Consider the following 288,358-nt stretch of genomic DNA (forward strand, 5'->3'; position numbering starts at 1 on the left):
ATAATAATCACTATAAGATAAATGCATTGAACACTAAAAGCATCATAAATATTTTATTGGCCATGAAATCTTGTTAAATTAGCAACTACCTTCCCGTGTAAAATGAGGGCTGATGTGGAATGACACCACCGTTACCTGCGCCAGGATGATAAAGGGGTCCTCTGTGCTTTACCTCTTTAAGGAAAGTAACTCTGAAACAACCAATCACTTTTTGTTCTTTTTCTGTTTTCTTTAGCCCTTTTCTGCCAATAAAGCTAACCGCCCTCTGCTCAGCTTATTGAAGAGCACTCATTCTATTTCATAGAATGAGATGTCAACCAATTCTAGAATGGCCAATAACAGCCAATTAGATTTTAAATTGTTGTAATTTTGTCTTTTGACAGAGGAACGTTCTAGGAACTCCTGGCCTCAAGTGATCCTCCCACCTCGGTCTCCCAAAGAGCTAAAATCACAGGCCTGAGCCACTGTGCCTGGGCTCTGGGCACATTTATTAACTTAAACAACATCTGGAGACATTTTTTATTATCACTGAGGGAAGGGGTGCTATGATGATGAGGTGCTATTGGCCTCTAGTGGGCAGGATCTGGTAAGCATCCTACAATGTACAAGGGAACACCATACACAAAGAATCATCCCATCCAACATGTTGACAATGCTAAGATTGGAAAATCCTTCTCTAGAACCATCCTTAATGCCTCTATATCTTCCACTCATTTCTGAAAAGAGCCTGGTAAACAGATCTACCACAGGCACTAAAGCTAGCTCTTGGAAACAGAAAGAACCCCCTGGCTACTAGCCTGGCCGAAGTAGGAGAATTGCTTGAACATTGACAGTCTCATGCATAAACTATGAAAATGTCTAGTGTTTTTAAGAATTATAAGAGAATTAAAATGCAAAGAAATAGTTTGCTAAGGATAATGGCAGAGTGTACATGGAGTTAAAGTATTGAAAATTCTCTTTATTATCATCACATGAAAAGACAGATTAAAAAAGAGTCCTAAGCAGAATATCAACATACCAAAAGTAGCAATGAATAAAAACAAAGTATTATCACAATCAAGTTCAGTTTATCTGACAAATGCAAGGTTAGATTAACAAGAGTAAATATTGTAATGCAATTCAACACAAGTAACAAATGGTTTCTTAAATGATCGTCTCAATAGATGCAAAATAAGTAGTACTTTGTAAAATTGAACTTTGATTCACAATGAAACTTTGAGACCTAGTATTAGAAGAGAATTTTATTACTACAATTATAATGGTAGCTCCAGTGATTTTTGCACCTTGGTGTTCTCACTTTGTACACTTCTCTTTCCCTGAATATGACTTGCCTCTGGTGAACAGAATTTTGCAGATGTAGTTAAGCTCTAAAATCAGTTACCGTTTGGCTCATCAGTAGGGAAATTATCCTGAGTGAGCCTGATATACACTCTGATATGACAGGCTATTCTTGCTGACTTGATGAAGCAAGCAGCCATGTTGAGGAAATCCACATGGCTAAGAACTGTGACCAGCCTCTAGGAACTGTAGGCAACATTTAGGGCCTGAGATTACCCAGCTAAAAGTCAGGAGATAGCTTGGGATTTCAGTCATACTGTCATAAAAACATACATTTTGCCAGCAAACTTCATGACCTTGGAAGCAGACTCTTTCCCAGTCAAGATTCCAAATGAAAATTCAGCCCAGCTGACACCTTGATTGCAGCCAGATAAGACTGAGCAGAGGACCCAGCTAAGACATGAGCATACTTCTAACCCACAGAAGCCATGATCTCATAAATGTCTGTGGTCCTAAGATGTTATGATTGTGGTGATCTATTATGCAGTCCTGCAAAACTCATACAGTAAACTAAAAGATATATATTATGAAAACAAAAACCCACTATCTACATAGAGATTGAAATATATTGTTTTCCCATTACAATTTCAACAAGACATGGATACCAACTGTACCCACATTTATTCAACATTATTCTTGCAGTATAAAAAAAAAGAAATAAAGACTCTTGGACTACAAAGAAGACTGTTACTATTTACAAATGGTACGTGTATATAGAAAATCCTAAATATTGTACAGATCAAATATTCAGATAAGAAAATAACAAGGAGTTTAGCAAGACAGCTTAACTAATCAAGTTCAATACACAAAATATCAATTTTATTTCTATAAGCAAGTAACAAAAAGAAAAAATATATATATAAATAAAATTTGTGATAGGATCAACTATACCAAATAATTGAGTATAGATGTTAAACTAGGCAAGATCTCTATGTGAAATTTTTTTAAATTAATTAAGTTAATAAGACAATTGAAATATTAGTAGTGTGAGAATACAATATTATCTCTTTTCTGCCCAAATTATTAACTCAATGAAATTCCAATCAAAATCCTTGCTCTGCAGAGCTTTGTGTATTGATTATAAAATGTATATGGCATTTTCCCTCTCTTCTCTTTCTGAGCATTTTTATTCATGAGCATGGAGATAAAACAGAAAGCTGTGGTTGTCCAGAGTGAGGAGTTGGGGCCTGGAGACAATGAGAAAGACCTAAGTGTGGGAGCACCACCCTGCACAATGTTAACAATCAAGTGAGAGCACCCCTGAATGGTGGGTGAAATAGAATAAAATATCAAAAACTGAATAGAGTCAGGAGGCATCCATGCAGAGATGGAGAAGGACAGCCTAGCATGGGTTTTCAGCACCTGAGCAGGAAAAATATTCTGTGTAAAAGGGCAGCTTGGCACAAAATATCTGAGAAAAAATGGGGTGAAGACAGAGGGAAAGCAGCAGAGGTAACCTGATGAAGGATGCTGAAGTCCCAGAGGGAGTGAGTACTTGCCTAAGGGCAGGGACACAAGAGACTGGTCACACAGAATGGTATTGAACAAATAAGTGAGTATAGCAGGTCCTTGAATAATGCCATTTAATTATAACATGGATGAAAAACAAATCTCATCTGAGGTTTCTGTCTATGAGGAGTTTAAATGTTCTTGTTTTGTCTGTATGGGGTTTCTTCAGGGACTCTTCTTTTTGTCCTACATCCCAAAGTTCTGTACATGAGATTAACTGATGTGTCTATGTGGTGCCAGTCTGACTAACAGTGGATATGTGTGTGAGTGACCCTGCAATGTCATGATGTACATGACGTTGCTAACAAGTTTGATGTAGGACAATTAATCCTTTTCAAACACTTCTAATTTAGATTAAATCACTGACCAGCATTAACAAAGAAACTCTATAATAATAGGGTTCCCTCCTGGCACCCAAAACTGCCAGGAGAAGCTCCTGCCATCTGCAAACCTGAACTGCAATAAGCAGGTTGGAAAAGGATCAAGTGAACGAATGGAACGTACTGTAAAATAAAAATCTGTGAGAACTATGATAATCACACAAATGCTGTTGTTGACAATGATGCCATACAAAAGCACTCTGTGAGGCTGACATACTTGTGACTGTTTGTTTCTGAACTGCATAATGGTAAGTGGTGCTCCTTTCAATCTGCAATCTACTGACGTTGATTGCTTGATGGAACCCACCACCACTACAACTGCCATCACTCGGTGGTTCGCCAGAAATTGAGCAAAAAATATCTTACTTATTTTTATTAACCTTTAAAAAATATATATAAAGCACACATTGATTTCAATGTTTACTGTTTGTTAGAAGTGTTTTGGGTCCTTACTTAGTTCAGTGATGTTTCTGTGACCAGAAATACATCATAGGAATGTCACTCTTATTTATGTCAGTTAGCCTATGGTAAAAGTGGTTTTATTATACGTCTCTCACTTAAGCTCAGTTCCAAGACCTATTGACCACGTTAAGTAAGGACTTACTACATACTAAGCATGAAGGGAGACAGGTTACTGTCAGAGACAGGAGTTACAAATGCAACTGACCCTCGAATGACATGGTGTGAACTGCATGGGTGCTCTTGTTAGCAGATATTTTTCAAGAAATATAAAAAAATCTGGACGCCGGGCACGGTAGCTCACGCCTGTAATCCCAACACTTTGGGAGGCCGAGGCGGGCGGATCACGAGGTCAGGAGATCCAGACCATCCTGGCTAACACGGCGAAACCCCGTCTCTACTAAAAATACAAAAAAAAAAAAAAAAAAAAAAAATAGGTGGGCGTGGTGGCAGGCGCCTGTAGTCCCAGCTACTCGGGAGGCTGAGGCAGGAGAATGGCGTGAACCCGGGAGGCGGAGCTTGCAGTGAGCCGAGATCGCGCCACTGCACTCCAGCCTGGGCGACAGAGCGAGACTCCGTCTCAAAAAAAAAAAACAAACAAAAACAAAAACAAAAACAAAAAAATTTGGAAATTAATGGCAATTTGAAAAAAACTGTAGATGAACCAAATAACCTAGAAATAGCAAACAAAAATATTTATACAATTACTAGTCTATTTTATCATTGCTACCATGAACTATACAAAATCAATTATAAAAAGTGAAAATTTATCAAAATGTGTGCATACAAAGAACACGATGCCAGCTTCAGCTAAGAGAAGTGTAAACAAGCATAAAAATGCAGCATTAAATTGTAACTGCAAAAAGTTAACTTTAGTATGTATTGTACTGCTATAGTAAGTTTATGCCCACCTGGTACTATTGCAATGAGCTCAAGTGTTGGGCATATCAGCTCAAAACACCATGTGATGCCAATCATCTCCACAGGAGCAATTCGTTTACCTAGAAAAATGTGTCATACAGTAAAAGGTGATTTCTCATGGTTCTTGCCTGTTTTCCATCATTTTTTTGTAATACTATGAACCTCAAAACATGTGAAGTGCCACTATTGATGCCATAAGTGCTCCAGTGATGTAAAGTCATGACTTTTTTATATGAAAAAGCTGAACATTTCTCCAAAGAAAAAGCTTTGAAAAATAGTAACAAGTCATAACCTATTAAACAGAATGAACCATGAATCCATACTGATACAAGTAAATGAATAACTTGAAGGTTTGAAGAGAAAGAGATTTACATAGTCTCAAATGAACTCCCCACAAAATAGTAATTCATTTAAAAGTGAAAAAATAACATGACAGAGGAGATGTTCAGCAGATACCACCATTAGAAATAAAATCTAGCATCACCAGTAACAGACCAAATCAAAACTGTGGTCAAATGATAGGATGCAATAAGATCACAGGAGCATTTTGGTGATAGCCATGTTCAAAAAGTATGATATAAAACGAATTACAAGGAAACATTACAAAAACTCAATTGAAGAACATTCTGCATTACTAAACTTTATCTTCTAAAGATTCAACGTCATGAATACCAAGACTGAGAAACTGCTACAATTGAAAGTCTAAGAGATACAGAAGCTAAATATAACTGATGTCTCTGAATGGAATCTTTTACAACAAGGAATATTATAGACAAGTAATAAAACTTACCAAGAATCTAAGAATTAAATCTTAGAATGTATTAATGTTAAATTTCTGTGAGATTATATTGTAGTCACGTAGAATGTCCTGACTTGTAGGAATACCCACTAAGGAAATCAGAAATCACGGTAGAGTGTCAGCAATTTACTCTCAAATGGTTCAGAGAAAGAAAGTTCTTTGTAGTAAAGTTTGAAACTTTTCTTTAATTTTAAGACTGTTTCCAAAAGCTAACCAAAAAATAAATAAGTAACATAAAAGGTGAAAAGTCTTAGGAAAACCTTATTTTTTCATGAGGAAAGATCCATATAAATCAGTACTTAAAATTACATAAATTTGATGGTATGGTGTCAATTGCATTACATGCAACCACTGACAATGACCACAGTACTAATATACCAAAATGATGTCAGTTGAAATCTAAATCTATCACTGTAATTATAATAAAAATTACAGGATACAAAGCACTAATAACAACTTGGTAGTTTTGCTTGTTTAAACAGCTGCCTATTGAATCATTTGAGTATGTAAAACTCAATAATACAGGATTTTATTTGTAAGATCCACTAAAAAGTTTGTTAAAGAGGCTTAGAAACATGGTTTAAAATGCCATATAAATTTTCATCAGACGTATATGATATAAAAATATTATCCTTTTTAAGAAAAATTTTTATGTTTTATGTTAAATTAAAAAATCATTAAAAGCTCAAGTAAGCATTCCAGTAATAAAATATTACAATTTTTTATATTATATAATTTTAAAAATAAAAGTTAGTACCTTTTTTTTCTGATGCTTTACTAACTTCATCTTTTAGATTTAAATCATTAGTAGATCCTAGAGGAGCCAGTTTCAGAAAATATAGATTCTAGTTCAGCACCACCTGGAAAGAAAAATATTTATGTTCTTTACCTAAAAGATTTTATGTAAACTAAGTGGAAGTCAGGAAAAAAGAGTTGAGAACCTACTCTGTGTTAGTGAGAATAAAAAAATGTATATATAACTATGATACAAAATTGCTGTTAAATATAACTCACCCGTAGTTGTGCATTGAAATAATTATCATCATGATTATGTATCAGAGCTTTTGGCTTTCTCATTCTTTATTCATTTATTCAACAACCACGTGACAAACACTGGAATTACAGGATGAAGATGAGATAATCCACTCCTTGGCAGTGTTATACTATTATATAACCTGAAAAAACAAACAGGTAATTTTCACACAAAGTAATAGATATCATGACACATTTAAAATAGGGCATTACTGGAACACACAGATAGGACATCCAGGTTTTGGGTCAATATTGTAGACTTTTTGGTGGATAAGATATGCAGGTTGATACCAGAAGGACAACAAAAACATATGTCAGATAGAAGGGAGGAGCAAATGCCAAGAGCTGGAGCTGAGGAAGATCACTGTGAAATTCTATGTAGTCTAGTTGGCTGGATGCTAGAGCAAAGAGGTGGAGTACTAGTAAGTGGTAAGAAAAAGCTGAATAATTTGACAACAACCAAATTGACTTGGGCATTTTTATTGTATGCCAAGAAATGTAGAATATTTCCTGAAGACAAAAGTCAACCAATGACAAAGTCAAAGACTGGAGATTTAAAATGTCACCAGTCACGTGACTGCTTATGAACTATGACTGTTTGGCTATGCATTACAAGATGAGTCTTGGGTCTGTTGGCCTTAAATCACTACCATAACCTTGAGAAGAGAATGATGCCTTTGTTTTCTCAAAACAACTGCAGTGTGTAGGCTAAAAGTTCCACAGGGATGGCAGAGAGTTAGAGCCAAAAACAGATATGCCGACTACTTGAGATTTTTCTAAATATATGGAACATGACAAATTAATGAGGCATAAATATACTCTTAATTATGAGTATGTGTTTATATCTTTCATTAAATATGTGTACAAAAATAATTAGCATACTATCTATTAAACAAACAATAGCCAACTAATGTACTTATCAATCAAACTGTAAATAGCCATTTCCTATTTACCGTTTATTTTAGAAACCAATTAATAAATCTGAATTGAATTAATAAATTTTGCAATGTACCTTTCTCCTGCTCTAGTGGTATTTTCTGCCACTCCTGCTGCATTTTAAATAAGTCAAATATTATCTATAATGTTTAATTTTAAGAAGAGAAACTATCCTGAAAATGATGTCTCACTTACAGAATTGTGCCCTTTAGTACTTTCAGAGACTATACCTAACATAAGAATTGCTTAAATAGAAAAACACAATCACATAAATAACCTAAAATTCTTACTTATTTTAGATTTAGATAATAGAGACTATACATGTGTAGTGCTGTTAAACCTGAGAAAAAATTACAAATAATATTGGTCTATGAGTTTTTCTCTTACTACTACAAAGGTTAGAGAATTTAATTTGTATTTTGCAATGAATGCATTTCTTTCTAATTCTTAGCAAAACTCTGTCCTTTATTAAAGTTCAGTTTTTTCACTTCAATAGGTTTTTCCTTAAATTAACTTTCCATTCTCCCCCTTCAGAAAATTTACATTTCAATGTATGTTCTATGTTATCAACTTTTCAGCACAGAACCTTAAATACACACACGAAGAAAGTGGTACTCACATAATGTCATGAGAAAATTGGACTGGCAAGAGAATAAGTAAAAATATCATGTGATCTACATTATGATTGATATTTCTTTATATAAACACATAGATTTCAGAAAATTTGATTGAAAAAAGGATAAATATAGGTAGAACCAGTTTTCAATGTTAGCTTGATTCATAACTTTCTAGAATTAGAAAGGAGGAAAGTATCCCGTAGCTGCATAGTTGTAACTTTGATGTCTTTTCAGAAATTAGTATCAGTTTTAAGAATCATTTAATTATAGTTTTCTACTTAATTATGAAATGTGTGGGAGTATTTCAAGCTCCATTGCAAGTGTTTCCATCTGGAGTGTTCCTCTTTACATCTTTTGTATAAGAGGTATTCTCTCCCCGTATGCCAACAAGGTCTGAAATTGTGTACTGCACATACTGGACATTTTATTACCAATGATAATATGATACTTAAAGCCTTCACCATTTTTGGACAAACATGTTTTCCCATATTTTGAGAGACTGTACTTCATAACACATCTGTGACTATAATGTTACAGACATGCCTGGTAAATTTAATAACGTGACAATACACATTACTAGAGAGGTCTTGTAAAGGAAATAACTCAATATCAGATAAAGGAAGGAGGCTTTACTGGAAGAATATTATATTACCTTTAATAAACACTATGAAAATGTACATTTTCACGTGACTTCAACTAAAAAACTACTAAGGTAATGCTATTATCTTTTCCCCAAAAGCTCTTGTTCTAAATATTTAATTCCTACATGTAATAGATTACATTACTTCTTTACAGCCTGTTTATGAATATTTTTAGATAACACAAAAATTTGATTAGGTAAATATCAAACACGTTTCTCAACAGATTGTCTAATTTTGTACTGAAGAAATATGAACTCTGTAGAGAATACTTTCTTTTAACAAATTTAAGTGACGCCATTTTTTACCCTCCTAACTCTCAAAAAATAAATGGTAGGAGAGATATACCTAATGCTAAATGCCGAGTTAATGGGTGCAGCACACCAACATGGCACATGTATACATATGTAACAAACCTGCACATTGTGCACATGTACCCTAAAACTTATAATAATAACAAAATTTAAAAAAATAAATAAATGGTAGAAGGAGCTGCCTCTCTTGCAGTGCTGAAGTGGCCTCTCCCTGCATAAATTATCTTCCAGCCTTTGACTGACCTTTTAACACTTTACCCCACAAAGAACTGCTGAGGGTAACTTCCTTTGAGAAAGTGATACCAGGTCAGATGTGAATGCTCAGAGAGAAAAGGGACAAATCCAAAACATGGGGAAGAAGCTTCTGTATGAGGACATCCAGAAGCTTAGGGAAAGGGTCTTGGATATTGATGGCTCCACCTTTATTGTTATTATTATTATTGGCTGTGGAAAGAGTTGGGTAATTTTATGCATATTTTCAAGTATAAACTTTTCAATGTTACATGACTTTTTATAAGTCCCTTTCAATTTTGTTCTTTCTTTCCTATTAAATCCACACATTTTTCTCATATTTCTCTTAATCAAAATTCAGAATTATTATTTCCATTCAAGCGACCACATACAGTACCTGGTACAAATTATGGAAGGCAAAAGGAGATAAAATTGTCTTCATGACATCAATCACTGTTCTATTCAGCAAGAAAAGGTTGTCATTGATGGCTTCGAGGTGTGTATAGCTTATGAGATATTAAACATTGCCAGAGTAAATACAAAAGGTTAATAAACTGCTAACCTAATTTTATGAATAACACTAAATCAAAAGTTATGTTAGCTCCTTATAGGGTAAAATATGTAAATACTACACTGACTTTTTTTTTCTTTTTAAATAGAAGGTGAGAAAATTATACATGGGAGAAAAAATGTATCCACAATTTTTAGGAAATTAGCAAGGCTCTCACACAAACAATAGTTTTTAAACGATGTCCCATAGAAATCTAAGGTACTACAGAGGACATAGCAGTATTAAGGGATAATGAAGTCACAGCTTCAGAGCCTCCATCCTCTCTTTAGCAAGTTAGCTCTACTTGTATCTGTTCTGTTTTATATAATATGGTTGCATCTAACTGTTTTAAAAAAAGTTCTGTTCTTCAAAAAAATTTTAAGCTATGAAAATCACTGATTAAGTCAAACCCTCATTTTACAAAAGAGGCAACACAAACTCAGAGCACTTATGCCTCACCATAGGTCACAAAGCCAAGTAGCTCCAGGCCAGAAATGGGCTTTAGGTCTTCCGTCTGAGACTGGCATTTGATGCCAGTGATTTCCTCCATATTTAGGAGAAATGTATAGATTTTAAAATATAACTCAGAGAAAATGCATGCATATGGTAAAACTGTCTTGCAGCTCAATCATGTTTAGGTGCAACAGGTTAAAAAGTAGTTCTCCAGCTAAATTGTGAATCCTAAAATTATGAATACAAAGTAAGCAATAGAAATTAATATCATAACATCTGTGAGTGGTAGTCAATATAATCTATTTGTAAAGAACAAGTTTGTTAAACTCCAGAAAAAGGAACTCGAAGGAGAAAAATGTTATCAAGCCAGGTGATATTGAGAAAATTCTTTTTTAGAAAAACTATTAATTTTCTCCAGATAGGACTTGGCTTACCAAAATCAATTAATAAATGAATTATCCATGTTCTGGGTTATTTTTAGCAAAATTGAAGACACAAAACATATTTCTCTTTGCCATCTAGCATACTTCTATCTAACCTCTTGTCATTAATTGGTACACACAAAGACAAACCTGAACTTAATTTCAAGGAAAACTTAAACCCATGCACAAATAATTGGTGAGCCTTGATTTCCCTGACTTCAAGTTTCCATGTGAGGACTCATGCTCTCTCCACTTTCTTCTTGGGAGGAGGGAAGATTTACCTAATGGGTAAATTTGGGCAAAGCACATTGAGTGTGCTTGTTTGGCTCTGAGTCTCTTTGCAAACATGTGTCTGCCCACAGTGACATGAGTTTGCGTTGACTGTCATGTCTGCAGGAAGCTGCCTGCTCCTGTGGCCATGTCAAGCAATTCTTTCTTTCAATTGCAACTGTGTGTAAGAGCTTAGTCTGAGAAGAAATGTTCAGAAGCTCACTGTGGCTGCACATCTGAGCCATGTCTTCCCATTAGTTGTCATGAGTCAGCAATAAAGCGGGTATGTTGATGTCTATCAATCTAATTCCTATGTTCTGAACTCAGGGAAAGAAATAGGAGAATCATTTGCAGCCTACCTCACCACAGCCCCACAAAGATGGCTACATAATACTTGTAAAAATGTTTCCTACTTCCTTGACTTTGTAACTTTATATTCTTCAACACAACCCCCATGTTAACAATAGGAAGGGCTGGAAGAAACTGAAATCAGGCCCGGCGCGGTGGCTCACGCCTGTAATCCCGGCACTTTGGGAGGCCGAGGCAGGCAGATCACGAGGTCAGGAGATCGAGACCATCCTGGCTAACACAGTGAAACCCCGTCTCTACTATAAGTAAAAAAATTAGCTGTGCTTGGTGGTGGGCGCCTGTAGTCCCAGCTACTCGGGAGGCTGTGGCAGGAGAATGGCGTGAACCTGGGAGGCAGAGTTTGCAGTGAGCCGAGATTGCGCCACTGCATTCCAGCCTGAGTGACAGAGCGAGATTCTGCCTCAAAAAAAAAAAAAAAAGAGAATGAAATATAGTGAAATCAATCACAATAGTAAAGCCCAACAAATACAATATTCACTATTTCAACAATACAATAACTTAGTGACAGGCTACTGTTACATTATACTTGATATTATAAGTTTAAAAATATTGCTGTATTGTCTTTTTGAGACCAATTTGATAAATACATATACACCACACACATACTTTTCCATAATTAATACATTTTCAAGTAACCATGTTTTTAAAGTAAAATGTAATACCATTCTCTATTTTAAGGAGTACTCAAGTTTTATGACAGTAATTATGCACTCCCATGTAGCATAATCAAATAAGTTTGCACATTCAAACCACTGCAATTCAAGATCAAAATATCAATAGTTTAATGACTGAAGGCAATTATACTTGGTAGTTTGTGAGTATTAAATACGTGCACTGTGTCACAGAGAAAGAAACTGGGGAACACTTAATTGACCAAAGAGCTGATAGATTAAGCATAGATCCACACATATATTTAAAGACCTTGTGGGGGAAAAATGAATAAAAGAAGAATTAGAAGAATTTGAGAAACTATCTGAAACAATTCTTAGGATAAAATGAGGAATTTGCATTTGGCTAAGTAGATAAAAAAGTGGAGACAGGAGAAATTATATAGAGCCTAAAACTGTTGTAGTAAGTTTCTCAAACTCTGTATTTGCCTTATGAATGATTGCCATAACTATTATTATAGTTTGATTAGAGTTAAAATTCAGGGTAGACAGGCGCTTCCTTGGTGATGCAAACAGGACTATTTTGTTTGGGAAAAACTGCAACTCAACACTGTGGAAAAAGTGCAGTTCAACATTTTGATATGACACAATGTTCCACCATGTGACACAAAGTTCCACCATGTGGCACAACTTTCCACCATGTGACACAATGTTCCACCATGTAAAAAGTTACAGTCTTAGGAATACGGTTTTAGCTTGGACATATCTATATAACTACATTTAGAAAAGAAGTTGCTAAACTGAATGAACATTTGAGAAATAGAAAAGTTACTTAAATAAATTATTAGAAACTTTTTGAGTCAGTAATGCACCAGAAGTCCAAAACCAATCAATGTAGAAATGAGTCTTCCTATCTCAAACATCTAATAATACTATGAGAGGTGGCACAGATTATCTAAAATAATACAATTTTTGGAGGGAGCATTACAAACAAGAAGACATTTAGACATCCATCTCAAACATTTAAAAAACATGTACCAAGTGACTACTGGGTGCCATGAATTGTCTTAGACACACAGGTACTATATAACTTTCAAACCTAAAAAAAAGCTTTAAACCAGCTAAGTCTTATCTTTCCTTAATGTGGAATAAATCTTTATGATTTCATTTATTACAAAAACATTCTGTGTGCAAAAGGGTCCAATGACTGATGTATTTTTGAAGCTAATTTTAATTTTTGAATTTTATAATTTTTTAAAGAACCAATCAAATTATAAAATTCCTTCTCATATATAGAACAAAGCATCTCAGAACTCAAATAAAAAAACAAAGTAAAAGTTTGGAAAAAGTATACGTAGTTATCTATGATAGCTATAATAGTGTTAAGTGGTAAGGCTAAACTTCATGTGTTGGTGACAGGTGCAAGAACTGGCAAATGACATCAACATAGAGAACACTGGCTGTGACATCCAACACAACTTCAATCACATGCAACAAAAATGATGTATTATAATCAGTTTCTTTATAGTTAAAAAAGCTGTATAAGATAGACCTTCAAATTAACAATATTCCCAAATATTACAACCTTGCAAATAAAGAAGATAAATAAATCCAGTATCAATGCTATTTTAACATATTTTATGTTAGATTTAGATATTTTAACATTTTACTTTCTAGAATTATAGCCAAAAATGTCTAAATGTCTTCTTGTTTGTAATGCTCCCTCCAAAAACCCACCTTTTGTATTATTTTAGATAATCTGTGCCACCTCTCAAAGTAGTATTAGATGTTTTCCTAGTAGAAATAATTAAATTTTAGCAACTCTAGTAGGCACCTTCTTTCTGTATCTCTAAGAATTTTGTAAACAATTACATAAAGAAGGTATGAAAACATGTCACTGAATCTTCATAGAATTATTAAGTCAAACATGATTTGGCAAACCAATTGCGCACAAAGAAACCCTGCACTCCTTGGAAGTACTAATGAAGTTTAAAATGAACTGTCTTTCAACATATCCGGAAATACTAAAAATAAATAGCACTTTGCCCCCTAAAAACTAAGAGAAAATATTTTCTCAAAAATCTTTGCCTGCACTGCATTTGTATTTATACATGTTTTCATTATCTTGTAAAATAATACATGAGCTGATTATTCTGGAAAAAAACAGATAAGAAAATTCATATGTGCATCATGACTAACACTTCACAGTAGTATTTAACATTCTTCCTCTTTTTGTACACAGAAGTGCAGTTTTATGACCCTGAAGCACTTAGACCCTGACCATATCACTCTTTTTTCAGAAAAATAAAACTAAGCTATCAAAATAATTAAAAACTCAGCTAGCTGGGATCATCAAATTTATGTATTAAAACAATCATTTAATTGTTCCCATTTGGCAGCAATGCTGTCTGAGAAAGCTTAGATTTGCTCCTCTAGAATTTTTTAGAATATGAAGCCAGGTAAAGAAAAAACATTTCATTTAACATAAGCATACACTATTTTTCTCTGCATTAAAGAGATTATGAAATCACCATCAAAACTATAAGCCAATGTGCATTGATTGAAATGGGTATTTTAGTGACAGTGATACACAGTGAAAACTATTTGCTACCTATTTATTTTAGTTCAAAAAAATTCTGGGTTTTTTAATAATTTATTTATTTATTTATTTATTTTTAACAGGGGCTATGTTGCCCAGGCTGGAGGGCGTTGGCTATTCATAGCTATGATTATGATACACTACAGCCTTGAAATCTTGGGCTCAAGTGACTCTTTTGCCTACTCAGCCTCCTAAGTAGCTAGGATGACTGCATATAGTTTTAAAATTTTTACCCCAGACAAAAAATGGAATCTCTCTCTCTCTCTCTCCATTTATATATATATATATAACCAATGCCTCAATTTATACATCTTGTCATTGCTGGCATCATTTTGGGATCTCCAGAAATTGATTCTTACTATGAGTAAAATCACCTGGTTGGATTGAATGATGTCTGTTGCATCATCAGGGTAGATGGGAACCCTGTGCAGCTTTATGCAATTCTGGGTAGAAAGAAGATAATGGCTTATGTGTGGTTGTAGTTGCTATTAAAAGACTCAATATCATCGCCATATTTGTCATCGATAATTCAAGTCATAGACATACATAAGTGAACATCATTTTAAAAATTCAAAGAGTTGATTTAGCTATTTTCAAGCTATTGTAAAATTGCACAGCAATAATAGACACTTTACAAAAACTGAGGGAAAAAGTGATGTAGGTATAGTGGCAATTAAAGATCCAGTCTTGTGTTAAAAAAAAAACAAGACTTTTAGCTTTAAAACAAAACAAAAATGAATCATTTAAGTTTTCCATGTTTATTTACTTCATAAATGTATTTATTTTAGATTACTTTAAATAATGAACATCTACAAGTGATTAAGTGTTTGGATGTCAAACATTCACTTCTGATTAGGGGTGCAAAACTTGAGATGGTACAGGAAAACATTAGAAGTGTTATGAAGCACAGCCAAACTCAAACCAATCAGAAAATCAGCCAAAACATCTCAAAGTATATATTTAGTTACTAGGAAATAATATTCCCTTTCTAAAATGTAACTTAAATGCAGTTTTTAAAGCAATTCAAAATGTGTTATTTTAAGTTTATTGAATGAAGTTAACAAATGGGTATTTCATGAAAATGAGAGCTCCAGGGAATTTTAGAAAATTGTAAAATTTCTGTTTTCTTTCTTTGTTAACGCAGGTAATGTTGACCATTATTTAACACACGTGAGTCAATTAACTCAGTATTTCACCTACTTAAAAACAAGAATTGCATCAGAAATCTGAAAAACAAAGGAAGAAAGATAATATAACTAACCGTGAACAAGTAATTCTTCACACTGTTATTTTATGTCTGTAGGCTTCAGGAAGAAATAATGAATTTTTCTTCTAAAATAAGTATTCTGTTGACACAGACTATTGGTAAGATTTTCAACATAAGGTGATGCTAGGACTGGCCTCCTAGCATGAGTTGTGAGTAAAGATCTGGTCTGTTGTTTCTCCAAAAGAAGTTTCTTACTGGTCTCTGCTTGTCTCTCATGAGTTCTGTGAAGATTGCAAAAGGAAAATGCTTAGTATTTTATTTTTTCCTACATAATTAGAAAAGGACTTGTATTTAAAAAGAAAACCCTTCTATAAGAATAAATAACATTTCCCATTAAGCCGTGCTTTAACAATGAAGATGTGTGAGAGCATGCCTAGTGTATGCAATTATAGGTTTTAAATTGTTCTTAAAAAGTACAAATATTTTTAGGAGGATTTCTAACAAAAAGTTTTTTTTGCCGCCATGACTATTTCACTATGTAGAAATATATCAAAACATCATGTTGTATTTCTTAAATATGTGCAATTAAAAAACTAAAACTAAAAAAGCTATAAATATGTGTTTATTAAACCAGTTTAAAGATTTTTAAATATTATCCCTCAAAGATATTTTCAGGCATTTGATTTAACATTTCTTGTACATTTTCACTCATTATTTGGGATCAATTAAGCATTTGACACTGAGAAGTAATTCAGACAAACAACTCCTAGGGGAGACAAAGATAGCTGAGTGAGAGATCAAAAAGAACTAAAACAGCTTCAAAGACAATTAGCTACTAACATTGTGACCAAGGCATCGGAGGTGGGGCCTGTGCCTTCTGTCTTCCACACAAACCTTCAGGCTAACCAAGGTGTTATTTTTAACCGTTTTGTGAATTGTACATCCCTTAATCTCTGTATTATTAATTCCCCATTTCACAAGGATGCTTTTATAAAGAATGAAAAAAACTATACAGGGTGTTTTCTCAGGGTGCTGTCTAATGATAATACCCAAGACCACTATCAAAGAAAGTTAATTTACCAAGTGTCAGAAAGTGAAATGTAGTAGTAATTGTACATGACCATTTTGGTCTCAATTTTAATCCTCTAAACAATAGTTAAACTTATTAGTATTTCTATTTGGGGACATGCTGAAAAGCCATTTAATGACAATACTACTGTCAAATTAAATGCTTCAAAAATACTTAGCTGAAAGGCTAACAGATCAGGTTGACTAGTGTGAATCTGAAGGGGAAAAAAAGCCATATAAAACCAACAAATGGGGAAGAGACATAAACTCTCCTGGACAAACACTTTGAAGGTCAGTTCATTTACTAACATCATGTTTCCATAATTATATTATCTAGTTAACTTCCACTTCCCACTGATGTTGTGAACCTGTCTCACTAAAAATTAAACTTTTGAGGCAAATTAATGAGCTTAATTTACTTTCTATAATTATATTTTGACTGACTTGTTTAGTTCATTTGACAACAAATCCCTAAATTTTAATTCCTCTAAATAGAGGTGTTTATATTTTTCTAATTCTGTTTTATTAAAGTCTTCTACAGTTTTCATTTTGGAGAGTTCAGATTGCAGATCTTTAACTATCACCTCCATCTTATTTATTGAAACAATATCATGCTCTCTTAAGTGCTATAGGTTTTCTTGAGTTTCTGCTTGTGTCTAAACAAATTAAAAGTACAGTAACAAACAATTTAATTGTACATTTAAAAATAACTAAAAGAGTAAAATTAATTTGTTTGTAACACATTGGATAAAAGCTTGAGGTGATGAATACCCCATTTACCCTAATGTGATTATTATGCATCTGATGCCTGTATTAAAATATCTCATGTAACCCATACATACATATATGGATATATATATATATATATATACACACCCTACTGTGTACCCACAAAAATTAAAATTAAAAAGAAAACAAATCAAAAGGGTACATTTTAAGGTAATTATAAGCTGCATAATTATTGTATATTTGTTTCCTTATAAGTCAGTGATTCAGAAAGCAATTTTAAATACGTGAAAAAGAAGCTGAAGCTTGAAATACTTATCAGCAATGTTTACTAAATTGATAATAGCTAATAACTAGATAGGAGGATGAGTTCTGGTGTTCTGTGGCATTGTAGAGTGAATACAGTTAACTATAATTTATGATATGCTTCCAAAACCTAGAAGAGAGGATTGGAAATGTTCCCAACAGAAATAAATAATAAATGTTTGAGGTGTTGAATATATTAGTTATCTTGATTTGAGCATTACACATTGTATACATATATAGAGGAGATATCATTGTTACTCTATATCCCATAAACGTGTATGTACATGTCAACTAAAAATATAAAACAATTCATCTCATTAAAAAAATAATAACATGGGCCAAACTTAGTGACTTACTGCTAATGAATAGAATGTGGCCTGACCATCCTCACTCAAAACAGGAGAAGGGGGTACCAAGGGCAAGCAGTTTGAGATAGAGAGCCTTTTCTAAACTAATGTTGCAAATCTCACGGTATACTTCTTACCATATTCCATTTTTTCAAAGCAAGTTCCATTTATGTATGCCTAGAAGCTCCAATGTAGGTGATCTGGCTGCCTGCCACAGCCAACATTCTAGGCAATGGCCAGCATTAACAACAAGACATATAGCTGAGCAAACCTTCAGATTACTGTAGTTTCCCAGTCTTTGAGCTGTCCCCAGGCAAGTTAAGAGGAACAGTGACCAGCTGTCCTGGCCGAGCTTTTCCCAAATGGCAGATTTATTAGTAAAACAAATGTTGTTGTTTTAACCCACTAAATTGTGGGCAATTGTTAGGAAACAATAAAAAGAAAATTTGATTTAAAAAATGACAATAGAAAACTTACACAGTAGAAATTAGTCACCTTTAAAATACAATCTAATAGAGGTTGATATTAATTTATTCATGACAAACAATGCTAATGAGAAGCAGTAGAAAAGTAGCAGACAGACATAAGAGCTACTGAGGAGAAAGATTTCCTAAAATTCCTTTTAATTAAAAATTCTTGTTACTAGGCAAGTGTGCTTCTTTAGGATTTCCCCTCAAGTTAGGAAATCAGTAAGACAGGGAAGCAAAGAGGCAAGTTGTGAAGTGCAACAGCTGGAAAATTAAAAATATTTGGTTTAACAATCAAAATCAGATGTTATCTGATTTCATAGAAGTAAAATCTTCAGAAAGCTAAGCAGTATTGAGTATTTATTAATCAATCTGGCATTCACTATTCATTTTCCTTTCCTCAATGAGAAAATAAAGAGAACATTGTAGAATCATTTTTAATCATCTCAGAAGTAAAATAAATGTAGTGGGTTTTGAATGTTAATAAATTAAATACAATTTCTCCTTCACTGTACTTCAAGTTTGTCTATTTGAAGAAGTTAACCATTTAGTCTTTATGTTGTACCACAATGCTTCTTCATATCATACAACAAAATTAGCTTTGATATTTTGAAATTCAAACAACTAATTTCACTATTATTTGTCTCTTATAAATTGCCTAAACATAACCTGATTTTTTAGTGCTGCACTTCTGAAACTTTTTCTTTGAATAGCATAAAATATTTATTCCAAAAAATATGTATGAAGCTATAAAATATAGCTGTGCATCTTGACCTATTTAAGCAGAGGGAAGTAATTACAGAGAATGGTGATTTCTGGGAATGCAGGAACTGTACCAAGAAAAGATCATCCCAGGTGTTATACACAAGAATCAGGTATCAGGTCAAAAGAGGATCTACCTGTGAACTGCAAGATGATGAATTAGCTCCATTTCCAATAAGAAAAGCTTACGGTCTGGACTGACTCTTCTCCTCCCAAGATGGATAACATCTACAGATGATTGTACAAATTACAATGAGTTAATAGAACCTAATGCATGAAATAGTAGACTGTCAGATGATGTGACCAAGATTTGATAGAAATGGGACTCAAGAGAGAGGCAGTCAATGAGAGACTAAAGGTTTGTCTTTGTAAGCTTGACTTCCCATCAAGTCATGGAGTCAGCAGTGCATAAGCTGACCATGGGCTCTTTCAAGAAACAAAAAGTAAAGATGTTTCTCTATACTGAACTTTTATCATGTATGATAATATACAACTGGTAATATGCAACATGATTGAAAAAGAGTTCTCATATAAGTTGATTTGGTACTGGCATAAGAATAGAGAGATTGATGTTTTAGAATTTAGAATCCAAAAACAGACCTGCACATGTATGGTCAATTGATTTTCAGCAAGGATAACAAAATAACTACATGGGAAAAGAATAGTATTTTCAACCAATGGTTCTGGGACAAATGGATATCCATATGCAAAAGAAAAAAGTTGGAGTCCCACCAAATACTGTATTTAAAAATTATCTCAAAATAAAATAGCTAAATTTAAGAGCTAAAACGATAAGTTTCTTCAAAGAAAAGACAGGAATAAATCTTTGTGACTACATTTGGCAGTGGCTTCTTAGATATAACAACTCAAAATATGGATTACCATTAGAATTTAAAACTGCTATGCTTGAAAGTATACTAACAGTAAAGTAAAAAGGCAAGCACTGCGTAGGAGAAAATATTTGATAACTGTATTTCTGATAGAAAATTTATATTTGGGATATATAAAGAACACTTACCATTCAGAAAGAAAAATGATGGCCCAATTAGAAAATGGGCAAAGGATGGAAAGAGACATTTCTCCAAAGAAGATATACACATGGCTAAGATGCACATGTTTTAATTAAAACATCCTTAAAATTATTAGTCATTAGGGAATGCAAATAAAACCACAGAGGGGTGCCACTTCCCACCACTAGGATGGAATCTTTCCTGGTAAAAATGTGGAGAAATTAGAACCCTCATACTGCTAATGAAAAATGGTATAGCTGCTTTGGAAAATGTACTGGCATTTCCTCCAAAAGTTAAACATAGACTACCATATGACTCAGCAATTCCACTCATAAGTATACACCCAAGAGACATGAAAACATATGCAAACACAAAAACTTATACCTAAAAGTTCATAGCAGCATTATTAATATTAGCCCAAAATGGAAACAACCTAAAGATCTATCAACTGATGAGTGGGTAAATAAAATGTATGATGTATCTAGACAATGAAATATACTCAGCAGTAAGAAGAAATTAAGTGCTGATACTTGCTGCAACAGAGGACCTTGAAAATGTTATGCTATAGCATCTGCATGTGAGATGGGTTTCCTGAATACAGCACACTGATGGGTCTTGACTCTTTATCCAATTTGCCATGGATGAAGCTCGAAACCATCATTCTCAGCAAACTATTGCAAGGACAAAAAACCAAACACCGCATGTTCTCACTCATAGGTGGGAACTGAACAATGAGAACACTTGGATACACAGGAAGGGGAACATCACACACCGGGGCCTGTTGTGGGGTGGGGGGAGGGGGGAGGGATAGCATTAGGAGATATACCTAATGTAAATGACGAGTTAACGGGTGCAGCACACCAACATGGCACATGTATATATATGTAACAAACCTGCATGTTGTGCACATGTACCCTAGAACTTAAAGTAAAATTATATATATATATATATAAACAAAAAGAAAATGTTATGCTAAGTGAAAGAATCCAGTCACAAAAGGCCACGTACTGTGATTTGAACAAGATAAAGCTTCCAGAACAGACAAATATATACAAACACAGTAGATCGGTGGTTCCCTAGAACTGAGCAAGGAATGGGAAACTGGTAGGTGACAAAGAATGCAGAACTTTTTTTTAGACTGATAAAAATATTCTAGAATAGATTGTGGTGACGATTGTATAATTCTGTGAAAATACTAAAAGCTACTGCAAAGAGTGAATTGCATGGCATGTTAATTATATCTCACTAAAATTGTTACCGAGAAAATCAATTTGATACTAGTGACTTGAAGTCATCATAGGATGGCGTACTGCTTGCTTTTGTATCATTGGCCAGTGTTCAAGACATGGAATGAGCAGTATGCCCGCCTTATAGAAAAAGAACATATTAAAAATGTATTCTTTCCATTAGAATCAAGCTCAAAAAATTTTTTTTAAAAATCTCTTTCACTGCTCAAAGCACTGACAGATTTTTACTTCCCCAAAGTATGTGGGTAGTTCTTTTGGTCCTCAAACTAGTTAAAAAGTACTTCATGTGTTAGCTTATTCATCTAAATATCCATTTCAAGTAGACTGGTTTTAAAATCTCCATGGAAATTAAGCTTTCCATTTTAACATTCCTTTAACTTCTTTTCTGTAATTTCTAAAAGCTTCTTATATCTGCAGGAATGTACACAATGACTAAGTCAAAATGTTTCAGACTAATATTTAATAATTTCTTAAACAAACATGTTCTAACCTACAAAGAAACAAGTCAATAAATTATGACCCTCTCTCATTGGTTTCGACGTAACATAGTTTGAAAACATTCTAACAAAATTTAACTTTATGTAAGTAATATGAAGAAAAATGTACAGCATATATGACAGATAAAGGATTGATATTATAACCATATATATATAGTTTTTATAAATAAACTATTAATATTTATTTTAGTATTTCATTGGGGGAGAAGTAATCATGGTTTTTGAACCATGATTACTTTTGCATCAACCTAATATGTTAATATAAAACACTAGCCTATTATTAAATATGAATTTTCACTCAGAGATCAGCATCAAAGGGGAAAAGCATATTTATATATGAATGTTTGCAAAAGACACAATACATTTTTTATACCTTTTGACCACAGTCTGTAGAAGAAAAGAACACACACACATAAATTATCACAAAGATTATTCAAAGTAAAAAAATAGAAAGAAAACATTCTGAGTTGAGGAGGGAAAAGGAAACAGGCAGTTTTAGAAGAAAAGAAATGAAAAGAGAGATCATGTGAAGACTTAACGACTGTTGTAGGAAGAGATCTAAAGATCTTTGCTAGCACAGTGCTAACAAAGTGAAAGGCATCCAAAACCATGCAGAGAAAGATAATGAGAGAAAAATATTAATTGGAATCAGAGAACAAATTAAAGTTCTCAGCAAATAGAAAAGCAGCCGTCTTGGGGGCTTCAAAGGCACTGAGGAAAGTTCTATTTTTAATCTGAGTGGCAGAAACACAATTACTCATTTACTCTTTTTTAGGTCATACATATTTTTTATTATAACATATATATGTATATACATATAATATATGTGAATATATACACGTGTGTGTATGTATCAAAAACAACAGAAGTTTAGTGATATATATATATGTAGCTCACATATGCATGGGGGATACCAGTAGAAAATAAGTAAATATCCATAATATATTTTAAAACTAAAAAAAATCAAAGAGACTAAAAGAAATGTTAATCAAGATAATTTTTGATGATGTTTAAAAATAACAAAGACATATTTTTAGATATTAAAAAATAGCAGATATGCATACTACCAAGAAGAAGATTACCAAATACAAACAAAAATATCTTCAGAAATAAAAATTCAAAGTAGATAATGAAGAGAGCAGTTGACATTATATGCCAAAGGCATTGTCATTATTGTTTTCAAAATCATTAAAGAATAAGTGTGATATTTAGGTATTCAAAAAAAGTTTCAGTTTGTGCTGTGACTCTGAAAAAACATTAAAATAGACTAATTTGTTTATCAAAATGCAGATATAGGTCAAACTTGTATCTCAGTTTTAATAAATATATTGAAATTATAGTTAATAAATATTTTTAAAGTTCTAAAATATTGAAATATTACCCAGTTATTTCTTTTCCTAATTCATTTTTTTCTTTATTTCTTGATCCAAATTATCCTCCAGAGATTGCATTAAGTCAATACATATGTTTAATTTCTCTTTTCTATCTTCAGTCTTTTAAAGAAATTTAATTATTATTAAAAATCTAGAGATACTCTTCTTTCCTAAAAATATTATTTCTCTTGAGTTCATGAGTTATATATGCGTAAAGCCGTTTTATAACATGCAGTTTATACACTTTATTCCAATAATGACAGATTGAAACATAACTTTTTAAAAAACAACCCAAAATGATTTATACTTTCATTAGTATCATTTGTGGATTTAAACTTCCAAAATTTATTTGGTAAAAAAGTTTTTATGCATAAAATACTAAATGCTAACAATAAGTGAAAAAATAATTAGTTATATTTACATTTTGGTTTCCAAAGATGCCCTCAAAGCATTGTCATCAATAGTTCACAATATTCCAGGTTTGTTCATTCAGATCTAAGTAAGATAATTTTTTGAAAGCTCTCATTTGTTCCCCATAACATTTCTGATTCTCACCTAACTTCAGGATAAGGTAACTACGCTCATTCTCTGTAAGCATTCTTTTATAGTTTTTTTTTCTTTTTCTTTTTCTATTAACCATTTTTCTTTAGATAAAGTGTATGTGTTTCCTATGTTTCTCATTCTCAATAGTCTCAACTTATAATGGGTTTATCAAGATGTAATGCCACTGTAAACTGAGGAGACCCAGTACCGTGGGTTGAAAATCCCTATTCTAAAATCTGAAGCTTCAAAATTTGAAACTTCTAAAATGCAGACATAATTTTTCTCAATAGTCAGAACAAATATGAGTATTGACTAGAACAATTGTCCTCTATTAGAGTGGTTTCTGTTTTATATTTATTGATTAAGATATTTCAAATAAAACTTTATTATGTCAATGTCTGAAAAAATAAACTATCAGTATAATATATTTAATTGTAACAACTGGTAAGATAGAATATTTTCAATGTATACAATAACAGGTAGCATGTATGTCAGATATTATCCCCTGCTTAGGCAAATTTATAATAAGACATGATTATGTCTCATGAAAAAATAAAGCAATGTACAATTGAAAGTTAAATTGTTCTGCATCAACTAGAAAACACATCCTGAAGCATAAGGTCAATGAGAGTCAGAACAGTCAGAGAAAGCTTTATGAAAATGGAAAATGTGTCCACCAAGTCTGAATGAATGAGGATAGATGAACAAAAACTGAAAATGGAGGAACAGCATGAGGGAGGCAGAGAGATAAGGAAATCGGCCCAATTAACTAAATATAAAATCCAGTGGCAGAGAAATAAAAACATAGGCCCACACAATAACTTGTAAGTGAATGCTTACAGCAGCATTATTCATAATGGCCACAAGTAGAAGCAACCTAAACATGTATCAACTGATGAATGAATAGCTGCTGTAGCCATGCAATAGAATATTATTTGACAATAAATAGAAATGAAGTACTGATATGTACTACAAAATAGATGAAACTTAAAAACACTATGCTAAGTAAGAGAAGCCACTCATTAAACACCACAAATTTTATGACTCCATTTCTATGAAATGTTCAGAACAGGCAAATCTATAAAGACAAAAACTAGATGATGGTTGCCTAGGACTGGGGAAGGTGAAGAAACATGGAGGTGGGCGGTGGTGATGACTAAGAGATGTGAAGTTTCTCTTTAGGGTGATGAAAATGTTCTGAAAATGACTGTGGTGATGGTTATACAACTTTGTGAATATATTAAGAGACGCTGAGTTGTACAATTTAAATGTGTGAACTATATGATATGTGAATTTTATCCCATTAAAGTTCCTTTTTAAACATCCAATGGCAGTATCAAGATAATTTCCTTTATTTTCTATTTTGAATGTGCATACTATACATGATCTAAATGTTTATGTTTATACAATATAATTAAAAACAAAAAATAAAAGAATTGCCTAGCTATTCAAATACTGTGTATATTAACCTAAACATCTGCATTTTGGAGAACAGTATAACGTCCTTGGCATCCACTCACAAAAGTGGAGCTAAGAAATAAGATAATTTTCTGGAATATTCCATTATACATTCTTCTCTGATTAAATATGGCTTGCCTCGCCATGGTAACACAAATCACTGAAAAACACTTTATCTGAAGAATAGTCTCCCAACTTGTGGGCTAAACAATGTATAATGCTTAATCTTCTTAAGGGTAAATATTATGAGAAAAAATATGTAATTATAAGAAAAACATTACAGAATGACAGCCACAGTTTTAAAAATAAGCACATTTTAAAGATAATAAAATTGTAACAAAACTAATTATAATGACATATAAAAGAAGTCTTCCCATGGAAGTTAGTATCATAAAACAATTTATATTATTTAACCAGCTATAGATTCACTGTTGGCATGTTACATTTAATACATACTTGACTTTTGATTTGAAATCATTTCTTCACTAAATCCTGTATCTCATCTTTGAGATTAATGTGATAATGTGATGTAACCTCTAGTGAAGCCTCAGACACACACTGTTTATTGAGATCAGCCAAGTTTTTTTGAAGTTGTCTCACAATGACCTGACAAGACATGTTTGTTATTGATTTTGTAAATCATCTTATCAAATTAACAATATTTACTTTCAAAAATATCCCCAAATATATTGATTCAGCTTATTTTCTTCATTTGTACACATTGCTGCTTATTACTGAATCCACTTAAGGAGACAAGAAGATGTTGTCTTCCTGCCAAACTGGTACTCTCTTACTAGACACCAGATTCATCCCACTAGTCATTTGTCCCCTAATGAATCTGTAATGCTTCACAACCTACTGAAGTCTCAAAAAAAAAAAAAATGTGGGAAGGACTAGTGGTGGTAAATTCTACACAGTGGAATGCTTTCTCCTTCTTCTGTGTTAGAAGCACAAATCAACATCAAAGTTCCTCACATATTCAATCACATGCTGAAATTTTTCCAATAGATTTCTATCTCAGAATAAAAGTATTTTTATTTCAAAGGCTTTAGAGGCCTTAGGTAACCTGGTCTCTGCATCCCTCCTGACCTCAGCTGCTGTGTTTCTCTTCTCTACTCACTTCTTTTGAACTATACATGAACCCTGCCACCCCTCATGAATTGTAAAATGGGGACCCAAGGCAAAGCTAATAAATCACAGAGAGCTACAATGATCTTTCTCTGGGACATGATAATCTTTGAGCCTTCAAATAGAAATTATGAGCAAATTATTTGTAACAATATTCAAAATAAATTATAAATACCAGTGGGGTGATTAAATCAAATTTGATATTGCTAAAATTCACTACATTTGTCCTAAGGTATTATTTAATAAAACACAGATGCCTTTAAAAAATTGAGGTTATAACAATACATAATTTGAGATTCAAATATGTTCAGATTTAAGTCAAATTGACATAAATGAAAATAAAATTCTATCAACTAAAATACATAAAAAGCTACTGAAAAAAAGTATTATTACAAGACGCAGAAATGTATACTTCAAAATATACTTCAAATACACTTCAGTTCCTCTGGAAAATTTAGAATTAACTGTCAAAGTAAATTGCCAAATTGAATCTTAATTTCAAAATACTAATTGCTGATACAGGCATTCCCATTCATCTGCTTCATTGTGGTCATAAAATGTGGCCACAAAGAGACATTAAAACCTTTATTTCAACAGTAAAAGCCAATGTCATTAATGTTAATCTATTAAAAATCTTAAACTCTTAAAATTTCATCAGTGACACAATGTCTTTACTCAAAGTAAAACGTCTCTCAGCTTTAACTTTCATTTGGTGGAAATAAGGCATGTTTCTAAGCTGATACAGCAAGTGCATTTATCATCTATTTATACATACATATATTATATATATATATTCAACTAGATTCAGCATTTAGCCAAGGCCAAATATGACTTTAAACTTTCTTTCAGGAAGTTTGACAAGTATTTATATTTTTTGATACTTACTTCTGTTTCTGCTTTCTCTTTTTCATATTGATATATACGGTTTTTTAAATGGTTATTGTAATTAAATATCTCCTCATTTTTCTCTTTTAGGAGATGACGTTGCATTTTCCTCTCAAGAAAATGAATATCAATTGTTATCTTGCTTTTGTTGTCAGCTTTCTTATGTGCATGAACTAATTGCTGTCGAAGCCACATATTTTTGCTTTGTAGTTGAAATAATTTCTGATCTAGAGACTCCTGCTGTTCAGTGTGTTTGTTTACATTATCTTGTTCGTTTTGATACATGTGTTCAGCTTCCTTCATTTGACACTGTGTTTCACGTTGGTCTCTTTGTGCATGTTCTGAAACCAATGTATTTTCTCTTAGAGCATCTCCTGCATAATTGAGATTAATTTTTAGGCTTTTGGATTTCCTTTGAGCTTCAGAAAGTGGTTGATGGAGCACCTCATTGTTATATATCGTACTACTCACATCAACATTCATTTTTCTTTGCAAACAAGCATCTCCTGCAATGTGGAAAGCAAGTTCTTGACTTTTTCTTGATGTCACAATTTGATCATGGTCTTGTACAGCAGAAGCTAGTCTAGGATGGTGTGATTCAATTTCTGTCTCTAGTATTTCTTTGTCTTGTTTTTCCTTCAATTTAGAAGTGAGCATTGTGTTCTCAGCTATCAGAACTTTAAGCTGCCCACTATATTGAGATGCCCTTTTAGTTAATGATTCCTCTTTCAGTTTTAGGGTCATCCGAAGTTCAGCATTCTTTTCTTTTAAAATCTTAATGTCCTCCAAGTATTTATTTTCCTTTTCCTGGTATTGGTGTTTCAGTGTGGCTATTTCCAGTTTTAGCATGGCAATTTCCTTTTTCAACATGCAATTTTCATTTAAGAGATCATTTTCATTTTCATGAGTGTGAGAAACCTAAATAAAACAAAATAAACTTTTAGCTAGCACTCAATAAAATGGCATATCATGGTTCCTCTGAAACTAAAGAATAACTTGTACATTTATACAGTGAAAGGGTTTTTATAAGTAGGTATCAGTTGAAGAACCACTGAATCAAAACTTTAAACGCTATAGAGCATAAATTCCCCAAAGTTCAAACATTTATTTGAAGACAACGAATTCATGAAAGTACAAAAGAAATGACTACAGAGTTTTTAAGAACCTCGGAATTGAAAAAAAAAACTTTCCCTGAATTACAACAAGCTCAAAAGCATAAAATAAAAGATAAATCAACTTGACTACATACGAAAATTGGGTTTACACTCTGATGTCTAACATATACTAAGAATCTTAGTGCTGCATATATTTAGACAGATAAAATTTCCCAGAGCTCTTTCAGTTCCTTTTTCCTGATAATATTCTCTAGATATTCTATCTTTTTAAAAAATATAGTTAATTTTAAGAATTATATTTATGAATGTTTGATAAGTTGAGACATTGTAACAAGCACTTTTAGTTATCACAATTCTGAAAGGAAAAGATTAAAAATATAAACAAGTTGTAGGATTTTCTCCCAGTCTTCTGAGTCTACATCCAGGACTTCACCAAATCTCAGTTCATTCTACTGGGTAAATATGTAAATATAAAAGAAGTCTTCTATTTCAAAACAAAAGAAAGAAGATAAAATCTAGAGAGCCCTACATAGAAAACCATGAGCTTATTTACTATGGCAGTAACTTTTGCTTCCTCTTGATAATGTTTGAGTCAGTATTAAATGTTAACTAGGAAAAACACTAAACTACGTTGCTAGGAACAAACTACTTACCAATAAATTATCACTAACTATATGGTAGGGATTATCATTGTTTTCAAAAGCTCTTTGTACTGAAATAAAATACTACTTGGATGTCATAACTTATAATAAATAACTGTAGCTACAAATGTGATAGTTAATTTTAAGATAACATTTTTGTTTGATTTAGACCTGAATAATACATACTAAATCAAAGGGATATTAAAAGTAATATTGATGAAATAAAGTTATAAATATAAAATTTTTATCAGAGATTGATTTACCTGATTCAAATTACTTCCTACACTCTTCAATTCCATATCTTGTATTCTGAGAGCCTGTTCAAGTTGTTGTTTCACTTCTAACTCTTTCCTATGCTGCTCTTCGATTCTTCCTAATTCTTCCCTAATTTTTTCATTTAATATATCGGCATTTCTTCTCTTCTCTTCTTCTTGGTTTAAAGTCAATCTGCCATTAAACATACTTATCTTAAAATTCATTTTGTTAGACAATAGAATTCATTTTGAGATCTATTTCTTCCTATATTGGTTTATTAGTCCAATAAAATTCCTATATTCTTGAATTTTTTTCTTCCTAGTTCTCAGCTATTTATTACTCCAAACTCTTCCAAATGACATACATACTTGAAAAATAGTGAGAAAAGAACATCTTCCAGTTAGAAAGTTTCTGCTACTATTAACTGCAACGACTGTTATAGAAAAGAATATTGGAAGCTATCCAGTAAATTTATAAGTTGAAAATTATTTTTTAAAAATCTCACGCAGTCAAAATTACTCCTCAATGAGGACAGATTATTTAGAGTTAACTGATTAAAGTGACTGATTAAAGTTAACTGATTACTTTTTATGAACAAGTTTACAGATTTATTAGACATAAATATTCATACTTCTAAAATATGGCAAGTATCCCTAAAAATAATTTTAATATTAAAATCTCAGATTAGGTTAAAGAGTCTAATATCTGTTATCCCATATACCTTTTGTTTCTTTTTTGAGTAATACTTTAAACGTACCTTGTTGATTATTATATATTTTATCAACAAATTTTAAATCTCTTTTAGAACAAGACAGAATATAATATTTAATTAAAGAATAAAAATAGTATGCATTTTTAACATAGAACTCTGAATTCATTTTATGTAGGACAGCAAGAGATGTTGAATAAACTAATAAATTATTATACATTTTCTTTATATTCCATGCACATTAAGATTAAAAGTGTATAATTGAAAGAAATCGATTCCTGGGGAAAGAAGAATGGCCATTTCACACTCTCTTTGTTGAACTGTAATGAATATACATTTTCTTGAGAACAATTTAGAAGTAATGAACAAATAACTTCTTAAAAACTTCCTATAACTTAACCAAATATTTTTATATTGAATAATTTATTTCAAGTCAATAATTAGAAAAGTAGAAAAAGTTTTACAAGCAGTTATGCCTTGCAGCATTTATAATACAGAAAGTTAAAAATCAAAAAACTTAATTTGTTAAGTAAGTAATGGGATTTCCAAATAATGGCCTTCTATATAGCCATTAAAACTGTGATTTAAATAAATATGCATTTAATTATCAGCAGAAGTATTCACATTTAAGAACTTGTATTATTTAAAGAATTTGACACTCTACAAGACAGACATTTTTTTCTCCAGTAAAACCTCAGAAGGTAAGTCAGCTATTACAAAAAGTATCCTACGTAGTTTTAGTATAAATAGCTGAAATATTTATTTAAAACTAGGAAATCACACCTCACACTGCAGAGCTCTCGCTCCCATTTAACTTTTTGGTTCTCTAACTGTGATTTTATTTCTTTTGCTTCTGACAGTTTCTTTTTTAGTACACAAAACTTCTTTTTCATTTGTTCCATTTTTCCTGTAAGTTGTTCACAGTGATCTTTTTGAAGTTCCCTTGCTCTTTCACAAGAATGAACTGCATCCAAGATTTTTGATAGGCTAGTTGAATCTGTCTCAAGGAGGAGATACAAATAAAATATATTAGTACTTTTGGGATATAAACGGCTGCATATTTTAACAATCACTTATACACTGAACAAATATATATTGATTGCCTACCACGTGGAAGGCATTATACTAAGCTCTGCAGATTAAACAGAAAAAAAAAAACCTCTCCTCTTGTTTAGCTTAAAATATACTGAAAAGCAAAGCCCCAGAAAAGTGACAATTATAAATTCAGATAGATACTGTAAGAAAACAGATTGCTAAGAATAAGATATATACTAGGCCCACAGAAAATTCCCCTGAGGAATGTATGGCTACACTGTGGAATAAAGATTGAAAAGGAAGCAGTTGAGCAAAGGGGGAAGAAAAGCATTTTAGCCAGTGTGTGGCATGTGCTGAAGCTCTAGTGTAGTCTGACTCCAGCCAAAAGAGAACAATGGGTATTGATTTTTCTTCTTAGCTAAAATAACTAAAAAGAAAACACACAAAATACATTAAACAATTTTTTTAGACAGTGGACATTAGGCAAAGAAGATGATAATCCCTGAAAAACAGAAAAAAAATGGAAAGCAAACCTTATGAATGTTTCAGCTTCCTGCTTTGACAGAGATTCCAAGACGTGACACAGGAAGAAAAAACTGAGGTGGAACCTATCAGACTCTCTTGGTTACAGTGATGAAGCTTAGAGTCTGGTAAAACCAAAGCAGACAGACATTACAGAACAAAACACTGAGGAGGGGAGAGAGATACAGAAGCAACAGCAAGAAACCCCTGGAAACCCCTCCTACTATTTAGCAAAATAATAAAGATTGCATGTGAGTCAGAAAACTACCTAAGACCAAGCTGGGTCGGGGGGGTCTTACAAAATTAGAGAAAATCACACCTGGTTCTCACATAGTGGCAAGAAGAGTGTCTATTTTTATAGATTTACCTGGAAGACTCAGACTTCACAGGAAAATGAATAGTCAGAAAGGCCTTGCCCCTCAGGTGTGGGGAGTTAGCTCATACCATAAAAAAGAAAAATGAAAAAGAAAGATCAAGCTGTTTATAAGTAACTCAACTCTATTCTACAATAAAAATCAAGAAGATAAGTAGAGCAATAGAATATACTTTTAAAAACTAAATTGCACTTGTAGAGATACAAGTTACAATGCCGGAGATGAAAGCTACACTGAGTAGATATGAGCATAGATTGATTTGCCATCAGGAAAGAAAAGATTCACAAATTTGAGACACTAGAGAACTATGAGCAAACTCCCAGCAGGTAATATATAAGTCCCCAAACAGGTAGGAGGAGAGACAGAAAAAAAATGTGAGGAAAAATTGGCTAAATACATTATAAACTTAATGAAAGCTACAATCCCACAGATCCAGGCTGGGATCTGGCTGGAAGTGAAGAAATGAAAATACACAATTGTAATTTCTTATACCATCTATGATATGATATAATATTACTTGAAGATGGGTTGTGATGAGGTAAATCCATACACTATAAATCCTAAAAAAACCACTAAGACAGCAAAGCAAAGAGTTATACCTAATAACCAAATAAACTTATACCACAAAAAGATATGACTAAATCATAAAGAAATATAAAACTAGATCAATAACTAAAAAAGTTATACCTATATATATATATATATACATATAAAACTAAATCATAAAAATTACTAAACTAGTCTGAAGGAAGCAGAAAAAGAACAAAAGCAAAGCAAAGAAGATCTGGAACTAATAGAAATCAAACAGCATGATGACAGAAAACTTTCATTATATCAATAATTACATCATAAATTAAAATGGTCTAAAAACCTCTGCTCAAAGGCAGATTGTCAGAATGGATATAAAAGTAAGATCTACCTGTGTAATGCCTATAAGAAATAAACTTTAAATATAAAGACAAAAATTGATTAAAGATGAAACAACATATACCACACTAACACTTGACAAAAGAAGGCTGAGGAAGGGTGGTTGTATTAATACCAAAGTACATTTCATAGCAAAAATATTACCAGCAATAAACAAAGTCATTTTATAGTGACAAAGGGTTCACTTAATCAAGAAAACATAACAGTCCTAAATATTTATGTGCATAATAACATAAATCCTTCAAAATACATGATACAAAAATAGAACTGCAAAAGAAATGGACAAATGCCCAAGTGTGGTCTAAAATTTCTAAACCCCTTACTCAAGTGGTAAAATAAGAGGCAGAAAATCGGCAAGAATGTGATAGACTTAACACCATTCTTCAGAAGTACTCAAAGACTATATTCTAGATCATATCTTAATAAAAGGATTAAGAAGGATTTAAGTCATACAAAACATGTTACCTGACCCAAAAGCAATCAAATTAAAAATCAATAATAAAAAAGTACCTGAAACAACTCAACTATTGGAAATTAAGTAACATACATCCAAATAACCCTGGGTTGGTTCAAAAATAATAAAAAGGAAAATTAGAAAGTATTCTGAACTAATTTCAAATGAAAACACAACACATTAGATATTGTAAAATGCATCTACAACAGCACTTAAATTAAAATTTTCAGCACTGAATGTCTACATTAGAAGACTCTCAAATAAATAACTTTGACTTTTACCTTAAGAAACCAAAAAAAAAAAAAAAAAGAAGAAGAAAAAAGTAAACTCAGTGGAAGCAGAGGAAAGGAAATGATGAATATCTGTACTGGTTTGAATGTTTTTGTCCTTGCAATTTTCGTATGCTAAAATCAAATCATAGAGGTGATGTTATTAGGAGGTAGGAGTTTTGGGATGTAATTAGGTCATGAGGGCCAAACCTTCATAAATGGATTAATGCCCTGATAGAAAAAACCCCAGAGAGCCTCTTTACCCTTTCTGCCATGTGAGGACACAGAGAAAAACAGTGCATCGATGAATCATGAAGTGGTACCTATTCAGACATCAAATCTGATGATACCTTGATCTTGAACTGTGCAGCTTCCACAATGGTGAGAATTCAATTTATGTTGCCGATAAGCTCTCAACTACAGATTTTTTAAATAATAGGCAAAGAGAACTAAAACATCAGAGATGGAACGAATAAAACGCAAAAATGATAGAAAACTTGAACAACACCAAACACTTTGAGAGGATCAATAAAAGCAAAAGTCTATCTAGCCAAACTAGCTCTTGAAAAGAAAAACTACAAATTACCAAGTTTGAAAATGAGTTAATGTGACATTCTTTCAGATTCTACAGATACTTAAAAATACATGGTAATAATATAAAATTTATGTGAATAAACATGACAACTTAGACAAAATTGACAAATTCATTGAAATGAGAAAATTACCATCTGATCTTTGACAAAACTGAAAAAAAAGCAATGGGGAAATAATTCCCTATTTAATAAATGGTGTTGGGAAAGCTAGCTGGCCATATGCAGAAAACTGAAACTCGACCCCTTCCTTACACCTTACACAAAAATTAACATGGATTAAAGATGTTATTTCTGAGGGCTCTGATCTATTCCATTGGTCTATATCTCTGTTTTGGTACCAGTACCATGCTGTTTTGGTTACTGTAGCCTTGTGGTATAGTTTGAAGTCAGGTAGCGTGATGCCTGCAGCTTTGTTCTTTTGGCTTAGGATTGACTTGACAATGCGGGCTCTTTTTTGGTTCCATATGAACTTTAAAGTAGTTTTTCCAATTCTGTGAAGAAGGTCATTGGTAGCTTGATGGGGATGGCATTGAATCGATAAATTACCTTGGGCAGTATGGCCATTTTTACGACATTGATTCTTCCTACCCATAAGCGTGGAATGTTCTTCCATTTGTTTGTATCCTCTTTTATTTCATTGGGCAGTGGTTTGTAGTTCTCCTTGAAAAGGTCCTTCACATCCCTTGTAAGTTGGATTCCTAGGTATTTTATTCTCTTTGAAGCAATTGTGAATGGGAGTTCACTCATGATTTGGCTGTCTGTTTGTCTGTTATTGGTGTATAACAATGCTTGTGATTTTTGCATATTGATTTTGTATCCTGAGACTTTGCTGAAGTTGCCTATCAGCTTAAGAAGATTTTGGGCTGAGACAATGGGGTTTTCTAGATATACAATCATGTCGTCTGCAAAAAGGGACAACTCGACTTCCTCTTTTCCTAATTGAATACCCTTTATTTCCTTCTCCTGCATGATTGCCCTGGCCAGAACTTCCAACACTATGTTGAATAGGAGTGGTGAACCATCAAAAATTGGGCGAAGGATATGAACAGACACTTCTCAAAAGAAGATATTTATGCAGCCAAAAGACACATGAAAAAATGCTCATCATCACTGGCCATCAGAGAAATGCAAATCAAAACCACAATGAGATACCATCTCACACCAGTTAGAATGGCGATCATTAAAAAGTCAGGAAACAACAGGTGCTGGAGAGGATGTAGAGAAATAGGAATGCTTTTACACTGTTGGTGGGACTGTAAATTAGTTCAACCACTGTGGAAGTCAGTGTGGTGATTCCTCAGGGATCTAGAACTAGAAATACCATTTGACCCAGCCATCCCATTACTGGGTATATACCCAAAGGATTATAAAACATGCTGCTATAAAGACACATGCACACATATGTTTATTGCGGCACCATTCACAATAGCAAAGACTTGGAACCAACACAAATGTCCAACAATGATAGACTGGATTAAGAAAATGTGGCACATATACACCATGGAATACTATGCAGCCATAAAAAATGATGAGTTCACGTCCTTTGTAGGGACATGGATGAAGCTGGAAACCATCATTCTCAGCAAACTATCACAAGGACAAAAAACCAAACACCACATGTTCTCACTTATAGGTGGGAATTGAACAATGAGAACACATGGACACAGGAAGGGGAACATCACACACCAGGGCCTGTTGTGGGGTGGGGGAGGGATAGCATTAGGAGATATACCTAATGTTAAATGATGAGCCAATGGGTGCAGCACACCAATATGGCACATGTATACATATGTAACTAACCTGCATGTTGTGCACATGTACCCTAAAACTTAAAGTATAATAATAAAAAAAATTCTAGATAAAAAAAAAGATGGATTAAACACTTAAACATAAGACCTAAAACCATAAAAAGCCTAGAAGAAAACCTAGGCAATATCATTCAAGACATAGGCATGGGAAAGACTTCATGACTAAAACACTAAAAGCAATGGCAACAAAAGCCAAAATTGACAAATGGGACTTAATTCAACTAAAGAGCTTCGGCACAGCAAAAGCAACTAACATCAAAATGAACAGGCAACCTACAGAATGGGAGAAAATTTTTGCAATCTATCCATCTGACACAGGGCTAATATCCAGAATGTACAAGAACTTAAACAAATTTACAAGGAAAAAACAAACAACCCCATCAAAAAGTGAGCAAAGGATATGAACAGATACTTCTTCAAAGATCACATTTACGCAGCCAACAAACATATGAAAAAAAGCTCATCATCACTGATCATTAGAGAAATGCAAATCAAAACCACAATAAGATATCATCTCATGCCAGTTAGAATGGCAATCATTAAAAAGTCAGGAAACAGCAGATGCTGGAGAGGATGTGGAGAAATAGAATCGTTTTTACACTGTTGGTGGGAGTGAAAATTAGTTCAACCATTGTAGAAGAGAGTGTGGCGATTCCTCAAGGATCTAGAACCAGAAATACCATTTGACCCAGCGATCCCATTACTGGTTATATACCCAAAGGATTATAAATCATTCTATTATAAAGACACATGCACACATAGGTTTATTGGGGGACTATTCTCAATAGCAAAGACTTGGAACCAACCCAAATGTCCATCAATGATAGACTGGATAAAGAAAATGTGGCACATATACACCATAAAATACTACGCAGTGATAAAAAAGGATATGAATTCATGTCCTTTGCAGGGACATGGATGAAGCTGGAAACCATCATTCTCAGCAAACTAACACAAGAACAGAAAACCAAACACTGCATGTTCTCACTCATAAGTGGGAGTTGAACAATGAGAACATATGGACACAGGGAGGGGAACATCACACACCAGGGACTGTTGGGGATGAGGGGCTGGGGGAGGGGTAGCGTTAGGAGAAATACCTAATGCAGATGATGGGTTGATGGGTACAGCAAACCACCATGGAATGTGTATACCTATGTAACAAACCTGCATGTTCTGCACATGTAACCTAGAACTTAAATTATAATATAAGAAAATCTTTTTAACTAGGAATGACAGTATACTGATTCTGGCAAAGGTTCAAAGGAAATTTTTATGTAAAAGATCCAACTCTCTTTTGCCAAAATATAAATGATGTCAACAATAGGAAAATAAAATCTAGTCAGTGTCAAAAAAAATATAATATCTCAAGAAAAAATAGTTAACCTGCATTGCCCTAAATATATAAAAGAAGATTAAGTCATAGTTAAAAGTCTTCCTACAATGAAAAGTCCAGGAAAAGAATCCTACACTGGTGAGTTCTACCAAATATTTTAGAAAAAAAGAGATATAATTCTAAACAAACTCGACCCCTAAAATAAAAGAAAGTATGACATAGTTTGGATGTGTGTCCCCACCAAAATCTCCCATTGAAATGTCATCTCCAATGTTGGCAGTAAAGCTTGGTGAGAGGTGAATGCATCATGAGGGAAGATTTCTCACAAATAATTTAGCACCATGCCTTTGGTGCTGTACTCACAATAGTGATCCTCATGAAAATTGGTCCTTTAAACATGCATGGCACCTCCCACCTCTCTCTCTTGCTCCTGCTCTGGCCATGTGATGTGCAAGTTCTTCCTCACGTTCCACCATAATTGTAAGCTTCCACAGGCCTCCCCAGAAGCACAGCCCCATGTTATGCTTCCTGTACAACCTGTAGAACTGTGCGCCAATGAAATCTATTTCCTCATAAATTACCCAATCTCAGGTATTTCTCTATAGCAATGCACAAATAGCCTAATACACAGTACATTTCAACTCATTGTATAATGCTAGCATTACTCTAAATCAAAACCAGATGATATTATTACAAACAAGAGAACTGCCTTATGAACATGATTGCAAAAATTCAACCAATTTGTGAAGCAATAATGATAACCTTAGAAAGATGAGTGTATACACTGTGCTATAGTCATACAATGGAATATTACTAAGGACTCAAAAAAGATGAACTATCAAGCTATGAAAAGACATGAAAAGACTTAAATGCATATTTCTAAAAATGACATTATCCAGAAAACAAAATTATGTATAGATAGAGTAAAAAGATCAGTGGTTGCCAAAGGGTTGAGGAATAAAGTCATGTGCTGATATCCTGTGTTTTTTCAGCTTTCAGAACTTTTGGCTCATCTTTCTAATCTGAAAAGAGAGTCACTTCTTCTATTTAAGTTTACTTTCACTTGCTTGAGACATGTTATCACCTTGGAGGGTGTGGCTTTAACATATGATGAAGAATGCAATTTGTTTCTGAGTGCTGTCAGGGGAGTCAGCCTCTGTATGATTCTTTTGGTTATATGTAAACTTAGTATGGTGGTTTTCCCAAATGCTAGTTCTCATGGCAGCATACTGGGCAGGTGAGAAGGCCCTCAATTTGCTGCAGAAATGAGAAAGTGGAGGTCTCAAGAAGCCTACATCATTTTCCTATCCACACTTGAGTCAGCAAATTTTGTAATGGGGTGTGCAGTGCAACCTCCCAGCCAACAAATGGTGACCGCAGGTTAGAATGTACTGTGGCAGAAGCGGATAAGAATATGCTTTGTCTTTGTTTTACCGGTAGGAACTCTCTGTTGCCTCAAGTTATCGGCAAGTCTGTGTAATGCCCAGTGCCCTGAATTCTCTACTCAGCTCCAGAAAGAAGGACGAAGCTGAGCAAAACTACACTGACAAGCTGGACTGGACTGACAAAACTGGCTTGATGTTTGGATACCCTAATGAGGGGCACAGGCACCAGCCAAGACAAGGGTCTCAGGAAAAGCTCTTAGTGAATTGCAAAGAGGCTCCCAGAGGAAAGAGAAAATGCAGCATCAGTTCTATGTCCTGAGTGGTCATGAATGGCTCTGCTTCCTTATCAAAACCCTGACCTAAGACTCATAAAGAGCTCGTATGATTTTTTTTTTCTTCAAAAAAGCAGTCTCTTGTCTTCCTTTCCCCACAAAAAAACACACTATGTCTGATAGTCACCATTTACCCAGATACGTTTAATTAAATATCAACCCTCATTTTCTTTCAGGAATTAATATTTTACCATTACTTTCTTTAATTGACTCAGCAAACTTTATGACATAGTTTGTTTTCCAGGATAAATTATTCATCAATAAGATTCTTCAAAGATATATATACTTTTCTATCAATGAAATTTATGTCTAGTCATTTAAAGTTTAAAGAGGTATGAGACTATTCTGTCAATGAATTATACAGACATGGACTTTAAAACACTTTATTGAATATATTTTCAAAAAACTATTATAATGATAATGATATAGTCTCTTTCTAATGCACCAATATATTAAGAATGTACTTGTGATAAATGTACTTTGGATAAATATATTAGAAATTTATATAAAAATAATAGCCGTAAGTGACCTAATTTTTCACAAGTTAAAAAAAAAAGTCTAGGTTCAAACTATATCAAAAGTGTGCAGAGTCCCAGGTGACAAAAAGTAAGTATGTAACTATTTTCCTTCATAAACAAAAACATTGAGTTTAAAATTTTTAAGTGACAAAAGAAAAAAGCAAAGAACACACAAGGAAAATTTTACAAGCCATTTAATCATTTAGAGCCCATTTATCCTATGGCATCTATGAATCTCACGCATGGCTAACATATACTGGTTATAAATTGTGAGAGTTTCTGAAGTACAAGATACACTTCAGAATCACTTATATCATTAAATTACAAACATTCATCATATTCTTTAATTTATCTTATAATTGAGAAGGTACACAGTTACAATGAGAGTTTAGCTGAATGTAAAATTGATGTCTCATCAACGAAAGTATAATGAATTTATGAGTATGGATGTATATTAGAAAATAATGGTAAATAAAATATTCATTGTTTTTCGTACACGTGGTGTAATTTTATGCCTACATTTTTTTGCATCCTCTCACTTATCCATCTGAATGTTTTTTGATCCCCTCATGTAAGAGGGCATACAAAACTCATAAAGAAAATAATGTATAAAAAACTTTCAATATTGAAATATGTATTCAACAACTTAATTGTTAAATATTAAGTATAAATAACCATTTTTATTTTGAAATCAGTATAATATTTATGTAAAAATCAGTTTTAGTATTCAAGTAATAAATTTAGCATTTTGTTTGTTTCTAAAATCAGTCTGATTTGATTTATCATGTTAGTCTCTAAGAAATTTTTATTTTTTCATTTTTATTTTTTTTGAGATGGGAGTCTCACTCTGCCACCCAGGCTGGAGTGCAGTGGAGAAATCTCAGCTCACTGCAGTCTCTGCCCCCTGGGTTCAAGCAATTCTCCTGCCTCAGCCTCCTGAGTAGCTGGGTTTACAGGCATGTGCTACCAAGCCCAGCTAATTACTTTTTGTATTTTTAGTAGAGACTGGGTTTCACCATGTTGGCCAGGCTGGTCTCGAACTGCTGACCCCAAGTGATCTGCCCGCCTTGGCCTCCCAAAGTGCTGGGATTACAGGCATGAGCCACCGGGCCCAGCCTTCTTTTTTTTTTTTTTTTTTTTTTTTTTTTTTTTTTTTTTTTTTTTTTGAGACGGAGTCTTGCTTTGTCGCCCAGGCTGGAGTGCAGTGGCGCGATCTCGGCTCACTGCAAGCTCCGCCTCCCGGGTTCACGCCATTCTCCTGCCTCAGCCTCCCGCGTAGCTGGGACTACAGGCGCCCGCCACCACGCCCGGCTAATTTTTTGTATTTTTTAGTAGAGACAGGGTTTCACTGTGTTAGCCAGGATGGTCTCGATCTCCTGACCTCGTGATCCGCCCGCCTCGGCCCCCCAAAGTGCTGGGATTACAGGCGTGAGCCACCGCGCCCGGCCTACCAGCCTTCTAACAGATTTTATAAAGCAGCAATTTTACAAAAAAAAGCCCTATGGATTCATATTCAAATTTATCTCACTTAAATAAATAATATCAACAAAACATATCTCTATGAATCCTGAAAGTAACAGAGAAGAGTAATGAGTCACTGTGGGAGTCGCCAAATCTAGTAATACCTCCTTCTTCCAATACTCTCCAGAGCACACACAATCTCATCTTCTGGAGTGCAAACATTCCAAATGCATCTGAAGTGAATTCACTCAAGTTTCCTTCTCAGAAACCTCAAAATTAAGTTCTTAGCTTCTTCCCCCCTCCCACTTCATGCCTCACAATTGCTATTCTTTAGCAAAATAATCTCCGGATCTGTGGTCTTGATTCTTTCCCTTCAACACTTTTTAAAATAAATTTTCCTACCAGTTTCTTTCTCTTGTTCAGAAGTAATATCGTGCATCTATAAATTCTGTTTTTGCTTTTTAACCTCTTTCTTCTCCTCTTCTGGCTAAAAACATACTCAGATATAAAATCAAAATAATGCTTTCCCTTGACTCTGTTATGTCTTGACATTCTATCCAATTGCTCTTCTTCCAAATTATTTCAATGAAAACTCTATACCTTCGCTACTCAGTGTACAGTCCAAGAACCACCAGCATCAGCATCATCTGAGAATTTATTAAAATTGCATGACCTCAAGTCTGCTGAATCAGAATGTGCACTGTTAACAGGTTTTATAGCACATTTCTTAAAGTTTGAAAACTTCTAGACAATACTGAAAAAATATATACATGTGTGTCTGCTCATATATGCTTATATTCACCAATAATAGATAAAACACAGCTTCACATAGTCAGGTAATTCCATCTCCAATGTCTTCCACAAGCGTGTAAGTACCGGCGGAAATTTTTTTTGTTGTTATTATACATTAAGTTCTAGAGTACATCTGCACAACGTGCAGGTTTGTTACATATGTATACACGTACCATATTGGTGCACTGCACCAATTAACTCATCATTTACATTAGGTATTTCTCTTAATGCTATCCCTCCCACATGCCCCCACCCCATGACAGGCCCCCGTGTGTGATGTTGCACTTCCTGTGTCCAAGTGTTCTCATTGTTCAATTCCCACCTATGGGTGAGAACATGTGATGTTTGGTTTTCTGTCCTTGCGATAGTTTGCTCAGAATGATGGTTTCCAGCTTCATCCATGTCCCTACAAAGGACATGAACACATCCTTTTTTATGGCTGCAGAGAATTCCATGGTGTATATGTGCCACATTTTCTTAATCCAGTCTATCATTGATGTATATTTGGGTTAGTTCCAAGTCTTTGCTATTGTGAAGAGTGCTGCAATAAACATATGTGTGCATGTGTCTTTACAGTAGCATGATTTATAATCCTTTGGGTATATAACCAGTAATGGGATCCCTGGGTCAAATGGTATTTCTAGTTCTAGATCCTTCAGGAATCACCACACTGTCTTCCACAATGGTTGAACTAGTTTACACTCCCACCAACAGTGTAAAAGCGTTCCTATTTCTCCACATCCTCTCCAGCACCTGTTGTTTCCTGACTTTTTAATGATCACCATTCTAACCGGTGTGAGATGATATCTCATCGTGGTTTTGATTTGCATTTCTCTGATGACAGGTGATGATGAGGATTTTTTCATGTGTCTGTTGTCTGCATAAATATCTTCTTTTGAGAAGTGTCTGTTCATATCCTTTGCCCACTTTTTCATGGGGTGTTTGATTTTTTTCTTGTAAACTTGTTTAAGTTTTTGTAGATTCTGGATATTAGCCCTTTGTCAGATGGGTAGATTGCAAAAAGGTTTCCTGTTCACTCTCATGGTAGTTTCTTTTGCTGTGCAGAAGAAGCTCTTTAGTTTCATTAGATCCCATTTGTCAATTTTGGCTTTTGTTGCCATTGCTTTTGGTGTTTTAGTCATGAAGACTTTGCCCATGCCTTTGTCCTGAATGGTATTGCCTAGGTTTTCTTCTAGGGTTTTTATGGTTTTAGGTCTAACATTTAAGTCTTTAATCCATCTTGAATTAATTTTTGTATAAGTTGTAAGGAAGGGATCCAGTTTCAGCTTTCTACATATGGCTAGCCAGTTTTCCCAGCACCATTTATTAAATAGGGAATCCTTTCCCCATTTCTTGTTTTTGTCTGGTTTATCAAAGATCAGATGGTTGTAGATGTGTGGTTCTGTTCCATTCATCTATATCTCTGTTTTGGTATTAATACCATGCTGTTTTGGTTACTGTAGCCTTGTAGTATAGTTTGAAGTCAGGTAGTGTGATGCCTCCAGCTTTGTTCTTTTGGCTTAGGATCGTCTTGGCACTGCAGGCTCTTTTTTGGTTCCATATGAACTTTAAAGTAGTTTTTCCAATTCTGTGAAGAAAGTCATTGGTAGCTTAATGGGGATGGCATTGAATCCATAAATTACCTTGGGCAGTATGGCCATTTTCACGATATTGATTCTTCCTATCCATAAGCATGGAACGCTCTTCCATTTGTTTGTGTCCTCTTTTATTTCGTTAAGCAGTGGTGTATAGTTCTCCTTGAAGAGGTCCTTCACATCCCTTGTAAGTTGGATTCCTAGATATTTTATTCTCTTTGAAGCAATTGTGAATGGGAGTTCACTCATGATTTGGTTCTCTGTTTGTCTGTTATTGGTGTATAAGAATGCTTGTGATTTTTGCACATTTATTATGTATCCTGAGACTTTGCTGAAGCTGCTTAGATCAGCTTAAGAAGATTTCGGGCTGAGACAATGGGGTTTTCTAAATATACAATCATGTCATCTGCAAACAGGGACAATTTGTCTTCCTCTTTTCCTTATTGAATACCATTCATTTCTTTCTCCTGTGTGATTGCCCTGGCCAGAACTTCCAACACTATGTTGAATAGCAGTGGTGAGAGAGGGCATCCCTGTCTTGTGCCAGTTTCCAAGGGAATGCTTCCAGTTTTTGCCCATTCGGTATGATACTGGCTGTGGGTTTGTCATAAATAGATCTTATTATTTTGAGATACATCCCATCAACACCTAGTTTATTGAGAGTTTTTAGCATGAAGTGCTGTTGAATTTTGTCAAAGGCCTTTTCTGCATCTATTGAGATAATCATGTGGTTTTTGTTTTTGGTTCTGTTTATATGATGAATTATATTTATTGATTTGCATATCTTGAACCAGCCTTGCATCCCACGGATGAAGCCAACTTGATCATGGTGGATAAGCTTTCTGATGTGCTGCTGGATTCGGTTTGCCAGTATTTTATTGAGGATTTTTGCATTGATGTTCATTAGGGATACTGGTCTAAAATTCTGTTTTTTTGTTGTGTCTCTGCCAGGCTTTGGTATCAGGATGATGCTGGCCTCATAAAATGAGTTAGGGAGGATTCCCTCTTTTTCTATTGATTGGAATCATTTCAGAAGGAATGGTATCAGCTCCTCCTTGTACCTCTGGTAGAATTCGGCTGGGAATCTGTCCAGTCCTGGACTTTTCTTGGTTGGTAGGCTATTAATTATTGCCTCAATTTCAGAGCCTGTTATTGGTCTATTCGGGGATTCTCCTTCCTGGTTTAGTCTTGGGAGGGTGTAGCTGTCCAGGAATTTATCCATTTTTTCTAGATTCTCCAGTTTATTTGCATAGAGGTGTTTATAGTATTCTCTGATGGTAGTTTGTATTTCTGTGGGATCGGTGGTGATATCCCCTTTATCATTTTTTATTGTGTCTATTTGATTCTTCTCTCTTTTCTTCTTTATTAGTCTTGCTAGCAGTCTATCATATTAGTTAATCTTTTCAAAAAACCAGCTCCTGGATTCATTGATTTTTTGAAGGATTTTTTGTGTCTCTATCTCCTTCAGTTCTGCTCTGATTTTAGTTATTTCTTGCCTTCTGCTAGCTTTTGAATGTGTTTGCTCTTGCTTCTCTAGTTCTTTTAATTGTGATGTTAGTGTATCAATTTTAGATCTTTCCTGCTTTCTCTTGTGGGCATTTAGTGCTATAAATTTCCCTCTACACACTGCTTTAAATGTGTCCAACAGATTCTGGTATGTGGTGCCTTTGTTCTCATCGGTTTCAAAGAACATCTTTATTTCTGCCTTAATTTCGTTATGTACCCAGTAGCCATTCTGGAGGAAGTTGTTCAGTTTCCATGTAGTTAAGTGGTTTTGAGTGAGGTTCTTAATCCTGAGTTCCAGTTTTATTGCACTGTGGTCTGAGAGACAGTTTGTGATAATTTCTGTTCTTTTACATTTGCTGAGGACAGCTTTACTTCCATCTATAATTTCTATTGCGTTGCCCCTTTCTTCTTCTCCGCTGGCTAAAAACATACTCAAAAATAAAAGTAACACAATGCTTTCTTCTGACCCTTTTCTGTCCTGACCTTCTATTCAATTGCTATTCTTCCACATTTTTCCCACAAAAGGACTCTCCTCAGCTACACAGAGCAAGGTACAAGGACCACCAGCATCAGCATCACCTGAGAACTTATTAAAAATGCAGAATCCCAAGTCAGCTGAATCACAGTGTGAATTATTAACTAGGTTTTACGCTGATTTTCTATGAAAATTTCTGGTCTATACGGAGTGTATATGACAAATTATATACATGTGTGGCCGTGCAGATATGCTTATTCTCACCTATGGCAAATAGAACACAGCTCTCCATGGTCAGGTGCTTCCATCCCTAATGGCTTCCCACCAGTGAGAAAGACATTAAGAGTCAGAATATTTTAGCTGTAATTCTCTGGTAAATTTTGGTACTAGAAGGTCACTTTATATTCTTCCCAAATTTCTAACCATACCCGATCTTTTCCTAAACAATCATTTCATTTTATCATCCTCCATTACATAAACCTGCTTCTTGTTCCTTCATGTACTCTCTGTACGCTCTGTCTTTCTCAGTCCTCATTTGCTCTATTACTACTTTCTTCTTTCTTATTTTCTCATTTTCCTCAGGTCTTGCAATATCTTGAATTTAAACTAATAATTCAGCTCCTCTTCAGCACTCTCAATATAGTCTGTTGCCAACGCCTGATGAGACACATAGCTTATGACCATTGCACTTCTCTTTCTTTCCATGGTTTGCATTTAGGAGGTAATTTTCTTCAGCTACTAGAGGATATCCTTCCTCATCAGTTTAGAGAAATATTTGGTCAAATGATTTTTAAATATAAAACGGTTCTTACCTTCTAATTTTCCATTTATTTTATCTATTTCTTTTTGATGTGTAGCCTTGGGTAAACACAAAACCTTCTGTGAAACAGTCTCACGGAGACTCTGTTAAAAGTAATAGCAATAAATAATTTCAATGGATAAATCCTAGTAATGAAGAGTATCAAAATTTCCTAATTAAATTCTTTTCTAAAAACACAATTTCCTCCTTTGCAAACAATTCGACTTAAGAGCAGATACATGTAGAAAACCAACACATTTTGATAGAAAACCTCACATAACCCTCTCTACATCAAGCTCATCTTTACGTTCATGTGGCCATTAACTCGGTGACTGAGCAGGAAAAACAAATCACCTTCACAAAAAAATTCACTCGTGCATATTTCAAAAACTATCTCTCTTAAAAATATTCACTCGTGCATTTAACTCGGTGACTGAGCAGGAAAAACAAATCACCTTCACAAAAAAATTCACTCGTGCGTATTTCAAAAACTATCTCTCTTAAAAATATCTACCTTATGTTCTAGTCCTCATCAAAAATAAATAAGACATTTCAAACAAAATACAGCACATTTGCTACTTGCCAGGACACATACAGCATTAAACATTTAAAACATTCACGATCATAGAACTGTTTAGTGTTAAAAATCATGCATGTCACGAAGAGAACTTTTAGAGTCTGTCATAGAATGTATGTACAGAATTTGAAAAAGCTGCTTTCTTTCGGTAAACAGGGGCTTAAAATAAGCAGCATGTTTTTGACAAAAATTTTGGTGATAGAAAAAGTGTTTGAATAGAATGTAAATGCAGTAAGAAAAAAAGTTACGTCACATCTAAATGAAAGCAAACAAGTGTTAAAGTCTTTTTGTCTAATAAAATATCAGATAAAATCTACCTATTGACTTCCACCCTTTGCTGTTACCAACAGGCAGCAGCTGCTTGTTTCTAAGAGGTCAGATACCTTCTATGTCTTTCCGCCGTTGTGATCTTAAAATACATCACTATTATTTGACGCTCATGCTGCTGCAGCTTGACTGCCATAAGGGGACTCAAGGAGTTCTATTTGTGAAAATATAATTTACATTTTTCAAAAGACTACTCAACCAATACGCTTGTTATTATACTCCCACAAGGTTTCCTATTCCTCATGCTTTTCTTTCTGCTGAAATGTTCCTTCAGATCTATACTGAACAATAAACATATGTCAACACGTTCAAGTCCCAGGCATTAACTTTTCAGGTCCCAACTTTTACAATATTGCAGTTTAAAGTGTCTCTCTATGAATACAATTAGAACTTTTGTACCTCTAGATATAAGACAGAATCATATATTTGCCCATAGCTGGACTCAGTGTCATTCTTTTGCTTTTAGATAAACGTACTCCAGACCCCATGTGAATTTCTAGTGAATTCTAAGCCCTAGTTTTTACACTATACCACTTTGGCTTCTTAAATTAATCGTACAAATTCCCAGAATTTCACTGTGAAGCAGTAGTCTACTTAGCACATAGATACTCCATTAAGCATATACTGAAAAATATCAAAAATAATTTGGGGGTGACACATGCAGAGGTGAGAAAATAAAGTCTAAGCATCTGATTTTATGTTTTCATATCATGCAATACTAATATTTAAAAAAATCAACAACACATGGTACCTCAGTATCCCAAGAATTTTCTTCATAGTCCTTTTGTTTGGATTCTGATGGGAGTATCTCATCTATGAAAGGTTAATCACAGATACATTCATGAGCACATTTCTCTACTAAAAATTTTAAAAACATATACAAATCTACTTTCATTCACGAATCTGTGGTTTTTCCTCTGTGGCCCGTGTATTCTTTTTGTTGATTACAATGACTACTTCCACAGTCATTCCAATAGAATTGAAATCTAAAAAGTCTGACAATTAACGTTATTTCATTAGAATGCAGAAAAATAGAAATTTGACTAACTTGTATGAATTATCTCTTCACAAAGCAGTCACATCCTATTCTCCTGTGAAACACAGTATGCCCTAGGTTTCCTGTTCATTCAGAAAACTGTAATTACCTATCATCTCTCATTTCTTTGTTACTTTTCATTTGGTAGTATTACTTTCATTGATTGACTCAGCAATCTCTCTTACACAGGTCTTCAAAAAAGATGATTTATCAATGAATAAGATGTTTTAGAAATATTAACTTTTTGATGTCAGTCAACTGTATGTCCAACCCTTTTACATTTCAGTATGCTATGACAGTGTATTGGGTGTGTTTTGCGTGTGTATATGCTTTAGGAAGATAAGCTTAAAAAACTTTTATTGCATATAAATTAAGAACTGCTTCATTTACAATGACACACTTCTTCCCTAATGCAACAATATCTTCAGAGTGTTAATACCAATATGTATATGCTGACTGATAAGGAGAAAACTGATCTGGAATCACAGGAGCAAATCATGACACTGAGAAAATAAATGCAAAAGCTGAACGTAGGATGCTACACCATGTGTCTTTAATGCAACACATTATAATAATTTATATCATTGCATTAGAAACATTCACCATGTTCTTTAATATGTCCTGTCATTGAGAAGCCACACAGTTCGGATGAGAGTTCAGCTGAATGTAGAATTGACATCTCATCAGAAAAACTGTTATGAATTGATCAGCTTGGATATATACTTAGAGCATCATATTAAATATAAATATTCATTGATTTTCATACCCATATACTGGAATAGTATGCCAACATTTTTGTAATTTCTAGCTTAGTCATCTCAATATCTCTTAATCCACTCATGCAGGAAGACGTACAAATCTCATCAGGAATAGCAAATTTAATAAGCTTTCAATATTGATGTATTTCATTTAAATTTACTTACAACAGACTTTTAAATATTAATAACATTTTCTATGTAAAAATCAGTAAAATACCTATGAATAAAAACAATTTAGGTATTCAAGTCATAAATTCAGAGTTTTATGGTTTTCAAAATTAGTCTGGTTTCGTGTATCATGTTATTTACTACTGAGGTTTTATAAAATGGCAATTTTACCAACTCAATTTGCTTCCTTAAAAATAAAGCCAAGGTTCTTACATTCAACTATATCTTATTCAAATTGTGAACGTCAAAAACATACATACATACATACATACATACATACATACATCTATATATATCTATATACTCATGCCTCATAGTAATAAAGAATATTAATGAGTCACTGAGGTTTAGTCCAGTTCCAGTAATCCTCATGATTCCAGTAGTCTCCAGAGCACCCACACTCTAACATTCTGCAGTAAAACTTTTCTAAATGCTTCCGAAGTGAGCTGACTCCATTTTCCTTCATAGAAAATCCAAAATCATCTAGCTGGCTTCTCTCTGGTCCCCTGCTTCCTGCCTCACAATCTCTCTGTTTAGCAAAAATAATCACTAGACTTGTGCTCTTGATTCTTCCCATTCGACACCTGTTAAAATTATTTTTTCCCACTCTTTCCTTTTCCTTTGTTGAGTGGTAGTATCTTCCATCTATAATTGCTATTGCGTTGCCCCTTTCTTCTTCTCCCCTGACTAAAAACATCCTCAAAGTTAAGAGCACCATAATGCTTTCTCCTGACCTTTTCTGTCCTGACCTTCTATCCAATTGTTCTTCTTCCACATTTTTCCCACGAAAGGCCTCTCCTCTTGCTACCCAGAGCAAGGTCCAAGGACCACCAGCATCAGCATCGCCTGAGAACTTACTGAAAATGCAGAATCCCTAGTCGGCTGAATCTCACTGTGCATTGTTAACAAGGTTCTCAGCTGACTTTCTAAAGTTTGAAAACCTCTGGTCTATACGGAGTGTATATGACAAATTATATACATGTGTGGCCGTGCAGATATGCTTATTCTCACCTATGGCAAATAGAACACAGCTCTCCATGGTCAGGTGCTTCCATCCCTAATGGCTTCCCACCAGTGAGAAAGACATTAAGAGTCAGAATATTTTTGCTGTAATTCTCTGGTAAATTTTGGTACTAGAAGGTCACTTTATATTCTTCCCAAATTTCTAACCATACCCGATCTTTTCCTAAACAATCATTTCATTTTATCATCCTCCATTACATAAACCTGCTTCTTGTTCCTTCATGTACTCTCTGTACGCTCTGTCTTTCTCAGTCCTCATTTGCTCTATTACTACTTTCTTCTTTCTTATTTTCTCATTTTCCTCAGGTCTTGCAATATCTTGAATTTAAACTAATAATTCAGCTCCTCTTCAGCACTCTCAATATAGTCTGTTGCCAACGCCTGATGAGACACATAGCTTATGACCACTGCACTTCTCTTTCTTTCCATGGTTTGCATTTAGGAGGTAATTTTCTTCAGCTACTAGAGGATATCCTTCCTCATCAGTTTAGAGAAATATTTGGTCAAATGATTTTTAAATATAAAACGGTTCTTACCTTCTAATTTTCCATTTATTTTATCTATTTCTTTTTGATGTGTAGCCTTGGGTAAACACAAAACCTTCTGTGAAACAGTCTCACGGAGACTCTGTTAAAAGTAATAGCAATAAATAATTTCAATGGATAAATCCTAGTAATGAAGAGTATCAAAATTTCCTAATTAAATTCTTTTCTAAAAACACAATTTCCTCCTTTGCAAACAATTCGACTTAAGAGCAGATACATGTAGAAAACCAACACATTTTGATAGAAAACCTCACATAACCCTCTCTACATCAAGCTCATCTTTACGTTCATGTGGCCATTAACTCGGTGACTGAGCAGGAAAAACAAATCACCTTCACAAAAAAATTCACTCGTGCATATTTCAAAAACTATCTCTCTTAAAAATATTCACTCGTGCATTTAACTCGGTGACTGAGCAGGAAAAACAAATCACCTTCACAAAAAAATTCACTCGTGCGTATTTCAAAAACTATCTCTCTTAAAAATATCTACCTTATGTTCTAGTCCTCATCAAAAATAAATAAGACATTTCAAACAAAATACAGCACATTTGCTACTTGCCAGGACACATACAGCATTAAACATTTAAAACATTCACGATCATAGAACTGTTTAGTGTTAAAAATCATGCATGTCACGAAGAGAACTTTTAGAGTCTGTCATAGAATGTATGTACAGAATTTGAAAAAGCTGCTTTCTTTCGGTAAACAGGGGCTTAAAATAAGCAGCATGTTTTTGACAAAAATTTTGGTGATAGAAAAAGTGTTTGAATAGAATGTAAATGCAGTAAGAAAAAAAGTTACGTCACATCTAAATGAAAGCAAACAAGTGTTAAAGTCTTTTTGTCTAATAAAATATCAGATAAAATCTACCTATTGACTTCCACCCTTTGCTGTTACCACCAGGCAGCAGCTGCTTGTTTCTAAGAGGTCAGATACTTTCTATGTCTTTCCGCCGTTGTGACCTTAAAATACATCACTATTATTTGACGCTCATGCTGCTGCAGCTTGACTGCCATAAGGGGACTCAAGGAGTTCTATTTGTGAAAATATAATTTACATTTTTCAAAAGACTACTCAACCAATACGCTTGTTATTATACTCCCACAAGGTTTCCTATTCCTCATGCTTTTCTTTCTGCTGAAATGTTCCTTCAGATCTATACTGAACAATAAACATATGTCAACACGTTCAAGTCCCAGGCATTAACTTTTCAGGTCCCAACTTTTACAATATTGCAGTTTGAAGTGTCTCTCTATGAATACAATTAGAACTTTTGTACCTCTAGATATAAGACAGAATCATATATTTGCCCATAGCTGGACTCAGTGTCATTCTTTTGCTTTTAGACAAACGTACTCCAGACCCCATGTGAATTTCTAGTGAATTCTAAGCCCTAGTTTTTACACTATACCACTTTGGCTTCTTAAATTAATCGTACAAATTCCCAGAATTTCACTGTGAAGCGGTAATCTACTTAGCACATAGATTCTCCATTAAGCATATACTGAAAAATATCAAAAATAATTTGGGGGTGACACATGCAGAGGTGAGAAAATAAAGTCTAAGCATCTGATTTTATGTTTTCATATCATGCAATACTAATATTTAAAAAAATCAACAACACATGGTACCTCAGTATCCCAAGAATTTTCTTCATAGTCCTTTTGTTTGGATTCTGATGGGAGTATCTCATCTGTAAAAGGTTAATCACAGATACATTCATGAGCACATTTCTCTACTAAAAATTTTAAAAACATATACAAATCTACTTTCATTCACGAATCTGTGGTTTTTCCTCTGTGGCCCGTATATTCTTTTTGTTGATTACAATGACTACTTCCACAGTCATTCCAATAGAATTGAAATCTAAAAAGTCTGACAATTAACGTTATTTCATTAGAATGCAGAAAAATAGAAATTTGACTAACTTGTATGAATTATCTCTTCACAAAGCAGTCACATCCTATTCTCCTGTGAAACACAGTATGCCCTAGGTTTCCTGTTCATTCAGAAAACTGTAATTACCTATCATCTCTCATTTCTTTGTTACTTTTCATTTGGTAGTATTACTTTCATTGATTGACTCAGCAATCTCTCTTACACAGGTCTTCAAAAAAGATGATTTATCAATGAATAAGATGTTTTAGAAATATTAACTTTTTGATGTCAGTCAACTGTATGTCCAACCCTTTTACATTTCAGTATGCTATGACAGTGTATTGGGTGTGTTTTGCGTGTGTATATGCTTTAGGAAGATAAGCTTAAAAAACTTTTATTGCATATAAATTAAGAACTGCTTCATTTACAATGACACACTTCTTCCCTAATGCAACAATATCTTCAGAGTGTTAATACCAATATGTATATGCTGACTGATAAGGAGAAAACTGATCTGGAATCACAGGAGCAAATCATGACACTGAGAAAATAAATGCAAAAGCTGAACGTAGAATGCTACACCATGTGTCTTTAATGCAACACATTATAATAATTTATATCATTGCATTAGAAACATTCACCATGTTCTTTAATATGTCCTGTCATTGAGAAGCCACACAGTTCAGATGAGAGTTCAGCTGAATGTAGAATTGACATCTCATCAGAAAAACTGTTATGAATTGATCAGCTTGGATATATACTTAGAGCATCATATTAAATATAAATATTCATTGATTTTCATACCCATATACTGGAATAGCATGCCAACATTTTTGTAATTTCTAGCTTAGTCATCTCAATATCTCTTAATCCACTCATGCAGGAAGACGTACAAATCTCATCAGGAATAGCAAATTTAATAAGCTTTCAATATTGATGTATTTCATTTAAATTTACTTACAACAGACTTTTAAATATTAATAACATTTTCTATGTAAAAATCAGTAAAATACCTACGAATAAAAACAATTTAGGTATTCAAGTCATAAATTCAGAGTTTTATGGTTTTCAAAATTAGTCTGGTTTCGTGTATCATGTTATTTACTACTGAGGTTTTATAAAATGGCAATTTTACCAACTCAATTTGCTTCCTTAAAAATAAAGCCAAGGTTCTTACATTCAACTATATCTTATTCAAATTGTGAACGTCAAAACATACATACATACATACATACATACATACATACATCTATATATATCTATATACTCATGCCTCATAGTAATAAAGAATATTAATGAGTCACTGAGGTTTAGTCCAGTTCCAGTAATCCTCATGATTCCAGTAGTCTCCAGAGCACCCACACTCTAACATTCTGCAGTAAAACTTTTCTAAATGCTTCCGAAGTGAGCTCACTCCATTTTCCTTCATAGAAAATCCAAAATCATCTAGCCGGCTTCTCTCTGGTCCCCTGCTTCCTGCCTCACAATCTCTCTGTTTAGCAAAAATAATCACTAGACTTGTGCTCTTGATTCTTCCCATTCGACACCTGTTAAAATTATTTTTTCCCACTCTTTCCTTTTCCTTTGTTGAGTGGTAGTATCTTCCATCTATAATTGCTATTGCGTTGCCCCTTTCTTCTTCTCCCCTGACTAAAAACATCCTCAAAGTTAAGAGCACCATAATGCTTTCTCCTGACCTTTTCTGTCCTGACCTTCTATCCAATTGTTCTTCTTCCACATTTTTCCCACGAAAGGCCTCTCCTCTTGCTACCCAGAGCAAGGTCCAAGGACCACCAGCATCAGCATCGCCTGAGAACTTACTGAAAATGCAGAATCCCTAGTCGGCTGAATCTCACTGTGCATTGTTAACAAGGTTTTCAGCTGACTTTCTAAAGTTTGAAAACCTCTGGTCTATACGGAGTGTATATGACAAATTATATACATGTGTGGCCGTGCAGATATGCTTATTCTCACCTATGGCAAATAGAACACAGCTCTCCATGGTCAGGTGCTTCCATCCCTAATGGCTTCCCACCAGTGAGAAAGACATTAAGAGTCAGAATATTTTTGCTGTAATTCTCTGGTAAATTTTGGTACTAGAAGGTCACTTTATATTCTTCCCAAATTTCTAACCATACCCGATCTTTTCCTAAACAATCATTTCATTTTATCATCCTCCATTACATAAACCTGCCTCTTGTTCCTTCATGTACTCTCTGTACGCTCTGTCTTTCTCAGTCCTCATTTGCTCTATTACTACTTTCTTCTTTCTTATTTTCTCATTTTCCTCAGGTCTTGCAATATCTTGAATTTAAACTAATAATTCAGCTCCTCTTCAGCACTCTCAATATAGTCTGTTGCCAACGCCTGATGAGACACATAGCTTATGACCATTGCACTTCTCTTTCTTTCCATGGTTTGCATTTAGGAGGTAATTTTCTTCAGCTACTAGAGGATATCCTTCCTCATCAGTTTAGAGAAATATTTGGTCAAATGATTTTTAAATATAAAACGGTTCTTACCTTCTAATTTTCCATTTATTTTATCTATTTCTTTTTGATGTGTAGCCTTGGGTAAACACACAACCTTCTGTGAAACAGTCTCACGGAGACTCTGTTAAAAGTAATAGCAATAAATAATTTCAATGGATAAATCCTAGTAATGAAGAGTATCAAAATTTCCTAATTAAATTCTTTTTTAAAAACACAATTTCCTCCTTTGCAAACAATTCGACTTAAGAGCAGATACATGTAGAAAACCAACACATTTTGATAGAAAACCTCACATAACCCTCTCTACATCAAGCTCATCTTTACGTTCATGTGGCCATTAACTCGGTGACTGAGCAGGAAAAACAAATCACCTTCACAAAAAAATTCACTCGTGCATATTTCAAAAACTATCTCTCTTAAAAATATTCACTCGTGCATTTAACTCGGTGACTGAGCAGGAAAAACAAATCACCTTCACAAAAAAATTCACTCGTGCGTATTTCAAAAACTATCTCTCTTAAAAATATCTACCTTATGTTCTAGTCCTCATCAAAAATAAATAAGACATTTCAAACAAAATACAGCACATTTGCTACTTGCCAGGACACATACAGCATTAAACATTTAAAACATTCACGATCATAGAACTGTTTAGTGTTAAAAATCATGCATGTCACGAAGAGAACTTTTAGAGTCTGTCATAGAATGTATGTACAGAATTTGAAAAAGCTGCTTTCTTTCGGTAAACAGGGGCTTAAAATAAGCAGCATGTTTTTGACAAAAATTTTGGTGATAGAAAAAGTGTTTGAATAGAATGTAAATGCAGTAAGAAAAAAAGTTACGTCACATCTAAATGAAAGCAAACAAGTGTTAAAGTCTTTTTGTCTAATAAAATATCAGATAAAATCTACCTATTGACTTCCACCCTTTGCTGTTACCACCAGGCAGCAGCTGCTTGTTTCTAAGAGGTCAGATACTTTCTATGTCTTTCCGCCGTTGCGACCTTAAAATACATCACTATTATTTGACGCTCATGCTGCTGCAGCTTGACTGCCATAAGGGGACTCAAGGAGTTCTATTTGTGAAAATATAATTTACATTTTTCAAAAGACTACTCAACCAATACGCTTGTTATTATACTCCCACAAGGTTTCCTATTCCTCATGCTTTTCTTTCTGCTGAAATGTTCCTTCAGATCTATACTGAACAATAAACATATGTCAACACGTTCAAGTCCCAGGCATTAACTTTTCAGGTCCCAACTTTTACAATATTGCAGTTTAAAGTGTCTCTCTATGAATACAATTAGAACTTTTGTACCTCTAGATATAAGACAGAATCATATATTTGCCCATAGCTGGACTCAGTGTCATTCTTTTGCTTTTAGACAAACGTACTCCAGACCCCATGTGAATTTCTAGTGAATTCTAAGCCCTAGTTTTTACACTATACCACTTTGGCTTCTTAAATTAATCGTACAAATTCCCAGAATTTCACTGTGAAGCGGTAATCTACTTAGCACATAGATTCTCCATTAAGCATATACTGAAAAATATCAAAAATAATTTGGGGGTGACACATGCAGAGGTGAGAAAATAAAGTCTAAGCATCCGATTTTATGTTTTCATATCATGCAATACTAATATTTAAAAAAATCAACAACACATGGTACCTCAGTATCCCAAGAATTTTCTTCATAGTCCTTTTGTTTGGATTCTGATGGGAGTATCTCATCTGTAAAAGGTTAATCACAGATACATTCATGAGCACATTTCTCTACTAAAAATTTTAAAAACATATACAAATCTACTTTCATTCACGAATCTGTGGTTTTTCCTCTGTGGCCCGTATATTCTTTTTGTTGATTCCAATGACTACTTCTACAGTCATTCCAATAGAATTGAAATCTAAAAAGTCTGACAATTAACGTTATTTCATTAGAATGCAGAAAAATAGAAATTTGACTAACTTGTATGAATTATCTCTTCACAAAGCAGTCACATCCTATTCTCCTGTGAAACACAGTATGCCCTAGGTTTCCTGTTCATTCAGAAAACTGTAATTACCTATCATCTCTCATTTCTTTGTTACTTTTTATTTGGTAGTATTACTTTCATTGATTGACTCAGCAATCTCTCTTACACAGGTCTTCAAAAAAGATGATTTATCAATGAATAAGATGTTTTAGAAATATTAACTTTTTGATGTCAGTCAACTGTATGTCCAACCCTTTTACATTTCAGTATGCTATGACAGTGTATTGGGTGTGTTTTGCGTGTGTATATGCTTTAGGAAGATAAGCTTAAAAAACTTTTATTGCATATAAATTAAGAACTGCTTCATTTACAATGACACACTTCTTCCCTAATGCAACAATATCTTCAGAGTGTTAATACCAATATGTATATGCTGACTGATAAGGAGAAAACTGATCTGGAATCACAGGAGCAAATCATGACACTGAGAAAATAAATGCAAAAGCTGAACGTAGAATGCTACACCATGTGTCTTTAATGCAACACATTATAATAATTTATATCATTGCATTAGAAACATTCACCATGTTCTTTAATATGTCCTGTCATTGAGAAGCCACACAGTTCGGATGAGAGTTCAGCTGAATGTAGAATTGACATCTCATCAGAAAAACTGTTATGAATTGATCAGCTTGGATATATACTTAGAGCATCATATTAAATATAAATATTCATTGATTTTCATACCCATATACTGGAATAGTATGCCAACATTTTTGTAATTTCTAGCTTAGTCATCTCAATATCTCTTAATCCACTCATGCAGGAAGACGTACAAATCTCATCAGGAATAGCAAATTTAATAAGCTTTCAATATTGATGTATTTCATTTAAATTTACTTACAACAGACTTTTAAATATTAATAACATTTTCTATGTAAAAATCAGTAAAATACCTACGAATAAAAACAATTTAGGTATTCAAGTCATAAATTCAGAGTTTTATGGTTTTCAAAATTAGTCTGGTTTCGTGTATCATGTTATTTACTACTGAGGTTTTATAAAATGGCAATTTTACCAACTCAATTTGCTTCCTTAAAAATAAAGCCAAGGTTCTTACATTCAACTATATCTTATTCAAATTGTGAACATCAAAAACATACATACATACATACATACATACATACATACATACATCTATATATATCTATATACTCATGCCTCATAGTAATAAAGAATATTAATGAGTCACTGAGGTTTAGTCCAGTTCCAGTAATCCTCATGATTCCAGTAGTCTCCAGAGCACCCACACTCTAACATTCTGCAGTAAAACTTTTCTAAATGCTTCCGAAGTGAGCTCACTCCATTTTCCTTCATAGAAAATCCAAAATCATCTAGCCGGCTTCTCTCTGGTCCCCTGCTTCCTGCCTCACAATCTCTCTGTTTAGCAAAAATAATCACTAGACTTGTGCTCTTGATTCTTCCCATTCGACACCTGTTAAAATTATTTTTTCCCACTCTTTCCTTTTCCTTTGTTGAGTGGTAGTATCTTCCATCTATAATTGCTATTGCGTTGCCCCTTTCTTCTTCTCCCCTGACTAAAAACATCCTCAAAGTTAAGAGCACCATAATGCTTTCTCCTGACCTTTTCTGTCCTGACCTTCTATCCAATTGTTCTTCTTCCACATTTTTCCCACGAAAGGCCTCTCCTCTTGCTACCCAGAGCAAGGTCCAAGGACCACCAGCATCAGCATCGCCTGAGAACTTACTGAAAATGCAGAATCCCTAGTCGGCTGAATCTCACTGTGCATTGTTAACAAGGTTCTCAGCTGACTTTCTAAAGTTTGAAAACCTCTGGTCTATACGGAGTGTATATGACAAATTATATACATGTGTGGCCGTGCAGATATGCTTATTCTCACCTATGGCAAATAGAACACAGCTCTCCATGGTCAGGTGCTTCCATCCCTAATGGCTTCCCACCAGTGAGAAAGACATTAAGAGTCAGAATATTTTTGCTGTAATTCTCTGGTAAATTTTGGTACTAGAAGGTCACTTTATATTCTTCCCAAATTTCTAACCATACCCGATCTTTTCCTAAACAATCATTTCATTTTATCATCCTCCATTACATAAACCTGCCTCTTGTTCCTTCATGTACTCTCTGTACGCTCTGTCTTTCTCAGTCCTCATTTGCTCTATTACTACTTTCTTCTTTCTTATTTTCTCATTTTCCTCAGGTCTTGCAATATCTTGAATTTAAACTAATAATTCAGCTCCTCTTCAGCACTCTCAATATAGTCTGTTGCCAACGCCTGATGAGACACATAGCTTATGACCATTGCACTTCTCTTTCTTTCCATGGTTTGCATTTAGGAGGTAATTTTCTTCAGCTACTAGAGGATATCCTTCCTCATCAGTTTAGAGAAATATTTGGTCAAATGATTTTTAAATATAAAACGGTTCTTACCTTCTAATTTTCCATTTATTTTATCTATTTCTTTTTGATGTGTAGCCTTGGGTAAACACACAACCTTCTGTGAAACAGTCTCACGGAGACTCTGTTAAAAGTAATAGCAATAAATAATTTCAATGGATAAATCCTAGTAATGAAGAGTATCAAAATTTCCTAATTAAATTCTTTTTTAAAAACACAATTTCCTCCTTTGCAAACAATTCGACTTAAGAGCAGATACATGTAGAAAACCAACACATTTTGATAGAAAACCTCACATAACCCTCTCTACATCAAGCTCATCTTTACGTTCATGTGGCCATTAACTCGGTGACTGAGCAGGAAAAACAAATCACCTTCACAAAAAAATTCACTCGTGCATATTTCAAAAACTATCTCTCTTAAAAATATTCACTCGTGCATTTAACTCGGTGACTGAGCAGGAAAAACAAATCACCTTCACAAAAAAATTCACTCGTGCGTATTTCAAAAACTATCTCTCTTAAAAATATCTACCTTATGTTCTAGTCCTCATCAAAAATAAATAAGACATTTCAAACAAAATACAGCACATTTGCTACTTGCCAGGACACATACAGCATTAAACATTTAAAACATTCACGATCATAGAACTGTTTAGTGTTAAAAATCATGCATGTCACGAAGAGAACTTTTAGAGTCTGTCATAGAATGTATGTACAGAATTTGAAAAAGCTGCTTTCTTTCGGTAAACAGGGGCTTAAAATAAGCAGCATGCTTTTGACAAAAATTTTGGTGATAGAAAAAGTGTTTGAATAGAATGTAAATGCAGTAAGAAAAAAAGTTACGTCACATCTAAATGAAAGCAAACAAGTGTTAAAGTCTTTTTGTCTAATAAAATATCAGATAAAATCTACCTATTGACTTCCACCCTTTGCTGTTACCACCAGGCAGCAGCTGCTTGTTTCTAAGAGGTCAGATACTTTCTATGTCTTTCCGCCGTTGCGACCTTAAAATACATCACTATTATTTGACGCTCATGCTGCTGCAGCTTGACTGCCATAAGGGGACTCAAGGAGTTCTATTTGTGAAAATATAATTTACATTTTTCAAAAGACTACTCAACCAATACGCTTGTTATTATACTCCCACAAGGTTTCCTATTCCTCATGCTTTTCTTTCTGCTGAAATGTTCCTTCAGATCTATACTGAACAATAAACATATGTCAACACGTTCAAGTCCCAGGCATTAACTTTTCAGGTCCCAACTTTTACAATATTGCAGTTTAAAGTGTCTCTCTATGAATACAATTAGAACTTTTGTACCTCTAGATATAAGACAGAATCATATATTTGCCCATAGCTGGACTCAGTGTCATTCTTTTGCTTTTAGACAAACGTACTCCAGACCCCATGTGAATTTCTAGTGAATTCTAAGCCCTAGTTTTTACACTATACCACTTTGGCTTCTTAAATTAATCGTACAAATTCCCAGAATTTCACTGTGAAGCGGTAATCTACTTAGCACATAGATTCTCCATTAAGCATATACTGAAAAATATCAAAAATAATTTGGGGGTGACACATGCAGAGGTGAGAAAATAAAGTCTAAGCATCCGATTTTAAGTTTTCATATCATGCAATACTAATATTTAAAAAAATCAACAACACATGGTACCTCAGTATCCCAAGAATTTTCTTCATAGTCCTTTTGTTTGGATTCTGATGGGAGTATCTCATCTGTAAAAGGTTAATCACAGATACATTCATGAGCACATTTCTCTACTAAAAATTTTAAAAACATATACAAATCTACTTTCATTCATGAATCTGTGGTTTTTCCTCTGTGGCCCGTATATTCTTTTTGTTGATTCCAATGACTACTTCTACAGTCATTCCAATAGAATTGAAATCTAAAAAGTCTGACAATTAACGTTATTTCATTAGAATGCAGAAAAATAGAAATTTGACTAACTTGTATGAATTATCTCTTCACAAAGCAGTCACATCCTATTCTCCTGTGAAACACAGTATGCCCTAGGTTTCCTGTTCATTCAGAAAACTGTAATTACCTATCATCTCTCATTTCTTTGTTACTTTTTATTTGGTAGTATTACTTTCATTGATTGACTCAGCAATCTCTCTTACACAGGTCTTCAAAAAAGATGATTTATCAATGAATAAGATGTTTTAGAAATATTAACTTTTTGATGTCAGTCAACTGTATGTCCAACCCTTTTACATTTCAGTATGCTATGACAGTGTATTGGGTGTGTTTTGCGTGTGTATATGCTTTAGGAAGATAAGCTTAAAAAACTTTTATTGCATATAAATTAAGAACTGCTTCATTTACAATGACACACTTCTTCCCTAATGCAACAATATATTCAGAGTGTTAATACCAATATGTATATGCTGACTGATAAGGAGAAAACTGATCTGGAATCACAGGAGCAAATCATGACACTGAGAAAATAAATGCAAAAGCTGGACGTAGGATGCTACACCATGTGTCTTTAATGCAACACATTATAATAATTTATATCATTGCATTAGAAACATTCACCATGTTCTTTAATATGTCCTGTCATTGAGAAGCCACACAGTTCGGATGAGAGTTCAGCTGAATGTAGAATTGACATCTCATCAGAAAAACTGTTATGAATTGATCAGCTTGGATATATACTTAGAGCATCATATTAAATATAAATATTCATTGATTTTCATACCCATATACTGGAATAGTATGCCAACATTTTTGTAATTTCTAGCTTAGTCATCTCAATATCTCTTAATCCACTCATGCAGGAAGACGTACAAATCTCATCAGGAATAGCAAATTTAATAAGCTTTCAATATTGATGTATTTCATTTAAATTTACTTACAACAGACTTTTAAATATTAATAACATTTTCTATGTAAAAATCAGTAAAATACCTACGAATAAAAACAATTTAGGTATTCAAGTCATAAATTCAGAGTTTTATGGTTTTCAAAATTAGTCTGGTTTCGTGTATCATGTTATTTACTACTGAGGTTTTATAAAATGGCAATTTTACCAACTCAATTTGCTTCCTTAAAAATAAAGCCAAGGTTCTTACATTCAACTATATCTTATTCAAATTGTGAACGTCAAAAACATACATACATACATACATACATACATACATACATACATACATCTATATATATCTATATACTCATGCCTCATAGTAATAAAGAATATTAATGAGTCACTGAGGTTTAGTCCAGTTCCAGTAATCCTCATGATTCCAGTAGTCTCCAGAGCACCCACACTCTAACATTCTGCAGTAAAACTTTTCTAAATGCTTCCGAAGTGAGCTCACTCCATTTTCCTTCATAGAAAATCCAAAATCATCTAGCCGGCTTCTCTCTGGTCCCCTGCTTCCTGCCTCACAATCTCTCTGTTTAGCAAAAATAATCACTAGACTTGTGCTCTTGATTCTTCCCATTCGACACCTGTTAAAATTATTTTTTCCCACTCTTTCCTTTTCCTTTGTTGAGTGGTAGTATCTTCCATCTATAATTGCTATTGCGTTGCCCCTTTCTTCTTCTCCCCTGACTAAAAACATCCTCAAAGTTAAGAGCACCATAATGCTTTCTCCTGACCTTTTCTGTCCTGACCTTCTATCCAATTGTTCTTCTTCCACATTTTTCCCACGAAAGGCCACTCCTCTTGCTACCCAGAGCAAGGTCCAAGGACCACCAGCATCAGCATCGCCTGAGAACTTACTGAAAATGCAGAATCCCTAGTCGGCTGAATCTCACTGTGCATTGTTAACAAGGTTCTCAGCTGACTTTCTAAAGTTTGAAAACCTCTGGTCTATACGGAGTGTATATGACAAATTATATACATGTGTGGCCGTGCAGATATGCTTATTCTCACCTATGGCAAATAGAACACAGCTCTCCATGGTCAGGTGCTTCCATCCCTAATGGCTTCCCACCAGTGAGAAAGACATTAAGAGTCAGAATATTTTTGCTGTAATTCTCTGGTAAATTTTGGTACTAGAAGGTCACTTTATATTCTTCCCAAATTTCTAACCATACCCGATCTTTTCCTAAACAATCATTTCACTTTATCATCCTCCATTACATAAACCTGCTTCTTGTTCCTTCATGTACTCTCTGTACGCTCTGTCTTTCTCAGTCCTCATTTGCTCTATTACTACTTTCTTCTTTCTTATTTTCTCATTTTCCTCAGGTCTTGCAATATCTTGAATTTAAACTAATAATTCAGCTCCTCTTCAGCACTCTCAATATAGTCTGTTGCCAACGCCTGATGAGACACATAGCTTATGACCATTGCACTTCTCTTTCTTTCCATGGTTTGCATTTAGGAGGTAATTTTCTTCAGCTACTAGAGGATATCCTTCCTCATCAGTTTAGAGAAATATTTGGTCAAATGATTTTTAAATATAAAACGGTTCTTACCTTCTAATTTTCCATTTATTTTATCTATTTCTTTTTGATGTGTAGCCTTGGGTAAACACACAACCTTCTGTGAAACAGTCTCACGGAGACTCTGTTAAAAGTAATAGCAATAAATAATTTCAATGGATAAATCCTAGTAATGAAGAGTATCAAAATTTCCTAATTAAATTCTTTTTTAAAAACACAATTTCCTCCTTTGCAAACAATTCGACTTAAGAGCAGATACATGTAGAAAACCAACACATTTTGATAGAAAACCTCACATAACCCTCTCTACATCAAGCTCATCTTTACGTTCATGTGGCCATTAACTCGGTGACTGAGCAGGAAAAACAAATCACCTTCACAAAAAAATTCACTCGTGCATATTTCAAAAACTATCTCTCTTAAAAATATTCACTCGTGCATTTAACTCGGTGACTGAGCAGGAAAAACAAATCACCTTCACAAAAAAATTCACTCGTGCGTATTTCAAAAACTATCTCTCTTAAAAATATCTACCTTATGTTCTAGTCCTCATCAAAAATAAATAAGACATTTCAAACAAAATACAGCACATTTGCTACTTGCCAGGACACACACAGCATTAAACATTTAAAACATTCACGATCATAGAACTGTTTAGTGTTAAAAATCATGCATGTCACGAAGAGAACTTTTAGAGTCTGTCATAGAATGTATGTACAGAATTTGAAAAAGCTGCTTTCTTTCGGTAAACAGGGGCTTAAAATAAGCAGCATGTTTTTGACAAAAATTTTGGTGATAGAAAAAGTGTTTGAATAGAATGTAAATGCAGTAAGAAAAAAAGTTACGTCACATCTAAATGAAAGCAAACAAGTGTTAAAGTCTTTTTGTCTAATAAAATATCAGATAAAATCTACCTATTGACTTCCACCCTTTGCTGTTACCACCAGGCAGCAGCTGCTTGTTTCTAAGAGGTCAGATACTTTCTATGTCTTTCCGCCGTTGCGACCTTAAAATACATCACTATTATTTGACGCTCATGCTGCTGCAGCTTGACTGCCATAAGGGGACTCAAGGAGTTCTATTTGTGAAAATATAATTTACATTTTTCAAAAGACTACTCAACCAATACGCTTGTTATTATACTCCCACAAGGTTTCCTATTCCTCATGCTTTTCTTTCTGCTGAAATGTTCCTTCAGATCTATACTGAACAATAAACATATGTCAACACGTTCAAGTCCCAGGCATTAACTTTTCAGGTCCCAACTTTTACAATATTGCAGTTTAAAGTGTCTCTCTATGAATACAATTAGAACTTTTGTACCTCTAGATATAAGACAGAATCATATATTTGCCCATAGCTGGACTCAGTGTCATTCTTTTGCTTTTAGACAAACGTACTCCAGACCCCATGTGAATTTCTAGTGAATTCTAAGCCCTAGTTTTTACACTATACCACTTTGGCTTCTTAAATTAATCGTACAAATTCCCAGAATTTCACTGTGAAGCGGTAATCTACTTAGCACATAGATTCTCCATTAAGCATATACTGAAAAATATCAAAAATAATTTGGGGGTGACACATGCAGAGGTGAGAAAATAAAGTCTAAGCATCCGATTTTATGTTTTCATATCATGCAATACTAATATTTAAAAAAATCAACAACACATGGTACCTCAGTATCCCAAGAATTTTCTTCATAGTCCTTTTGTTTGGATTCTGATGGGAGTATCTCATCTGTAAAAGGTTAATCACAGATACATTCATGAGCACATTTCTCTACTAAAAATTTTAAAAACATATACAAATCTACTTTCATTCACGAATCTGTGGTTTTTCCTCTGTGGCCCGTATATTCTTTTTGTTGATTCCAATGACTACTTCTACAGTCATTCCAATAGAATTGAAATCTAAAAAGTCTGACAATTAACGTTATTTCATTAGAATGCAGAAAAATAGAAATTTGACTAACTTGTATGAATTATCTCTTCACAAAGCAGTCACATCCTATTCTCCTGTGAAACACAGTATGCCCTAGGTTTCCTGTTCATTCAGAAAACTGTAATTACCTATCATCTCTCATTTCTTTGTTACTTTTTATTTGGTAGTATTACTTTCATTGATTGACTCAGCAATCTCTCTTACACAGGTCTTCAAAAAAGATGATTTATCAATGAATAAGATGTTTTAGAAATATTAACTTTTTGATGTCAGTCAACTGTATGTCCAACCCTTTTACATTTCAGTATGCTATGACAGTGTATTGGGTGTGTTTTGCGTGTGTATATGCTTTAGGAAGACAAGCTTAAAAAACTTTTATTGCATATAAATTAAGAACTGCTTCATTTACAATGACACACTTCTTCCCTAATGCAACAATATCTTCAGAGTGTTAATACCAATATGTATATGCTGACTGATAAGGAGAAAACTGATCTGGAATCACAGGAGCAAATCATGACACTGAGAAAATAAATGCAAAAGCTGAACGTAGAATGCTACACCATGTGTCTTTAATGCAACACATTATAATAATTTATATCATTGCATTAGAAACATTCACCATGTTCTTTAATATGTCCTGTCATTGAGAAGCCACACAGTTCGGATGAGAGTTCAGCTGAATGTAGAATTGACATCTCATCAGAAAAACTGTTATGAATTGATCAGCTTGGATATATACTTAGAGCATCATATTAAATATAAATATTCATTGATTTTCATACCCATATACTGGAATAGTATGCCAACATTTTTGTAATTTCTAGCTTAGTCATCTCAATATCTCTTAATCCACTCATGCAGGAAGACGTACAAATCTCATCAGGAATAGCAAATTTAATAAGCTTTCAATATTGATGTATTTCATTTAAATTTACTTACAACAGACTTTTAAATATTAATAACATTTTCTATGTAAAAATCAGTAAAATACCTACGAATAAAAACAATTTAGGTATTCAAGTCATAAATTCAGAGTTTTATGGTTTTCAAAATTAGTCTGGTTTCGTGTATCATGTTATTTACTACTGAGGTTTTATAAAATGGCAATTTTACCAACTCAATTTGCTTCCTTAAAAATAAAGCCAAGGTTCTTACATTCAACTATATCTTATTCAAATTGTGAACGTCAAAAACATACATACATACATACATACATACATACATACATACATACATACATACATCTATATATATCTATATACTCATGCCTCATAGTAATAAAGAATATTAATGAGTCACTGAGGTTTAGTCCAGTTCCAGTAATCCTCATGATTCCAGTAGTCTCCAGAGCACCCACACTCTAACATTCTGCAGTAAAACTTTTCTAAATGCTTCCGAAGTGAGCTCACTCCATTTTCCTTCATAGAAAATCCAAAATCATCTAGCCGGCTTCTCTCTGGTCCCCTGCTTCCTGCCTCACAATCTCTCTGTTTAGCAAAAATAATCACTAGACTTGTGCTCTTGATTCTTCCCATTCGACACCTGTTAAAATTATTTTTTCCCACTCTTTCCTTTTCCTTTGTTGAGTGGTAGTATCTTCCATCTATAATTGCTATTGCGTTGCCCCTTTCTTCTTCTCCCCTGACTAAAAACATCCTCAAAGTTAAGAGCACCATAATGCTTTCTCCTGACCTTTTCTGTCCTGACCTTCTATCCAATTGTTCTTCTTCCACATTTTTCCCACGAAAGGCCTCTCCTCTTGCTACCCAGAGCAAGGTCCAAGGACCACCAGCATCAGCATCGCCTGAGAACTTACTGAAAATGCAGAATCCCTAGTCGGCTGAATCTCACTGTGCATTGTTAACAAGGTTCTCAGCTGACTTTCTAAAGTTTGAAAACCTCTGGTCTATACGGAGTGTATATGACAAATTATATACATGTGTGGCCGTGCAGATATGCTTCTTCTCACCTATTGCAAATAGAACACAGCTCTCCATGGTCAGGTGCTTCCATCCCTAATGGCTTCCCACCAGTGAGAAAGACATTAAGAGTCAGAATATTTTTGCTGTAATTCTCTGGTAAATTTTGGTAGTAGAAGGTCACTTTATATTCTTCCCAAATTTCTAACCATACCCGATCTTTTCCTAAACAATCATTTCACTTTATCATCCTCCATTACATAAACCTGCTTCTTGTTCCTTCATGTACTCTCTGTACGCTCTGTCTTTCTCAGTCCTCATTTGCTCTATTACTACTTTCTTCTTTCTTATTTTCTCATTTTCCTCAGGTCTTGCAATATCTTGAATTTAAACTAATAATTCAGCTCCTCTTCAGCACTCTCAATATAGTCTGTTGCCAACGCCTGATGAGACACATAGCTTATGACCATTGCACTTCTCTTTCTTTCCATGGTTTGCATTTAGGAGGTAATTTTCTTCAGCTACTAGAGGATATCCTTCCTCATCAGTTTAGAGAAATATTTGGTCAAATGATTTTTAAATATAAAACGGTTCTTACCTTCTAATTTTCCATTTATTTTATCTATTTCTTTTTGATGTGTAGCCTTGGGTAAACACACAACCTTCTGTGAAACAGTCTCACGGAGACTCTGTTAAAAGTAATAGCAATAAATAATTTCAATGGATAAATCCTAGTAATGAAGAGTATCAAAATTTCCTAATTAAATTCTTTTTTAAAAACACAATTTCCTCCTTTGCAAACAATTCGACTTAAGAGCAGATACATGTAGAAAACCAACACATTTTGATAGAAAACCTCACATAACCCTCTCTACATCAAGCTCATCTTTACGTTCATGTGGCCATTAACTCGGTGACTGAGCAGGAAAAACAAATCACCTTCACAAAAAAATTCACTCGTGCATATTTCAAAAACTATCTCTCTTAAAAATATTCACTCGTGCATTTAACTCGGTGACTGAGCAGGAAAAACAAATCACCTTCACAAAAAAATTCACTCGTGCGTATTTCAAAAACTATCTCTCTTAAAAATATCTACCTTATGTTCTAGTCCTCATCAAAAATAAATAAGACATTTCAAACAAAATACAGCACATTTGCTACTTGCCAGGACACACACAGCATTAAACATTTAAAACATTCACGATCATAGAACTGTTTAGTGTTAAAAATCATGCATGTCACGAAGAGAACTTTTAGAGTCTGTCATAGAATGTATGTACAGAATTTGAAAAAGCTGCTTTCTTTCGGTAAACAGGGGCTTAAAATAAGCAGCATGTTTTTGACAAAAATTTTGGTGATAGAAAAAGTGTTTGAATAGAATGTAAATGCAGTAAGAAAAAAAGTTACGTCACATCTAAATGAAAGCAAACAAGTGTTAAAGTCTTTTTGTCTAATAAAATATCAGATAAAATCTACCTATTGACTTCCACCCTTTGCTGTTACCACCAGGCAGCAGCTGCTTGTTTCTAAGAGGTCAGATACTTTCTATGTCTTTCCGCCGTTGCGACCTTAAAATACATCACTATTATTTGACGCTCATGCTGCTGCAGCTTGACTGCCATAAGGGGACTCAAGGAGTTCTATTTGTGAAAATATAATTTACATTTTTCAAAAGACTACTCAACCAATACGCTTGTTATTATACTCCCACAAGGTTTCCTATTCCTCATGCTTTTCTTTCTGCTGAAATGTTCCTTCAGATCTATACTGAACAATAAACATATGTCAACACGTTCAAGTCCCAGGCATTAACTTTTCAGGTCCCAACTTTTACAATATTGCAGTTTAAAGTGTCTCTCTATGAATACAATTAGAACTTTTGTACCTCTAGATATAAGACAGAATCATATATTTGCCCATAGCTGGACTCAGTGTCATTCTTTTGCTTTTAGACAAACGTACTCCAGACCCCATGTGAATTTCTAGTGAATTCTAAGCCCTAGTTTTTACACTATACCACTTTGGCTTCTTAAATTAATCGTACAAATTCCCAGAATTTCACTGTGAAGCGGTAATCTACTTAGCACATAGATTCTCCATTAAGCATATACTGAAAAATATCAAAAATAATTTGGGGGTGACACATGCAGAGGTGAGAAAATAAAGTCTAAGCATCCGATTTTATGTTTTCATATCATGCAATACTAATATTTAAAAAAATCAACAACACATGGTACCTCAGTATCCCAAGAATTTTCTTCATAGTCCTTTTGTTTGGATTCTGATGGGAGTATCTCATCTGTAAAAGGTTAATCACAGATACATTCATGAGCACATTTCTCTACTAAAAATTTTAAAAACATATACAAATCTACTTTCATTCACGAATCTGTGGTTTTTCCTCTGTGGCCCGTATATTCTTTTTGTTGATTCCAATGACTACTTCTACAGTCATTCCAATAGAATTGAAATCTAAAAAGTCTGACAATTAACGTTATTTCATTAGAATGCAGAAAAATAGAAATTTGACTAACTTGTATGAATTATCTCTTCACAAAGCAGTCACATCCTATTCTCCTGTGAAACACAGTATGCCCTAGGTTTCCTGTTCATTCAGAAAACTGTAATTACCTATCATCTCTCATTGCTTTGTTACTTTTTATTTGGTAGTATTACTTTCATTGATTGACTCAGCAATCTCTCTTACACAGGTCTTCAAAAAAGATGATTTATCAATGAATAAGATGTTTTAGAAATATTAACTTTTTGATGTCAGTCAACTGTATGTCCAACCCTTTTACATTTCAGTATGCTATGACAGTGTATTGGGTGTGTTTTGCGTGTGTATATGCTTTAGGAAGACAAGCTTAAAAAACTTTTATTGCATATAAATTAAGAACTGCTTCATTTACAATGACACACTTCTTCCCTAATGCAACAATATCTTCAGAGTGTTAATACCAATATGTATATGCTGACTGATAAGGAGAAAACTGATCTGGAATCACAGGAGCAAATCATGACACTGAGAAAATAAATGCAAAAGCTGAACGTAGAATGCTACACCATGTGTCTTTAATGCAACACATTATAATAATTTATATCATTGCATTAGAAACATTCACCATGTTCTTTAATATGTCCTGTCATTGAGAAGCCACACAGTTCGGATGAGAGTTCAGCTGAATGTAGAATTGACATCTCATCAGAAAAACTGTTATGAATTGATCAGCTTGGATATATACTTAGAGCATCATATTAAATATAAATATTCATTGATTTTCATACCCATATACTGGAATAGTATGCCAACATTTTTGTAATTTCTAGCTTAGTCATCTCAATATCTCTTAATCCACTCATGCAGGAAGACGTACAAATCTCATCAGGAATAGCAAATTTAATAAGCTTTCAATATTGATGTATTTCATTTAAATTTACTTACAACAGACTTTTAAATATTAATAACATTTTCTATGTAAAAATCAGTAAAATACCTACGAATAAAAACAATTTAGGTATTCAAGTCATAAATTCAGAGTTTTATGGTTTTCAAAATTAGTCTGGTTTCGTGTATCATGTTATTTACTACTGAGGTTTTATAAAATGGCAATTTTACCAACTCAATTTGCTTCCTTAAAAATAAAGCCAAGGTTCTTACATTCAACTATATCTTATTCAAATTGTGAACGTCAAAAACATACATACATACATACATACATACATACATACATACATACATACATACATCTATATATATCTATATACTCATGCCTCATAGTAATAAAGAATATTAATGAGTCACTGAGGTTTAGTCCAGTTCCAGTAATCCTCATGATTCCAGTAGTCTCCAGAGCACCCACACTCTAACATTCTGCAGTAAAACTTTTCTAAATGCTTCCGAAGTGAGCTCACTCCATTTTCCTTCATAGAAAATCCAAAATCATCTAGCCGGCTTCTCTCTGGTCCCCTGCTTCCTGCCTCACAATCTCTCTGTTTAGCAAAAATAATCACTAGACTTGTGCTCTTGATTCTTCCCATTCGACACCTGTTAAAATTATTTTTTCCCACTCTTTCCTTTTCCTTTGTTGAGTGGTAGTATCTTCCATCTATAATTGCTATTGCGTTGCCCCTTTCTTCTTCTCCCCTGACTAAAAACATCCTCAAAGTTAAGAGCACCATAATGCTTTCTCCTGACCTTTTCTGTCCTGACCTTCTATCCAATTGTTCTTCTTCCACATTTTTCCCACGAAAGGCCTCTCCTCTTGCTACCCAGAGCAAGGTCCAAGGACCACCAGCATCAGCATCGCCTGAGAACTTACTGAAAATGCAGAATCCCTAGTCGGCTGAATCTCACTGTGCATTGTTAACAAGGTTCTCAGCTGACTTTCTAAAGTTTGAAAACCTCTGGTCTATACGGAGTGTATATGACAAATTATATACATGTGTGGCCGTGCAGATATGCTTCTTCTCACCTATTGCAAATAGAACACAGCTCTCCATGGTCAGGTGCTTCCATCCCTAATGGCTTCCCACCAGTGAGAAAGACATTAAGAGTCAGAATATTTTTGCTGTAATTCTCTGGTAAATTTTGGTAGTAGAAGGTCACTTTATATTCTTCCCAAATTTCTAACCATACCCGATCTTTTCCTAAACAATCATTTCACTTTATCATCCTCCATTACATAAACCTGCCTCTTGTTCCTTCATGTACTCTCTGTACGCTCTGTCTTTCCCAGTCCTCATTTGCTCTATTACTACTTTCTTCTTTCTTATTTTCTCATTTTCCTCAGGTCTTGCAATATCTTGAATTTAAACTAATAATTCAGCTCCTCTTCAGCACTCTCAATATAGTCTGTTGCCAACGCCTGATGAGACACATAGCTTATGACCATTGCACTTCTCTTTCTTTCCATGGTTTGCATTTAGGAGGTAATTTTCTTCAGCTACTAGAGGATATCCTTCCTCATCAGTTTAGAGAAATATTTGGTCAAATGATTTTTAAATATAAAACGGTTCTTACCTTCTAATTTTCCATTTATTTTATCTATTTCTTTTTGATGTGTAGCCTTGGGTAAACACACAACCTTCTGTGAAACAGTCTCACGGAGACTCTGTTAAAAGTAATAGCAATAAATAATTTCAATGGATAAATCCTAGTAATGAAGAGTATCAAAATTTCCTAATTAAATTCTTTTTTAAAAACACAATTTCCTCCTTTGCAAACAATTCGACTTAAGAGCAGATACATGTAGAAAACCAACACATTTTGATAGAAAACCTCACATAACCCTCTCTACATCAAGCTCATCTTTACGTTCATGTGGCCATTAACTCGGTGACTGAGCAGGAAAAACAAATCACCTTCACAAAAAAATTCACTCGTGCATATTTCAAAAACTATCTCTCTTAAAAATATTCACTCGTGCATTTAACTCGGTGACTGAGCAGGAAAAACAAATCACCTTCACAAAAAAATTCACTCGTGCGTATTTCAAAAACTATCTCTCTTAAAAATATCTACCTTATGTTCTAGTCCTCATCAAAAATAAATAAGACATTTCAAACAAAATACAGCACATTTGCTACTTGCCAGGACACATACAGCATTAAACATTTAAAACATTCACGATCATAGAACTGTTTAGTGTTAAAAATCATGCATGTCACGAAGAGAACTTTTAGAGTCTGTCATAGAATGTATGTACAGAATTTGAAAAAGCTGCTTTCTTTCGGTAAACAGGGGCTTAAAATAAGCAGCATGTTTTTGACAAAAATTTTGGTGATAGAAAAAGTGTTTGAATAGAATGTAAATGCAGTAAGAAAAAAAGTTACGTCACATCTAAATGAAAGCAAACAAGTGTTAAAGTCTTTTTGTCTAATAAAATATCAGATAAAATCTACCTATTGACTTCCACCCTTTGCTGTTACCACCAGGCAGCAGCTGCTTGTTTCTAAGAGGTCAGATACTTTCTATGTCTTTCCGCCGTTGCGACCTTAAAATACATCACTATTATTTGACGCTCATGCTGCTGCAGCTTGACTGCCATAAGGGGACTCAAGGAGTTCTATTTGTGAAAATATAATTTACATTTTTCAAAAGACTACTCAACCAATACGCTTGTTATTATACTCCCACAAGGTTTCCTATTCCTCATGCTTTTCTTTCTGCTGAAATGTTCCTTCAGATCTATACTGAACAATAAACATATGTCAACACGTTCAAGTCCCAGGCATTAACTTTTCAGGTCCCAACTTTTACAATATTGCAGTTTAAAGTGTCTCTCTATGAATACAATTAGAACTTTTGTACCTCTAGATATAAGACAGAATCATATATTTGCCCATAGCTGGACTCAGTGTCATTCTTTTGCTTTTAGACAAACGTACTCCAGACCCCATGTGAATTTCTAGTGAATTCTAAGCCCTAGTTTTTACACTATACCACTTTGGCTTCTTAAATTAATCGTACAAATTCCCAGAATTTCACTGTGAAGCGGTAATCTACTTAGCACATAGATTCTCCATTAAGCATATACTGAAAAATATCAAAAATAATTTGGGGGTGACACATGCAGAGGTGAGAAAATAAAGTCTAAGCATCCGATTTTATGTTTTCATATCATGCAATACTAATATTTAAAAAAATCAACAACACATGGTACCTCAGTATCCCAAGAATTTTCTTCATAGTCCTTTTGTTTGGATTCTGATGGGAGTATCTCATCTGTAAAAGGTTAATCACAGATACATTCATGAGCACATTTCTCTACTAAAAATTTTAAAAACATATACAAATCTACTTTCATTCACGAATCTGTGGTTTTTCCTCTGTGGCCCGTGTATTCTTTTTGTTGATTCCAATGACTACTTCTACAGTCATTCCAATAGAATTGAAATCTAAAAAGTCTGACAATTAACGTTATTTCATTAGAATGCAGAAAAATAGAAATTTGACTAACTTGTATGAATTATCTCTTCACAAAGCAGTCACATCCTATTCTCCTGTGAAACACAGTATGCCCTAGGTTTCCTGTTCATTCAGAAAACTGTAATTACCTATCATCTCTCATTTCTTTGTTACTTTTTATTTGGTAGTATTACTTTCATTGATTGACTCAGCAATCTCTCTTACACAGGTCTTCAAAAAAGATGATTTATCAATGAAAAAGATGTTTTAGAAATATTAACTTTTTGATGTCAGTCAACTGTATGTCCAACCCTTTTACATTTCAGTATGCTATGACAGTGTATTGGGTGTGTTTTGCGTGTGTATATGCTTTAGGAAGATAAGCTTAAAAAACTTTTATTGCATATAAATTAAGAACTGCTTCATTTACAATGACACACTTCTTCCCTAATGCAACAATATCTTCAGAGTGTTAATACCAATATGTATATGCTGACTGATAAGGAGAAAACTGATCTGGAATCACAGGAGCAAATCATGACACTGAGAAAATAAATGCAAAAGCTGAACGTAGAATGCTACACCATGTGTCTTTAATGCAACACATTATAATAATTTATATCATTGCATTAGAAACATTCACCATGTTCTTTAATATGTCCTGTCATTGAGAAGCCACACAGTTCGGATGAGAGTTCAGCTGAATGTAGAATTGACATCTCATCAGAAAAACTGTTATGAATTGATCAGCTTGGATATATACTTAGAGCATCATATTAAATATAAATATTCATTGATTTTCATACCCATATACTGGAATAGTATGCCAACATTTTTGTAATTTCTAGCTTAGTCATCTCAATATCTCTTAATCCACTCATGCAGGAAGACGTACAAATCTCATCAGGAATAGCAAATTTAATAAGCTTTCAATATTGATGTATTTCATTTAAATTTACTTACAACAGACTTTTAAATATTAATAACATTTTCTATGTAAAAATCAGTAAAATACCTACGAATAAAAACAATTTAGGTATTCAAGTCATAAATTCAGAGTTTTATGGTTTTCAAAATTAGTCTGGTTTCGTGTATCATGTTATTTACTACTGAGGTTTTATAAAATGGCAATTTTACCAACTCAATTTGCTTCCTTAAAAATAAAGCCAAGGTTCTTACATTCAACTATATCTTATTCAAATTGTGAACGTCAAAAACATACATACATACATACATACATACATACATCTATATATATCTATATACTCATGCCTCATAGTAATAAAGAATATTAATGAGTCACTGAGGTTTAGTCCAGTTCCAGTAATCCTCATGATTCCAGTAGTCTCCAGAGCACCCACACTCTAACATTCTGCAGTAAAACTTTTCTAAATGCTTCCGAAGTGAGCTCACTCCATTTTCCTTCATAGAAAATCCAAAATCATCTAGCTGGCTTCTCTCTGGTCCCCTGCTTCCTGCCTCACAATCTCTCTGTTTAGCAAAAATAATCACTAGACTTGTGCTCTTGATTCTTCCCATTCGACACCTGTTAAAATTATTTTTTCCCACTCTTTCCTTTTCCTTTGTTGAGTGGTAGTATCTTCCATCTATAATTGCTATTGCGTTGCCCCTTTCTTCTTCTCCCCTGACTAAAAACATCCTCAAAGTTAAGAGCACCATAATGCTTTCTCCTGACCTTTTCTGTCCTGACCTTCTATCCAATTGTTCTTCTTCCACATTTTTCCCACGAAAGGCCTCTCCTCTTGCTACCCAGAGCAAGGTCCAAGGACCACCAGCATCAGCATCGCCTGAGAACTTACTGAAAATGCAGAATCCCTAGTCGGCTGAATCTCACTGTGCATTGTTAACAAGGTTCTCAGCTGACTTTCTAAAGTTTGAAAACCTCTGGTCTATACGGAGTGTATATGACAAATTATATACATGTGTGGCCGTGCAGATATGCTTCTTCTCACCTATTGCAAATAGAACACAGCTCTCCATGGTCAGGTGCTTCCATCCCTAATGGCTTCCCACCAGTGAGAAAGACATTAAGAGTCAGAATATTTTTGCTGTAATTCTCTGGTAAATTTTGGTAGTAGAAGGTCACTTTATATTCTTCCCAAATTTCTAACCATACCCGATCTTTTCCTAAACAATCATTTCACTTTATCATCCTCCATTACATAAACCTGCCTCTTGTTCCTTCATGTACTCTCTGTACGCTCTGTCTTTCCCAGTCCTCATTTGCTCTATTACTACTTTCTTCTTTCTTATTTTCTCATTTTCCTCAGGTCTTGCAATATCTTGAATTTAAACTAATAATTCAGCTCCTCTTCAGCACTCTCAATATAGTCTGTTGCCAACGCCTGATGAGACACATAGCTTATGACCATTGCACTTCTCTTTCTTTCCATGGTTTGCATTTAGGAGGTAATTTTCTTCAGCTACTAGAGGATATCCTTCCTCATCAGTTTAGAGAAATATTTGGTCAAATGATTTTTAAATATAAAACGGTTCTTACCTTCTAATTTTCCATTTATTTTATCTATTTCTTTTTGATGTGTAGCCTTGGGTAAACACACAACCTTCTGTGAAACAGTCTCACGGAGACTCTGTTAAAAGTAATAGCAATAAATAATTTCAATGGATAAATCCTAGTAATGAAGAGTATCAAAATTTCCTAATTAAATTCTTTTTTAAAAACACAATTTCCTCCTTTGCAAACAATTCGACTTAAGAGCAGATACATGTAGAAAACCAACACATTTTGATAGAAAACCTCACATAACCCTCTCTACATCAAGCTCATCTTTACGTTCATGTGGCCATTAACTCGGTGACTGAGCAGGAAAAACAAATCACCTTCACAAAAAAATTCACTCGTGCATATTTCAAAAACTATCTCTCTTAAAAATATTCACTCGTGCATTTAACTCGGTGACTGAGCAGGAAAAACAAATCACCTTCACAAAAAAATTCACTCGTGCGTATTTCAAAAACTATCTCTCTTAAAAATATCTACCTTATGTTCTAGTCCTCATCAAAAATAAATAAGACATTTCAAACAAAATACAGCACATTTGCTACTTGCCAGGACACATACAGCATTAAACATTTAAAACATTCACGATCATAGAACTGTTTAGTGTTAAAAATCATGCATGTCACGAAGAGAACTTTTAGAGTCTGTCATAGAATGTATGTACAGAATTTGAAAAAGCTGCTTTCTTTCGGTAAACAGGGGCTTAAAATAAGCAGCATGTTTTTGACAAAAATTTTGGTGATAGAAAAAGTGTTTGAATAGAATGTAAATGCAGTAAGAAAAAAAGTTACGTCACATCTAAATGAAAGCAAACAAGTGTTAAAGTCTTTTTGTCTAATAAAATATCAGATAAAATCTACCTATTGACTTCCACCCTTTGCTGTTACCACCAGGCAGCAGCTGCTTGTTTCTAAGAGGTCAGATACTTTCTATGTCTTTCCGCCGTTGCGACCTTAAAATACATCACTATTATTTGACGCTCATGCTGCTGCAGCTTGACTGCCATAAGGGGACTCAAGGAGTTCTATTTGTGAAAATATAATTTACATTTTTCAAAAGACTACTCAACCAATACGCTTGTTATTATACTCCCACAAGGTTTCCTATTCCTCATGCTTTTCTTTCTGCTGAAATGTTCCTTCAGATCTATACTGAACAATAAACATATGTCAACACGTTCAAGTCCCAGGCATTAACTTTTCAGGTCCCAACTTTTACAATATTGCAGTTTAAAGTGTCTCTCTATGAATACAATTAGAACTTTTGTACCTCTAGATATAAGACAGAATCATATATTTGCCCATAGCTGGACTCAGTGTCATTCTTTTGCTTTTAGACAAACGTACTCCAGACCCCATGTGAATTTCTAGTGAATTCTAAGCCCTAGTTTTTACACTATACCACTTTGGCTTCTTAAATTAATCGTACAAATTCCCAGAATTTCACTGTGAAGCGGTAATCTACTTAGCACATAGATTCTCCATTAAGCATATACTGAAAAATATCAAAAATAATTTGGGGGTGACACATGCAGAGGTGAGAAAATAAAGTCTAAGCATCCGATTTTATGTTTTCATATCATGCAATACTAATATTTAAAAAAATCAACAACACATGGTACCTCAGTATCCCAAGAATTTTCTTCATAGTCCTTTTGTTTGGATTCTGATGGGAGTATCTCATCTGTAAAAGGTTAATCACAGATACATTCATGAGCACATTTCTCTACTAAAAATTTTAAAAACATATACAAATCTACTTTCATTCACGAATCTGTGGTTTTTCCTCTGTGGCCCGTGTATTCTTTTTGTTGATTCCAATGACTACTTCTACAGTCATTCCAATAGAATTGAAATCTAAAAAGTCTGACAATTAACGTTATTTCATTAGAATGCAGAAAAATAGAAATTTGACTAACTTGTATGAATTATCTCTTCACAAAGCAGTCACATCCTATTCTCCTGTGAAACACAGTATGCCCTAGGTTTCCTGTTCATTCAGAAAACTGTAATTACCTATCATCTCTCATTTCTTTGTTACTTTTTATTTGGTAGTATTACTTTCATTGATTGACTCAGCAATCTCTCTTACACAGGTCTTCAAAAAAGATGATTTATCAATGAAAAAGATGTTTTAGAAATATTAACTTTTTGATGTCAGTCAACTGTATGTCCAACCCTTTTACATTTCAGTATGCTATGACAGTGTATTGGGTGTGTTTTGCGTGTGTATATGCTTTAGGAAGATAAGCTTAAAAAACTTTTATTGCATATAAATTAAGAACTGCTTCATTTACAATGACACACTTCTTCCCTAATGCAACAATATCTTCAGAGTGTTAATACCAATATGTATATGCTGACTGATAAGGAGAAAACTGATCTGGAATCACAGGAGCAAATCATGACACTGAGAAAATAAATGCAAAAGCTGAACGTAGAATGCTACACCATGTGTCTTTAATGCAACACATTATAATAATTTATATCATTGCATTAGAAACATTCACCATGTTCTTTAATATGTCCTGTCATTGAGAAGCCACACAGTTCGGATGAGAGTTCAGCTGAATGTAGAATTGACATCTCATCAGAAAAACTGTTATGAATTGATCAGCTTGGATATATACTTAGAGCATCATATTAAATATAAATATTCATTGATTTTCATACCCATATACTGGAATAGTATGCCAACATTTTTGTAATTTCTAGCTTAGTCATCTCAATATCTCTTAATCCACTCATGCAGGAAGACGTACAAATCTCATCAGGAATAGCAAATTTAATAAGCTTTCAATATTGATGTATTTCATTTAAATTTACTTACAACAGACTTTTAAATATTAATAACATTTTCTATGTAAAAATCAGTAAAATACCTACGAATAAAAACAATTTAGGTATTCAAGTCATAAATTCAGAGTTTTATGGTTTTCAAAATTAGTCTGGTTTCGTGTATCATGTTATTTACTACTGAGGTTTTATAAAATGGCAATTTTACCAACTCAATTTGCTTCCTTAAAAATAAAGCCAAGGTTCTTACATTCAACTATATCTTATTCAAATTGTGAACGTCAAAAACATACATACATACATACATACATACATACATCTATATATATCTATATACTCATGCCTCATAGTAATAAAGAATATTAATGAGTCACTGAGGTTTAGTCCAGTTCCAGTAATCCTCATGATTCCAGTAGTCTCCAGAGCACCCACACTCTAACATTCTGCAGTAAAACTTTTCTAAATGCTTCCGAAGTGAGCTGACTCCATTTTCCTTCATAGAAAATCCAAAATCATCTAGCTGGCTTCTCTCTGGTCCCCTGCTTCCTGCCTCACAATCTCTCTGTTTAGCAAAAATAATCACTAGACTTGTGCTCTTGATTCTTCCCATTCGACACCTGTTAAAATTATTTTTTCCCACTCTTTCCTTTTCCTTTGTTGAGTGGTAGTATCTTCCATCTATAATTGCTATTGCGTTGCCCCTTTCTTCTTCTCCCCTGACTAAAAACATCCTCAAAGTTAAGAGCACCATAATGCTTTCTCCTGACCTTTTCTGTCCTGACCTTCTATCCAATTGTTCTTCTTCCACATTTTTCCCACGAAAGGCCTCTCCTCTTGCTACCCAGAGCAAGGTCCAAGGACCACCAGCATCAGCATCGCCTGAGAACTTACTGAAAATGCAGAATCCCTAGTCGGCTGAATCTCACTGTGCATTGTTAACAAGGTTCTCAGCTGACTTTCTAAAGTTTGAAAACCTCTGGTCTATACGGAGTGTATATGACAAATTATATACATGTGTGGCCGTGCAGATATGCTTCTTCTCACCTATTGCAAATAGAACACAGCTCTCCATGGTCAGGTGCTTCCATCCCTAATGGCTTCCCACCAGTGAGAAAGACATTAAGAGTCAGAATATTTTTGCTGTAATTCTCTGGTAAATTTTGGTAGTAGAAGGTCACTTTATATTCTTCCCAAATTTCTAACCATACCCGATCTTTTCCTAAACAATCATTTCACTTTATCATCCTCCATTACATAAACCTGCCTCTTGTTCCTTCATGTACTCTCTGTACGCTCTGTCTTTCCCAGTCCTCATTTGCTCTATTACTACTTTCTTCTTTCTTATTTTCTCATTTTCCTCAGGTCTTGCAATATCTTGAATTTAAACTAATAATTCAGCTCCTCTTCAGCACTCTCAATATAGTCTGTTGCCAACGCCTGATGAGACACATAGCTTATGACCATTGCACTTCTCTTTCTTTCCATGGTTTGCATTTAGGAGGTAATTTTCTTCAGCTACTAGAGGATATCCTTCCTCATCAGTTTAGAGAAATATTTGGTCAAATGATTTTTAAATATAAAACGGTTCTTACCTTCTAATTTTCCATTTATTTTATCTATTTCTTTTTGATGTGTAGCCTTGGGTAAACACACAACCTTCTGTGAAACAGTCTCACGGAGACTCTGTTAAAAGTAATAGCAATAAATAATTTCAATGGATAAATCCTAGTAATGAAGAGTATCAAAATTTCCTAATTAAATTCTTTTTTAAAAACACAATTTCCTCCTTTGCAAACAATTCGACTTAAGAGCAGATACATGTAGAAAACCAACACATTTTGATAGAAAACCTCACATAACCCTCTCTACATCAAGCTCATCTTTACGTTCATGTGGCCATTAACTCGGTGACTGAGCAGGAAAAACAAATCACCTTCACAAAAAAATTCACTCGTGCATATTTCAAAAACTATCTCTCTTAAAAATATTCACTCGTGCATTTAACTCGGTGACTGAGCAGGAAAAACAAATCACCTTCACAAAAAAATTCACTCGTGCGTATTTCAAAAACTATCTCTCTTAAAAATATCTACCTTATGTTCTAGTCCTCATCAAAAATAAATAAGACATTTCAAACAAAATACAGCACATTTGCTACTTGCCAGGACACATACAGCATTAAACATTTAAAACATTCACGATCATAGAACTGTTTAGTGTTAAAAATCATGCATGTCACGAAGAGAACTTTTAGAGTCTGTCATAGAATGTATGTACAGAATTTGAAAAAGCTGCTTTCTTTCGGTAAACAGGGGCTTAAAATAAGCAGCATGTTTTTGACAAAAATTTTGGTGATAGAAAAAGTGTTTGAATAGAATGTAAATGCAGTAAGAAAAAAAGTTACGTCACATCTAAATGAAAGCAAACAAGTGTTAAAGTCTTTTTGTCTAATAAAATATCAGATAAAATCTACCTATTGACTTCCACCCTTTGCTGTTACCACCAGGCAGCAGCTGCTTGTTTCTAAGAGGTCAGATACTTTCTATGTCTTTCCGCCGTTGCGACCTTAAAATACATCACTATTATTTGACGCTCATGCTGCTGCAGCTTGACTGCCATAAGGGGACTCAAGGAGTTCTATTTGTGAAAATATAATTTACATTTTTCAAAAGACTACTCAACCAATACGCTTGTTATTATACTCCCACAAGGTTTCCTATTCCTCATGCTTTTCTTTCTGCTGAAATGTTCCTTCAGATCTATACTGAACAATAAACATATGTCAACACGTTCAAGTCCCAGGCATTAACTTTTCAGGTCCCAACTTTTACAATATTGCAGTTTAAAGTGTCTCTCTATGAATACAATTAGAACTTTTGTACCTCTAGATATAAGACAGAATCATATATTTGCCCATAGCTGGACTCAGTGTCATTCTTTTGCTTTTAGACAAACGTACTCCAGACCCCATGTGAATTTCTAGTGAATTCTAAGCCCTAGTTTTTACACTATACCACTTTGGCTTCTTAAATTAATCGTACAAATTCCCAGAATTTCACTGTGAAGCGGTAATCTACTTAGCACATAGATTCTCCATTAAGCATATACTGAAAAATATCAAAAATAATTTGGGGGTGACACATGCAGAGGTGAGAAAATAAAGTCTAAGCATCCGATTTTATGTTTTCATATCATGCAATACTAATATTTAAAAAAATCAACAACACATGGTACCTCAGTATCCCAAGAATTTTCTTCATAGTCCTTTTGTTTGGATTCTGATGGGAGTATCTCATCTGTAAAAGGTTAATCACAGATACATTCATGAGCACATTTCTCTACTAAAAATTTTAAAAACATATACAAATCTACTTTCATTCACGAATCTGTGGTTTTTCCTCTGTGGCCCGTGTATTCTTTTTGTTGATTCCAATGACTACTTCTACAGTCATTCCAATAGAATTGAAATCTAAAAAGTCTGACAATTAACGTTATTTCATTAGAATGCAGAAAAATAGAAATTTGACTAACTTGTATGAATTATCTCTTCACAAAGCAGTCACATCCTATTCTCCTGTGAAACACAGTATGCCCTAGGTTTCCTGTTAATTCAGAAAACTGTAATTACCTATCATCTCTCATTTCTTTGTTACTTTTTATTTGGTAGTATTACTTTCATTGATTGACTCAGCAATCTCTCTTACACAGGTCTTCAAAAAAGATGATTTATCAATGAAAAAGATGTTTTAGAAATATTAACTTTTTGATGTCAGTCAACTGTATGTCCAACCCTTTTACATTTCAGTATGCTATGACAGTGTATTGGGTGTGTTTTGCGTGTGTATATGCTTTAGGAAGATAAGCTTAAAAAACTTTTATTGCATATAAATTAAGAACTGCTTCATTTACAATGACACACTTCTTCCCTAATGCAACAATATCTTCAGAGTGTTAATACCAATATGTATATGCTGACTGATAAGGAGAAAACTGATCTGGAATCACAGGAGCAAATCATGACACTGAGAAAATAAATGCAAAAGCTGAACGTAGAATGCTACACCATGTGTCTTTAATGCAACACATTATAATAATTTATATCATTGCATTAGAAACATTCACCATGTTCTTTAATATGTCCTGTCATTGAGAAGCCACACAGTTCGGATGAGAGTTCAGCTGAATGTAGAATTGACATCTCATCAGAAAAACTGTTATGAATTGATCAGCTTGGATATATACTTAGAGCATCATATTAAATATAAATATTCATTGATTTTCATACCCATATACTGGAATAGTATGCCAACATTTTTGTAATTTCTAGCTTAGTCATCTCAATATCTCTTAATCCACTCATGCAGGAAGACGTACAAATCTCATCAGGAATAGCAAATTTAATAAGCTTTCAATATTGATGTATTTCATTTAAATTTACTTACAACAGACTTTTAAATATTAATAACATTTTCTATGTAAAAATCAGTAAAATACCTACGAATAAAAACAATTTAGGTATTCAAGTCATAAATTCAGAGTTTTATGGTTTTCAAAATTAGTCTGGTTTCGTGTATCATGTTATTTACTACTGAGGTTTTATAAAATGGCAATTTTACCAACTCAATTTGCTTCCTTAAAAATAAAGCCAAGGTTCTTACATTCAACTATATCTTATTCAAATTGTGAACGTCAAAAACATACATACATACATACATACATACATACATCTATATATATCTATATACTCATGCCTCATAGTAATAAAGAATATTAATGAGTCACTGAGGTTTAGTCCAGTTCCAGTAATCCTCATGATTCCAGTAGTCTCCAGAGCACCCACACTCTAACATTCTGCAGTAAAACTTTTCTAAATGCTTCCGAAGTGAGCTCACTCCATTTTCCTTCATAGAAAATCCAAAATCATCTAGCTGGCTTCTCTCTGGTCCCCTGCTTCCTGCCTCACAATCTCTCTGTTTAGCAAAAATAATCACTAGACTTGTGCTCTTGATTCTTCCCATTCGACACCTGTTAAAATTATTTTTTCCCACTCTTTCCTTTTCCTTTGTTGAGTGGTAGTATCTTCCATCTATAATTGCTATTGCGTTGCCCCTTTCTTCTTCTCCCCTGACTAAAAACATCCTCAAAGTTAAGAGCACCATAATGCTTTCTCCTGACCTTTTCTGTCCTGACCTTCTATCCAATTGTTCTTCTTCCACATTTTTCCCACGAAAGGCCTCTCCTCTTGCTACCCAGAGCAAGGTCCAAGGACCACCAGCATCAGCATCGCCTGAGAACTTACTGAAAATGCAGAATCCCTAGTCGGCTGAATCTCACTGTGCATTGTTAACAAGGTTCTCAGCTGACTTTCTAAAGTTTGAAAACCTCTGGTCTATACGGAGTGTATATGACAAATTATATACATGTGTGGCCGTGCAGATATGCTTCTTCTCACCTATGGCAAATAGAACACAGCTCTCCATGGTCAGGTGCTTCCATCCCTAATGGCTTCCCACCAGTGAGAAAGACATTAAGAGTCAGAATATTTTTGCTGTAATTCTCTGGTAAATTTTGGTACTAGAAGGTCACTTTATATTCTTCCCAAATTTCTAACCATACCCGATCTTTTCCTAAACAATCATTTCACTTTATCATCCTCCATTACATAAACCTGCCTCTTGTTCCTTCATGTACTCTCTGTACGCTCTGTCTTTCCCAGTCCTCATTTGCTCTATTACTACTTTCTTCTTTCTTATTTTCTCATTTTCCTCAGGTCTTGCAATATCTTGAATTTAAACTAATAATTCAGCTCCTCTTCAGCACTCTCAATATAGTCTGTTGCCAACGCCTGATGAGACACATAGCTTATGACCATTGCACTTCTCTTTCTTTCCATGGTTTGCATTTAGGAGGTAATTTTCTTCAGCTACTAGAGGATATCCTTCCTCATCAGTTTAGAGAAATATTTGGTCAAATGATTTTTAAATATAAAACGGTTCTTACCTTCTAATTTTCCATTTATTTTATCTATTTCTTTTTGATGTGTAGCCTTGGGTAAACACACAACCTTCTGTGAAACAGTCTCACGGAGACTCTGTTAAAAGTAATAGCAATAAATAATTTCAATGGATAAATCCTAGTAATGAAGAGTATCAAAATTTCCTAATTAAATTCTTTTTTAAAAACACAATTTCCTCCTTTGCAAACAATTCGACTTAAGAGCAGATACATGTAGAAAACCAACACATTTTGATAGAAAACCTCACATAACCCTCTCTACATCAAGCTCATCTTTACGTTCATGTGGCCATTAACTCGGTGACTGAGCAGGAAAAACAAATCACCTTCACAAAAAAATTCACTCGTGCATATTTCAAAAACTATCTCTCTTAAAAATATTCACTCGTGCATTTAACTCGGTGACTGAGCAGGAAAAACAAATCACCTTCACAAAAAAATTCACTCGTGCGTATTTCAAAAACTATCTCTCTTAAAAATATCTACCTTATGTTCTAGTCCTCATCAAAAATAAATAAGACATTTCAAACAAAATACAGCACATTTGCTACTTGCCAGGACACATACAGCATTAAACATTTAAAACATTCACGATCATAGAACTGTTTAGTGTTAAAAATCATGCATGTCACGAAGAGAACTTTTAGAGTCTGTCATAGAATGTATGTACAGAATTTGAAAAAGCTGCTTTCTTTCGGTAAACAGGGGCTTAAAATAAGCAGCATGTTTTTGACAAAAATTTTGGTGATAGAAAAAGTGTTTGAATAGAATGTAAATGCAGTAAGAAAAAAAGTTACGTCACATCTAAATGAAAGCAAACAAGTGTTAAAGTCTTTTTGTCTAATAAAATATCAGATAAAATCTACCTATTGACTTCCACCCTTTGCTGTTACCACCAGGCAGCAGCTGCTTGTTTCTAAGAGGTCAGATACTTTCTATGTCTTTCCGCCGTTGCGACCTTAAAATACATCACTATTATTTGACGCTCATGCTGCTGCAGCTTGACTGCCATAAGGGGACTCAAGGAGTTCTATTTGTGAAAATATAATTTACATTTTTCAAAAGACTACTCAACCAATACGCTTGTTATTATACTCCCACAAGGTTTCCTATTCCTCATGCTTTTCTTTCTGCTGAAATGTTCCTTCAGATCTATACTGAACAATAAACATATGTCAACACGTTCAAGTCCCAGGCATTAACTTTTCAGGTCCCAACTTTTACAATATTGCAGTTTAAAGTGTCTCTCTATGAATACAATTAGAACTTTTGTACCTCTAGATATAAGACAGAATCATATATTTGCCCATAGCTGGACTCAGTGTCATTCTTTTGCTTTTAGACAAACGTACTCCAGACCCCATGTGAATTTCTAGTGAATTCTAAGCCCTAGTTTTTACACTATACCACTTTGGCTTCTTAAATTAATCGTACAAATTCCCAGAATTTCACTGTGAAGCGGTAATCTACTTAGCACATAGATTCTCCATTAAGCATATACTGAAAAATATCAAAAATAATTTGGGGGTGACACATGCAGAGGTGAGAAAATAAAGTCTAAGCATCCGATTTTATGTTTTCATATCATGCAATACTAATATTTAAAAAAATCAACAACACATGGTACCTCAGTATCCCAAGAATTTTCTTCATAGTCCTTTTGTTTGGATTCTGATGGGAGTATCTCATCTGTAAAAGGTTAATCACAGATACATTCATGAGCACATTTCTCTACTAAAAATTTTAAAAACATATACAAATCTACTTTCATTCACGAATCTGTGGTTTTTCCTCTGTGGCCCGTGTATTCTTTTTGTTGATTCCAATGACTACTTCTACAGTCATTCCAATAGAATTGAAATCTAAAAAGTCTGACAATTAACGTTATTTCATTAGAATGCAGAAAAATAGAAATTTGACTAACTTGTATGAATTATCTCTTCACAAAGCAGTCACATCCTATTCTCCTGTGAAACACAGTATGCCCTAGGTTTCCTGTTCATTCAGAAAACTGTAATTACCTATCATCTCTCATTTCTTTGTTACTTTTTATTTGGTAGTATTACTTTCATTGATTGACTCAGCAATCTCTCTTACACAGGTCTTCAAAGAAGATGATTTATCAATGAAAAAGATGTTTTAGAAATATTAACTTTTTGATGTCAGTCAACTGTATGTCCAACCCTTTTACATTTCAGTATGCTATGACAGTGTATTGGGTGTGTTTTGCGTGTGTATATGCTTTAGGAAGATAAGCTTAAAAAACTTTTATTGCATATAAATTAAGAACTGCTTCATTTACAATGACACACTTCTTCCCTAATGCAACAATATCTTCAGAGTGTTAATACCAATATGTATATGCTGACTGATAAGGAGAAAACTGATCTGGAATCACAGGAGCAAATCATGACACTGAGAAAATAAATGCAAAAGCTGAACGTAGAATGCTACACCATGTGTCTTTAATGCAACACATTATAATAATTTATATCATTGCATTAGAAACATTCACCATGTTCTTTAATATGTCCTGTCATTGAGAAGCCACACAGTTCGGATGAGAGTTCAGCTGAATGTAGAATTGACATCTCATCAGAAAAACTGTTATGAATTGATCAGCTTGGATATATACTTAGAGCATCATATTAAATATAAATATTCATTGATTTTCATACCCATATACTGGAATAGTATGCCAACATTTTTGTAATTTCTAGCTTAGTCATCTCAATATCTCTTAATCCACTCATGCAGGAAGACGTACAAATCTCATCAGGAATAGCAAATTTAATAAGCTTTCAATATTGATGTATTTCATTTAAATTTACTTACAACAGACTTTTAAATATTAATAACATTTTCTATGTAAAAATCAGTAAAATACCTACGAATAAAAACAATTTAGGTATTCAAGTCATAAATTCAGAGTTTTATGGTTTTCAAAATTAGTCTGGTTTCGTGTATCATGTTATTTACTACTGAGGTTTTATAAAATGGCAATTTTACCAACTCAATTTGCTTCCTTAAAAATAAAGCCAAGGTTCTTACATTCAACTATATCTTATTCAAATTGTGAACGTCAAAAACATACATACATACATACATACATACATACATCTATATATATCTATATACTCATGCCTCATAGTAATAAAGAATATTAATGAGTCACTGAGGTTTAGTCCAGTTCCAGTAATCCTCATGATTCCAGTAGTCTCCAGAGCACCCACACTCTAACATTCTGCAGTAAAACTTTTCTAAATGCTTCCGAAGTGAGCTCACTCCATTTTCCTTCATAGAAAATCCAAAATCATCTAGCTGGCTTCTCTCTGGTCCCCTGCTTCCTGCCTCACAATCTCTCTGTTTAGCAAAAATAATCACTAGACTTGTGCTCTTGATTCTTCCCATTCGACACCTGTTAAAATTATTTTTTCCCACTCTTTCCTTTTCCTTTGTTGAGTGGTAGTATCTTCCATCTATAATTGCTATTGCGTTGCCCCTTTCTTCTTCTCCCCTGACTAAAAACATCCTCAAAGTTAAGAGCACCATAATGCTTTCTCCTGACCTTTTCTGTCCTGACCTTCTATCCAATTGTTCTTCTTCCACATTTTTCCCACGAAAGGCCTCTCCTCTTGCTACCCAGAGCAAGGTCCAAGGACCACCAGCATCAGCATCGCCTGAGAACTTACTGAAAATGCAGAATCCCTAGTCGGCTGAATCTCACTGTGCATTGTTAACAAGGTTCTCAGCTGACTTTCTAAAGTTTGAAAACCTCTGGTCTATACGGAGTGTATATGACAAATTATATACATGTGTGGCCGTGCAGATATGCTTCTTCTCACCTATTGCAAATAGAACACAGCTCTCCATGGTCAGGTGCTTCCATCCCTAATGGCTTCCCACCAGTGAGAAAGACATTAAGAGTCAGAATATTTTTGCTGTAATTCTCTGGTAAATTTTGGTACTAGAAGGTCACTTTATATTCTTCCCAAATTTCTAACCATACCCGATCTTTTCCTAAACAATCATTTCACTTTATCATCCTCCATTACATAAACCTGCCTCTTGTTCCTTCATGTACTCTCTGTACGCTCTGTCTTTCCCAGTCCTCATTTGCTCTATTACTACTTTCTTCTTTCTTATTTTCTCATTTTCCTCAGGTCTTGCAATATCTTGAATTTAAACTAATAATTCAGCTCCTCTTCAGCACTCTCAATATAGTCTGTTGCCAACGCCTGATGAGACACATAGCTTATGACCATTGCACTTCTCTTTCTTTCCATGGTTTGCATTTAGGAGGTAATTTTCTTCAGCTACTAGAGGATATCCTTCCTCATCAGTTTAGAGAAATATTTGGTCAAATGATTTTTAAATATAAAACGGTTCTTACCTTCTAATTTTCCATTTATTTTATCTATTTCTTTTTGATGTGTAGCCTTGGGTAAACACACAACCTTCTGTGAAACAGTCTCACGGAGACTCTGTTAAAAGTAATAGCAATAAATAATTTCAATGGATAAATCCTAGTAATGAAGAGTATCAAAATTTCCTAATTAAATTCTTTTTTAAAAACACAATTTCCTCCTTTGCAAACAATTCGACTTAAGAGCAGATACATGTAGAAAACCAACACATTTTGATAGAAAACCTCACATAACCCTCTCTACATCAAGCTCATCTTTACGTTCATGTGGCCATTAACTCGGTGACTGAGCAGGAAAAACAAATCACCTTCACAAAAAAATTCACTCGTGCATATTTCAAAAACTATCTCTCTTAAAAATATTCACTCGTGCATTTAACTCGGTGACTGAGCAGGAAAAACAAATCACCTTCACAAAAAAATTCACTCGTGCGTATTTCAAAAACTATCTCTCTTAAAAATATCTACCTTATGTTCTAGTCCTCATCAAAAATAAATAAGACATTTCAAACAAAATACAGCACATTTGCTACTTGCCAGGACACATACAGCATTAAACATTTAAAACATTCACGATCATAGAACTGTTTAGTGTTAAAAATCATGCATGTCACGAAGAGAACTTTTAGAGTCTGTCATAGAATGTATGTACAGAATTTGAAAAAGCTGCTTTCTTTCGGTAAACAGGGGCTTAAAATAAGCAGCATGTTTTTGACAAAAATTTTGGTGATAGAAAAAGTGTTTGAATAGAATGTAAATGCAGTAAGAAAAAAAGTTACGTCACATCTAAATGAAAGCAAACAAGTGTTAAAGTCTTTTTGTCTAATAAAATATCAGATAAAATCTACCTATTGACTTCCACCCTTTGCTGTTACCACCAGGCAGCAGCTGCTTGTTTCTAAGAGGTCAGATACTTTCTATGTCTTTCCGCCGTTGCGACCTTAAAATACATCACTATTATTTGACGCTCATGCTGCTGCAGCTTGACTGCCATAAGGGGACTCAAGGAGTTCTATTTGTGAAAATATAATTTACATTTTTCAAAAGACTACTCAACCAATACGCTTGTTATTATACTCCCACAAGGTTTCCTATTCCTCATGCTTTTCTTTCTGCTGAAATGTTCCTTCAGATCTATACTGAACAATAAACATATGTCAACACGTTCAAGTCCCAGGCATTAACTTTTCAGGTCCCAACTTTTACAATATTGCAGTTTAAAGTGTCTCTCTATGAATACAATTAGAACTTTTGTACCTCTAGATATAAGACAGAATCATATATTTGCCCATAGCTGGACTCAGTGTCATTCTTTTGCTTTTAGACAAACGTACTCCAGACCCCATGTGAATTTCTAGTGAATTCTAAGCCCTAGTTTTTACACTATACCACTTTGGCTTCTTAAATTAATCGTACAAATTCCCAGAATTTCACTGTGAAGCGGTAATCTACTTAGCACATAGATTCTCCATTAAGCATATACTGAAAAATATCAAAAATAATTTGGGGGTGACACATGCAGAGGTGAGAAAATAAAGTCTAAGCATCCGATTTTATGTTTTCATATCATGCAATACTAATATTTAAAAAAATCAACAACACATGGTACCTCAGTATCCCAAGAATTTTCTTCATAGTCCTTTTGTTTGGATTCTGATGGGAGTATCTCATCTGTAAAAGGTTAATCACAGATACATTCATGAGCACATTTCTCTACTAAAAATTTTAAAAACATATACAAATCTACTTTCATTCACGAATCTGTGGTTTTTCCTCTGTGGCCCGTATATTCTTTTTGTTGATTCCAATGACTACTTCTACAGTCATTCCAATAGAATTGAAATCTAAAAAGTCTGACAATTAACGTTATTTCATTAGAATGCAGAAAAATAGAAATTTGACTAACTTGTATGAATTATCTCTTCACAAAGCAGTCACATCCTATTCTCCTGTGAAACACAGTATGCCCTAGGTTTCCTGTTCATTCAGAAAACTGTAATTACCTATCATCTCTCATTTCTTTGTTACTTTTTATTTGGTAGTATTACTTTCATTGATTGACTCAGCAATCTCTCTTACACAGGTCTTCAAAGAAGATGATTTATCAATGAAAAAGATGTTTTAGAAATATTAACTTTTTGATGTCAGTCAACTGTATGTCCAACCCTTTTACATTTCAGTATGCTATGACAGTGTATTGGGTGTGTTTTGCGTGTGTATATGCTTTAGGAAGATAAGCTTAAAAAACTTTTATTGCATATAAATTAAGAACTGCTTCATTTACAATGACACACTTCTTCCCTAATGCAACAATATCTTCAGAGTGTTAATACCAATATGTATATGCTGACTGATAAGGAGAAAACTGATCTGGAATCACAGGAGCAAATCATGACACTGAGAAAATAAATGCAAAAGCTGAACGTAGAATGCTACACCATGTGTCTTTAATGCAACACATTATAATAATTTATATCATTGCATTAGAAACATTCACCATGTTCTTTAATATGTCCTGTCATTGAGAAGCCACACAGTTCGGATGAGAGTTCAGCTGAATGTAGAATTGACATCTCATCAGAAAAACTGTTATGAATTGATCAGCTTGGATATATACTTAGAGCATCATATTAAATATAAATATTCATTGATTTTCATACCCATATACTGGAATAGTATGCCAACATTTTTGTAATTTCTAGCTTAGTCATCTCAATATCTCTTAATCCACTCATGCAGGAAGACGTACAAATCTCATCAGGAATAGCAAATTTAATAAGCTTTCAATATTGATGTATTTCATTTAAATTTACTTACAACAGACTTTTAAATATTAATAACATTTTCTATGTAAAAATCAGTAAAATACCTACGAATAAAAACAATTTAGGTATTCAAGTCATAAATTCAGAGTTTTATGGTTTTCAAAATTAGTCTGGTTTCGTGTATCATGTTATTTACTACTGAGGTTTTATAAAATGGCAATTTTACCAACTCAATTTGCTTCCTTAAAAATAAAGCCAAGGTTCTTACATTCAACTATATCTTATTCAAATTGTGAACGTCAAAAACATACATACATACATACATACATACATCTATATATATCTATATACTCATGCCTCATAGTAATAAAGAATATTAATGAGTCACTGAGGTTTAGTCCAGTTCCAGTAATCCTCATGATTCCAGTAGTCTCCAGAGCACCCACACTCTAACATTCTGCAGTAAAACTTTTCTAAATGCTTCCGAAGTGAGCTCACTCCATTTTCCTTCATAGAAAATCCAAAATCATCTAGCTGGCTTCTCTCTGGTCCCCTGCTTCCTGCCTCACAATCTCTCTGTTTAGCAAAAATAATCACTAGACTTGTGCTCTTGATTCTTCCCATTCGACACCTGTTAAAATTATTTTTTCCCACTCTTTCCTTTTCCTTTGTTGAGTGGTAGTATCTTCCATCTATAATTGCTATTGCGTTGCCCCTTTCTTCTTCTCCCCTGACTAAAAACATCCTCAAAGTTAAGAGCACCATAATGCTTTCTCCTGACCTTTTCTGTCCTGACCTTCTATCCAATTGTTCTTCTTCCACATTTTTCCCACGAAAGGCCTCTCCTCTTGCTACCCAGAGCAAGGTCCAAGGACCACCAGCATCAGCATCGCCTGAGAACTTACTGAAAATGCAGAATCCCTAGTCGGCTGAATCTCACTGTGCATTGTTAACAAGGTTCTCAGCTGACTTTCTAAAGTTTGAAAACCTCTGGTCTATACGGAGTGTATATGACAAATTATATACATGTGTGGCCGTGCAGATATGCTTCTTCTCACCTATGGCAAATAGAACACAGCTCTCCATGGTCAGGTGCTTCCATCCCTAATGGCTTCCCACCAGTGAGAAAGACATTAAGAGTCAGAATATTTTTGCTGTAATTCTCTGGTAAATTTTGGTACTAGAAGGTCACTTTATATTCTTCCCAAATTTCTAACCATACCCGATCTTTTCCTAAACAATCATTTCACTTTATCATCCTCCATTACATAAACCTGCCTCTTGTTCCTTCATGTACTCTCTGTACGCTCTGTCTTTCCCAGTCCTCATTTGCTCTATTACTACTTTCTTCTTTCTTATTTTCTCATTTTCCTCAGGTCTTGCAATATCTTGAATTTAAACTAATAATTCAGCTCCTCTTCAGCACTCTCAATATAGTCTGTTGCCAACGCCTGATGAGACACATAGCTTATGACCATTGCACTTCTCTTTCTTTCCATGGTTTGCATTTAGGAGGTAATTTTCTTCAGCTACTAGAGGATATCCTTCCTCATCAGTTTAGAGAAATATTTGGTCAAATGATTTTTAAATATAAAACGGTTCTTACCTTCTAATTTTCCATTTATTTTATCTATTTCTTTTTGATGTGTAGCCTTGGGTAAACACACAACCTTCTGTGAAACAGTCTCACGGAGACTCTGTTAAAAGTAATAGCAATAAATAATTTCAATGGATAAATCCTAGTAATGAAGAGTATCAAAATTTCCTAATTAAATTCTTTTTTAAAAACACAATTTCCTCCTTTGCAAACAATTCGACTTAAGAGCAGATACATGTAGAAAACCAACACATTTTGATAGAAAACCTCACATAACCCTCTCTACATCAAGCTCATCTTTACGTTCATGTGGCCATTAACTCGGTGACTGAGCAGGAAAAACAAATCACCTTCACAAAAAAATTCACTCGTGCATATTTCAAAAACTATCTCTCTTAAAAATATTCACTCGTGCATTTAACTCGGTGACTGAGCAGGAAAAACAAATCACCTTCACAAAAAAATTCACTCGTGCGTATTTCAAAAACTATCTCTCTTAAAAATATCTACCTTATGTTCTAGTCCTCATCAAAAATAAATAAGACATTTCAAACAAAATACAGCACATTTGCTACTTGCCAGGACACATACAGCATTAAACATTTAAAACATTCACGATCATAGAACTGTTTAGTGTTAAAAATCATGCATGTCACGAAGAGAACTTTTAGAGTCTGTCATAGAATGTATGTACAGAATTTGAAAAAGCTGCTTTCTTTCGGTAAACAGGGGCTTAAAATAAGCAGCATGTTTTTGACAAAAATTTTGGTGATAGAAAAAGTGTTTGAATAGAATGTAAATGCAGTAAGAAAAAAAGTTACGTCACATCTAAATGAAAGCAAACAAGTGTTAAAGTCTTTTTGTCTAATAAAATATCAGATAAAATCTACCTATTGACTTCCACCCTTTGCTGTTACCACCAGGCAGCAGCTGCTTGTTTCTAAGAGGTCAGATACTTTCTATGTCTTTCCGCCGTTGCGACCTTAAAATACATCACTATTATTTGACGCTCATGCTGCTGCAGCTTGACTGCCATAAGGGGACTCAAGGAGTTCTATTTGTGAAAATATAATTTACATTTTTCAAAAGACTACTCAACCAATACGCTTGTTATTATACTCCCACAAGGTTTCCTATTCCTCATGCTTTTCTTTCTGCTGAAATGTTCCTTCAGATCTATACTGAACAATAAACATATGTCAACACGTTCAAGTCCCAGGCATTAACTTTTCAGGTCCCAACTTTTACAATATTGCAGTTTAAAGTGTCTCTCTATGAATACAATTAGAACTTTTGTACCTCTAGATATAAGACAGAATCATATATTTGCCCATAGCTGGACTCAGTGTCATTCTTTTGCTTTTAGACAAACGTACTCCAGACCCCATGTGAATTTCTAGTGAATTCTAAGCCCTAGTTTTTACACTATACCACTTTGGCTTCTTAAATTAATCGTACAAATTCCCAGAATTTCACTGTGAAGCGGTAATCTACTTAGCACATAGATTCTCCATTAAGCATATACTGAAAAATATCAAAAATAATTTGGGGGTGACACATGCAGAGGTGAGAAAATAAAGTCTAAGCATCCGATTTTATGTTTTCATATCATGCAATACTAATATTTAAAAAAATCAACAACACATGGTACCTCAGTATCCCAAGAATTTTCTTCATAGTCCTTTTGTTTGGATTCTGATGGGAGTATCTCATCTGTAAAAGGTTAATCACAGATACATTCATGAGCACATTTCTCTACTAAAAATTTTAAAAACATATACAAATCTACTTTCATTCACGAATCTGTGGTTTTTCCTCTGTGGCCCGTGTATTCTTTTTGTTGATTCCAATGACTACTTCTACAGTCATTCCAATAGAATTGAAATCTAAAAAGTCTGACAATTAACGTTATTTCATTAGAATGCAGAAAAATAGAAATTTGACTAACTTGTATGAATTATCTCTTCACAAAGCAGTCACATCCTATTCTCCTGTGAAACACAGTATGCCCTAGGTTTCCTGTTCATTCAGAAAACTGTAATTACCTATCATCTCTCATTTCTTTGTTACTTTTTATTTGGTAGTATTACTTTCATTGATTGACTCAGCAATCTCTCTTACACAGGTCTTCAAAAAAGATGATTTATCAATGAATAAGATGTTTTAGAAATATTAACTTTTTGATGTCAGTCAACTGTATGTCCAACCCTTTTACATTTCAGTATGCTATGACAGTGTATTGGGTGTGTTTTGCGTGTGTATATGCTTTAGGAAGATAAGCTTAAAAAACTTTTATTGCATATAAATTAAGAACTGCTTCATTTACAATGACACACTTCTTCCCTAATGCAACAATATCTTCAGAGTGTTAATACCAATATGTATATGCTGACTGATAAGGAGAAAACTGATCTGGAATCACAGGAGCAAATCATGACACTGAGAAAATAAATGCAAAAGCTGAACGTAGAATGCTACACCATGTGTCTTTAATGCAACACATTATAATAATTTATATCATTGCATTAGAAACATTCACCATGTTCTTTAATATGTCCTGTCATTGAGAAGCCACACAGTTCGGATGAGAGTTCAGCTGAATGTAGAATTGACATCTCATCAGAAAAACTGTTATGAATTGATCAGCTTGGATATATACTTAGAGCATCATATTAAATATAAATATTCATTGATTTTCATACCCATATACTGGAATAGTATGCCAACATTTTTGTAATTTCTAGCTTAGTCATCTCAATATCTCTTAATCCACTCATGCAGGAAGACGTACAAATCTCATCAGGAATAGCAAATTTAATAAGCTTTCAATATTGATGTATTTCATTTAAATTTACTTACAACAGACTTTTAAATATTAATAACATTTTCTATGTAAAAATCAGTAAAATACCTACGAATAAAAACAATTTAGGTATTCAAGTCATAAATTCAGAGTTTTATGGTTTTCAAAATTAGTCTGGTTTCGTGTATCATGTTATTTACTACTGAGGTTTTATAAAATGGCAATTTTACCAACTCAATTTGCTTCCTTAAAAATAAAGCCAAGGTTCTTACATTCAACTATATCTTATTCAAATTGTGAACGTCAAAAACATACATACATACATACATACATACATACATACATCTATATATATCTATATACTCATGCCTCATAGTAATAAAGAATATTAATGAGTCACTGAGGTTTAGTCCAGTTCCAGTAATCCTCATGATTCCAGTAGTCTCCAGAGCACCCACACTCTAACATTCTGCAGTAAAACTTTTCTAAATGCTTCCGAAGTGAGCTCACTCCATTTTCCTTCATAGAAAATCCAAAATCATCTAGCCGGCTTCTCTCTGGTCCCCTGCTTCCTGCCTCACAATCTCTCTGTTTAGCAAAAATAATCACTAGACTTGTGCTCTTGATTCTTCCCATTCGACACCTGTTAAAATTATTTTTTCCCACTCTTTCCTTTTCCTTTGTTGAGTGGTAGTATCTTCCATCTATAATTGCTATTGCGTTGCCCCTTTCTTCTTCTCCCCTGACTAAAAACATCCTCAAAGTTAAGAGCACCATAATGCTTTCTCCTGACCTTTTCTGTCCTGACCTTCTATCCAATTGTTCTTCTTCCACATTTTTCCCACGAAAGGCCTCTCCTCTTGCTACCCAGAGCAAGGTCCAAGGACCACCAGCATCAGCATCGCCTGAGAACTTACTGAAAATGCAGAATCCCTAGTCGGCTGAATCTCACTGTGCATTGTTAACAAGGTTCTCAGCTGACTTTCTAAAGTTTGAAAACCTCTGGTCTATACGGAGTGTATATGACAAATTATATACATGTGTGGCCGTGCAGATATGCTTCTTCTCACCTATTGCAAATAGAACACAGCTCTCCATGGTCAGGTGCTTCCATCCCTAATGGCTTCCCACCAGTGAGAAAGACATTAAGAGTCAGAATATTTTTGCTGTAATTCTCTGGTAAATTTTGGTACTAGAAGGTCACTTTATATTCTTCCCAAATTTCTAACCATACCCGATCTTTTCCTAAACAATCATTTCACTTTATCATCCTCCATTACATAAACCTGCTTCTTGTTCCTTCATGTACTCTCTGTACGCTCTGTCTTTCTCAGTCCTCATTTGCTCTATTACTACTTTCTTCTTTCTTATTTTCTCATTTTCCTCAGGTCTTGCAATATCTTGAATTTAAACTAATAATTCAGCTCCTCTTCAGCACTCTCAATATAGTCTGTTGCCAACGCCTGATGAGACACATAGCTTATGACCATTGCACTTCTCTTTCTTTCCATGGTTTGCATTTAGGAGGTAATTTTCTTCAGCTACTAGAGGATATCCTTCCTCATCAGTTTAGAGAAATATTTGGTCAAATGATTTTTAAATATAAAACGGTTCTTACCTTCTAATTTTCCATTTATTTTATCTATTTCTTTTTGATGTGTAGCCTTGGGTAAACACACAACCTTCTGTGAAACAGTCTCACGGAGACTCTGTTAAAAGTAATAGCAATAAATAATTTCAATGGATAAATCCTAGTAATGAAGAGTATCAAAATTTCCTAATTAAATTCTTTTTTAAAAACACAATTTCCTCCTTTGCAAACAATTCGACTTAAGAGCAGATACATGTAGAAAACCAACACATTTTGATAGAAAACCTCACATAACCCTCTCTACATCAAGCTCATCTTTACGTTCATGTGGCCATTAACTCGGTGACTGAGCAGGAAAAACAAATCACCTTCACAAAAAAATTCACTCGTGCATATTTCAAAAACTATCTCTCTTAAAAATATTCACTCGTGCATTTAACTCGGTGACTGAGCAGGAAAAACAAATCACCTTCACAAAAAAATTCACTCGTGCGTATTTCAAAAACTATCTCTCTTAAAAATATCTACCTTATGTTCTAGTCCTCATCAAAAATAAATAAGACATTTCAAACAAAATACAGCACATTTGCTACTTGCCAGGACACATACAGCATTAAACATTTAAAACATTCACGATCATAGAACTGTTTAGTGTTAAAAATCATGCATGTCACGAAGAGAACTTTTAGAGTCTGTCATAGAATGTATGTACAGAATTTGAAAAAGCTGCTTTCTTTCGGTAAACAGGGGCTTAAAATAAGCAGCATGTTTTTGACAAAAATTTTGGTGATAGAAAAAGTGTTTGAATAGAATGTAAATGCAGTAAGAAAAAAAGTTACGTCACATCTAAATGAAAGCAAACAAGTGTTAAAGTCTTTTTGTCTAATAAAATATCAGATAAAATCTACCTATTAACTTCCACCCTTTGCTGTTACCACCAGGCAGCAGCTGCTTGTTTCTAAGAGGTCAGATACTTTCTATGTCTTTCCGCCGTTGCGACCTTAAAATACATCACTATTATTTGACGCTCATGCTGCTGCAGCTTGACTGCCATAAGGGGACTCAAGGAGTTCTATTTGTGAAAATATAATTTACATTTTTCAAAAGACTACTCAACCAATACGCTTGTTATTATACTCCCACAAGGTTTCCTATTCCTCATGCTTTTCTTTCTGCTGAAATGTTCCTTCAGATCTATACTGAACAATAAACATATGTCAACACGTTCAAGTCCCAGGCATTAACTTTTCAGGTCCCAACTTTTACAATATTGCAGTTTAAAGTGTCTCTCTATGAATACAATTAGAACTTTTGTACCTCTAGATATAAGACAGAATCATATATTTGCCCATAGCTGGACTCAGTGTCATTCTTTTGCTTTTAGACAAACGTACTCCAGACCCCATGTGAATTTCTAGTGAATTCTAAGTCCTAGTTTTTACACTATACCACTTTGGCTTCTTAAATTAATCGTACAAATTCCCAGAATTTCACTGTGAAGCGGTAATCTACTTAGCCCATAGATTCTCCATTAAGCATATACTGAAAAATATCAAAAATAATTTGGGGGTGACACATGCAGAGGTGAGAAAATAAAGTCTAAGCATCCGATTTTATGTTTTCATATCATGCAATACTAATATTTAAAAAAATCAACAACACATGGTACCTCAGTATCCCAAGAATTTTCTTCATAGTCCTTTTGTTTGGATTCTGATGGGAGTATCTCATCTGTAAAAGGTTAATCACAGATACATTCATGAGCACATTTCTCTACTAAAAATTTTAAAAACATATACAAATCTACTTTCATTCACGAATCTGTGGTTTTTCCTCTGTGGCCCGTATATTCTTTTTGTTGATTCCAATGACTACTTCTACAGTCATTCCAATAGAATTGAAATCTAAAAAGTCTGACAATTAACGTTATTTCATTAGAATGCAGAAAAATAGAAATTTGACTAACTTGTATGAATTATCTCTTCACAAAGCAGTCACATCCTATTCTCCTGTGAAACACAGTATGCCCTAGGTTTCCTGTTCATTCAGAAAACTGTAATTACCTATCATCTCTCATTTCTTTGTTACTTTTTATTTGGTAGTATTACTTTCATTGATTGACTCAGCAATCTCTCTTACACAGGTCTTCAAAAAAGATGATTTATCAATGAATAAGATGTTTTAGAAATATTAACTTTTTGATGTCAGTCAACTGTATGTCCAACCCTTTTACATTTCAGTATGCTATGACAGTGTATTGGGTGTGTTTTGCGTGTGTATATGCTTTAGGAAGACAAGCTTAAAAAACTTTTATTGCATATAAATTAAGAACTGCTTCATTTACAATGACACACTTCTTCCCTAATGCAACAATATCTTCAGAGTGTTAATACCAATATGTATATGCTGACTGATAAGGAGAAAACTGATCTGGAATCACAGGAGCAAATCATGACACTGAGAAAATAAATGCAAAAGCTGAACGTAGAATGCTACACCATGTGTCTTTAATGCAACACATTATAATAATTTATATCATTGCATTAGAAACATTCACCATGTTCTTTAATATGTCCTGTCATTGAGAAGCCACACAGTTCGGATGAGAGTTCAGCTGAATGTAGAATTGACATCTCATCAGAAAAACTGTTATGAATTGATCAGCTTGGATATATACTTAGAGCATCATATTAAATATAAATATTCATTGATTTTCATACCCATATACTGGAATAGTATGCCAACATTTTTGTAATTTCTAGCTTAGTCATCTCAATATCTCTTAATCCACTCATGCAGGAAGACGTACAAATCTCATCAGGAATAGCAAATTTAATAAGCTTTCAATATTGATGTATTTCATTTAAATTTACTTACAACAGACTTTTAAATATTAATAACATTTTCTATGTAAAAATCAGTAAAATACCTACGAATAAAAACAATTTAGGTATTCAAGTCATAAATTCAGAGTTTTATGGTTTTCAAAATTAGTCTGGTTTCGTGTATCATGTTATTTACTACTGAGGCTTTATAAAATGGCAATTTTACCAACTCAATTTGCTTCCTTAAAAATAAAGCCAAGGTTCTTACATTCAACTATATCTTATTCAAATTGTGAACGTCAAAAACATACATACATACATACATACATACATACATACATACATCTATATATATCTATATACTCATGCCTCATAGTAATAAAGAATATTAATGAGTCACTGAGGTTTAGTCCAGTTCCAGTAATCCTCATGATTCCAGTAGTCTCCAGAGCACCCACACTCTAACATTCTGCAGTAAAACTTTTCTAAATGCTTCCGAAGTGAGCTCACTCCATTTTCCTTCATAGAAAATCCAAAATCATCTAGCTGGCTTCTCTCTGGTCCCCTGCTTCCTGCCTCACAATCTCTCTGTTTAGCAAAAATAATCACTAGACTTGTGCTCTTGATTCTTCCCATTCGACACCTGTTAAAATTATTTTTTCCCACTCTTTCCTTTTCCTTTGTTGAGTGGTAGTATCTTCCATCTATAATTGCTATTGCGTTGCCCCTTTCTTCTTCTCCCCTGACTAAAAACATCCTCAAAGTTAAGAGCACCATAATGCTTTCTCCTGACCTTTTCTGTCCTGACCTTCTATCCAATTGTTCTTCTTCCACATTTTTCCCACGAAAGGCCTCTCCTCTTGCTACCCAGAGCAAGGTCCAAGGACCACCAGCATCAGCATCGCCTGAGAACTTACTGAAAATGCAGAATCCCTAGTCGGCTGAATCTCACTGTGCATTGTTAACAAGGTTTTCAGCTGACTTTCTAAAGTTTGAAAACCTCTGGTCTATACGGAGTGTATATGACAAATTATATACATGTGTGGCCGTGCAGATATGCTTCTTCTCACCTATGGCAAATAGAACACAGCTCTCCATGGTCAGGTGCTTCCATCCCTAATGGCTTCCCACCAGTGAGAAAGACATTAAGAGTCAGAATATTTTTGCTGTAATTCTCTGGTAAATTTTGGTACTAGAAGGTCACTTTATATTCTTCCCAAATTTCTAACCATACCCGATCTTTTCCTCAACAATCATTTCATTTTATCATCCTCCATTACATAAACCTGCTTCTTGTTCCTTCATGTACTCTCTGTACGCTCTGTCTTTCTCAGTCCTCATTTGCTCTATTACTACTTTCTTCTTTCTTATTTTCTCATTTTCCTCAGGTCTTGCAATATCTTGAATTTAAACTAATAATTCAGCTCCTCTTCAGCACTCTCAATATAGTCTGTTGCCAACGCCTGATGAGACACATAGCTTATGACCATTGCACTTCTCTTTCTTTCCATGGTTTGCATTTAGGAGGTAATTTTCTTCAGCTACTAGAGGATATCCTTCCTCATCAGTTTAGAGAAATATTTGGTCAAATGATTTTTAAATATAAAACGGTTCTTACCTTCTAATTTTCCATTTATTTTATCTATTTCTTTTTGATGTGTAGCCTTGGGTAAACACACAACCTTCTGTGAAACAGTCTCACGGAGACTCTGTTAAAAGTAATAGCAATAAATAATTTCAATGGATAAATCCTAGTAATGAAGAGTATCAAAATTTCCTAATTAAATTCTTTTTTAAAAACACAATTTCCTCCTTTGCAAACAATTCGACTTAAGAGCAGATACATGTAGAAAACCAACACATTTTGATAGAAAACCTCACATAACCCTCTCTACATCAAGCTCATCTTTACGTTCATGTGGCCATTAACTCGGTGACTGAGCAGGAAAAACAAATCACCTTCACAAAAAAATTCACTCGTGCATATTTCAAAAACTATCTCTCTTAAAAATATTCACTCGTGCATTTAACTCGGTGACTGAGCAGGAAAAACAAATCACCTTCACAAAAAAATTCACTCGTGCGTATTTCAAAAACTATCTCTCTTAAAAATATCTACCTTATGTTCTAGTCCTCATCAAAAATAAATAAGACATTTCAAACAAAATACAGCACATTTGCTACTTGCCAGGACACATACAGCATTAAACATTTAAAACATTCACGATCATAGAACTGTTTAGTGTTAAAAATCATGCATGTCACGAAGAGAACTTTTAGAGTCTGTCATAGAATGTATGTACAGAATTTGAAAAAGCTGCTTTCTTTCGGTAAACAGGGGCTTAAAATAAGCAGCATGTTTTTGACAAAAATTTTGGTGATAGAAAAAGTGTTTGAATAGAATGTAAATGCAGTAAGAAAAAAAGTTACGTCACATCTAAATGAAAGCAAACAAGTGTTAAAGTCTTTTTGTCTAATAAAATATCAGATAAAATCTACCTATTAACTTCCACCCTTTGCTGTTACCACCAGGCAGCAGCTGCTTGTTTCTAAGAGGTCAGATACTTTCTATGTCTTTCCGCCGTTGCGACCTTAAAATACATCACTATTATTTGACGCTCATGCTGCTGCAGCTTGACTGCCATAAGGGGACTCAAGGAGTTCTATTTGTGAAAATATAATTTACATTTTTCAAAAGACTACTCAACCAATACGCTTGTTATTATACTCCCACAAGGTTTCCTATTCCTCATGCTTTTCTTTCTGCTGAAATGTTCCTTCAGATCTATACTGAACAATAAACATATGTCAACACGTTCAAGTCCCAGGCATTAACTTTTCAGGTCCCAACTTTTACAATATTGCAGTTTAAAGTGTCTCTCTATGAATACAATTAGAACTTTTGTACCTCTAGATATAAGACAGAATCATATATTTGCCCATAGCTGGACTCAGTGTCATTCTTTTGCTTTTAGACAAACGTACTCCAGACCCCATGTGAATTTCTAGTGAATTCTAAGTCCTAGTTTTTACACTATACCACTTTGGCTTCTTAAATTAATCGTACAAATTCCCAGAATTTCACTGTGAAGCGGTAATCTACTTAGCCCATAGATTCTCCATTAAGCATATACTGAAAAATATCAAAAATAATTTGGGGGTGACACATGCAGAGGTGAGAAAATAAAGTCTAAGCATCCGATTTTATGTTTTCATATCATGCAATACTAATATTTAAAAAAATCAACAACACATGGTACCTCAGTATCCCAAGAATTTTCTTCATAGTCCTTTTGTTTGGATTCTGATGGGAGTATCTCATCTGTAAAAGGTTAATCACAGATACATTCATGAGCACATTTCTCTACTAAAAATTTTAAAAACATATACAAATCTACTTTCATTCACGAATCTGTGGTTTTTCCTCTGTGGCCCGTGTATTCTTTTTGTTGATTCCAATGACTACTTCTACAGTCATTCCAATAGAATTGAAATCTAAAAAGTCTGACAATTAACGTTATTTCATTAGAATGCAGAAAAATAGAAATTTGACTAACTTGTATGAATTATCTCTTCACAAAGCAGTCACATCCTATTCTCCTGTGAAACACAGTATGCCCTAGGTTTCCTGTTCATTCAGAAAACTGTAATTACCTATCATCTCTCATTTCTTTGTTACTTTTTATTTGGTAGTATTACTTTCATTGATTGACTCAGCAATCTCTCTTACACAGGTCTTCAAAAAAGATGATTTATCAATGAATAAGATGTTTTAGAAATATTAACTTTTTGATGTCAGTCAACTGTATGTCCAACCCTTTTACATTTCAGTATGCTATGACAGTGTATTGGGTGTGTTTTGCGTGTGTATATGCTTTAGGAAGATAAGCTTAAAAAACTTTTATTGCATATAAATTAAGAACTGCTTCATTTACAATGACACACTTCTTCCCTAATGCAACAATATCTTCAGAGTGTTAATACCAATATGTATATGCTGACTGATAAGGAGAAAACTGATCTGGAATCACAGGAGCAAATCATGACACTGAGAAAATAAATGCAAAAGCTGAACGTAGAATGCTACACCATGTGTCTTTAATGCAACACATTATAATAATTTATATCATTGCATTAGAAACATTCACCATGTTCTTTAATATGTCCTGTCATTGAGAAGCCACACAGTTCGGATGAGAGTTCAGCTGAATGTAGAATTGACATCTCATCAGAAAAACTGTTATGAATTGATCAGCTTGGATATATACTTAGAGCATCATATTAAATATAAATATTCATTGATTTTCATACCCATATACTGGAATAGTATGCCAACATTTTTGTAATTTCTAGCTTAGTCATCTCAATATCTCTTAATCCACTCATGCAGGAAGACGTACAAATCTCATCAGGAATAGCAAATTTAATAAGCTTTCAATATTGATGTATTTCATTTAAATTTACTTACAACAGACTTTTAAATATTAATAACATTTTCTATGTAAAAATCAGTAAAATACCTACGAATAAAAACAATTTAGGTATTCAAGTCATAAATTCAGAGTTTTATGGTTTTCAAAATTAGTCTGGTTTCGTGTATCATGTTATTTACTACTGAGGTTTTATAAAATGGCAATTTTACCAACTCAATTTGCTTCCTTAAAAATAAAGCCAAGGTTCTTACATTCAACTATATCTTATTCAAATTGTGAACGTCAAAAACATACATACATACATACATACATACATCTATATATATCTATATACTCATGCCTCATAGTAATAAAGAATATTAATGAGTCACTGAGGTTTAGTCCAGTTCCAGTAATCCTCATGATTCCAGTAGTCTCCAGAGCACCCACACTCTAACATTCTGCAGTAAAACTTTTCTAAATGCTTCCGAAGTGAGCTCACTCCATTTTCCTTCATAGAAAATCCAAAATCATCTAGCCGGCTTCTCTCTGGTCCCCTGCTTCCTGCCTCACAATCTCTCTGTTTAGCAAAAATAATCACTAGACTTGTGCTCTTGATTCTTCCCATTCGACACCTGTTAAAATTATTTTTTCCCACTCTTTCCTTTTCCTTTGTTGAGTGGTAGTATCTTCCATCTATAATTGCTATTGCGTTGCCCCTTTCTTCTTCTCCCCTGACTAAAAACATCCTCAAAGTTAAGAGCACCATAATGCTTTCTCCTGACCTTTTCTGTCCTGACCTTCTATCCAATTGTTCTTCTTCCACATTTTTCCCACGAAAGGCCTCTCCTCTTGCTACCCAGAGCAAGGTCCAAGGACCACCAGCATCAGCATCGCCTGAGAACTTACTGAAAATGCAGAATCCCTAGTCGGCTGAATCTCACTGTGCATTGTTAACAAGGTTCTCAGCTGACTTTCTAAAGTTTGAAAACCTCTGGTCTATACGGAGTGTATATGACAAATTATATACATGTGTGGCCGTGCAGATATGCTTCTTCTCACCTATTGCAAATAGAACACAGCTCTCCATGGTCAGGTGCTTCCATCCCTAATGGCTTCCCACCAGTGAGAAAGACATTAAGAGTCAGAATATTTTTGCTGTAATTCTCTGGTAAATTTTGGTAGTAGAAGGTCACTTTATATTCTTCCCAAATTTCTAACCATACCCAATCTTTTCCTAAACAATCATTTCATTTTATCATCCTCCATTACATAAACCTGCTTCTTGTTCCTTCATGTACTCTCTGTACGCTCTGTCTTTCTCAGTCCTCATTTGCTCTATTACTACTTTCTTCTTTCTTATTTTCTCATTTTCCTCAGGTCTTGCAATATCTTGAATTTAAACTAATAATTCAGCTCCTCTTCAGCACTCTCAATATAGTCTGTTGCCAACGCCTGATGAGACACATAGCTTATGACCATTGCACTTCTCTTTCTTTCCATGGTTTGCATTTAGGAGGTAATTTTCTTCAGCTACTAGAGGATATCCTTCCTCATCAGTTTAGAGAAATATTTGGTCAAATGATTTTTAAATATAAAACGGTTCTTACCTTCTAATTTTCCATTTATTTTATCTATTTCTTTTTGATGTGTAGCCTTGGGTAAACACACAACCTTCTGTGAAACAGTCTCACGGAGACTCTGTTAAAAGTAATAGCAATAAATAATTTCAATGGATAAATCCTAGTAATGAAGAGTATCAAAATTTCCTAATTAAATTCTTTTTTAAAAACACAATTTCCTCCTTTGCAAACAATTCGACTTAAGAGCAGATACATGTAGAAAACCAACACATTTTGATAGAAAACCTCACATAACCCTCTCTACATCAAGCTCATCTTTACGTTCATGTGGCCATTAACTCGGTGACTGAGCAGGAAAAACAAATCACCTTCACAAAAAAATTCACTCGTGCATATTTCAAAAACTATCTCTCTTAAAAATATTCACTCGTGCATTTAACTCGGTGACTGAGCAGGAAAAACAAATCACCTTCACAAAAAAATTCACTCGTGCGTATTTCAAAAACTATCTCTCTTAAAAATATCTACCTTATGTTCTAGTCCTCATCAAAAATAAATAAGACATTTCAAACAAAATACAGCACATTTGCTACTTGCCAGGACACATACAGCATTAAACATTTAAAACATTCACGATCATAGAACTGTTTAGTGTTAAAAATCATGCATGTCACGAAGAGAACTTTTAGAGTCTGTCATAGAATGTATGTACAGAATTTGAAAAAGCTGCTTTCTTTCGGTAAACAGGGGCTTAAAATAAGCAGCATGTTTTTGACAAAAATTTTGGTGATAGAAAAAGTGTTTGAATAGAATGTAAATGCAGTAAGAAAAAAAGTTACGTCACATCTAAATGAAAGCAAACAAGTGTTAAAGTCTTTTTGTCTAATAAAATATCAGATAAAATCTACCTATTAACTTCCACCCTTTGCTGTTACCACCAGGCAGCAGCTGCTTGTTTCTAAGAGGTCAGATACTTTCTATGTCTTTCCGCCGTTGCGACCTTAAAATACATCACTATTATTTGACGCTCATGCTGCTGCAGCTTGACTGCCATAAGGGGACTCAAGGAGTTCTATTTGTGAAAATATAATTTACATTTTTCAAAAGACTACTCAACCAATACGCTTGTTATTATACTCCCACAAGGTTTCCTATTCCTCATGCTTTTCTTTCTGCTGAAATGTTCCTTCAGATCTATACTGAACAATAAACATATGTCAACACGTTCAAGTCCCAGGCATTAACTTTTCAGGTCCCAACTTTTACAATATTGCAGTTTAAAGTGTCTCTCTATGAATACAATTAGAACTTTTGTACCTCTAGATATAAGACAGAATCATATATTTGCCCATAGCTGGACTCAGTGTCATTCTTTTGCTTTTAGACAAACGTACTCCAGACCCCATGTGAATTTCTAGTGAATTCTAAGTCCTAGTTTTTACACTATACCACTTTGGCTTCTTAAATTAATCGTACAAATTCCCAGAATTTCACTGTGAAGCGGTAATCTACTTAGCCCATAGATTCTCCATTAAGCATATACTGAAAAATATCAAAAATAATTTGGGGGTGACACATGCAGAGGTGAGAAAATAAAGTCTAAGCATCCGATTTTATGTTTTCATATCATGCAATACTAATATTTAAAAAAATCAACAACACATGGTACCTCAGTATCCCAAGAATTTTCTTCATAGTCCTTTTGTTTGGATTCTGATGGGAGTATCTCATCTGTAAAAGGTTAATCACAGATACATTCATGAGCACATTTCTCTACTAAAAATTTTAAAAACATATACAAATCTACTTTCATTCACGAATCTGTGGTTTTTCCTCTGTGGCCCGTATATTCTTTTTGTTGATTCCAATGACTACTTCTACAGTCATTCCAATAGAATTGAAATCTAAAAAGTCTGACAATTAACGTTATTTCATTAGAATGCAGAAAAATAGAAATTTGACTAACTTGTATGAATTATCTCTTCACAAAGCAGTCACATCCTATTCTCCTGTGAAACACAGTATGCCCTAGGTTTCCTGTTCATTCAGAAAACTGTAATTACCTATCATCTCTCATTTCTTTGTTACTTTTTATTTGGTAGTATTACTTTCATTGATTGACTCAGCAATCTCTCTTACACAGGTCTTCAAAAAAGATGATTTATCAATGAATAAGATGTTTTAGAAATATTAACTTTTTGATGTCAGTCAACTGTATGTCCAACCCTTTTACATTTCAGTATGCTATGACAGTGTATTGGGTGTGTTTTGCGTGTGTATATGCTTTAGGAAGATAAGCTTAAAAAACTTTTATTGCATATAAATTAAGAACTGCTTCATTTACAATGACACACTTCTTCCCTAATGCAACAATATCTTCAGAGTGTTAATACCAATATGTATATGCTGACTGATAAGGAGAAAACTGATCTGGAATCACAGGAGCAAATCATGACACTGAGAAAATAAATGCAAAAGCTGAACGTAGAATGCTACACCATGTGTCTTTAATGCAACACATTATAATAATTTATATCATTGCATTAGAAACATTCACCATGTTCTTTAATATGTCCTGTCATTGAGAAGCCACACAGTTCGGATGAGAGTTCAGCTGAATGTAGAATTGACATCTCATCAGAAAAACTGTTATGAATTGATCAGCTTGGATATATACTTAGAGCATCATATTAAATATAAATATTCATTGATTTTCATACCCATATACTGGAATAGTATGCCAACATTTTTGTAATTTCTAGCTTAGTCATCTCAATATCTCTTAATCCACTCATGCAGGAAGACGTACAAATCTCATCAGGAATAGCAAATTTAATAAGCTTTCAATATTGATGTATTTCATTTAAATTTACTTACAACAGACTTTTAAATATTAATAACATTTTCTATGTAAAAATCAGTAAAATACCTACGAATAAAAACAATTTAGGTATTCAAGTCATAAATTCAGAGTTTTATGGTTTTCAAAATTAGTCTGGTTTCGTGTATCATGTTATTTACTACTGAGGTTTTATAAAATGGCAATTTTACCAACTCAATTTGCTTCCTTAAAAATAAAGCCAAGGTTCTTACATTCAACTATATCTTATTCAAATTGTGAACGTCAAAAACATACATACATACATACATACATACATACATCTATATATATCTATATACTCATGCCTCATAGTAATAAAGAATATTAATGAGTCACTGAGGTTTAGTCCAGTTCCAGTAATCCTCATGATTCCAGTAGTCTCCAGAGCACCCACACTCTAACATTCTGCAGTAAAACTTTTCTAAATGCTTCCGAAGTGAGCTCACTCCATTTTCCTTCATAGAAAATCCAAAATCATCTAGCTGGCTTCTCTCTGGTCCCCTGCTTCCTGCCTCACAATCTCTCTGTTTAGCAAAAATAATCACTAGACTTGTGCTCTTGATTCTTCCCATTCGACACCTGTTAAAATTATTTTTTCCCACTCTTTCCTTTTCCTTTGTTGAGTGGTAGTATCTTCCATCTATAATTGCTATTGCGTTGCCCCTTTCTTCTTCTCCCCTGACTAAAAACATCCTCAAAGTTAAGAGCACCATAATGCTTTCTCCTGACCTTTTCTGTCCTGACCTTCTATCCAATTGTTCTTCTTCCACATTTTTCCCACGAAAGGCCTCTCCTCTTGCTACCCAGAGCAAGGTCCAAGGACCACCAGCATCAGCATCGCCTGAGAACTTACTGAAAATGCAGAATCCCTAGTCGGCTGAATCTCACTGTGCATTGTTAACAAGGTTTTCAGCTGACTTTCTAAAGTTTGAAAACCTCTGGTCTATACGGAGTGTATATGACAAATTATATACATGTGTGGCCGTGCAGATATGCTTCTTCTCACCTATGGCAAATAGAACACAGCTCTCCATGGTCAGGTGCTTCCATCCCTAATGGCTTCCCACCAGTGAGAAAGACATTAAGAGTCAGAATATTTTTGCTGTAATTCTCTGGTAAATTTTGGTACTAGAAGGTCACTTTATATTCTTCCCAAATTTCTAACCATACCCGATCTTTTCCTAAACAATCATTTCATTTTATCATCCTCCATTACATAAACCTGCTTCTTGTTCCTTCATGTACTCTCTGTACGCTCTGTCTTTCTCAGTCCTCATTTGCTCTATTACTACTTTCTTCTTTCTTATTTTCTCATTTTCCTCAGGTCTTGCAATATCTTGAATTTAAACTAATAATTCAGCTCCTCTTCAGCACTCTCAATATAGTCTGTTGCCAACGCCTGATGAGACACATAGCTTATGACCATTGCACTTCTCTTTCTTTCCATGGTTTGCATTTAGGAGGTAATTTTCTTCAGCTACTAGAGGATATCCTTCCTCATCAGTTTAGAGAAATATTTGGTCAAATGATTTTTAAATATAAAACGGTTCTTACCTTCTAATTTTCCATTTATTTTATCTATTTCTTTTTGATGTGTAGCCTTGGGTAAACACACAACCTTCTGTGAAACAGTCTCACGGAGACTCTGTTAAAAGTAATAGCAATAAATAATTTCAATGGATAAATCCTAGTAATGAAGAGTATCAAAATTTCCTAATTAAATTCTTTTTTAAAAACACAATTTCCTCCTTTGCAAACAATTCGACTTAAGAGCAGATACATGTAGAAAACCAACACATTTTGATAGAAAACCTCACATAACCCTCTCTACATCAAGCTCATCTTTACGTTCATGTGGCCATTAACTCGGTGACTGAGCAGGAAAAACAAATCACCTTCACAAAAAAATTCACTCGTGCATATTTCAAAAACTATCTCTCTTAAAAATATTCACTCGTGCATTTAACTCGGTGACTGAGCAGGAAAAACAAATCACCTTCACAAAAAAATTCACTCGTGCGTATTTCAAAAACTATCTCTCTTAAAAATATCTACCTTATGTTCTAGTCCTCATCAAAAATAAATAAGACATTTCAAACAAAATACAGCACATTTGCTACTTGCCAGGACACATACAGCATTAAACATTTAAAACATTCACGATCATAGAACTGTTTAGTGTTAAAAATCATGCATGTCACGAAGAGAACTTTTAGAGTCTGTCATAGAATGTATGTACAGAATTTGAAAAAGCTGCTTTCTTTCGGTAAACAGGGGCTTAAAATAAGCAGCATGTTTTTGACAAAAATTTTGGTGATAGAAAAAGTGTTTGAATAGAATGTAAATGCAGTAAGAAAAAAAGTTACGTCACATCTAAATGAAAGCAAACAAGTGTTAAAGTCTTTTTGTCTAATAAAATATCAGATAAAATCTACCTATTGACTTCCACCCTTTGCTGTTACCACCAGGCAGCAGCTGCTTGTTTCTAAGAGGTCAGATACCTTCTATGTCTTTCCGCCGTTGTGACCTTAAAATACATCACTATTATTTGACGCTCATGCTGCTGCAGCTTGACTGCCATAAGGGGACTCAAGGAGTTCTATTTGTGAAAATATAATTTACATTTTTCAAAAGACTACTCAACCAATACGCTTGTTATTATACTCCCACAAGGTTTCCTATTCCTCATGCTTTTCTTTCTGCTGAAATGTTCCTTCAGATCTATACTGAACAATAAACATATGTCAACACGTTCAAGTCCCAGGCATTAACTTTTCAGGTCCCAACTTTTACAATATTGCAGTTTAAAGTGTCTCTCTATGAATACAATTAGAACTTTTGTACCTCTAGATATAAGACAGAATCATATATTTGCCCATAGCTGGACTCAGTGTCATTCTTTTGCTTTTAGACAAACGTACTCCAGACCCCATGTGAATTTCTAGTGAATTCTAAGCCCTAGTTTTTACACTATACCACTTTGGCTTCTTAAATTAATCGTACAAATTCCCAGAATTTCACTGTGAAGCAGTAGTCTACTTAGCACATAGATTCTCCATTAAGCATATACTGAAAAATATCAAAAATAATTTGGGGGTGACACATGCAGAGGTGAGAAAATAAAGTCTAAGCATCTGATTTTATGTTTTCATATCATGCAATACTAATATTTAAAAAAATCAACAACACATGGTACCTCAGTATCCCAAGAATTTTCTTCATAGTCCTTTTGTTTGGATTCTGATGGGAGTATCTCATCTATGAAAGGTTAATCACAGATACATTCATGAGCACATTTCTCTACTAAAAATTTTAAAAACATATACAAATCTACTTTCATTCACGAATCTGTGGTTTTTCCTCTGTGGCCCGTGTATTCTTTTTGTTGATTCCAATGACTACTTCCACAGTCATTCCAATAGAATTGAAATCTAAAAAGTCTGACAACTAACGTTATTTCATTAGAATGCAGAAAAATAGAAATTTGACTAACTTGTATGAATTATCTCTTCACAAAGCAGTCACTTCCTATTCTCCTGTGAAACACAGTATGCCCTAGGTTTCCTGTTCATTCAGAAAACTGTAATTACCTATCATCTCTCATTTCTTTGTTACTTTTCATTTGGTAGTATTACTTTCATTGATTGACTCAGCAATCTCTCTTACACAGGTCTTCAAAAAAGATGATTTATCAATGAATAAGATGTTTTAGAAATATTAACTTTTTGATGTCAGTCAACTGTATGTCCAACCCTTTTACATTTCAGTATGCTATGACAGTGTATTGGGTGTGTTTTGCGTGTGTATATGCTTTAGGAAGATAAGCTTAAAAAACTTTTATTGCATATAAATTAAGAACTGCTTCATTTACAATGACACACTTCTTCCCTAATGCAACAATATCTTCAGAGTCAGCTTTTGACACCTTGGAGAGACATCAGAAATGTATAGGAAAATATAAATGCCTTAAGTAATCTAATGTTCCCACATGAAATAGGATAAAATCAAGGCCCACTCAAGACTTGAGGAGTTCTCAGGGACATAAGACAGAAAAAGAATTTATACCAAAAATAACGTCCAGTTTTCTTTATCAGCACAAAGTACAAATTACAACTATTTGAATCAGGTTCAGGAAAGAAAGCAAACATGCACAACTAAAACTTAAAAGACCATTTCATCACTATGCATACGTTTATCATTTGACATCCATCAACTGTATACCTGGTTTTCAAAAGTAAATTTAACTTGTGATCTCAGCATAGCTCATGTTCACAATTCATGCAGAGGGTCCAAGAAACTCAAACCACACTTTGGTAAGTCACCATTTTCACTCATTTTTAGAAGCATACCCTGGATCGTTTCAGAGATCTAACGTGTTGCCACACCATAGCTCTAAGAAGCTGTGGGGCACAGTTCAAATTCTTAGTGGAGTGTATGATTGCCCAAGGAAATACTTTAAGTATTTTACTTTTAATTTCTAATGACTAAGAAATCAGCAGATAAAACTAACTTTTTAAAGACTCCCAAATTTGCATGTTTTCAGTTTTATTTATTACTTATCGGCATAAAAATTGTGCAATTAACTATGGTACTGTCATACAATGGGATTTTATAAATAACCTAATATTTAAAAACACAATTAATTGTGTCCTTTATGGATGTCTCTAAAAATTATAATGCTGATCAAAAAAGAATGTTGCCGAACACTACACTCTACAACCATGTACACATTAGAAGTTGAAACAAATTGTACATATTAAATATGACCACACACACATGTTGTAAAATGTTTAAACATGCATAAGAATAGTTTTAAAAAATAGTTTAGAATATTAGTTACTTCTAGGCAATAAGTGGTACTAGTGTAAAAGGACTCTAAAGCCAAATGCTTCAGAATCACAGTTTCATGAAAAATCGTGTTTATCAAATATTCACAAAGAAATCAATAATTCCTTTCCTCATCTTTACAAGGTAAAAGTACCACACACATAAACAGGCACACACAGGCACACACGCAGACACACACACACACATAAACACACACAGTTCACTAGTCCGAGTTACTGATTTTCTTAGGATTCTCAAAGTGACAACACCGGAAACAAGGTAATTCATGTTAAAACACAAGTGTTATATCAGTAAAAGTTGGGATCCCCGAAGTAAACCGTGGAATTTGAATCAAGCTTCGAAGAACTAAAAAAAGAAATTGGAGTTTCAACATTCACCTTCTGGAATCTTTAAGTAATACAGAAGTTCAAAATAGAAAACATTACAGTTTCAGGATACAAAAGTAGAAACATCTGAGTTAAGGCTACATTTTTTAAAAAATATATTGAAAATTACTGTGCTTGTAATACCAGCTTTTCAAACATCAATACCAGTATTGGCATTATCTAGATCAAATCTTTTCATCAAAGTTGAAAAAAATAAAGCATTGGGGATAGAAGGACCATCAAAATGTCCAATATTGAAATATTGGTCTTTGCATAGTTACATTGAAAAATTTACCTGCTCTCAATGTTTGTTCATTCTTCAATTCCAAGGCTTTATTTGGAACAGACTTTTGCATTTCAATGGCAGGCTAAATGGGGTTGGAAGCAAAATGATTAGTAAAGAATGTATACTTCACAAAATACATAGTTAATAAGTCATTCAAAATGAAATCATAAAACTAAATACCTCGAAGGCAGATGGCTTCTCGGGAGGCTCTAAAAAGCAAAAGAGATTTATCATCAATCATATGTAAATATGACAAGCCAACCACAAATGAATGCCGTGATAGTATCTAACTGACTCCTCTTGCTCCAATTGGAGAATGAATACTTTAGATTTGGAAAGTTTTCTTTTGGTTTGTTTAGGACACACACACGACAAGAATACACAGAAGAAAATATAAATACAGGTTTCTCAGATCATGCAGTTAAGACTTCAAAAGCGAGATTGTGTTTCACATGTATAAAGAGTTGATATGAGAAAATAAATGTCAAAGCTGAACATGGAATGCTACGCCACGTACTTAATGAAACACATTAGAATCACTTATATTATTCCATTCATCCTGTTCTTTAATATAGCCTATCTTCAGAAAGGTACATAGTTATGATGAAAGTTCAGCTGAATGTAGAACTGACATCTTGTCACTGAAGTGTTATGAATTGATCAGCTTGGATATACACTTAGGTCATAACACTAAATATGAATATTTGTTTTTTTCCATAACCATATGGTGTAATCATATGCCTATATTTCTGTATCCTCTACTTTATCCGTCTGAATGCTTCTGGATCCACTCATGCAAGAAGATGTGTAAAACTCATCATGGAAATAATCTATAATAAGCTTTCAATATGGACATATTTATGTAAAAATATATTGCAATACATGAATTAAACATAAATAACTTTTTTATGTTGTTAAGTCACCACAATATTTATCTTAAAAAGCAATCTTATTATTCAAGTATAAATTCAGTGTTTTCTCAGTTCCTACAATTCGTCTGGTTCGGTGTATCATTAGTCTATAATAAATTTTTTGTGGAATGGCAATTTTACCAAAACAACACACTTCCTTAAACATAAAGCCAATGTTCTTAGTTTCCAATATGTGTCATTTGAATAGCGAACAGCAACAAAATATATATTTGTCTTGCCTGATTGTAACAGAGAAACCTAATGAGTCACTGTGGTTACCCCAATTCTAGTAGGACTCCTGCTTCCGGTAGTCTCTGGAGTGCCCACAGTCTACATTCTGGAGTACAAATAATCTAAATGCAACTGAAGTGAGTTCACTCAACCGTCCTTCTCAGAGTCTCCAGAATTACCTGCCTACATTCTTTCTTATTTGTCCCCTGTCACCTGCCTAGAATGCTTCAACTAAAAAAATAAATAAATAAAAAATAAAAACAGAAAATAAAAAAAAACCTCTAACTCTGAAGAATTCTTCCCATCCAACACTGTTTCCAATTTATTTGTTCAACACTTCCTTTCTCTTTGTTTAGTGATAGTATCTTAAATCTATAATTTCTGTTTATCTTTTTCCTCTTCTTCTCTGGCTAAAAGCATACCCAGAAATAAAAGCAATATAATGCATTCTCTTGACCCTGTTATGTCTTGACCTTCTATCCAACTGCTCTTCTTCCACTTTTTTCCCATGAAAGGCCTCTCCTTTTGCTACTCAGGGCAAGCTCCAAGGACCACCAGCATCAGCATTGCCTGAGAACTTATTAGAAATGCGTGCCACCACGTCCGGCTAATTTTTTGTATTTTTAGTAGAGACAGGGTTTCACCATGTTAGTCAGGATGGTCTCGATCTCCTAACCTCGTGATCTACCAGTCACAGCCTCCCAGCGTGCTGGGATTACAGGCGTGAGCCACCACACCCGGTCACCATTTTTTAAATAAATATGTGTAACTATCTTTTGTTCATGTTTTCTAAAGTAATGTGGTTGACAATTATATTAGGTATACTTTAAATATAAAACTGCTGGAGTTACAACCAGATGGTTTATTCTCAAGGCATCAATATCTTCTGAACTAGCATGTGAAGCCGTGGAGAATTTTCACAATTTATATGAGAAATGAGACCATAAACTGAACTACTTCTTCCCATGTAAACAGATGAAAAGTCTAGATCCTCTCTAGGGAAAAAGAGAGCACAGTGCCATGAGACACAAAATGAATCTGTAACCAATTCTTTTCATTATAAACAACATTTTGATTTCGTTTGATTTATATTTTTTTTAAAAAAAGAGAAAGAGAAAAAAGACTCAGAGGTGCAACTTCAGACATTATTTCATATACAAGAGCCCATTTGTTATTTGGCACTTTAAAACCTTATGCATTTTTGAAAATTCTTGTTCTAACTTCTGATCTGAGCATCTCTGAAGTTCAACAAATACACCGGGGGCCTAATAGTTCACATAATGTTTTTCCTATTTCTCCTATTTACTGATATTTTCTAAAAAGTGTAAACTAAAATTTTTCAGACTCATGACATGTCACAATGTCATAATTTTCATGGTTAACGAGTAACAGTTGTAATGCGTATTGAAAAGTAGGACTTTTCCAATTCGTGTATTTTAAATATTTTCATTTTAATTTCTAACATTGGATGAAGCAGCAAATAGTCCCACTTCAGTAAAAGCTCTGTGATATCAGCTGCCATTTAATGTCGACTTTTAGTGGCTAGAAAAGACGGTCTAATTAAATGTGTTTTAGATTTAACATGGCAAACTATGAGGACTTAAATCAAAGCAGAGCTAATTGTATTGGGTCCATCTAAAATATTCTATAAGCAAACAAGGAAGTTCCAGGACAATATGTACAGTGTACAACTATTTATTGAAAATTTCAGACATCGGCCGGGCACGGTGCCTCACGCCTGTAATTCCAGTACTTTGGGAGGCCGAGACGGGCGGATCACAAGGTCAGGAGATCCAGATCAGACCATCCTGGCTAACACACTGAAACCCTGTCTCTACTAAAAATACAAAACATTAGCCGGGCTTGGTGGCAGGTGCCTGGAGTCCCAGCTACTCGGGAGGCTGAGGCAGGAGAATGGCGTGAACCCGGGAGGCAGAGCTTGCATGAGCCGAGATCGCGCCATGGCACTCCAGCCTGGGCGAGCTCAAAAAAACAAAAACAAAACAAAACAAAAAAACTGAAGAAAAAAATACAAACAAAAATAGAAGAAAATTTAAGACATGAAATTCTACACATAGCCTATAAGACATGAAAACAAATTCTACACATAGTCTATAAGACATGAAAACAAATTGTACACATGGTCTATAACCACATACATGTTGTGATTTTTTGTTTTTTTATTTCTTTGCTTTTTCAGATGGAGTCTCACTCTGTCACTCAAGCTAAAGTGGCAAAAGGACGGCTCACTGCAACTTTTGCCTCCTAGTTTCAAGCGATTCTCCCACCTCAGCCTCCAGAGTAGCTGAGATTACAGGCACCCACCACCACAACTGGCTATTTTTTGTTATATTTAGTAGAGATAGGGTTTCACTAATTTGACCAGGCTGGTCTGGGACTCCTGACCTTAACTTATCTGCCCGCCTTTGTCTCCCAAAATGCTAGGATTACAGGCACGTGCCACCATGCACAGCCTGTTGTAAAATATTTTACACGTGCATGGGAATGACAGCAAAAACTAATTCAGGCTGTTTTGTAACTCTAGGCAATTCATTACAGTGGCATTAAAAGACACCAAGGCCAAATGCTTTATAGTCACTCTTCTAAAACACTGTGTCTAGCAAAGAGTCATCAAGTAATGATTGCTTGACTTATTTTTTAAAATTAAAAGTCACACACACAGTCAGCTAATCAAAAAAAAAAAAAGCTGATTTTCTTAATATTCTCTGAGTGGCAACACTCACAACTGTCATGTCAGCAAGTGAAACTTTCTTCTAAGTAAAGATCGGAATTCCAATCAGCCTTTGAACCACTGCAAATATCCCAGTCTCAAAATTCACCTGCCTTAAAACCAAGCACGTATAGAAATTGCAAACTGGAAACTTTACACTATCAGGATATTAAAGTAGAACCACATGAGGTAAAGCAGAATTTTTTTTCTAAATCTCTAAATCTTGTGCTTGTAAATGGCATTTTCTCAAACAGAAATACTCATATTGGCATTATTGTATCAAAATATCCCATCAAATTTTGAATAGAAAACTACATTGGGAATGAAAAGTCTCACAGCATTTCAAATATTTTAATATTCTCCTTTCCAGAGTAAAATTAAAATTACAAAATTTACCTGCTTTGAAAGTTTGCATGTCCTTCAATTCTAAGGCTTTAGTTGGAATAGAAACTTTCGTTCTGCAGGTAGCCTAAATGGGTTTGGAAACAAAACAATTCACATACAATGTATACTTCATAAAATATGTAGTTGATACTCAAGACAAAAATATAAAAGTTATTACCTTCAGAAGACCATCTTTATTAGGAGACTCTATAAGAAAAGGGACATATATAATTGATTATATGCAAGCCTGACAAAGCCTACCGAACATTCACAGTGTGAACATGAAGATGAATCCTCATGCTTGGATTGCAAAACGGATTACACTAGGTTTTGGGGTCTTTTGGGTTATTGTATTTGTTATCATGCCAACGTGACAGAAATATACCTAAGAAAATTTGAAAACTAGATTTCATCAAACATGCTGTGAGGATTTCAACACTGAAAATATATTTAAGGTGACAATAACTAAAGCAGAAATATCCTACTATCAGTAAGAGAAAGCGGCCATATAAGGAAAGAAGTTGTATTTAATAAGATGACCAAGTCATGCCACACCCCACCAAAAAAGAATAAATGACTAAGCTAATGGGAGAATGCTATGGCATATTGTTAAGGAAACACATCAGAATCACTTATGTCAATATATACATGTAGCTATTATGTTCTTCAATTTGCCTTGGAGTTTAGGAATTGCAAAGTTGTGATGAGAGTTCAAAGGTACAATGTACTTATCATTGCAGAGAAGGTTCTAAATTTAGCAGCATATCTACTTATAGAATAAAAGTTAATAAATATATTCATTTTTGTACCTCTGTGAAATAGGAGTATTTTTACATTCATAGGGTTCTCTAGTTTAGTCCTCTTAAAATTTCCTGATCCACTTATACAAAAAGGTCCAAGCGTACCCATCAACAAACCAATACAGGCCAGGTGCAGTGGCTCATGCCTGTAATTCCAGCACTTTGGAAGGCCGAGGAGGGCGGATTTCTGGAGGCCAGGAGTTCCAAACCAGCCTGGCCAAAATCACTATTTTGGAAACACTGTCTCCACTAAAATTACAAAAATCAGCCAGGTATGGTGGCACATGCCTGTAAACCCAGCTACTTGGGTGCCTGAGGTACCAGAATCACTTGAACCCAGGAGGCAGAGGTTGCAATGAGCCAAGATCATGCCACTGCACTCCAGCCTGGATGACAGAGCGAGAAAACATCTTATATGGATGTATTACAAACAAGAAGCAAACTTCTAGAGACTTTTTACATATCATTTACCTGCATATTTCAATGTTACAATAATGCTTATTGAAAATAACAGTTTTAGTGTTCAAGGAATGAATCCTACAATAGTTTTGTTTCTAAAACTAATTCTATTTGTTATACCGTGCCAGGTGTTAAACTACTGTTATGAATAAGCTCTTATAAAAAACTTAGCTTCAAGAAAATCACAGACATTTCACTGAGATAGAAATAGATCTCATGTCTTCAAATAATATTAATCAAACATGTTTAATCACTCATTTTTCTCTACTCCTCAAATTTTTCCATATGACATGCTTTAATATATTTAGAAATATCAACTATATATGTTGTTTCCCTTGAGAGATCACTGATCAATAATGAAGACACTTCAGGGACATAAACTCTCTAAAACACACAAAATTTATGTCTAACCATTTTAAGGCTAAATATGCATGACCATATTGCATGTATGTGTGTTAGAAAAAAAGTGCTTAAAATTGTATTCAATACGCTTTAAATAAAAACCTGCTTTAATTACAATGAGAAGGTCATTCTCTATTCATTAATATCTTTAAAAGTTACTTCTGAAGCACTGAAGAAACCTCCGAAATTCATATATAAGAAATGATACCATGAATTCATCTGCTTGTTTTAGGTAAAACTGTGAGAAATATACATCCTCACTAAGTGCAAAGAAAGCAGAGTGTCATGAGACAGGAAATGAATATGTAACTAAAATATTTTCCTTTATAAAGAAAATAACTGGCATTAAATTTTCTAAGACAAGATAAAAAAGCAAAATACGCAGAGATGAAACAGTAAAGGTGAGCTCATCATCAAGGAACCATTTATCACTTGGCACTTAAGAATCCTATGTAAGGTTGAAAACTCTGGTTCTAAATTGTGATCTGATCATCCCTGAAGTTCAAAATTCATGCAGAGGAACCAGGTAGGAAAATACCACCTTAGTTATTTTTTTATTACTTTTATTTTTATAAAGGGGTACACTGGAGTTGTTTAGAATCAGGACAGGTCACATGGCATAGCTCGAAAGATTCATGAGCCCCATTTGTAATGGCTATTGAAATGTATGGCTGTACATACTTGGATTTTGAGTACTTCACTTTTAATTTCTAGTATAGCATGAAGTAGGACATACACTTAAACAAACGTTTGTTGACATCCGTAATTATGTTTATGTTGCTCTTTAGTCACCATGAATAGCGTCTAATTAAAGGTGGTGTAAAGTAAAAATGCACACTATGATTTTTTTTTTTTTTTTTTTGATAGCGTCACTCTGTTGCCCAGACTGGAGTGCACTGGCAAGATCTCGGCTCGCTACAAGCTCCGCCTCCCAGGTTCACGCCATTTTCCTGCCTCAGCCTCCAGAGTAGCTGGGACTACAGGCACCCACCACCACGCCCGGCTAATTTTTTGTATTCTTAGTAGAGATGGGGTTTCGCCGTATTGGCCAGGATGGTCTGGATCTCCTAACCTTGTGATCCGCCCGCCTCGCCCTCCCAAAGTTCTGGAATTACAGGCATGAGCCACCACACCTGGCCTGAAACCTTAAAATAAATGAAAAACAAGCTAATCGCTGAACAAAAACTAAAAAGTTGCTGTAGAATGACAAGAACATTGTACAACCATTTATATATGATTTTTGCAAAAAGTGTTAATACCAATATGTATATGCTGACTGATAAGGAGAAAACTGATCTGGAATCACAGGAGCAAATCACGACACTGAGAAAATAAATGCGACAGCTGAACGTAGAATGCTACACCATGTGTCTTTAATGCAACACATTATAATAATTTATATCATTACATTACAAACATTCATCATGTTCTTTAATATGTCCTGTCATTGAGAAGCCACACAGTTCAGATGAGAGTTCAGCTAAATGTAGAATTGACATCTCATCAGTGAAAGTGTAATTAATTGATCAGCTTGGATATATACTTAAAGCATAATACTAAATATAAATATTCATTGATTTTCATACCCATATGCTATAATAGTATGCCAACGTTTTTGTAATTTCCAGCTTAGCCATTTCAATATTTCTTGATCCACATCCACTTGAGGAAGATGTACAAACCTCATCAGGAATAGCAAATTTAATAAGCTTTCAATATCGCTGTATTTCATTTAAATTTACTTACAACAGACTTTTAAATATTAATAACATTTTCTATGTTAAAATCAGTAAAATACCTATGAATAACAACAATTTAAGTATTCAAGTCATAAATTCAGAATTTTATGGTTTTTAAAATTAGTCTGGTTTGGTGTATCATGTTATTTGCTAATGAGGTTTTATAAAATGGCAATTTTACCAACACAATTTGCTTCCTTAAAAATAAAGCCAAGGTTCTTACATTCAACTATATCTTATTCAAATTGTGAATATCAACAACATACATGCATACATATATACATATATATATTTGATGCCTCATAGTAATAAAGAAAATTAATGAGTCACTGAGGTTTAGTCCAATTCTAGTAATCCTCATGATTCCAGTAGTCTCCAGAGCACCCACACTCTAACATTCTGCAGTAAAACTTTTCCAAATGCTTCTGAAGTGAGCTCACTCCATTTTCATTCATAGAAAATCCAAAATCATCTAGCTGGCTTCTCTCTGGTCCCCTGCTTCGTGCCTCACAGTCTCTCTGTTTAGCAAAAATAATCACTAGACTTGTGCTCTTGATTCTTCCCATTCGACACCTGTTAAAATTTTTTTTTCCCACTCTTTCCTTTTACTTTGTTGAGTGGTAGTATCTTCCATCTATAATTGCTATTGCGTTGCCCCTTTCTTCTTCTCCCCTGACTAAAAACATCCTCAAAATTGAGAACACCATACTGCTCTCTCCTGACCCTTTTCTGTCTTGACCTTCTATCCAATTGTTCTTCTTCCACATTTTTCCCACGAAAGGCCTCTCCTCTTGCTACCCAGAGCAAGGTCCAACTACCACCAGCATCAGCATCACCTGAGAACTTATTAAAAATGCAGAATCCCAAGTCGGCTGAATCTCACTGTGAATTGTTAACAAGGTTTTCAGCTGACTTTCTAAAGTTTGAAAACCTCTGGTCTATACGGAGTGTATATGACAAATTATATACATGTGTGGCCGTGCAGATATGCTTCTTCTCACCTATTGCAAATAGAACACAGCTCTCCATGGTCAGGTGCTTCCATCCCTAATGGCTTCCCACCAGTGAGAAAGACATTAAGAATCAGAATATTTTTGCTGTAATTCTCTGGTAAATTTTGATACTAGAAGGTCACTTTATATTCTTCCCAAATTTCTAACAATACCCAATCTTTTCGTAAACAATCATTTCATTTTATCATCCTCCACTATATAAACCTGCTTCTTGTTCCTTCATGTACTCTCTGTACGCTCTGTCTTTCTCAGTCTTCATTTACTCTATTACTACATTCTTCTTTCTTATTTTCTCATTTTCCTCAGGTCTTGCAATATCTTGAATTTAAACTAATAATTCAGCTCCTTTTCAGCACTCTCAATATAGTCTGCTGCCAACACCTGATGAGACATATAACTTACGACCATTGCACTTCTCTTTTTTTCCATGGTTTGCATTTAGGAGGTAATTTTCTTCAGCTACTAGAGGATATCCTTCCTCATCACTTTAGAGAAATATTCGGTCAAATGATTTTTAAATAAAAAACGGTTCTTACCTTCTAATTTCCCATTTATTTTATCTATTTCTTTTTGATGTGTAGCCTTGGGTAAACACACATCCTTCTGTGAAACAGTCTCACAGAGACTCTGTTAAAAGTAATAGCAATAAATAATTTCAATGGATAAATCCTAGTAATGAAGAGTATCAAAATTTCCTAATTAAATTCTTTTTTAAAAACACAATTTCCTACTTTGCAAACAATTCGACTTAAGTGCAGATACATATAGAAAACCAACACATTTTGATAGAAAACCTCACACAACCCTCTCTACATCAAGCTGATCTTTACATTCATGTGGCCATTAACTCAGTAACTGAGCAGGAAAAACAAATCACCTTCACAAAAAAATTCACTCGTGCATATTTCAAAAAGTATCTCTCTTAAAAATATCTAACTTATGTTCTAGTCCTCATCAAAAATAAATAAGACATTTCAAACAAAATACAGCACATTTGCTACTTGCCAGGACACATACAGCATTAAACATTTAAAATATTCACGATCATAGAAGTGTTTAGTGTTAAAAATGATGCATGTCATGAAGAGAACTTTTAGAGTCTGTCACAGAATGTATGCACGGAATATGAAAAAGCTGCTTTCTTTCGGTAAACAGGGGCTTAAAATAAGCAGCATGTTTTTGACAAAATTTATGGTGATAGAAAAAGTGCTTGAATAGAATGTAAATGCAGTAAGAAAAAAATTATGTCACATCTAAATGAAAGCAAACAAGTGTTAAAGTCTTTTTGTCTAGTAAAATATCAGATAAAATCTACCTCTTGACTTCCACCCTTTGGTGTTACCACCAGGCAGCAGCTGCTTGTTTCTAAGAGGTCAGATACTTTCTATGTCTTTCCGCCGTTGTGACCTTAAAATACGTCACTATTATTTGACGCTCATGCTGCTGCAGCTTGACTGCCATAAGAGGACTCAAGGAGTTCTATTTGTGAAAATATAATTTATATTTTTCAAAAGACTACTCAACCAATACTCCTGTTATTATACTCCCACAAGGTTTCCTATTCCTCACGCTTTTCTTTCTGCTGACATGTTCCTTCAGATCTATACTGAACAATAAACATATGTCAATACATTCAAGTCCCAGGCATTAACTTTTCAGGTCCCAACTTTTACAAGACTACAGTTTAAAGTGTCTATGAATCCAATTAGAACTTTTGTATATCTAGATGTAAGACAGAATCATATATTTGCCCATAGCTGGACTCAGTGTCATTCTTTCACTTTTAGACAAATGTACTTCAGATCCCATTTGAATTTCTAGTGAATTCTAAGCCCTAGTTTTTACACTATACCACTTTGGCTTCTTAAATTAATCGTACAAATTCCCAGAATTTCACTATGAAGCAGTAATCTTCTTAGCACATAGATTCTCCATTAAGCATATTCTGAAAAATATCAAAAATAATTTCGGGGTGACATATGAAGAGGTGAGAAAATAAAGCCTAAGCCTCTGCCTTTATGTTTTCATATCATGCAATACTAATATTAAAAAAAAAATCAATAACACATAGTACCTCAGAATCCCAAGAATTTTCTTCATCGTCCTTTTGTTTGGATTCTGGTGGGAACATCGGATCTATAAAAGGTTAATCACAGAAACATTCATGACAACATTTCTCTACTATAAATTTTAAAAACATATACAAATCTACTTTCATTCACGAATCTGTGGTTTTTCCTCTGTAGCCCGTATATTCTTTTTGTCGATTACAATAACTACTTCTATAGTCATTCCATTAGAATTGAAATCTAAAAAGTCTGAAAATTAACATTATTTCATTAGAATGCAGAAAAATAGAAATTTGACTAACTTGTATGGATTATTTCTTCACAAAGCAGTCATATCCTCTTCTCCTCTGAAACACAGTATGTCCTATATTTGCTGTTCATTCAGAAAACTTTAATTACCTATCATCTCTCTTTTCTTTGTAAATTTATATTTGGTAGTATTACTTAGTTTGATTGACTCAGCAATCTCTATTACACAGTTCTTCAAAAAAGATGATTTATCAATGAATAAGATTTTTTAGGAATATTAACTTTTTGATGTTAGTCAACTATATGTCCAATCCTTTTACATTTCAATATTCTTTGACAGTGTATTGGGTGTGTTTTGGGTGTGTATATGTTTTAGGAAGATAAGCTTAAAAACTTTTATTGCATATAAATTAAGAACTGCTTCAATTACAATGACATACTTCTTCCCTAATGCAACAATATCTTCAGAGTCAGTTTGTGACACCTTGGAGAAACATGAGAAATGTATAGGAAAAAATAATTGCCTTAAGTAATCTAATGTTCCCACATGTTATAGGATAAAATCAAGGCCCACTCAAGACTTGAGGAGTTCTCAGGAACATGAGACAGAAAATGAATTTATACCAAAAATAACGTCCAGTTTTCTTTATCAGTACAAAGTACAAATTACAACTATTTGAATCAGGTTAAGGAAAAAAGCAAACATGCACAACTAAAACTTAAAAGACCGTTTCATCACTATGCATACGTTTATCATTTGACATCCATCAACTGTATACCTGGTTTCAAAAGTAAATTTAACTTGTGATCTCAGCATAGCTCATGTTCACAATTCATGCAGAGGGTCCAAGAAACTCAAATCACACTTTGGTAAGTCACCATTTTCACTCATTTTTAGAAGCGTACCCTGGATCGTTTCAGAGATCTAACCTGTTGCCACACCATAGCTCTAAGAAGCTGTGGGGCACAGTTCAAATTCTTAGTGGAATGTATGATTGCACAAGGAAATACTTTAAATATTTTACTTTTAGTTTCTAATAACTAAAAAATCAGCAGATAACACTAACTTTTGAAAGAGTCTGAAATCTGAATGTTTTCATTTTTATTTATTACTTATCAACATAAAAATTGTGCAATTTACTATGGTACTGTCATACAATGGAATTTTATAAACAACCTTATATTAAAAAACACAGTTAATTGTGTCCTTTATGGATGTCACTAAAAATTATGATGCTGATCAAAAAAGAATGTTTCTGAACATTACACTGTACAACCATGTATGCATTAGAAGTTGAAAAAAATTGTACATATTAAATATGACCACGCACACATGTTGTAAAATGTTTAAACATGCATAAGAATAGTTTTAAAAAGTAGGTTAGTGTAAAAAGACTCTAAAGCCAAATGCTTCAGAATTACAGTTTTAGGAAAAAGTGTGCTTATCAAATACTCACAAAGAATGACTACTTACTTTCCTCATCTTTACAAGGTAAAGGTACCAAACACATAAACAGACACACACAAGAACACACGCAGACACACACACACACAAACACACAGAGTTCACTAATCCGAGTTACTGATTTTCTTAGGATTCCCAAAGTGACAACACTGGAAACGAGGTAATTAATATTAAAACACAAGTGTTATATCAGTAAAAGATGTGATCCCCGAAGTAAACAGTGGAATTTGAATCAAGCTTCGAAGAACTAAAAAAAGTTAAGAGTTTCAAAATTCACCTACTTGAATCTTTAAGAATTACAGAAGTTCAAAATAGTAAACATTACAGTTTCGGGATACAAAAGTAGAAACATCTGAGATTAAGGCTACATTTTTTAAAAATATATTGAAAATTACTGTTCTTGTAATATCAGGTTTTCAAACATCAATACCGGTATTGGCATTATCTAGATCAAATGTTTTCATCAAAGTTGAAAAAAATAAAGCATTGGGGATAGAAACACCATCAAAATGTCCAATATTGAAATATTCGTCTTTGCATAGTTAAATTGAAAAATTTACCTGCTCTCAATGTTTGTTCATTCTTCAATTCAAAGGCTTTATTTGGAACAGAGTTTTGCATTTCAATGGCAGGCTAAATGGGGTTGGAAGCAAAATGATTAATAAAGAATGTATACTTCACAAATACATAATTAATAAGTCATTCAAAATGAAATAATAAAACTAAATACCTTGAAGGCAGATGGCATCTTAGGAGGCTCTAAAAAGCAAAAGAGATTTATCATCAATCATAAGTAAGTATGACAATGCCAACCAAATGAATGCAGTCATAGTATTTAACTGATTCCTCTTGGTCGACTTTGAGAACGAATACTTTAGATTTGGAAAGTTTTCTTTTGGTTTGTTTAGGACACACACACGACAGGAATACACTGAAGAAAATATAAATATAGGTTTCATAGATCGTGCAGTTAAGACTTCAAAGCGAGATTGTGTTTCACGTGTAAAAAGGGTTGATATGAGAAAATAAATGTCAAAGCTGAACATGGAATGCTACACCACGTACTTAATGAAACATTAGAATCATTTATGTTATTCTATTCATCATGTTCTTTAATATGGCCTATCTTTGGAAAAGTACATAGTTATGATGAGAGTTCAGCTGAATGTAGAATTGACATCTCATCAGTGAAGTGTTATGAATTGATCAGCTTGGATATATATTTAGGTCATAATACTAAATATAAATATTCATTGTTTTCCATAACCATATGGTGTAATAATATGCCTACATTTCTGTATCCTCCAGTTTATACATCTGAATGCTTCTTGATCCACTCATGCAAGATGATGTATAAAACTCATCATGGAAATAATCTATAATAAGTTTCAATATTGACATATGTATATAAAAATTAATTGCAATAGATTTATTAAACATAAATAACTTTTTATATTGTAAAGTCACCACAATATTTACTTTAAAAAGCAATCTTATTATTCAAGTATAAATTCAGTATTTTTTTAGCTCCTACAATTCATCTGATTTGGCATATCATTAGTCTATAATAAATTTTTGTGGAATGACAATTTTACCAAAACAACTCACTTTCTTAAAATATAAAGCCAATGTTCTTAGTTTCAAATATATCTCACTTGAATAGCTAACATCAACCAAATATATATTTGTCATGCCTGATTGTAACATAGAAACCTAATGAGTCACTTTGGTTTCTCCAATTCTAGTAAGACTCCTGCTTCTGGTAGTCTCTGGAGTGTCCATAATTTACTTTCTGGAGTGCAAATAATCTAAACACATCTGAAGCGAGTTCACTCAACTGTCCTTCTCAGAGTCTCCAAAATTACCTACCTACCTTCCTTCTTGTTCATCCTCTGTTACCTGCCTAAAATGCCTCTGCTAAAAAAATTTTTAAAAAAATTTTTAAAAACTCTAACTTCCTAGAACTGATTTTTTCCATCCAACACTGTTTCAAATTTATTTTTCCATCACTTCCCTTCTCCTTGTTTAGTGACAGTAACTTAAATTTATAATTTGTTTCTTTATCTTTTTCTTCTTCTTCTCTGGCTAAAAGCATACTCAGAAATAAAAGGAATATAATGCTTTCTCTTGACCCTGTTTTGTCTTGTCCTTTTATCCAATTGCTCTTCTTCCACATTTTTCCCATGAATGGCCTCTCCTCTTGCTACTCAGAACGAGCTCCAAGTACCACTGGTATCAGCATCGCCTGAGAACTTATTAAAATTTAGAAACTCAATTATGCTGAATGATACTGTGTATTAACAAGGTATTCCGCTGATTTTCTAATGTTTCATAAGTATTTGTCTATACTGAGTTTATATGATAAATTTTATAGATGCACACCTATGCATTTTTGTTAATACTCACCTATTGCAAATAAAACACAATTCTGCATGCTCAGATAATTCCATTCCTAATGCCTTCCCAGTAGTGAGAAAGACAGGAAAAGTGAGAAAACTTTAGCTATAATTTTCGGACAAGTTTTGGTACTGGAAGATCATTTTATATTCTTGCCATCTTTCTAAGCATGGTCTATCTTTTCTAAAAAATATTTTATTTTGCCACCTCCATTATATAAACCTGCTTCTTGTTCCTTCATGAACTCCCTGTACTCTCTCTGCCTTCTTTAGTCTTCATTCCCTTTTTACTCCTTTTCCCTTAGTTGTTTCCTGACTTTCGTCATGTCTTAGAGTATCTTGGATTCAAACAAATAATTCGGTTTTTTTTTTGCACTCTCTACATATTCCTGTTGCCAACACCTGAAAAGATACATAACTTATCATTTTACTCCTCTCTTTTCGATGTTATGTATTTAGTGGGTAATTTTATTTGGCTATTAGAGTATATCAGTCATCATGCATTTAGACAAACATATGGTTAAAAGACTTTTCAAATAAAAAGTCGTTCTTACCTTCTACTTCTATATTTATCTCCATTACTTTTTGATATATAGACTCAGGTATACACACTTGAATCTTTGCAGAACTCTCAAAGAGACTCTGTTAAAAGTAGTATCAATAGATAATTTCAGTTTTAAAATCATAAGCATGAAAATTCCTAATTAAAATATTTTTTAAACTCAATTTCTGACTTCAAAGGCAATTTGATTTGAGGATAGGCACATATTGAAAATCATGACATTTTGATAGAAACCCTCACACATGCTATCTATATCAAAACTTATCTGTTACCTTCATGCAGCTATTGACTCGGTTACTGAGCATGAAAAATAAATAACATTGACAAAAATTTTCACTCATCTGCATATTTCAAAAAGTAGCTCACTTAAAAATATCTTACTTTATCTTCCTCACCAAAAATCAAGAAGGCACATCAAACAAGTACAATACACTTGCTACCTGCCATAACACATGTTGGGGTTCAATCAGACTGGTGGAAAAAATATTAGAGATAGTTATATAAATAGACACAAATCTTCTTGGAAGGCCGAGAAGTTTGCATAACTTTGGTAATAGATATGGTTGAAGGCAACCTGATCTTTACCTTTAGTTAAACAAATTAAAGTAGTCATAAAGGAAGGCAGAGTAGCTTACCTAGCTAGCTTGTTTACTCATATAATCTTAAGACTCACCTTTGATGTACCACAGGTGCTTAAGTGCTTTTTACTCAGGACTACCCCAGAAAGTCCACAATGTCAATTACCCTCTAAGGGTATTGACTCAAGCTTTTGTTAATTAATCATACTGAATAAATGCGAGTCTGACTAGCTGATCAGGGCCATAGTCACAACTGTTTACAAAACTCAACAGGGAGTCCGTAAGCCACTCAGACGCCCTCAGCTGGACTGGCAGAGAAGAATATCTGTGTGTCAATGTACTTTATTCATCTGTCCCCGGGTCAGGGGTCTGCAAGGGACAGACTCCCTGCAGCTGGTGCCCCCTCCAGAGGAGCGCTGCCGCAAATACATACTGCATTAAACACTGAAATTATTCATGATAATAGAATTATTTAGTGTTAAAAATGATGCATGGCATGAAAAGAATGTTAAGAATAAGTCATATAAGGTGCACTCAGAACATTGTAGAAGCTGCTTTAGGTAAATGGGCTTAAAATAATCAAAATGTTTTTGATAAAATATCTGCTGATGGAAAAAGTACTTGAATAAAATGAAAAAGTAGTAAGGAAAACTTACATTTATGTTATGTTTAAATGAAAGCAATCAAGTATTAGAAAGTCTTTTTTTGTCTATGGACAAATTAGATAAAGTCTACTTGTCTACTGACATCTCATTTCTGTTACCACTGTGCAGCAGGGGCTTGGATCTAAGAGGTCAGGCACTTCCTGTGTCTTTCCACAGTTGTGACCTTGGACTGTATCACTATTATTTGATACTTATGTTGCTATAAGCATGGCTACCAAAAACGGACTCAAAGAGTTCTATCTGTAAAAATAATTTCTACTTTTTAAAATACTACTCAACCAAATTGTTGTTATTATAGTCCCACTGGTTTCCTATTCTTTATGCATGTTTGTCTCCTGAAATGTTCCTTCAGATCTATACTGGACAATACAGATATGTCAATAATTTCCAATCCAAGCATTATCTTTTATGTTTCAAGTTGTACAAAACTGCAGCTTAAACTGTTTTTCTATGAATCCAATTAAAACTTTTTTATGTCTAGATATACCACTGAGTCATATAATTGCCCAAAGATGAACTCAGAGTAATTCTTTAGCTTTTGATCAAATTTCACCTCAGAACTCATGTGAATTACTGGTGAATTCTAAGCCTTATTTTTTACACTGTACTACACAAGTGTCTGAAACTAATTCTGAAAATTAGCAGAATTTCACTACCAAGCAGTGATCTACTTAGCACACATTTTTTTTTAAGTATTTCTTTTTTTGGAGACAGAGTCTCACTCTGTCACCCAGACTGGAGTGCAATGGCCCGATCTGAGTGCAATGGCACGATCTCAGCTCACTGCAACCTCCACCTCCCGGGTTCAAGTGATTCTCCCGCCTCAGCCTCCTCAGTAGCTGGGATTACAGGGGTATGCCACCACACCCAACTAATTTTGTATTTTTAGTACAGACAGAGTTTCACCATATTAGCCAGGCTGGTCTCAAACTCCTGAACTCAGGTGATCCTCCCACCTCGGGCCTTCCGAAGTGCTGGGATTACAGGCATGAGTCACTGTGCCCAGCCAAGTATGTTTTTAGAAATATCAGAATTTCTTCTGAGCATAGGCAGTGGTAAGAAAACCAAGTCTAAGCCTCTGACTTTATATTTTCACATCACTCAATATTAATATTTTTAGAGAATAACATCAATAATACACAATACCCGAGAATCACAAGAATATTCTTCATCTTCCTCTTGTTTGGATTCTGATGGGAACCTCTGATCTATAAAAAGTTAATCACAGATACATTCATGATAACATTTCTTATTATAAATTTTTAAAACATATACAAATCTATTTTCATTCATGAATCTGTGGACTTACTTCTATAGCCTGTATATTCTATTGGTAGATAACCACAACCACTTCTATAGTCAAATGGTTAGAGCTGCAATCTTAAAAATGTAAAAATTAATTTTATATTCATTAGAATGCAAAAAAATTAAAAATTTGATTAATTTGTATTAATTATTTCTTCACAAAAGAAGTCATATCCTCTTCTCCCGTGAAGCATACTATGTCAGATATTTGCTATTCACTCAGATAACTTTAATTACCTGTCAGCTCTCATTACTTTCTTTTATTTTTTAGTATTATGTAGTTTGATTGACTAAGTAATCTTTATTATACGGTTCTTCAAAAAAGATTATTTATCAATAAATAAGATGCTTCAAAATATTAACTTTTTGATATTAGCAAAATATATGTCCAACCCTTTTAAATTTCAATATGCCATGACAGTATATTTGGTGTGTATGTGTTTTAGATAAATAAGCTTAAAGAACTTGTATTGCATATAAATTAAAAACTGCTTTAATTACAATGAGATAGTCTTTCCTTAATGCAACAATATCTTCAGAATCAACTTGTGCCTCCTTGGAGAAACATTACAAATTTATAAGAAAAACAATTGCCTTAAGTAACTAAATTTCCCACATTTCATAGAATTAAATCAAGGCCCATGCAACGCCCAAGGAATACTGAGAGCCATGAGACAGAAAACAAATATATAACAGAAATATTCTAAATTCTTCTGAAATTACTACGGTTATTTTTAAGTTAAAAAAAATTCAGTAAAAGAAATCAAAATAAAATAACGGCAAAGAAAGACCTACGTATTTAAATGTGTAAATTGAGCTTCTGAACTTGATTCTTTTTACCCTGGATGGGTCAAACTTTCATAATAGATTGATACTAGGCCACAGATTGGTGACAAAAAAAAAAAAGACTATAGCATGAACTACTACAAAAGTTTCGTCTTTAAATCTTTTTATGTAATTACCCTCCATCTTTCTTCTATATGAAGGGCCAGCAAACTATAGGCCACAGGCCAAATTCAGCTTACCAAATGGTTTTTTATACAAAGTTTTATTGGAATACAATCTTGCCTGTTTGCTCACACATTATCTATGACTGCTTTCCCCCTACAATGCAGAGTTCAATAGCTGTTATACAGACCACATGGCCTAACATTTTTTTTTTCTTTTTTTAGATGGAATGTTGCTCTGTCACCCAGGCTAGAGTGTGGTGGTACGATCTCATCTCACTGCAACCTCTGCCTCCTGGGTTCAAGTGATTCTCCTGCCTCAGCCTCCTAGGTAGCTGGGATTACAGGCGCATGCCGCCACACCTGGCTACTTTTTGTATTTTTAGTAAAGATGAGGTTTCACATGTTGGCCAGACTGTTCTCGAACTCCTGACCTGGTGATCCGCGTGCTTCAGCCTCCCAAAGTGCTGGAATTACAGGCGTGAGCCACCGTGCCCAGCAGCCTAACATATTCCCTATCTGTCACTTTACAGGAAAAGTTTGCCAATCTCTGCCTTATACCATAACCAGTATGCCCTGATACTCAAATCTAATCTTGTGACTCCCCTGCTCAAAATTTTCCAATGAATCCCTGCAGAAAACATTGCTGGCTTCCTATGCATAGGCATTATTTTTTCTTTCTTGCTGCAGAAACACAAGTTTCTTTAGATATTCAGTATTCCATTACCCCAATCCCATCTCAAAAAGAGAAATCATTATTCTAAGCTAATCACAGTAATTACATTTGCTTTCCTAGTGACTGGTTTAGATATGGGCATGTGGTGTAATCCAGCCAATAAAATGTTACAGGAAGATTACTGCAAGCTTCCAAGTTTTCTCCCTATTTAAAAGAAACATGTGAACAAAAGCAGCCCTTCCAGCCTTTAAATATTGTCTTGAGAGAGCATGATTATTGGAGCTGTTGCTAACTAGCCAACCATAAGTGGGATCCTGGCTGGGCACGGTGGTTCACACCTGAATTCCCAGCACTTTTGGAGGCCAAGGCAGGCATATCATGAGGTCAGGAGTTTGAGTCTGGTCAATATAGTGAAACCCTATCTCTACTAAAAATACAAAAAATTATCCAGGTGTGGTGGCAGGCACGTGTAATCCTAGCTACTTGGGAGGCTAAGGCAGGATAATCGCATGAACCTGGGAGGCGGAGGTTGTAGTCAGCCGAGATCACTCGTGCCATTGCACTCCAGCCCAGGGGACAGTTCGAGACTCTGTCTCACAAAAAAAAAAAAAAAAAAAGTGTGATCCTATGATATCCCTGTACCACCAAACAACTTTGGTTCCTATGGTTTTAGCCATTGTTAGTTAGTTCATCTAGTATTTACGGCCAGAAGAATTGTGAGAATTTTTCCAGGACCTACAGAATAAGAGCTACTTATTCCTATACTATTAAAAAGTGTTGCCTAAGCTCGCCTTATTTAGATATTCAAGTCATTCCCAACTACTCCCATATCACACTTTTTTCACTAGGGAACCTGAAGTGCCAATAAACCTTACAAAGTTCGCTCTAGCATCTTACCATTGGCACTTGCTTTTGTAGATGATTCTTTTGTAGGACATGCAATCATCTTAGATCTTCCTTTTTCCAAAACTTTAGTTTTATTAGATGTTACTCTTGCCACGCATCCAGTCTTTACAGGTGTTTCTTTTTTCTCCCATGCGATCTTCCTAGGTCTTCCTTTTGCTGCCCACGTAAATTTCTCAGATGTTTCTTTTGCGGGACTCATAATTTCCCTAGGTGTGTCTTTTTTCTCCCATGCGATCTTCCTAGGTCTTCCTTTTGCTGGCCACGTAAATTTCTCAGATGTTTCTTTTGCAGGACTCGTAATTTCCCTAGGTGTTTCTTCTGCTGACTGTTCGAACTTTCCAGATGTCGCTCTCTCCAAACATTGAATTTTGTCAGATGCTCCCTCCACCAAGGATGCAGCCTCATCAGGTGTTTTTTCCACCAAGCTTTCAGCCGTGTCAGGTGTTCTTTCCACCAAGGGTGCAGCCTCATCAGGTGTTTTTTCCACCAAGCTTTCAGCCGTGTCAGGTGTTCTTTCCACCAAGGGTGCAGCCTCATCAGGTGTTTTTTCCACCAAGCTTTCAGCTGTGTCAGGTGTTCTTTCCGCCAAGGGTGCAGCCTCATCAGGTGTTCCTGCAGATGTTCCTTCTGCCAAACACACAATCTGGTTAAATTTTCCTTCTACTAAATATCATCCTCCTGACTCTTCACCTGGCAAACTTCTACTCATTCTGTGTGCTTTCCTTAAATACCACCAAACTTTTCTTTTCTCTTTTTTTTTTTTTTTGTTTTTTTGTTTTTGAGACAGAGTCTCAGTCACCCATGCTGGAGTGCAGTGGTGTGATCTCAGCTCAATGCAATTCAAGCAATTCTCCTACCTCAAGCGATTCTCCTACCTCAGTCTCCCAAGTAGGTGGGATTACAGGCGTGGGCCATATCACCCAGCTAATTTTTCATATTTAGTAGAGACGGGTTTCACCATGTTAGTCAGGCTGGTCTCAAACTCCTGAGCTCAAGCAATACATCTGCCTTGGCCTCCCAGAGTGCTAGGACTACAGGAGTGAGCCACTGTGCCTGGACACTACCAAACTTTTTAAAGCTTTAATTCTTCACCTTGGATATAAAAGGTCTGACACATGCTGAATACAGTAACAACATGACATAATAAGTAATAATTATAAGCTTCCAAAGGGGTTCTGGCACAGAGTAAGCACTAAATAAAGTAACAAATAATAAAAAAAGACAATAATAACAAGAAAAATGCTTAATACCTTAATAAAGTAGTAAATAATATAAAATGACCAATTATATAATAACAAGGAAGATGCTTAGTACCTTAAAGATACCTAACAATTATTTGTTAAGTAGACAAGTGGATAAATGAATAAAAAAACATTTTTTAGGAAATTCTGTTGGAAAAACGCAGAAATTCAATAAGGACAGCTCTACTGTTTTATGAGCACCTTAAAGACCCAAACTATATGTATTCTATCTTTGTCTCCTGCAACTTGCAAAACCTGACTTACAGAGGTCCTTTAATAAATATAGAATAAAGATATGCCCATATAATTCATATTGTACAATGCATTATGTCACATTTAGGTATCATAGTAGCATTTTTGTTATTATGAAAAATTTTTCTAACTTCATTATAATTTGTTGAGCCTAGAGTTAAGCTATTTGAATATTTATAATGATAATATTTTGGCTATTAGAAACAGAGTATCTTGTTGTAACAAATTACTATTAACACACTAATTATCCAGCAGATAGAACAACATATCTTGTTTTAATGAAGTAAATATATCTTATTTGGTTTCAACTTAGAGGAAATAAAGTTGATAATAGTGAGACCTTGTTGGTACAAGACTATGTAACATAACCTGCGCTTCTCAACAAATAATTGCTTTTCTGACTTCTGCATTCAGTAGGTATCTTTGGAAAATAATTTCCTATTGGTACTGAGGCACCCTGGCTAAGTTTTGTAATTCTTGTTGACATTTGTTTATGGCACCAGGAAAGCATTATTAAGTTTTCAAATTCTAAAGATAGTTACTTTTTTAGTGACACAAGTCACTATGTCACACAGTTGATGCTTGAATATGGGTTTTCACTGTAGGAGCCCACTAACAGACAGATTTTTCTTTTCCTTTGCCACTGCAAGATAGCAAGACAAATCTCTCCTCTGCTTCCTCCTTATCAGACTACTCAACATGAAGGCAATAAGAATTAAGACCTTTATGTATAATAATTCACTTCCACTCAAAAGTGAATATATTTTTCCTTCTTATAAAAGTTTCTTTCCTCCAGCTCACTTTATTGTAAGAATACACTATATAGTACATATAAAATAGAAACTATGAGTTAATTGACTGTTTGTGCTTTCAGGAAAGCTCCAGGTCAACAGTGGACTACTAGTAAAGTTTTGGAGGAGTCAAAAGAAAGAGATTTTCATATGAAGCAGATTTTCAGCTGCATGGGGGATCAGCACCCTAACTCTCATATTGCTAAAGACTCAACTGTAATTAATTATCATTTACTAAATGCAAACCATTTATTGTAAAAATTAAATAGAGACCAGAGGTTCAATATCAACCTGGGCAAAATAAGGAGACCATGTCTCTACAATCAATCAATCAATCAATCAATAAAACCATGTTTCTTCATAGGTTATTGTGGGAGTTCAGTCAGGCTGGTGAGAAACATTTTAATATGAAGTTATAGGACATAGACACAAATCTTCTTGGAAGGCCAGAGGGTTTTGTAAAAGTCTCAAGATATGGTTATGGCTGAAAGCAGCCTAATTCTTACCTTGCATAAATAGTTTAAAGTGGATACAAAGGAAGGTAGAGTAGTTTATCTAAATAGCTTGTTTACTTATGTGGTCTTAAGACTAAGCTTTGATCACCCATGGGCAGGATGGCTCTCCAGGGTGGGGATGACCAGGTTAATTACCCACAGGTGTGTTGACTCAAAGCTTTTGTCATTAAAACTTTACTAATAAATGCCCACAGGGCCAGCTAGCCAGGGCTGTGGCTGCTGACTCTTTACAGCATCTTCCTTGGTGTCTGTAATCAGCTCGGAATCCTTGCTGCTCTTTCACTGAATATCAGTATCTGGTTATGTGTCTCAACCATCTGCAGGACAGACCCCTGCAGGTTATAATATTCAAATGTTGTTGACAAAATCTCTCAGCATTTGCTTGTCTGTAAAGTATTTTATTTCTCCTTCACTTATGAAGCTTAGTTTGGCTGGATATGAAATTCTGGGTTGAAAATTCTTTTCTTTAAGAATGTTGAATATTGGCCCCCACTCTCTTCTGGCTTGTAGCGTTTCTGCCGAGACATCAGCTGTTAGTCTGATGGGCATCCCTTTGTGGGTAACCCGACCTTTCTCTCTGGCTGCCCTTGACATTTTTTCCTTCATTTCAACTTTGGCGAATCTGACAATTATGTGTCTTGGAGTTGCTCTTCTCGAGGAGTATCTTTGCAGCGTTCTCTGTATTTCCTGAATTTGAATGTTGGCCTGCCTTGCTAGATTGGGGAAGTTCACCTGGATAATATCCTGCAAAGTGTTTTCCAACTTGGTTCCATTCTCCCCGTCACTTTCAGGTACACCAATCAGATGTAGATTTGGTCTTTTCACATAGTCCCATATGTCTTGGAGGCTTTGTTCATTTCTTTTTATTCTTTTTCCTCTAAACTTCTCTTCTCACTTCATTTCATTCATTTGATCTTCAATCACTGATACCCTTTCTTCCAGTTAATTGAATCGGCTACTGAGGCTTGTGCATTCGTCACATAGTTCTCGTGCCTTGGTTTTCAGCTCCATCAGGTCCTTTAAGGACTTCTCTGCATTGGTTATTCTAGTTAGCCATTCATCTAATTTTTTTTCAAGGTTTTTAACTTCTTTGCCATGGGTTCGAACTTCCTCCTTTAGCTCAGAGTAGTTTGATCATCTGAAGCCTTCTTCTCTCAACTCACCAAAGTCATTCTCCGTCAGCTTTGTTCTGTTGCTGGTGAGGAGCTGCGTTCCTTTGGAGAAGGAGAGGCCCTCTGATTTTTAGAGTTTCCAGTTTTTCTGCTCTGTTTTTTCCCCATCTTTGTGGTTTTATCTACCTTTGGTCTTTGATGATGGTGACGTACAGATGGGGTTTTGGTGTGGATGTCCTTTCTGTTTGTTAGTTTTCCTTCTAACAGTCAGGATCCTCAGCTGCACGTCTGTTGGAGTTTTCTGGAGGTCCACTCCAGACCCTGTTTGCCTGGGTATCAGCAGTGGAGGCTGCAGAACAGCGGATATTGGTGAACAGCAAATGTTGCTGCCTGATTGTTCCTGTGGAAGTTTTGTCTCAGAGGAGTACCCGGGCGTGTGAGGTGTCAGTCTGCCCCTACTGGGGGGTGCCTCCCAGTTAGGGTACTCGAGGGTCTGGGACCCACTTGAGGAGGCAGTCTGTCCGTTCTCAGATCTCCAGCTGCCTGCTGGGTGCTGGGAGAACCACTACTCTCTTCAAAGCTGTCAGACAGGGACATTTAAGTCTGCAGATTCTGCTGCCTTTTGTTTGGCAATGCCCTGCCCCCAGAGGTGGAGTCTACAGAGGCAGGCAGGCCTCCTTGAGCTGCGGTGGGCTCCACTCAGTTCGAGCTTCCCAGCCTCTTTGTTTACCTACTCAAGCCTCGGCAATGGTAAGCGTCCCTCCCCCAACCTCATTGTCGCCTTACAGTTTGATCTCAGACTGCTGTGCTAGCAATGAGCAAGGTTCCATGGGGGTAGGACCCTCTGAGCCATGCTCGGGATATAATCTCCTGGTGTGCCGTTTGCTAAGACCATTGGAAAAGCACAGTATTAAGGTGGGAGTGACCCGATTTTCCAGGTGCCGTCTGTCACCCCTTTCTTTGACTAGGAAAGGGAATTCCCTGACCCCTTGTGCTTCCCAGGTGAGGCAATGCCTCGCCCTGCTTCGGCTCATGCTCAGTGTGCTGCACCCACTGTCCTGCGCCCACTTTCCAACACTCTCCAGTGAGATGAACCGGGTACCTCAGTTGGAAATGCAGAAATCACCCATCCCTTTCTGCGTTGCTCACGCTGGGAGCTGTAGACTGGAGCTGTTCCTATTCAGCCATCTTGGCTTCTGTTATTAATTCCTACTTTTCATGATTAGATGTTCAATTATTTGTGGCTTGTAATTCAGGGCATGTAAGCTACTTTATAATTTGTAATAAAATTTATTTATAAATATATTAATTCATTAAATTGGATAACCTGATCATCCCCTGTTACTGAGCTCATCAATCACCCCAAGGGTTATACATTTTATAACAAGCCTAAGTTGTTAGGACAGTTGAGGAAACATAAAATATACAAACTTAAAACTTGTGTTATTTATACAAAAGTATTATATAGGATTTAGGGACCATAATTAAACAAATATTTTTTCAGGTAACATTTTTTGAGATTATAAACTGCCTACAACTAAATTCTTAACTAATTCTGAATTATAAACCAAAAAATCAAATCAAAGCTATATATATATATATATATATATATATATACACACACACACATACACACACCCACACCCACATATATGTATATATGTAAACACATGCTATTTACACATTGCTTTTTGAATTGCCTTTTTGTGATCAACACTTCCATAATCTTATGATAGCACCACCAAGGGTAGTTTACTATCAGAAGTCTTACCTGGATTGGTATTTTGATGATTTTTAGATAATTTTCGTATATATTCCATAATTTGTTCATGAATGCTATGTATAAAAATGTGATAAATAAAATTACCATTTTAACACTGACTTTATAAAAAACATTTACCAAATTTATTAAGTTCTTAGAGCATTTCAGACAATATCAGAACTAACATCAGAACATTACTTATTCCATAGACTTTAAGTTTGTAAGCTCTATGAACTTATTAAGCTTCTAATTAAAGAAGAAATAAAGTAAGATGAAATACTCATGCATTTAGGGCAGTATAACTCAGTAAATTAACTAGAGTTAGCTTGGCTTAATGGAAAATCTCCCTAACTCAGAAAAAGTCCTAGCACGGTTACCAACGGGTATTTTTTCTTGAACAAGTTGCTTCTCTTAGGCTCAATGTCTTCTAAAAATGAGGATTTTAGAGCCTTATTTCACTAGACTATTATAAAGATTTAACAAGATAACATTTTAAAAATGCTCAAAGAAATAGTGAAGCAATGAAATAATTTGTTCTCAAACCTAATTGCTGAAACTGTTTTAAAATTCCCAATAAAACCCAATGTGTTGGCCTGGTGCAGTGCCTGATGCCTGTGATGCAAGCACTTTGGGATGCTGAGACAGGAGGATTGCTTGAGCCCAGAAGTTCATGACAACCCTGGGCAACATAGGGAGACCCTGTCTCTACAAAAAATTAATTTTTTAAAAAAAGTGTTTCTTCATAGGTTATAATGTTCAAATGTTGCAGTTTTCTGTTATTAATTCCTACTTTTGGTTATTAGATGTTCTATTCTTTGTGGCATGTAATTCAAGGCATCTAAGCTATTTTATAATTTGTAATGAAATTTATTTATAAATATATTAATTCGTCAAATTGGATAACCTGATTATCCTCTATTACTGAGCTCATCAATCACACCAAGGGCAGAAAACTAATAGATGTCAGCATCTGGCTTGGACTATTGCTACTCTTTACCTCCTTAAAGCTGAACCAACAAATCTTTGATAGAAAGATGCTTAGTAACTATGATCATTTCCAGCTGCTGTGGAAGACAAAACCCACCACTGTTTTTTGTAAGTTCCACAAAGAAGATGCAAGTTGGTATTTTCTCATTTCTGAGATGCCTACTAACAGCATACTGCACACAAGATCCTATGTGTTACTCACCAAATCTCATTTCATACATCACCTTACATAAATATTTTTTGTATGAAAATCACAATTGCAATACTTGGTGTCACGCATTTTGCTTTGACACATCATTTCCTTGGAGCTAGTTAGAAAGTAGTCAAATGTCCTTTTGGGGACTGCAAGAAATATGCAACGCTTCACAGATTTGTGTGTCATCCTTGTGCAGGGATGATGCTGATCTTCTCAACATTGTTTCAATTTTAGTGTATGTACCACTGAAGCCAGCACAAATCCCTACTTTTATACCTGAAGACTGATCAACGATGGATGAGGCTTAGCTCTGTTAAATCTAACCAACTTACTTGAGATAGAGTGAAGTCTATTGAATGGCTTCATGGTAATGCAGAATTTGAAAATATTTTAAAAACTTGAGATAGAGATGCAAGTAGCATGGGAGATTTTTACTTTTAGGAAAAAAGAATCACTTGAGGGTATAACCACAAGTTGGAACCCACTACAAATTTGAAAAGATGACAAGGGATCTTACGGAATAAGATGAGACCTTCTGCTACTTACAAAATGGCACTACACAGGATATAAAGTGCCAGGGATATAGATCTGGTAACAAAATAAAAATGGGTCTCTAATTTCTTCCTATAACATTATTTCAACCTGACTTACAGTTTTAAACTATCACAATTAATATTTGCAAGAGAAAATAGAAAAAAGTCATTCAAAGGATAACTTACCCTGAAGGTCTAGGCCAAGTCCAGGCTAAGATGTGGGTTTCACATCAGGTTTTGAGTGGAGGAGCAGGGTCAATTTGCTCACTACGTGTGTGGCTAAAGCTAAAAGTTCTAGCTGCCAGAGCAGGGTGCTGGTACTTTGGAAACAATGGCTGAGAATATGTATGTGAACTTTAAAAAACTGTAATAACTTTGAAATCTACATATGGATCACCATGAAGACTGAGGGATCTGTGTTAGTAAGGGCATCCTGGTCACAAAGGTCAATCATTACTAGACTGCAGGAGCAGTTTCAATGGCAACAATGCAGCAACAGAATCAATGGAAACAACAAAATAAAGAGAATGGTGATTTCTGCCCCCAATCCTTTTGACTTATACAAAAAGAATGTCTTCCTTGGACTTAGGGAACTCCTTAGATTTTTTTTAAAAAATTCAAGTATTTAGATATGGAAGACAGCCCCCAGAGGACACTATCAGGTTTTCTGCTAAAGTGGACACTTCAAGACCCAAATAACTAATTAGAAAAATCAAGTAGACAACATTAGGATCCCTAGGGATAAAGTTGTTGAAAGTCCTAAAATAAAGAATCCTGGACCCAATACTCCTTCTAACTAGTCTAGCTTTTTGCCTAGTTTCTGGCTGATGAAGTGAACTCACTGTCATTCAAAAACTACCTGAAACAAACTATAAAATCTCACCTAGCCTCTAAACGTAAACACTTACTGATGAAATCCACAAGTAACAGCATAATGTTCTGCAGTTACTCCACATATATCTGCAGCAAAGACGTCAACATTTTGCTGAAGAAGCATGCCAACTATCTCTGATGATCCATGACATACAGCAAGCATGAGGGCTGTGCTAAAATAACAAAGAGATAACTTCATTATTATGAGCAGAACCAATTTAATATGTGCCTGTCATTGTAGAATTAACCATTTACATGTACCAACAAACATAAGTATCTTGAGTGCTCAAGTGTTTATCCTTGTAAATCACCACCAAGGCTAAAAGGAAGGAGCAAAAAGATTCATGTCCCACTGGGATATGGCACACTAGAATTGGCTAATATAAAGTCCTTTGAGAGGCAAGAAATTATGCTCTGTTCACTAATCTAAAAGAGGCAAAGATTTAAATGAAAAATTATCTATTTCTTCCTTAGTCTGACATAATAGTTTATACTTAAAAATCAGCTAGAAGTCAGACAAGTGACAGCAATCTGAAGGCTTAAAACAATATTAGGAATAATGAGATTAGTAGTAGTCATGCTAAGTTTAGTTAATGATGCTGATAAGAATGTATGAGACCCTGAATTAAATGCTGTTGATATTCATAATGTTACTTCAACACAATAGTCCTTAAAGGACATATTATTATTCTCCTTTTCATATAGAAAATCATACTTGGTATTAAGTAATGTTTGCAAGGTCACACCTATCAAGTGAGGAAGCTAGAAATTAAACTCAGTCTTGTGTGAATCAAAAGCCCATCTCTTTTCTCTTTATTACTCACCTATGGCTTAACTTAATTAACTAAAATTTTAATCCAATTAAAGATGTCTTTCTTCCTCTACCCATACAAATTAAAAATAAAAATACACTATGAATAAAAAAGGAAAAATAATAATAAATTCACAGTATCTGGTGATAGCAATTAATAGTCACGTAGGGATAACCTAAAATTAATATTCTTCAAAGAAAACAAGCAAACAGTCATCCTAAAGACAAAATGATTTTAAACTCCTATTTCTATTTAATTTTTCTTTTTTTTTTTTCTTTGAAACAGAATCTCGCTCTATTACCCAGGCTGGAGTGTGGTGGCATGATCTCAGCTCACTGCAACCTCTGCCTCCAAGTTCAAGCGATTCTTGTGCCTCAGCCCCCCGAGTAGCTGGGACTACAGGCATGTGCCACCATGCCCAGCTAATTTTTGTATTTTTAGTAGAAATGGGGTTTCACCATGTTGGTTAGGCTGGTCTCAAACTTCTGGCCTCAAGTGATCCAACCACCTTGGCCTCCCAAAGTGGTGGGATAACATGCAACAGCTACCGTGCCCAGCAAGTATTGCATTTTTAAAAAAGTGTATAAAAAACAGAGGTTAGAAAAATACTATAAAAGTGTTAATCATTTATAAAGTAAACTAAAAAAGTTCATACTTCTTAAAACTAATACAGAACCACTTTAGAAGATAATGCAACCAAAAACATCAGATTACACATAGGAATCAGTCAACATAATAAGAGAAGATAAGTCCTACTATATACTGTTCTTTATGTTGACCAGTCCAAATAATTGCTTTTCTTCTGATAATTTGTGTTGATATTTTCACATAATCTAACAATTTTAAGTAAATGTTATTAATTTAATATTTCTGACTTGTGTTATTACTCTAGAACACTACTCAAGTGTTTTTAATAAAAAAAGAACTACTATACCATTTATACTTATTAACTGCATTCGCATTTGCATTTTTTGTCAGCAAAAATTCCACAATTTGCTCACTTCTTTTCGTTATGGATAGTAAAAGTGGTGTGAGGCTAGCCTGTAAAATAGCAAAACAATTTATAATTCATGAAATTACATATTTCTCAGCTGAACTGAATACCTTATATAACATCTTATGAACTTAAACACATAAAATAGAAAGTAAATCAATAGCAGTCCCTTCTTTCTCCCTTTTCTGTGCTTTCCCATGCATTGCACCTTCCGCTGTAAATATTCAGCCTCTGCATCACCACATAACTCTGGTTATCTCCAAAAATCATTATATTGTAATGATTTTATGGTTTCCCATCTAAACCAAGAGCTTCTTGAGGGCAAGGGCTGTATCTTTTATCTCTATATCCTTAAACCCTAAGACCTAGTAGTAAATACTTTGTTTTTGACTAAAGTAGTATTCTAATTTAGTGTTTCTTAAACTATATTCCAAAGAATAATTACCTTACCAGAAGCACTGTACCCCAACATATTCTACCATTATCTATGTTCAAGAAATACTATAAAACTGTGAATTGAATGTCCAGTATTCAATAAATGACTTGAACTTTGACTATTCCTTATTTGACAATATATTTTTGCAGCAGACATTAAAATTTGACAAATTAGAATTTCAGGGATAGAACTCTGAAAGCTTCCCAAGAAAAATGGAGGCTTCCTCTGGGTGATACAAACTCGCTTGATTCTCTTCTATCAATAATCCCAAGATCCCAGATGCCAATGTCAGGCACTCCTGTTCTACATGGGTCACTAAGGAAGCAACTCTAAATTAAAAGACATTGGCTTCAAATGAACTTTGATTGCTTATTATTAAATGGTCCATGGGGTTTCTCCTATTACAAGACAATAGAATTTTATCTCAGCTATTAGAAATTCAGTATAAAAGTTTATTCTCAATTATAATGATAATCCTAAAATTCTAATGCATATCTACTTCTTAAAATGCAACAATTCATTTTTATTCTGGTTTCTATTGTAATTGCTATTTAATTTTTGGCAAAATATCAAAAATATTAATAAAATGGCTTATTAATGAAAGTTCTAACTCATCTATATGCATTAGCATAATAGAAGCCACTAAAACACTTGAATTTTAAGGGACAATTCTGAGGAGAAGGATATAATATTATCTGCAACATGCATAACCTTTCAAATATAACCATGATTAATCTAAAAAGGCTTAAAGGCATTCTAATAGAAGATGATTATTTATAGTTTATATACAGAAAAATCATTGTTTAAAAAGTCTTCTAAATTCTAGAAGTCAACCCCATTATTAATGAATTAATGTAAAATATAAACTGTATATTATAAACACCTATCAACTGTCTTGAATACCTTGAAATCTTTACCAAAATATACTATGAGAGAGGAATTGATAACTGAAGTATTTACAGAGGCAAAAGAGGTAAGCTGAGTAAGTGATGTAACTAGGTGGGCACAGTAGCAAACTGGAAACATATGCTTTGTGTAAAGCTAGAATGTCTTCTTAGCATACCAAACAGTCATATGGGCTGGAGACACCAGATTCGATCCTTTAAGAGGAAATCCAGATTTCTGCATGTCTCCTAAATTTTACATGTTGACTCAATTTATGCAGGCAATTTTTGCTTTCCTCTAGTTTTACACTAATTGGAAAGAAAAAAAAAACTTGGGTGGGAAAGAATATTTGAAGAAGTTTTTACCTTTAACACATTCAAATATTTATCATAAATGCAGAGAAAATCCATACTCTCTAATAGTTCTTGTAAAAACATTAATATTTAAAGTAAAATCTTAGACAATTAAGTTCTTTCAAACTATTTTCATTCAAGGAATGTTTGAGCTTCCAAATATAAAAAACCTTACATATGTTAATGTTAAAACAAATGGATTTCAAATATTTTGAAAATAACATTGGTTAGTGTCTACCTTGTTGTGCACTTCGATGACTGCACCATGGGACAGCAGTTTTGCCACCACTGACAAAATCTCACTATAAACAGCATAATGGAGAGCCATGTTGCCATACACATCTACAAGATTTAGATCGGCACCAGAATCTATCAGAATATTTGCACAAGCCTCCTGATGGCATTGTAGAGCCTGTCAGTATTAAAGCAAGAATTATTGTAAATTGTAGAATTTATAATATAAATTATTATAAATTATAAATTATAGGAAATCAAAATAAATATTCCACAGGTTTCAAAACTAGTTGTATTTCAACGAGATAAATTCATTTTTATTCTATGTATTTAAACCAAATCCATCTCCTGCTGAAAAATCTGGCTACTATTTACCTTCATCAGAGGTGTCCTGTGTTCGCCATCAAGGACGTCAAGCTGGCACTTTCTGTCTACCAGAAATGTTACTACTTCCTCATGGCCATTGACACAGGCCCAGTGTAGAGCAGTCCTACGAGAGTGAGAGGACTTTTTGGCAAAGTTTAGTCCACTGTCCCAAAACATACAATGAGTTATGTAACTGTAAACATTAAATACCATGCTCTTTCTCTGCCTTCAAAACAAATACTTAATATTCTCCTGAAGAAAGTACAACATTCATTTGCTCTCATTACTCACTACATTAAAGAAAGAGTGGCCTATTTGAATAGAAAGAGCTTGGCCTTTGGATTCAGTTCAACTTGGGCTTGAATATTACTTTAAGGTCTTTCACTTTCTAGCTGTCACTTAAACTTTCTGCACCTCAATTTTCTCATCAACAAAATGAAGATGAACACAGCAGTCATCTCACAGGTTATCACTATGATGCCTCAATGGGAATCTATGCAAAGTATTTTGAAGAGTTCCTAGCACATGTAACAGCTCAGTAATTGTTAGATATTACAATTATTACTACTACTTAACAAAGACAACATTTTAAGTAAAATGGTACAATTATGCCTACATTGTGGTGTGTTTTAAAGGTTAGAGATAACACTGTATTTTAATGATTCTAAGATGCTCAATTTCTCATATTTTAACATTTCTGACATTGAAATGCCACTTATAGTTCATTATTTATTACAACTATATTTGGCAGAAATTTAAACAATCTTTTATTGGCGCATAAAATAAGGAGGCATCACACAATTCACAGTGCCATCCAAGAAGTGGAATATGGTATATACAACAGGACAAGGCAGTCCTAGTCACAGGATTAACACTGAAAGAAATGTTAGCTTTTAAGAGTACTATGCAAAAGGAGAGTTGAAATAAAGACAACAAATTATTAAAACAAAGTACTTCTTCAATATTTTTAAAGCTTCAAGCCAAAGAAAACTTGGGATTCAAATAAATAGGTACGGCTCATCTTATTCCGTATTTAGATTTACAGAATGTATATAAATTCATATTTAGATTTATAGAATGCATGTAAATTAGGTATTTCCAATGATTAATATTACTATTCAAAGCTATTATAAATTTCCAAAATCACGGTTGGTAGTTATATTTTACTAGTTTTTCACTTCAGAAGTGCTTTTTTTTGAAAGATGAGAGGAAAAGTTTCCATTGAGATTCAGTCCTAATACTCCAATTTTAAATCTCTCACTTTGCTCAGGCTGAGCAGGTAAATGTGAAATTTTTAAGAATGAAAGGGTCCTGAGAGTTAATAGAATGTATCTTTTACACAATAGGCATTCAGCTTACATGTGGTAAATGGATTAAAAGAATGGATCAATACAGTTGAGAAATTCAATATCTTAAAAAACTGCTATAAATAAAGCACTTATATTTGCTCTTTTATTTTTCTAATAATAAAACTATACTAAAATGATTAATCTGTAGTTATTGACATATATGTAATAAATCTATATATAATAAAAATATGTGTCTAATAAAATGTACATGTAAATCAATAAGCACAGATAAAAAGATTCTCTTCTGAAGATGCTAAAAGTTCACAGAATATACTAATCCACAAAAAATAAAAATTAAAACATAGAAAGTGAGAAACTATTTTTATCTGTGCAAAATTCACATTGCTGATCTTCCCAAAATTATTTTATTAACAATAAACTTTTACTAATAGCATTGTACATGCTCAATGCATAAATCAAAGATAATAAAAAGGAAAAACATTTTTTATTAAAACAAATGTCCTCAAATAACAAATTTTACATTTTGTACGTAATTTCAGATAACACAAGACCATAGTCTATGTGTATGTATAGTCAAACTGAACTTTTACCCTCACTTGGTACACCAAAATACATTTTCAAATGTCAACATACTTCTGTATATATTTCTACCTTGAGTGGTCACATATTATCCCATGCTGTAAACTCACTGAAATGTATTTATAAAAGCCATTAAATGGATTCTTTTTAATACACTGATATTTTAAGAAGTGCTCAGAAAAGAAATTGCGTGTACGTTTCATTATTTTCTAAAAATATTTTAGTATACTAGAATTGATCACTAATGGGCATATTCAATTTTTTAAATATGGTACTTACCATCAAATTGTCTATTTGAAAAGTCATCTGCAACTTAAACTTTAAGGAGTACTATAAATATCACTGCTTTTTATCCTCACAAACTTTGTGGATAGAAAACAGTATTTGATTCCTTTTTTAACTTAAATGCCTTCTCTAACCAGGAACACTAAATATTATTTCCTGTGTGCATAGGTCAGTTGCAGATCTTAAAAAAGGAATTTGCCCAATTTTTAGATCTGCAATTTAGATCTCTAATTTAAATTTCCCAATTTTAAATTAGAGGGTTTTTTGTTGATTTGAGTGAATTCTCTATAAAGCGAAGATTTTTAAATCTAATATGTATACACACACACACATACATGTGTAGTAAATATTTTTACAAGTATGCTGCCCTTTATTTTTTCTCATATGCAGGGTGATTTAATTTTTGTTTTACTAAATTGCCCTTCAGAGTGCTTGCTTCTGAGCTTCTTAAAAAGGTTTTGTCAAGATAAAAATATATCTGTGTAAATAGGCATTTATATTTTCTTCTGGTATTTTTATCATTTTGTACATTAAAAACTTTTAATCTATATTCCATCAGGAACTTATTTTCTGGCACAAAAATCTAGTTTTCTCCAAAAAAGCAGGTATTTCACTTAGGAAACTAATTCTTTTCCTGCTAGTATAAAGTGTGACCATTACCAAGTTCTAAATTCTTACATATATTTGGGTGTTTGTGGATTTTCTATTCTGTTGTATTTATTTACCTGTCTTTTCAGCTGTTAGCGAACAATTTGTGATTTTTTTTTTTTTTTTTTTTTTTTTGAGACAAAGTTTCACTCTATCACCTAGGCTGAATTGCAGTGGTGGGATCTCGGCTCTCTGCAATCTCCGCCTAACGGGTTCAAGCGATTCTCCTGCCTCAGCCTCCCCAGTAGCTGGGATTACAGGCACCCGACATCATGCCCGGCTAATTTTTGTATTTTTGTAGAGAAGGCGTTTCACCATATTGGCCAGGCTGATCTTGAACTCCTGACCTCAGATGATCCACCTGCCTCCGCAGCCCAAAGTGTTGGGATCACAGGCGTGAGCCACCACTCCCGGCTCATCTTGTGCAAATTAATACCACATTTTGATATCTAGAAGGGCAAGACTTTTTTACTCCATTACAAAATATTTAAAATGTCATCACAATAGTAAAAGACAGCCTGTGTAATTTAAAAAATGTTAAAACGTTGATAACTTTATTTGGTTTATGTAAAACTGATAAAGAACTCGCATCTTGAGAAAAATGAGTCTTCTTAAATTCAAGAACATAAACCATCTTCCCACCTCGAAGTTCCTTCTAAGGTCCCTCAGCAAAGAACATATTTACATAGACATTCATTGATATCAAAATGGATATTGGACTCTACCCAGAGAATTTTTAGCCAAGAAGTACATATATTATGGGAATTATTTCATTACGCACCATTTCATAATGTATCTAACATTATCTTTTAAAACCTGTACATTAAAAGTAAAACCCTGTATGTAATTAATTTTGTGAGTTAAATCACTTTAAAATTCTCTACACAGTCCTCTGTGAGAGGAAGTGGGAGTGAAGGAGAAAGCAGCTAAAGTTTGGGGTTGATTTTCAGGTGGCATGGGCCCTCCGCCCTGCAGGGAGCCCGCATCCCAAGCCTGGGGGCCTGCCCAGGAAGAAGGCCTAGACCCCAGGGCCCAGGATGGCTGCCCCGCTGCCCGTTACTCCTCCACCTGCTCCCTTCGTCCCCAGGCCCCCCAGCCCCCGACTCTGAAGGGGCGATCCTCCCACCGCCGCCACCTCCTCCTGCAGCCCTGGCTCAGGCAGGGCCTGGTACCTCTTCTCGGCATCTTGTATATTAAGGTTGATGGTCTTCTTCCTCTTTGTCATCTTCTCCAGCTTCCGGACTTGGCCCCGGGAGGCAGCTTTATGGATCTTTCTAAGATCCCCAGAGTGAACGATGTAGGAGTGGTTGCTGGTATAGACTAGCTGGCTGAAGGGGCTCGGGCGCTCCGGGCCCGGCACGACGTTGCCAGCGGCGGGAGAGATCCCCTCCATGGCTGCGGCCACCTGCTAGAGAGAGCCCGCGCCTCCCGATCGCCCTTCCCAGCCACCATCCCCCACCCCTCCCCAATCGCCCTCGCCCTTCTTCAGTCCATGCACCGCCTCGATACCCGTAAAAAGTTCTGTGTTCGCCAAGCTCTTGCACACTCAGGCCTCTCTCAGTAGAATCGCGCTGAGCAGAGCCGTTAGCCAGCAGCGCATGCGCAGCTCAGCAGGCTGAGGAGACACGCGCCCTGGCCGCGTTCTCCGGGCACCGCGTGCAGGTGGCAACTGCCGCTGAGGCGCTGCGAGGCTGGCTGGCCTCCCTGGAGCGGAACGTGGGGGGCGCCATGCCACATGGCCCGCTTGACATAGCCGCCCCTGGCCCCTCCTCGACCTGCGATCCAGGAGCTGGACCCTGATGCTGGGCACGGTGCAGCCTCTTGGGTGGCACTGAGTGTCGGTTCCCGCCCTCCTGCAGCCAGGGACCCACCCCCTGACTTAGGCGCCCTGGAGGCTTCTGGCCCAAGGATCCGCGATGCTGGTGACGCTGACAGGGTCGAGGTTGCAGCCCCTGCTGCCGCGTGCCATGTTCAGGTGGGAGCTGCATCTGAGTCCACGGTGGAGGCTAATCTTGTATTTTTTTAGTAGAGACGGGGTTTCTCCATGTTGGTGAGGCCGGTCTGGAACTCTTAGGCTCAAGCGATCTGCCCAGGATCGCAAAGTCCTGATCCCAGGACTTTGGAAGCCTGAGCGGGGCAGATCGCTTGACCCTAGGAGTTCCAGAACTGCCTGACCAACATGGAGAAATCCTGTCTCTACTAAAAAAAAAAAATACAAAATTAGCCGGGCATGGTGGCACATCCCTGTAATACCAGCTATTCAGGAGGCTGAGGCAGGGAAATGGCTTGGACCCGGGAGGCGGAGGTTTCAGTGAGCCGCCCGTGGCCCCTCCTCGACCTGCGATCCAGGAGCTGGACCCTGGCGCTGGGCACCGTGCAGCCTCCGCGGTGGCACTGAGTGTCCGTTCCCGCCCTCCTGCAGCCGGGGACCCACCCCCTGACTTAGGCGCCCTAGAGGCTTCTGGCCCATGGATCCGCGCTGCTGGTGACGCTGACAGGGTCGGGGGCGAGCCACCACGCCAGGCCGATGTATTCCCTTCTGATGAATAAATTGACTGGATGCCGATTTATCATCAGAAAAGATGGATTACCTCACTAAACCACCTTCCAAACCTCTCCTCTCGGTTTCCTGCATTGGTTACTTTTTTTTTTTTTTTTTTTTTTGAGACGGAGTTTCGCTCTGTTGCCCAGGCTGTAGTGCAGGGGCGCCATCTCGGCTCACTGCAACCTCTGCCTCCCGGGTTCAAGCGATTCTCCTGCCTCAGCCTCCGGAATAGCTGGGATTACAGGTGCGTGCCACCACGCCCAGCTAATTTTTGTACTTTTAGTAGAGATGGGGTTTCACCATGTTCGTCAGGCTGGTCTTGATCCTGATCTCGTGATCCATCTGCCCCGGCCTCCCAAAGTGCTGGGACTACAAGACAAGCATGAGCCAATGTGCCCCTCTGTAATTTCTTTTCCTTTCCTTTTTTTTTTTTTTTTTTTTTGAGGCGGAGTCTCGCTCTGTCACCCAGGCTGTAGCGCAGTGGTGCTATCTCAGCTCACTGCAAGCTCCGCGTCCTGGGTTCACGCCATTCTCCTGCCTCAGCCTCCCCAGTAACTGGGACTACAGGTGCCCGCCACCACACCCAGCTATTTTTTTTATATATATTTTTAGTAGAGACGGGGTTTCACCGTGTTAGCCAGGATGCTCTTGATCTCCTGACCTCGTGTTCCACCCGCTTCGGCCTCCCAAAGTGTTGGGATTACAGGCGTGAAACACTGTGCCTGGCCAATTTCTTTCTTTTCTTTTCTTTTTTTTTTTTTTTTTTTTTCTTGAGACAAATTTAGTTCTTGTCGCCCAGGCTACAAGGTAATGGTGTGATCTCGGCTCACTACAACCTCCGCCTCCCAGGTTCAAGCGATTCTCCTGCCTCAGCCTCCTGAGTAGCTGGAATTACAGGCATGTGCCACCATGCCGGCTAATTTTGTATTTTTTCTTTTTAGTAGAGACAGGATTTCGCTATGTTGGTCAGGCTGGTCTCAAACTCCCGACCTCAGGTGATTCGCCTGCCTCAGCCTCTGAAAATGCTGGGATTACAGGCGTGAGCCAGCACGCCCGGCCAGTTACTTTGTAATTTAAGTAACATAAATGCTGGCCGGGCGCCGTGGCTCTAACCTGTAATCCCAGCACTTTGGGAGGCCAAGCCCTGTGGATCACCTGAGGTCGAGGTCGAGACCAGCCTGGCCAACATGTTTAGTAGAAACAGCCGTCTCTACTAAACATACAAAAATTAGCTTGCGGCCTGGCGCGGTGGCTCAGGCCTGTAATCCCAGCACTTCGGGAGGCTGAGGGAGGCAGATCACCTGAAGTCAGGAGTTGGAGACCAGCCTGGCCAACATGACAAAACCCTGTCTCTACCAAAAATAGCCAGGAGTGGTGCTGCACACCTGCAATTCCAGCTACTAGGGAGGCTGAGGCAGGGAGAATCACTTGAACCTGGGAGGAGGAGATTGCAGTGAGCCAGATCAAGCCATTGTACTCCAGACTGGGCAACTGAGCGAGCCTCCGTCTCAAAAACAAAGTCTAACTAAAAATAAAAAATAAAAAGTCTAACAAATTGTAGAGACTACATTTCATTAACTTACAGTGTTTTCTTTGTTAATTTACACTAACTAAAATTTAATTGCTATTTATTCCAGAATAGGCTAGAAAGGTATAATGGGCTGTTTTTTCCATTGAAGATAAAAAATAGGAATGATTGTTCTTGCCTATTCTGGGGTACTTGAAGGTCCTTGGATCCTCACAAAGGAACTCACAATTTCTGTTCTTCTGAGTTTTATCCCTCGTGAAATTGATTCTTACCAATTAAGCATCAGTAAAATGACCAAAGTAACTATAACATGATGAAGCGTTAATAACTGAAAACATATTCAACTATACACGGCCACCACTAAGACCTTGATCAACAAAAGGATAAAGAAAATGAACGCACATTTAATACATACATGTATATATGGGACTGTGTTCTTTTCACTAGTAGCAATTAAATAAATGCTAATATAAAAAAGAGTAAATGAACCATCCTACACTATTAAACGGGCATAAGAAAGGAATACCGATGGTCTGGTTAATAATACTACCAAAAAGGCATAGTAATATTTTCCTGGGGGCATTGTAAATTAGCATAGTGCTTTCTGGAGGAAATCTGCCAATGTTTTTAAAAATAAAAGGATTTAATTCTCTTTGATCTAGTGGCTTATGCTTTGGAATTTATTCTAAGGAAATTGTTCAAATGAACAAAAATAGACATAAATGAAATTATTTGTAGCATCATTATTTCCAATAGGGAGAAATTAGAAATTACTTAAGTTCACCATAGAAACGTGGATAAATGATAGACTATCAATTTAGAAACATATTGTATTCTTGGCCAGGCGCGGTGGCTTGCACCTGTAATCCCAGCACTCCGGGAAGCTGAGGTGGGTGGATCACTTGAGGTCAGTAGTTCTAGACCAGCCTGGCCAACATGATGAAACCCCGTCTCTACTAAAAATACAAAATACAAAATTAAAATTTTAGTCTCTACTAAAAATACAAAAATTAGCTAGGCGTGGTGGCACGTGCCTGTAGTCCCAGCTACTTAGTAGGCTGAGGCAGGAGAATTGCTTGAACCTGGGAGCCAGAGGTTGCACTTAGCTGAGATTGCGCCACTGCACTCTAGCCTGGGGGACAGAGCAAGACTCCATCTCAAAAAACAGAAGAAGAAAAGAAACATATTGTATTCTCTGTTAGAAAGGGTAGATGAATGGAAAAGTATTAATAATGAAAATAATCAAAAATTTGACTTATAAACTATGGAATTATAACTATTAATATTTGAAAATATATGCAGATCTATAATTCTTCATATGGAATTACAAAATTCAACATTTATGAATATCTAAACGTAAGTTTGGTAAAATCTGATCTATGCTGATGTAGGAGTATTATAGTCTTGTTTTTTGAGACAGAGGTTTTGCTCTGTTGCCCAGGCTGGAGTGCAATGGTGTGATCTTGGTTCAGTGCAATCCCCACCTCTTGGGTTCAAGCAATTCTCTTGCCTCAGCCTCCCGTGTAGCTGGGATTACAGGCACCCACCACCACACTCAGCTAATTGTTAATAGAGACAAAGCTTCACCGTGTTGGTCAGGCAGGTCTTGAACTCCTGACCTCAGGTGAGCCACCCACCTCAACCTCCCCAAGTGCTAGGATTACAGGTGTAAGCCACCACACCCGGCCAGGGGTAGTCTTTATTGATCCCAGTTCATGCAATTATTCATATGATTTGCCACTAGGGATATTCCAAAATATGCAGTATATTTACCACATTACCTTTCTCAAATCTAAATATTTTTGAATTTTGATTTCAAAGAAATCTGACTTTGAAATCTTATTTTGAAATCTGATTCTAACGATTTCAGATAAGCTATTGGAAAATACCAGAAATGACAAAAATTTTGCATTAAGATAAAATTGTTGATAAATTTAAATCACTTTGCACCCGAGCATGGTGGTTCATATCTGTAATCCCAGCACTTTGGGAGGCTGAGGCAGGTGGATCATGAGGTCAAGAGATCAAGACCATCCTGGCCAACATGGTGAGACCCCGTCTCTACTAAAAATACAAATATTAGCTGGGCGTGGTGGCACATGCCTGTAGTCCCAGCTACTCGGGAGGCTGAGGCAGGAGAATCGCTTGAATTCAGGAGGCAGAAGTTGCAGCGAGCCAAGATCGCACCACTGCACTCCAGCCTAGTGACAGAGTGAGACTCCGTCTCAAAAAAAAAAAAAAAATTAAATTATTTCCTATATCATAAGGGTCTAATTTAAAAAAAAAACTTTTTTGTAAAATATCCTGTACGTGTATTAGTATTATTAGTTCTTATCACTTCATCAATGTGAGGCATAAATAAAATTTGTTAAGTTAAAACTTTCGGTATACTTTCATTCATTCATTCAATCGTTTATTTATTTAGAGACAGAGTTTCACTCTATCACCCAGGCTGGAGTACAGTGGCGTGATCTCAGCTCACCGAAATCTCTGCCTCCCAGGCTCAAGCGATTCTCGTGTCTCAGCCTTCCAAGTAGCTGGGACTACAGGCATGCGCCACCATGCCCAGCTAATTTTTAAAAGTCCTATATCATACAAGAACATTAGAGTTCTGGGATTATTTTTTGTTTATTTATTTAAGAGACAGGGTTCTTACTGTATCACCCAGGCTGGGGTGCAGTGATGTGATCATAGCTCACTGTAGCCTCAAACTCCTGGGAAAAGCAATTCTCCCCCCTCAGCCACCCCAGTAGCTATGACTACAGGTGCTTGCCACAATGCCCAGCTAGTTTTTAAATTTTCTGTAGAGATAGGTCTCACTATGTTGCCCAGTCTGGTTTCAAACTCCTGGGCTCAAGGGATCCTCCCCACTTGGTTTCCCAAAGTGCTAGGATTACAGATGTGAGCCACCATGCCAGGACAAGAACGTGAGACTTCTCTTACCATTTTTTAATAACTAAGTGGAATAGTATAGTATTATGTGTCAGCGTTGAATTATTTTAAAATATTATGCACTGAAACATGCTAATAATCTCGGTCCGTTTCTATTTTGTCCTAGGCTTAAACATATTAGCTAACATGAGGGGCCCAAAATTAATATTGATTACATACCATCTCCTTATTTATTTATGTTTTTGAGACAGAGTTTTGAGCTGTCGCCAAGTTTGGAGTGAAGTAGCATGATCTTGGCTCACTGCAACATCCGCCTCCCATGTTCAAGTGATTCTCCTGCCTCAGCCTCCCGAGTGGCTGGGATTACAGGCACCCACCACAATGACCAGCTAATTTTTGTATTTTTAGTAGAGATAGAGTTTCACCATGTTGGCCAGGCTGGTCTCGAACTCCTGACCTCAAGTGATCTGCCCACCTTGGCCTCCCAAAGAGCTGTCATTACAGGCGTGAGCCACTGCGCCCAGCTGCCATCTCCTGTCATTAAAAATTTGTGAGCTGAAAATAATTCAAGGGCAGTTATTTTCATATAGAGTCATTTAATCAAATAGGGATTAATATTAATAACTAGTATTAATATTTATTTTATCTAAAACTATGTCTGATTTTTCTAAAGTCTCTGACTTGCTAATAATGTTAAATGTTAGGTTGAATACATATAATTACGTCTGTGTGGATGCACTATGTAAATAAAATTGTTTTTAACATTCTGTAAGTTCTGCTGCTTTACAAGTCTTATTATCTTTGTTCCATTTTTGATACCAAAATTTTAACTGTGATAATTAGGCTGGAGACACCAAATCAAGGGTATGTTTATATAATCACTCTCAAGGATCTCAAGGGTCACTTTCTGGTTACATTATGAAAATTGTAAAAGGAATCAAGTATATATTCCCGATAATAGCTCTTGATAAATCATATAAATCTATATGATAATACAGATACAGTTTAAGATTCAAATCTAGATATATTCAGCAACTCTGTAATTTATCAAAAGGTTTTGGTTAAAATTTAAGACATTCCTCAATATAGAATTAGTTCTAAAAAATTTGTTGCAATGAAGAATGTTAACTTACTTTCCTGTTTTCTCTGAATACTGAACAATTCAAGATAGATACAGAAGTAAAGCATAATCAAATAAACATGTGAGCTTTCTAGCTCACGGTGTTGTTGGCGTGGTGCTTAGCAGCAGGGATTTTCCTACACTACACTCCATTACATGGTACCCTTACCTAGTCGGTCACATATGGAGCAGAAACTTTATTGCTAAATTTACAGCATAGCAGAGGCAGAACAGAATTCATTTTCACTGCAGACTGGCACATCCTAAAGAGAAAAAACACGGAATGGGTGATATGAGCTACCCTAGTTTATTCCTTTCTTCTAATATCTCCAATCACCTCCACTTGAGGAACTAGTGAACACAGGCACAGGAGCAGTGTTCTAAACGACATTAGATGTCCTTCAATATCTTCGTCAGTCTAAATTCAAAGGAAATGTTTTAACTCAAGTAAAAAGACTAGAAAAGAAAGCTAACCCCTATGGGGATGAAGAAATTTTTGTTTTTGTTGTTGTTTTAAAATCTCTTGTTTTTGGCCACAGGCACTCTGAGCTAGAAGAAAATATTTAGGAGAAGGATGAGAAATCCTTCTGTATTGAATAAGGGAATTACTCCCAGATGGCAGTGGTGTAAATCTACTATGAAAACAACTACACACACACACACACACACACACACACACACACATATAAATATATATATAAACATATTTAAAATATATTTATAGAAAATGTCTGGAATCTTTTTAGAGTCTGGAGTCCTTCTTGATGGCCTTAATTTATAAAAATAGCCTCAAATTATTTTATTTAATTAAAAACTGTAAGAGATTAACATTTTCTCCTCATAAGGTCTAATCAAGTATTTTTCTTTTGAATGAAGAAAAAATGTACATTGTCTGTAAAAAATTAATTCTTTGATTTAGTAGTTAGCAGTGAACAGTTGATATGGTTTGGATGTTTTATCCCCTCCAAATCGCATATTAAAATGTGACCTGTATTGTTGGATGTGGGGCCTTGTAGGAGGTATTAGGTCACGGGAGCAAACCCCTCATGAATGGCTTGGTTCCCTCCCCTGGGTAATGAGTGGTAAAGAGTGTACAGGAGATCTAGTTCTTTAAAAGAGTGTGGCACCTTCCCTGTCTCTCTTGCTCCCTCTCTTGCCTAATGACATGCTGGCTCCCCTTCAAATTCTGCCATGATTGTAATCTTACTGAGGCCTTCACCACAAACAGATGCTAGCACTATGCATTGTGTACAATCTTCAGAACCAAGGGCCAAATAAATCTATTTTCTCTATAAATGACCCAGTATTAGGTATTTCTTTTACAACAACACAAACACACTAACACACTGGTGAAAATCAACTTAAATACTTAAATACAGGTAATAACATAAATTTAAAATGCAAACTAAGAGTTGTAAATTTATATTTCCCCTTCAAAAATTAGCATTCTAAATTCTCTCCTTACAATTTGTTTTACTTTATACACTTCCAACTTCCTATGTTCAAGTTTTCAGAAGACATTGAAGAACATCACATCATTAGAGAGAAGAAAAGGAAAAATTGGCTACGAAAATTAAGCATACAACGTATTGAATTAATAGAGTTTTGCTGAACAATTATTGTTAATGGAGTTTATATTTTTAAGTATACATATTTTTCTGAATGATATCTTTAGACAAAGTTTTTTCAGTATAGGATATTTGCAGCAAATGGTTCCCAAGGATCCCAATTATTAAACAAAACACAAACATAAATTGATTTCAGAATATCAAATATGCCTTAATAATTATTTTAGGTAGCTATAAAAAGTAGTTACAAGATTGAGAGGCATTTTGACTTCTGGGAAGACTTTAAAAACATGAAGCTACATTTCCCACCATCAAAGACTTATGTGTAAGAGATTTGTCTTATTTTGTTTTAATTAGAGCAAACAATTTGCCCATAGGCATCTAAACTTAGAATGAGTTTGACACCACAACACAGTTTATAGTCTCTGAGGAAAAATGAAAGGAAACTAAAAGATTTTATTTTTCAGACATCAAATCACAAAACAAAACAGTTAGTCCAATTTTCTTTGGGTTCTCAGTGGTACATTTATGTCTTCAGGGTTTAAAAAACCACACTTTTGACCGGGCGCTGTGGCCCACGCCTGTAATCTCAGCACTTTGGAAGGCCAAGGCGGACAGATCACGATGTCAGGAGATAGCGACCATCCTGGCAAACATGGTGAAACCCCGTCTCTACTAAAAATACAAAAAAAAAAATTCGCCGGGCATGGTGGCGGGCGCCTGTACTCCCAGCTACTTGGTAGGCTGAGGCAGGAGAATGGCGTGAACACGGGAGGCGGAGCTTGCAGTGAGCCCAGATCGCTCCACTGCACTCCAGCCTGGACAACAGAGCGACTCCGTTTCAAAAAAAAAAAACCGTTTTGCATGCTTAAAAATAAAAGATTCGGTTCAAGAGTTCACCTTTGTAACATCTTTGCGATTTTTCTTTAAATCTGTAGGTCTAAAACTTTGCTAAAATAAACATTTAGTGAGAAACAAGTTCACATGCGTTGCTTGCTGAAAGAAACTAAAGGGAATGCACTAAGATGTACAACACAATTATACAAAGTAAATACTCATCGTACATGCCAGATGTTTCCTAAATTTAAATTGTTAAATGGCCATCGTGGAAGACTCATTTTAGTTTTAAATTCTATAATAAGCAAAATAACTTTCTTATACAGAAACATTTGTTCTTTTGTGTATAAACCAAATCAAATATCATATGTTATACATAAGCTATGAATCATGTATAATGTAGCTTATCCAAAAATATTTTAGATGAACCTGTCAGTATTTTTTATATTATCCACATAGAACTGTTTTAAGATAAATAAATCATTTCTTCATTTTTCATCTCAATCAATATTTATAAGAGATGACATAAGTTACATGACTCAGCTAATCTACACTGAAAGCACTGGATAGGTGAATTACAATTTTTGCTCAAATATGGAAAAAATCGGACTGATTATAATCAAAATCATCAACTGTCATTTACTTTTCCTGCAAGCTCTTTACTTAATATAAAATCAGACATAAAGAAACTAATTTATCCCCTTAAGTGCTATAAACATTTTCTTGCATTTCATTATTTCTTTAGTTGTCAGTTTTGATAGTGTTTGACTAGAAGTTGAGAATAGGAAATTCACTAACATAGGTTCTCAGTCCTCATATATTTTTGAAACATTGAAATCAACCTTCACCCAACTCCACTCTAGAGGCTAATGTTGAAATACCTGGCTGAAAGCAATGCCAAGCCAATATCTCTGAAATATAGAGAAAGTTGGCTATTATAATTCTCTTTATTATATTTATATTTATATTTATATTATATATGAGAGACAGAGCAAATATTAGACATGAAAAATAACAAATTTTATTAAAAACATGCTGAACTCGGCCAGGCACAGTGGCTCATGCCTGTAATCCCAGCACTTTGGGAGGCCGAGACATGCGGATCAGGAGGTCAGGAGATCGAGACCATCCTGGCTAACATGGTGAAACCCCAACTCTACTAAACACACAACAATTTAGCCTGGTGTGGTGGCAGGTGCCAGTAGTTCCAGCTACTCAAGAGATTGAGGCAGGAGAATGGCGTGAACCGGTGACGCAGATCTTGCAGTGAGCCGAGATCACGCCACTGCACTCCAGCCTGGGTGATAGAGCGAGACTCCGTCTCAAAACAAAACAACCACCACAACAAAAAAAAAATATTAAGGTCTACAACTTTGTCATTTCTTAACTATATGACCTTGGGTGGGCCAGTTACTTAGTTTCTCATTGCCTTGGTTTTCTTCCTTGAAAAGTGAAGAATTGTTTTCTTCATAATTATCTCATAATCATTTTCTGAAAACGTAAAACACTGGAAACATTGCCTGGCACTGAGTAAATTATTAGTTTTTAGTATTAGTATTGATTCACATTTTTCCTACTTAAAATGAGATAATGACTCATTTTCTGCATGATTTTATAGGATATAAATTTAGATACAAATCAAGACATATTTGAAATAACGGTTTATACATTCAACCTCACATTTATGGGATGAAACCCCACATTTCTCTATATTTGATAGCATAGGTGACATTCACATTCTATTTTGCCTCATTATTGAACAGTGTCTCACCTAATTTTCTAGATGTCATAATTTATTTACTCTTGTCTCATTTTCATAATGGTGTATACTGCATATTTTGAGACATAGTACATTTGAGTTATTTTCTTGCTCAAAAAAAAAACTAGTTCCACATCCATCGAATCTTCAGTTTAAACTTAGAATTTAAAAGAAAAAACTATTCTATGGCAATGATCATAAACTGGCAAACTGGTATCTCATGGGTTGGATTAAGGCTGACTGACAGAATGACCTTGAAGGGCCATGTGTTTGCATGTTTACTCACCTTAAAATAAAAGAATTTTCTGTATGGGTTTATTTTACTAAGATTAGTGAGCCTTTTAAATGAGACAGGTGCTTCCGATTCATCATCTATGTCCCTGCCCTGTCCCTCCGTACTCACAAATCAAGAGTCTGAGTGATGTAATATCATTTGAAGGTTGACTGTGATAAGTTAAAGCTGCATATTATGAACTATGAAGTAACTACCAAAATAACAGGAGTTACGCCTAAAACCCAATAAAGAAAAAATAGGATCATAAAAATCAACATAAAGCAGAAAAAAATATGGACCAGAAAAGCAAATGATAAAATAGAAAAAATATAGTGAGATGTTAGATTTAAAACCAACAATACGAATAATCTGATTAAATGTAAACTGTGGCTGGGCATGGTGGTTCATGCCTGTAATCCCAGCACTCTGGGGGACTAAGGGGGTGGACCACGAGGTCAGGAGTTCGAGACCAGCCTGGCCAAGATGGTGAAACCCTGTCTCTACTAAAAATACAAAAATTAGCTGGGCGCCTGTAATTCTAAGCTACTCAGGAGGCTGAGGCAGGAGAATTGCTGGAATCCAGGAAGCAGAGCTTACAGTTAGCTGAGATTGTGTCCCTGCCCTCCAGCATGGGCAACAGAGCAAGACTCACTCACAAAAAAAAAAAAAAAAAAAAAAAAAAAATGTAAATTGTATAAACACTCAAAGTCAGAGCTTATCAGATTGGATAAATAAGTGAGACACAAATGTATGCTATCTACAAGAAGTGCATGTTAAATATAAAAACACAAATATGTTAATATTAAAAAAGTACTCTGTTGGCTGGGTGTAGTGAATGGAAAGGCTGAAATATAAGAGCTAATATGGCAGTTAAAGGAAATGGCAATGACGGTAAAACTAAAAAAGGTTGATGGAAAGCGTAACTGAGGTTGAAAGACTGGCAGGGGCAAGATTATGTATCCATGTAGAAGAGTGTGCAATTTCTCCTTTGAACATTTGGAAGGGACTTAAACAGTGAGAAGTTATGGACAGATTTGCATTTACACTCTAGAAAGAGCATTGGCTCAAGTGTGACAAATGGAATGGAGTGAATTGAGGGGAAGTCAAGGAGAACAGGTGAGACACTATTTCAGTAGACAAGGTGAGAGGCGGTGTGTTGGAAGACTAGCAGTCATGGTGTTGCAGGGAAGTGGGTCCACTCGAGAATATTCAGGAAGAAGGATCAAGTGGGTGTGAGTAGTGATTGACTGTGGATGGTTGAGTGAAGAAACTCAAGGGTCACTAACAGAATATGGCTTGGTGGTAACTTTAAATGAAGTACGATAACGAGGCTTTGGGGAAAAAGTGCTGGATTAAACTTTTGACAATGCTGTGTGATGCCCAAGTGGAGTTTTTGAAAAAGACAGAAATGAGTCTAAAACTCAAGGGAAGTTGTTGTTTGATTGGAATTATAAATTTGGAAGTTATCGGCATAGCTATAATTCAGTTTCTAACCAACTACAAAGAAAAAAATAAAAACCTCAAAGAACAAATAGGCCAAAAGATTGACATTCAGGTCACTGTTAACTTTTCTTATCACTAAGCCTGAAGGCCATTGTCCTTTTATTCAGGTTTTCCTTTGTTCTTTAGAGGGTGAATTAGCATGTTCCTTTAATGTTTCCATATGGAATTCTCATGCATTTTGAAGTGAAAGGGTTATAAATGTCATATAATTTTCCTTGGCATTTTTATTTTCTGCAAGTAAAGAACATTTCACTATAAAGCATTCATAATGATACTGATTTTGTTGGTCATATTCTCCAGCTACTAATTTTCCATAAAAGTTCGCTAGGGGGGAAAAAAAGGGAAAAACACTTCTTATTAGGATTTGAGCTAAACTGAGTTAGCTCGTTCACGGCAAAGAAGTCATTTATTGCTGACATGGGCCCTGTTGCTGATGGTCTTTCTCCATAAATCTAGCATGTCCTGTGAAAGGTTAATGCTGCAGTTTAGCAGCCAATTCCATCCAAAGTGTAGTGAAAATTAGTATACCATTTTTTACTTAGTTATGTGTATGCATATCAAGAGTCTTTTTAAAATTCAGACTCCAAATAATCCAACATTAAATAAATAAAAATAATTGATTGTGTCATGTATTATGCTAGAGTTTTATATTCCTAAACTCATTAAAGCTTCTCAATCATACTTTCCAATTGGTATTGTTATCTTTAATAATGTAGATGAAGAAAATGGGTGCCTGAAAGGTGGGTCTTTCTCCAGAAGTGACAAATAAGTCATAATTCCCAAGTCCAAAACGTCAACAAAAATGCAAAACATTATGGATAAATAATACTCTAGAAAGACTTGAACATTCTTCATTGTGCAAGCAGAGGGTCATTGAGAACTGGCTCCGAGAATCCCAAGAATTTTTCTTGCTGTCCTTTTGTTTATCGTCATTGTGTGCATTTCCCCAATGCTTTGGAAATAATTTGGAGTCTTTACAATGAAAGATGAGATCTTTATTGTGACAACACAGCAATCTAATTTATCTCTGACATGGTTCCCCCTTTACCCAGCATAAATGGAGTGACAGCTCAATGATGTCATTCCCTATAATGTAGGATATCAAACAAGGAAGAAGTCATTTGGGGTCTGCACCAGGGAAAACAATGAACAATGTCTTTCAGTTTCTTGTGAGCACCACTGCAAAGGTTCCTAAATTTTAGGGTTTCCAAAAGGTAGAGATTGAGTATTGCACAGAGCTAGTGTAACTAGCCTCACAGGATCATTCTAAAGATAAAATGAGATAATTTGAGTAATGAGATCTAGCATAGTGACTTGAACTTAATATATTCTTATTTTTTTCTATTTTTTTCTGTTTCTAGGTTGATTACTTCAGGCTAGAAAAATACCTTTGAATTTTGAAAGAAAATCTCTCTCTCTCACTGTGTGTGTGTGTGTGTGTGTGTGTGTGTGTGTGTGTGTATGTATGTATGTATGTGTTTGCAACTTTGGCTCTCTAAAAGGAAAAGTATAAAATTTTCTAGTTTCAGTTTTCTGTACCCTAACATTTAATTTCATCTAGACTTGGAAAGAATAAAACAAATTTTTGAATCTGCTGAAGTCAAAAGATTATAGTATCTGTGCTAAAAATACATAAACAAAAACAGCAACCACAATATTCTAATGAAATGTAATAGGTGTAAAATAAACTTATATAAAATAAAAAAGAGAAAACAATAGAAAGGAATAAGCTAACAGAAGCTTTAAGCAATGTTACCTGATAAGAGTTTTGAAGGAATTTTGGAATTTTCAGGAGTTTATATGAAAAAGTTTAAGTTTAGGAAAGAGAGGAAGTTATGGGCAGATACAGAAGGCATAAGCCATGGAGCATGTTTGGGAAACTTCACAGAATTTGGCACTGGTGAAATAAAAAGGCCAAAATTCTACATCGAGGCTCGGTTCTGATTGTGGTCTACCTTCTATGCAAAGGAACTGGACTTTTTCCTCAAAACAAGGAGAGTCTTTGGAGAGCTGTAATCATAGGAATGCCAGGATCTGGCCTAGAAATAATGAAGTCGATTTTCCAATTCTACCCCAGCAGATCTCAGCTATCTCAGTCTCCTAGGAAGGAGACAAATAGGCCAAATTGGTTAGCTCAAGACTAAACTCATTGTCTTCCTGTGACCATGGGTCTCAAATTGTTTCCGTTTCTTACCATCTTCACAATCAAGTACAAAATCTTCTTGGTGTGACACTAATTATAATCTGGCAACTATTTACTTCTCCAGTCTCATCTTGTACACTGACCTCCTTCATAGACAATGAGCTATCCCTCATTAGGGATACACACAACATGAACAACATTAAAATAATTACAATTAATATTTCTTGAGCACTTATTATAAGCTAAGTAAAGCATTATTCTAAATATTCAATGGGTTATATCTTTTTCTTCTTAAAGCCTTGCAAAGATATCTAGATAGATTGAAATTCAAAGTCCTCACAAGACCCCTAAAGTCATACATGAACCAGACCCCCTCTGATCCCTCATCTTTGAATTATTTTCCCTTGGTTATTCCATCTTAACCACTCTGGCACACTTACCTCTCCTTGGATAGCACAGTTACTACCTCAGACATGGCCTAGACTTTTGCTGCTCACCTCAACCACCTCATGCTGGGAGTGCTCTCAGCCAGAAATGCACATGGCCAACTCTCTCACCTTCTCTGAGTCTTCACTCCTAACTCACCTTCTCAAGGAGGCTCTCCCAGATGGCTTCATTTAATTTGCAGTTCCCCTTCCCCACTGCCCCATGTTGCTGATCTCCATACTCTCTTATACTTAATTATCTTTTTTCAACAGTGCTCATTTTCTTCTAATATTTTATATAATTAACTTATTAATAATGCTTACAGTTTATTGCTTCTCTTCCCCTGGCAATCATAAATTCTACAAAGCAGTGGTGGTTTGTCCAATGAGGTATTTCAAATGCCTCAGACAATATCAGTTTCTAGTAGATGCTCAGTAGTATGCATTGAATAAAATAATGCATTATTCCTCACAATCTTCATAAGACAAGTAACTATCATCTTTTCCTAATGGACATGAAAATTGCATGACAGAAACATTCCATAACTAGATTTGTTGCCCAGCTTACCTGTAGTAGACCCAGGACTTCAAGACAGGCAGGCGCTTAACTTCTACACTTGATAAACCTATATGGCCTGCCTTTGTTCATGCTTTGCCATGTTTGTCTGGTTCTCTGGTTCTTTCACTAGATTTTAGTTTCTTGAAGGCAAGTTAGCTCTATAGAACCTACCTCAGTGACCTACCAGGTACCGGGGAAGTAAATATTCAATGTTTGCTAAATTAATTAGCAAGTTACAATTGGAAAAATCTGACAAAGTAGAAAGACTTTGAAGCTAGTTAGACATAAGTCAAAATCATACGTTTGATATTTGTTATATTCTGCTCAAAATATTACTTAACCTCCCTGAACCTCACCTTCCTCATCTACACCATGGGACTGATATTACCTCCAATGAAGATTATGCACATAAGATAGGAGTCACGTATTATGTTTATTTTCATGTCAAGTAATTAGAATATATTTTGTTCCATTTGCCCTGGGTTCTAAGTCAAAGGCTGGGAAACATTTTCTGTAAAAAGCCGGATAGCAGGCCAGGCGCGGTGGCTCACGCCTGTAATCCCAGCACTTTGGGAGGTCAAGCCAGGTGGATCACAAGGTCAGGAGTTTGAGAGCAGCCTGGTCAACATGGTGAAACACCTTCTCTACTAAAAATACAAAAATTAGCCGGGCCTGGTGGCGGGTGCCTGCAATCCCAGCTACTCTGGAGGCTGAGGCAGGAGAACTGCTTGAACCCGGGAGGCGGAGGTTGCCGTGAGCCAAGATCACACCACTGCACTCCAGGCTTGGTGACAAAGCAAGACTCCATCTCGAGGGGAAAGGAAAAAAAATAAAATAAAATAAAAACACCCAGATAGCAAATATTTTAGGCTTTACAGACCATACAATTTCTATTGCAATGATTCAGCCCTGCTGTTGTAGTGTGAAAGTAGCTATAAACAATACATAAATAAGTGGGTATTGCTGTGTTCCAACAGACCTTCTCAAAAATGGTGCATGCCTGATTTTGCGTGGGGGCCACAGTTTGCAAACTCTTGTTCTAAAGCATGACACCTGGAGTCATTAGCTAAAAGAAATTCTCATCTAAAACTACTGGATTTAAACATTTTAATATTGTTTATCATGTATTTATCCCTGGATATTGATTTCTTGTGTTGTAGTTATAAACACTAATAATAGAAACGGGACAATTACAATTATCTTTCAAAGAGTTTTACATATTCAAAATATGCATCCAGTCCAGCCTTACATGTCAGGTGCTGAGCAGCACTTTAAAGATGTTCACCAGTATGAGCAGAATGGTTCATATTGAGGCCTTTTAAAATAGCCTCATGAGGGCAAGTTCTTGTTTCTGTGTGCTGCTACCTCACATGACTTGTCTATGTCCTGAATTTAAATCTTGTTTCCAGTACTCCTGTAATCCTCTCTACGTGACGTGGTATTGTTCATCCCAATATCTTGTTACTGACCTTGGCTTGACTCTTTCTCTAGTCATTGAGTCCTAGATATCCCAAGGCCTTTTTCACAAATAGCTACCCCCTGTCCAGCATATTTTGTCACTTAGCAAGCTTGACAGCACTAGTCCTGGGCTGTGAATTCCTTCTAGATCCTTATTTGTTTTAGGGTTAATTGAACTCCTTTGCCTTGTGTATAAGGCTCTGTGGGACTTGGCCCTAGTCATATTCTCAAAACTCCAAAATATAGTCAGGCCCCTTTCACATGCCTTGTTGTTTTACACTTCTGTGCCTGCTGTTCTCTCTGTGACATACTTTCCTTGTTTGGATATTTGGCAAACTTCTACTAATCCTTCAAAATCGGGGATGGCTGCATCCTCCCTTGATTCTTCCCCATAAAGGTTCCACATTCCAACCAATATCACCCCTGTACTCTGATCCCTCATCTCGGCAGCAATCAGCCCCAGGAAACCAAACCAAAAGCTCTGCAGCAACTGACCCAGAACAGACAGGATTTGTTCAATGACTATAGTTTCCCTTATTTTTGCTTCCACCTCAGGACCAACCAGAAAAAGCCAATATTCTCCCCAAACCAATTATAGAGGATGCCCTGCTTCTAGTTAGAAGAAGCAACTGCAGCTTCTTCATGCCAACCACGTCCAATCAAAGCATACCTGAACCCTTCTCTTCTGTTCACTATGTTTTCCACTCCCCTGCCTACCTATGAGTTTCCAGCTAACACAGTGATGATGGCTGATTCCCTTGCTTTAGAAAGCTCTGATAAAATAAGTGACTAAACAAGCTCTGCCTCTTCTCCTGTAGGTGTCTTCTTTTATTACCACTATTCCTAGCACCAAGCATTATTAATATGTTCAATCTGCCCACACTGATGGGAAGAACATCAGGATAGGCAGTCAGACTAAGTCTAGAAGCATTCTGTGGTGAAGCCCTTCTCTAAAACTTTCATTACACTTAACCTAGGGACCAATCAGATCACAGGTCCGGCAGAATGTCTCATGAGCTAAATGGGAGCAGTGGACCAATGGAAATGCATATGTAGAAAAGCAAAGAATAAGAGATATAGAGAAGAGAGCTGTAAACTTACTGGGGAAGTCCTAAACATCTCTGTACTTTCGCTATTATCACTGGCCTTCTGATCTGCAAGGATGAATCAACTTATATAAAGGGCCTAGAGTGAGACAGATGTTTTAATGTTTTTTTAAATAAAGGAATAAACCCTCAACCATGAAAAGAATATGCATATTTGCAATTACTCTCATCTGGCTTTTGTCCTTTATTCTGCAATACAAAGCAATTTCACTTTAAGTTCTCTGTTATATATTTTATAAGACAATACACCAAGGAAGCTTAATCTATTTTACACATGGAAGGGCAACAGAAAAGACTGAGCATGACATGAGGAATAGATGTGCCTCCAGGAGCATTAGATCCAGCCATCAGTGCACACCAGTACACCTCTGATACCTGAAATTAATCTCACAGCAGTGGGAAAGCTTAGTCATGCAGGCTGTGCTTCCTGCTGAAAGTAAAATCAACAAACTCAACACACATGCAGGAGGTTGCCTTTGAATCTTAAGGACCATTATTGTTATCTGCCATAACAATGCCACAAGAATATTGCCTCTCTCATTTATTGCAGTGAAAAACCTTAATATTTTTCCTCATTTCCAGTGTATAAATATCTAATATATTTATTTTGGCAGTGTATCATATTAGGGAATGTGCTATGGAGCTGGAAAACATGAGTTAAAATCCTCGTTCTAACCCTCAGATAAAGGACATGCTACTTAACCTATCAAACCTTTAGTTTCCTAATCTGTATACTGGATATATTAACATCAGTATCTTGGGGAATACTGTGAAAATAATATTAGACAATGTGTGAAAAATATTTAGTGTAGTATAAAATAGGATTATTTTATTACTATATACTTTATGCATAAGACTATACATATATGAGCATGTATACATTTACTAGGTATACCTGATATATATTTTAACATTTAGATTGGGCTTCTTCAAATTAACAGTTATGCTGTAAGATGTTCGAGTATCTACATACCATATACAACATATCAGATGTAGTAAACTGAACTATAAATGTGTGTATGGCAATACATTTTAAAACCATGATACCATTAAGCAATAAAGCTGTTTGGCAGACAATTGGGCTCACTAACTACCAAAGTAACCACTCTGCACACCAGCTTCACAGCACGGACAATTCACAATTATTTCTACTTCAGGGAAATAAAACCTATTACTGTTCTCTGTGCTTTTTGATGTCACTATCGAATACTCAAATATGTAATTATTGGGTCCGTGGACAATAATGATTCATGATTTTATATTGCACACATCCTTGCCTGCTTCTTCCTTTTCCTGAGGTTCTGACAGCCTGACTACAGTGTCTTCAATGCTTCCTCTCAGAACTAATTCAAACTTCACCTCTGCCACAAAGATTTTTCTTTACTCACTCTTTCCTCTGTTATCATGGCCCCTGCTTGTCCCTATGAAGGAGGATAAAACATCGACTCATGTTTTGTTCATTATTCTCTCACCTGCTAGATTGTGAGTTCTCTGAGGACAGGAGATGATGTTTTCTGTGGCTTTGTAGTACAGTGACAGCAAGTCACTTTATTCATTTATTCAGCAAGTTTGTTTGGTAGAATCTCATTAAGTATCTACAACACGATAGGTGCTATGCTATTAATGTTGGTTTCACCAGCAAATAAGACAAGGCCCCTGCATATTTCCAGTTGATCCAGGAAGATAAGCATTGGACAGGTAACTGCAGGCATGATGAGGGGTAGGGAGAAAGCAGTCTGAAGCTGAAGGGAAGGCAGGGTTGATGTTGCTAGGTGATGTTGGGAAGAGGTGTTCCAATCAGGAGGAATAACATGTAGGCAGAATTAGTATTGTTGGAGACAAGGGCTGAGCAAAGTGTGATAGGGCTGGAGTTTGGGAAGCCAGGGGGTCAGTGGTACAGAGTAGACCTGAAGAGGTAGAATGTACCCAGATTTCTCTGGGCCTTGTAGGTTATTTTGCAGAGTTTTCAGTGCTAGAAGAAGGCATTGAATGGTTTTAAACAAAGGAGTGACATGATCAGATTTGTAGTTTAAAAAGACCTTTAGGTGTTGTATAGATTGGATCTGGGGATAAAGGGTTTCTTGAGAGACAAGTCAGAAAACGAGTAAAAAGATCCAAATGACATATAATAGTGGCTCATATCAGGATTGTGTCAGAAGGGGTAGAGAGGAAGAGGCAGGTTCAAAATATATTTAATGAGTAAAATGAAGAGATTGTTGTGTTCATTTGTTATGGGAGGTTGTAAGGGGTAGAGATGAGTCAGGAATGAAACTTGTCTTTGAATTAGAGCAACTCTACCCTGACCCAAAATTAATCTTTAAGTCTAGGCCAGATCCTGGCATTCCTATGATTACAGCTCTCCAAAGGCTCTCCTTGTTTTGAGGAAAAAGTCCAGTTCCTTTGCATAGAAGGTAGACCACAATCAGAACCAAGCCTCGATGCAGAATTTTGGCCTTTTTATTTCACCAGTGCCAAATTCTGTGAAGTTTCCCAAACATGCTACATGGCTTATGCCTTCTGTATCTGCCCATAATTTTCTCTCTTTCCTAAACTTACACTTTTTCATATAAACTCCTGAAAATTCCAAAATTCCTTCAAAACTCTCATCGGGTAACATTGCTTAAAGCTTCAGTTGCTTATTCCTTTCTATTGTTTTCTCTTTTTCATTTTATATAAGTTTATTTTACACCTATTACATTTCATTAGAATATTGTGGTTGTTGCTGTTTTTGTTTATGTATTTTTAGCACAGATACCATAACCTTTTGACTTCAGCAGATTCAAAAGTTTGTTTTATTCTTTCCAGATCTAGATGAAATTAAATGTTAGGGTACAGAAAACTGAAACTAAAAATTTTATACTTTTCCTTTTAGAGAGCCAAAGTTGCAAACACATACATACATACACACACACACACACACACACAGTGAGAGAGAGAGAGAGATTTTCTTTCAAAATTCAAAGGTATTTTTCTAGCCTGAAGTAATCAACCTAGAAACAGAAAAAAAAATAGAAAGAAAAAAATAAGAATATATTAAGTTCAAGTCACTATGCTAGATCTCATTACTCAAATTATCTCATTTTATCTTTAGAATGATCCTGTGAGGCTAGTTACACTAGCTCTGTGCAATACTCAATGTCTACCTTTTGGAAACCCTAGGGATAAATGTAGGAACCTTTGCAGTGGTGCTCACAGGAAGCTGAAAGACATTGTTCATTGTTTTCCCTGGTGCAGACCCCAAATGACTTCTTCCTTGTTTGATACCCTACATTATATGGAATGACATCATTGAGCTGTCACTCCATTTATGCTGGGTAAAGGGGGAACTATGTCAGAGATAAATTAGATTGCTGTGTTGTCACAATAAAGATCTCATCTTTCATTGTAAAGACTCCAAATTATTTCCAAAGCATTGGGGAAATGCACACAATGACGATAAACAAAAGGACAGCAAGAAAAATTCTTGGGATTCTCGGAGCCAGTTCTCAATGACCCTCTGCTTGCACAATGATGAATGTTCAAGCCTTCCTAGAGTATTATTTATCCATAATGTTTTGCATTTTTGTTGACGTTTTGGACTTGGGAATTATGACTTATTTGTCACTTCTGGAGAAAGACCCACCTTTCAGGCACCCATTTTCTTCATCTACATTATTAAAGATAACAATACCAATTGGAAAGTATGATTGAGAAGCTTTAATGAGTTTAGGAATATAAAACTCTAGCATAATACATGACACAATCAATTATTTTTATTTATTTAATGTTGGATTATTTGGAGTCTGAATTTTAAAAAGACTCTTGATATGCATACACATAACTAAGTAAAAAAAGGTATGCTAATTTTTACTACACTTTGGATGGAATTGGCTGCTAAACTGCAGCATTAACCTTTCACAGGACATGCTAGATTTATGGAGAAAGACCATCAGCAACAGGACCCATGTCAGCAATAAATGACTTCTTTGCCGTGAACGAGCTAACTCAGTTTAGCGCAAATCCTAATAAAAAGTGTTTTTCCCTTTTTTTCCCCCCAAGCGAATTTTTATGGAAAATTAGTAGCTGGAGAATATGACCAACAAAATCAGTATCATTATGAATGCTTTATAGTGAAATGTTCTTTACTTGCAGAAAATAAAAATGCCAAGGAAAATTATATGACATTTATAACCCTTTCACTTCAAAATGCATGAGAATTCCATATGAAAACATTAAAGGAACATGCTAATTCACCCTCTAAAGAACAAAGGAAAACCTGAATAAAAGGACAATGGCCTTCAGGCTTAGTGATAAGAAAAGTTAACAGTGACCTGAATGTCAATCTTTTGGCCTATTTGTTCTTTGAGGTTTTTATTTTTTTCTTTGTAGTTGGTTAGAAACTGAATTATAGCTATGCCGATAACTTCCAAATTTATAATTCCAATCAAACAACAACTTCCCTTGAGTTTTAGACTCATTTCTGTCTTTTTCAAAAACTCCACTTGGGCATCACACAGCATTGTCAAAAGTTTAATCCAGCACTTTTTCCCCAAAGCCTCGTTATCGTACTTCATTTAAAGTTACCACCAAGCCATATTCTGTTAGTGACCCTTGAGTTTCTTCACTCAACCATCCACATTCAATCACTACTCACACCCACTTGATCCTTCTTCCTGAATATTCTCGAGTGGACCCACTTTCCTGCAACACCATGACTGCTAGTCTTCCAACACACCGCCTCTCACCTTATCTACTGAAATAGTGTCTCACCTGTTCTCCTTGACTTCCCCTCAATTCACTCCATTCCATTTGTCACACTTGAGCCAATGCTCTTTCTAGAGTGTAAATGCAAATCTGTCCATAACTTCTGTTTAAGTCCCTTCCAAATGTTCAAAGGAGAAATTGCACACTCTTCTACATGGATACATAATCTTGCCCCTGCCAGTCTTTCAACCTCAGTTACTCTTTCCATCAACCTTTTTTAGTTTTACCGTCATTGCCGTTTCCTTTAACTGCCATATTAGCTCTCATATTTCAGGCTTTCCATTCACTATTCCTTCTATCTGAAGTACCCTTACAGCCCCTCTACCACTATTCAATAATCACATTTCAACTTAGAGATTACTTTGTGAGGGAAGATTTCTCTGGTGCCACTTATGGCCAAGTGAATTAAATGCCCTTTTTGTAATACTTCCATAGAAATCTAACATTTCTCATAACATTTACAATTTTTTTAGGTTTAATTGTACATCTTCATTAGAATGCAAATTTTCTGTGGGCAAGAACATCTGATGACATAATCACATCAAGGCCTAGGATAGTATTCAGAACACAAAATATGCTCAATGTGTTAAATGTATATATGTATGTACTGTCTGAAATTCAGCTTCCTTCTGCACTGAGAAAGTTGAAACAGTCAGAAGAGAACTGCCACCCATCCCAACACTACCTGTAAGAATCTACATTAATCTGTGCCTCTCTACTTGGATTCGCCTCAGTTAAGCACTAGGACACTCACTCAAGGACTTTGCCCCACATTCTCTTTCCCCTTTACTATTTGTTTTCACTATTAGATCATTCCCAAGAGTAAATAAATGTTATTATTTCTTCTCAAAACAAACAAGAGCCTTCTTCCTTTTCTTACACTTTCTGTTCTACTTACTGGCACGTTTCTTACCTATTTATAATTCTTTGAAGGAGTTGTCTGTATTTACTATCTCTAATTCATCTCCTTCTTATTCTATATCAAACAGACCCCATTTGGTACATTTCATCATTCTCTCTTCCTTCAGAGATTTTCATTTCTAGTTTTACTTACTCCTCCTACCCTATGTTTAGTCCTCCTTCTCAGTTCCCTTTGCTGATTTTACTGCATCGAACTCAACTCTAAAAGCTCGTATGCCTTACACCTAAGTCCTGACATCTGTCCACAAAATTGTAGAATTCTATGTAGGCCAACAATTCCTAAAATTGCATTTCTAGCCAAAAAGCCTTTTTTCTTCTGAAATCCAGACTTGTGTAGCTAGTGCTGACTCATTATTCCCAACAGAATACTTAAATCTCATGTCGATCTGCATGTACCAGAATTTTACTATGCTTTACAAAAATGTATTACACGCATGCTCTCCTCTGTCTCAAGTAATGACAACTCTATCCATCCAGGTGCTGAGGTTAAAATCTTTGGAGTCATTCTTAAGGTCTCTCCATCTCCACAGACAAAAGATGCTTTTGGCTCTATCTTTAAAATATGTATAGAATCTTACTACTTCTCACTGCTTCTACTGCTAGCACCTCTGACCAAGGCATCCTCATCTCTTACCTGAGTTACTGCATTAGATTCCTAACTGGTCTTCCTGCTGGTATATTGGTCCTGCTACAATCTATTCTCCTCACAGCAACTGCATGATACTTTAAAATATTAAGCTAGATTACCTCATTCCTCTTACCAAAACAAAAGTTAAAGTTTTTACTATAACCTTCAAGGCCATAGTATCTGGTCCCTGATTACCACTGACCTCATCACCTATTATTTGTCCTCCTTGCTCATTCTGTTTTAGTAACACTGGCCTCCTTGTTCTTGCTTGTTCATGATAGGCACACCCCTGCCTCAGAGTCGTCACACAGGCTGTTCCATATGCTTGGAACACTCTTCTGCCAGATTGCTATACATTTTCTACTTTCACCTCAAGTTCTTGTTCAAATATCATCTCTTTAAGGAATCCTCACACTGTTTTCCATAGTGCTTGTACAAGTTTACATTTCCACCAACCGTGTAAAAGTGTTCCCTTTTCACCACATCCACGCCAACATCTATTATTTTTTTATTTTTTGATTACGGCCATTCTTGTAGGAGTAAGGTGGTATTGCATTGTGGTTTTGATTTGCATTTCCCTGATAATTAGTGATGTTGAGCATTTTTCCATGCTCGTTGGCCATTTCCTCTTTTGAGAATTGTCTATTCATGTCCTTAGCCCACTTTTTGATGGGATTGTTCACTTTGTTCTTGATGATTTGAGTTCTTTGTAAATTCTGGATATTAGTCCTTTGTTGGATGTACAGATTCTGAAGATTTTCCCCCACTCTGTGGGTTGTCTGTTAACTCTGCTGATGGTTTATTTTGCTGTGCAGAAGCTTTTTAGTTTAATTAAGTCCCATCTATTTATCTTTGTTTTTGTTGCATTTGCCTTTTGGTTCTTGGTTATGAAGTCTTTGCCTACACCAATGTCTACAAGGGTTTTTCCAATGTTATTTTCTAGAATTTTTATGGCTTCAGGTCTTTAAGTCTTTGATCCATCTTGAGTTGATTTTTGTGTAAGCTGAGAGATGAGGATCCAGTTTCATTCTTCTACATGTGGTTTGCTAATTATCCCAGCACAATTTGTTGAATAGGGTGTCCTTTCCCCACTTTGTTTCTGTTTGCTTTGTTGAAGATCAGTTGGCTACATTTGATCCAGCAATCCCACTACTAGTTATCTACTTAGAGGAAAAGAAGTCATTATATGAACAAAACACTTGCACATGCATGTTTACAAGAGCACAATTTGCAATTGCAAAAGTATGGAACCAGCCCAAATACCCATCCGTCAATAAGGGGATAAAGAAAATCTGGTATATAGACATATACTCCATGGAATACTACTCGGCCACAAAAAGGAATAAAATAATGCCATTTGCAGCAATCAGGATAGAATTGGAGACTATTATTCTAAGTGAAAAAACTCAGGAATGGAAAACCAAATATCATATATTCTTACTCATAAGTGGGAGCTAAGCTATAAGGATACAAAGGCACAAGAATAATACAATGGACTTTGGTGACTTGAGGGAAAGCATGGGAGCAGAGTGAGGGATAAAAGATTACACATTGGGTAAAGTGTATACTGCTGCTTGGGTGATAGGTGCACCAAAATGTCACAAATCACCACTAAAGAATTTATTTATGTAACCAAACACCACATGTTCCCCAAAAACCTATTGAAATAAAAAATAAATTAAAAAAAGAGTGAGTGAATTTCAAGAGGAGGAAAAACATTGAGAATACAGAATTAAAAAGTGGTTAGATTGAATTTAGAAAATTGTCATATGTAGTCTTATATCTGTCTATGAGCTGGCATTTATATTATTATTCCAGGTTTCTAAAAGTAAGTGCAATTTTAGAGTTTTGCGATGCTAAATAAACTGAAACATGCCATATATTTTGATATATTGTCCTTGAGAGGAGGCTGAGTGATACTGAGTGCAATTTTACATTATGATATCACATGGTTTGGCTGTGTCTCCACCCAAATCTCAACTTGAATTGTATCTCCCAGAATTCCCACGTGTAGTGGGAGGGATCCAGAGGGAGGCAACTGAATCATGAGGGCTGGTCTTTCCCATATTATTCTTGTTACAGTGAATAAGTCTCATGAGATCTGATGGGTTTATCAGGGGTTTCTGCTTTTGCTTCTTTCTCATTTTCTCTTGCCACTGCCATGTAAGAAGTACCTTTTGCCTCCCACCATGATTCTGAGGCCTCCCCAGCCATGTGGAACTGTAAGTCGAATTAAGCTTCTTTTTCTTCTCAATCTCGAGTATGTCTTTATCAGCAGTATGAATTTGGACTAATACATGATATGATAGCAGAGTCAGTCTGCCAAACAGAAAAAAATACATTACTTTTAATATACATATATGTATACTTTTTTCAAAATCCAGTTGTATCATCCAATTAAATTATGATTTAAAGGTACCTGACAATTAATGGAGAAAAAAATTAAAACATTTACAATATTACAGTGATTTTGATATTATTATAAATATCAAAATGTGTAGTAATTAGGCATAAACCTGAAAAAAAAGCAAAACATCTGAAAACTACAACATATTGCTGAGATAACAAATAAATGGAATTCACAAGTCATAAATCTCAATATTGTTAAGATGTCTACTCTTCCCACATTGATCTATAACAGTCCCAATCAAATCATAGCTAGATTTCTTCTTTTAGAAATTGACAAACTAAAATTCTGAAATTTACATAGATATGCAGAGGACCTACAATGGCAAGTTACTTTGAAAGGCAACAAATTTGGAGAACAGCACCTGGTCTCAAGACTTATAAAGTTATAGTAACTAAGAAAATGTAGTACTAATGCAGCCACATACACGTATATCAGCTAAGTTTTAATAAAGTTCTGAGACGATTCATGGACATAAGGATAACATTTTGAACAAATGCTCCTGAAACAATGAGATAGCCCAGTGTGTGTTTGTGTGTATGAGTGTGGCTCACTACTTCACACCTGAGAGGTATGAGTGTGCACTAAAAAGAGGAACCGGAAAGCTTTGGGTGTGCTGGATATGTTCACTATCTCCTTCATGGTGATTGTTTAATGGGCACATGTACATGTTAAATTCATCTCATTTACACTTTAAATATTGACAGTATGTTTAACGAATATCAAACATAAAGCTGTAAAAAGTTATCAAAAAAGAAAAAACAAACCATCTCAATAACGCTTACCCTGACCAGCAACTAGACATTTTTAAATTTCACTCCTTTTCTAAATTCATTTCATGTACTCAGTTTTATTTTTTGTAATCTCCATGGCATGTATCATCTTCCAGCGTAATATGTAGTTGGTGCGCTAATGTCTTCTCCTCCCATTAGAATGTAAGCTTTTTAAAGGAAGTTGTTTTGGTTGTGTTTTTCACTGCTGTATTCCCTGTTTCACCTAGAATAATTCCTTGCACATGCTATATTCTCAATATACATATGTAGAAGAGATAATCATGCCTTTCACAATAAATATCCTTTCTTTTTAGTTTATTGAATTGAGAGCAAGGTGAGTAAAGGGCAATGATTTTATTTGCTTTTTGTGAACCTGGGACATGCCTGTGCTTTTCATATGAGTGAAATAAACAGATTGATGTAAGTTAAAACAAAAACAACACTTAGCTCTGATTGGGTCAAGGCCCACTCCTTTGTTACATGGGAAAAATGAGACTGCACCTCAAACAAACTTACCGTCATAGCTGATTATAAAAGTAATTCTTCCCGCTTATCCAGTGCTTTGTAAATCTGAAGTGTTCAAGGAAAAAAATGCCATAATTCCACAACCCAGAAATACTATTAATATGGATGTATTTACCTGTAGTCTTTTTCCCCAAATACACACACAAGTGTAAATGTCTAAATGTATAATCACATAGTATGTATGATTTTTAATTATTTCTAGTTTATTTTAGTCGACACAACATATAAATTTTTATACAAATTACAAAAACACAACTTAAGCAAAATCTCCCTTGACCACTAGCATGATTACTTTGCTACCTTCTGTTTTTCACATTTTAGAATGCATCCTGTAAACCAGTTTACACAAGGTATGAACATAAATCTTCTCCATTTTAATAATTTAAAGCTATGCTCACATTCTGTCTCATTTTTTAATGTAGAACATCCATTACACTAGAGAGACACCATTCATTTTGGTGGCATTAAGAATGGCGTGCCCATGGCTATTTGTCAGATTTGAAGGGAAGCAGGCAACCTTGGTAACTTGCCTGATCACTCTACTATCCTTATTTAGAGCAACCGTACACACAGGAGAAAAGTAATTGATTGGGACAATTATCTAGCCAGCCTTCCCACCTGCTCCCTCATAACAGTCAACCAACTAACTAAACAACAAACAAATAGAAATGAACTCACTATTCTCCTGAAAATAAAAACCATTGTTTTGTAAGTATCTCGATAATGGTAACAAAACCAATTTTACGTGAATGAGATAGATAATTTTACACATAGGAAGGTACAAAAAAATGCTTTTGCCTCAAGTATCTGGTTACTTGAAACAAAACATTTATTTTTGGTCTGATTGCCTATGTGTCCTTTCACACTTCTGGTGCGAAGCGAGACAAAATTGCCTTATTTCTCCATTTACCTTTCATTAGACTTACCATCAAGAATAGAATATTCATATATTTCCTTCAGTGTGAAAACTGTCCCCCTTTGACCCATTCCACAGACCACACCAAAACAGTGACCAATATCCAAAAAGTTGCTATTTGACCCGTGAGTTATTTTAAAACAGCACCTCCCTGTGTTGTTGTTGTTAAGGAATGCTTAATGGTGTTGTTAAGGAAGTTTCCAAACTTTTTCTTTCTTGGAATTATGCCATCCTTTCTGAGTTTCATTTTAGAAGTAAAAGTACAGCACTAATTTAAAATTTAATATTCAGATTACATTTAGAGGTATACTTGTATATACAGAGTTTTATATACTATCTCCTTGAATAATGCAGTGGAAGCATATTTTCATCAGATTTCTTTCTTAGATCAGTGCACAGCCTCTTCCCAACCACATCCTGATGTGGAGCTGGCCCATTTCAGTACTGACATCAATGAAGTACCGTCAGGCAATAGGAAACTTAGGGAAACTTAATATTTATTAGTTTGCAGTTTGTCTGAATATTAACTTGGCTGCATTGCATTCCAATGGGTCCTAGACACACAAACGAGATACAAATGGCTTCTGGCCACAGAACTGGAAATAAATTCCATTCCTTCCTTATTAAGCATGTATTCTTTTTGCATTATTCATTTATTTAAAGTTATAGAACACACATAATGTGCCACACATTGTTGTAGGCTCTGGAGGTACAGAAGCTTGAGATAATGAATGAAAGTGCTTATCACACTGCTGGCATGTGGTTCATGTAGTTAAAGGTAAGAAAGTTTTTAACAAAACTACCCATGAAAAAAACAAAAGCTCAGCAAGATCAAGAGTAATATTCATGGTTACTAGCTAATTAATCAGATAATGAATAAATGGTGTGTTTCTAGAGTTACACTACCTGGGTTTAAATCCTGGATGCACCATACACTGGTTTACTATCTTCAGGAAATTTATTAAAAGACTTCATGCCTCAGTTTGCTTATTGGTGCATGACAAAAATGATAGCTATCATACAGAATTGTGGTGAGGAATAAATGAGCTAACGTGTAAAACAGTAGAGTGCCAGGCACAAAAGTGCCCAACACGTGAACTATCTTTAATATCTACATTACATGCTATCTCATTCAACAATAACCCATGCTATTTTTAACGTAAAGAAGCAAGCCACCAAACTAACTTGATTTTTAAAATAAAATGCTAAAGAGAACTTTTAGACCATTTGCAGGAAATAAATGAAACATCAGTTTAGTGGCTTTTAGTTTGCTAAGTTGATTTACGCTATTCAATTAGGGGAGGGTGCTGGACAGACAAAGATGTTAAGTTTTCAAAATTGTGGTAAAATATATACAACAAAATTTACCATTTTAATCATTTTTAGGTGTGCAAGTTTAGTGGCATCAAGTACATACACACTGTTGGGCAGCCATCACCACCATTCTTCTCTAGAACTTTTTCATCTTTCCAAACAGAAACGCTATACCCATTAAACAATTCTCTCCATTCTCCCCTCTTTCAAGCCCCTGACAACCATCATTCTATTTTCTGTGGCTATAAATTTGACCACTGTAGGTGCCTCATATAAATGGAGTTATACAGTATTTGTCTTTTTGCAGCTGGCTGATTTCACTTTGCATAATGCCTTCAAGTTTCATCCATGTCATGGAGTGTGCCAGAATTTCATCTCTTAAGGCTACATAATATTCCATTGTATGAACACACCATTTTTTTTCTATTAATCTGTTGATGGACACTTCAGTTGATTCCACCTTTTGACTATTTTTAATGCTGCTAAGAATAGCAGTGCACAAGCATCTGTTCAAGATTCAGCTTTTGATTCTCTTGGGTATATACATTAAATGTTTCACTACGTTAAATGTAGTGAAACTTCCGATCAAATGGTAATTTTATGTTAGATTTGTTGGGGAACTGCCACATTATTTTCCACAGTGGCTACATCATTTTCCATTTTTACTAGCAACGCACAATGGTCCCAATCTCTTTATACTCTTGTCAACTTTTGTTATTTTCTGGGGTTTTGTTGATGATAGTCATCTAACGGGTATGAAATGGTGTATCATTGTGGTTCTGATTTGCATTTAACTAATGATTAGTGTTATTAGTCCATTTTCACACTGCTGATGAAGACATACCTGAGACTGGGAAGAAAAAGAGGTTTCATTGGACTTACAGTTCCACATGGCTGGGGAGGCCTCAGAATCATGGCAGGAAGCAAAAGGCACTTCTTACATGGTGGCGGCAAGAGAAAATGAGGAAGGAGCAAATGTGGAAACCTCTGATAAACCCATCAGATCTCGTTAGACTTATTCACTATAACAAGAATAACATGGGAAAGACCAGCCCTCATTATTCAATTACCTCCCTCTCGGTCCCTGCCACAACTCGTGGGAATTCTAGGAAATGCAATTCAAGTTGACGTTTGGTAGGGACACAGCCAAGCCATATCATTCTGCCCCTGGCCCCTCCAAATCTCATGTCCTCACACTTCAGAACAAACCATGCCTTCCCAATAGTCCCTCAAAGTCTTAACTCATTTCAGCATTACCCCAATAACCCAAAAGTCCACAGTCCAAAGTCTCATCAAAGACAAGGCAAGCCCCTTCCATCTATAAGCCTGTAAAATCAAAAGCAAGCTAGTTACTTCTCAGATGCAATGGGGGTACAGGTATTGAGTAAACACACCCACTCTAAATGGGAGAAATTGGCCAAAACAAAGAGGTTACACGGCCCATGCAAGTCTGAAATCCAGCAGGGAAGTCACATTTTTATTAAAGCTCCAAAATGATCTCCTTTGACTCCAGGTCTTGCATCCAGGTTATGCTGATGCAAGAGGTGGGTTCTCATGGTCTTGGGCAGCTCTGCCACTGTGACTTTACAGGGTACAGCCTCCCTCCTGGCTGCTTTCACAGACTGGCATTGAGTGTCTGTGGCTTTTCCAGGAGTGTGGTGCAAGCTGTTGGTGGATCTACCATTCTGGGGTCTGGAGGATGGTGGCCCTCTCCTCACACCTCCAACTAGGCAGCACCCCACTAGGGACTCTGTGTAGGGGCTCTGATCCCACATTTCCCTTCTGCACTGCCCTAGCAGAGGTTCTCCATGAAGGCCCTACCCCTGCAGCAAACTTTTGCCTTGGCGTTCAGGCATTTCTGTACATCTTCTGAAATCTATATGGAGGTTCCCAAACCTCAATTCTTGACTTCTGTGCACCTGCAGGCTCAACACCATGTGGAAGCTGCCAAGGCTTGAGGCTTCCACCCTCTGAAGCCACAGCCCGAGTTGTACATTCGTCCCTTTCAGCCATGGCTGGGGCAGCTGGGACACAGAGCACCAAGGCCCCATGCTGCACACAGCACAGGGACCCTGGGCCCAGCCTACTTTTTCCTCCTGGGCCTCTGGGCCTGTGATAGGAGGGGCTGCTGTGAGGATCGTTGACATGGCCTGGAGACATTTTCCCCACGGTTTTGGGGATTAACATTAGGGTACTTGCTATTTATGCAAATTTCTGTAGCCAGCTTGAATTTTTCCTCAGAAAATGGGTTTTTCGTTTCTAATGCATAGTCAAGCTGCACATTTTCCAAACTTGTATGTTCTGCTTCCCTTATAAAACTGAATGCCTTTACCAGTACCCAAGTCACCTCTTAAATACTTTGGTACCTAGAAATTTCTTCAGCCAGATACCCTAAATAATCTCTCTCAGGTTCAAAGTTCCATAAATGTCTAGGCCAAGGGCAAAATGCCACCAGTCTCTTTCTTAAAACATAACAAGAGTCACCTTTGCTCCAGTCCCCAACAAGTTCCTCATCTCCATCTGAGACCACCTCAGCCTGGACCTTATTGTCCATATCACTATCAGAATTTTGGGCAAAGCCATTCAACAAGCCTCTAGGAAGTTCCAAACTGTCCAACATTTTCCTGTCTTCTTCTGAGCCCTTCAAACTGTTCCAACCTCTGCCTGTTACCCAGTTCCAAAGTCGCTTTCACATTTTCAGGTATCTTTTCAGCAGCACCCCACTCTACTGGTAACAATTTACTGTATTAGTCTGTATTCACGCTGCTGATAAAGACATACCTGAGACTGGGAAGAAAGAGGTTTAATCGGACTTACTGTTCCACATGGCTGGGGAGGCCTCAGAATCATGGCAGGAGGCAAAAGGCACTTCTTACATGGTGGTGGCAAGAGAAAATGAGGAAGAAGCAAAAGCAGAAACCCCTGATACACCCATCAGGTCTCGTGAGACTTATTCACTTTAACAAGAATGACATGGGAAAGACTGGTCCCCATGATTCAATTACCTCCCCTGGGTCCCTCCTGCAACACATGGGAATTCTGGGAGATACAATTCAAGATGAGATTTGGTGGGGACACAGCCAAACCATAGCAATTAGTGATCCTAGGCATCTTTTCATGTGCTTATTGACCATCTGTATATCTTCCTTGGAGAAATGTCTATTCAAGTCCTTTGCCCATTTTAAAATTAGGTTGCCTTTTCATGACTGAATTGTAAGTTCTGTGCACTCAATACAGATTAATCAACAGATTGCACTTCTTAGTAAAAGCTGTGGAATAAATGTTTAAATGTAAATAAGTAAATAAATGTGTTTTATCTACATCTTAGTATGAATGAAAGAAAGGAAAATGTATAACTTGTTTCCTTTTAAAGTAGACAAAATGAAGCTGTATACATTTTGGTAGACCCTGAATAATTACATACACAAATCCTTCACTTCATTTTCTACTGGGCTCTACTGATTATCTTTGTCAGATCTCAATCTCCAAATTTTGTCTATATATGTCATTGATTATGTCCATTGCCTATGACCCTGTGTGTATATAATTTATGGTTTAAACACTACATACATGCTGGTAATATTTCCCAACTATAAAATGGATTGTTCAGGACATGGTCAACACCTTCTCCTGAGGTAATGTAGCTTAAATATTACTTCATTGGTTCTTATAGCTGCACAAAGGACATTTAACAAATCTATTTTTTTCCTAAAATGATGTAAATGTATTTATTATTTTCCTTCATCAAAACAACTACATATATGAATCCAACATCACCATATCTCATCATGATTAAATATACATTGGGGCCTTTCTAGAAACTACAGTTGTGATTACATGAACAGAGCACCCTCCTCTGTATGTAATGACAGCTAGCAGGTGTTGATGCAAACAGCATGCACTGGAAAGCTTTTTAGTAGGATGGAGTTAGGCATCTATCTCTCACCTCACGTCCTATCTCCACCATTTGCTATATGTTATACAAAGGATTTAGCCTCTTCAAGATTTAATTTCCTTTTTACAAAATGAAGATTTTGAACCTTATCTCATAATATTGTTATGAGGAGTAAATTATAGATTTAAACATATTCAACAACAGAGGCACAACAAATATTAGCTACCACTTCTGACTTTTCACCTACACTTGAAACCTTGTTATAAGAGTTAGCACATACCTCCTGGTACCAAAACAACAATGCAGACCAAACTTGAGTATATTAGGGCGTCAGGACTATGGAACTTCACAGGATTACAATTTGTGCTCTTTGTGATTAGAGGGACTTCATGCAAGAAGCGAAAGAGCCAGTGCTGACCAGATATCTTGATCCAAGACCCTTGTGATACACATGAAGTGGCCATGGATCTAATTCCTACAGTCCCACTGCTTAAGGTCATCAATAGGGTGACGACCCTCTCTAATTTGCCTGATAATCCCAGTGGACACCTGCTCTCCCAGTGCATTTATTCATAGAAACACTTGTAACTCTCAAGACTGTCCTGATTATTTCAAGAAAATAGAAAAAGAAAAGAAAGCAGACCCAACATAAACAGAAGGAAGGAAATAGTAAAAATAAAATTGAGAATAGGAATACAACTTAAAAACAACAAAACCAAAGAATTATCTTTAAAAATATCAGTGATATTGATAAACCTCTAGCAAGACAGAGAAGACAAAAGACACAAATCACTAATAGCAGGAATAAACTGGATATACACTACAAATTCTGCAGCCACTATGAACAAATTAATGCTCATAAATTCAACAACTCAAAATAAATTGACCAATTCCATGAAACATAATCAAAATTCAATCAAGATTAAATACATAGCCTGTTCTATAATGGTACTATAACCATTAAATAAATGCATAATTAAAAAGCTCCCCCCAAAAAAATCTCCAGGTCCAAATGGAATCACTCACAAATTTTACCAAATATTAAAAGAATTATGACCAATTTTAATCAGTTGTTTTTAGAATTAGAGGAGGAAGAAACAGTTCCTGTTACCTTGACACCAAAACTAGAAAAAGTAAAAAAAAAAAAAGAAAAAAAAAAAGAAAAGAAAGCTACAAAACAAAATCTTTGGTGGCTCACGCCTGTAATCCCAGCACTTTGGGAGGCCGAGGTAGGAGGATCATGAGGTCTGGTGTTCAAGACCAGCCTGACCAACATGGTAAAACCCCGTCTCTACTAAAAATACAAAAATTAGCTGGGTGTGGTGGTACATGCCTGTAATCCCAGCTACTCAGGAGGCTGAGGCAGGAGAATCTCTTGAATTTGGGAGGCGGAGGTTGCAGTGAACTGAAATCGCACCACTGCAGTCTAGCCTGGGTGACAGAGCAAGACTTCATCTCAAAAAAACAACAAAAAAAAAGTAACTTACAGATTCAATGCTATCCCCATCAAGCTACCAATGACTTTCTTCACACAATTAGAAAAAACTAATTTAAATTTTATATGGAACCAAAAAAGAGCCCGCATAGCCAAGACAACTCTAAGCAAAAAGAACAAAGCTGGAGGCATCATGCTACCTGACTTCAAACTATACTACAAGGCTACAGTAACCAAAACAGCATGGTACTGGTACCAAAACAGAGATATAGACCAATGGAACAGAACAGAGCCCTCAGAAATAACACCACACATCTACAACCATCAGATCATTGACAAACCTGACCAAAAAAAGAAACGGGGAAAGGAGTCCCTATTTAATAAATGGTGCTGGGAAAACTGCCTAGCCATATGTAGAAAGCTGAAACTGGATCCCTTCCTTACACCTTATACAAAAATCAATTCAAGATGGATTAAAGACTTAAATATTAGATCTAAAACCATAAAAACCCTAGAAGAAAACATAGGCAATAGCATTCAGGACATAGGCATGGGCAAGGACTTCATGACTAAAACACCAAAAGCAATGGCAACAAAAGCCAAAATAGACAAATGGGATCTAATTAAACTAAAGAACTTCTGCCCAGCAAAAGGAACTACCATCAGAGTGAACAGGCAACCTACAGAATGGGAGAAAATTTTTGCAATCTACTCATCTGACAAAGGGCTAATATCCAGAATCTACAAAGAACTTAAACAAATTTACAAGAAAAAAATCAAACGACCCCATCAAAAGTGGGCAAAGGATATGAACAGACACTTCTCAAAAGAAGACATTTATGCAGCCAACAGACACATGAAAAAATGCTCATCACTCGTCATCAAAGAAATGCAAATCAAAACCACAAGAGATACCATCTCATGCCAGTTAGAATGGCAATCATTAAAAAGTCAGGAAACAACAGGTGCTGGAGAGGATGTGGAGAAATAGGAACATTTTTACACTGTTGGTGGGAGTGTAAACTAGTTCAACCATAGTGGAGGACAGTGTGGCGATTCCTCAAGCATCTAGAACTAGAAATACCATTTGACCCAGCCATCCCATTACTGGGTATATATCCAAAGGATTATAAATCATGCTACTATAAAGACACATGCACACATGTGTTTATTGCAGCACTATTCACAATAGCAAAGACTTGAAACCAACCCAAATGTCCATCAATGATAGACTGGATTAAGAAAACGTGGCACATACATACCATGGAATACTATGCAGCCATAAAAAAGATGAGTTCATGTCCTTTGAAGGGACATGGATGAAGCAGAAAACCATCATTCTTAGCAAACTATCGCAAGGACAGAAAACTAAACACCACATGTTCTCACTCATAGGTGGGAACTGAACAACGAGAACACTTGGACACAAGGCGGGGAACATCACACTCTGGGGCCTGTCGTGGGGTGGGGGGAGAGGGGGAGGGATAGCATTAGGAGAAATACCTAATATAAATGACAAGTTAATGGGTGCAGCACATCAACATGGCACATGTATACCTATGTAACAAACCTGCACGTTGTGCACATGTATCGTAGAACTTAAAGTATAATTTAAAAAATATCTTATATGAACATAGAAAGCAAAATTCCAACAAAATATTAGCCAATCAAGTTCAGCAATGTATAAAAATGATTATACACCATGACCAAAAGAGATTTATTTCATTGGTTCTTCATCTTATGGCTGCACAAAAGACATTTAGAAATACCTCATCTTATTCTAAAACAATTTAAATGTATTTATTATTACAGTCTGCAAGGCTTGTCCCACATTCAAAAAGCAATCAATGGAATTCATTGTATGGATAGGCTAAAAAACAACAACAAAAAAATCTTCTCGTTATGTCAGTTAACACCAAAAAAAGCATTTGGCAAAATCCAACACTCACTTATTATACAAACTATCAGCACACTGGGAATAGAGAACTTCGTAAACTTGATTTTTTAAAAATCCACAAGATATCTATAAGCTAATAGGATACTTAATATTGAAAGACAATGTTTTTCCTTTGAGATGGGGAACAGTGCAAACCTATTCACTCTCACTACTATTATTCTAAATAGTGCTGAAAATTCTAGGCAACACAATAGGCAAGAAAAAGAAATAAAGATTTGAAAAAAATAAAACTGTTCTTGTTTGCAGATGACATGATTATTTACATAGAAAAACCCCAGGGATATACAAAAATACTCCAATAATGAGTACAGCGAGGTTCCAGGATCTTACAAGATCAATACAAAAAAACTAACAGGATTTCTATATACTAAGATTGAACATGTAGAAACTGAAATTAAAAAGACATTACTATTTACAAGCACATAAAAAATTAAATACCTAGATTTAAATCTAACTAAACATGTATACGATCTGTATGTTGAAAATTTTAAAATGCTGACAGAAATCAGAAAAGAAATGCATTGTGTTTGTGAATAGGAAAACTCAGCATAGTAAGATATCAATTCTTCTCAAACTATTTATAGTTATGACTCTTATCAAGATATCAGTATGTTTTCTTGCAGACATAGGTAACTTATCATAAAATTCATATGGAAAGGCACAGGCCCCACAATAGCTAAAAGCATCTTGAAAAAGAAGAATGAAGTAAGAGAAATAATTCTATCTCGTATTCAGACCTACTATATAGCTACAGTTATTAAGTCAGTGTGGTTAAGAAGGAGGGGTAAATACATAGGTCAATATCGTAGAACAGAGAACCCAAAATAGACCCACCAAAATATGCACAATTGTATTTTTACAAAACTGTATAAGCATTTCAATGAAGAAAGGACAGCTTTTTATTTTTATTTTTGTTTGTTTGTTTTTTGAGACGGAGTCTTGCTCTGTCGCCCAGGCTGGAGAGCAGTGGCGCGATCTCGGCTCACTGCAAGCTCCGCCTCCCGGGTTCATGCCATTCTCCTGCCTCAGCCTCCCGAGTAGCTGGGACTACAGGTGCCTGCCACCACGCCCAGCTAATTTTTTGTATTTTTTTAGTAGAGACGGGGTTTCACCGTGTTGGCCAGGATGGTGTGGATCTTCTGACCTCATGATCCGCCCGCCTCGGCCTCTCGCGGGAGCCACCGCGCCTGGCCGAAAGGACAGCCTTTTAAACAAATGGTGCTGAAGGAGTTAAATTATAGAAAAGGGGAACAATTAGTGGGTAACAGGAATCAGGAACAGAGAGATGGAGTCGGGGTGGGTGAGAATGGCTATAAAAGGCAACATGAGGAGTCTTTGTCATGACAGAACTGCATCATAACTGTTATCAATGCCAACTCCATGGTTGTGATATTGTACTATGATGTTACAAGATGTTACTGATGGGGGAAATAGGTAAGGGATGTGGATTATCTCTCTGTATGATTTATTCCAATTTCATGTGAATCTAAATACATCGTAAATAAAAATTTTAGTTAAACAAATATCTTCATGTGACTGATAAACAGAACTGTCTAGCTTTCATTAGGAGAAACTCTAGGAATATCAGAATCTAAATTCTTTTTTTTTTTTGAGATGCAATCTCACTCTGTCACCAGGCTGGAGTGCAGTGGCATGATCTTGGCTCACTGCAACCTCTGCCTCCCGGGTTCAAGCGATTCTCCTGCCTCAGCCTCCGGAGTAGCTGGGACTACAAGCCTGTGCCGCCACGCCCGGCTAATTTTTGTATTTTTAGTAGAGACGGGGTTTCTCCATGTTGGCCAGGAAGGTCTCGATCTCCTGACCTTGTGATCCTCCCGCTTTGACCTCCCAAAGTGCTGGGATTACAGGCATGAGCCATCGTGCCCGGCCCAGAATCTATATTCTTTATAAAAATCAATGTAAAAATATATGGCTAATAATGATAGCTAAAGTGTATTGAGTACTATGTACTGATCACTTTTCTAGGTACATTGCATGTGTGATTCTGTCTTTACAAGTCTGTGAAGTAAGCATCATGAATATCTTTACCTAATGTGAGAGAATGTTAAAACATAATGAGGTGGCTGGGCACAGTGGTTCACACCTGTAATCCCAGCACTTTGGGAGGCCGAGGTGGGCGGGTCACTTGAGGTCAGGAGTTCGAAACCAGCCTGGCCAACATAGTGAAACCCCATCTCTACTAAAGAAAAGAAAAAAAAAAGTACAAAAATTAGCAGGGCATGGTGCTGCATGCCTGTAGTCCCAGGTACTTGGGAAGGTGAGGCAGGAGAATCGCTTGAACCTGGGAGAGGGAGGCTATAGTGAGCTGCTGAGATCGCACCACTGCACTCCAGCCTGAGGGACAGAGTGAGACTCCATCCAAAAGCAAAAACAAAAAAACATAATAAGGCTTGGTACTGTGTTCAACAAAAACAAAAAAACATAATAGGGCTTGGTACTTTGTTCAAGGTACATATGTTCAAGGTATTGTTAAGGTTAAACCCAGGAAGGCTGATAACAGTGTCTATGCTCCTAACACTTTGCATACTGCCTCCCAGTACAGAAGGCAATATGCTATATTGACCATGGTTCACCTTATTGAAAACTGATTTTCAATCAACATTATGGCCCTCCTCATGAAGTTCCAAGATAAAACCAAAAAAAAAAAAAAAACAAAACAGCTCGCTTGATCATTAGTTGCCTAGCTAACCATGTAGGTAGACCTAGTAGAATATCTGAATAACAATTAAGATTGTAATGCTACAAAAAGTAAATAATAAACAAATTTATCATTTGGCTTCAGGATTCACATTTCTGCCTCGGAAAACTACCAGTTATAAATGTTTGGTTTATTTTTTTCTTAATAGTTTGACAGAATAGTTGCATCTTATGTTGATCAGTGCACTAATAACAGAAATCTAAAGCAGCTACAGAGTTTTGGAGACTGTGACAGGTACCTTGCCAACACCTAGCATAGGGACTCATTATAACAGGTTTTCATTTAACACATAAGCATATGAATTTATGGATGAATTAATAATTGTATGAAGCATCTAATATATCTAATATGTTCCAACTATTGTATAAGCACTGATATAAAAATGAATGAGACATAGTTTCTGGTAAAACAGACATGTACATGGTTAATTGAGATAAAATGTGAAGTGTAGAAAGATTTCTTTAAAAAGTAAGTGTGTTAGTACAGTCACATAGGAAAGCAGATTTAGAACATCCAGGGTTTGTAGTGGATGGTAGTGGTAGAAGAAACTCTAAATAAAGATTTTTGAAAAGGCATAACAATTTCCCAGAAAGGCAATAAAATAATCTTTCATTCATTTATTCATTCATAACATTCAGCAAATTTAGTGAATGAATACCATGAACCAGCTATTACTTTTAGTTATTTTTTCCCTATCAACTTCAGTGCACTTAAAATGGGAATAAGCATGACACTGACACCAAATAAATCATTACTGGTTGGTTGATTTATGTGATATAATAAGAGTCATGGAAGGGACCAAGCCTGCAATCATAGCTTGTACATTCTGTGCAGCCTTTGATCCTAACCTCAGCCAAAGATTATTCTCCATTCTTTTGTTTAGTGCTTACAATAATAAATTGACCTATGGACATTATAATTTTTACAGTGACTTATTATTAAAGAGTGCACTAATACTTCAGGCAAGCAGGAGTGCTGAAGAATTATGTACCCATTTTCTATTCACTTAGCTTACAGACAGTGCATCATTAAAAAAACATATAATCTTCCATTTGTTCTACTCAGGGTTCATACCTAAACCATGTATGTGCTTCATGGACGATTTTTTTTCAGAAAGAGTCCTGATCATATCCAAAATTAGACCTAATATATTGTCTTTAGTGTCATGCCACAGTATAATGAGTAATTCCACTGTATTTTACCCAGAGAAACTCTTTCATTTCCCTCTTAGAAATAGTTTTGTTCTGACTTGTTATTGGTCTGATTTACCATGGGATTTATTATTTCCTTATCAGACACTTTAGTAATTATTAAGATGTGTTGCTTATGAAAATGCTTTTTTAGAATTATCAATTGCTTTTAAATACACAATTTGATGAAGTAATTTACAGAGTAGATTCAACATCCTCATATAAAACAAAACAAAACAAACAAACCCAATGCAATACACAATGCCTTTCAAAAGGACACATGGGGTATTAGATTCCCAGATTCATAGCTTTCTTATATTCTTGTGAAGAAAGTGAAGCAAAGCCAGGGATCCAGTTGCTTTTTTTTTTTTTTTTACTGACATTATTCCAAGAAATCCTGAAGAAAAAGAAAGTTAAATTTTACAATACAAAATGATGGTAAGATGGGGTGGAGACACTGGTATTTCACCCTTTTGCATCTTGCCAATTCACTTGTCTCCTGCACATAGATACATAAATCATCCAGTTCCTTCATTTCCCCTTCTAGTTCATCAGCAGGCTGTAACTTCATTTGAAAAGCACTTTGTAGTTCTTAAAGGATAATTCTGCAAGTGCTGGATGATGTTTCATTCCAACAACAACAACAACAACAAAATTGAATTTCGGATGGCCTTTAGCATTCCACAAAACAGCCTCTAAGGAGCCCTTGGAATTATGGTATCTAAGTCTAAAGAGGAAACAGAAGAAATTCAAATCGAGAATTTAGAAGTGAAACATGTTTGCTAGGCTTTTTCTCTCCTGACTTAGAACGTTGTTTCCAAAAGGTTTAGTATTTTGCAGTCATGTCATACATAGTCATTCAAGAAACACGGTACTAGAAGACTGGGTGGATTCAAACAAGAATAATATAAATATCCTCATGAAACCAGCAGTCTGGTATATGCAAAAACAGGGAGGAAATTTTTTGAGTTCTTAGTATATAGCTGTGGCTTTGGCCTATGTTTGCACACATCTTATTCAATCTTTACAACAATCCTATAATATAGTTTATGTTACCTTCTTTTTAGAGAATAGGTTTTCATCTGGTTCATCAAATTTGCTACCGATGCAGATGTAAGACAACCTCATTACCACTGACCTGGTCAAAGCCACCATTATCTCTGGTCTTGTCCATTCAAATAGCTTCCTAATTGGTCTCCACATTTATTTTTGCCTCTTTCCAACCTGTTCTGCACTAAAAAGCCAGGGTAAGCCTTTGAAAACGTAAATGAGACCCTACTACTTCCCTATATGAAATGCTTCATTGGTTTCTCTCTTCAGACCAAATTTCTAACTCATCAATGGCTTACCGTGTAGCACTGAATGACAGGATCCTTATCTACTTCCAACCTCATCTTTTCCTTTATCCCCCACCCCACCTTCCCACCCAACACACACACTTTTGCTCCTTATGCTGTGCTCATGCTGGGCTCCTTTCAGTTCCTCACAAAAACTGAACTCATTCCAGTCATTCTAACCTCAGGACCTTTGTACAGATGTTTTTCCTTTGAACTCTCCCCAGTCCCAGCCCCCTCCCTACCCAACCCAGCCTGTCATATTCACCATTCTGTAGTGCTTGGTCTCAAGTGTCCCTCCTTAGGCCTTTTCTGATCATCCTATCTCAATTAGAGCCCTTTCGGTATATTTCCATATACCGAAACCAAAAAACCATAACATGACTTTTTTCTTGGTATGTTTCATAATTTAAAAGATGTATTTGTATGATTTAATCTACTAGACTATAAACTTCTGATACTAAAGTCCAGGTTGCTTGCGAACACTGTTACATCCAAGGTACCTGGCAGTACTTTGCCCATGGTAGACACTAAGGATTTTACTGTTTACCTAATGAATTCACTAATGTAAAGGGCTCTTTAAATTAGCTGCCACACTGGAAAAGCCTACAGAGCCTCAATAACAAATAGCATCATCACAGTCAATGTTAACCAAAACTTTATATTTCTCATGTTGTACTTAGTTACACACGAGTCTCCCAACTCTTAGGAGAACCCAATGAGGAATGCATTATCATCCATTTTCATTGATGAAACATATTTATAATGTTCAATTAAATTATCTAATCATACCTAATTAGTAGTTGAAATGGATTCAATATGAATAAGTTTTGCTTTTAAATCAGTACTTTTCCATGTCTAGTGATTGGTGGCTTTGTGATATTTGACTGTGTCGGTTCTTCTCCTTTGGTTCTGCTTATCTTTCTCACTGTGTCCTGGGAGGCTGATCTCTATGGGTTCTATTCCCAGGTTCCTTTGATCCTCTTTTTCCTGTTGTCCCTTTGGGTTCAGCCAATAAGAAGCACTTACAGGTCATAGGATCGGAGGAGGACATGTCAAAGCATTTATTCCCACCCCTGCTGCTTGTCTGGTCAGTTTTTATTGGGTGGCTTTCTTCTACAGCTACAGAGATCACTGGTAATATACTTTCCTCCCTCTTCCCCTTCAGGACTGTTTTACTCATGGTTCTCCAGAAAGACAGAAGTGGTAGGAGATATCTATCTACCTATCTATCTATCTATCTATCTATCTATCTATATATAGTCTCTGTGTCTACAATGAAAATGGATAGCATATTCCTTATTGGGTTCTTCTAAGAGTTAGGAAACATGTAATCACAATATCAGAAATATAGAGGTTTGATCAACATGGGCTAGGATGATATTTCTTACTGAGACTGGAGGTTTTTCTAGTGCTTGCAGCTAATTTAAAGAGACCTTCAAATTAGTGCATTTTAAAAATATTTTTCTTTTAATATTCAATTCCTTCATTGTATTTGAAAGTGATTAACACAAATTTGTATTTGAAAGTGATTAAAACAATCACAATAGACACTTTTGGAAGCTTCACCTGTTATGTAAAATCAAGGATTTTCCAAATATTAACTGGAAGGTTTTAACAAATAACCCAATAGGTTTGCCTGCCAAGGAGCCTAATATTCAACTGTATGGCAGAAAGAAGTACAGTGGTTATGTAAACTGTCATAACCACTAACTTAGCACATGGAGTTAGTCTGCTTACTTTTAGCAGATGATTCAACTACTGTTCCTCCTCGAGACCACAATACTAGCTCCCCACCTTCGTAAGTTCCTTAACCACCCTTCCATTCTACCTCTAAACATACATCAAAACCAGAAGTGGTTTAGAAAGTAAATTACAAGTGAGAGTTTCTAGGATTCTTAGGTTTTATAATTGCAGAGACATGGTGTTCATTTTGTTCTGCATGACTTTACAGGAGAGGCAGTATGTGTGAGATATTAATAAATTAGTATAGTAGGTAAACAAATACTGATTGTCTACCATGGGCAAAGCACTGCTAGATACCTGGTGTGTGTGTGTGTGTGTGTGATACACACACACACAAGGGGCGGGGAGAGGGAGGAAGGGAGAGAGAGAGATGTGAGAGGGATTTATTAGGAAAATTGGCTCATATGATTATGGAGGCTAAGAAGTTCCACAAAGGGTCATCTGAACTGGAGAATCTGGAAAGCTGATGATGTGGCATAGTTCAAGTCCCAAGGCCTTACAAATAAATAAGCTGATGGCATAACTCTCATTTCAAGGCCAAAAGCCTAAGAACCTGGGGTGGTTGGGGTTGCGGGGGTGGGCTCTGGTGCAAATCCCAGAGTCCAAAAGCTGGAGAACCTAGCTTTCTGACATCCAAGGGCAGGAGAACATCCTGGCTCCAAAAGAGAGAGCAAAAGAATTTGCCCTTCCTCTGCCTTTTTGTTCTCTCCAGGCCCCCAGCTGATTAAAGGGTGTCTGCCTGCATTAAGGGTGGAGCTTCTCCACTCAGTTCACCGACTCACAGGCCAATCTCTTCCGAGAAATACTCTCACAGATACACCTGGGGCAACCCAAGCATTAAAACAAAAATCAAAACCACCTGGGTTTCCCTTTTTAGCAGAAAAGGAACGGGCTGCGTGTCATCTGAAGGGCTGACAATAAATAATGCTCTACCAGCTATTGCAGTGTCCCTAAATGCAGTCAAGCTGAGGCCTCAAGTCAGCCATCACAAGCCTGAGGGTGGAAATGGCTTCCTATGGCTGCTCTCCTGGGGCTGCTGCTTTGCCCCCCGTGGCCTCCTTAACTATGAGCACCTGTCTCAAAATAGCCTCTTTATTGAACCATTGAACTCTCTTCCACTAAACCCTCAGATGGGCCATTCATTTCTACCTGAGACCATATAATTCCTAGTTAGTAGAAAACTTTTGTCTATTATTTCATGAATATTGGAAGGAAAAAAATAAGCGCTCCAGAATTTCCACCCAGTCTTTTATCTCCCTGACAATAATGACAATGAAGATAGTATTTAATAAGCTTTTATACTTTTATGTGTAGCAAGCCTTGTGACAAGTGCTATTTTTCCGTTATTTAATTAAATCTTCACAATTATTCTATGGTGCAGGTAGTATTATCCCAACTTTACATATGAGGCGATAGGCTCAGAGGGGTTATGTCATTTACCTGAAGCTGCAGACCTTCGTGGTGTTACAGCTCTTAAGGTGGCGCGTCTTGGAGCTGTTCTTTCCTCCTGGTGGGTTCGCGGTCTCCTGGCTTCAGGAGTGAAGCTGCACACCTTCGTGGTGAGTGTTACAGCTCATAAAAGCAGTGTGCACCCAAAGAGTGAGCAGCAGCAAGATTTATTGCAAAGAGCAAAAGAACAAACCTTCCACACGGTGGAAGGGGACCTGAGCGGGTTGTCACTGCTGACTCGGGCAGCCTGCTTTTATTCTCTTATCTGGCCCCACCCACATCCTGCTGATTAGTCCATTTTACAGAGAGCCGATTGGTCCATTTTACAGAGAGCTGATTGGTCCGTTTTGACAGGGTGCTGATTGGTGCATTTACAATCCCTGAGCTCCACACAAAAGTTCTCCACGTCCCCACTAGATTAGCTAGATACAGAGTGTGGACACAAACGTTCTCCAAGTCCCCACCAGAGCACCTAGATACAGAGTGTCAGTCAGTGCATTCCCAAACCCTGAGCTAGACACAGGGTGCTGATTGGTGTGTTTACAAACCTTGAGCTAGATACAGAGTGCTGATTGGTGTATTTACAATCCCTTAGCTAGACATAAAGGTTCTCCAAGTCCCCACCAGACTCAGGAGCCCAGCTGGCTTCACCCAGTGGATCCTGCACTGGGGCCTCAGGTGGAGCTGCCTGCCAGTCTCGTACTGTGTGCCCACACTCCTCAGCCCTTGGGTGGTTGATGGGATTGGGTGCCGTGGAGCAGGGGGTGGTGCTCGTCGGGGAGTCTCGGGCCATGCAGGAGCCCACAGTGTGGGGTAGGCTCAGGCATGGCGGGCTGCAGGTCCCAAGCCCTGCCCCACGGGGAGGCAGCTAAGGCCTGGTGAGAAGTCGAGCACAGCAGCTGCTGGCCCAGGTGCTAAGCCCCTCACTGCCTGGGGCCGGTGGGACCAGCTGGCCACTCCGAGTGCGGGGCCAACTGAGCCCACGCCCACCCGGAACTCGCGCTGGCCTGCAGGCGCCTGGGCTGAAGCGCAGCCAGAGTGGGTGCCAAGGCCGAGGAGGTGCCAAGAGCGAGAGAGGGCTGTGAGGGCTGCCAGCACGCTGTCACCTCTCAGTAATGCTTACTGACATTTATTTAATGCTTATGATGTGCCAGCCACCATGCTGGCCCTTTACATACATTATCATATTTGCCCTAATCTACAAAGCAGATATTTTCATATGAGAAATTCAGATTTCAGAACTGAAATATCTTGTCTACACACACAAAATATAATGGAGCCAGGACTAAAACCCAAGTGTGTCTCACTTCATACTCCTAACTTTGTAAGCACTATAATATATTGTTTTTCTGAAAGCCTTCCCTATGACCATGCCTACCAAAGAGAAACAAGGCATGACAGGACAGTGGGGAGGGATAGAATTATAATTTTAAAAATTTAGTGGAGGAAAGTTTTAGTATCTGACCATATAACTTAGCTAAAAATTTTGTAGCAGATAGGACCAAGGAAAAAAACATGCAGAAAGGTCCAGGGAAATAGTAAGTGACCAATTTCAGAGTTAGTAAATCTTGATTTTAAATTCTAGCTCAGCTACCAACTAGCTGTGTAACTTCAGACAGGTTACTACTATTCTCTGAACCTTAATTTAGTCATCTATAAAATAGAGATAGTGAAATCACTTTGCATTACTGAGAAGTTTAAAGATAATATGTGCAAGGGAACTTACGGTTTCCAACACATGGCAGAGACTTTGAAAAGCTAGCAATTGTTACAAAACTCTTCAGTTAGTCCATCACAGTATTTGTTTCTCAGAATACTCCTGCAATTGAGGGCTCATAATTTGCATTTTATAGAGAAACCCGAGGCTTACAAAATGTTAATAATTTCGTTAAGATCATGTAGAGCTGGGATGAAAACGTATAGATGTCAACTAACAAGTCAATATATATTTTTTTCCATCACACATTGTTTTAATTGTCCAACAAAATGAGGAAGACCTGTTGATCAGAAAAACCATATATTTTCCTGGCTTGGAGTCTGAGAAATATTGGCCGTAAGAGCTATTAAATGACAGCAGTAAGCAAAGTAACTACCAGTGTCCTAGATGACAGTTTTATGAGAAAGATGAATGCCTTCCTTGTATGACTGGTTCTTAAATCAGAGGTTCATAGTGAAAACCAAGGGTATGGTGGAAAATAAAGTTATTTAAGCTAATCTTGGCAGGTGATTGGGAATAGAGTAGATGATGTGAACCAGACATGTAGCCTTCTTGTGGTGTCACTTAATACAAGGTTAAAGCTGGGAACCTTTTGAGGAGTGAATTCCTATAAAATATCCACTCTGGGTTCAGTTCTGTAGTGGGGCTTTTAACTAGAGTATGACAAATAGTGGATAGTTTTGATGCGTATTTCTTTAATTCCAAGACAATGAACAGTTTACAGAGACTTTAATATAGGAATCTGGCCTTTTATGTGAGATATGGCACATATTTTTCTAGGTATTTGGCAAGAATTTGGAGAAATAACAACAAACTTCATCAGATTTGGGGATAAGTAAATATCCCTAAAGCATGCCCTATCAGTCATGACCTATAAGTGAGAGAATCATTCCCAATTTCATGACTGCCAATCAGTTACATCCAAATGTTAAACATGGAATTAATTCTTCCTTCATTTCCTTAATCTGGGGTCTTTGTATATGGTTTCTCCCTTGCTCACTTAGCTTGGTACTATGTTGCTTCCTTAACCTTTATTTTTCATTTCTGTATAATGGAGACAATACTAGCCCTCCCTTAGTCATGGTGAATATCAAATGGGATGGCTTATATAAAGTCCTTTGAAGCATGCAAAATGTAAAGAGCTGAATTATATTAAGTTGATAGGTATTTCCTAAATGAGAGTCAAAATTTCTAAAGTGTTTCACAATCTATTGCTGTTTTTAGTGATAAATGGTAGAATACCACACCCTAAATGTGTACATATATTTATGCACATACACCTTATTGGGAAATGTGAACTAATGTTTGCCAATACCTATCATGAACTAGGCATTTTTAAATTCTCTATCTCATTTAATATTCACAACAATCCTCTGAGAGATCAGTGCCTTCCTTTTTCTGTTAAGAGGGCCTATCACATTCCCAGGATGGGGCAGCTGGCATTTCCAAACAAGTTCTTTGAAGAAATGATATATGAACTCAGACTAATTGGTACCCGAGTACTCTCTTCATCCATCCATTGATGAGGCTACTTTCTCATATTTATAGAATAAAAAAGTATATAGTTAGAGGGGATCCATGTCCCTCTTGTGGAATGCATACATATGGCATGTGCAGCAGAGGCCTATGATCCCAATTTATCTTGTCATGTGAATAAAAATAGATTTGGAAACCCAGGTCTTATCTTCTTAGTGAACATTGTTTTGTAAGTGTCCTGAATGAAGCCTGTTCCTCAAACTGTGTTGTGATGTATTATGGAATTTATCCTGAACATTAATGCAAACCAGGTGGTGACTGTGAAGCCACCTACCCAGCCAGTTTGGTGTTAGGCAAATGGCATTGCTCAGTGGCACTAGTGGCTGAATTAAACAGATTGAAAATACATTGTAAAGCATAGGAAAGGGTTTCTTAAATGACAGTGATATGATGGGATGAATATTATACTGAATTAAAAAAGAATCCAAGAAGTAGGATTACAAAATAGCATAAGGAGTTATTAGATTAATGCTTCTTCATCTTTCAAACTTCCAAATTAGTAAGCACAACAAAGACCAAGAGACCATGCTTGGTGATGAATAAAGCAACATGAATGCAAAGAAGAAATTTTAAAGTGGCTCACAATATTCTCAAAATTAACAGAAATTTATGTTCTTATATTGGGAATCATAAAAAGAGGATAAAATAGGATGACATAAGATATATCAAATATAATGATGGTAAAATGTTAACTGCACCAGTAATAATAATTTGATTATACTCATCAAATATATTAATAATCTTGAAATAATTTGATAAACTGAATATATATTTGAAGCTATATAGTAATTATAACATAATTATTATACTATACATTCTCACCAGGTTAGTAATTACTTATGCCTGGCAATGCCCAGCATTGGCAAGATTATAAAGCAACAATAACTTATACTAGTAGAGGTAAAATTAATACAACTATTTTAGAATATCATTTTCTATCATCACGTAACTTTGAGGATCCACATACCCTACAATCAGCAATTTAACCTCTATGGAGTTATAGCATAGAAAATATATTGCTTATGTATACTAGAGACAAATACACAAATGTTCATACAACAGCATTGTTATTAAAAAGAGTGAGGATAAATAGTCCAAATGCCTATCAACAGGAAAATGGTTAAATTACATATAGTTTATTCTTATACTAATATACTATTACAGAATTAATAATGAGTGAACTATAGCCATATGCTTCAACATATATGAATGTCATATACCTAATGCTGGATGAAAAAAAGTGGAGACAAATAATTTTGGTGGACACATTTACAAAAAGTTTCTTATGGATACATACATATGTAGTAAATCTAAAATAAAATGTCACTAAACAATGATTCAGAAGAACACCTTTATGCACACAAATGAGAAAACCTAGAGGAAATGGATATATTCCTGGAAACATAAAATTTCCCAAGACTGAAACAGGAAGAACTAGAAATCATGAACAAACCAATAATGAGTAATGGACTTCAAATTATTCTACAAGGCTATAGAAACTAAAAGAGCATGGTGCTGGTACAAAAATAGAAAGAGATCAATAGAACATAACAGAGAAACCAGAAATAAGGCCACATACCTACAACCAACTGATTTTTAATAAAGTTGACAAAAATGAACAATGGGGAAAAGGACACACTATTCAATAAATAGTGCTGGGATAATTGGCTAGCCATATGCAGAGGAATGGAACTGGACCTCTCTCACCATATACAAAATTTAACTTAAGATAGATTAAAGACTTAACTGTAAGACCTGCAAATGTACATGACGGAAATTATAAAAGTCTTATTAATAGGAGAAAACCTAGGAAAAACTTTTCTGGACATCAGCCTAGGCAAATAATTTATGACAGGTACCCCAAAAACAAATGCAATAGAAACAACAATAGACAAACGGGACTTGATTAAACTAAAAGTCCTCTTCACAGCAATAGAAATAATCAAAAAGTAAATAGAAAACCTACAGAATGAGAGAAAACAAATTATGCCTCTGACAAAGGGCTAATATCCACAATCTATAAGAAACTCAAAGAACTCAACTCAAGGAGAAACAATCCCATTAAAAACTGGTCTAAGGACAAGAACAGATATTTCTCAAAAAATGGAATACAGGTAGCCAAGAAACACATGAAAAGATTCTCGACATCAGTAATTACCAGAGAAATGCAAATTAAAAGCACATTGAGATATTTTACACCAGTCATAATGGCTATTACTAAAAACCAAAAATAGCAGATGTTGGTGTGGACGTGGAGAAACGGGGACGCTTGTATACTGTTGGTGGAAATGTAGATTGGTTCAACTTCTATGGAAAACAATATGGAGATATTTTAAGGAACTGAAAGTAGAGCTACCATTCAACCCAGTAATCCCACTGCTGGGTATCTACCCAAAGGAAAAATAAATCATTATATAAAAAACACACCTTCACTCGTATCCTTATGGCAGCATTATTCACCATGGCAATCATGGAACTAAACCTAGTGTCCATCAATGGTTGATTGGATAAAGAAAATGTGTTATATAGACACCATGGAATACTACGCAGCCATAAAAAATAATGCATTCCTGTCCTTTGCAGCAACATGGATGGAGCTGGAGGCCATTATCCAAAGTACACTAACTCAGAAGCAGAAAATCAAATATTGCGTGTTCTCACATATAAATGAGGACTAAGCTACGGGTACACAAAAGTATACACAGTAGTATAAGGGATATTGGAGACTCAGAAGTGGGGAGGTAGGAAGGGGATAAAGGTTGAAAGATTATCTATTGGATTCAATGTTCAATGTTTGAGTGACAGAGACACTAAAAGCCAAACCCCCACCATTAGGCAATATACCCATGTAACACACATTCACATGCCCCTTAAATCTAGCATTAAAACATAAAAACATAAAAATTAAATAAAAAAAGAAGTGTCCTTCAACAGTACTGTTAAAGTTTTACTTATTAAAGCATGTGACATGTAAACAGAAAAGGTCTTCTGGACATGTGAAGTATATTTTATATGAAAATATTAAAAAACCTCATAGTTTCAAAGTATATGGTTCAGAATAAGGGTATATGTATGCATAAATGGATGCACGTAGACTAAGGTTGGAAGGAACAATGCAAAACAAATCATGAGGAAGTAATTGCTGATACATACACTACATACACTATATATATATGTGTGTATATATATGTGTGTGTGTGTATATATATATATACATATATATGTAGGCTAGAGTGCATTGGTGCGATCTCGGCTCACTGCAACCTCCGCCTCCCGGGTTCAAGTGATTCTCCTGCCTCAGCCTCCTGAGTAGCTGAGATTACAGGCGCATGCCACCACGCCTGGCTAATTTTTGTATTTTTTAGTAGAGACGAGGTTTCATCACGTTGGCCAAGATGGTCTTGATCTCCTGACCTCGTGATCCAGCCTTGGCCTCCCAAAGTGCTGGGATTACAGGTGTGAGCCACTGCGCCTAGCCCATTAATAATATTTTTAAAATAAAAATGTGATTAGGGAAACTAATAATATGGTCTTAATTATTTATCTTATAGGCAAGCATTCCTTTACTCCTTGTTTAAAAATTAAAAAACAATAGTCTGTTGTATAGTCAAGTTGATAGCTGTAAAATAAAACTAACAATTAAAAATGATTTTGAACCTATTAGCTTTCAATGGCATTTCTTAGCAATAATTATTCATTTGAACAACATAGCATGTGTTCAACTTCAATGCATAGATGACTGCATGGAATTCCCAAGAACCTAAACAAAGTCATTTCTGGGAAGATTGTTTCTTAAACTAAATCCTAAGATTATGCTGTTTATTGAAGGTTCCTTCTTGAGTATGAATGAGAAGTAATTTTAATGAACAATTTTCACGAATTGGAAAGTCGAGCTCAATCACATTTGTATAAAGTCATTTGTAATACAGCACACACAACAGATAAAGCTAACTCTCAGTAAATGGTGTATTGATTTTACAGCTGTGAATGCACATTGTACTATTTAGAGAAAATGTTTGTTCCAGTATCTGCCTATTCCATGGGAATATGTGTCTACGAACTAAATGCTAAGATAAGAGCTCCTCTAATTTGTTTACATTACGTGGTATTTACCTGGAGTGTGGTAACTGTTAAAGAAAACAAAATCCACATGACATGGAACAATTTCCTTATTAAATGAAAGTGTGTACGTGCATGCACATGCATACACACACATATACATACAGAAAGATAAGGAAAGGGAGAAAAAGAGATTCAGGTTGAGAGTGGGAACCTAGTACCACCAGGTACTGTACTAGACACTGGGAATATGAAAGCTAAAAAGTGTAGTCCCTGCATTATAAGATGAGAGAATAACGAGATGGACTATCAAGTTCAATGTAATGAGAATAGCGCTCTAATGTTGATATGCAAATGGTGCAGAGAGGGAAACAAATCTTCAGAGGATGACCAATTGGAGTCAAGGACGGAGTCACAGGAGAGGAGGTGCTGAGCCTTGAAGAAAGTTGTTGAGAGAATGAGAGGAGGAAACACATTCGAAGCCAAATATGCAGTAGTACTGAAGTCTGAAAGAAGAAGAAGACTTTAGAGAAACAGGCGTCATTTACTGAGCATGGAGCAGGGGTACATAAGATGCAGGCAATGAGATTGGAGAAGCAAAAAAGGACAGGATCAAAAATAGCCTTGAATCCAGGAAGTTTTGAGTAGAGGATTAGCAAATGCGTTTTAAATTATGGATGTATTTCTCTGGCAAGATTAAATGGGTCACAGTTTTAAGAGCATCATAAAATGTCTAAAAGACTGTTAAAAATCACTGAATAGGAATGGTAATATATGTATGTTATTATAGATGCTTGAAGGTGAAAAAAAATGACATAAAAACAAAGAAATACTGGCCGGGCGCCGTGTAATCCCAGCACTTTGGGAGGCCGAGGCGGGTGGATCACGAGGTTAGGAAATCAAGACCATCCTGTCTAACACGGTGAAACCCCGTCTCTACTAAAAATACAAAAAATTAGCCGGGCGCGGTGTCGGGTGCCTGTAGTCCCAGCTACTCGGGAGGCTGAGGCAGGAGAATGGCGTGAACCCGGGAGATGGAGCTTGCAGTAAGCGGAGATCGCGACACTGCACTCCAGCCTGGGCAACAGAGCGAGACTCCGTCAGAAAGAAAGAAAAAGAAAGAAAGAGAGAGAGAGAGAGAGAGAGAGAGAGAGAGAGAGAGAGAGAGGGAGGGAGGGAGGGAGGGAGGGAGGGAGGGAGGGAGGGAGAGAGAGAGAGAGAGAGAGAGAGAGAAGGAAGGAAGGAAGGAAGGAAGGAAGGAAGGAAGGAAGGAAAGAAAGAAAGGAAGGGAAAGAAAGAAGGAAAGAAAGAAGGAAAGAAAGAAGGAAGGAAGGAAGGAAAGAAAGAAAGAAAAAGAAAGAAAGAAAGAAGGAAAGAAGGAAAGACCAGAATCTCTTTAAGGAAACAGTCATCAGATGATTGAGGGTCCAGGACTCTGGATGTGGGGTATGATAAGCAGTCCCTCCTGAATGTTACAATAACCGCATTTATTATGTGTTCCCTTATGTACTAGGCAGTCTGCTATATATTTTATACTCATTATTTTGTTTAATCTTTCTAACACGTCTAAGAGTAGGTCTTTTGAGTTCTGTTTTAGAGATGAGAACTCTGAGAATTAAAGAGGTTAAATAATTCACCCCAAGTCATACAATTAATAAATGCAACAGTGTTTTACTTCAAAGCCTGAGTGTCTGCCTGTAAAAAAGGACACAAAGCCCACATCACAGGTCTAAAGATGAGCAGGTCACCTCCCAACATTAGGCCAAGAGACTGTGGAAACACTACTGCTATCATAAAATTAACAAAGCAAATAAAAAAGTAACTACTGCTATCATATCGAAGTAAAACTGCTATCGTATCAAAGTAAAAAAAAAAAGTAACTACTACTATAATAAAATTAAGCCAGAGAATAAAATTAGACCTAAAGATCAAGAAGAATGACTACTCCAGAGAAACATGAAGCGCCAAAGAGCTATAGAGTATGCCTTTATCTTCTGCCTAGGGTTGGCCAGTGATTCATCCAGGAAATGAACGGCAGGCTGGCTGAAAGACTATGAACAATAACAATGCCACCAGTGACAATCGCAACAACAGCCTGTTTATTGGATACAAACTATGTGCAGGGTCTATGCCAAACTTTTCAAACACGAGCTAACCGGTGCTTAAACAAGCTAAGTGACGTGTCACTGTTCTTTCACGTCCAAAACTCATTATTCTTTTATGCAGAACTGCTTTCCACATCTGACTGAGTGAAGGAAATATCTGAATGACCACATACAGTTGGTGTTTAAATTGCCCTATCAATTTTTTTTTTATTATACTTTAAGTTTTAGGGTACATGTGCACATTGTGCAGGTTAGTTACATATGTATACATGTGCCATGCTGGTGCACTGCACCCACTAACTCGTCATCTAGCATTAGGTATATTTCCCAATGCTATCCCTCCCCCCTCCCCCCACCCCACCACAGTCCCCAGAGTGTGATGTTCCCCTTCCTGTGTCCATGTGATCTCATTGTTCAATTCCCACCTATGAGTGAGAATATGCGGTGTTTAGTTTTTTGTTCTTGTGATAGTTTACTGAGAATGATGATTTCCAATTTCATCCATGTCCCTACAAAGGACATGAACTCATCATTTTTTATGGCTGCATAGTATTCCATGGTGTATATGTGCCACATTTTCTTAATCCAGTCTATCATTGTTGGACATTTGGGTTGGTTCCAAGTCTTTGCTATTGTGAATAATGCCACAATAAACATACGTGTGCATGTGTCTTTATAGCAGCGTGATTATAGTCCTTTGGGTATATACCCAGTAATGGGATGGCTGGGTCAAATGGTATTTCTAGTTCTAGATCCCTGAGGAATCACCACACTGACTTCCACAATGGTTGAACTAGTTTACAGTCCCACTAACAGTGTAAAAGTGTTCCTATTTCTCCACATCCTCTCCAGCACCTGTTGTTTCCTGACTTTTTAATGATTGCCATTCTAACTGGTGTGAGATGGTATCTCATTGTGGTTTTGATTTGCATTTCTCTGATGGCCAGGGATGATGAGCATTTTTTCATGTGTCTTTTGGCTGCATAAATGTCTTCTTTTGAGAATGTCTGTTCATGTCCTTCGCCCACTTTTTGATGGGGTTGTTTGTTTTTTTCTTGTAAATTTGTTTGAGTTCATTGTAGATTCTGGATATTAGCCCTTTGTCCGATGAATAGGTTGCGAAAATTTTCTCCCATGTTGTAGGTTGCCTGTTCACTCTGATGGTAGTTTCTTTTGCTGTGCAGAAGCTCTTTAGTTTAATTAGATCCCATTTGTCAATTTTGTCTTTTGTTGCCATTGCTTTTGGTGTTTTGGACATGAAGTCCTTTCCCATGCCTATGTCCTGAATGGTAATGCCTAGGTTTTCTTCTAGGGTTTTTATGGTTTTAGGTCTAACGTTTAAGTCTTTAATCCATCTTGAATTGATTTTTGTATAAGGTGTAAGGAAGGGATCCAGTTTCAGCTTTCTACATATGGCTAGCCAGTTTTCCCAGCACCATTTATTAAATAGGGAATCCTTTCCCCATTGCTTGTTTTTCTCGTGTTTGTCAAAGATCAGATAGTTGTAGATATGCGGCGTTATTTCTGAGGGCTCTGTTCTGTTCCATTGATCTATATCTCTGTTTTGGTACCAGTACCATGCTGTTTTGGTTACTGTAGCCTTGTAGTATTTACTCTAACAACTTTTCTGCCTCAATCATGCCTTTCTGCCTTATAGCAGTAATTCAGAGGATGAATTTGAGGTGGGGTTTGACTCTCAACTAGTCAGTTTTGTTGGAGAGTTAGATAAGAGTACCCATAATCACTTCAGTAATAAGTGGGATGTTTTCAAGTTGAAAAATTCTCATGTAGTTTGTGGGTGTGTGAGGTATTCCGAAAAATCCTGTTACTAAATTGATGTAAATGCATTTTCCCCAGGTGCCCTAAGATACGCAGATGAGCACAGCTACAAAAATTTAAATTCACAAAATAGATACATTAAGGAGGACTTATTCTCAAGAGAAAAAGCAATTTTCATACTAAACAAGGACTTCTTGAACTAGCAAATTCCCCCTAGTGTATTTCAATTTGATTTCCATTTACAATAGAAAAAAAAATCAATTTGCAAGCAATTTTGCAGTGACACATCTATTGCATAAAGCAAAATACCATAGTATCACTTTTTAGAGTTTTGAACAAACTCCTGTATAGAAAACACTTTGAAAACCAAACACAAATAATGCTTCCTGGTGGATGACACACAAAGCAACCTTAAAGTCTCTAGTTGGTTCCGTCGATAATAAACTCACCAGTACTGAGAGTTCAGTGCATGCCAGCAAAATTCCCAAATTAATTCCTCCTGATGAACTCCCACTTTTCTAATACGTTTTTTCTCACTGCTATTTTGTGGAAACAAGTTGACACTGGCTTCTTACACATAGAACTTTCTAGACTTCCAGCTGTTTGGCTGATAAGGAGATTACTAAGTAAACTTCTAACTCAGCAAGATGGTATGTGGCCATGTTTGACTTGAAATATTTTCAGCTTTTTGGATTAACAAAGAGCTGAAAATTTTCAGGATAAGAAGAACTTTCCCCTCCCTACTTTTCAGGATAGTGTTTATTCAGAGAAGTAAACTTTCGGACTTCTGATTGGCGTCTCTGAAGAAAGCAGCATCTGATCAACTGCATGGAGAACATGAAATTTATTGAAAGTATAAATAGTAACTACGGCTGCTAAAGAAATTGGCTTTTGTCCTTGCAAGGATGAGTAAACTGGAAAAGATTTTCACATAAACTAAATCTCTTACATAGATGTTCCTTCCCTGAAAACCTTTAGCACTAAGATGATGACCACCTTGTAAGTGATGGTTAGATGTAAGTCACTCTAAATAGCCTCTTAACACCAAAGGAATACAGGGACAGAGGTTAACACTTAGGGTAAAATTTTAAAAATCTGTGTTTTTGAGTCTTGAGTTATCCCAAAAGGGCCGCCTGCATGACCTTGGGCCTTCCTTAACCTCCCAGAGACTCTCTCTTCTTATACACAAAATAAAAACCAAAGTATCTACCTCCTGTGGCATATAATCCATAAGGTATTAGCTATTGTATAATCAGTGATAACATCTCTTGTCATTCAACTCGTTCATAAAACAACTATCTAACTATAAGTATCCCTGCAAATATTTCCTTTGCTTTTAGAAAATTTTAGCAACTACAAATTACATTCTAATAGCTACTACAAATCACCCAGATTACACCATTAATTGGCAGTTCACTGTTCTGCACCAGCATGTGCAGAATTCTCAGGAAGGAAGCATGACAATGTTTTGGTTTACTCAAGAGATGTAATACTCTGGTTACCAAAATAGCCCCAATTCTTCACCTGTTCTTGTAGCTATGGCCTTTGCCATGTGTTCTTGTATCTCTTTCTATGGAGACGTAGAATGTATTTTCCCAATTCTTTTAATTGGGTTGACCTTCTGACCTTCTGAGCTAATAATTAACAGAAAGCAATGGAAATGATGATTGGCCAAGCTCTAAGCTTAGGCCTCAAGAGACTTTGAACATTTCTGTTCCTTTGTTGCCCAGACACTGTCATTAAGAATATGCCTGGACTAGCCTACTGAAGGATGAGATAACACATGAGGGAGAGCCCACTTGTATTAGTCAAAGCCCTTCTAGACAAGCTATACCAGTTGAGCCCCAAACATCTGAGAGAATCTAGATAGATCATCATATCTGCCTATCCAACCCACATCTGACTAAAGATGCACAAGTGAGCTTAGCTGATTACAGAAAGAATTGATTCATTTCACATGAACCATATGGGTCACAAGTCTCAAGGAGATCGTAGCATGGAAGGACGAAAAGGCAAACAAATAAATTGCTGAGGTCAGAATAATGATTCATACGATTGAGGCAAAATACAAACTGTAATAGGCCATAGAAGAGAAAGAGGTCAAGACATCCAAGGGGTTCACAGATTTTTTTCATGTAGTGCTATTGGAACCAAGTCTGGAAAGGAAGAAAAATGCTGGGAAATGTGGCCCATTCCCAAATATAAGGACATTTTCTGACACTAAAATCATTTTTTTTTTTTTTTGAGATGGAATCTCACTCTGTCGCCCAGGCTGGGGTGCAGTGGCGTGATCTCGGCTCACTGCAACCTCCACCTCCAGGGTTCAAGTGACTCTCCTGCCTCAGCCTCCTGAGTAGCTGAGCTTACAGGTGCATGCCACCATGCCTGGCTAATTTTTGTATTTTTAGTGGAGACAGGGTTTCACCATGTTGGTCAGGCTGGTCTCAAACTCCTGACCTCGTGATCCGCCTACTTCAGCTTCCCAAAGTGCTGGGATTACAGGTGTGAGCCACCACGCCCAGCCAACATTTTTACTTTATACTATGCGGAAGATCGGTGGTTAGAAGAGCTATAAACAAATTTGCATTTTAGAAAGAATACTCTGGTGATGAGGTGGGGGCATACTTAGAAAGGGAAGAAGCGGGGAGGCCTGCTGAAACCTATTCTAACAAGCATTCATCTAAAAATATTGAAGTTCTCACCAAAAGAAACATTCGATGGGAATGAAGAGGAAGAGCTGGATTTGAGAAATATTAGACAGTAGTGCAATTGTTGCTTTCGGTTGCAGTGCAGAAGCACCCAGCATAAAAGTGGCATATTGCAGAACTGATAAGTCTCTTACTCCAACTGCTTTTTAGAAACCCACTGTGTGATTTTGATGGAAGGATTTAGCCCCTGAACTTCTAGAGGATGTTGGTCTCTGAAAAGGAGAAAATACAGGAGTTCCTGTGGATCCAGGTGATTGGATTTAACTCTGCTTTGTAGCCTGCATTTAAGCCCTTTGTGGATAAAATTGGAGCAAATGCTAGAAGCTGCACACACTCACAGGTGGCTTCCTGGGACACTGCCTGAATCTGGCTCTAAAGTTACAGCAACTTTTCAGGACATGTATGATTTCCTGAAATCAGTGATGGAGTGACCATTTAATACTTTCTCTTTTGTCATTCTACCTTTCTTTTTTACCTATTAAGCTCTAACTGAAACTTGTTTCAGGATAGTGGGCTGTGAAAGTGGGCTAAGAAGATTAAAGAGCTCTATAAAGAAGGTATAAAATACGACTCTGACAATTTGATGTTGATCGTTTGTGATGTGTGAAATTAAATCCTTATCCAATGTGCCTAGACAATACAATTAGTCTTGGGTGTCTATATTAAGAAACCTTTTTTATTAAATCAATGCAGGAGCTCCACCGAGCCCACGCCCACCTGGAACTCCCGCTGGCCCGCAAGAATCGCGCGCAGCCCTGGTTCCCGCTCGCGCCTCTCCCTCCACACCTCGAGGCCGAGGTGGGCGGATCATAAGGTCAGGAGTTTGAGACCAGCCTGACCAATATGGTGAAACCCCATCTCTACTAAAAATATAAAACTTAGCTAGGTGTGGTGGTGTGTGCCTGTAATCCCAGCTACTCAGGAGGTTGACGCAGGAGAATCGCTTAAACCTGGGAGGCGGAGGTTGCAGTGAGCCAAGATCATGCCACTGCACTCCAGCCTGGGCAACAGAGCGAGATTTCATCTCAAAAATTAAAAAAAAATCATAATAATAATAAAAGAGGTTAAGGTTAACCAAGATCACCTACCAGTAAGTGGCCAAGTAAGGAGTAGAAACCAGAGAGTGGGGCTTATGGAGGGGATGTTCCCATCCACTGGGCTACCTGCCTATGCCCACATGGAAGAGCTCATCACCTAGTAACCGGACCCTCTCCTCTATTGCAACACATCTTATTCATCCTTTGTAATACAGCCTATGGCAAGCCTTCTGTGACACGTCATCAAATCCCACAGATATAGTTAATGTCTCTCCTGCATGTTTCTAAATAAAAAAAGAATAGTGTCATAGGGTTATGAGTATACACTCTCATGCTAGCCTACCTGACTTCAGTTTCCTGCCTCTGGTGCTTAATGGGCGCAAAAGCTTAAGCACAGTGCTTAACCTCTGTGGGCTGCCATTACGCATTACCCTGCACCACCACCTAAACCACTGGTAGATTGCCACCATTCTGAAACAATAGGGGACTTAGAAAGGAATCCCATTACCATATTAAAATGGTTTGATATGTTCACAGCTAGATTCTCAACCTCTATAAGAACACCTGTAATACGGAAATATCTCAATAAATACTATTCGCTGAAGGAATGCAATCCTTTCATGATCTTTGTGATCCTAGTCATCCACTAATCTTTCCAGTAACACTGGATGATTTGATATTATTTTAACATACTCTAGATTTTTATATGTCTACATTATTGCTTGTATTATTATTTCTACTTATAGTAAAGAACCACAATAAATCCCTTATTTCAAACATATATGGCCAGATCTACGGAGGAATTCATGGGGGCACAAGAGAAGTATTTTATAGAGATAAACCAATGTAATTGCGTGTTATATAGTGTCTTCAGCAGGGCCTAAGACAACATTCTTTTGCCAAAATAAATTAATATTTCTGGAGCACAACATATAAATATTCACGCTAAGTAAAATTAATGAAGGCTCTAGCATGTATTTTAGGTTTTGCTACCATTTGAGCTATGAAAATGCTTTTAGTTTTAAGAGATTTTTGGACTTTGTAATTACACACCAAGGGCCTGTATTATTGCTACCCGTGACCTCCATTGGCCTAAATTGTACCCATACCTCAAAAGTAAGATCTGATAACACCTTCCCAGAAAATCTGTCCTGTCTTCTGCAGCTGAAATTAACTTTCCTCTCCTCTACCCTCACCATTCTCAAGTCCTTTAACAGAGTGATGACATTTTCAGCCTTGTGCTTAATTTAGATGTACATACACTTGTTCTCTTTTCTAGGTGGAAAGATCCTTGAAGGTCAGAAAAATGGTTATTCATATTTTATCCTTTTCTCTATCTAAGGCAGATACCATCCTTATCATGAGTAGGACTTAACTGAGCCTAAAGAATGGCTTGATCTAGGAGTGAAAGGGGAAGGATATTCCTGAAGAATATGAGAACTAGAGGGTAAGAGGACCATTTCATATATTGATTAGACCTATGCCTGTGGGCACTTACTAGCATGTTGCATATGTTATCATTCAGGACGAATAATCTTAACTGAGAACACTGAGACTTAGAGGGGCTTAGTGACATGTAAGTAGTGGCAACATTTCAATTCAAATTTAAGATTGCTTGAGTTTAAACTCTGTGGTTTTCCCACTGTATTTTCCACTTAGCAGAGTTGCTGTGGTCTCAGGGAATTGAGGAATCTTAATGAATCTTGAAAGCTATCTGTAACTGTTGTTCGATTGCAGACATGTACCTGGAAAGGGAGAGTTGAATAAAGAAACAATATTTTCCTTAGATGCAGTTGGGACTTCAGAGCCAAATAAGTCCTCTCACACGGTTAGGAGTGTCAGAGGAGTTTATCAGCCTTATTGTTGCAAGGAAACTAAGGAGAATGAAGATAATATTTAGAAGGAGTCACTAGGTACAACAAGATTGCAAACTTAATTGTAATGCTGATCCCCTCTGCGCCATCTTACTAAAGAGCCAGGAAAATCCTTTATCACAAAAGATTTCCAAGGATGCGACATTTTCCTCTATTTCTATTTCACTTAAATTATCACCCTGAAGATTTCAAAGGGGTGCTCTCAGCAGTCTGATAGATTGAAGCCCCTCTCTAACTAAAGGAAACATTGATTGTGTAAAAAGGAAAAATATCAGAGAAGTCCCTGGTAGATCTCTGTGAAACCATGTACTCATATGAGACTTCTTTTTTTTGTATTTGTTATCACTTTGAAAATGACAAAGGAGCAATAAAATAATTAATTAAGTTCTGGAATAACATCTTGCCTCATGATTATAAGCAGGAAAGCAACTGTGAAAATGGCATTGTAAATCTCGATTCCCACTCTTCGGTGTGACTTGGCCCTGAAATGTTCTCAGGACACAAAGGAGAGCTGATATTTTTGTCTGAGTGAAGCTGAAAACTCAACCTAGGCTGTGAAAATTAAAGCTGGTTGTTGTTCTCCCTAAAATCTGTAACAAAATCTTGCAATTAGGATCCACAAGTACTGAATCCTTTAGATAATTTTACCTATCTTTATGTGTAAATATATGTGTGTATATATATGCATTTTTAATAGTGTGTAGAACAAACAGGCAAATAGAGTTGGTTTTTCTATGGTTTTGGTAGCTCTGAAAGGTTAGGTTGGCTCAAGATGTATTTGAATCAGTTTATCCATACCTTTGGGTGGAGTCCAAACTGTTTAGCCTTGTGGCAAGGAGCTCTGCCTCCTGCTTACCTCTTTAACCCCTCTTCCCCTCATACAAGACACTTTTTAATATTCTTCTATTTCGTATAATGTGATATTTTCCCTCCCACCGCAGCAGGTTTACATCTTCTTCCCTTTCTGCCTTCAATGCTCTTCTCAATCCCCCCATACACTCTAGGTCTTAGCAGCTTCCACAGTCCTTCTGCACAGACGCCTTCCCTGGCACCCCTTCCAGGCTGAAGCCCTTGCAGTGCATCTCTGTATGGTCCCTTTTCTAACTGTGCTCACATCTACAATCACTTGGTTCCTGATTGTCTTCCAATTGAACTATGAGCTCTGGGAGGGTAGAGCTGAGGTTTGGTTTGTTAAAGCATAGTGTCTGATGTATACTAAGATCTTAGTAAATATTTGTTGAAAAAAGTAAATAGATAAAAAAATCAATATGTCCAAAGGAAGTCATGATTGAAAATGGTTCACCATTTTAGGTGAGCAACTTTTCAATTGCTTGTTTCCAAAACTCCAAGGGCAAAGCAAACGGACAATTTTTCGTCTCCTTGATCTTAACTCTGAGCACCACGTGGTGCATATAAGTAGTTGCTAAGCTGGTGTTGTTTAAATGAATGGGGCAACAGGGCTGAGTAGGAAGGGCTAAACTTTAGAGGCAGGCTGATCTAGCTCAATTCCTGAGTGCCTCATTCAGTAGCTTAGGGACTTTATTTCTCACATCCCTGTCTTATAAAATTAGTAATAGTTAACAGTTATAGGTTGAATAGATCTATTTTATGCATGATGCTTATTTTGTTTCAAAGAAAAAAATGAAAATTTGATAGTACAGTATTAGTACTTCATAGCTATTCAGTATTGTGGCTTTTATTATTATGCTATGTGAAGCAAGACAAACAAAGAAGAATTAAATCAAATGTAACTCTTAGCCACAAGAAACTTCTAATCCAGGGAATAAAACTAACACATAAAGACCAGATTGCAGAAATATTTGTAAAGAACACTGTTGAGGTTCACACTGTATATGAAAATTCTTTTGAGAAGACATAGTTTCTGTTGGGGGTAACAAGGGATCACAACAGAATTAGAATCTTAATTTTATTAGTGACTATGAGTTATTGGGAAAAAAATTTCAACCTTTTTTTCTTTTCTTTTCTTTTTTTTTTTTTTTTTTTTTTTGAGATGGAGTCTCCCTCTGTTGCCAGGCTGGAGTGTAGTGGAACGATCTCGGCTCACTGCAATCTCCATCTCCCAGGTTCAAGCGATTCTCTGCCTCAGCCTCCCAAGTAGCTGGGACTACAGGTGAGTGCCACCACACCCAGCTAATTTTTGTATTTTTAGTAAAGACGGGATTTCACCATGTTGGCCAGGATGGTCTCAATCTTCTGACCTCGTGATCTGCCCTCCTTAGCCTCCCAAAGTGCTGGGATTACAGGTGTGAGCCACTGTGCCTGGCCTTCATTCAACTTTTATAAAGGTCAATTTCCTCTGCTGAGAACTTGGAACATAACTACTCCACAGGTTTATAGCATGGCTGAAATACAGTAATGCAAATGAGGACATCTAACATAAGTGCATGAATATTCCAGCACCTGTTAGATGTCAAGTGCCCTGAATTTGATATTCAGGTCTGGAATATGATTAATGCTTAACAGAGTTTTGCATGAATAAACAAAAAAAAATGTGTAAAAGGAGATTTTCAGCTTGGGCTTGAAGGATGACGTGATTTATATTGGAGAGTTGTGGGGCAGGATAGAGGCGATATCATATTCCAAAGAGGACAAGGTGTCAGTAAAGGGGCAGAGGCAGGAAGTTCCATGGCATGGCAGGAGGTGATGAAGTGACTTGTCCAAGGGCAGATAGCTAGTCAGTGGTAGATCAGAGTCTTTTCCATTTTACAACATGATCTCATAAATAGGACCACAGATGATGTTTGAGATGGCTTTGAGTTTCAGGAAGATTATTTGGGAGGCAGTTTGTAAGGGATCCTGGAAAGTGATCTTGAGTTCCTGCCACGTGCCAGGTGCTGAGCTAGGATGTCAAGCACATGCACATAGGTCATTCTTGCAGAGAGCTAGGGTGCTGTCACATGGCTGAGGCAATAAAATAATTTAAGTCTTTGTGGAGGGTAAGAACACTATAATGCTGCGGATAATCATGGCAAACAATCATATAGTGGTTACTATTAAAACTCACCAATATTTAACCTATAAACAATGGCAATTTTCTATCATTCAAGCTGATATATGCCAGGAATTATTATATATGCTTCTAAAAAGCACTCATTAAATCCTCACAGCAACCTAGTCAGAGAGGCAGTATTATTATTATCACTTTGTGGCAAGGAAATTAAAGGACATTACAAAAGATAGTTGGGACTGTTTAACCAGAACTCAAGAAAGAGGTTCCATCTGCAGATAAAATTTAAAATGTCATGAGTATCAGTGAAAGAGCTGAAGCATGAGGACAGATGAGATTACAATGGGTCTCAAAAAGAGCCTGGACGGGATGGGTTTAGAAATGTCAGGGAAAGGTTGCACTTATTAGATGGGACACACTTATTCTAAAAAGTATCCAATATTTATTTGAAATTTATGTATGCTCTATATTTTAGTTTGCTAAGTATAGTAATCCTCCCTATGTGAGTAAACAGCAATTTATCACTTGATAAAAATATAGAATCATCCCAATGATGGGTGACTTGCCCACGACTTACAGATATTCATTTGTTGTCAGAAGGTCCAGATTTTACCTCTTGCTCTGTCCCTTTCCATACTACATTTTTAAGTACCTTTTATCGTACATGTATTGAAAGCAACCTTGAAAATATGCCTGTAAGATAAAAGAAACTAATGCGCTCACAAACTAAACTAATCTTTATTTTTAGACTCATCTGCTAACGTGCCTTTGAACTGGCTTCTGACTTTCCCTCCTATTCCATTCTTAATGAGATCGTTTTCATTCTTTAAAGCCCATTTCAATTGTCTTCTAACCTATAAACTCCATTCCTCAGTCCTTCCAGGAAAAAGTAATTGATTCTCTCACGCTTTTTCCACATGCCATGCTATTGCATTTTATACAGCATTATAATAATATATTTATGTATCTTTCTTCCTCAGTATACCAAAAGCCCTTTATAAGTGTGGCACATATTTTAACACCCAAGGAACTATTATAGAGGCTGGTTCAAAACATTTTTCAATTAATGTTTCCTGAATTTAGTAGAGTTAGATCTACATATATACACTACTACAAACATATGCATATAATAAGTTCAAATAGGTAGGCAAATTATACTTAATAAATTCTATACATATTTGTGTGCAAGTATCTGTAAATATTTTATAAGCATATGTGATATATATTCTATAACATAATACATGCTGGGTAAATGTATGTTGAATTGAATGCATGAGAATATCTTGATCACAGTTAACATTTTTTGACTATGCCCTATGTGCCAAATCCTTTGCTAAGTGCTTCACATAAACTCTCATTTCCTTGGCGTACCAGTGAACCCTAACATAGGTACTCTCATTATCCTGTGTTTGCAAAGAAGGAAACCTAGACTTAAAACCTAGACTTAAAACCGTGAAGTAAATTGCCCATAGTTCTGTGTTCATTGAGTCAGAGATTTGAATTTTAAATCTAAATGTATCTGACTCTAAAGTTTGTGTTCTTTCTAGTAACATTCTGTGGATAGATTCATACATACATATATACACACACAGATATGTATATAGAGCAAGCTATGGAGACATGTCCATATGCCATATACAACAGAGTTATAGGTCTGTATACATATATTATCAACTGTTGTCTCTTGAATATGAACATAATGAGAGCATATATAATTATATAAAATATACATATGTGGTATATGTTATACATTTATATAGAATAAACATTTCTTTTTCTCTGACAAGTACGTGCTTTGTTCACAGACCTAGTATTTTGCTATGAACTTTGGGTGAATCAATCAGCAAGTATGTATATGCCTTTTCTAATATAAATATATTTTCTATATATATATTTATATATAACTTTATTTATCATTTTAAGGGCTGCACATAGAAGATATAAAATGGATTTTCTAGGTTAAAAAATCTATAGCTACTCTCCATCAGTATGCTTGCTAGCCATAGCTGCCATCCCCATGTGGTGGAGAGGTGTGGACCATCATCAACAAGTGTTAATTTGTCAGTCTAGTTAGGACAAGGATACTATTATAAAGCTTTGTTCTCTGGAAATATATACAATCACAGCTGAAATTCAGGCACTTGCTGTCACCACTTGCAACAAAAGTGTCTATGGGTTTTTGGTTCTTTTTATGCTGCCCCTTCCTTTTTTCCTCAGCCTGGGAGTCAGTTACACTTGTATCTATTCTTTCAGATCTGCTTCCTTAGCAAGGTATATGTGCTAACATACCACTTTCTACTCCTCAATCTCCTTTGCCCTCTTTGCATTTAAGTAAGACTTTCACAATTCCAGGATCCCTCTGAAGCCGGCAGAAATCACTGCTGCCCTTTCCCACAAGGGTTGCCAAGTCCAAAGAACATGAAGTGTAATCAGGATTTTGCTACTTACTATTGGGTGACCTGGGCAAGTCCCTCCCTCCCTCCCTCCCTTCCTCTTTGTTTTCTTTTCTTTCCTTTTTTCTTTTCTTTTCTTTTCTTTCTCTCTCTCTTTCTTTCTCTCTCTTTCTTCTTTCTTCCTTCTTTCTTTGTCTTTCTCTTTCCTTCTTTCTTCTTTTTCTCTTTCTCTCTTTCTTTCTCTTTCTTTATCTCTTTCTTTTCCTTTCTCTTTCCTTTCTTTTCCTTTATTTCTCTTTTCATTTACAACAGCCTCGACTCCTGCAGGCTCAAGTGACCTTCTTGCCTCAGTCTCCCAAGTAAATGGGACTACAGGCACACATCTCCATGCCTGGCTAGTTCTTTAAAAAAATTTTGTAGATGGGGTCTCACTATGTTGCCCAGGCTTATCTCAAACACCTGGGCTTAAGCAATCCTCCTGCCTCAGACTTCCAAAGTGCTGGGATTATAAGCATGATCCACCACTCCCCACTTAAGCAAGTTTCTGAATCCCTATGTGCCTCAGTTTTCCGTCCCCAAAATGGAAATCATACGACTTACATGTTGGGCTTTCTATGAGGATTAAAGGAGATTGTTTACAGCTGAATAATGAAACAAGTACAAGGTGTTCTAGATAACTCAGTAAGGTGAAAGGAATAAATTAAAGCAGCAACAGTGAAGAGGCTAAAAAGACTGTCAGTAGATAGATTCCACAAAGTGTAGGATCGGGGAGCATGGGTGAACATCTGCTGATGTACATAACAAACTATGGGGGAGAACAAAGTACTGGGAAGTGGACAACTACGAAAGAGTGGATTGCTTGGAAGAGCTTAAAAAGGCAGTCGTAAAGCATGTAAAACAGCAGTAGTTTAAATTAGAATTACAAATCCAAAAATATGTTTTCAAAAAGTTGAAACAAACAGAGTCCAAGCGACACAATGACTAAAGAGTTAGATGATGTTAGTGACATGGCAAATTAGGCAAATGCTCCTTCCACTGAATAATAAGATAATTAAAAACTTCTATAAAATGTTATAATAAAACATTTTGCAGTGTTTACTATGTGGCCAACTATGTGAAATCCTTTGTACACATTTCGTCTAATCCTCCTGACAATACTACATATTTGGCGCTGCTCTCACCCACATTTAAAAGATGAAGAAGCTGAAGCACAGAGAGCTCCTCAAGGGCATGAAGTTAACCTCACAGTCAGGATAAGAACCCCTTGTAATTCACCCCGGAGCCCACAGTCTACATCCCAATGGTGTATTTCTCTCACAAAGGACATGAGTCACAGTTGACACAGAAGCAGTATGTCATGATTTTTAGCTATTGGTGGAGGTTAATAAAAGATAAACCTTTGAACAGGATAGGAAGAACTTTTTTAAGTGGCGAAAGCAAAGTAATAGTCAACGGAAAAAGAAGAAAATAAAATGAAAGCACAACTACTTGGCTTGACAGTGAGGGACTTTTATGTTGTCAAATAAGAAATGTTTATTGGCTTTTATTTTTTATGTCAATATAAGGACACAAGATAGAAAATACAAATGTGTTTACCAAGATATAGATGTCATCAGCCTTGATGGCTTAAAAGAAAAGGCAATGCTCCCAGAAGACTGGAGGAAGCTAGGAGGTGAGAAGGAGGGATGAAGTACCTACATTGATGGAGATTCATGAGATGCTATTTAAAGTTAAAGAAATAAGAAGGAAAGTTGAATTGTTCTATTTATGTAAAGACAAACACTATGCAAAAAATTTATCTTGTAAAAATTAAGTGGGATTATAGAGTTAAGAAAATTTGGCTAATCTTTTCACAGAAAGAATTGATATATGTAATTAAATTAATTAAATCAAGAAAAGCCTGTATAATCATATCAATTTAGATTTAGAGTTGTAATTAGCAGACTCCTTGAAATAAATCAGGGTCAAGGAGAAAGCACAGACAGCAGTGAAGCCAGAGCACTCTTACTTTCCTGTATAAGCTTCACAGCATTCATGTGTGTGTGTTTGTGTAAGAGTGAGCATATGTGTATGTCCACACTTATACACATAGACATACATATTACCCACAGCTATATTTCTCCTTGTAACAGCAGCCAGGAATGAGAGTCCCTTAAGCAAACTAGAAATTCGCTGCAGGGAAAAAAACATGCCTAGGTGAAAATTATCATCATCAAAGGCTATGGATCCTTCCCAGGAGCTGACATCAACATACTAGTGGATTAAAAGAATTAACAAGTGCGTTGCCAATTCACACTGGATCCTATTTCTCTATGAGGTCCCCTCCCGTCCTTCCTCTCCCCTCCCCTCCCCTCCCTGCTTTCCCTCCTTCCTTTTTTCATTTCCCTCCTCCCTCCCTTTCTCCCTCTGTTTTTTCTCTCTTCTTTCAACTTCAGTGTATTCCTATATATCCTACCAATGCTTCCGTTTTAGCATCATGAATATTTATAGTCCAAATGAGAAAAACAACCAGCTTCACTTTGCCAAAAGGAAATCTCAAAGTCTAAGATGTTAGGAGCTACTACCCTTGACAAAATGAGAGTTTGCCAGCCATCTTTCATAGTTGGGTTCAAAACCTATTCTTCCACTTCCTCCTTTGTGTAGTCTTAAGTGAATACACCTCATTGTCTCAGTTTCCACGTCTATAAAATGGAAGTATTAATACCTCAAACTATTATTGAGAGATTAAATGTGTCAACACTGTCCACCACAGGACACTTATGTGGTGCTAGGCATAATGCCCTATGTGCAATATCTTACTACAGCCATCACAATAGCTTCACAAAGACCCCTGTGTGATGGATATTACCATCCATTCTGTGGATGAGTCTGTGGAAGCTCATAATAGTTAAGGAACAGTTCTAAGTAGCCAAATCTGAATTTGAACCCAGGCCTTTTTGAGTGATTCCTCCCACCACACTCTTTATGCTATTTCACTTTACAGAGGGGACATCCAGGTGTAATGCCATGGTACCACCTCCCTCCACTGAACCCAAGCTGACTTCTGCCTCCTGGAAAGTGATGGAGTGACTATTCGGAATCTCATTGTTATGGCCTGTGGCTAGCGAAGTTCATTCAGAAAACACAATAAAACTCCACCAGTAGTGCTCTTCTGACTGAAGACAAGAAGTTAACCAGAAAGTAGTGGCTTTGACATAAATCTTCTCAGTTGTGGCAAATTATGAACTTGACTATATTTTATTTGTTTTATTTAAAATTCTCATTTCCACTGAAAGGATTTTTCCTAAGGCCATAATATTCTTATCTCTAGCCAAACAACTCAGAAGAAAGAAAATATATGGTAGGGAAATTACAGGCTTTTAACTTTGTCAGGAGATTCCTGAGTTATCCATAAATCCTCCTCCTTTCTCCACTCATCCACTCAGCCTTAAAAGTTGCTTCTTCTTTGTTCTGCACCTTTCCAGAATCTATGCTGTTCTCACACATGCATAATAACTGTTCAGTTCTCCAAACAAACTGCAACTGCTATGTGTCTCTCCCTGTCTCTCACTGAAGCCTCTTCAGTTCATTTGTTTTTGATGCACAAGTGAGTTTTCTAAAAAGCAAATCTGACCATATCACTCCTCTGCTTGCACGCCCTTGAGAGGTCCAGTTGCTAATATCATCTAAAGTAAATTTCTTAGAATGGCAGAAGAGAACTCTGGATTTTGTCCTCAACATTTTTTTTCCTGCCCACTTCACACCCCTAACCTTAACGTACAACACATAAACAGTATTCAACTACGTGTGGTTCCCAGGACAGTGAGATGGTTTCACATCTTCATGACTTGGCACATACTCCAATTTTCCTGGAATATATAGTTCACTTTGCTCAGCTTTGCATACTATTACTCATGTTTCATGACCTATCTTAAATACCACTCATGTAACTTTCCCAGAAGAATCACTCAATATTTCCTTTATGTGAGTATCTCACTTTGTATTATAGCACTTACAGTAATTATTCATTGTAATTATTTGCTTGCACGTTTATTACTCCAAGGAGAGTGACCTCTTTGGGGCAGAGAAAATATCTTAGGTATTTTTGTACCCCTAACACCTAGGACAGGGTCAAGCACAGACTAGATCTCACCAGTAAATACCTTGGGCATGAATAAATATTCAGGAGTAGGAAATTATTTCTGACACATGGTCAGATCATTGATTGTGTGTGTGTAACATATCAGATTATGTGGTAAGCATTGGGATAGAACTTTAAACCAGAGAGTCATAATCTCAAATTTCACCGAGCTCACTTATATGCTAAAACTCTCATGAAAGTGCATATATCAGGGGGGCGGTTCCAAGATGGCCGAATAGGAACAGCTCCAGTCTACAGCTGCCAGCGTGAGCAACACAGAAGACGAATGATTTCTGCATTTCCAACTGAAGTACTGAGTTCATCTTACCAGGGCTTGTTGGACAATGGGTACAGGACAGTGGGTGCAGCACACTGAGTGTGAGCTGAAGCAGGGCAAGGCATCACCTCACCTGGGAAGTGCAAGGGGTCAGGGAATTCCCTTGCACATCCAAACAAAGCTGTAACAGATGGCACCTGGAAAATCTGGTCACTCCCACCCTAATACTGCGCTTTTCCAATGATCTTAGCAAACGGCACACCAGGAGATTATATCCCATGCATGGCTCCAAGGGTCCTATGCCCATGCAGCCTCACTCATTGGAGCACAGTAGTCTGAGATCAAACTGCAAGGTGGCAGTGAGGCTGCAGGAGGGGCACCTGCCATTGCTGAGGCTTGAGTAAGTAAACAAAGCTTCCAGGAAGCTCATACTGGGTGGAGCCCACCGCAGCTCAAGGAGGCCTCCTGCCTCTGTAGACTCCACCTTTGGGGGCAGGGCATAGCCAAACAAAAGGCAGCAGAAACCTCTACAGACTTAAACGTCCCTGTCTGACAGCTTTGAAGAGAGTAGTGGTTCTCCCAGCACAGAGTTCGAGATCTGAGAATGGACAGACTGCCTCATCAAGTGGGTCCTGACCCCTGAGTAGCTTATCTGGGAGGCACTCCTCAGTAGGGACAGACTGACATCTCACAGGGCCGGGTACCCCTCTGAGATGAAACCTCTGAAGGAACGATCAGACAGCAACATTTGCTGTTCCGCAGTATTCGTTGTTCTGCAGCCTCCACTGCTGATACACAGGCAACCAAGGTCAGGGGTGGACTTCCAGCAAACTCCAACAGACCTGCAGCTGAGGGTCCTGACTGTTAAAAGGAAAACTAACAAACAGAAAGGACACCCACACGAAAACCCCATGTGTATGTCACCATCATCAAAACCAAAGGTAAATAAAACTGCAAAGATGGGAAAAATAGAACATAAAAACTGAAAATTCTAAAAATCAGAGCACCTCTCCTCCTCCAAAGGAATGCACCTCCTCACCAGCAGCGGAACAAAGCTGGATGGAGAATGACTTTGACCAGTTGAGAGAAGAAGGCTTCAGATGATCAAACTTCTCCAAGCTAAAGGAGGAAGTTAGAACCCATGGCAAAGAAGTTAAAAACCTTGAAAAGAGATTAGACAAATGGCTAACTAGAATAGCCAATGCAGAGAAGTCCTTAAAGGACCTGATGGAGTCGAAAACCATGGCACGAGAACTGTATGATGAATGCACAAGCTTCAGTAGCCAATTCGATCAACTGGAAGAAAGCGTATCAGTAATTGAAGATCAAATGAATGAAATGAAGCAAGAAGAGAAGTTTAGAGAAAAAAGAATAAAAAGAAATGAACAAAGCCTCCATGAAATATGGGACTATGTGAAAAGACCAAATCTACATCTGATTGGTGTACCTGAAAGTGACGGGGAGAATGGAACCAAGTTGGAAAACACTCTGCAGGATATTATCCATGAGAACTTCCCTAATCTAGCAAGGCAGGCCAACATTCAAATTCAGGAGATACAGAAAATGCCACAGAGATACTCCTCGAGAAGAGCAACTCTAACACACATAATAGATTCAACAAAGTTGAAATGAAGGAAAAATTGATAAGGGCAGCCGGAAAGGCCGGGTTACCCACAAAGGGAAGCCCATCAGACTAACAGCTGATGTCTCGGCAGAAACTCTACAAGCCAGAAGAGAGTGGGGGACAATATTCAACTTTCTTAAAGAAAAGAATTTTCAATCCAGAATTTCATATCTGCCCAAACTAAGCTTCATAAGTGAAGGAGAAATAAAATCCTTTACAGACAAGCAAATGCTGAGAGATTTTGTCACCACCAGGCCTGCCCTATAAGAGCTCCTGAAGGAAGCAATAAACATGGAAAGGAAAAACTGGTACCAGCCACGGCAAAAACATGCCAAATTCTAAAGACCATCGAGACTAGGAAGAAACTGAATCAACTAATGAGCAAAATAACCAGCTAACATCATAATGACAGGATAAAATTCACACATAACAATATTAACCTTAAATGTAAATTGACTAAATGCTCCAATTAAAAGACACAGACTGGCAAATTCAATAAAGAGTCAAGACCCATCAGTGTGCTGTATTCAGGAAACCCATCTCACGTGCAGAGACACACATAGGCTCACAATAAAGGAATGGTGGAAGATCTACCAAGCAAATGGAAAACAAAAAAAGGCAGAGGTTGAAATCCTAGTCTCTGATAAAACAGACTTTAAACCAACAAAGATCAAAAGACACAAAGAAGGCCATTACATAATGGTAAAGGGATCAATTCAACAAGAAGAGCTAACTATCCTAAATATATATGCACCCAATACAGGAGCACCAAGATTAATAAAGCAAGTCCTTAGAGACCTACACTCCCACACAATAATAATGGGAGACTTTAACACCCCAATGTCAACATTAGACAGATCAATGAGACAGAAAGTTAACAAGGATATCCAGGAATTGAACTCAGCTCTGCACCAAGCAGACCTAATAGACATCTACAGAACTCTCCACCCCAAATCAACAGAATATACAATCTTCTCAGCACCACACCATACTCATTCCAAAATTGACCACATAGTTGGAAGTAAAGCACTCTTCAGCAAATGGAAAAGAACAGAAATGATAACACACTGTCTCTCAGACCACAGTGCAATCAAACTAGGACTCAGAATTTAAAAACTCACTCAAAACCACTGAAATACATGGAAACTGAACAACTTGCTCCAGAATGACTACTGGGTACATAACGAAATGAAGGCAGAAATAAAGATGTTCTTTGAAACCGATGAGAACAAAGACACAACATACCAGAATCTCTGGGACACATTTAAAGCAGTGTGTGAGGGAAACTTATAGCACTAAATGCCCACAAGAGAAAGCAGGAAAGATCTAAAATTGACACCCTAACATCACAATTAAAAGAACTAGAGAAGCAAGAGCAAACACAATCAAAAGCTAGCAGAAGGCAAGAAATAACTAAGATCAGAGCAGAACTGAAGGAAATAGAGACACAAAAAACCCTTCAAAAAACAATGAATCCAGGAGCTGGTTTCTTGAAAAGATCAACAAAGTTGATAGACCACTAGCAAGACTAATAAAGAAGAAAAGAGAGAAGAATCAAACAGACACAACAAAAAATGATAAAGGGGATATCACCACCAATCCCACAGAAATAGAAACTACCATCAGAGAATACTATAAACACCTCTATGCAAATAAACTAGAAAATCTAGAAGAAATGGATAAATTCCTCGACACATACACCCTCCCAAGACTAAACCAGGAAGAAGTTGAATCTCTGAATAGACCAATATAACAGGCTCTGAAATTGAGGCAATAATTAATAGCTTACCAACCAAAAAAAGTCCAGGACCACACGGATTCACAGCTGAATTCTACCAGAGGCACAAGGCGGAGCTGGTACCATTCCTTCTGAAACTATTCCAATCAATAGAAAAAGAGGGAATCCTCCTTAATGCATTTTATGAGGCCAGCATCATCCTGATACCAAGGCCTGGCAGAGACACACACACAAAAAAGAATTTTAGACCAATATCCCTGATAAACATCGATGCAAAAATCCTCAATAAAATACTGGCAAACTGAATCCAGCAGCACATCAAAAAGCTTATCCACCATGATCAATTTGGCTTCATCCCTGGGATGCAAGGCTGGTTCAACATTTGCAAATCAATAAATGTAATCCAGCATATAAACAGAACCAGTGGCAAAAACCACTTGATTATCTCAATAGATGCAGAAAAGTCCTTTGATGAAATTCAGCAGCTGTTCGTGCTAAAACCTCTCAACAAATTAGGTATTGATGGAATGTATCTAAAAGCAATAAGAGCGATTTATGATGAACCCACAGCCAATAACATACTGAATGGGCAAAAACTAGAAGCACTCCTTTTGAAAACTGGTGCAAGACAGGGATGCCCTCTCTCACCACTCCTACTCAACATAGTGTTGGAAGTTCTGGCCAGGGCAATCAGGCAGGAGAAAGAAATAGGGGCATTCAGTTAGGAAAAGAGGAAGTCAAACTGTCCCTGTTTGCAGATGACATGATTGTATATCTAGAAAACCCCATCATCTCAGCCCAAAATCTCCTTAAGCTGATAAGCAACTTCAGCAAAGTCTCAGGATACAAAATCAATGTGCAAAAATAACAAGCATTCTTATACACCAATAACAGACAGACAGCCAAATCATGAGTGAACTCCCATTCACAATTACTTCAAAGAGAATAAAATACCTAGGAATCCAACTTACAAGGGATGTGAAGGACCTCTTCAAGGAGAACTACAAACCACTGCTCAACGAAATAAAAGAGCATACAAACAAATGGAGGAACATTCCATGCTCATGGATAGGAATAATCAATATCATCAAAATGGCCACACTGCCCAAGGTAGTTTATAGACTCAATGCCATCCCCATCAAACTACCAATGACTTTCTTCATAGAATTGGAAAAAACTTCTTTAAAGTTCATATGGAACCAAAAAAGAGCCTGCATTGCCAAGTCAATCCTAAGCCAAAAGAACAAAGCTGGAGGCATCATGCTACCTGACTTCAAACTATACTACAAGGCTACAGTAACCAAAATAGCATGGTACTGGTACCAAAACAGAGATATAGACCAATGGAACAGAACAGAGCCCTCAGAAATAATCCCACACACCTACAACTATCTGATCTTTGACAAACCTGACAAAAAAAAGAAATGGGGAAAATATTCCCTATTTGATAAATGGTGCTGGGAAAACTGCCCAGCCATATGTAGAAACATGAAATTGGATCGCTTCCTTACACCTTATACAAAAATTAACTCAAGATGGATTAAAGACTTAAATGTTAGACCTAAACCATAAAAACCCTGGAAGAAAACCTAGGCAATACCATTCAGGACATAGGCATGTGCAAGGACTTCATGTCTAAAACACCAAAAGCAATGACAACAAAAGCCAAGATTGACAAATGGGATCTAATTAAACTAAAGAGCTTCTGCACAGCAAAAGAAACTACCATCAGAGTGAACGAGCAGCCTACAGAATAGGAGAAAATTTTTGCAAGCTACTCATTCAACAAAGGGCTAATATCCAGAATCTACAATGAGCTCAAACAAATTTACAAGAAAAAAACAAAAAACCCCATCAAAAAAGTGGGCAAAGGATATAAACAGACACTTCTCAAAAGGCACTTATGCAGCCAAAAGACACATGAAAAAAGGCTCATCATCACTGGTCATCAGAAAAATGCAAATCAAAACCACAATGAGATATCATCTCATACCAGTTAGAACGGCGATCATTAAAAAGTCAGGAAACAACAGGTGCTGGAGAGGATGTGGAGAAATAGGAACACTTTTACACTGTTGGTGGGACTGTAGACTAGTTCAACCATTGTGCAAGACAGTGTGATGATTCCTCAGGGATCTAGAGCTAGAAATACCATTTGACCCAGCCATCCCATTCCTGGTATATACCCAAAGGAATATAAATCATGCTGCTATAAAGACACATGCACACGTATGTTTATTGCGGCACCACTCACAATAGCAAAGACTTGGAACCAACCCAAATGTCCAACAATGATAGACTGGATTAAGAAAATGGGAGAGGGCAGCCAAGATGTCTGAATAGGAACAGCTCCGGTCTACAGCTCCCAGCGTGAGTGACGCAGAAGATGGGTGATTTCTGCATTTCCATCTGAGGTACCAGGTTCATCTCACTAGGGAGTGCCAGAGAGTGGGTGCAGGAGAGTGGGTGCAGCGCACCGTGTGCGAGCCGAGCAGCACGAGGCTTTGCCTCACTCGGGAAGTGCAAGGGGTCAGGGAGTTCCCTTTCCTAGTCAAAGAAAGGGGTGACAGGCAGCACCTGGAAAATAGGGTCACTCCCACCCTAATACTGCGCTTTTCCAAAGGGCTTAAAAAACGGCACACCAGGAGATTATATCCCGCACATGGCTCAGAGGGTCCTATGCCCATGGAGTCTGGCTGATTGTTAGCACAGCAGTCTGAGATCAAACTGCAAGGCAGCAGCGAGGCTAGGGGAGGGGCGCCCACCATTGCCCAGGCTTGCTTAGGTAAACAAAGTAGCTGGGAAGCTCAAACTGGGTGGAGCCCACCACAGCTCAAGGAGGCCTGCCTGCCTCTGTAGGCTCCACCTCTGGGGGCAGGGCACAGACAAACAAAAAGACAGCAGTAACCTCTGCAGACTTAAATGTCCCTGTCTGACAGCTTTGAAGAGAGAAGTGGTTCTCCCAGCATGCAGCTGGAGATCTGAGAACGGGCAGACTGCCCCCTCAAGTGGGTCCCTGACCCCTGACCCCCGAGCAGCCTAACTGGGAGGCACCCCCCCAGTAGGGGCAGACTGACACCTCACACGGCTGGGTACTCCACTGAGACAAAACATCCAGAGGAAGGATCAGGCAGCAGCATTTGCGGTTCACCAATATCCACTATTCTACTGCCACTGCTGCTGATACCCAGGCAAACAGGGTCTGGAGTGGACTTCTAGCAAACTCCAACAGACCTGCAGCTGAGGGTCCTGCCTGTTACAAGGAAAACTAACAAACAGAAAGGACATACACACCAAAAACCCATTTGTACATCACCATCATCAAAGACCAAAAGTAGATAAAACCACAAAGATGGGGAAAAAACAGAGCAGAAAAACTGGAAACTCTAAAAAGCAGAGCACCTCTCCTCCTCCAAAGGAACGCAGTTCCTCACCAGCAATGGAACAAAGCTGGATGGAGAATGACTTTGACAAGTTGAGAGAAGAAGGCTTCAGATGATCAAACTACACCGAGCTACAGGAGGAAATTCAAACCAAAGGCAAACAAGTTAAAAATTTTGAAAAAAATTTAGGTGAATGTATAACTAGAATAACCAATACAGAGAAGTGTTTAAAGGAGCTGATAGAGCTGGAAACCAAGGCTCGAGAACTACGTGAAGAATGCAGAAGCCTCAGGAGCCGATGCAATCAACTGGAAGAAAGGGTATCAGTGATGGAAGATGAAATGAATGAAATGAAGTGAGAAGGGAAGTTTAGAGAAAAAAGAATAAAAAGAAATGAACAAAGCCTCCAAGAAGTATGGGACTATGTGAAAAGACCAAATCTACATCTGATTGGTGTACGTGAAAGTGACGGGGAGAATGGAACCAAGTTGGAAAGCACTCTGCAGGATATTATCCAGGAGAACTTCCCCAATCTAGCAAGGCAGGCCAACATTCAGATTCAGGAAATACAGAGAAAGACACAAAGATACTCCTCGAGAAGAGCAACTCCAAGACACATAATTGTCAGATTCACCAAAGTTGAAATGAAGGAAAAAATGTTAAGGGCAGCCAGAGAGAAAGGCCGGGTTACCCACAAAGGGAAGCCCATCAGACTAACAGTGGATCCTTCGGCAGAAACTCTACAAGCCAGAAGAGAGTGGGGGACAATATTCAACTTTCTTAAAGAAAAGGATTTTCAACCCAGAATTTCATATCCAGCCAAACTAAGCTTCTTAAGTAAAGGAGAAATAAAATACTTTACAGACAAGCAAATGCTGAGAGATTTTGTCACCACCAGGCCCACGCTAAAACAGCTCCTGAAGGAAGCACTAAACATGGAAAGGAACAGCCGGTACCAGCCGCTGCAAAATCATGCCAAAATGTAAAGCCCATCGAGACTAGGAAGAAACTGCATCAACTAATGAGCAAAATAACCAGCTAACATGATAATGACAGGATAAAATTCACACATAACAATATTCATCTTAAATGTAAATGGAGTAAATGCTCCAATTAAAAGACACAGACTGGCAAATTTGATAAAGAGTCAAGACCCATCAGTGTGCTGTATTCAGGAGACCCATCTCACGTGCAGACACACATAGGCTCAAAATAAAAGGATGGAGGAAGATCTACCAAGAAAATGGAAAACAAAAAAAGGCAGGGGTTGAAATCCTAGTCTCTGATAAAACAGACTTTAAACCAACAAAGATCAAAAGACACAAAGAAGGCCATTACATAATGGTAAAGGGATCAATTCAACAAGAAGAGCTAACTATCCTAAATATATATGCACCCAATACAGGAGCACCCAGATTCATAAAGCAAGTCCTGAGTGACCTACAAAGAGACTTAGACTCCCACACAATAATAACGGGAGACTTTAACACCCCACTGTCAACATTAGACAGATCAACAAGACAGAAAGTTAACAAGGATACCCAGGAATTGAACTCAGCTCTGCACCAAGCAGACCTAATAGACATCTACAGAACTCTCCACCCCAAATCAACAGAATATACATTCTTTTCAGCACCACACCATACCTTTTGCAAAATTGACCACATAGTTGGAAGTAAAGCTCTCTTCAGCAAATGTACAAGAAGAGAAATTATAACAAACTATCTCTCAGACCACAGTGCAATCAAACTAGAACTCAGGATTAAGAAACTCACTCAAAGCCGCTCAACTACATGGAAACTGAACAACCTGCTCCTGAATGACTACTGGGTACATAACGAAATGAAGGCAGAAATAAAGATGTTCTTTGAAACCAATGAGAACAAAGACACAACATCCCAGAATCTCTGGGACACATTCAAAGCAGTGTGTAGAGGGAAACTTATAGCACTAAATGCCCACAAGAGAAAGCAGGAAAGATCCAAAACTGACACCCTAACATCACAATTAAAAGAACTAGAAAAGCAAGAGCAAACACACTCAAAAGCAAGCAGAAGGCAAGAAATAACTAAAATCAGAGCAGAACTGAAGGAAATAGAGACACAAAAATCCCGTCAAAAAAATTAATGAATCCAGGAGCAGGTTTTTTGAAAGGATCAACAAAATTGATAGACCGCTAGCAAGACTAATAAAGAAAAAAAGAGAGAAGAATCAAATAGACACAATAAAAAATGATAAAGGGGATATCACCACTTATCCCACAGAAATACAAACTACCATCAGATAATAGTACAAACACCTCTATGCAAATAAACTAGAAAATCTAGAAGAAATGGATAAATTCCGCGACACATACACCCTCCCAAGACTAAACCAGGAAGAAGTTGAATCTCTGAATAGACCAATAACAGGATCTGAAATTGTGGCAATAATCAATAGCTTACCAACCAAAAAGAGTCCAGGACCAGATGGATTCACAGCTGAATTCTACCAGAGGTACAAGGAGGAACTGGTACTGTTCCTTCTGAAACCATTCCAATCAATAGAAAAAGAGGGAATCCTCCCTAACTCGTTTTATGAGGCCAGCATCATCCTGATACAAAAGCCAGGCAGAGACACAACCAAAAAAAGAGAATTTTAGACCAATATCCTTGGTGAACATTGATGCAAAAATCCTCAATAAAATACTGGCAAACCGAATCCAGCAGCACATCAAAAAGCTTATCCACCATGATCAAGTGGGCTTCATCCCTGGAATGCAAGGCTGGTTCAATATACACAAATCAATAAATGTAATCCAGCATATAAACAGAACCAAAGACAAAAACACATGATTATCTCAATAGATGCAGAAAAGGCCTTTGACAAAATTCAACAATGCTTCATGCTAAAAACTCTCAATAAATTAGGTATTGATGGGACGTATCTCAAAATAATAAGAGCTATCTATGACAAACCCACAGCCAATATCATACTGAATGGGCAAACACTGGAAGCATTCCCTTTGAAAACTGGCACAAGACATGGATGCCCTCTCTCACCACTCCTATTCAACATAGTGTTGGAAGTTCTGGCCAGGACAATTAGGCAGGAGAAGGAAATAAAGGGTATTCAATAAGGAAAATAGGAAGTCAAATTGTCCCTGTTTGCAGATGACATGATTGTATATCTAGAAAACCCCATTGTCTAAGCCCAAAATCTCCTTAAGCATATAAGCAACTTCAGCAAAGTCTCAGGATACAAAATCAATGTACAAAAATCACAAGCATTCTTATACACCAATAACAGACAAACAGACAGCCAAATCATGAGTGAACTCCCATTCACAATTGCTTCAAAGAGAATAAAATACCTAGGAATCCAACTTACAAGGGATGTGAAGGACCTCTTCAAGGAGAATACAAACCACTGCTCAATGAAATAGAAGAGGATACAAAGAAATGGAAGAACATTCCATGTTCATGGGTAGGAAGAATCAATATCATGAAAATGGCCACACTGCCCAAGGTAATTTATAGATTCAATGCCATCCCCATCAAGCTACCAATGACTTTCTCCACAGAATTGGAAAAAACTACTTTAAAGTTCATATGGAACCAAAAAAGAGCCTGCATTGCCAAGTCAATCCTAAGCCAAAAGAACAAAGCTGGAGGCATCACACTACCTGACTTCAAACTATACTACAAGGCTACAGTAACCAAAATAGCATGGTACTGGTACCAAAACAGAGATACAGATCAATGGAACAGAACAGAGCCCTCAGAAATAACGCCGCATATCTACAACTATCTGATCTGATCTTTGACAAACCTGAGAAAAACAAGCAATGGGGAAAGGATTCCCTATTTAATAAATGGTGCTGGGAAAACTGGCTAGCCATATGTAGAAATCTGAAACTGGATCCCTTCCTGACACCTTATACAAAAATTAATTCAAGATGGATTAAAGACTTAAACGTTAGACCTAAAACCATAAAAACCCTAGAAGAAAACCTAGGCATTACCATTCAGGACATAGGCATGGGCAAAGACTTCATGTCTAAAACACCAAAAGCAATGACAACAAAAGCCATAATTGACAAATGGGATCTAATTAAACTAAAGAGCTTCTGCACAGCAAAAGAAACTACCATCAGAGTGAACAGGCAACCTACAAAATGGGAGAAAATTTTCACAACCTACTCATCTGACAAAGGGCTAATATCCAGAATCTACAAGGAACTCAAACAAATTTACCAGAAAAAAACAAACAACCCCATCAAAAACTGGGCAAAAGATATGAACAAACACTTCTCAAAAGAAGACATTTATGCAGCCAAAAGACACATGAAAAAATACTCATCATCACTGGCCATCAGAGAAATGCAAATCAAAACCACAATGGGATACCATCTCACACCAGTTAGAATGGCAATCATTAAAAAGTCAGGAAACAACAGGTGCTGGAGAGGATGTGGAGAAATCAGAACACTTTTACACTGTTGATGGGACTGTAAACTAGTTCAACCATTGTGGAATTCAGTGTGGCGATTCCTCAGGGATCTAGAACTAGAAATACCATTTGACCCAGCCATCCCATTACTGGGTATATACCCAAAGGACTATAAATCATGTTGCTATAAAGACACATGCACACATATGTTTATTGCGGCACTATTCACAATAGCAAAGACTTGGAACTAACCCAAATGTCCAACAATGATAGACTGGATTAAGAAAATGTGGCACATATACACCATGGAATACTATGCAGCCATAAAAAATGATGAGCTCTTGTCCTTTGTAGGGACATGGATGAAATTGGAAATCATCATTCTCAGTAAACTATCGCAAGGACAGAAAAACAAACACCGCATGTTCTCACTCATAGGTGGGAATTGAACAATGAGAACACATGGACACAGGAAGGGGAACATCACACACTGGGGCCTGTTGTGGGGGGGGGCGAGTGGGGAGGGATAGCATTAGGAGATATACCTAATGTAAATGATGGGTTAATGGGTGCAGCACACCAACATGGCACATGTATACATATGTAACAAACCTGCACGTTGTGCACATGTACCCTAGAACTTAAAGTATAATAAAAAATATATATATATGTATAAAATAAAAAATAAAAAAAGAAAGTGCATACATCAAGAATCACTCTTTAGATGACAGTTTAGGTAAATTTACGGAAGCAAGAGATCCGAAGTAAATACATAACAGAACAAATTCTACCCTGTGTTACAATATCTTCCCCTGCCTATAAAGTAGTACAGTCACTATATAAACAACTTACATATCTGCTGCTCTCTAGAAGATCCAGAGAGGCTTTAAAAGTTTTATTTTGGCCAGGCACAGTGACTCATGCCTGTAATCCCAGCACTTTGGGAGGCCGAGGCAGGTGGATTATGAGGTCAAGAGTTCAAGACCAGCCTGCCCAAGATGGTGAAACTCCATCTCTATTAAAAATAGGAAACAAAACAAAACAAAAAAAGAATTAGCCAGGCATGGATGGTGGTGGGCGCCTGTAATCCCAGCTACTTGGAGGCTGAGGCAAAGAATCACTTGAACCTGGGAGGTGGGGGTTACAGTGAGCCAAGATCACGCCACTGCACTCCAGCCTGGGCAACAGAGCAAGACTCAGCCTCAAAAAAAAAAAAAAAATTTCTTAACTTGGGTAGTAGTTACAAGGATATTCACCTTGTGATAATTCATTAAGCTGTAAATTAGGCCTGCTTTTTAAAAATAGCTGTGATATCTATTTATACTAAGATATTAAAAAATGAAAGAGAGAATTTTTAAAAAACACAAACAAACAAAAAAATCCCCAAGTTGTGAGTGGTTAATTATTTCACAGAGGAAATAATATGTGGTTAAATATTTCAGAGAGGACAAATAGTAGAAAATAAATCAAAATATAAAAACAAACTTACGGAGGTGCCTCCAACCATTTTCATGTCTGGAAGCACATGATAACCTTTATGAGCACACGGAGATGAAAAGATAATACTATAGTCTGGAGTTCCAGTCACCCATGCTGCCCAGCCGACCAAGGACAGAGGGCTAATTCCTTAAACCACCTTTGAAACATTGGTGACACAGCAGTTGAAAGCTATCTTCCTGAGACCAAGGGCCAGGCAATAATGAAGTCTGGGATTGCAGGCTGGGGGAAACTTTCACTAATTGTGTGACTTTTCTAACTTTTTTTTCTGTAGAGGCAAGTGTAGAAATAATTTTTTCATTCGGAACTACAAGGCACATCCTTCTGCTAAGCAATCAAAATTGAGGCTTATTTCCATTTCAAACTGTTTCTTTATTCCTTGAATTTGCCCTTTCTGATTTTCTAAGAGTCTTGCATTTCTTATTATTCAAATAATTTGGCAACAGATACAAGTAGAATTCTGCAATGGTTGCTAGTAAGGGACTAGAATGGAAAAGAGAGCCTGTGGAAATAGAGGATAAAGAAGCATCAACAAATGGGGCTCATGAGCAACAGGTTTCAGAGAAGATGGGGTTAAGAGACCAGATAAAGATTTTTGAGAAATAAATAAATAAAGAAGAATAGAGAGAAGACAAAGAGTGAAGGAAGGAGGGAGGAAGAGGGAGAGAGAGCAGGAGAGGGAAGAAAGAAAAGAAATGACAAGTTAAGAAAAGAATTCAATGACTGTTTCTCTACAGTTGTAGGGATGTTGATAGTCCAGCTCTAGAGGATGATACAGATTTGGGTTCACAGTCCAGCTTTTCCATTTGCTGCTTCTGTTACCTTGGAAAAATTATTCAATTTCTTTAATCCTTGGTTTCCATCTGAAGATTGGATATAGCTATAATATTTTACTATATTTTTGTTGATACTAAAAGTAATGGCAGCCAGGCACGGTGGCTCACACCTGTAATCCCAGCAATTTGGGAGGTTGAGACAGGTGCATCACTTAAGGCCAGGATTTCAAGACCAGCCTGGCCAACAGGGTGAAACCACGTCTCTACTAAAAATACAAAACTTTTTGGACTACAAAACCCAGCTACTTGGGAGGCTGAGGCAGGAGAATCACTTGAAGCTGGGAGGCAGAGGGTGCAGTGGGCAGAGGTTGTGCCACTGCACTATAGCCTGAGTGACTGAGCAAGAATCTGTCTCAAAAAAAAAAAAAGGAAATAAATAAAAGTAACGGCATATGGCATATGTACAAGGCTTAATCCAGTGCATGAATAAAAAAGATGAATGTATATATGCAGGAATCCAAAAGTATAACCTTAGTTGACTATTCAGCTCATTTAAAGGAGTGAGAAGAGGATGGAAAACCCCAATGTCTAGACATCTTTCTTTTTCAGACCTGTACAAAGGACAACGAAAGCATGGACTAACACATCTCAGCTGTAATTGAGTTTAGCCAGATGTACCAGCTGTCTTCTCTCATCTTCCCCTGGGGCTACAGCTTTTATAGAGTGATTGGAGTTTGCTTGAGTCTGTTTCCTTCAAGTCATGGATAAGAAAGACAGGGTTTTGAGAGGTGATGGAAGGCCTTTATGGTAAGTTGCACTGGGTCCCAAAAACACTCCCCTTCAAGTGTGGAGCATTTCCTCTCATACTAGTGGATGAAGCCAAATAGTGTCTTTTTCTAAAAGTGTTGGTATCTATAGAATTATATTTAGAAGAAACCGTATAAGTTATCCAGAATTCCAAGCAAATATTTAGTCTTGACTTCCTGTTAGAACCACCTGAATAACTTTCTGGAAGATACTTATACTTAAGTCATAGCTTCCTTCTTACCTCCAATAATTGAATTAAAATTTCTGAGAGTGTGGCTTATGCACAACTATTTTAATAGATTACTAAGTGATTTTTTAAACTTTTTACATAATCTTTTATAGCCACACACAAAAGTGGACTGAATAGTAGAATATCTCTTTACTTAGCTTCAACAGTTATTAATATTTTACCAGTCTTGTTCATCTGTCATGACAATACTTAAAAAAATGCTAGAGTATTTTAAACCAAATCTAAGGAATGATATAAATGAACACATGAGTATCTCAGTATGTGTCACTGAAAATGAATTTTGTTTTTGCTTCTTAAGTCTCTTTTATTTATTTTTTCTCTTCAGTTTTTATGTTCAAGGGGTGCTTGTGCAAGTTCGTTACATGAGTAAACTGCACATCGTGGGGCTTCGGTATGCAGATAACTTTGTTACCCAGTTAATGAGCATAATACCCAATAGTTTTTCAGTCCTCACTCTCCTCATACCCTCCACCCTTAAGGGGGCCCTGGTGTTTGTTTTTCCTTCCTTCGTGTCCATGTGTACTTAATGCTTAGCTCCCACTTATAAATGAGAACACATAGTATTTGGTTTTCTGTTTCTGCTTAATTCACTTAGGAAAATGGCCTTCAGCTTCATCCATGTTGTTGTAAAGGACATAATCTCATTCTTTTTTATGACTGCATAGTATTTCATGGTATATATTACCACTTTTTTAAGGTATAGTTATTATGCTGTGTACAATTTTACAAAATTAACAATAGTGATGAGGTGATTCTAACATGCAGCCACGTTTGAGAAACACATCTTGAGCCTAGCCTTCCCATTTTATTGATGAAGAGACTGAGACCCTGAGAGGTCAGTCATGTGATATGATGTAGGTGCTACATCTGGAATTAGTATTTAGGTTCCCCAACTCAGACTTCATTGCTAATGAAACAGCAGCAATCCAAGGAGGAAAAAAGTGCTCAAATGATTTTAAAGTTAGAACAAGGGTATCAAGAATATCCTAACAAGGGGAATGACAAAGAAAATGGCAAGGATGGGAACATCATAAAATGTGTATCAGGGCAGGGTCGTAAGGTGTAAATGCGACTTCTATTTGAACCCCATCCTCCCTCTACATCAAATCATATAATGTTATAATGTTTTGTTAACTACCCTGATCATCAGTTTCCTTATCTGTGTACTGGAGATAATAATATTTGGCTTCATTTTGTGCTTTGAAGATAACATGTGATTAGTGGAAGATGATATGCATTTAATAACACTTAGGATATGTGCCGTGGCTCCAAGCAGGGCAGCGTACCTGGATGAGAATCTAGCCCCTGTTGAATACTCCTAGTCTCTTTTTTACCACTGCCCGATAAGTTGTTTGTCTATTGCTCCCAGGATAAAATAAAATTAGATAACAGAATATTTGACAAAAATATTTTTCTAAGATGCACCTTTGATCTAAAAATAAGCTACAAAGAACTGTGAAGATACCTTGGAGATGATAGAATATTGAGGGATTTTTTTGTCATGGAGTCAATAACTGAGGCAAAGGTCAGATTCCAAAAATGGAAGAAGATTCCAGAATTTCTGGTTGAAATGACCAAACACAAATATTGCTAATAGCTGTGTATGAGCACACATATTAAAATGCTAGTTTGGATTTGGCCACTGAATGCAGCCATTTTCTTACTGAAGATCAATCTTTAGTCTTAGCTTTGCTTATCACCAGTGTTGATGTAGTAATTGTGTTAGGAAAATTATGTAACTTCTCCAAATTTCAGTTTTCTCATATGCAATTAGAACAATGATAACTATCACATAATTAAGATTTTTTAAAGACCATGCATATTAAGTGCTTAGCACAGTACCTTCTCTTTTATAAGCATCTAGTAATCAGTAAATATCACTATTATTTAGAAAGCCTTTGACTTATAAGTTGAGTACCTGACATAACTCAAAGTCCGATGGAAAGATCATAGTATTGGGAGCTCATAGTCTTATCTCTGCCACTAGCTTGCCTATGATGGTAGTGGCACCACTTACTTTTAACACAGTTTCAGCATCTCTCAGGACAGAAAGATCGTTTTTGCTTTGCAGACCTCACTGGACAAGAGAGATAACAGTTGTAAAGTACAATTCAAATATAAGATATAGTCAACAACAGAGCATATGCAATTAAATGATTTAGAGCTGTAGAATTAGAAGAAAATTTCAAAATCATTTTCACAGATCTTTTCTCTTGACCAAGAGGGCCCATCCCTCTTGTCTTTTCATAGTTTAAGGCTCATAAGGATAGGTGCTGCTTCTGTTACATGCCCTCCTGGCTGTTGTTCTCTTTTCACCATATCCAGCCTCTGCCAGATTCTACTAGGGTTTTCTTCTTTATCAGGATCATTCCACAATGGTTTGTGCAAATCAAGTGTAATATGTTAGTGACATGGCATAATTGATTTACGTGTACATCTGTCTTGTCTAACAGGTACAAGCCCTTAGAGGGTAGGAATTGTAATATGAAGACATGATGTAGTGTAGCATTTAACAACTCGAGCTCTGTAGCCAGATTGTTTCAAATCTTAGCTCTACCATTTTATATTCTCTAGGCGTTAGTTTCCTCACCTGAAAATAGGAGTAATTAGAGTCCTACCCCATAGGGTTATTGTGAGAATTTAATAGTTTAATATGAAAATAAAGCATGTGAAACAGTGGCTGATGTAGTAGACTGCTCTACAAAGATCAGCTTTTTATTTTTAATTTTGTTATTATTAATATTCTTTTTGATTGACAATTCACAATTGTACATGTTTATGGGATATAATGTGAGGTTTTGATATATGCATACAAGGCAGAATAGTTAAGCTAATTAACATATTTATCACCTTGTTTACCTATCATTTTTATGGTGAGACACTTGAAATTTACTTAGTTATTTCAAAATATATAATACTTTATTATTGAGTATACCAACTCAGTTGAGCAATAAATCTCAAAATTTATTCCTCTTGTCTATTTGAAACTTTGCATCCTTAGATCCAAACTTTTCATTACCTTTCTTCCTAAAGCTGCAGTCTTGCCTCTGGTAACCACCATTCTACTCTTTACTTCTATGATTTAACTTTACTAGATTTCCCATATAATTGAGATTATACAGTATTTGTTTTTCTGTACCTGGCTTATTTCAGTTAGCATAATGTCCTCTAGATTCATCCGTGTTGTCAGAAATTGCAGTATTGTCATCTTTTTCCAAGACTAAACAGTATTATGTTGTCTATGTATGCCACATTTTCTTTTCTTTTCTTTTCTTTTTTTTTTTTTTTTTGGAGATGAAGTCTCACTCTGTCATCCAGGCTGGAGAGCAGTGGTGCGATCTTGGCTCACTGCAACCTCCACCTCCCAGGTTCAGGTGATTCTCCTGCCTCAGCCTCCCAAGTAGCTGGGACTACAGGTGTGCGCCACCACACCCACCTAATATTTTTATTTTTTTAGTAGAGACAGTGTTTCATTATATTGGTCAGGCTGGTCTCGAACTCCTGACCTCATGATCTGCCTGCCTCAGCCTCTCAAATTGCTGGGATTATAGGCGTGAGCCACTGTGCCTGGCCTATAGGCCACATTTTCTTTGTCAATTCATCTGTTGATAGACAGGCAAATTTTATATGTTATATCTTGGCTATTGTGAGTAATGCTGCAATGAACAAAGGCTTGCAGATATCCCTTTGACATGTTGATTTAAGTTTCTTTGGATATATAGTCAGCATTGGGACCCCAAAAGTATAGGCAACAAAAGCGTAAATAGACAAATGAAATAGCATCAAATTAAAAGGCTTTTGCACAGAAAAAAAAAGTGAAGAGACAACTCAGAGAATGGGAGAAAATATTTGTAAATCATACATCTGATAAGGGGTTAATAGCCAAAGCATGTAAAGAACTCAAACAACTCAATAGCAAGAAAGCATATAACCTAATTAAAATATGGGCAAAGGACCCATACAGATACTTCTCAAATGAAAGTTAGCTTTTAGAATAACATATATTAAATATCCAGGTGTTCACCATGCCCCTTAAAGGGTCTGACAAGTGGAGAAACTTGGCAAATGTTAACTCCTTCTCCCAAAAAGTGGAAAGTCTCTTCAGCTCAATCACTAACAATGGCAAAAATCTCGAACCTATTTATGAGCTTAAGACCAGATATCAAAAGAAATCCTCTGCACCACTATGTTTCCTGAGAACCAAGAAAAAATATCTTTACTTATATATAGACACGGAGCTCAGAAGGAAGCAATGATCTTGGAGGGTCTAATCAAATACGTAGACCCTCTGAGCTTTCAGATTTTCATCATGAGGTAAAGTCAGAAATTCTACCTTCCATGCAGTGTAGTTTTTAGGACTCTAGAAAATATAAATAAATTGCTGACACTTTTACTATGCTGCACTTTCTAAGCAATAACTATTATGGGTAATATTAGTATGATTATGATGATGATGATTGGATACTATAAATGGAATACAGAAGACACAGTAGAAAGTCGTTCTCTCTTTGGCTATTTTTCCATGAAAGTGAGGATGTTGAACAGGCTCTTTTGAACGAACTGGCAAACCCTTGCAAAGCATCAAACTGAGTACTGTGAAATAATGTATCAGCCACATGAAGGCCAGGGCACAGTATCAGTATGATTAAAGGGAAAACAAGGAGAGAGACCCTGTACATGCTCAATTTAAATTGGCTTGAATTTCAGATACAGCATCAAATAATTTTGTTTTTTTCCACAGAACAAGGATGAAGCCTGTGGTATTAGGTTTTGACTATTTCCCAAGGCTGTCACAGGACTCAAACTAAAAAAAAAAAAAAAAAAAAAAAAAGTTATATTTTCTCTTTAAAACATAAACATTAAATAAATTCCAAGAAACGTAATTTTTTTATTATACTTTAAGTTTTAGGGTACATGTGCACGACGTGCAGGTTTGTTACATATGTATACATGTGCCATGTTGGTGTGCTGCACCCATTAACTTGTCATTTAACATTAGGTATATCTCCTAAAGCTATCCCTTCCCCCTTCCCCCACCCCACAACAGGCCCAGGTGTGTGATGTTCCCCTTCCAGTGTCCATGTGTTCTCATTGTTCAATTTCCACCTATGGGTGAGAACATGCGGTGTTTGGTTTTTTGTCCTTGCGATAGTTTGCTGAGAATGATGGTTTCCAGCTTCATCCATGTCCCTACAAAGACATGAACTCATCCTTTCTTATGGCTGCATAGTATTCCATGGTGTATATGTGCCACATTTTCTTAATCCAGTCTATCATTGTTGGACATTTGGGTTAGTTCCAAGTCTTTGCTATTATGAACAATGCCGCAATAAACATACGTGTGCATGTGTCTTTATAGCAGCATGATTTATAATCCTTTGGGTAAATACCCAGTAATGGGATGGCTGGGTCTAATGGTATTTCTAGTTCTAGATCCCTGAGGAATCACCACACTGACTTCCACAATAGTTGAACTAGTTTACAGTCCCACCAACAGTGTAAAAGTGTTCCTATGACTTTCTTTACAGAATTGGAAAAAACTTCTTTAAAGTTCATATGGAACCAAAAAAGAGCCCACATTGCCAAGTCAATCCTAAGCCAAAAGAACAAAGCTGGAGGCATCACGCTACCTGACTTCAAACTATACTACAAGGCTACAGTAACCAAAACAGCACGGTACTGGTACCAAAACAGAGATATAGACCAATGGAACAGAACAGAGCCCTCAGAAATAGTGCCGCATATCTACAACTATCTGATCTTTGACAAACCTGAGAAAAACAAGAAATGGGGAAAGGATTGCCTATTTAATAAATGGTGCTGGGAAAACTGCCTAGCCATAAGTAAAAAGCTGAAACTGGATCCCTTCCTTACACCTTATACAAAAAATTAATTCAAGATGGATTAAAGGATTAAATGTTAGACCTAAAACCATAAAAACTCTGGAAGAAAACCTAGGCAATACCATTCAGGACATAGGCATGGACAAAGACTTCATGTCTAAAACACCAAAAGCAATGACAACAAAAGCCAAAATTGACAAATGGGATCTAATTAAACCAAAGAGCTTCTGCACAGCAAAAGAAACTACCATCAGAGTGAACAGGCAGCCTACAGAATGAGAGAAAATTTTTGCAATCTATTCATCTGACAAAGGGCTAATATCCAGAATCTACAAGGAACTCAAACAAATTTACAAGAAAAAAACAAACAACCCCATCAAAAAGTGGGTGAAAGATATGAACAAACACTTCTCAAAAGAAGACATTTACGCAGCTAACAGACACATGAAAAAATACTCATCATCACTGGCCATCAGAGAAATGCAAATCAAAACCACAATGAAATACCATCTCACACCAGTTAGAATGGCGATCATTAGAAAGTCAGGAGACAACAGGTGCTGGAGAGGATGTGGAAAGGTAACTTTTTCTTCTAGTAAATATGATCATATTAAGACACCAAGCTTCTCAAGACTAAAAGAAAAAAGGTTAAATATACAGGGTTAAGAGGAGGTGAAAGTGAATTAGTGCTAAATCAAATGGGCATTATCTCTTAAAGGCTGATGCAGTTATTACAGACAATGTTTCAGTAACACTGATGAACAAGATGGACTTTATTTAAAAAACTATAATCTTATTCTAAGAAGAGGCAATAATAGATTATAGGACAGAATCAATTACCAATTTCTGTCAGATTCTTCATGACTTTTATTTGTCATGCTTGTTAAATGAGCATTACTTTACATTCCTCATTCAGCACGTCTTTTGAAAGTGAAAGTTTTATTACATTTCCCAGGGAGCAGAATGAAATATATCTGAATGTTTAAACCTATATAGATAAGTCAGTTTCACTAACTTTGAACTCTCCTTGCTCTAATAAATCCTGCCTACCTTTTGTATGAATGGCCAGGCCAAAATATGCAAAGTTACCAGAGATATTTTATAAATTCCTAGAATATGAAACAACCCTGGATTATCCTAGGAGAGACAATCACCATGATTTTTGGGGTTTGCTCATTCATAAATACAAATGAGCAGGACTGATTCGATTAATAAATTAATTAACATAAATAATATTACTAGGAGAAATAATTCACACAAAGGAAATTTGACATTTGCTAAAAATGCACAGGTAAAATTTAGACTTACCAAAATTGACCCAGAAAAACTACATGGTAGCAACAGCATCCACAGAGAAAACTCACAATGATGGATGACAGCATTGATAAGATTGATAAGGGTGAGAAAACAGAAGAAATCAATTTATTGATTCCATTGGGAATAGTGTAAACAATGCTGAGATATATTATAAATTAATTCCTGAGGTATGGTGATTGAGTTAGCTCCACATACTAGGAACACAGATAAATCCCCCACATACTCAGAAAGAATCATCACACCCACACCCTCCAACATTAAGTAAATAAATGAGTATCTACACATAAAGAGATTATCCTAAAGTTTGTAATATCTGTATCAGATGTCTCAAAGCAGCAGATTTTGTGCAAAACCTGATTTTAAGTATTTTGTGGTCAGCACAGTGTTTACAAAAAAATTGAAATCCAAAACCATGAGTTATCATTTAAAAAATTATGTTTCCATGGAAAAGACTGGGTTTGTAACCTTTTTTGAAACATCTGTTCTGGAACTTCTGAGCTCCTATTTCCACAGATACCAACCAGATGGTGTAGAGCACTGTCTGAGCCCTTTAGGTAGAGCATGTACCTGATAGAAATCACTCAATTATGCAACGCACATGGTCCCTGTAAGTATTTGTGTTTAAAACCCCTCCTGAAAGCCCTTGAGATGTGAGAATGCCAAGAAGCATCCTGTGCTATTCCAAGAAACCTCTTCCTTTTCTAAGAAATTGGCTCGGTACACACAGGCAAGATGGGCACATTTTCAGATCTCCAGCTTCCTGGGCTGCAGCAACTTAATTCATGGTATTGTGAAGAGGATTAAAAAATATAATGTATGAAAATATCAAGCACAGTGTTTGTCTCATAATAGATGCTTGGGAAAAGATAGCCATGATAATGACCATTCACTGAAGAACTCTATTTAGTCATAGTTCTTTGATGTTTAAAAGGAAAAAGAAAGATAAACAAAATACATCTTACTTGTGGATAGTGGAACGATATTGCTGTGCTGTTAAACATCTGTAAGGCTAATGTTAGAGACTGCTATGAAATATTACCATCTGGTCAGTCAAAGCTCTGTTCTCAGGCATGGTGGGTGGAAAGTATCACTGTCTAGGGCTACTCCCTCCCATGGGGGAGGTAGCAGAAGTAAACTTCACTTGTCTCTTCCTGTGCCCGTTTAAACTATCAATGTCTCCAGAGAGATTTCTCATTATGAAAGCTGAGGTAGCTCAGTGGTTATTAAATACCATATCACATTTCATATCCCCTTTTTAGTCGGTAAGGTATATATTTTCTCACTCACATATAGTATGTGAGAATTTAACCTACTAAAAAGAAACTTTTGGTTATCAGTAATTCCCTAATAATGATAACATAATAAATATAGTCCTTGCAATCACCATCATTTATAAGTTGGAACTTCATGACAAAATTTATTCTGAGAAAGAATCAAAATTATAAAAGGTAGAATTCATAAAACAAACCTGTAAGTAAAATTTAAGAGTTGTTATTTATAAACTTTATTATGATGGCAGAACTTTAGAGTTCTGATTTATAACATAAATCACTTATATCTCAAGTGTAAAATAAGGTTGGGAAAATCAAATCCCTTTATTTCAGATTTATTGCATGATTTGTAAACCTGTCCCTCTGTTTATATATTCTTTCCTGTGCCATGTCCATAAGTTTTGAATGTTTCAGGATTTTCATATATGTTTGATAATCAATCACATACTTTCAAAAACTGTGACTAGCTGTGATCCCTAAAGAATGTGTATAAATCCTAGACTAGTTCTTCCATTTAACAGGAAAAGATTTATATGTGGCAAGTATATTTTCTAGTCTGGGTTGATTCAAGTATAACTTTATAAATAAGAAAAACAATAACATTTCTTTAACCTGCATTCAGTTTCTGAGTCTGAATCCTATCTGGGAGTATAGCATGCTTATCCAAAAGGAGCCATCTCTTTAGAAAGCCTGAATCTCCTTGGCTAATAGTACTTTATTTCTCTAAGAGACTGCAATAAAAAATAATAATAATTGCCTTGATGTTTGGAACTATTTTATAGAAAAGGTATAACCAAAAGTGCACTGCACAGGTAATTGTCTTGAGAACTAGGTTTGATTAGTTCTGTCACACATTAACTGTGCAGCTCTCTGCATGTCACTGCCTCCTGGTTATCTTCTTCTATAAATTAAGAAGGCTAGACTCTTGAGGACACTTCCAGGATGAATCGTGTGTGAATCAGTGTTTCTACCATCTACACCAGATTCTCACAATGACTTGGTCTTTCTAGAGTTGTTTCAGGTGACCAATTTTATTGATCTTGCTCAATAACAGAGATTATGCATTTTACTTCCTTTGTAATCTATTTTTGGCATAGCTGCACCTTCTGCATGAAGTAGTTTAGCCACTTACTGGCGTGTATTCGTCCAGCTAGCCAGCCAGCCACCCAGCTACTCATCCATTCTTCCATTTATCCATGCCCCAATTAATTCCCTTATCCAGTCATTCATTCAACAAAGATTAACAGAACAAACACCACTTACAATGTTGTTAGTGAGGCTTTCTTGGAAGAATTGTGTTAAGATATAAACTTACAGGGAATTTCTTTCTGGTTTTTATAGAACATGGGGGAACCTGTGTGGTTGCTTAGTAGATATTTTGGAGCCAGATACCATCTGGGTTCAAAATCCAGCTCAACTCCAGGCCTATCAAGGTCAGATGGTGCTGAAAACTCTGATTTTACTTCCACCTAAATCCTCCTCATACAGGGGTTACCTCTCCATCCAGACTTCTCCTTATATAGCACAAGTCACTAGTCTCCTATCTCCTGCATTATTATTTACAGTTTCTTCCTGGCTGCAATGCACACCAACAATCTGTTTTTGCTTTTCAGCACAGAGCATTCTTTATGTTGGCTCTCTCTCTCTCTTTCTCTCTCTCTCATATGACCTTGTATTTTGAAATATTATATTAAACTTGCATTTATCAATGAATGGGAGGGAATGAAATTTAGAGACAATTTTTCATGTCATTTTGCTGGGCATTTTATATAGATTATCTCATTGTTTCCTGACAAGAATCTTTCATAGTAGATATTCTTGTCCCCATTTTATAGATGCAAAAAGGTTAGGTCACCTTTTCATGGATACACTCTGAGATACTAACTTACTTCTATTTTCTGCCTCCAAAATCTAGCCTTGCTCTAAAATGCTTCATTTCCTAGTCTTTATTGATCACAGCCAGAAAGAACTGCTGATCTGTATTCCTAGTATAGATATTTTCTATACTATATTTTCTAATGTAAAACATTTCCAGAATTTGCTTATTTTAGAGACGTGCCTAATTTCTGCTAGACTTTTTGAAATAGTGACAATAGCTTAGAGGTATTCAATTATTACCTTTTTCTTCCAATTATAACCCTAGAGATCTAGGAATTGAAAATTGTGAACCATCCTATATGCCTCCCCAGGATTATCTTTTACCAAGGCTTAAACCAATTTACAACTCAATGGCTTTACTTGCCAAAGCAAACTACCAGCAACCACATACATATATGCTTTGTAACTTAATGAAATTAATTCGTTAAGTCCTCGCAAATATCCTACTTGCTCAGTACTATTTCCCCTGTTTAAGTGAATTTCCCAGGTCACACAGCTAGTAAATTTTACAGCTAATATAGTAGAATAGTAGGCTTGTTCCTCCAACAGGTTCTGACTTTAAATTTTAAGGCCTGTATGTTTTGAGGTTCCTTGACCTTTTCCTTCTCACTGTTTTCCAACATGAGTCAGTCACCTCTCAGTAATGGGTCACACCAAAACCCACTCTCAACTCTCTCTTTGTTCATTTATTTCTCCCACTTAGAATGTTTTCCTGATAACAACAAACCACTAAAATTTTTCTGAGAACTTGCTATAGGGAGCAATTTATAAGCATTACCTTATCTAATGCTCACTACAGTTCTTTCTGTTAAGTATCATTACCTCCATTTGTCAAACGAGAAGCCTGAGGAAATGGAGAGAGGTTAAATGTATTGCCCAGGGTAAAAATTATAGAACTGGGGTTGGTTTCAGGTCTGAATCCACCAGCCATTATAGTAAATACCATCATACTGTCTTAACAAGGGAAAGCCCAAATCCAAATTTAAAAATGGAGTGTAACAGAAATAGTGTGGTTTTGGTGTTAGCATCCATTTTCAGTGGAAGTAGTATGTCTCCCATTGGGAAAAAATAGTTGTTGGGTTTTTTTTTTTAAGCCTATAAATAAATCTTAGATATTGCAATGGTTTGTGCCTTCCAATAGGCCCCAAATACATAAACGAATATACAAGATAGCTGTAGTATGAAAATGTCATGGCAGGAGTGGAGAGGTGAATAGGAAAAACAATGCCTAAAACAACTACTGGAAGAAAAGTGATCATTTAAAAAAGGCCAAGGACCTTGCACTCAAATCTCCAGACAGAAGATTTTGTTGGTTGACTATGGCAATATGCTCCAGGTAGATTATATATCTTAATTTCTTCCCAGGAAAATATATAGAAGAAGGGGTGAATTGCATGCCCCTGGGCTACTTTAACCTAATGTTAGTTGTTTCAGTCAGATTTTTAGCAAAAAGAACATTCAAGGTTGAATGTGGTAAGATACCTAGATCCAGATACTATGATTTCCTTTTAAGACAGAAAGGGTATTTGAGTGTCCAGATGAAACTGCTAACACATTCAATAAGCAGTTATAAAAGTTCTACTATAGTGTGCTGTCACTGTCCAACATATTAGAAACACAAAGACAAAAAGAATACGGTCTCTGTTGTTGAGAAGCTCACAGTCTAGTTGACTACTTCTAAAATGCTAGTGATGGAACTTCATAACAGGGCTTTCAAATGTACCATTGCCCCAGAAGCTATTTCCACACCTAGTAACCTATCCGAATGTAAGCTCCTCTGCTTTAACTCCTTTTCATCATTAAAGATTACATTTCAAAACCGTCTCCATAGGAAACCATTGCCTGGCTGCCTGCAATCAAATCTAAGGTAAATGCCCATGCAAGTCTTCATGTAACCCATATCGCATTTGTATACATTTGTTCAATATCAATTGATTTGATGGTCTATAGGCTGTGAGGGCAGAATCTACTTTTATTTACCTTGGAATTTGTACAGTGACTGGTTTATAATAAGAATTAAATAATTACTTGGTGTTTATGCCATTGAATGGTTGACGGCAATCCAGAATCAATTTAATGAGAACTTTATGAACACTATTTATGCATCAGACACTGTGTTAGGCACTTAAGATATAAAAGACTGATGTTTTGCTTTCAGGGACTGTATGGATTAGTTAGGATTAGAGCCAGATTGAAAAAAACATGAGAAGATAATCTCTTCCTCAGCAAGTAGACTATTTGAGTAATAATTAAAATTTACAAAATGTTTTCACAATTAATATCACATATGGGTCAAATAATAAATTGTTGTACAATGTAATCCCTTATTTCCATTTTACAAATGGACAACTTTAGGCCAAGCGAGGTTTTGTGTCCTGCCGTAATCACATGGGTCGAGACAGCATGCAGGGACTCAGTGTATCGCTTTCAGCTCTATGGTTCCCCCGGGAAGTGTTTTGACTCAAAGCCAAAAAGTCAAGGCTCATGTGCAGTTAAGAGTGTTTTTGAACCTGGAAAGAAAGTGTATCTATCACTGGATTTGCGGGGTTCTCCTGCATGAAAGACAGTTATTTTAAATGTTTCCTAGAGTATCAACAGGTAGTATATAATTGATCAAGCATTTGGGGAGTGAAGTGACTGAACATCATCCCAAAGGAAGGCTTACCATCAGAGAATTACCGTTCTTTGGCTTCCCTTGACAAGGGGTATAAATCAGCAGATGGATGTGCCTGTCTTGCTTGGAAAAATTGCAGCTTTATAAATAAAAACACTAATCCATGCTGCTGCTGACCAGCTTCTGCTGCCAGCTCACAATTTCAGTCTCTCACCAGCCTGCCCTGGCGAACTTTTCCATTGCCAGTGTTGAATATTGTGTATTGTTTTAAATACAATTTTGTTAAATAGTAACAAAGAAAAATACAAACTCATTTAGAACATTTGGACAATGTAGGATAATATTTATAATATTTTAAAAATAAAAATCATTCATAATCTCACTACCCAGAGAGAAGATCCACTAATATTTTGGAATATTTCCTCCAGTGTATTTCTTCTATAATAACAGGGTTTTTTCCCCATAATTGAGTTAATTAAATGTATAAGTTTGCTTTTTCTTTAAACTTGATAATAGATTATATCATTTTCATTTGCTATTATAAAATCTTTGCATATAAAATGCACTGGCTTTAGATTTCATCACATGGAAAATCACTGTTTAACCCATTCTCTATTTGGAAAATTTGGTGATATTTGGTTCTAATTTTTTACTCCTTTAATTAACACAGTGGTGAGTGTCTTAGTGGCCACAGCTCCTTTCTTGTTTTTCTGGATTTATTTCATATATTCCTTCAACAAACAAGCATGGGCCATCTATTATACTCATGGATATTTTAGGTGTTGGAGATACAATGAAAAGCCAAAGGGCCGTCTTCCTGTTGACGTGGAGCTTACATTCTGTGTTGGACATTAATGAATGAACAGTCTCTGGGATGAAAATGTCAGATTAGAAGCATAGAGGAGTCTTTAGGAGTACAAAGGAGAGCAGATAACCCAGATGTAAAGTTTATGATAAGGCTTCCTGGAGTAAGTGATTTTAAAGGATAAAAATAAAAAATGGGAGTAAAAAAGAAAAGGAAAAACTAGTTTATATAGTTAGAATGGTGTGTATGATTCCTTTGGGGATCTCAAATATATTTATTATCTTGAGATACTCAAAATGAGCAATGAGAATGTTGAGGTTGAAGACTAGCAAGCACAAAGATTATAAAGAACAAGTTTAAGACTTTATTTGAGATACTGACTTTAACCCCAAGGGTAGTATAGAACTATTAAGGTATTTTATGTGGGAAAGTAGTACGGTGAGATTTCTGTAAAGTAAGATTCCTAGAAACTGAATTACTGGGATATAGAAGATGCCTTTTAGGTTCCTGAAATATGTTGCGAAACCATTTTCCAAAAGCGTTACCATAATGCTTGCCTTCCCATTGGCCTCATACAAGAAAGGCCATTTGTTATTGGGTATAATGATGTCTCACATTTACCGGAACATATTTGTGCTCTTGGTACTATACTAGCTGGTACTTTACATTCATTTGCTTAGTGAGGCCTTACAGAAATCTTTTAGGGTTGAAAATATTGCTTCCATTTAACAAAATTTCTTAAAAGTTACAAAGAAAGAATAATTTTCCCACAGTCATGGAAGAAGTAAATAGCTGGACTTAGGGTCAAATCTAAGCATGCTTGAGTCTTAGAGTCCATTCCCCCTCTTAATAAGCTTCAACACCTTTCAACTCATTATCGATATATATAATTCCCACAGAATATAATACCAACACTCATTATCTTGCCTAGGTTTTATTTCTATAAGACTTTTATAAAATTTGTATAGACTTATCTGGAATTTGACTTCTCTTAGGAAAACCATTTTTGAAAGAACAAGAACACAAACGTTAGGTGACGGGAGACAGGCTTAGTTACAGGCAGATGGCATGTTTACACAGTACCCTTTATCTTCCCTATTACCACTACAGAACAGCTGTTTATCTGTTTCCCCCAGATTAATGTTAGCAATGGATCAGATGCAGTTGTCCTGCAAGGTGCCTGACCTCAGGATGTAATAAAAGTAAATAAGTTTAGAAGGAGGCTTGCTTCTCAATGATATCAGGCTGGAACGATAGACAGCCCTTTGTCTCTCTAGGCCTTACTCTGGCTACATTCATGACTGAATTATTCTATGTTTGTAGACTCCTCACAGCACAATATGGAGCTGTCCATCATTGCTAATTGTCAGTGAAGTTTCTCTTCACTGCTTGGGCAGCCTTAAAGTGTGAACCCAACTGTGGCTCCAATATTTGCAATCGATTCCCTTCTCCTCGGTTTGATTGCAATTATATTCATTGAACACAGTCCACCAAGGATTTGAAAATAAATTTCACACTGAAATTTGAAAGATCTTGCAAAATGTATAGAAATATTACCTAAGACAGATATTGGAAAAGAGCAACGATGTAGATCCATTGAATGAGGCAAAATGGTTTGCCCTCTTACCAGCTATGGTAACTTAGTCTCTTTAAATGTCAGTTTATTTCTTTTTCCAGTGATGACAATAATGATACCTATTGTGATGTTGAAGAGCAAATGCCATAATTTATCAAATATATCTAACACTGTATCTAAGACAGGAAAAGGAAGTCCTGCTTAAAAATAGATTATCAAAAATCTTAAATAAAATTATTTAAATATATTGTATATGGTTTGTTGCTATTTATCATTTTTACATTATTTATTCAGTTATTTAAAATATAGCTTAACATTTTATTGCATGGAATTGAGAAAACCATCCTGATGGAATAGTGTGATAAAAACCACTACATTTGCTGGCATCAAAAGCCCTAAATTTGAGTCCCAGGTTTACCACTGTGGTTCCTTATAAAAGTCATGTACCCTCTTGTGCTTCCGTTCTATCATCTTATCTTGGGTATCTTAGGATCTGCCATATGCTTCATAGTGTTATTATGAAAATTACTTGGCACTTTCCAAGTAGATTATTCTGTGATGTATTCAATTTCAGCCTTTTTCTGAACAGACTCGAAGTCCCAAGTGACCTGAGACAAGAAATATGGCTATGTCTTTAACTCTAAGATAAATAAGAGGGTAAAAGCTCAGACAACAGGGCAATTCTCCATGGCCCATAAAAGAAGGCAAGTCCTTCAGGCTGGCAATTCAGAGTCAGGCCCTAGGGTTGATTTCTTTTCTTCTTGGAGCACATTGACAATAGCCACAGATGGAGTTCATGGACCAAAAGGCAGCTCACAGAAGCAGGGAGGTGACCATGTCTGTTCAGAGTGTGGCTGGCTGTGAGGAACCAGGCTTCCTCCTGAGATGATGGCTCAAGATAGCCATCATAGCTGCAGACTTCACAGAACATTAGCTTCGGAAGTCACTTTTTAGGTCACACACAAAACCCATCTGTTTTATGGTCACACAGCACAGGCTGGCTCCCAAGCTCCCACTTTTAGCCTCAGAAAAGCACCTGCCACCATTCCTTCTTAGGCAGTAGCTCTGCAGCCTTTCAGGTGGGACCTGCTAGGACAGGTATAACTTTGGCCACCTGCATTGCATAAACGTCCCTTTCGCTTGACCTTGTTTCATCATTAACCCTTTTCCTCTCATTTTGACCTTCACCCTCAGGTTTGATGACTCCTGCTATTTAGGGCCCTGCATATATTCTTCTCTTGTCTTTGAGCCACACTAAGTTTCTAGAGTTTTCAAAGTTGCTATTTCTGTGACAGTACTGAAAACGAGAATGTATCATCTTCTATGTGTTACATATGATACAACACACAAGAGGCAACTGGAACCCCAAAAAGTTAAAGAAAGTATCTTATTAATGCTTTGGGCATGTGCATTATCACATACATCCTCCTTAGAGAGCTGGGGATAAAGAACAAATTTAACTTACAAAGTGATGGCAAATGGTATTCAGCTGGCTTAAACATCCTTAAATACATTACTATAGTTCATGACTACATCTACTATTATGTAATCAAGAGTGTCAAGATTTTTCATACCATTATGGCAGAGATCAGTAAACTATGATTCATGAGCCAAATTTTGATTGCCACCTATTTTTGTAAATAAAGTTTTATTAGAACATGGCCATAATCATTTGTCTTCATATTGTCTGTGGTGTGCTTGCATTGCAATGACAGAGTTGAGTAACTGTCACAGAGACCATATGTCTTGGAAAGCCAAACTATCTAGCCTTTTACAAAGTTTGCCTTATGGCAAAGAGAACATATAGGATCCAAACTATGGCAATGTGTCCAACTATGACCTGTTAAAGTAACTTTTTTCTGTTAACTATCTGAGACATAAAGGAGCTCAGTGTGTTTATTAAAAGCCATATGAGACATTTTTTTGTTCTAGATATTTGACTTACTACAATTCTTCTACCTGATTTAAACATTTCCCAAGACATGAAATACAATTAAACAAACAAATCCCAACTTGGAAACAGAACTGAATCCTTGCTTATACAGACAATGTTCCATGATCATCATGATAAAGGTGGATTGTCATCATCCTGCTCACTCTTGGAAGGAACTAGCAGCGTGATGCCAATGAACAGTGCAGAATGACCTTGGTTACACCAAAATGACCTTTGAAAGTGGTTCATCTAGAGTTCAGAATCATTGCCCTGCGAATATTTCTTTCAGTAGAGTTTAACTATGTTGTTAGTTCTCTCTCTTTCTCATGTGACTAAGTTCTTGGAGAAGAGGGACTATATTTTGTTTTGGTTTTTTCTCAGTTGCCTCAACAGCTAGTACAATGTCTGACACTTAGTAGATCCACAGTTAGTGTTCATTGAACTGAATTGAATAAGTAGTGTTTTCCAAATATATATAACACTATCCATTGGCTATGGTTACAGGCATTCTGAGTCACTTATCCCTCGCCAGCTCACACTTTGGAGGCTGAAAAATCTCACTACTGCTTTATCAACATCTCCTGCAGCTAGAAAGGGCCAGATGACAGTTTAGTTAGTGATACATAAGCAATTACTTATTATGGAGTTTCTGGAAGTCTCCTGTGTATCTGATAACAGGAGCAGACACAAATGACAGTGTCTCTTTCCAGCTTTTTCTTGCCTTAAACATGGAAGTGATGCCTACTGCTAGGAAAGCTAATTTGTGAATATAAGACAATTAGCCAATATATCGTGAATAGTGGAGTAGAAAGGTAAACAGAGTTTGGGGGTTTATAAGGAGTCCCTCCACTAGCCCCAGACTGTTTATATCCAGATTTCTTGTTTCATTAGAAATGTAAAACCCTATTTGTTTTAGCCTTTGTTAGTTTGAATATCTGTTACTTCTGGCTAAAAATATACCTAATTGTCTCAACAATATTTGTGGAAAGAACATCAACCTGGAGATCAATTAAAATAACAATTCTCACAAACTATTCCTATAAAAAATCTTGGGGCTGGGTATGGTGGCTCACGCCTATAATCCTAGCACTTTGGGAGGCCGAGGCGGGTGGATCACTTGAGGTCTGGAGTTTGGGACCAGCCTGGTCAACATGGTGAAACCCCATCTCTACTAAAAATACAAAAATTAGTCAGGCATGGTGGCAAGCGCCTGTAATCCCAGCTACTTGGGAGGCTGAGGCAGGAGAATCACTTGAACCCAGGAGGCAGAGGTTGCAGTGAGCCAAGATCACACCATTGCTCTCCAGCCTGGGTGACAAGAGTGAAACTTCATCATTAACTAGAAAAGCCTCATTCTAGAAGGGCATCTTTGCAGGAAGATAGTGGAGAAGAGAAATTAAATTGTTAATCATCTACTACATTCCAGGGACTCTACTTAGTCTTTTGTTTTTCTAATGTCATTAAATCCACACATTGACACTCTTAGGTTGTATCATTAATGCATAGATGATACGATGTGTTGAGAGGTTAAAAACTTTGTTTAAAAGGCATAAATCTAGGAAGCAACAAAAGTGCAATTCAAAGCAAGTTCTTTATAACCCTGAAATCCATATTGATTCTAAAATATTGTGCTACTTTTTAAAGAAATTAACTTTGGCTAATTTCTAGACTGTCCATGAATATTAGAGAAGCAAACTCAAATAAAACATTCCGTGGAAAGAAAAATAAATCCCCTTTCCAGAAATCAGATATAGGCTTTTCAATCCAGGGCACTCAAACTTCCACCTCTCAGATTTGACTGTTATTATTAAATAAAGTCATCTTCAATTTTTTTTCTAATAGGACTCTCAAAACCCAGTGAGTCACCAAGCCTTGATGTACAATACAGAATAGAATACAGAAGCTAGAAAGCCTTATATGTATCTCTTTGTTACATACCAAGAGAGTGAAACCATAGCTGTGCCTTCTCATTCAGCAATGATGCTGCTGTGTACTCAATTGTGTCCCTCCTAAATTCATATGCTGAAGCCCTAATTACTATTGTGATGGTATTTGGAGATAGGGCCTTTGGGTAGTACTTAGGTTTAGTTGAGGTCATAAGGGTGGGAACCCATGATGGGATTAGTGCCATTATAAAAAGAGACACCAGAGAGCTTACTCTCTTACTCTCTCCTCACCAAGTGAAGACAGAGAGAGAAAGGGGCCATCTATAAGACAGGATGAAAGCCCTCACTGGGGTTCAATGGTGCTGGTGCTCTGATCTGCTACCTCTAGCCTCCAGAACTGTGAGCAAATAAACTGTTGTTTAAGCCAGATAGTCTATGGTATTTTGTTATGGCAGCCTGAAATGATTCAGAAAGATTTTCTGCAGGACTAACGGGTATATCTTTTCTACTTCCCTTTTTTAGTCAACAGAACAGATGAAGAGAACTCAGAATTACAAAATTTGTTTCCAACTCCACTACACCCATTTTTGGAAGATCTGTTTTGAATCCACGTTTCCAAGGATGATTTAGAAAAAGACAGCAAACTGAACAAAGCCCTGAGGAAATATTGACAAGTACAACCTTTCCCTGGAAGCAATACACATTTTCCTGGTGCCTGTTTATTGTCACCTTTATCTCCTTACTTGGGCTTGACAGCAAGTGGTGAACCAGGATTTATCTTGTTGAGGCTCAAAGCTTTCGTGGTATTGTCATTCGCCAGCAGCTCTGGTTCCCCTCAGCAAAAACAGTGGAAAGCACTTTTAATTGTAAAATACATTATGTTTAACTTCCACTAAAAAAAAAAAAAAAGATGGTGAAGGGAAAAATTTTTCGTGTTTTTATTTTGTAGATCAAAACCTAGTATTTATTTTGGAAAGATGGGTACAGTTATTTTTTCCCCATGTTTGTTCTATTCCCTTTAAGCTTCTAAAGGAACAAACAAAAAATAGCTTAACTGAAACTAACAAAGGATGATGAAACACTTTTAAGTCTTCAAAAGGGTAATATTGGATACTTGCAATTGCTAGCAATATTTGGAGTTAAGGGATAATGTTTAAAACTCAACTGAACTTTCTTTACAGTTGTAAGGATTTCTAAGAGTGAGATTCTAGGCCCTAGAATATTACCTTGGTTCGATAGACATCATTGTTACCTACATTTTACAAACAGAAAAAGTGAAGATGAAGAAATTTGTGTTACTTGGGCCTGGTCACATTCCTAGCACCTGATGTGTTCAGGCTACAACCAAAGATTTTGGGCTCCAATTCTAATGTTCCTTTCAATTTACTACATTGTCTAGTAAGAGTGGATTTGCTGGTGGTTGCAGAGGTAAGAATAATGACAAGCATGTTTTGAGCACTTACACAATGAACAGGGTCTCTATTAGACTCTAGGGGTAAAAACAAGAAATGAAGACCGTTCTGTGCAAGCATGACTATGGTTCAGTCCAACATTATTGTTGAACATCTAATCTGGCAAAGTTGATTTGCTCTTGGAGTAGCTTATATAGAATGGAAACATGTCAGGATCAGAGAGAGTCCTAGGGGTTATCTTTCTCAAATACTCATCCAGTACCTGCATGCCCTTCATCAAGTGTTCAACCTCGCTTCCACCTGAAAATGTTAGGTGCAAATAACTCCCTCTTTGTTCAGAAGCTGATTTAATCTCTGGCAAACTCTGCCTGAAATAATTTTTTTATTAGTGTGCATGCCACAGTCAGATTTCTAGAATGAAATATTAGCCCCATCAATTATTTATTGTGTTGCTTGGGGCAAAATTACTTGACCTGTCTATTCTTCAGTTTTCTCACGGGCAAAATAGAGACAATAATAGTATTTCATTTATAGTATTGTTTTGTGGATTAAATTATTAAACACATGAACAGCATTCACAACACTGTGCATTATATAGTAAGTGTGCATCATGGCACTTACACACATACATATATAATCTTTTATTTTTTTTTGAGATGGAGTCTCGCACTGTCACCTGGGCTGGAGTGCAGTGGCATGATCTTGGCTCACTGCAACCTTCACCTCCCAGATTTAAGCGATTCTCCTTGCCTCAGCCTCCCAAGTAGATGGATTACAAGTGCCCAGCACCATGCCTGGCTAATTTTGTATTTTTAGTAGAGACAGGTTTCACTATGTTGGCCAGGCTGCTCTGGAACTCCTGACGTCGTGATCCTCCCACCTTGGCCTCCCAAAGTGCTAGGATTACAGATGTGAGCCACCATGCCTGGCCTATAATCTTTACTATAATAAAATAAAAAAATGTCTATTAGTTATAGTAATAATCATTATAATACTTCTAGTAGTAATCGAAGATTTTTTTTCACTACAGCTACAAGTCTGGTTTTTGTCAGTCCTACTCTACTGTACCTACATAGAGCAAGGGTAGTAATTCTTTTATTTGAAAGTTCCTTTCTCCTCCCACAGATCTTGTTTTTTCTTGGTGGTGTACCTTACAGCCTCAATATATCAAATGATTTTGTCTCCCCTTGGGATCTTTTAGAAAAACTTGCTGTCACAATTTTCATTTACAACGAAGTAGAAAAGTAGGATAAAAGCTTAATTTATCACTCATGTGTTTGATGATCCAAAAATCATTGTTGATCATTAAACACCTTGAATACAAAGAGGGATGAGAATATATACTATTGCACCATTCCTTATTTCTCTACATACATTCCCTCTTTTTTTCATTTGTACAATCTGTTCTAGTCAAACAAAACCTGTTTCAGCTTCTAGAATATAAGTTACGCTCTTTCTCATCTTCAGGCCTTTGGACAACCTTAGACATCTCTTCTCCTTTTCTCCTGTTCCCTACCTTTAAAAGGAAGTCTCTGATAGTTCCAAAACAGGTTAGGTGTTTCTCCCTGTGCATTTAAGTACTTATTGCACTTTATTTTAATTGCTTGGCTTTTTTCCCCCTGTATCTCTTCCTAGATTCCTTGGATGCTAAATTCTGTGAAGGCATTGACTGTGTCTGTTTCCGAGTACCCACAGTAAATAAACGAGAATAGTTACTTAGAATATCAGCAAATCAGTATATGTTGGAATTAAGGTATTAACACACACGTACACAGACCACCCAACTGAGTATGCCAGTGTTACAGATGAGCAAATCACAGCTCACAGTGGTATAGTGACCTCCTCAGTGTCTCAAAACCAGCTGGTGGCAGAACTAGAGTAACCACTCAGGGGACGTTACTGCCCATCCAGGTGTTCTTCCTTTCACACCATATTACCTTTTTCCCAGTATAGCTCTGTTTTAATAAGGGCCAAGGACTTGAACTACAATCTTTTTTTTTTTTTTTTTTTGAGACAGAGTCTTGCTCTGTCGCCCAGGCTGGAGTGCAGTGGCCCGATCTCGGCTCACTGCAAGCTCCGCCTCCCGGGTTCACGCCTTTCTCTCGCCTCAGCCTCCTGAGTGGCTGGGACCACAGGCGCACGCCACCACGTCCGGCTAATTTTGTTTTTGTATTTTTAGTAGAGACGGGGTTTCACTGTGTTAGCCAGGATGGTCTCTTATCTCCTGACCTCGTGATCCGCCCGCCTCGGCCTCCCAAAGTGCTGGGATTACAGGCGTGAGCGGCCGTTGTTGTTGTTGTTGTTGTTGTTGTTGTTGTTGTTGTTGTTGTTGTTGTGACGGAGTCTCACTCTGTCGCTCAGGCTGGAGTGCAGTGGCGCGATCTTGGCTCACTGCAAGTTCCGCCTCCCGGGTTCACACCATTCTCCCGCCTCAGCCTCCGGAGTGGCTGGGACTAAAGGCGCCCATCACCACTCCCGGCTAGTCAGCAAGGATAGTCTTGATCTCCTGACCTCGTGATCCACCCGCCTTGGCCTCCCAAAATGCTGGGATTACAGGCATGAGCCACCGCTCCCGGCCTTGAACTACAATCTTAAAGCTCTAATTGTGGCAAAAGTTTAATCACCAGTCAAAATATAGAAGCCCCAGGTCTTTCCCAGTGCCCTCTCCACAAAGGCTATCATATAAGAAATTTGACTGAAATTCCTGTTTATATGTCTGACCTTGAATTTATTTCTATGCATATACTTTATCTTGAGAACCTACTCAAAAATTTATACGTTAGAATTTCTTATATGCCCTTCTTCCCTTTATGTACTTTACATACCTTAACTTACATGATTATCACACAACTCAGTAGAAATTTATTATTCTCATTTTACAGATGATCAAACTGAAATTAAGCTGAGTAATTTACCCAAGTCCACTCATGGAGTAAATGGAGGATGGGTAATAGAAATCTGGGTCTGTCTTTCATGAAGTGCATGCTTTCACCTGCTTCGTTTTTGTATTTGCTTCTCATTTATGCCATTGTAAGTCTGGAGTATCCCACCCAAAAGAGAGCCCTTTATCATTCAGCTGAATAATAGCTCTTATTTTAGGGGCTGAGCTTCATTTGTGCCTTTTTACATTTTAAAGGGCCGTGAAGAAAAAAAGACACTTGGAGAACTCTTCTCTTGTTATTTCTAAAACTCGGTGGGTATGTGTATGTTGGTGGGCAAAGACAGGTTTAAATATTGCATTTATTTTTGAATTTTTAATTGGCATAATAATGTATTGTCATTTAAGTTTTAACCTAGACCGTTATGCGCAAGAATATTGCCCACTCAAATTAGGCTGCAAAATCCCACATACTTTGACTAACAAACAGCATTCTTTATTCAGCTTTGGTTTGTGCCCTGTATAAAACAAGGTGGCCCTCATACACTGAAACCATGAACTCAGCCATCCTTTATTATTTCCTTCATTGCCTTGTGTATATACACAGGAAAAGAAAAATGTCTCAATACAAAGTTAAACTTCCCTTGGCCTGGATGTCAGCAGAGCCCCTAAAATTTTTGAAGAGTAAATCAATGTTCTCTAAGATTAAAGCTTTGAGGCACAGTAAATCCTCAATAGAGCGATAATTAAGACTGCACCCGTGTCTGCGGACAGAAAATGTTGCCAATCCTCAAAGCATATCTCTCTTGTTCTTAAAGAGATAAAAATATACTACCCCAATGGCTTCAAAAGATTATGTTATGCCTTCATGAAACTTGTTGGATTTTACCAATCTACTTCTCGAAGCTAGCAATATATCTATCATTCACACACAGTACACACACACCGTTATCTGCCTTCACATACCCTTTAAATGTTGCTCCTGTTTTAACTTGTATCTCTGCACCTATGTGGTCTCTTCAGAATCATTATACCCTCTATGCCAGGCACATGGCAGGAAACTTAGTTTGAGCTCCATAAGAAACAAAGTCTGAGATAGGAATTTGTGTGCAAGAAGTTTATTGGGAATGATCACAGCTGTGGTCAAAGGAAGGGGCTAAGAGAGTAGTTGAATTGCAATGCAATTATAATAATGGCCTTAGCCTGTCTTATGGGGAATTCTAAAATTGGATTAATTCTTCAGAGTTGTCCCACCTTGAGGCAAATGGGTGGATTTTAACCAAATCATTGGCCAGTCATTAATGTGGGCTTTCCTCTAGGAGTGGGTAAGATCTTGAGCAAAGCAGCTGTCTGGCTGGAGGCAGTTTCTAGAGAAAGATTCACTTGAGAACCATCATCTGCCAACAGTTTCAACATCTGGGAGTATGAGCAGGTGCGGTCTGAAGGAAGGATATGGTCAGCACACCACAGCGCCCCCAGGGCACGTACAGATACTTAGTGTATGAATGAATAAATGTGTGCTGGTATGTGCCAGCATACCAAACTACAGTCATGTGCCAGAGTCAGAAACAAAAAAAAAAAAAAAAAAAACCATGATGTTTGGTTCATGCTTTTAGAGTTATTTTGGGGGACCGTTGTTTTATCCTATATGCAAAAAGAAAAAAGGAGGAAGAGGAGAAAAAGGCAAAGGAGAAGAAGAAGAAGGGCCTGAGTTTTAGCCAGTTTTATTTTTTAAGTGTTTTAAGCCACCACAAAAAGTGTATGCACTTCTAAAACAGGTTGTCCAATGAGTATTGTTATTCAAACCAAAGCTAAAATAGAAGAGCTTGAAGAAAAGAACAGTGAAGTCTCTGAAAAACACTACAGGAAGGATATGTATCTCTTTAAGGCCAAGAGAATTATGCTATGGGGTTAGCAAGATTTTCTAGATTTCATGCTGGTGAATCTGCCTCCTTGTCCTGCTCCTCATTAACAATTTGAAAAGGATCTCCTGGCAATTCCCAGGTTGCTGTCCCCACTCCACATTGTCACCTCCTGCTGGGACTAGTTCACCCTCTCCTAGTTAGCCTCCTTCTTTATGATCTAGGGTCCCACCACCGCCATTTTTCCAATTCCCAAGCCATCCTTCACATTATATAGCCAGGGCATCTACCACTTAAGTCAAATTTGTCATTCCCCCACATAAAACACTGTATTACTTTCCTTAAGATCCTTTGAAAGGCAGTAAAAGTCCTTAAGCAGCTTTTTTCTTCTTCTTCAATCTTATTCCCTACAGGTTCCTCATATTCACATATCCACACACTACATACACCACATCTGTCAATCCTGAATATCTTCATTTATTCAACAATTATATATTATTATATACACATATTGTGATGTTAGAGATATTATATGGGGAATGGTAAATAATATGCAGAAGTGTACAACAACATGTCTTCCAGGCAAGGCACTTCTTTTCTTCTTCTTCCTGGAATGCCTTTTCTTTATGAATGAGGTAAACATTTATGCATTCATCAAAAATCCAACTCAGAGATAACACATTTAAAAAAAAAATCTCGGCCGGTCCTGGTAGCTCATGCCTGTAATCCCAGCACTTTGGGAGGCCAAGGCGGGCAGATCACAAGGTCAGGAGATTGAGACCACCCTGGCCAAGATAGTGAAACCCCGTCTCTACTAAAATGTAAAAAATTAGCGGGGCATGGTGGCGCGCGTCTGTAGTCCCAGCTACTCGGGAGGCTGAGGTAAGGGAATCACTTGAACTCGGGAAGCGGAGGTTGCAGTGAGCCCCACTGCACTCCAGCCTGCTAACAGAGCAAGACTCCATCTCAAAACAAAAACAAAAACAAAACAAAACAAAAAAAACAAACTCATTAACCATCTACCCAACCAAGATAAGCAACTCCTTTTGATTAGCTTGGATCATTGCATTCTATGCATATATGTCTTTATAGTTCACTATATATTCAAACTTAAAAATTTTTTTGGATGTTTTATTATGTAGTATATATGATACATATACATAAAATAAATATGTAACATTTATATGTAGATATATTTATATATGGTTCATACATATACTTATATGTCTATATGTGCTGAAGCATTAAAATAAATAACCGTAAACCCACCACCCACATATGAGAACTAGAACATTACCCCTATTCCAGTTTCTACCTATATGCCTCTTTCCTGGACTGATTTTTCATTTTATCCTAGAATTATCACTATCCTGAAATGTGTATTTATAACTCTCTTCATTTTGTTTTTATATCAAGTATTTGTGCTCTTATTTTTTAGCACTGTATTATTTACTTTGCATTATATTGAGGTTTGAAATTGTAATATAATCACACAATGTACAATTTTTCAGTAGTGAAAATGAATACATTTCAACTAAACACAACACCATCAATGAATGCTAGAAATAATAATGTTGAATAAAACAGAAAGTAGTATCTGACCACATACATTATGGTTCCATTTTGATTGCAATATATTTTAATTATTTTTTAACCTGTATATTTTTCCCACTAGTGTAGGGAGACTCCCTGAAACTGAAACTATTGCTACAGAATAAAAGATGAAATGCTCCTGATTATTTTAAATACCAAATTGCCTGCAGGATTGTGTAAAGACAATGCCAGGTTGGACTGCCAGAATGAGCCAACAGCATGTGATGTGCTTCCCCCTGCAGAGAGCCTATGAACAGATGTGCAGTCAGGAAGGTTTCACATCACCAAGATTCCTGTCCCGAAAAAAGCAGATGTTCATAGCTCTGGGAATGAAATGCAACCCTTGTGGAGAGCCCATAAAACGATACATGAGGGGCACCTGTTCATATGGATAAGATAGGGCTATAAACACCTTCATCTTGCCACGGCTCTTCAAGGCCTCTTTAGGGTTAAGGCATACTCCCTTCTGAGAATTTCTGGTCTAACCGGTTGTCTAGCTTCATGTCCTGTTTCTATGGATTGTTTGTAACCAGCTTTTGCTGCAACTGTTACTGCTGATTAATATCTTGCTAATCATAGGTTATGGAAAGACTGTGTTTCTGTTTTAAGGCTCTGTTAGAAATTACTGATGCACACACTATATTATAAATTCTTATCTCTGTATACTGTACTTCTGCATAAAGATGTTATGTTAAAGAATTACTTCATCCCCATGTGACCATCTCACCCCATAATCAAATGACCCTAAATCCCTCACTAACCCACCCTGCCCCCACTAAACTTAATAATAAATGCTGGTATATCCAGTGCATTGTTGGCATCGTGGAACCAGAAGGCAGTGACCCCCCTGGACCCAGCTTTCACTATCTTGTGTGTGTCTATTATTTATCGACCTGCCGACCCACCTGGGAACAAGGAGACAGCCCCGTTGCATTGCAGGCTGCCGGCCAGATCCCACAATACACTAGACTATAGTCAATGCATATTTGTTGAATTGAGTTGAACTCATTAATCCACATCCACTCTGTCTTCCAATCATCTGTTGGATTCTAGGCTATCTGATATTTCTTATTTTGATTTGGCTCCTGATTCGTCTCCTCCCAAACCTGGTATTACTCTGTGTAATATAGTTTGACACACCTCCTATATTTTTCCCTATGTCTGACCTTGGATTGGTCCTATTTACAGTTTTGCTACTTCAGTGTTAGGGCCAGCAGGTAGAAGAAATTCCTGACCAATCTGTCATTTGAGGGACAGAACTTTCATTTGTCTCTTCCCCTAATAACACACAAAGTACAAAACTAGTATGTAATGAATAATTACAGCTCTGAAGGATTACATTGACTAAACTTCAATGACGTATTCATTCAAACCCTTTATTCTCATCATGTGGGTAGCTAACACCAGGAATGGCAATGCAGTGAAATTCTCTCTGGAAATTGCTTGGTATGTCCCATCTGTCCGAATAATTCATTGGCTCCTAGAATAGTTGCATTGCATTCAAAGAGACCACGAAGATTATCACTCTAAAAGCCCAGAAAGTGCAAAAATTGCTTCGATAGCACCACTATCATATAGTCCCTCAGCTTCAACTTTAATGCTTCCAAAACCACAGAGCTGAGTATGTCAAAGATCATCCATATCATTATTGAATGGTTCAGAAAAAAAAAATGAAGGCTTGCAAGTTGGACTTTTGTTTGAATCCCTGTTACATGAATGACCTTAGCCAAGCCTCTTGAAATCTCAGTCTTAGTTTTCTCATCTGTAAATTAATTTAACATACCCACCCAAGAACTTGCCTTATATAGACTGTGTCCTTAATGAGTGTTAGTCTATTTTGCCTTCCATTTCTTTTTCCAAATGAAAGCTATGCAGATATGTAATAGCTTTTGTGAGTCTTCCCTTTCATAGGCTAAACAGTCTTTTATTCTCTCTCTCTGTTCCTCAAATCGCAGGGTGCTCTCTCACAGTGATGCCCCAAATCATACTTTCATTCTTTAAAAAATAATGACATTGGGCCGGGCGTGGTGGCTCACGTCTGTAATCCCAGCATGTTGGGAGGCCAAGGTGGGTGGACCATGAGTTCAGGAGATCCAGACCATCCTGGCCAACATGGTGAAACCCCTTCTCTACTAAAAATTAGCTGGGCATGGTGGCACGCACCTATAATCCTAGCTACTCTGGAGGCTGAGGCAGGACAATCACTTGAACCAGGGAGGCAGAGGTTGCAGTGAGCCAAGATCGTGCCACTGCACTCCAGCCTGGCAACAGAGTGAGACTCCGTCTCAATAATAATAATAATGACATTGAACATACTGTAATCACTTTTATCCACTACCTCTTCTCTCTTTCTTTTCTTTCTTTTTTTTTTTTTTTCTGAGACGGAGTCTTGCTCTGTCGCCCAGGCTGGAGTGCAGTGGCGCGATCTCAGCTTACTGCAAGCTCCGCCTCCTGGGTTCACACCATTCTCTTACCTCAGCCTCCCGAGTAGCTGGGACTACAGGCACCCGCCACCACGCCTGGCTAATTTTTTGTATTTTTAGTAGAGACGGGGTTTCACTATCTTGGCCAGGATGGTCTCCATCTCCTGACCTCATGATCCACCTGCCTCATCCTCCCAAAGTGCTGGGATTACAGGCATGAGCCACTGCACCCAGCCTCTTCCCTCTTTCTTATTCCCTCTACCTAATAATTAATAGTGTTATAAGAGGTCATTCTAGCTACAACACCTCTACTACCTAACCTAGGCTAGAAGCCTCCTCTGTCACAGGAATCCAGAAAAGAAAAGCAGGAGGACGCCATGCAATGAGATATGCAGCACATGGGAATGAAAACTAGGAAACAGTTTAAAATCCACAATGTGTCTCTTGTCGGCTATGTGTCCTCCAGCAAGTCTCCCCTGAGCCTCACTTTCTTCATCTGCACTAACAGAGTTAAAAATACCTGCATACGGTGTCTATTCTGAGGATTAAATGAGAAAAATTTATCCTATAGTGCTTAGAAGTCTTCTAGCCACCTTGCAGAGACTCAGGAGATGGTAGCTATTATTATTTTTTACACTGACTCTGTGTCCTCATCTGTGTATTACCGATGTGATAACATCAATACCTCAGATTACAAATATATAAGCTAATATTTATTCTGATTATTGAAATTAGTTACTCAAGCTACCATCTACCCAGAGGACCACCTCTCCCCTGTATTCACACGTTAGTTAAATTGTCCATGAAACCTGGGACTTTGTGAACTCCAATGGGGGCAGCTTTATTTTTACACAAATTGTGGAGAGGTCACTGGAGAACCTGAACAGTTTGTGATGGGGATGCCACTTCTGCTGTGAGTGTTGTTGTTTTTTTTTCCTACTTCATGATGGCATTGGAATCTTCTAATGAAGTAAAGTATGGCCTCCCTGTCAGATTGGCTCTTTTTCACTACTGAGGAGATGTGGAATTCACTTCTTAGGATGTTGTCAGGGAGAAAACAATGCCACTTCCTTTAGGAATATGCTCAACTGGGGCTATCCCTTGCCACCACTCTCTTGGACATCAGTTCCTGCACCTTAGATTATAATCTCCTAGAGAACTGGGATTGATTTTTAGTCTCTCAGCATCTGGTATCCCAGATACCATGAACAAAATTGCTACTTAGTAAACTATATTAATTGATAATGACTAATTGTGAATATTAAAATCATATCAACCTAGTTTCACTTGAATATCAAAAAAAGTAGAATTTATATCAACAAAAGATGGTTAGGAAAATCATTTTATAGTAGCCATGAATTTTTTAAAAACTAAGTAATTAATAGAGAGTATATCATTGAAATTCTTAATTAAAGTGGTTATGGGTCTAGAATATGAGCTACAATAACAATAATTCCTTTTACATATGTGTATGTGCATGTCTATGTATACGTACATGTATGCATTATATTTGTGTAATACATGTATATATATCTATATATGTATATGTGTATATACATATGTGTATTTATATTTATTAAGGCTATTTAATCCTCATTGGGAACATAGGTATCTATGTTTTACAAATAACCAAGTGAGGATCTGAGAGGTTAAGGGCCTTGGCCAGGTTTACACAATAAATTAGTGACCTAGTTTAGACATCAAAATCCAGCTTCTCAGTCTGGCGCTTTTATTCTAACATGATTTTCCTATTATGTTCTTTTCTGTGATCTCATGAGTTAAACCATAATTTTCTCTAATATAAAAGATGAATTCTTATTCATCCTTAATTTCCTACTTGTTTTGTGTTCAAATATACATTCTGTTGCCAAGCTTTGCATGCTTTCCTTTCATAAGCTTTTTTTATCTTCCTCTTTTTTGTTAGCCCACTCCTAGTGTCTCACTCATTTAACTACATTCAAAAATATTTATTTAGTACCAAACACATGCCAGAGGCTAACCATAAATTGTCTTAAACCTCTTGCTTATTAAACAAAACAAAACAAAATAGAGCCTTTCTTCTAGAAATTTCAAGTATTGGAAACACCAAAAGTGGTTTCTTTGTCAATTTCTACAAATTCCAATGCTATCATGAAAACATTAAGTGTTTTCTTACTGGCTTCCTGGTGCTAGAATAGTGCTAGAATAGTGTTTCCTAAATTTAGCCTGGCTAAATATTGGCTCTGGAAGATTCTCCTTCAAAACGAAGTACTTCACAGATGCTGTGGTTTGAATATTTGTCCTGTCTAAAATGCAGGTTGAAATTTAGCCCCAGTGTGTCAGTATTGAGAGGTAGGGCTTTTAAGAGGTTTTAATATGTAACTTCATCAGGAAAATACTTTGGGAACACTAAAATAGATTATGACTTTAGGAACGATGCTTTATTTATGTTTTTATTTCCACTGCCTTTATAGGTCTCTGGTGTGTATAAAGCACTTGATATTTTTAATCTCTTTTTTCTTTTTGATGAATTAAGGAATATAATATGGGTTATTTATGTTTCCCTGTTTGTTGTTGTCCTTCCTCTAACATCTTGCTCCTCGTTTCCTGTTCATACACACATCTCACCTCCAACACCAACATTCTTATTTTATAGTCCTGCTAAGTCCTTCACTTACTCTTCTAGATTTTATCACCTGATGGGAAAATTATTTTGTTGACTCTGATCCCTAAATGATTTTTCCCCATTAATCAAGCTCCTCCTGGAATTCCAACTGCTTTATTTCTGCCTGACTTAATCCCAAAGCCTACATAAATCCAGCTCTTTCACAAAAATCTCAGATTCAGAGCCAGGGTATCATCCCATTTCCAAATCTGCACTCTCACAGAAGTAGACCTGATACTTTTAATACTTAGCATTTTTATGTCTGCATCTATGTCTGTATCTACACTCAGAGCCTGTAACATTTGGGGCCAGAGAATTATTTAATTTATTGTTATGACAGATTGTTCTGTATATTGAGGAATGTTTAGCAGTATTCCTGTCACTAAATGCCAGTGACACACCCCCAGTTGTGATAACCAAAAATGACTCCAGAGACTGCCAGATGTCATCTGGAGAAAAAAGTCTCTCCCCACCCATCCCTGTTGAAAGCCTCTGATTTAAGGCTATCTCCATATCCATATTCATATTCATATCTGCATTTGGACTGAGAAGTAACATTGATTTATCTTCATCTACGTTAGGCACCAGGTTCAATAGCATATGTTATCTGCTTTAGTTTTCACGATGATCCTCAGTGGTATTAATAGAACCAATTTACACATGAGGAAGACATAGCTCAGAGGCAGAAATAACTCAAAACAAAATCAACTATGGTATGCACACATTTCCCTGCACCATGTTAGTTACCTGAAAGCTTCGTATATTTATATTAGGTATGTAAATTGGATATAATTGTATTACTTATGTGCATTATTTAATAATATAATTGCATTAATCTTTCTGTCTGTCTTCAAGTTTTGACATCATAGTATAATGAAAAATGCGTGAGCTTTCCGATTCAAAAGGATGTTAATTTTAAATTCTGATTCCATGCCTAACTGGCTCTGCGGCACTTACTTCAAAAACTAAACATTTCTGTGATCAGTGCAAAGAATACAGAGATAAAAACAAAACCCCGACTATCTAGAGATTTATACTCTAGTAAGGGAGAACAAAACTTGAAAAGAAATTAATTTAAATACCAAGATATAACATTGGAAGCATATGCAAAGTACAAAGTACAGAGATGGCGCCGAGGAGGGACAACATACCTTTATCAGGTGAAGATATGGAGCACTTTCAGGAGAGATGGTGCTTATCATGGGTGATAAGGAATAGACAGAGCCAGAAGATAAGCATCTTCTACTTCCTGTGTCTCAATTTCAGTATTTATAAAATAGGGATAATTATATATCTGATTCATAGGGTGGTTTTGAGTATTAAATGTGATGGGACTACAACATGTTTTGCATAGTGTTGAACAGATAGTAGACACATAATAAATATTATCTCCTTTCCATTTCCTTTAAAGGACAACAGTTGTGTCATTTATAATTGTTAATAGTTAACCTACTACAAAGCAGTAAGAGAGCTAGTGAATGACAAATTTTCATAGATTGCAAAATCAGTATACTTCTTCTCTTGCTCAGATGCTATAAGAAAATCTTCAGATTCATTGTACATTATCAATTCCCCAAGGAAGACAAGCAGGTTCTCCATTCCATCTCAAAATGTTGTAAGGCATTTTTATCAGAAAAAGGCATCCTTCTCACAAGCCTTCCACAACTTTCTTCCTCTTCTTTAAAACACACACAAACTATACAACTTGAACATTGTAACAGGTCTGCTTTCTGTTCCATTCAGTGACAGTAAGTATAAGAACAGAATAGAAAACTCTGAAAAGTAAAATCAAATCCCAAGCGCTTTACACATCTTTCTAAGCCTCTGTGGAGGATTCTAAAGATTGACTCTTCTGTTATTCAAGCTGCTTCACTAACTGCCCTGTCAGAGCTCCAGACTCAGACCCTATTCCGGATCCTTATCCCTGAACATCCCTTGCTATCAAGATAAGTCTTTATTTCTCTTTGTAAGTGACAGCAGAGATCTGGGAAGATGAAGAATCTTTTCCCACTGAGCTTCAAATAACTCACTTCTAAAGCAGTTCCATAACTTTCACTGTAGCTATGAGGTTGTGAAGTCTCATTATCCCTGACCTTGGTCTTTCTCAGCTGCCATGACCCATGAAGGAAACAACGTCAGTGGCTAACATTCTTTCATTCAACCAACATTTACTGAGAGCTTGCCTGGTGCCAGGTATGGTGCTGGGCTGCAGGGATATATCAAAGTTTTATTCACTAAGGGTATAATAAGATGAGGCCAGGTGCGGTGGCTCACGCCTGTAATCCCAGCACTTGGGGAGGCCGAGGTGGGTGGATCGTGAGGTCAGGAGTTCAAGACCAGCCTGGCCAAGATGGTGAAATCCCATCTCTACTAAAAATACAAAAATTAGCTGGGCGTGGTGGCGGGCACCTGTAATCCCAGCTACTCAGGAGGCTGAGGCAGAGAATTGCTTGAACCCAGGAGGCGGAGGTTGCAGTAAGCAGAGATGGTGCCACTGAATTCCAGCCTGGGCAACAGAGCAAGACTCCATCTCAAAAAAAAAAATTAGATGAATATAGTCTGGCTTTATTCATTTCAATAGCCTTATTCCCTTCTTTTTGGAAAGTGGGGTCAGTAAAAAATCGTGAAAATATATTTAGAAAACTTTATATTTTATTAAGCATCTTTACGACTTCAATCTTTTTTTTTCTTTTTTTTTTTTTGAGACGGAGTCACTCTGTTGCCCAGGCTGGAGTGCAGTGGCATGATGTAAGCTCACTGCAACCTCCATCTCTTGGGTTCAAGCAATTCTCTTACCTCAGCCTCCCGAGTAGCTGGGATTACAGGTACCCATCACCACACCCGGATAATTTTTGTATTTTTAGTAGAGATGGGATTTCACCATGTTGGTCAGGCTGGTCTCGAACTCCTGACCTCAGGTGATCCACCCACCTTGGCCTCCCAAAGTGCTAGGATGACAAACGTGAGCCACCATGCCCGGCCACTACTTCAACCCTTAAGGTCACTCTGGGCTTCATAATACAGAATCCAGAGTAGCTTTATAATGTGGCTCCCATCTTCATTTGTAGGAATATCTTGAGCTAAAGTTCAGCATGAGGCAATTTCTATCATTAGTGGAAGGATGTGTCTACAGTTTTAGCGTACCCTAGAAGCATACACTACCCACTTGAGGTGTGAATGCACCTTGTATTTAATGATTAGTGGAGATTGTTTGCAACTGATCTTGCAAATTACACTCTTCACATCTCAAAGGGACTTTATTTTGCAAGGGTATTCAATGACTCCTGTTAGATCTGTTCTAAATACACATAAACACAAACAAGATGCTCCACAGTTTATAACCATCTTTCCCCTTTTCATAGTACTGAAACAGTAGTGAGTACAGTATGGTAACTGAGGGAAATTCACCAGATTAGTAGTGATAAAGGAGGATCAACCTCAAGTTTTTTTCACAACTCTCCTGAATCTGTCAGCTATTCAACTTGGGAGATTCAGAAGTGTTGTAGAAAAACTTAAGCTTGGCTTGAAATGTCAGCATTTAAGGTATCAAATGTAAGGAGTTAGGGCATCTGGAGTTTGGCCAACCTATAGAACTTGGAGATACTAAAGTAATACCTGGAAAACCAAGTGCAGCGCCTGGATTCCAGGAAAGGGGTTTGCAGACTTACTATGTGCCAGGTCCACAGCAGACCAGAGTCTGAGGACCAGGGTCTTCTTTCTGTGGAGACTGGACGGAGAACCAAGGGCCCAGACAGCAGCCAGTCTAGCCCCACAATCACACCTGATAGTGGACAGATCCCTGTCATGTCCTGGGGCTCCTGAAAGTGCCCAATTTTGCTTGTAAACATGCAAAGGGAGCATCTGGTGTGCGATCTGCAGGCTGTGTCTAGATGCTGTGTTTTAGTAGGAGAAAATCACCTACTTTCTACCAGGCCAGATTCTCAGTGGTCCAGGCATAGGTCAGGGCAGAAGCAACAGAGTACATGCTGTTGCTGGGGCAGGCTGAAGCCAGCATAGATTAGCATTTTATAGATGTGATAAGAGAGGCTTAGAAGAGCTGTGGAGCTTTCCGAGTTCATGGAACAAGGAAGAGGTCCAACCACTATTTGAAGCTTACTACCTCACTTGTTATGCAAATTTGCCTATTATTTGTGCATACCTGTGTGCATGTATTATGTGAATATACCTACTTCAGCACACAACATACATTCTTTAAATGATTCGGTGAATGAATATATGATATAAGGTAGAATGTATCCTGTTTGAATATAAGGGTATTTATTCACTCATTCGGTAAATACAGGAAAGGTACCTGCTAAATGGAACTTACACTCTTATGAGGGGAAGAATTAATACTCAAGATTTTAAATAGTAGAACAGGACTGTTTCGAATAATACGAGTGTTCTGAAGACATAAGATAGAATACTGAGATAAGAATTGTGCCTTTATCTTTATACAAAGGCAACAATGACTAAATGCAGGTTAATGAAGCATGAAGGGAACTAATTCTGCCTTCTCCATGCAACAGTGTACCTACCGTTTATTCTCCTTCCCCTAATCACATTTTCTGGTTTGGTGGCCACATCATGTACACTTTCTGTTATTTTCCTAAAATGTATCAATATGTTTAATTTGGAGAGATTCCGAACCAAACATGTGGGGGAAGAACAGCAGCGTGAGCTTTGGGGTCCAGGCCGAACCTTCCTCTTCAGAGAACCAGGTTATCCAGTGGCTGACCTATGAACTGTGCAGAGTCAGTACTTAGTAAAAATTCCTTTTCTCAGCATCAAGAGAACCAGGAAAAATACAATATTCTCCTCTTGGATATTTCCATAGCTCTTGACCGACCTTGCACCAAGCACAGATGAGGTTTTGAAATATGTCAGAAGTTTAAATTCAGTTATCTTTATCAACTCCTTGCCCACATCAGCTTAAGCCCAATATGTCCCAGGAATAACTGGAAGGTTGTTATGTATAAAGTTAAAAGGAATATTGAAAGCAGAAATATGATTTATAGAAAAGAGAATCTTTTCTACAATATTCAGTTTCTTTTCTAAGGAATGAAAGAACAGAGAAATTCAACCTTTAATTCTAGCTTGAGCATCCACATTGATGAGCTACTAATCTCACTGTGCCTCAGGCTTCCTGTTTGTAAATAAAGAGATGCCTGATTGTTTTCAGGCTTTAAAGTAATTTCATACTTATGTACATTCACATATATAAAATATATAACACAGTGTTGGGCACATAGTATACACTAAATAAATTTTTTTTCTTCTCTGTAAGGAGTTCTGGCTTTAATTTCAAACAAGTCACAAACTGAAACCATAAAGATGAAAATAAAGAATATAAAATTTGAAGATGTGTAAATTACTGAAAGCACAAGAAACACTAATTGTCAGTGATGGTTCTCATTCAACTAGCAGCATATGTTGCTATTACAAGGATGTTTGTCATGAGCTCCCGAGAGGTCTATTAACAATAAAATCCTATTATTCCAGATGTTTCACATCCATGTAATACACCCACAATAATTAATTTCATATGGGCTAAATTCATAAATCTAGAAAACTGGAAAGATAATGTTATTCACCACAGAAGGCATCTTATATCCTATTTATAATCGGACTGAAATGCTAAAAAATGCCATTAATTACAGGGAAACCCACTACCATTTTTCTTTATCTCTAGAATGAACTTTGAATTTGAAAATACTCCATTACCATTATAAAGGCAGCATATGAGCAAACAAAGAGAAGAAGAAAGTTGCTGCCACATCTGCTGCTGCAGCTAAGGCCACTCCTTCTAGTGGCGTTATGGCTCGGGATTGCTGCTGCCACCCCTGGCTTGCCTTAGCTGGGCCCTGCTTTATGCCAGAGCTGTGCTAGGTGCGTTATGTGTATCATGACTTTTCTTCGCAATATCCTCGTTAGATAGTCTTCCCTTTATGAAGGTAGAGGCTCAAAGAAGTGAAATAACCAATCCAAGATCACAACTCTTAAATGATAAAGCTAGGATTTGAACTCAGATCTCTAGCACCAACATCTGATCTCTCCCCATATCACTAAGCTGCCTCTTTAAGGTAATAAAAAAAAGCTTTCATTTATTGTGTATCTGATCCAGCCTGCCAGATAGCCTGAGATAGAAAAAAAAAAAAAAAACAAACAGAAAGGGGACTCTCCAATATAGAGTCCCAAGGTCAGCTACTGCAAATGCCACTCAGTGTCAGAATACCCTTCACAGAGGCTTGACAAATAACCAAATGGTCACCCAGCATTCATTAAACGCTGTACCTCTTGAAGGCAGAGATTCACCTTCTTTTATATTCTACACCTGTTGTTCACTCTGATATGTAGAGTTAATGTTAATTTTTTTTATTTTTTTTTTTAAGATTCCAACTTTTTTACTTTTTCCCCTTTTACACAAAACAAAGTATAAGAAATAATAAAGGATTAAAACTGCAAAAGTAGTTAATTATGTAGAACATGTATACACAAAAAATGTGTATACGTGTAGTAGAACATGTATACAAAAAAATCCAGATAGGAAGACAGGCTTATTTACAATAAAAGTAAGGTAAAATTAAGGTAGTTTTCTTATGAAATTTCTTTTTAAAAATCAAACATGCTACAATAGGCACCACTGTTTACAGCAATATTAAAAAGGAGAAAACAACACTTATTTAATAGGCACAGATATACCACAAGGTACAATATTGGTGCAATAAATTCACAAAACTATATTACAGCCAGTTAATCAGTTTAAGAATTGTTCCCAAGTTACTCACATTTTTGCCTCTCATTCCTACAGATTTCATTCCTACAGATTTCAACTACTCTAAATTTCTAGCTACTGAGAAGTTAAGAATGATTATAAGAAGCTTTCCAAGGAGTTACAAAATCTTTGTAGACCAGAGGTCAACTATCATCACTTCAAGTCTGCTCTCACCAACAGTCCTTGTATTTTTCAGGGAGAAACCTCTAGGAAAAAAGTCAGACACCAGTGTAGTCACTATCTCCCATGCCAAACGCAGGGGACTAAAATGCCCAGTATTACCATAAAATGAGAATTCTGAAGTTTACCTTAAAAGGCTTATTCCGGTCTCAAAAATTAGTCAGATAAGATTATCTTCTGAAATGAATTTTGCCTAAACATAGAAGACTGCTGTCCTTTACCGCTGGTCTTAAAGTCATAGACATGAGTCTTAGCCTACTGTATACTATAGCTAAAGTCGGCTGAAAATCCGAAATTAAAAGTATGCTAGAAATCCTAAATGCAATCTTTTGTAGGTCTGCTATTAAAAAGACTTTAAGGATTTACTAACTTCCAGTCTAAGTGCAAAGGGACAAGAGCTTAAGCCTGCCAGACATTCCTTTTTTTGGACAAAAAGATCAAAGTTTCCTACAAATTGCTAAGCTTTGCACAAGGGAGAAACCTACAAATGCTTTTATTCCATGGGGACTCTTCTCCCACGGGAAAGAAACAGAATGAAGACTGAATCTTAATTGCTCTCTTCATCAGAAATGGTAAACTTGGTATCTATATTTACAAAGTCAGACAGTTTTTCGTTGTTGTTGTTTTCTTTTTTGAGACGGAGTCTTGCCCTCTCGCCCAGGCTGGAGTGCAGTGGCGCGATCTCTGCTCACTGCAAGCTCTGCCTCTTGGGTTCACGCCATTCTCCCGCCTCAGCCTCCCCAGTAGCTGGGACTACAGGCCTCCTCCACTGCGTCCGGCTAATTTTTTGTATTTTTAGTAGAGACGGGATTTCACCGTGTTAGCCAGGATGGTCTCTATCTCCTGACCTCGTGATCCACCTGCCTGGGCCTCCCAAAGTGCTGGGAATACAGGCGTGAGCCACCGCGCCCGGCCAGTCAAACAGGTTTTTAAGCAGACTGTAGAAGCAGACAGTAGAACCAGCTTCCTGTAGCCACAGACACCTACCTTGCATCTAGCTAAAGACGAACTTGAGCAGTTATCCAGAGTCACTTGAACTGTACTAAAGGGCAAGGTTCACCACTATAAAAAGGAAGTTGTCTAAAAGCAATTCGATTAACCCTGGGTAAGAAAAATCAAAACAAGTCATACACACTAATGAGTTGTCCACGAGGCCAACTGCCAAGAACACACTCAACCATACGCAAGATGAAGACGCTATACACAAAGCATTACTTGGCGAGCCTGAATTTCTATTAACTAAGAGCAGAGTGAGGGAGAGCAAACAGCTACTTCTGTAACATTCTAGTATCCAGATAGTACAGCAGAAACCATTTCCAGGGGCAATGGGTGCTCCATTAATCACACTGAATAAAGCAGATGAATTATTCATTTTTCTATTCTTTTTGTTTGAGAAGTTTGGTTAGCTCCCTTTTGGCCATTCCAATGTACTTTGAAATGATTCCGTGTTGGCTTAGTCCAGGAAGCAATAGTAAGGAAGTCACTATCAGGCAGGTGAGAAGCAGGTTGTGGACCTGCTGTCCCACCTAAGCAACCTCAGCAAGGGAAATGATCATGGTCATGAAGTACATCTTAGGTTTTTCTTCCTTTAGTGTGAAGAGGTGTTTCCACCAACCCACAGCTCTGCGTCGAGTTTTTACTAGATTGCTGCAAATTTCATGGAATCTTTGCTGTTGTTCAGTGGTGCATTTATTGGAGCCAAAAATTCTACACCAGAATGGGAACAAGGTAGTCAGCCAAAGGATCTAGATAGTAGATAATCAGAAATATCAAAGAAACCACACCCATGATGGCAGGTGGAAACCAGGCTGTTTCCCATCAGAGGGCTTTATCAGAATCAGCATCAGCATCACTTCTCCCCATCCTTGCAGCTGTTTTTTCCAGACTTGCAGTCTCTGTAGCCAGCAGGTTGGTGCTGCGATTATCTCCCTCTGCCATCATCTCTGAGATGCCATCTCCATGAGCGCAGGCCGCCTTCCCAGTGAACCCTCCTACTGAGACCCGCACGGCGACCACAGCACCAGAGTCAATGTTCATCGAATGACAATTTATCACATGGCTGAAGAACACACGAATTTGAGCTATAGAAGAATAGTCATTCAGCAGGTGAGATTCCAAGTTTATGATGTTGAGGATTAAATGTGAGTAAATATAATATCTAGAAGAAATTATTTACTGCTTTCAAACTTGAGACTAGAACCCAGTGAAACAGCAATGGTATCACATAAATAATAGCTATTTTAATAATTGACATTTATTGAGCACTAGCTATGTGTCAATCACTATACCAAGAACTTTGAATTATAAACACAGCTAATCCTCATAACAATTCTATGAGATATGCAGCATTATCTCTGAACTCAGGGAAGGTAAATAAAAAAGGTCATATAGCTAGTAAGCTATGGAGCCAGGATGCAAACAAAGGCTGTCTGGCCCCAGACCCTGCTGGCCACCATCATACTAAACACTCCTTGGGAATTCAAGCTAAGCTAATGGGATACCATGGAATTGTGAGTTTTCTTATCTATTTATAGTTTGCCTATTAAATGTTTTTACACCATGGGAAAATTAGCTGGAAAGCTAAACTGTTTTTGTTTGTTTATTTACCTGCCTATAGAAATCAGGAAAAGTCAGGAAGAAAAAGACATGCTCTAACAAGCTGGAGGGGCTAGATGCCAAACTGCTAGAACATGTGACATGTGCTATCACTTTTCATCTTCTCTTGTACTGTGATTGGTGGCAGTGTGATGTAGTGGTTCAGAGCTTTGACTTTCAAGTCAAATAGAGCCAAGTTCAAGTCCAGCTCTGATGCTTACTAGCTGAGTGACCTGGACAGGCCAAAGACCTTCAAATCCCTCACATATAAAATGTGCCTAGTTAATATCTATTTACATCAGGGGACACTAGAAAATTTAAACAAGATAACACAGCCAAATTTTCAGTACAATGCATGGAATATATTGAAATGTGCATATAAATATTATTGTTATTAGTTCCTTTTTTTACAGATGTGAAATAAGAAGGTCTAAGATATCAACTAGATGCTCAATAAAGTTTGTGCGCCTATAATCCCAGCACTTTGGGAGGCCAAGGTGGGCGGATCACCCGAGGTTAGGAGTTTGAGACCTGCCTGACCAACATAGAGAAACCCCGTCTCTACTAAAAAAAAAAAAAGATTAGCTGGGTGTAGTGGTACATGCCTGTAACCCCAGCTACTCAGGAGGCTGAGGCAGGAGAAGTGCTTGAACCCAGGAGGCAGAGGTCGCAGTGAGCCAAGATCACACCATTGCACTCCAGCCTGGACAACAAGAATGAAATGCCACCTAAAAAAAAAAAAAAGAAAAAGAAAAGAAAAAGTTTCTGGAATAAACAAAGGCACACATAAATACATAAATAAATAAATAGATAGATAAATAAATAAATAAATAAATGAAAGCCACAAGCTCTCCTATGTCTTGTTTCCAAGCAATAGCAGCAAAGAGGGAATTCCTATTCTTCTAGCAGTTTCAGAAAAACAGCCCATTTGTGATGTTACAAAGCATAAGCCATCCCTCCCCAGTGGTCCTATGTTCAGTGCTAGCACTGACCATTTGTATGCTCTGGGTGGGGTTGCCTTCCACTCCACCTCCAGCCAGGATTAAAGAGTGTCACAAGTAGCAGGAATCTATTCCTCCAAACTTCGTGTGATATAACAGAAAGTCAACTGAATAAAATAAAGTAAGCAAATAATCAACGAGCCCATATTGTTCTTTCAGGTTGATAACATTTTGCCAAAACATGGCTTCTAGTAGCTATCATTATTAAGACTTTCACTTATATGACTTTACACATACTGGTAAGGCTTTTCGTGTGTATTACACGACGTGATTTTCACTATCATCCTGTTGGTTGAGTTGCTGGGATGTCAGCATCTCTCTTTTGTGATGTGGAAACTAGGGCTTGAATCATTTGCATGAACTGATCCAAATCCCATAACCATAAGGCCAGAGAAAGAATTTTGTCAAATCTTGTTTCTCACTTAAAACTCTGCCACGGTGTCTTACTGCTCTCAGAGTGAAATCCGATCTCCTTTCCATGAATACCTGTATGGCCTGGCTCCTGCAAACTTGTCTAATCTCATTTCAGGCAGTTTTTTTCTTTCTTTTCTTTTCTTTTTTTTTTTTTGAGACCCAGTCTCATTCTGTCACCCAGGCTAGAGTGCAATGGCACCATCTTGGCTCATTGCAACCTCCACCTCCTGGGTTCAAGCGATTCTCGTCCCTCAGCCTCCCAAGTAGTTGGGATTACAGTCATGTGACACTGTGACCAGCTAATTTTTGTATTTTTAGTAGAGATGGGGTTTCACCATGTTGGCCAGGCTGGTCTCAAACTCCTCACCTCAAGTGATCCACCTGCCTCGGCCTCCCAAAGTGCTGGGATTACAGGTGTGAGCTACCATGCTCTGCCCTCTGTCTCCTACTCATTATGTTCCCACAACATGGCCTTTCCATTAAAGGAAGGCTCTCAGCTCTTTCCTGCATCAGGCCCTGCACATGGTCTAAGGACACAGAGGCGTCCAGTCAGCAGAGCACTGGGCAGAACACAGCTGGGAGGTACATCTGCAGGTAGTGGGGCACAGGCTCCATGCCTGTCGGGAGACTTCTGCTCCAGAATTCCATGAGGCTTCTTTAGATTCAAAACTTGGTGACATTGGGGAATACTAAGCTGATCATCATCTAAGAAGTAACCACGGAACAATAAAATTTGATGATGATTTTATTTGATAATTGTGACGCAAATATTTAGGGAGGGCAACTAACATTATTCAGCACTTGCTATGTGATACCTTCTTAACTTTATATAAAGGAATATCATAGAGGAAAATAGATTTGATGCAACAAAAATAATTCATCCAAGGATACACAGTTTTTAAGTGCAAGTTGGTATTGAAACCTAAGTTTATTTGGTTCTACTACACATGACATTTCCCCTCTGAAAGCATGACTTTACACTATGTCAAAAGAATTACTGAACTAGGGCTGTTTTAATTTCCATACAAAGGACAAGATTGGTTCAAGATACAGGAATATTGCCAATTTCAAAAGGAGAGTAGGCAGGCTCTGTGTCTGGAGAACAAAGCTGAGAGGACTGGAAGCTAGAGAGGCCCTGTCAGGAAATTATTTTAGAGAATACATTACTTGTAAGATAAAATCATGGAAAAATGGTGTTTGAGTCCAACTGCATAATCTACTGGTTCTAACTTATTATATATTAACAAGAGACATTTAATAAAAGCTTTACCTCTCTTTAATTCAACTGTTTTAATCATTGAAAACAAACAGCACAATTAAATTACATCTTAAAGACTTGTCATCCCAAGATAATTCATGATGGATTTTCAAAGGTTTTATGCTAAGAGAATCTTCCCAAGAAATGTATATGGATAAACTATTCTGAAAAACAATGTGGAATAGATAATGTCTGGGCTTCAGAATCAAGAGGTCTGGGTAAAGACTCATCTCATACACTTGCTAAGTAATCATAGTACATTTCACAATCTAATTTTTATTGTACCAACTGGCAAACTGGCAAATGGGTGAAATCTTAATATATATTTACAGGGCTACTGTTAAATACATTTAAATATTTTATATCAAAATGTTGAAATTTGGCCTGCTTATGCATGTTATAAAATGAATAAATGAATGATTGAGCCTATGAGTACTTTGAGATTATTTAAAATAATCCTACCAATGTGTATTTATTGGTGGTAGTATTATTATTATTATTATTATTATTATTTTTTTTTGCTGGAGTGCAGTGGTCTGATCTCAGCTCACTGCAACCTCTGGCTCCCAGGTTCAAGTGATTTTCCTGCCTCAGGCTCCCGAGTGGTTGGGACTACAGTCGTGCACCACCATGCCTGGCTATTTTTTGTATTGTTAGTAGAGACAGTGTTTTGCCATGTTGGCTAGGCTGGTCTCAAACTTCTGACATCAGGTGATCTGCCTGTCCCGGACTCCAAAAGTGCTGGGATTACAAGCATGAGTCACTGAGTCCTGCAGTGTTTTTACTTCAGAACTAATTAATTTATTACTCATATTAATTCTAATTGTACTTCAATTTGCTAGAGCATAGGATCACTATTTTTCAGTGCTAATTGTCTTTTAAAATTACTGGAAAACAACAACATAATAATAAACCTATGCTCACAAAATCTATCACCTGTGCTTATTTCACCTCTTTTAGTAGACTCTAGTATGGTTAAAATCACCAAACCTTTTATTTTATACTTTTATCATACCAAACAAATTCTCTTTTGCCTCATTTTTTTTTCTTTTGGAACCAACTCAAGTTTCTATTATCTTCATGATGTCTTTGGAAATGTAAAAACTTTATTCATATGCTAACTGATTTTTAAGATATAAAATTGCATTTCTCACTTATGCCCACATCAAATGAGATATTTTGCTTGATTGACTCGATTTTTTTAATGGCGTTTTGAGTTGAAAAGCAGTCAAAGACAACGTGATTTTCTCAGTGTGACTCAGTTTCCCAAACTGAATCTGATGATACCCAGTAACAACAAAGTCTTATGCTGTAGAGTAAATATCTATAATGTGTGTTGTGGGTTTGTTTGTGAATGGGATCACAAGAATCTAGAATATGAGCCAATATTTCCCATCTCTTGCACACAGAACAGACATTGCTGGTCAATTGCCAATATTCCCCTGAACCTACTTTTCAACTTCTTGACACAAAACTTGGATTATAAATTGCTCATGACTACCTTATGAAATAAAACGTATCTGGATCTACTCACATAGGCTTATAGATAAATAGTTTATACTAGAAGAAAAGAGAAAGAATTATAAGTGGATGATGCAATTATACTGGAACTACTGGATACCTAGATTGAGGATAAGAGAATTAGCCAATGTTACTGACATAAAAGCCCATCATTATTTAACCAGAGAGCTTAATTTTGTATGACGACCTGGTGGTAGTTTTAGAATGAATGCCTAGAACCCTTGCCTTCCAGGCAGCCCATCTTAAACTATGTCCACATGAACACACATACCTTGAATATATATTATGAAAAAAAAATGGTGCTATTGAGAGGTGACAACGTGCTAGCAGCCCTTGCTCGCTCTAGGCATCTCCTCAGCCTCTGCGCCCACACTGGCCATGCTTGAGGAGCCCTTCAGCCTGCCACTGCACTGTGGGAGCCCCTCTCTGGGCTGGCCGAGGCTGGAGCCAGCTCCCTCTGCTTGCGGGGAGGTTTAGACCGGAAGGCACAGGTGGGAACCTGGTCTGCTCACAGCGCTCGTGGGCCAGTGCAAGTTCCAGGTGGGCATGGGCTTGGCAGGCCCCACACTTGGAGTGGCCGGCCAGCACCAGCCCTGGGCAGTGAGGGGCTTAGCACCTGGGCCAGCAGCTGCGGAGGGTGCCCTGGATCCCCCAGCACTGCCAGCCCACGCGCGCTGTGCTGGAATTCTTGCCGGGCCTCAGCTGCCTCCCCACAGGGCAGGGCTGAGGACCTGCAGCCCGCCATGCCCAAGCCCCACCCCCGCTCTTGTGCAGCCTGAGCTTCCCCAATGGGCACTGCCCCCTGCTCCACAGCACCAGGTCCCATTGACCGCCCAAGGGCTGAGGGGTGCTGGTGTGCAGTGCGGGACTGGTGGGCAGCTCCGTCTGCAGCCCCCGCCACGGGATCCACTTGGCAAAGCCAGCTGGGCTCCGGAGTCTAGTGGGGACTTGGAGAACTTTTATGTCTAGCTGGAGGATTGTATATGCACCAATCAGCACTCTGTCTAGCTAATCTGGTAGGGACTTGGAGAACTTTCATGTCTAGCTGGAGTATTGTAATGCACCAATCCACACTTTGTGTCTAACTCAAAGTTTGTAAATGCACCAATCAGCACTCTGTTTCTAGCTAAAGGATTGTAAATGCACCAATCAGCACTCTGTGTCTAGCTTAAGGTTTGTAAACACACCAGTCAGCACCGTGTCAAAACGGACCAATCAGCTCTCTGTAAAATGGACCAATCAGCTCTTCGTAAAATGGACCAATCAGCTCTCTGTAAAATGGACCAATCAGCAGGATGTGGGTGGGGTCAGATAAAGGAATAAAAGCAGGCTGCCCCAGCCAGCAGCACAGGTTGCCTTCGGCACTGTGGGAGCTTTGTTTTTTCACTTCTTGCAATAAATCTTGCTGCTGCTCACTTTTGAGGTCCATGCAGTGTTTAAGAGCTGTAACACTCACCACGAAGGTCTGCAACTTCACTCCTGAAACTGGTGAGACCACGAACCCACTGGAAGGGGTGAACAACTCCAGAGACACCGTCTTTAAGAGCTGTAACAGTCACTGCGAATGTCTGCAACTTCACTCCTGAAGTCAGCGAGACCACAAACCCACCATAAGGAAGAAACTCCAGACACAGCTGAAGGAACAAACCGTGGACACACCATCTTTAAGAACTGTAACGCTCACTGTGAGGGTATGTGGTTTCATTTTGAAGTCAGCAAGACCAAGAACCCACCAATTCTGGACACACTATGATTATGGG

At 36.4% G+C, this 288,358-nt stretch overlaps 1 protein-coding gene, 1 non-coding gene and 1 pseudogene across 2 annotated transcripts; all 3 read right to left on the minus strand.

Annotated features, from left to right (window-relative positions):
• Positions 1-6,423: 6,423 nt before the first annotated feature.
• On the minus strand, positions 6,424-153,773 carry ANKRD30A (ankyrin repeat domain 30A). Its single transcript, XM_063709690.1, has 55 exons — positions 153,344-153,773; positions 149,359-149,473; positions 148,988-149,161; positions 147,016-147,122; positions 145,305-145,442; positions 142,690-142,754; positions 136,999-137,634; positions 134,320-134,381; positions 131,923-132,010; positions 129,703-129,731; positions 129,533-129,605; positions 127,264-127,325; positions 125,726-125,816; positions 120,955-120,983; positions 120,789-120,861; positions 116,700-116,728; positions 116,529-116,601; positions 114,217-114,278; positions 112,575-112,665; positions 109,809-109,870; positions 108,167-108,257; positions 105,405-105,466; positions 103,763-103,853; positions 100,989-101,050; positions 99,347-99,437; positions 96,577-96,638; positions 94,935-95,025; positions 92,173-92,234; positions 90,531-90,621; positions 87,765-87,826; positions 86,123-86,213; positions 83,357-83,418; positions 81,715-81,805; positions 78,949-79,010; positions 77,307-77,397; positions 74,541-74,602; positions 72,899-72,989; positions 70,113-70,174; positions 68,471-68,561; positions 65,685-65,746; positions 64,043-64,133; positions 61,265-61,326; positions 59,623-59,713; positions 56,849-56,910; positions 55,207-55,297; positions 52,438-52,499; positions 50,796-50,886; positions 48,026-48,087; positions 46,384-46,474; positions 30,973-31,186; positions 29,489-29,672; positions 27,470-28,387; positions 25,913-26,062; positions 15,707-15,933; positions 6,424-6,581 (listed from the first exon to the last, which is right to left on the minus strand). The coding sequence occupies exons 1-53, from the start codon at positions 153,562-153,564 to the stop codon at positions 25,931-25,933; spliced, it is 5,961 nt and encodes a 1,986-aa protein (XP_063565760.1). The 5' UTR covers positions 153,565-153,773; the 3' UTR covers positions 6,424-6,581; positions 15,707-15,933; positions 25,913-25,930.
• On the minus strand, positions 144,015-144,121 carry LOC115936072 (U6 spliceosomal RNA). Its single transcript, XR_004071657.2, has one exon. It is a non-coding gene; the product is annotated as a U6 spliceosomal RNA (small nuclear RNA).
• Positions 153,774-281,173: 127,400 nt separating the features above from the next.
• Positions 281,174-281,747, minus strand: LOC101124135 (ADP-ribosylation factor-like protein 6-interacting protein 1; annotated as a pseudogene).
• Positions 281,748-288,358: the final 6,611 nt, after the last annotated feature.

This window comes from Gorilla gorilla, chromosome 8 (assembly GCF_029281585.2).
Source record: "Gorilla gorilla gorilla isolate KB3781 chromosome 8, NHGRI_mGorGor1-v2.1_pri, whole genome shotgun sequence".
NCBI classification, from domain to species: domain Eukaryota; kingdom Metazoa; phylum Chordata; class Mammalia; order Primates; family Hominidae; genus Gorilla; species Gorilla gorilla.

Coding starts and splice junctions, on each gene's coding strand:
- ANKRD30A (XM_063709690.1), bottom strand. CDS start 153,564: ATGGAGGGGATCTCTCCCGCCGCTGGCAACGTCGTGCCGGGCCCGGAG. Junction 132,011..134,319: donor AATATTCTTGTGATTCTCGG/GTATTGTGTATT, acceptor TACTTTTAACAG/AGTCTCTTTGAGAGTTCTGC. Junction 99,438..100,988: donor AAAATTCTTGGGATACTGAG/GTACCATGTGTT, acceptor TACTTTTAACAG/AGTCTCCGTGAGACTGTTTC.